This window comes from Mustela putorius, unplaced genomic scaffold (assembly GCF_011764305.1).
Source record: "Mustela putorius furo isolate JIRA1106 unplaced genomic scaffold, ASM1176430v1.1 tig00003858_pilon_pilon_pilon, whole genome shotgun sequence".
Lineage (NCBI taxonomy): Eukaryota > Metazoa > Chordata > Mammalia > Carnivora > Mustelidae > Mustela > Mustela putorius.
In genome coordinates this window covers 27302458-27590815 of record NW_025422010.1, presented here as the reverse complement: position 1 = coordinate 27590815, position 288358 = coordinate 27302458, and the positions used below count along the sequence as shown (strand labels likewise).

At 41.1% G+C, this 288358-nt stretch overlaps 1 protein-coding gene, 1 long non-coding RNA gene, 1 other non-coding gene and 1 pseudogene across 4 annotated transcripts; 2 read left to right on the top strand and 2 right to left on the bottom strand.

The window, feature by feature from the left end:
- Positions 1 to 19796: 19796 nt before the first annotated feature.
- On the top strand, positions 19797 to 19918 carry LOC123387701. The gene has a single exon (XR_006602208.1). It is a non-coding gene; the product is annotated as a U6atac minor spliceosomal RNA (small nuclear RNA).
- Positions 19919 to 52398: 32480 nt separating this feature from the next.
- On the top strand, positions 52399 to 257622 carry GAREM1 (GRB2 associated regulator of MAPK1 subtype 1). Of its 2 annotated transcripts, none has more exons than XM_045065489.1 (6): positions 52399 to 52992; positions 130254 to 130394; positions 213780 to 213910; positions 234226 to 235398; positions 250793 to 250959; positions 252455 to 257622. In XM_045065489.1, exons 1-6 carry the CDS (start codon positions 52872 to 52874, stop codon positions 253350 to 253352), a joined length of 2631 nt encoding a protein of 876 aa, XP_044921424.1. In that variant the 5' UTR covers positions 52399 to 52871; the 3' UTR covers positions 253353 to 257622. The 2 variants fall into 2 exon arrangements, with proteins under 2 accessions (XP_044921424.1, XP_044921425.1); XM_045065490.1 differs by having other exon boundaries at positions 52400 to 52992; positions 252458 to 257622.
- LOC123387659 lies at positions 113363 to 116850 on the bottom strand (annotated as a pseudogene).
- Positions 148199 to 150278, bottom strand: LOC123387632. The gene is made up of 2 exons (XR_006602091.1): positions 150184 to 150278; positions 148199 to 148668 (listed from the first exon to the last, which is right to left on the bottom strand). It is a non-coding gene; the product is annotated as an uncharacterized LOC123387632 (long non-coding RNA).
- Positions 257623 to 288358: the final 30736 nt, after the last annotated feature.

Genomic DNA, 288358 nt, shown 5'->3' with positions numbered 1-288358 from the left:
AAGATGGAGGACCTTGAACAGTCTCTCTCATGACCCCTCCATTACTCTCCTTCCAGGGTAGGTTCTTAGGGAAGGAAAGATCCTTCTTATAAATGTTTCCTCTGCCTCTCTTCTTTTAAAGCCCCTTCTCTCTACTTATTACCTTTGTCACTACTGCTAACGAACACACAGCCCTGGCTCCGTGGATTTGATCATCCGTGATAATGATCCTTTCATCACTGTAGTCTAAACTCGTAAGACTAAAACCTTACTGAACTTGTTCATCATTCATTTCTGTAGAGTAAACAAATCTTCATTAGACACTTACTCTGCTCCAGGCTTTGTGCTCGGATTTAGAAATACGAAGATGAATAAAATATGGCCCTTGCTTTCGATGAGCTTACAGGAGGACATACAAGAGTGAGTCAAGTGGTAAAGAGATGTTGATAATATAAAGGAAGTGTGTAAACCAAGGAGGTCTTAGCATACTTCACTAAGAAAGTGTCAAAAGCTGTATTTAGTCCCAATGACTTGAGGGCGGAAGTTGGGGACATCCCATTTTTCAGTTTAGCCATTAGGAGTCTACGACCTGAGGATACAGTGAGGGCTCCCCAAGAAGGATCAGAATTCATTCATTCAATAAATATTGATTGAGCTCTTAGTGTTTGGCAGCCACAGCCTCTGAAATCTATCATCAACAACAAAGCAAAGGAAAGCAATAGTATTCCCATTTATTTCCTCAAAAGGGATTAGATTTATTAAAATATAATAATAATAATGAAGATAACACACTAATAAGTGCAGCTAGCATTTACTGAACAATTCACTGTGTCCCAAGCTTTGGAATAAGTGTTTCAGATGTTTTGTATCTTCTAGTACACACAAAAACTTTATGATGTAAAAATAACTAACTTATTTTACAGAAAAGAAAATTAAGCCTCATACTGCTAGTAAATAGTGCCCCACACTTTCCTGTTTGTGGCTGTCCTCCTTCCAGGCAATCAATCAAATCTGTTTTAACTGAATTTCCCATATAAATTATGTTGAAGCAAAGAATTGGGTCAGGCCTTAATTAGAAATGGCCCTCTCTAGGCGTTTCTCCATTTTAAAGAAAAACATGTCCAGGTAAAGAGCTCAATAATGTAGTTGTAGAGGTATTTTAGAGTAGAGGGGTCATCCCAGCACACCTCAAATAATTGCAGCTATGGTCTCCGAGAAGTGGGACTGCCCATTCCTTCTCTCCACAGAACTGAGAGACCCACGCTGTAGTTTCAGTCACCATAAATACAACAGGTCTAAGAATCTATCTCTTTTATCACTGACCACACAAAATGTTTCATCTTTAATGGATTTTTAATAGGTCTTCAAGACTTTCCTTTTGTCCAGTTGTCTGTAATTGCTGCTTTTTGTTACTCCTCAAGCAACTGTTTTGACATTCTGAAGTTATCATTTTGAAGACATGAGTTGCTTGGTATTTTATTCACTTCGGGAATGTTATGGTAGCTAAAATAATGGTCCCCCAAAGACGCACACATTCTAATCCCTGGAACGTGTGACTACGCTACTTTGATTAGCAAGACGGGCTTTGTAGATGTGATTACATTAAGAACACAGGATCCTGGATTAGCTGGGTGGGCCGGAAGCGGTCACAAGGGGCTTTAGAACTGAAAGAACTGAAGGAACTGTAAGAGTCAGAGAACCGTTGGCTTTGAAAACGAAGGGAAGGGCTGCAAGCCAAGAAACACAGACAACGTCTATAGCCTAGAAAAGTCAGGGCTCCCTTGAGCCTCCGAAAGAAACACAACTCTGCTGACATCTTGCTTTTGGCCCAGGGAAACATATTTTGGAGTTCTGACTTCCAGAACTGTAAGATAATAAATTTGTGGTGTTGTGATACAATAGTAATAAGACATTAATTTAAATACCATTTTTTTCTTTTCCTCTTCTTGCTACCTTGTTACTAGAAACGCTATCTACCCATAAGTGAATTGAGCCATGGAGCTACTGGTGGATCAGTGTCCTCTCATTTCTTTCTCCAAAGTACTTACCCGAGAGCTTTCGAATTCAGTCCTCTGTTAGCTATTCCCAAAACTGAATGTATCAAATCACCTGGAGGTTTTGTTAAAATACAGATGGAGTCCTAACCCCAGAGTTTCTAATTTTGCTGCTCTAGGATGAGATCTGCAATATATTTTTTAACATGCTGCTGGTCGGGGGACCAGAGCTCAAGAAGCACTGTTCTAGTCTTGGCCGGAATGCTTTGTTACGGGACAGAACTACAGCTGTTAACAGACACGTGCATCCTACAGGTGAATAAAGGCAGTAGGACCTAGAGTGGGGAGGGATGAGACCAGGCTCTTAACTCTGAGAGCAGGAGGTGAATTCTGTTATTCAATATCTATCTTAGCACTAAAGCTCAGAACACAGCACTCAGTCAGTAGTCCTTTTTTTACTATTATTTTTACTAAGAGATAATAGGCATGTAACATTTTATTTGTTTTAGGTGTGCAATATAATGGATAGTTTCTGAATAAAAGGGACAGCAGTTCGTCATTCCTTCAGTTACTATTTCTTGACCGCCTCCTTTATTGCACTGTCTGCACCATTTGATGAGTCTTTGGGTAGGTACAGTAGTGAATCAAACAAACAGAAATCTATCTGCTCATGGTACACTGAGGGCAATAAAAATAAACCAAATCTATAAATGATTTGGAATGTTAGAAAGTGATCATTGCTGTGGAGGGGGGGGGGATAAAGCAGGGGGGAGTATCGGAGCTGGGAGCGGGGTAGAGATTTAAAGAGTGTGGGCAGAGGGGGCCTTTCCAGACTCCCATCATGCCCTACTCACTTGTCGGAAGAGACTACTTCCCCCGATTTTCCGCCTGCAGTCCTTCAGCGTGGGCACCAGGATATTACAAACAGCGAAGAAACACGTGGCTCATGTCCTCCAGCTCCAGACTGAAAATGACTTAGTTTTCCAAAACAAGTGGATAGACATGGTAGAGATCATCAGGGCACCCTGAGGGAGGACGTTGAGAAGATTATCTAAGGCGAAATGTAAATTTTTAATGTGTTTTTTTTTTAAAGATTTTATTTATTTATTTGACAGAGATCAGAAGTAGGCAGAGAGGCAGGCAGAGAGTAGGGGGAAGCAGGTTCCCTGCCGAGCAGAGAGCCCAATGCGGGGCTTGATCCCAGGACCCTGGGATCATGACCTGAGCTGAAGGCAGAGGCTTTAACCCACTGAGCCACCCAGGTGCCCCTAAATGTTTAATGTTTCAATAAAATAAGGATGCAGCTAACTAAATTCTTCTGTTCTTTATCATGAAGATGTTTTTCATCTTCTCTTGGGAAGCTGTGCCCCCTCCCTCTTGAGGCAGCCTCAAGATTGAGCTTCGAAGGGGCACCTGGCTGGCTCAGGTGGTAGACCATGTGACTCAATCTCAGGGTTGGGAGTTTGAGCCCCACATTGGGCATAGAGCTTATTTGAAAAAGAAAAAATACTGCAGCTTCCTAGATATATTGGTACAGTATAACCACCACAATACCTAGAAAGGTTCTTCTTGAGGTCAAAATGAATTAGTTTATCCATTTTTTAAAATTCATCTCGATTTTCAATATTTGTTCTTTTCCCTAAACTACTTCTAAAATATTAGTTCTCAAATTTTAGTGCATATCAGAATCACCTTGAAGGTTGATTAAAACCAATTGCAGGGCTTCATCTGCAGAATTTCTGACACAGTAGGTTGGGGTGGGCCTTGAGAGTTTGCGTTTCTCACAGTCGCCCAGGCGATGCTGATCCTCCTGGTGTGAGGACCGTACTTTAAGACCTTCTGTTCTAAATAAAATTGAGGTGACTAACAGAAATCGCTCTTGTCGACCATTATAATAACCAATATACCTGAAAAGAGTAATAAGTAAACATTTAGTTTCTCCTCCAGGAAAAATCCAATCAAATTTAATTTTTCAATTGTGACCCTTTTCATCAATGTGCGGCTTTCCCCTAAATTATGTAGGTAAAAAAAATTATCCTAAAAATAAATTAAAATTGGACACCATATGTTAATAAGGACCTAATAGAAAGTGAATTAAGTAGAAATAATCTTTTCCAGCTCTTGCAAATAATTCACTAAATTTAAAATATCCAAGTATCTAAATATTAGCTTTTTAAATTAAAGCCAGTATTGCTTAGGAAAGACCTCACTAGGCTACTTACTTTGTCAAGCAAAAAACTTATTGTTCAGATTTTGTTTCTTTAATAAATACAGAGATAGGTGAATAATCAACTTTCCCTTTAATATTTTATATTAGAACAGTTAACTTTTAAAATCCACCTTCTCAAACCGCATTTTAGAATAAGGGTTAAAAATTGCACAAAAGGAAAGCAAATTTATTTTTTAACTGATAAACTAAAATGAAACAGGACTCCTACAGCAACTAATAAAGCATGTCTTTTAACATTTGTAAATTCAGTAATGCCACTTTAATACAATGTAGCAGTGTATATTGGTCCTCAGTTCATTAGTTTTAGTATGCCCTGTTAAAATATCTTACTTGCATTTTTGTATCTGCCAAGATGTCAGTTCTGACATGACTCTCTTCAGGCGAAATGTAGTTGGCCTTTCCTCATTTTTCGCTGACACAGAAAATGAACAATTTCTTAACATCATTTAGGATAATGCTATCTGAATCATACCAAGTTCAAGTATAAATGAGGTGCACATGTTAAGTCATCTGCAGAAAGGTACAATTTTACAACTGGCTGAATTAGTTCAGGGCATGAAAATTTAGCAGCCAGACTAACCAATTCTAGAAGTACATCTGACTTTAGAAAAATGTCCAGATACATAGAGACGACCAGCCTTTAATGTCCTCATTTCCACTTGCATATAACATTTGGCTTTAATCTAATGTATATGCAAGTTGCTTCCTGCAATATTAAGCATTAACTATAATGCACCCCTATCTAGAATACATTTGATGGTTTGGGTTGGCCATTAAAATATTTAAATCGAGCACTTAAGTACAGTTTAGAAAATTATATCCTCTACATTTGAAATAACCGTAAATAAAACTCTCTTTAAATTATTATGGAAGAATAATGCTAAGTGAAAAAAGCAGAATACAAAATTGAATCTACACTGTAATTGCAACTGTATAAAATTGGTTATGCATGCAAACAAGATGGAAAAAAACGTGGAAATATAAATGATTTGTTAAGGAGGCAGGTTGGAGGAGTATCTTTTTAAAAAATTCCTATACTTTTTTTAAAGTAAGTTCTACACCCAATATGGGACTTGAACTCATGACCCTGAGATCAAGAGTCACATGCCATACCAACTGAGCCGGCCAGGTGCCCCTATTCTTCTACTTCTTATGACATCTCTAAAATTTTTTAAATATTAAAATTATTTGGGGGAAGAAACTGTTTTTTTCTCTTGGACTGCATGTTTTCTTATCTCTGACAGTAATTGAAATTATCAAAACAGGGGCACCTGGGTGGCTCAGTTGGTTAAGCATCTGCTTTCGGCTCAGGTTATGATCTTGGGGTCCCGGGATCAAGCCCTGCATCAGCCTAGGGAGTAAGGAGTCGCTTCTCCTTCTGCCTTTGCCCCCCCCCTCTCTCTCGCAAGTAAATAAATAAAATATTTTAAAAAATAAATAAATAATCAAAACATAGGAAAGATAGGTTGAGTGTTAAGGAAACAGTTGCTGTCTTCTTTCCTTCGAAGAAAGCCCATCATGTTATTATAGATATACTAATGCATATTTCCTTACACAGAAATTATTGTTGCCATTCATCACTAATATTACAATTATCAAAAATACTAGTCTTCCAACCAGAAATAATCATGGAATCATAATAAAGACAAATGAACTAAATTACGGATGAAGTTGAAAGTTGCAGTATTTTGATTAAACAGCCAGCAGGAATCGTCAGTCTAATTAACTCAGGGTCAAGCTACTGCTGAACCAAATGCCAGAACTATCAAAATCCAATACAGGCTATGCCCCGTTACTTCACTAAGACTACGTATTTGTACTTAAGAGTAATGATCTGATATGTTAAGAAAGTTCAGCTCAGTAAAATAACTGCTGTTGAAAACTATTTGTGCCAGGGCTGCTGTCAGCAAATCAGTCAAGTTCTGATAGTCAAGCTAGATCTCAGTTGTAAAGCCAGAGATGCCTAGCATCTTTCTTTCTTTTTTTCTTTTCCTTTTCTTTTTCCTTTTTCTTTTTTTTTTTTTTAAGAGAGATTTGTACCCACTGTGGGCCTTGAACTCATGACCCCAAGGATCAAGAGTTGCATGCTCTACTAACTGAGCCACCAGGCATCTCAATGCCTAGCATCTTTTTAGGAATGCACAAGTGGGACTGGGGAGGGTTGGCAAAGTTCATACCCCTGAGCATAGTTATACAGGGTGGGAAGTGGAATGACCTGAGGGCATCAGGAATACAGGAACATCCTTTTAAGAACTCAAAATTAAGCTGATAAAATATGGGCAGTGGCTCAAGGGGGAGGGAATGACCAAAGGACTGAGCTCTTTTTCCTCAATTCCTTCATCCCCTATAGGCTCCAACTTCTGTCCCTAAAGATGACAAGCATTGAAACCATTCTGGCCTAATTTGTCTCCTTCCCTTCTTGCTTTCCTTCATTGCTTCCATTGCCTGTACTAAAACGTTAGTCCTTCGCACGGAGAGTTAGCCAGCTTGAAGTACTGGCCCCATTCGCTAGGTATTAGTACAATTTCTTAAGCTCTTTGAGTAAGCTGTTAACCTCCCAATCCCTCTCTTCAAAAAACTAATAAACAACTGAAGTAGATTTACTTGCTTCAACATAAGTGGGAGGTGGGATTGACTGGGACAGCAGATCAGTACTGCACACACTGAAATGGATCAGATGTGATGGGTCTGTGACGTTCAAGCATACATTAGTGGTTCTCAACTGCAGCCATGTTGTCCAGCTGTCATAAAGAGCAGGGGCAGTCATGTAGGATGCTGCTGAGATAGCCCAGAGATGCTGCTAAAATAGCCCACGAATGCACAGGACAACCCCCTACAATGAAATATATATATATATATTCAGCCCAGAGTGTCAGTATTGCCAAAGTTGAGAAACCCCGAGGGTACATACATTCATGACAGCTTTTAATCAAACCTAAATCTAAATTATGTTGGCTTAACAAAATAATCATATTCTCTTTTAACAGATTCCCCAGTTTTAATTTTTTTGTTTATTTTTTAAAAGATTTTCTTTATTTGGGAAGGAATGAGACCACAAGCAGAGGGAGAGGGAGAAGCAGACTCCCCTGCTGATCAGGGAGCCTGATGTGGGGCTCCATTCCAGGACCCTGAGATCATGACCTGAGCTAAAGGCAGAGACTTAACTGACCGAGTCACCCAGACACCAGATTCTCTAGTTTTAAAACAACCCAAAGAAAAATTTAGCTACACAGAATTTGAGCAGCCTTGTAGAAGTGCCTCCACGGCCCATGCTCTAACGGGTCTACAACCTCCACCAGTAAGGTTCACACTGGAGATTTAACTAATTTCTTAAAACATGAATGTATTGATGAGGTAATAGCTTCTCTCACAGCACTTATTACAAGGTTTCCTGTGGTATGTCCATCTGTATGTCCATCTCTGTTTCCTCCTTACGACTGTGAATTTCTTAGGAACATGAACCATGCCTGATTCATCCCAGGCTTGCATTGTAGGTGGATACATGGGCTGAACACACAGATGGGTGGGTGGATGGAACACAGAGAAATGACGCTAACTCAGCCTGCAAGTTGACGTTTAAATAATTGAGTTCAGGGGCGCCTGAGTGGCTCAGATGGTTGAGCGTCTGCCTTCCGCTCAGGTTGTGATCTCTGGTAACTGGGATCGAGCCCCCATGTTCTCCCTCTCCCTCTGCATCTCCCCCTCCTCCCCGTCTTTCTCTCTCTGTATCTCTCTATCTCAAATTTTTTTAAAAATCTAAAAAGAAAGAAAAGAAAAGAAAAATAAATAAATAATTGAGTTTATTGGTCATGTCTCTGAAAAAAAAAAGTCATTAGTTTTAACAGTTCACAATGACAGTATTTTTACTGTCATAGTTAAGTTTTTTAAATACATCATGATTTTCAAAATCAAGATGGTTTTATGGTTGAACTATGTCACCCCAAAAAGATGTACAGAAGTCCTAACCCCCAGTACCTCAGAATGTGACCTTACTTGGAAATAGAGTCTTTGCAGATATAATTGATTAAGATGAAGTCATTAAGATAACTTATTCAATATGACAAGTATCCTGATAATAAAGGGAAATGTAGTGGCACCTATGTGGCCAGTCAGTTAACTGGCTAACTCTTGATTTGGGCTCAGGTCATGAACTCAGGATCCTGGGATCAATCCCTGCATTGGGTTCCATGTTCAGCAAGGAGTCTGCTTGAGGACTTTCTCTCCCTCTCCCTCTGTCCCTCTGCCTGCTCATATGGGGGTCTCTCTCTCTCTCTAAAGTAAATAAATAAATATTTAAAAAAGAAAAGGGGGGGCGCCTGGGTGGCTCAGTGGGTTAAGCCACTGCCTTCGGCTCAGGTCATGATCTCGGAGTCCTGGGATCGAGTCCCGCATCGGGCTCTCTGCTCAGCGGAGAGCCTGCTTCCCTCTCTCTCTCTCTGCCTGCCTCTCCATCTGCTTGTGATTTCTCTCTGTCAAATAAATAAATAAAATCTTTAAAAAAAAAAAAGAAAGAAAGAAAAGGGGAGAAATTTGGACACATACACACACATACATACACCTAGAATGCCATGTGAAGATCCAGGAAGAGACCAGAGTGATCCTTCTACATGCCAAGGAAACTGAAGATTGTCAGTAAACCCCTAGAAGTTAAAAAGGCATGGAACAGATCCTTCTTCACAGCCCTCAAAGGAACCTCCATATTGACCCCTTGATCTCGGACTTCTAGCCTACAGAACTGTTTCTTTGGTTAAGCCACTCAGTTTGTGGTACTTTGTGATGGTAGGGTTAGCAAACTAACATCCCCAGGACATAGCATACACTCATTAGACAAAGTGAGTCAACAAATGTATACTAGTGTCTTTCAGATACTCTTCCATGTTTGTGCCATAAGAATATTTTTTTCTTCTAAAGTTCACACTTTCCATTACACTGTTCTCTAACATTTTTAAACATATGTTATTTACATATTCGAGAGAGAGAGCACAAGCAGAGAGGGGGGAGAGGGAGAAGCAGACTCTCCACTGAGCAGGGAGCCCAGTTGCGGGATGCAGTCCCAGGATCCCAGGATCATGACCTGAGCCGAAGGCAGATTTTTAACCAACTCAGCCACTCAGGCACCCCTGTGACATTTCTTAGCACTCTCACCAGATAATTCTAACAATCTTTTGAGGACTTTGGTAATTAGAACTTAGATTTCATCTCCACCCTAGCTCCTATATCGGGGGAACCCATTCATCATCTTGATATGATAGAGCTTCTTGACCTTCTCACCTCCATGACCTTTACTTCTCCTTCACTTAATCACATAATCACACATCCACTCCATAGATGGACCTTGTCACTATGCAAACAGCAAGATCTCTTCTACCCTCTTTCTGGCTCCCCAAATGAACAAAGACCTCAATAATCCTCCTAGGAGTAAAGGAGGGAATTTTTTTTGTTTCTTTCAAGAGTGCTTGGAACACAGGATGGGGAAATAAGACCCTGCTATACATTCATTATTACTAGTGAGGTCCCAACACTCTCTTAATGTACTGATCTTGGCCACACCATACTGGAGAATCAGTTTGTTCATCTCCGTTTGGTCTAGATTAAAAGCAAGAGGTTTTTTGTTTGTGTGTTTGTTTTAAGAATTTTATTTTTAGTAATCTACACCCAACATGGGGCTCAAACTTACAACTCCAAAACCAAAAGTCACATGCTCCACTGACTGACCCAGCCAGGTGGCCTAAAATAAATTATTTATTTATTTTTAAAGATTTTTTTTTTCTATTTATTTAACAGAGAGATAGCAAGAGAGGGGATACAAACAGGAGGAGTGGGAGAGGGAGAAGCAGGTTTCCTGCTGAGCAGGGACGCTGATGCGGGGCTTGATCCCTGAACCCTGAGATCATGACCTGAGCCCAAGTTAGATGTTTAACAACTGAGCCACCCAGATGCCCCTAAAGGCAAGTTTAAACAGATTACTTCACCCTTTTTTCCCTTAAACCCCACACATAGGTTGCTACATTTGGGGGAGATGTTTCGCCTGAGCGCTCCTTACTGTACCAGAAGCATGAGAGAATTACCAGGATGATGACAGGAAACAGCAGAAAGCAACCACCAGAAGAAGACAATCCAAAAGGAAAACAGTCCAGAAAAGGAGCTATCCACATCGAAGACGAGCATTCCAGGGGAATCTTTGATCTGGATGTAGCTATGGCTTCTACATAGGGTAGGACATGTCGCCCCATGCCCCCAAAGAGTTCAGGTATATAATTAACACCTCCTTTGAATACTGTTCCTTTTTCCATGACCCCAGTGGATTAACAGCCAGCTCTAAGGTCAACTGCAGATGTTGAGGTCCCTCTCAAAGGTGAAGAATAGCAGAGAAGAAAGTCAGTCCTGTCTATCCCTTTCTTGTCATTACCTTTGCATTTCCATCCTGGACCAATAAAAAGGACTTTCAACCTTCTCAAGCATCCTCATGGGCCCTCTCATCTCTAGGCGGTCCCTCCCCAGTCCTCCATGATGCTTCTTCTCCTGCTTACCTCTCTGTGCCTTTACTCTTGCTTTCTCTATGCCAACACTGCCCTTCCTCCCTGTTCCCCTCATAAGTTGGTATGAATTCCTTTGATACTCAGTAGGGAATAATTTATTTTTGAAGCCATCCTTGACCCCCTGAATTTGGGTTAAGTAGCCCCAGGGTTTTGTTCCCAGAGTATTTATGCAAGTCACTCTCATTCTTACTATCATAGGATATCGAAAATATCTGCTTAGAAGAAGTAGGTCTCCTCTTCTGGACTCTGGTTATTTGAAGACAAACACATCTTACTAATTTTTCAATTCCTTACACTGTTCCTGGCACAAAGAATGTACACAATATACAACACGTGTATAACTGAATGAATGGACAACAGTATCATAAGAGAAACTTCAGTGCACGTTCTGTTCCAAACACTAGATATATATTTACCAAGTCCCTACCAAGTGCTAAGTATATGCAAATCTACTCAACATACCCTTCATTCTCCATGGAAGGGCCTTTTCTGTCTAAAAATTTTGACCTTTGCAAATATTTAGCACAAGACTATTGTATTGCAGTTAAAATAAAACTTCAAATATTCCCCTACAATCAGCTGTGCATTAGCATGCACTAGCCTAATTAAAAAGCAAGAACTGTAACAGGAGAAAGGAGATGGGCCATACACGCATTGCAAAGAAATAAAAAGAAGTAAGTCATACAATAAAGAAGAGACATTCTACATTATAGAGGTCAAGTGTAAATAATCAGACTAGCTTTTCCACCTGGGCTTCTGGTTGCAGAATTGGAAACATAGTATTTTAAAAACCATACATAAATATATTATTCTTTTTGTATTAAAAAAAATCATTTTAAGGGGGCACCTGGGTGGCTCAGTGTCTGTGTTTGGCTCACACAGGTTACGATCTGAGGTCCTGGGATGGAGCCCCGCATCCGGCTCCCTACTCAGTGGGGAGTCTGCTTCTCTCTCCCTCCCTCTGTGCCCTCTATCTCAAATAGATATATAAAACCTTTTTTTTTTCCTAAGATTTTATTTATTTGACAGACAGAGATCACAAGTTGGCAGAGAGGCAGGCAGAGAGAGAAAGAGGAGGAAGCAGGCTCCCTGCTGAGCAGAGAGCCAGACATGGGGATCAATCCCAGGACCCTGGGATCATGACCTGAGCTGAAGGCAGAGGCTTTAACCCACTGAGCCACCCAGGTGCCCCTGTAAAACCTTTTTAAAAAATCCTTTCAAATAATTAAAAACAGAATGTTTTTTTCAAATTGTAGCTTTCAAATAGCCTAGACCACAAATGTCTTATCCCTTCAGGTGTCTTTGGTACCTATTCTAGGTACCGCAGTACTCAGTACCTGGAATAGGCTTGTCCAAATACCCTTGTTCAGACTTGTTCTGCCATTTTCTTACTTACAGATTACATTGTTTAAAGAGGATAAGGAGACTGGAGCCTACTTTTTAGTCAGATAAGGAAAAAAGTGAGTGTCCCAGGGCAAACATCTTCCTTTGAGGATAGAACCAGAGCATATGAAGAGGCCTAAGACTTCATTTTGGGATTCAAAAATTAAATCAATATGAAACTGTGAATCTATTTATGCTAAGAATCATGGCTTTGGGCACTTGGGTGGCTCAGTCATTTAAACGTCTGCCTTGGACTCAGGTCATAATCCCAGGGTCCTGGGATCGAGTCCCACATTGGGCTCCCGGATCAGCAGGGAGTCTGCTTCTCCCTCTACCTTTCCTGCCTGCTTATGATCTCACTCTATCTCTGTATCTTTGTCTGTCTCACTCACATCATAAAAAGAAAAAGAATCATGACTTTCATCTTCATATTTTTTTTAAAAATACAGTACCTAGTGCAGGATAAAAGCTAAATTACTATATGTTTAATTATGTCTTTCTTTTTTAAATTTAAAAATATTTTAATTTTCAATTTTAATTCCAGTATAGTTAACATAATATTACATTCGTTTCAGGTACACAATATAGTGATTCTGCTTGTGTCTTTTCATATTAAAAGGACAGTCTTTGGGAATTTCGAGAAGGAAAAGTTTGCTATTCTACCCTTGGAAAGCACAGCAAAAACTTTTAATCTACTATTTTTATGAAAAAATGACTTCTTTCTGATGTACAGGTATATGGCAGGGATAGTTGGGTAAGAAAGTATTCAAAGTTACACTATTATTTTATTTTATTTTATTTTATTATTTTCAGTGTTCCAACATTCATTGTTTATGCACTATACCCAATGCTCCATGCAATACGTGCCCTCCACAATACCCACCACCAGGCTCATCCAACCCCCACCCACCTCCCCTCCAAAACCCTCAGTTTGTTTCTCAGAGTCCACAGTCTCTCATGGTTTGTCTCCCCCTCCGATTTCCCCCAACTCACTTCTCCACTATGATTATTCCACAAATTCTCTCCCACCACCAGAATAAATCTACTTATGATCCATCTCAGAAGTGGGCCAGGGCCCTGTTTCAAATAGAATAATAAAGTCTCTCTCTGAAAACTATGGATGAAAGTTGTCTCGTGGCTTACGTGGGCACTACTTTCTGAAATGATATCTCATAAATGTGTCCCAGAAAAGCAAGATTATTGCCTGATTATCACATCTCTATTTTACCATCCATTTGTCACCACTTAATGTGTTCCATATCACTGTCTTAGGTGCTATTGAGAGTTATAAGGAATTGCAAGAATATACTTTTCTGCCATTGAAGAGCTTATGATCCAATCAGATATACAGAACAACCAAAAATTTTACCACAAATAATGGAAACTAGCGAGTCTCGAACTATTTGGTCTCAGAACCACTTTACACCATTGACATTATCAGGGATCACAAAAGCTCTTGTTTGTAGGTTATATCTATATCTGTATCATCCAACAGTCTGGTAGAAGAATTAAAACAGAAAAATTTAATACACAAGCATACATTCTACTAGTAATAATATCATCACACAACATGTAGCCTCTGAAAAGAATGAGAATGAAAAGACCAACAGCATCTTCAAATTATTACAAAAAAATTGTTTGATCCCAGAGATGCTCTGAAAAGATTGAGAGTCCCCAGACCTCACCCTGAGAATCTCTGCACACAAACACATCCATCATCAGAAAGAGTGATGGAAGATGATGTGAATTTCACAAACAGAAAAAAAATAAAGAGATCTGAGGGGGTAGAACCAAATATCAGAAGTGTACATAGTAAATGCCATTTGTAGTAATTAGCAGGCTCATGAATATTACAATCTCTCTACTGGTTACATCACATTCCTTGGAAATTCTCCCAGAGAAATGAAAATTTATGTCCACGCAAATCCTGTACACTAATGTTCATAGCAGCTTTATTTGTAACTTTTCAAAACAGGAAACAACCAAAATGTCCCTCAATCCTAAATGCGTAAACAAATCATAGGCCATCCACACGATGGAATATTACACAGGAATAAAAAAGGATGAATAACTTAGATGGATCTCCGAGTGAAAAAAAGTCAAGTTTCAAAAAGTCTAGTCAGGTACAATTCTGTTCACATGACATTTCCTAAACAACATAATTATAAAAATGAAAAGCAATATGTGTTGCCAGTGATTGGGGATCATGTGAGGAAGAGGGCAGGGTAAGGAGTGTGACTACAAAGGTAGCAGGAGGTAGATCTTTGTGTTGATGGAATGGTCTGTGTCTTGACTAGGTGGTGCTTCCACGAATCAACACTTGTGGTAAATGAAGTCCAACTACAACACCCATTTTACCAATGCCAATTTTTAAATTTTGATATTATACTATACTATGGTTATCTAAAATATAACCATTAGGAGAAACTGGATGAAATCAGAAACTAGACCTCTCTGTACTATTTCTGCAATTACTGTGAATTTTTTTTTTTAATTTTATTTGTTTATTTGACAGACAGAGATCACAAGTAGGCAGAGAGTGGAGGAAGCAGGCTCCCTGCTGAGCAGAGAGCCAGATGTGGGGCTCGATCCCAGGACCCTGGGATCATGACCTGAGCTGAAGGCAGAGGCCTTAACCCACTGAGCCACCCAGGCGCCCCTACCTGTGAATTTATAATTCTTTTAATATTAAAAGCTTTCTTTAAGAGTTCCTTGAGTTCGAGGCATCAGTATGGACTCTTTTTTTTTTTTTTTAAACAGTTTAAGATAGATAGAGATGGCTACATAAAAAGTATTTACAGGGGCGCCTGGGTGGCTCAGTGGGTTAAGGCCTCTGCCTTCAGCTCAGGTCATAATCCCATGGTCCTGGGATCAAGTCCGGCTCAACAGGGAGCCTGCTTCTCCGTCTCTCTCTGCTTGCCTCTCTACTTGTGATCTTTGTCTGTCAAATAAATAAATAAAATCTTTAAAAACACTTTTAATAAAGTATTTCCGATATGTGTATGGCTATGGGCTGATCTACGTTCTTCCAAAATTCATATGTTGAAATCCTAATCCTCAATACCTCAGAATGCGACTGTATTTGGGGACAGGGTCTTTAAAGAGATAATTAAGGTAAAGTGAGGTCATTATGGGTGGAACCTAAACCAAGACTTGTGTCCTTATATGGAGATTAAGACATAGACAGACAAAGAGGGAGACCATGTAAAGACACAATATTAGAAGGCATTTCCTTAAAAAACTCACATCCTCTAAAACTGTAGGTAGAAGCTAGACCTGAGCCATGGGAGGAATGCCCAGAGGCAGAGTCCCAAGTCCCTGAAGGGGAACAGTAGAGACTGGAGCTGGAGGGAAGGATGATGACAAATAAGCTACAGATTAAAATCCCAGTGGAGGGGGATGATGGCACAGCATCCTGACCTTGAGGCTTCCAAGACACAGGGTTGACCGATCAAGGGCCACAGGTGCAGACCATGCGTTCTCCTCTTCCACCTGTGCCCCAAGGTAAACCTAGACTCCTTATAATGCATTTGCATTGAAGTATATTCCCCCCACGCCATCCCACTGAGAAAGGCTGACCTGATGGTTCCAGCTTGTAAGGTCAAAAACTCCCCCCAACCTGTGGGAGGAGTTTCCCCAAATGATTGGAAGCTGTCTCCATTAGAGGGCACTGGAGCCAATCAATTGGTTGGATGGTTGCCTTAGGCTTGGGTCATGATCTCTGGGTCTTGGGATGGAGCCCTGAGTCACTCCTGCTACCCCTGCTTATGCTCTCTTGCTCTCTGTCAAATAAATAAATAAAATCTAAAAAAAAAAAAAATTAGAGACCACCTCACTATACAAGGCAGCTCCTCCCAGCCCAGAGAAACCCAGCAATATTCAATCCCAAAACAACCCAGAGGCCAGTCCCACTCTGTGGAACCCACCTGATCTCCCACCTGGAGAGGTACTTTCTCTTTAATAAGAACTGCTTTGTGCTTGGTGCTTTCCTTCTGCTGTTTTCATTCAAGGGCCGGTACCCCACATAAATCTTCTCATAGAGAATCAAAGGACCGAGACCTCCATTCATACAATGCAGAGTCAGTCACAAAACAGCGTACTAAATGTAACAAGGTATATGGGGGAAATGGCATTAGGAGCAAAAACCTTAAAACTTGGTAGTCTGGAAAATAATTGTATCAACAACAATCTTTTAAAAACATTGCACAGTTGAAAAGACATGCAATTTTTAACAAAATAATGCTACAGAATACATAGGATGTTACATAAGAATAAATGATAGTAGCTTGAAGATCATGGGTACGAGAAAGGGTTGAGGCTGAGATAAATAGTGGAGACAAGGTAAACTGCATGAAGACTGGAAAGACTCACTCTCTTTTTTTTTTAAATTAACATATAATGTAGTATTAGCCCCAGGGGTACAGGTCTGTGAATTGCCAGGTTTACACATTTCACAGCACTCACCATAACACATACCTTCCCCAGTGTCCATAACCTCACCTCCCTCTCCCTAGTCCCCTCTCTCCAGCAACCCTCCATTTGTTTTGTGAAATTAAGAGCCTCTTACGGTTTGTCTCCCTCCCAATCCCATCTTGTTTCATTTATTCTTTTCTTACCCTACAAACCTCCAACATTGCATCTCAACTTCCTCAAATCAGGGAGATCATATGATAATTGTCTTTCTCTGTTTGACTTATTTCACTAAGCATAATACCCTCTAGTTCCATTCATGTCATCACAGATGGCAAGATTTCATTTCTTTTGATGGCTGCATGGTATTCCATTGTATATAAATATATATACCACTTCTTTTTTATCCATTCATCTGGTGATGGACAGCTAGGTTCTTTCCATAGTTTTACTATTGTGGACATTGCTGCTATGAACATTCGGGTGCACATGCCCCTTTGGATCACTACATTTGTATCTTTAGGGTAAATACCCTGTAGTGCGATTGCTGGGTCATAGGGTAGTTCTATTTTCGACTTTTTGAGGAACCTCCATGCTGTTTTCCACAGTGGTTGCACCAGCTTGCATTCCCACCAACAGTGTAGGAGGGTTCCCCTTTCTCTGCATCCTCGCCAGCATCTGTAATTTCCTGACTTGTTAATTTTAGCCATTCTGACTGGTATGAGGTGATATTTCATTGCAGTTTTGATCTGTATTTCCCTGATGCCGAGTGATGTGGAGCATTTTCTCATGTGTCTGTTGGCCATCTGGATGTCTTCTTTGCAGAAATGTCTGTTCATGTCCTCTGCCCATTTCATGATTGGATTATTTGTTCTTTGGGTGTTGAGTTTGATAAGTTCTTTATAGATTTTGGATACTAGCGAAAGACTCACTCTTAAAAAGCACTTACAAGACAGAGCATACAAATGAGCAAGAGGAAAACTTGGTATGAAATTGCAAAACTGGGCTCGCCCATGGCTTGCTGCTCTCAACCCTCTTACTTCATGTTAAACTGCTGTTAATTGAGGGTACAAAGCATTAATGTGCTCAGAAAAGCCATAAATCATGGAGACCTCAGTACTTTGCTGACACCATTCCCCTATTTATGCATCCCAGATGAGCTAATTTTGTTAATTCTCATTTCAGAGACACACATTATAGCAAACAAACCAGACTTGAAGAGATTTCTCTTTGTTCCCTTATTATCTGTATACTTGTGAATAATCATTCAGCCATAGTAACTATTTATTAAATTTAAATCATTTTCAATATCTAAACAAAGTTTCACACCTTATTATATGGGACCATAGTTCATTTCAGCCACAACAAACAACATTTAGGGTTAAGTTTAGGAGAACAAGATGGCCATTAGACTTTCCCACCTTCTCTATGTGTTTTCTTGTGCTGTTGAGGTTTTCTGTTTTAATATTTGAAAAATATTCAGACACAGATATGCCCCATTCTCATCCATAATTTCAGGTTAATTTTTCAGGTTTAACTTTCAAGCCCTTACTAAAGTGAGTTTGAAACGAAAGGCTTTAACATTTCATTAATTTTGTTATATGCTCCAAAAGATAACAACTTTTGTCCTACCTAATATAAAATTGTGCACAAAAAATAAAATTGCTATCCAAGTATTTTTAGCCTTTTATGCCTATTATTTAATTAGAAGTAACTATGCTCTAGAGGGTCTGAAAAATACAAACCAAATCTAGTTCTGCCACAACTTCCCGAATAATTAGTCCTTGGCTCCTCAACGTGAAAATTATTTTTTCAGTGAAAAGTATTTCTTAAAAAAAAAAAAAAAAAAAAGTATTTCTTATGGCAGCATCTTACTTCAATAAGTCCATTCGCAGCTCACTGCTTTCATCTTCTAGTACTTCAAGGAATCCAAATGTTACCTTTATGAGCTTCCTTTCTAAGTTTCTTGACCTTTTAAAGCTGTTTGTTTTTTAATCCCCAGAGAGTATACTTCCTTTCCAGACTTTCATCTCTCCTTCTCCAGAAATCTACTTCTCTGCTTCATTAAGCCTCTCTGTAATATCCAGAATTAAATCGCATACCTCATTTATTGTTGTGCCGGTGGATTGCTTTTTTTCCCCCCTTCTTTTTAATGCAGCACTGGAAATGACTTTGAAAGAAATGACCTAAAGTTTTCACCATTCAATTTATTTAAATTTTTACTTCTAGATAATTGTGGAATAAGAAGGTGTTTGACCTAAAAAAAGGAGGAAGTCGTCAAAAGCGCTGGGGTCGGGGAAGGCCATGAGCAATGATGGTCACCTGCCAGTAATTGAAGGGCTTTGTCATGAGAGGGAGGAATGATATTATTCCATAGAATTTTCAAGACAGACCCAGGACATGACAAAATAAGCTACCAGAACATATTTCTACTCAGGCTGTTGTAGAAGCAGTGAGTTATTCCCTTCCGAGAGATTCCTGAAATGAATGAGATATCTTACTGAATGGGCTTAGACATCTGTATCCATATTAAAACTTTTGGGAGGCTTTGACCGAAGGTCTGTCCCAGCAACACAGAATCATGTGGTGGGTTAGAACAAAGACCAGGAGGACAAAGAACCCAGGTTTAAGTCCCAGCTGTACAAGAGGCAAAGTTGTGTGATGTTAGCAAGTTTTGTTTGCCCTCTCCTTGCCTCATTTCCTCACCTATAAAATGAGAATGAAAGTCATGTCATAGGGCTTTTGTGAAGGTTAGATTAATTGATATGTGTAAAGTGTGCTGACAACTTGTATTATGTGTACTTTTATATGGATTTCTTCTGTGTTCTTTTAAATTTTTTAGAAATAAGGAATAAAATTTGGGGTAGGTTATGATTCTGAAAACTGAACTCTTCCATTGTCCATATGTACCGAACATAATTCCATGAAAATGCACAAGATCCACAAGGGTAAGGACCTTTTATTTGTTCATCAGTGATTCCCAAGCGTTAGAAACAGCTAGTCTATTGTAGATGTTCAATAAATTAAAAAATTAAAATGTCCAATTGTCTCACATTTTGATGAACAAATAGCTGTACATAGAATGATTCTTGTTTGTAATTATATCATTAATGATAATTGATTGTGGGATCATGGTAATTCTATTCAGTCTTAAATAAAGGCTTTCTTGGTCATAACCAGAACACTTAAAGTACAAGTTCTGGAAGTCAAGAAATAGGTCCAAATTTCTTTCTCTTGCTTTTTTAAAACATCTGTGCTGGAGTGTTGTATGAAAGGAGACAAGGTTAGCACTCCCCTGACAGCGAAGGAAGAAGACCTCAGGCCTGACAACGCACATACCCTTAAGGCATTGCCACCTACTCTGTGGCATCTAACCATTTTTTAAGAAACAAAACAAATGAGGGCCCCTGGGTGGCGCAGTCGGTTAAGTATTAAGAGAGTGTGAGAGACTCCAAGCAGAGGGAGGGGCAAAAGGAGAGGGAGAAGCAGGCTCCCTGATGAGCGAGGAGCCCGATGCAGGTCTTAATCCCAGGATCCCAGGATCACACCTAACAGACTGAGTCACCCAGGCCCTCCACTCTTGCCATTTTAAACATGGGGCTGATTCATTTGGTAGAGTGTAAACATTATGGGCCACAATCCAGATGTAGAGCTAGCTTACAGTAAAAAGGCTTAAGAATTTTTATTTGAATAGTAATAAAAGAAATTAGTATATAATCTGAACACTATAAACCATGTATCAGTTATCCAATGGCCAAGGAGTAACCTTGCATCAGTGTTTTGGTAGATCCTGGCATAGGTTTACAATGTGTGGTTTTCTACTATGATTCCATGACTGAAATCTATCCCAACTGGATTATGGCTGTTCCTCCATCCCTCCTAGTTCTTGATGAATTCTATTTCACCCCACCCACAATGCCAAGGGAATTATGTGTTTCCAAGTAAAATTAAATAATAAGTTTGAAAAATCAGAAGTTAAATGTATAAATTATATAGAACTTTTCCCATGGAACCTTTGAAAATTCTCATATAATACCACAAATTAACATTCACAGTTGCCTGTGAATCATCTTAATGTAGTTAACACAGAGATGTTTGTCCCTGAGCAAGGGTCAAGGTACAGACTGGGACATCTTTGGAAATATAAGGAAGCCGCTCAAAAATATTTCTAATTCTTTGACTCAACTCTGTAGGTTTCTGAAGGAACCCATAATTATTCAGGCATTTAGTATAATGGCTACAAGAACAAGCTTTGGAATAAAAAAAGATCTAGGTTTACTTTTTCTTTTAAGATTTTATTTATTTATTTGACAGACAGAGATCACAAGTAGGCAGAGAGGCAGGAAGAGAGAGAGAGAGAGAGAGAGAGGAGGAAGCGGGATCCCTGCTGAGCAGAGAGCCTGTTGCGGGGCTCGATCCCAGGACCCTGAGACCATGACCCGAGCTGAAAGCAGAGGCTTTAGCCCACTGAACCACCCAGGTGCCCCTAGGTTTACTTTTTCATTTAATGTTGCTTGAACCAATTGTTTATACTCTCTAGAATTCACTCTACCCATCTGCAAAAGATGTTAATCCCACTTTGTAGAGTTACTGTAAGGGTTAAATGAGATCATGTATTTTTAAAGCATGTTATTATTAATAATCACACCTGACCACTCATACTATGTATCAGTTTATCCAAAAAATATTTAAGGAGGACCAAATATGTGCAAGGCACTGAGTTCTATCCTAGTGATGCCAACAGGGATTCCTCTGACTGTAGAAGGAAATGAACTTTTAAGGAAATGGCACAATCAGGTATGTCAGGTAGTTTGATGTAAGCCTTCCATGTATTCAAGGAGAGCACAACACTTCAATTCTATCCCAGGAGCTGGGATCATAAAGACGCTAACTCTATCAGTGTTCCAGCAGGGGAGAGACGGCACACTCCAAGGTATCAATGAGAAGAGTTTACTGTAAAGACTGTTTACAGAGGTTGGGGCGCCTGGGTGGCTCAGTGAGTTAAAGCCTCTGCCTTCTGCTCAGGTCATGATCCCAGGGTCCTGGAATCAAGCCCCACATCGGGCTCTCTGCTCAGCGGGGAGCCTGCTTCCCTTCCTCTCTGCCTGCCTCTCTGCCTACTTGTGATCTCTGACAAATAAATAAATAATTAAAAAAAAAAAAGACTATTTACAGAGGTATGGGCAGGGTTAAGAGAATCAACAAGGATGACGAAGGCCTCCAGGATGAGCAAGAGTGGGAGGAAGCATTAAACCCATAGACCGGTTTCGTTTCCAGGATTCAAGTGAATGAGAGCTGTGGCGGTGGGAGGCACGGCATGGGGAGAAGAGCAAAGCCACTACCAAACCACAGACCAGCAGGGATGAAAGCATGCAAAAGCGGAGGGAATAAATATCCAGACCTCTCCTCCTGCCCTCTAATCTTCCAGTCCACGGGGCCTCCCACGGGCCAACTTCAAGGGCAGGCTGGAGCTCGGAGGAGCTTGGTGAGGGAGGAGACGTGCCCCATCAGTCCTGGGGCAGAAAGCTGGGTGGGAAAGGCCGAAGAGCAGAACTGGAGCCGCCGATGGACGAGAACCAGCACACTCACAGCTGATAGGAGCCTGGAAACAGGAGCAGGTGTGGCTGAGTTAGGAGAGCATTTCAACAGATAGTGCAACAAAAACAAAAACACAAACGTGTGAAAGGACGGAACAAAACACGTCACATCAGTGGAATCGGAGGGCGGACTGCAAGGCCAGAGATGAAGAAGTCAAATCTTGGAGGCCCTGGTACATCTTGCCAAGGCACTTTGACCATATTCTTCTACAGGACAAATAACAGCCTGTGTCTCCCGAAGGACAAAAGGAATCTACTGCTAGTTAAGTCCATGTCTGTGTGTGCATATATGCTTGTGTGTATGATGAGAACAGATCATACTGAGAATTTTTGTCTATTTCCTTCTTTGAGACTCTTGTGAACCAACTGCTAATACAACTACATATGTTACAGAGGACACCGTATCATTCCTAATTGTTTTACGGTAATATATTTAGTTACACACTAAATTAACACTAATTGAAGTTGGAAGAGATTCAGAAAGCAATTAAATATTATTTGGAATCGAATGGCAGGGCAGGATATGTTGTTCTCTCAATATAGAACTCGTGTTGAATGATTGCACTGAGTTAAACTGACATTTTTCCCCCTGAATTCCAGCAAGTAATTTAGTCCCCTTCACCTTTTCCAAATCACATGGTAAGAAAAGAAAAGATGCTAATGTAAGTATGTTTCCTTATTTAGATTTGACCTTGCATTAGCTATTTAAACTAAAAGCCAAATTAATCTTACGGTGAAGCCTACAAACTCCAAATCACATATAATGAATCATCTGTTTTGCTCTTTTCCTAATCTCGTCTGTGGAAATACAAGAGAAGTACTCAGAAGCTTGTTCGAAGAGCAAATTAAAAAATAGTTTTTCAAATGAGCTCTTATACACTGTACCTATTTTTTTTTCAATCCTGTTTATGTCTTTTGTGTAAAAAGAGAGATAGAAAAATACACTAATTTTCCTTGCATCTAAATACACATGTTACAATTCGGAGCAGATACTTTTGGAATTTTTGTTTACTGTTGGGACTCACCGTCTGGGGCCACAGAGTTCTGGGCCACAGAGCAACATTTAACCCTTAACTTCAACTCCACTGGCTACTAAAACCTGAACTAAAAATCAAACTGATTTCTGGATGTTTCTGTAAGTATGTTGTATGTTATAATTTAGGAGATTACCAAATTACAACCAACTACCTGACTTTATTTTGGCCTAAGTCGATTATTATTTTTTGAGGTTTTAAAGGCAGCAGACTAGCTTAATTCATAGGAAATATGTGATGGTATACAAAATTCTGTTTACCTTAGATGCTGGAATTGAATATAATTAGGTCTTAATTAATTTGTTGCATATTAAAATAAGTGTGTGGCTTAAAACTCCAACCTGGTAATTTATCTATTCAAAGATTTCTTGAGGGTTTGGCAGGAATCAGAGAAATAATTAAGTTACTACAGGTCTCTAGTGTACAATGAGAATTTCAGAGGAAGATTTGCTCCCTCTCATGAGGGAGACTTGTTGGAGGGAAAAGAAGTAAGGATTATAACTCAGAGGAAATGACTGCCTCAGAGGCGAAAAGGGAAGATTTTACTTCAAAAGGAAGATGGTTTAGAAAAAGACCAGCTTCTCTGAAGCCTAAAAGAAGAAGCAGACCACAGACATTGGAACTTGTAGCTCATTTATTTATTCGAGAGAGAGAGAGAGAATGCACACAAGTGCGGGAGAGGGGCAGGGGGAGAGGGAGAAGCAGACTCCCTGCTGAGCAGGGAGCCCCATGCGGGGCTCCATCCCAGGGTCTCCATCCCAGGACCCAGGATCATGACCTGAGAGGAATGCAGCTGCTTAACCACTTAACTGATGAGCCACCCAGGCGCCCCACAGAGCTCATTTTTTAAATATTAAAGTATTTAATCCAACAGTTACAAAATACTTAATTACATTTTAGACAGAGGGATATTTCTATCCCTTGAAGACTATTAAGTCTATTGAGAGGGGTCAAATCGTTTGAAAAAGAAGTGTGAAACTTTAAAATAAAATTTTACTCATACTGTGGGAAAAAAGCGGAGTGTCTCGGAGTGCTGGAAGGAAGTTTGCAGGGAAGAGATGACTCTTGAGCTGAGTCTTGAAAGAGGAGAAATGGCTTGCAGAGCAGAGAGGAGTCAGCTACTTACGCTGGGAATTTTCAGTGGGAGAACCGTGAATTCAGTGTGCTGGGAAGGTAGAGTGAGTCAGGCTGGAGAATGGTCCTGATGCAGCCTGCCAAAGAATGTCAACATCATTTCATCCACGCAGGTGGGTCACTGGGGATTTTAGGGAGAACGGGGATTTACAACAATTTGCCTATTTATCCAGAAATAGCTTCTGGAGCCATGTGGTCACTTAATTAAAGGGAGTAAGTCAGGAAGGATCTTAGTAAATGATGCACAGTCGTCATAAATGATATCAACTTGGAATATTCACAATTAATTGATCATTATTAAGGAATAACTCTTCTCTCAAATAAATAAATGAGCTATGAGTTCCCATGTCTGTGGTCTGCTTCTTCCGTAGGCTTCAGAGACAGTGGGAGGCAGCCAGTTATATAGCCTGAGTATAATTGCTGGTTGTGTGTGTGTGTGTATGTGTGTGTGCACGGACACACACAAAAGGTCTAAGCTGGTAACACTAACACTCTTCTTCCACTGCCCATTCCATATTCCTCTTACTCTCTGCCAGCATCTCAGTCTGATGGCCGTCCTAAGCCGGTAGGGTGACCCAAACCTTCATTTCTTCAAAGGATATGAGCCTTTGGTGTCTTGCCTTTCTCAGTTATCTCAGTTTTCCACTGTAAGGCTATTGGAAAATGGAATATTAAGCCAAAGGGAGCGTGCACCCCCTAAAGTAAATGCTCTGGATTCCAGACACAGTCCTGTTCCATGGTGCAGCAGCAACCAATTTTCTCTAGCAATCAATTCCCCAGACAGTACAGGGTCAAAATCCTATGGGTCATCTTTGAGGCCGGACCAGAGACAATTGCAAAGATGTTCTCCGGCAGACCTGTGGGCTGAAGAACTACTCTTCCCCACCAGGGGTGGGGCACAGCCTCTGGAGGGAGTTGCAGTCAGGACTCAGAGGCTCCCCCTCCACAGCCACCCCTCAGCGGGGCCCAAGAAGCTCTTCCACGTATCTGTATTCCTAGCCCAGAAGCCTCCAGCTGGATGCCTCCCTACTGGGACAGGTCTCAGCTGAGAAATTGTTCAGGTGCCTCTGCCAAGACCTCTTTCTTAGGGGGCCCTGAACACTTTTCTCCCCTCAGACCCAGTATTCAATCCTTTCCCACCATGAGCCTTTCCCCCCTCCTCCCCACCATACCCCCAAAAATAGCGCACTTGAGAATTGTCACCCTTTCCTGTTTAGATTCTTGCTTATACTATCATAATAAATGAATAAAGTCTTATTTATTTTCAATTTGGCTCATTGTCTTTATCAACAACCTTGACATCAGGCAGCCCTCTCTGACAATAATAATAACCTGCTCCCCAGTCAGCTCTGTGACATGAGGAGGCTAAAAAGATCAAGGGAAAGTCTCTGTGTCCAGTTTATTTCCTTCCTTCTACCGACACAGTAACCTAAAAATCATGACACGTCCTGGGGAGGATGGAGAAAATAGTTCAGCTGTTACACTCCCATTGATTTTATCAGTTTGAGTCTTGGAAAAAATGGGCAGATCATGGTAAGTAATAGTGGTTTACCACAAACTGAACCAAGGGGGAACTCCAGTGTTGGCTTCCAGTATTGAATACACTAGAGAATGAAGCTCTTTTAGGATCCATAGGAGGACAATCAGAAGAAGTTGAAATTTAACTGAGATCGATAACCAATTATACTCATGGTCTTGTCCTACAGAAATCCTGCTCTTTCATCATGATAGGATCTAAGAGGACCTGGACCACCTGAATATTCTGGAGGATGTCACATCGGTCCCCTACGTTGGTGACGTCATGTTAATCAAACCTGATGAGCAAGAAGCTATAAGGACTCTGGAAGCTTTTGTGTAATAGGTAATTTTATGTGTCCACTTAACTGGACTAAAGGATGCCCAGGAAGCCAGTCATACATTATTTCTGGGTGTGTCTGTGAGGGAGTTTCTGAAAGAGATTAGCATTTAAATTGGTGAACTAAGTAAAGCAGATGGCTGTCCCCAATGTTCGTTGGCCATCAGACAGTCCATTAAGGGCAAGAAGGACAAAAAGGTGGAGGAAGAAGGGCAAATTTGCTCTATTTGCCGAGAGTTGAGACATCCACCTCCTCCTGTCTTGTTCTGTTTGATTATTTTGTATCAAAGGACACTTTTTCGCCAAGAAGGTAGGTCAGTGAGCACACAACCATGGACTCCATGGCTCTTATCACATATCCAGAGCCTGCCAGCCTGATAAAACATTAGAGTGGTCTCTCAAAGGTGAAGCTAAGGTACCAGCTTAGAGATGACATTCTTTCAGGATACAATGTTCTTCAGGATACACTAGGTACCTTAAACCAATGCCATTGTATCATTCTGTCTCCGGTAAAATATATGGGTCAGAGAATCAGGGAGAAAAAAACAGGAGTGGCCCTGTCCACCATCACTCCTAATAATTCATTTGGAGAATGCATGCTTTCCATCTCTGCAATGTTAGGCCCTGCTATGGTGTGAATGTTTGTGTCCCTTCCCTGCCCCAATTAATATGTTCAAATCCTAATGCCCAATGCGGTAGTGAGGCCTTTGGGAGATGATTAAGTCATGAGAGAACCCTTATGAATGAGATTAGTGCTTTTATAAAAGAGACTCCAGAGGGCTTCCTTGCCTGTTTTCTGCTATGCAAGGACACAGGAAGCCTGCAACCTGGAACGCGCTCTAACCTAAACATGGCACCATGATCTTGAACTTCCAGCTTCTAGAACTGTGAAAAATAAATTTCTGTTGTTTATAAGCCAGTCTGTGGCATTCTGTTATAGCAGCACATACAGATTAAGAAAGACCTGTGTATCGACACATTTGATTCTCAAAGGGAATGTGATTTCACACTTTAAGAGTCCTATTAAACTTAAAGCTACTGCTGGCACACAGTTACTTTGGGGGTTTTGTGCCAGTAGATCAGTAGGCACGAAAAGAGTTAACATACTGGAAGAGACACTTGACTCTAATCATTATAAAGGACCTGGGGTTGCTACTATATAATCTGGCATGGAAGAATATGTTTATCACTCAAGTGATCCACTGTGGCATCTCCTGATAATCTCTTTCTATTTTTAACTATTAATAGACAAATATAGTAACCATAATCTGATAAGCTGTGCACCAGTCTGCAAATAGTGCTAGTCAGATCAATTTCGATAAAGTTAGATAAAGTTGGTGAGCTTGTAGCTACCATCCCTGCTGCTACTGCCAGTGAAGCACACACTGGGCTGTCTGGAGAAAGACACTAACTGACATTGATGGAATGAATCATCTTGTCTACCTCTTCCACCATGAATGATGGAACATTTACATGGGACAGAAATATTTTCATGCCTTTCCATTCCAAGAAATTCATCCACATACTTCTCCCCACTTTCACATTGGGACCAATATCTCAATACCTTTCTTTGAGAGTTCTTGAGTCAGTATAGAACTACTTCTCAGGCCATTTTTCCTTCCACAGGAAGTGAGCAACATAGGTATTGGTCAGGGCTGAGCTGCTAGGCAGTGGGATTGTGATGCAGGAGCCATGCAGGAGTCTTTCTGTTGCAGGATACCATGAGACCCATTCACATGCTGAGCCCACATCTTCTTTCCTGTTCGTGCATTATAGAAAGGACTGAAGGAGAAAAGGAAAACCAGGAAGCAGGCACCAAGAGAGCCTGGGTCACTGGGTCTGCTTGGGCAGTTTGTAGTGCCTTCTGGACCTACTTGGTTCTAGTTTCATATATACTAGGCATTGGCAAACAACTGCCCATGGCCCAAATCCAGCCTACCATTTATTTTGTAGCATGCATCTTTGCAAGCTGAGAACGGTTTATACATTTTCAAATGCTTGGAGGAAATCGCAGTAAGAATAATATATCTTGACATTTAAAATGAAACAAAATTCAAATCCCAGTGTCAATAAATAAAGTTTTATTGGAACCCAGCCACAGCCATTCATTTACATATCGTCTATGGCCACTTTTGAGCTACAGCAGCAGAATGGAACAGTCGCAACAGAAACCGTATGGCCTGCAAAGCCTAAAATATTTACTATCTGGCCCTTTATAGATAAAATTTGCTGACCCCTGATATATGCTACTTCTATTTTATAATAGAATGCACTGTGCACATCCAATTTTATGGTTCAGTGAATCAGAAAGCACAAGTTTGGCAATTTGGATATCCTATGGTCAAGCATCCAATCTGTTCCAAGACCAACAGCCAGTCAAGGATCTTCTTTTCTAATGAATAGTTGTTGGCAGAATAGAATACAGCCTTATTCCAAAGCTCTAGGGTATCTGTTGTGATTCTGCTGGTGGGGCTTGCCAGATGTCATATAGCATCTCTATCTGCCACCAGCAGACAGAGCAGACCATCGGTTTTGTGTGGCCACAGGGTCCACACGGAAAGACTGTCTGAATTGCAACTGAACTATTTCAGAGCTCTTTCCTATTTCCGGTCCTACTAGAAACTCATCTTATGGGGTTACCCAAGAAATGGCCTGGTACAGCATCCCTAACTGTAGTTTATGTTGCCTCAAAAATCCAAAGAGAACCACAAAGCATGAGTGATAAAAGGTACAGCAGCCTCTCTACAAAGCAAACTCATCACCGGAGGATTCACAGCAATTTTTCCTTTCCTAATACACATTATTGATAAAACAAATCAGCTCTACAATGTTTACTTCAAAAATATTAACACTAGTATGATCTATCTTTTGTGGTCCTAATTGTGTAATTCTACACCCAGAGTTGAATTATTGGTAGAATGACAATACCATTGTACTGCGGGGCAGGAGGGAAAACGGTTGACTCTGCTCCAGAAGAGAACTAAGATTCCTCTTTGGAATTTACCCCAAACTTTCTTGGTGACTATAATGTCTGAGTGGATGACCAAGAGAAAAGGCAAGAATACTGCCCAAGCAGTTCCTGTTTGATAGGGCACCTGCAAAACACGGGGTTCCTCTCTACTGAAGGGATTTTCCTTCTATAATGAACAGGGAGGGTGCTAATTCAGAGTTTACTCTTATTTTTACCCTAAGACTTATAGGAGTTGTTCCACCATTTTACCACCTGATATCTGGTGTGTGTAACTTACAAATTTCCATTTCTGTCATTTAAGCAACTAGCCCATTCCATTTCTTTTAGTACTTTTTTCTACAGGACTAAAGGTTCAGAAGGAACTTTTATAAGAAGAAACGTATAAAGGAAATTTGCAAAGGACAATGTTCCCAGGCATGTGACTTAAAGGTTACCTTGAAAATATTTGTTTTCGTTCATCTCTTGAAAGACCATATTTCCTTAACTTTCTCTCATGCTCTTTCCCCCACTCACTAAATTTGGTCTGAGTCTGTTTTAAGGGCTACATTATTGTCTGCTGACTTCCAGAGAAACTGCTAAGCACCAAGAATGAAAGCACTTAGCTGCTTTTAGTCATGATCAACAGTTTGCTCATAAGAGCCTAAAAGGATCAGAAGGGGGTGGAGGAAGGATACAGAAAACCTCTAATAGATCACCACAGGACTTTTGAGCTTGTTTATAGAGAGAACACCAGTAATAGTGACTGACAAGTAATGCTCATAATTGATGTTGCTGTAATTCTAGATGGGGTGTAATAGTATGTATATTTAATGTATAATATCTTTATAAAATTTATGTCACATCCTACTCTAATGCCCCTATAAACTGCTGTACAGGAATAGAAGGAAATGATACTTGGGTTCTCTTCAATCTCTGTCTGGGCCATTAACCTCTGTCTGGGGAGCTTCTCTACTCATCTGTCTCTGCATTGGTTTGGGAGTAGCCCTGAGACCACTAGGCAGTATTAAGTAAATAGATATTAGCTAGACATTTAACCCATTCACCCAAACTTAACTTGCTCGTTGTTTTTGGACAACATGCTTCTCCAAGGGGGAGGGGAGTTAATAATAACAGCAATGGCTCCCACCATTTGTAGGACGGGCATGATCTTATATAACCCTTGAGGCAGGTATCTTTATCTTTGTTTAATAGTTGAGGAAATTATGGCCTGGATAGCTAAAGTAACTTTCCCAAGAGCATTCAGCTAGAAAAGAATTAGAACAAAGATTCAAGCAAGGCATATCTGACCATAAAGCCAAAAAAGTGGAGAAAATTCTTTATCATTATCATCAAGTACATCAACATTCACTATCAGACTTGAAATTTCCCTCAATTCCCTCATAGATTGTAAGCAACTACAGGACAGATCTCTAGCTCAAGTACTGCATCAGGGAATGCTCTGGACAACTGATTGGGTTGTAGTAAAACAAGCATAAAACCTCCTTTTTAGGTATTTGGATCCTAGGAAGGATATTTGTTTTTAGAGGTGAACATGTCTCAACTGAAAACAATAGTGTACGTTCTGAGGTAAACAGTATGATCCAAAAAGACTCTGGTGACAACATCTCCAGGTATAGGTTTCATTACGAGCTCAGTTTTGTTCTAGGAGTAAGCTGGGGGTAGCATGGTCAGGTAAAAGGAGCTTGTGGGTTAATCCTACCTTCCTCACTTACTGAACACCTGGTTTAGGATTAAGGCCTAGGCCTTAACTCAGTGGCTGTTTTAACCTTTCTGTCCTTAATAATAACAGGTATTTCATAGGATTATTATGAGAACTAAAGGGAAAACATCTTTATATTTTCTTGCACAGGGTTTAAAACTTAGTAGACGTTCAACAAGTATTTACACTTAAATTTTACTCTTTTAAAGTCTAATTCAAGGGGCACCTGGGTGGCTCAGTGGGTTAAAGCCTCTGCCTTTGGCTCGGGTCATGATCCCAGGGTCCTAGGATCAAGCCCTACATCGGGCTCTCTGCTCTGCAGGGAGCCTGCTTCCTCCTCTCTCTCTCTCTCTGCCTGCCTCTCTGCCTACTTGTGATCTCTGTCTGTCAAATAAATAAATAAAATCTTAAAAAAATAATAATAAAGTCTAATTCAAGAAAGATTTGCTGACACTTCTATTATATATCATGCAGCAACTACACAGTAGACTTTTGAAGTAATTAAGAAACAACTCCCCATAAGCTACAATGGGGACAGATGTGCAAATAGCTACCTGTAATGTGATTTAAAAAAAAAAAAAAAAAAGGGCTTTCTCAACATAATGGACAAAGTGGGAACACAAAGAAAAGAACAATTAATTCTTCCTTCGGGATGCCAGAAAGCTTGTGCAGAAATGAAAGAATTTCAACCTGCATTTGAAGGTAAAGAAAGAAATGATATGAATTTACACATTTTTCAGTACAGGTGTGGTCATGTGATGTTGATTTGCATGACCTCCATCGATCTATTCATTCAAACAATTATTGAAAGCCTACTATGTGCCAGGCACGGTTACAACATAGTAGGGTCACAAAAATGAGAAGGCATCGTACTCCTTTTGAGGAGCTAACAAAACAATTGAAACAGAGGGATGCTTTATATATTCAGAAATTTCCTGTCATTTATCCTTCTATGAAGTATTAAATATACAGTTGGGCATATTTGTAAAAATGGTCACTGGAGCCATAACTAGGATCAGTAACAAAATACAGTGAAAATTCTAGCAACGTTCCCATTCTTTCATGAAAATTTATGTCTTGAAGAAAAAATTACCTTGTACATTTCCATTGTTGGTTTTTTTTCTTCTTCTTCTTCCCTCCATAAAATCAAGAGTTCAGTTTAGGTCAACCCCTGAGCTTCAATTGTACACATTAGATAGACAAAACGTATAAGATATGTCTGCCTTGAAAGAGTTCACAATTTAGTGAGGGTGTGAAATCATCTATCTGTGTAGATTATGGCGAAAATTCCTTCCCAAGATTTATTGTCTATGAAAACTAAAGGGGAAAATAATAGAAAGCAAAGTAGAATTTATTAAATTGTTCTTTTAGTGTACCTGCAGAATCGTTTCTCCCTTAATTTCTGCAGGCACACAAGAAAACCAAATTAAATGCTGGATTTATTGTCTGCTTGGGGCATCTTGACATACTACTGTATAAACTTAAGTCTCTGTTTCCTTGGAACTGTTGGACAGAGCATCTTGTATTTCTCACTAAGAAATTTTACACCAAAGACACAATGGAGATTAAGGTACAAACAAATTGGAATGGCTTAAGTAAACCTTGCACTTTTCCATAATAAGAGAGCTCTCTCTTATTTCTCAGGTCAGATAGCAATTTTGAGAAATCCAGCTATACATTGTGTTTAAGAGATACCCCTAAAACATGATAGCACAGAATTATATACAGAAAAATGGTGGAAAAGATATATTAGCCAAATACTGCCCAAATGTGTGTGTGTGTGTGTGTGTGTTTGTATGTAGATATATATCCTTCACTAGATTGATATATATATATTTATATATATATCAGAGAAAATAGAGTCAGACAGATGGAGATAAGATGGAAAAAAGGATAGTAAAAGGAATAAGCCACCAAAAAGATATGACAATCATACATTTTTATGGGCCCAACACCAAAACAAAAGCTGCAAAATGCAAAAAATGGAATTGCAAGTAGGAATTGATAAATCCAAAATCATAGTATGCAATTTTAACAAATCTCTATCAGAAAGTCTTATCAAACAAAAAAAAAGTGAGAAGGATGGAAAATATTCCAATAATGAGTTAATAAGCTTGCACAAAGGAATGGGTATAGTACTCTGCACTGACAAACAGAATATAATACACGGAACATACAGAGGAACTGATCACAAGTGGGTCACAAAGAAGCCCAATACATTTTTTTAAGATGCTTTTTTGTTGTTGTTTTTTAAAAAAGGCAAAAGATTTATGCGATCTGAAGAGAAACTAGGGTATTTTTGTTGTTGTTTTTAAGAGAGAGCCTATGTGCCTTAGCTGGGGTAGGGGTGAAGAGGATAGAAGTAGGGAAAGTGGGAGTGGCAGAGGGAGAGGGAGAGAGAGAATCTTAAGCAGGTTCCTCACCCAGCCCAGAGCTTGACCTGAGGCTTAATCTCAAAACCCTGAGATCACAACCTGAGCCGAAATCAAGAGTCAGAATCTCCTTGGGGCACCTGACTGGCTCAGTCAGTAAAGCATGCAACGTCTGATCTTGAGGTCATGAGTTTGAGCTCCATTTTGGGGGTAGAGATTACTTTAAAAAATTAATGAAATGTTAAATAAATAATGAAATATTAAAAAACAAAAACCTCCAGATATTTAGAAAGCTTTAAATATATTCTTTTATTTTTATTTTATTTATTTGAGAGAAAGAGCAAGCGAGTGAGAGGGAGCACAAGCTGGGTGAAGGGCAGAGGGAGAAGCAGACTCCCCAGTGATCAGGGAGACTGATGTGGGAACGAATCCTGGGACTCTGGGATAATGACCTAAGGGGAAGGCAGACACTTAACTGACTGAGCCACCCAGGTGCCCCTAGAAAGCTTTACACATATTCTTAATAAGCCATCTGTTAGAGACCCACAATAGAACTTACAAAATATTTGGAACCAAATGATTAAGTACGTATGTTAAAATTTATGGGATGAAGTCAAAGTTGATCTTAGTGTGAAATTTTGAACCTCTAGATTTATTTGTTAAAAAAAAAAAAAGGATTGAAACCAAATGAGTTAAGAAATCAACTCAAGAGAAAAAGAACAGAATAAACCTGAAGAGAGTAAAAGGTAAAGCAAATATCAGAAATTTATGAAATCAAAAATTAGTTCAACCAAACCAAAGAAACTGGTTCTTTCAAACAACATCAGCAACTCACAAATTCATAATTCTTTAGCAAGATTTACCAAGAACAAAAGAGAAAAAGATGACTGATTTATGTTAGCAATCAAAAAGAGGACAAAAGCCTTGATAGAATATATATTTAATATAAGGAGACAATAACGGTCACCATAAAGTGTGAAACAACTTAAAATGTCTATCGATGGAGAATTCTGGACTCTTCATACAATGAAATATATAATAGAAGATTAGAGATTAATGATCAGCATGCGTAAATCCTAAAAACAAGGTTAGCCAAAAGAGCAAGCTGTGCATATGTATAAATGCATCATTTATATAAATGTTAAAAATATGTGAAGCAGGGCGCCTGGGTGGCTCAGTGGGTTAAAGTCTCTGCCTTCGGCTCAGGTCATGATTCCCGGGTGCTGGGATCGAGCCTCACATCGGGCTCTCTGCTCAGCGGGGAGCCTGCTTCTCTTCCTCTCTCTCTCTGCCTGCCTCTCTGCCTAATTGGGATCTCTGTCTGTCAAATAAATAAATAAATCTTTAAAAAAATATGTGAAGCATCATTTATATAAATATTAAAAATATGCAAATGTTTAAAAAAAAGTTATATTATTTATGGGCACATACCACATGTAGTAAAAATATGGAAACATTCATGGGGATAACAGAAACCCAAAACAGAGTGAAGATTACCACAAGCAGAAAAGGGAACAAGGGATAGTAAATGGAGAAGCACCGGGGTGGCTCCGTCTGTTAAGTGTCTGCCTTTGGCTCAGGTCAGGATCCCAGAGTCCTGGCAGAGTCCCACACCGGGCTCCCTGCTCTGGGGAGCCTGCTTCTTCCTCTCCCTCTGCAACGCTCCCTGCTCATGTTCATGCTCGCTCTCTCTCTCTCCCTGTCTCTCAAATAAATAAAATCTTTTTAAAAAGGCGGGGGGAGAGAAGATGAAATCAGGGAGGGAGCTTTGTAACAGTACTATTTTTTCTTTAAACACATCTGGAGTAAATAAAGCAAAAAGTTAATATATATTTACACTGGGTTGTGGGGATATAGGTTGTCATATAATTCTCCATATGCTTCTATTATTTGAAACATTTCATAATAAAATTTTAAAAATAAAAAATCAATTCAATTATTTAATCTTTTGCTCCTTTTATATCCCCTTTCCTATCTTTCTCCTCTCCTGCCCCATACCTATAATATAGAGTCCAACGTGTCATCAGCTTATGCAGCTATGAAGTTACAAAAATGTCAATATATTTCACCTCCACCTGAATATCTGAAAGATCTCAAATCGTCTTCAGGTTTCTCAGGAAATTCCCAGGGCTATTTTGCCTCCTTTATTAGAGTCACGTAAGCCTTTTGAGGGAGGTTTAGCCAGAACACCCAGTTCTATAAGGTAACAGAAGTTGACCAGAAAGCCCCAAAGTACCTTAAGTGGGAAGTAATTTCAGATTATGATGAGTAAATGATGATCACAGGTATCTCTCATGTCAATTACCAACACAGCCTCCAATGGATAAACTCCTGTTTCTCTTAAACCACCCTACTGGAGGCATGGTACAGGCACATTCCTCTGGGATCATTGCCACTGATTCTGCTTCCACTCAGTCTGCTCCCTGAGCCACACCAACCCACAGCCTGTGGCTCCCCAGCCCAACCCACACCCTACTCAGCCTTGCAGATAAGAGAGGAAAATGCAAGATGCTCTTTCCCCCCCATAGCCCATGTGAAACAGGTTTCTCTTCTGAGAAAAATGTGGATTTGTCTTCAATCCAACTGGAAGCAAGTAATCTAAAATATGACAGAATCTAGTATTTAATAATTCTTTGAAAGTACTTCAGATAAAATCCTCGGACTTCTTAAAATAGTCATAAATTATTCAAGGTGAGAATTAAAGTTACTTTACACTGCCTTTATACTAAGGTACTTAACAGCTGTATAAATACACTTAATGACAAAAAATTTTCTATATTAATTGCTGACTACCTTTCATTCCTTCCTTGAATCTATGCTAACACATAAAAAAAGCAAAAAATGAGAGTGAGGGCTCTATCCTTAAAGCTATTATAAAAAATTTGCTCTTTATAACTCTTTTAAGGTAATAGCATGGTGTCTCTTTAGGGCACAGTGCAGATCCAAAGGTATGTATAGACTGGTGGGTAGGAATATTACATGGATACAAAAGGACTACTTCAGCTCAAGTGGATCAAAATGGTGGCTGTTCAGCATTTTGCTTTATCAGACTCTAAATAAATTGTATTTCTGAAAATTCACATGTTTAAAAAAAAAGCTAGAAGAACAACCAATTTTAAAATGACTTTTACAGTAATCCAGGAAAATCTCAGTAATATTTCATAATAAAATACTCACTCAATCTTTCCCAGTATTGTCAGGTGGTATATAATATAGCCCATGTTGTTGGACCAGTAAACGTTTCCGTTTGATATCAAAGGGAAAATGTGAAATGTTTGTACTTCAGTAATTAGCATGGAATATTTATTGGCTTAAATTATCTTCTCTATATGTTTGAAGCAATATTGACACTTTATGTAATAAAGCAATATTGTCAATTACGGATTAAAATAAATTTGGCAGGAGGGTCTCAGAAACCAATAATGGATTTCTCAGGACATAGGAAAATTTTACATTCCTGTGCCCACTTCCATGCCAGGAAAAGAAAAGAAAACTTATTAGCACAAATTTGATTTGATGTAATGATTTCTCTTCCCCTCTTTCCTCCCCCTGCCCCTGCTCCCTCTCACAAAGCCCCCTTCCTCATCATCTCAAGGATTTCTACTCTACTCACTCTTCACTATTGTCATACCCCCAGGGACACAGTTTCTTTCTGAGTCAGAGCTCAGTCATCTCCAGTAGGCTTTTTCCTCAGACATCCCGAGGTTCTCTATCTCTTTGGCTCCACCTGGACCTTCCCTCTCCATATTCCCATTTTCAGGTTTTCTCTCAACCCCTACCCTCTCTTTTACCTTCTCTATTACTTTTGTCAGAAAAGTAATATGATATTCTCCTCTTTCCTTCCTGGAGAGCCTAAAATGGATTCATCCCAAAAGATAGTAATCCTATCATTTTCCTTTTATACATCGACCACAGAAATGTATAAAGAGAGTAGGAAAAACCCAGAGTGGCCAACTGTACTCCTGTGTTTTTTTAATCCTGAGAAAGGTGGTATAGAGGATCCTGGCTGGCTCAATCGGTGGAGCACCAGACTCTTGATCTTGGGGTTGTAAGTTCGATCCTCAAATTAGGTGTAGACATTACTTAAAAATAAAACTCATTTTTTAAAAAAATTCTGAGAAAGGTGGTATAAACTGCTCACTGAGTGTGTGTGTGTGTCGGGGAGGGGTGTTCCCGGGAAATCGGATTCCAAAACTCACACTTATACCCATGAGACCCAAAATGCATAATAAAGGCAACTTAAATAAACCAGTGAATATCTTGGCATCAATGAGATTTACTAATAAAAAGAACTCTGTTAACTCTTTTTCTGGATAGAATTATGACTCATATGAAAAGGTCAAATGCTTTATTAAATTACTCCCATCTTCCCTCCAGATGTGTGATTTGCTTTTTTGACATTGCAGAAACCTAGTAGCAACACTTAATTTAATGAAATCCTGAAAGTACTAAATAGACTTCATCAGGATTTTATATTTTTACATGAAATAAACCTTAAGTAAGTATTCTTGTCCTCTGCCTACTGCTTCCTGATTAGACATGAACTGGTGACACTTTGGGGGGCAGAATAACAGGTCATAAATTGATAAGATCCCATTTGATTTCTTCAATGTCTTTGAGTAAATACAAGCAATACTGGAGGAGTCTATATTCTTTTAACTAAATTCTACCCCTGACATGGGGCTCAAACTCACAACCTCGAGATCAAGAGTGGTAGGTTCTCCTGGCTAAGCCACCCAGGCACCCCAGGATAATGCCATGTTAAAACAAAGTTTTAAAAGCAACTTTCTAGACTGAAACAATTTTGAAGCCAATACCTTCCCCCACTATTAGAAATGTAAAATGTTTAATATTGAACATGCATCCCCAGAGAGTTCAATTCCTTCCCTGTAGCTGAGTATCACTGTATTAAGAGAATCAACCCCCCAAATATGAGAAGCAATTGAAAACCACATTACCAGGGTGCGTGGGTGGCTCAGTGGGTTAAAGCCTCGGTCTTCAGCTCAGGTCATGATCCCAGAGTCCTGGGATCGAGCCCCGCATCAGACTCTCTGCTCAGCGGGGAGCCCGCTTCCTCCTCTCTCTCTGCCTACCTCTCCGCCTACTTGTGATCTCTGTCTGTCAAATAAATAAAGAAAATCTTTAAAAAAAAAAAAAAAGAAAGAAAGAAAAAGAAAAAACCACATTACCTTTCCTTATAGAGAAGTACAGATTATAAAACCCAGACCAAATGAAATGGAAAGACCTTGGGAAAGGCACATGGCACCAACATTTAAATTATCTAGGAATGGGGTTAATTTATTCTTCTTAAAGATCTCCAAGGAGGAAAACTTGGCAGTGTCTATTCATGGTCTAAACAGAGATTCACACGTCAGGGCAGGAACTCCTTCTTCAGCTGAATAAGAATTTCCAAATTTTATGCTATCATAAACAAAGTTTGGGGGTTGGCTATATTTCTACATAAAAGTTCTTTTCAGTAGTTAAGTTAATTTAATCAGGGCGGTTTTCTGAAAATTAAATTGCAGGGTAGGCATTTAAAGCCTCATTGGAAATAGACAAATGTATGAATAAAGACCAGTTTACATGTTCACCAACAGGTATGAGAAAGTCCATTTCATCCTATCTTGGACATCCAGACTTCTCCTGAGATAAGGAAAACAAAACAAGACAAAACAAACAAATAAACAAAAAAACTTTGCATAGAATTACTCTACGGAGTTACTAGCATTTAGCTGGAATTGGTGTTTTCATCTTCCTTTCTTCAGATGGTTTGAGGAGTATAAAAACTGCTAGTGCTGTTACCAAGGAGTAGCAGAAGAGCTAAAAAAGGGCAAACAGCCTACTTTGAATTCTGCCTCATTTGCAACTGTGTGATGGTCCACATTTTTCAATTTATTTAACAAATCTTTGTTTCTCTATTACTATGTTTTAAGCTCTGTTTTAGACTCTAGGAAGCAAAAAACAAAAACCACTCTGTGGTTCTCAAGAAAGTTACAGTTCTAAATGAACTGTTTATGTAAATATATGGTGGAAGTTAAAGGCAACCTTTGTACTGGTCCATGGTAAATAATTCTGGGGAAACATCTTGTAAACTATTTCTATTGTTGACGTGATTTCTAAATCACTATTTCAACAAATAATTATTAGCACCTGTCATACGCAAGGCACTAACTTGGGAGATGCAAGGGGTATGGAAAAATATAGAAGACATTGAGTGTGCCTACAGGGAGACAAATCTCCTTGGGTCTCCAAAGTTTCTGCATGTCTTGTGAGCAGAAGCATTGAGAGATTTTATTTTGGATCATCTTTTCAAGGATGTTTATAGAGTCAACAGCCTTGGAAGATAAAGATAATGTCTCCTTTTAGAGCAGAAGGCAGTTTCTGTAATGTCTAGTATAGTAAAAAAGAACATCTCCCTCTGGAGAAAAGGAAGGCCAGGTTTGTTTGTCAAAGATTTGTTTCCCTAATCTCGGGATTTTTTTTTTTTTTTTTTTTTTTTTTTGCTATAATGGAAACCTACTGTCTATGTAGTATTCACCTGGGGTATTTGGGAGTCACCGCATGGGACTTGGAACAAGGAGAACTGAAGTTAATGCTGCCTGATATACTAAGAATAATTCTTTGTTTCTGATCCAGGAGTCTCCTGTCTACTGCTCATATCCATGAAGCTGTGGCAGACTAACTTGTTAGCTTGTAAGGAGGTAATTCTTAAACCTTCAGTTCTTACAGTGCCAACAAAAATGTACTATTTAATAAAAATGTAAGAAAGCACACAGATGACCATACTATGTTATTATTGTGGAAACAGTTACCCAATATACTATAGAAAAGAACAAAATTGATTTTGTCTAAAATTGATTCTGTCCAAGAGAATCCTACCCTATCCTAGAGGAAGTGAAGAGAAGGAACTCATATAGGAAATGGAAGCATAAATTATCCTTCTATTCCTATTTCTCTGACTATTCTTTCTCAGTATCTTCTATGGGTTCCTCTTCTGTTGGAGTTACCCAACATTCTGTCATTGTCCTCCTTCTCTTTGTAATATATGTTCTTTCTCGGGAAATTCTATCCATTCGTATGAGTTCAGCTACCAAATATGCATGCCTGTCTCTAATTTCTTTCCAAGCTCCAGCTCTCTGTTTCCAGCTGCCTACTGGATATTTTACAGGTGACTCAAACTTAACATGCCCAAAATTCTTTCTTTCCCTGATGTACTCAATTGTTTCTTCCTCCCGATAACTGTTAATGGGATAACCATTCCCAGGGCCTCACACAAGAAATCCTCAAAGAATTCTCATTGCTAGGGAGGCATGCCATCAGAGCAAAGAAAAGCTAGTTTAATAGCATCAGTCTAAAATAAACTATGCTGCTGAAACCCATTACATGTTGATACTCTCAATAAAGACTTTTGACCCGGGAGTTAGTTGTCCTATGCCTTCAAGGAGAAGGGCTTTATTTCCATTCCAATCTATTATTGGTTGACTTGATAGTTCAATATTCTTCTTCTTCTTTCTTTCTTTCTTTTTTTTTTTTTTTTTAAGATTTTACTTATTTATTTGACAGAGAGCATAAGCAGGGGGAAGGGCAGAGGGAGAGAGAGAAGCAAGCTCCCCACTGAGCAGGGAGCCCAACAAGGGGCTCGATCCCAGAACTCTGGGATCATGACCTAAGCCGAGGGCAGACACTTAATCAACTGAGCTACCCAGGTGCCCCCAATATTATCATTCTTATTTCAAAGTTCTTGTTGGCTCAGGCGTCCAATGGAATCATCATCACTTTTGGAGAATTGCTTCACTCCATGAAGTGAATTCATAAACAAGTTCTGAGAATAGCAAGTATCTTCTATCTGTTCCCCTTTTTCCATCTCTGGGAATACATTATCCTGGTTCAATGCTTTAATCACCTACCACCAGCTTCTACTGCTTCCTACGTGTTCTCTGTCTCTTCACTCTTAATCTCTTCAAATCTAGCTTGTATACTCTTTCCATTCAAATTTTCTTTTCAAAATTGAAACTTGACTACAAATCCCCTGCTTAAGACCCCCTTTCCCCATTCCCAGTCGCTCCCATCACTAACACTGCAGATAATTTATTATGGGTCCTTCAAGATAAAGTTCAAGATTCTTCATAGGATGGACAAACCTCTCCATGATCTGAATCCTAACTTTCTAGCCTCATCCTCGCCACTTCTTACTTTAAATCTCAAGATACAGCAAAATGAAAATGATTAAGTTCCTCCCATGTAACATGCTTCTTCTCCTCTCCACGCCATTTCCCACACTGTTCCTTTTCCCTAGTGTTCACTTCCTAGTCCTCTCCCCATGCTCTGTCTTCACTTGGAGATAGTCTATTGCATGTCTCTCTAGTTGGCCATCTCTTCAAAGGAGTCCATGGTGTTCTCCTCCAAATCCTTCCCATGTAAGAGGATCCTGCTTGCGCTCTCAAACACCACTACCAAACTCTAACACTTAACACACTGGATTGTAATTACATGTATTTACTGTGTTTCTGGCTCCTCCACAAGAGTAAGATACTTGAGAGCAAGAACTCATCTTTCCATTCCTATTGGTTTGAATAGTATCTGGCACATAAATATTCAATAAATATTTACTGAATAAATGGGTAGATGAGTGGATGGATGAATAAAGAGTGGGATGTGAGCTATGAATATTTATACAGAAATTTAATCAAAGTACATTTAAAATTTTAATGAATGGAAAAGTAGACAGTCTACAGTACGGTGCTCCACTGAAAGGGAAAGTTACTATGATAAACATATCAACAATAGGATAGATCTGGCTGCTGTTCCAGTAATTATTATAAATATTTTCTTCTTCTCCTGCTAATCTCTCCATTTTTAATTGTTTTTAATTTTTATTTTATTTATTTATTTTTTAAGATTTTATTTATTTATTTGACAGACAGAGATCACAAGTAGGCAGAGAGGCAGGCAGAAAGAGAGGAGGAAGCAGAATCCCTGCTGAGCAGAGAGCCCGATGCAGGGCTCAATGCCAGGACCCTGGAGTCATGACCTAAGCTGAAGGCAGAGGCTTTAACCCACTGAGCCACCCAGGTGCCCCATCTCTCCATTTTTTTAAAGTGAACTCTACCTCAGTGTGGGGCTCGAACTTAAGACCAAGAGATTAAGGATTGTATGATCTACCAACTGAGCTAACCAGAGACCCTAAGCTCCTGATAAATTAGAAATATATAATGGATAAAGTAGGACATAGTTATTATTTTCAAATTGGTATCTTTAGCCTCTTTTAAAATAATATATGTGAAGCATTTATAATTCTCAAGTATATAATGAACAGAGTCTATATTAATATTGTATATGCTGTGCTCCTTTTTCTTCTCTTTCTCCTTATGAATTAATTCCCATTTATATCAATTCAACGAAAATATAATAAATGATTTGTGTCCTTGGAAAAGACCGATGGGGGCGCCTGCGTGGCTCAGCGGGTTGAGGCTTCTGTCTTTGGCTCATGTCATGATCCCGGGGTTTGGGGATCAAGCCCCGCATCGGGCTCTCTGTTCCACGGGGAGCCTGCTTCCTCCTCTCTCTCTGCCTGCTTCTCTGCCTACTTGTATCTCTGTCTGTCAAATAAATAAATAAAATCTTTAAAAAAAATAAAAAGGAAAAGACTGATGGTACTAAGTTCAGGTGTGACTACGAAGAATGTGATAGGGAAGGAAAAAGAAAGTATAGAGTACAGATGATACATACTGATAAAATATTTGGAAAAGAGTATATAGGACTGTAAGTTGTTGTTACAGAAGTAGTGAAAACAATGAAGATATTTTAATCATCTGAGATAAAATGAATTTAAATGAATTTCAAAATAGAATGTGAAGGGGAGCTTGGGAAGAAAAACAGAGATATTGTTCACACGTACTGAATCAGACCCTTTGATGACACGTAGAGTTTCCACAGTTATCTAAAGGTACCTTTTCCCACCACATTAGCTTAAATAGTGTAGAGCAAAGTGGAACTTGGCTTCTGTTTTCTCTATGACTCCCGAGCACTTACTTAAGTATTGTGTGATTTCGAAGGTAGATCAACTTAAGCTAGATATGTTTTATCTTTTTATATTATTAATCCACAAATGTAGATCTGAAACAGAAGCATAACCTTTACATAGCATTTTAATCAAAGTACATATAAATTTTTAAAAAATATTTTATTTATTTGCCAGAGAGAGAGAAAGAGAGTACACACAAGCAGGCAGAGAGTCAGGCAGAGGCAGCAAGAGAAGCAGGCTCCCTGCCAAGCAAGGAGCCCGATTCGGGACTTGATCCCAGGACTCTGGGATCATGACCTGAGCCGAAGGCAGTGGCTTAACCAACTGAGCCACCCAGGCATCTCTCAAAGTACATCTACATTTTTAATAGATAGTTATACACATAAATAGTCTCCTCCTGCTTCTTTTCTTTTTTCTTCTTTTAAGATTTTACTTATTTATTTGAGAGAGAACACAAGAGTGGGAAGGGTCAGAGGGAGAAGCAGACTCCCCACTGAGGAGGGAGCTCTATGTGGGGACTCCTGCCTGGGACTCTGGGATCATGACTTGAATCACAGGCAGACGCCCAACTGAGTGAACACTCAGGTGCCCCTCTCCTCCTATTTCTTGACATCGATAGTCTCCTACTGTACCCCAGTACCTTATCTGAGAATTTTCTCTTTAAATTTGGCCTCCCCAAATAGTTCCAAAATTTTTCCTATTCTGTTAATAAGCATTCTTACTGAATTTAGGAAGAATATGTTATCCAGGTTCACGCATCTCATTTTTTTTTAATTTAAAAAAAAATTTTAGAAGATTTTATTTATTTATTTGACACAGAGAGAGAGAGATCACAAGGAGGCAGAGAGACAGGCGGGGGGGGGGGGTGCGGGGTGGGGAGCAGGCTCCCCGCTGAGCAGAGAGCCCGAGGCAGGACTCAATCCCGGGACCCTGAGATCACGACCCGAGCCAGAGGCTTAATCCACTGAGCCACCCAGGCACCCCTCATGTATTTCTTATTAAATACTCTTCTCCTTGCACAGACTTGTATGGACTAATTGCTAACTACATTCAATTTTTGTCACTTCATATTACTTGTTTAAGTGTTTTTAAAGCTTTTGCCTAATGATGTAAAAGGACAAGATAACATAGCAGTTTTAGTTTTAAAGCAATGGAAGTGAAAATTTGTACATTTTTGGAAAGTAAATTGGAAGTATGTATAAAAACACTTAAAAAGTTCACACTTTTTTTTTTTTCAAAATTTTATTTACTTTTTTGACAGACAGAGATCACAAGTAGGCAGAGGCAGGCAGAGAAAGGGAAGCAGGCTCCCTGATGAGCAGAGGAGCCCGATGCGGGGCATGATCTCAGGACCCTGAGATCATGACCTGAGCCAAAGGGAGACACTTAATGACTGAGCCACCCAGGTGCCCCCAAAAGTTCATACTTTTAAATACAGCAATTCCCCATGTGGGAATTATATTAAGAAAAAAAGTCACAGGTATGCCCAAAGATTAATTTAGAAGGATAGTCATGGAGGCATTATTAATAACAGAAAAAATATAAACCATAAATGCCAAATCATGAAAAGTTGGATAAATTATGTTATGTTCATATGATGGGAAATGAACGAATGAATCCAGTCATTTAAAAGTCACAATTTGGGCACCTGGGTGGCTCAGTGGGTTGAGCCGCTGCCTTCGGCTCAGGTCATGATCTCAGGGTCCTGGGATCGAGTCCCGCATCGGGCTCTCTGCTCAGCAGGGAGCCTGCTTCCCTCTCTCTCTCTGCCTGCCTCTCAGTCTACTTGTGATCTCTCTCTGTAAAATGAATAAATAAAATCTTAAAAAAAAAAATAAAAGTCACAATTTGAAAAAAAAAAAGTCACATTTTGGAATACTTACTGACATGGAAAAACATTCACAATATATTGTTAAGTGAGAAAGGTAGATTACAAAATTATAGGTTGATCCCAATTAAAAAGACACACACGTGTACATGTATACTGTAAGTAGAAGAGTATACACCAGATATGGAGACTGATAAATAGTTAAACTGAGGGTGGTGGGATTATTGGTCATATTTTTCCTTCATGGCATTTTTCTATATTTAAAACATTTTATAAAAAAGATTTAAAAAACAATTTTTAAAGATTGTATTTATTTATTTGACAGAGAGACACAGTGAGAAAGGGAACATGTACAGGGGGAGTGGCATAGGGAGAAGCAGACTCCGCGCTGAGCAGGGAGCCCCATGCCATGCCTGGATGCTGGGGCTCAATCCCTGGAACCTGGGATCATGACCTAAGCCAAAGGCAGACGCTTAATGACTGAGCCACCCAGGCACCCCTAAAAAAGATGTTTTTAAACATCATTTGGGGGAGTTTTTAAATCTGTTTCTGAGATGAAAGACAAATTCTTTAAGAAGTAGGTTTAAAAGTGAATAGAATATAGCTAAGAGTGATCTTAAGCAATTCTAAATAAATTACAGTAACATGCTCTAGCCTTTACAACCAGGATCCTAAATGCTGGGAACTGTTAAGGAGGAAAAACACATCCAGCTTGGATCAAGGTAGTCACGTAAAAGGAGAGGTGCCCAGCATAATCACAATTTTCCCGTCTTTCTTTTTTCACTGCTTACCGAAAAAGAGGAATGGAAACCTCTATGTTGGCCTTTCTTTAGAGGACTTATCAGCAGGGATCTAAAATCTCATTATCTTTCTAGAGAGAGGCTCAAAAACAGAAGCTATCTATAACATCCTCTGACATTAAAACTCATCTGAAGCTTCAAATCACCAGAATGCCAACCACAAACTTACATATATACCTTGCAAAGATTCTCGCACTAGGAAATATTTGGTAATACGAATTAATTTCGGCACTAATTAGTTAGTTATAATTGTGCTTTATTTTGATAAAGGATTTCTTGAAACTGCAGAGTTGTATCACTAACCTATGAATTACTTACTTTGGAAAGTCTTGCTAAAAATTTACAAAACCACACCAGACCCAGGACCACTACTCATTACCACAAGCTTCTCAGACTGAGGTCTTGTGCTTTCTTGGGAGGAAAAACACCACTTCCAAAGAGCTAGCTTCCATAAACCCAAACATATAACCTGTAAAACTATACACATACACATATACCCCCATGATGATTTTGGTAAATTGAATGATTAACTTACCATTTGCCTTTTCATTTCTGATTATTCTCGAATTTTTGAAGTTCCTGCTACTTCAGTCATCCTGTTCCCTCTCTTGGTGAACCATAAACACCTAATGCACAAGAAGAACTATTATTTAAAATCGCTTCTTGGCCTTTTGGCTAAGATCAAGCATAAATAGTGGTTTTAATACTATAGCTTGCATTAAAGACTGCTAAACAAAATTAGTGTGTTGTGACTAATATTTAAAAAATTAAACATAAAAGAATAGATTACAGGATGCAGTACACATTAAAAGTACCAAAAAAGTGTTATTTTGTAAAACTAATTTCAGTTATATAGGAATGTGTGTACAGGCTTACAATGTGGTATGTGTGCTTTTAAAAGATTTTATTTATTTATTTATTTATCAGAGAGAGAGAGAGAGGGAGAGAGCATGCACAAGCAGAGGGAACTGCAGTTTAGAGGGAGACGCAGGCTCTCCACTGAGCAAGAAGCCTAATGTGGGGCTCGATATCAGGACCCCAGGACCATGACCTGAGCAGAAGGCACATGCTTAACCAACTGAGCCACTCAGGCATCCCAAGTGTATGTTTAAATGGGGATACAGTACGTTGTGTGTTGTTTTGAAAAGCAAATGCCCCATGATACCCAATTTGTAACTAGGGATATTTTGGATATTTGGATATTTGGAATATCCCTATAATATCTGTATTATTTGATTATCTCTTTAAGAAAGGCATGTCCTGGGATGCCTGGGGGGGGTTCAGTTGGTTAAGCCACTGCCTCTGGCTCAGGTCATGATCCTGGAGTTGCAGGATCTCCCAGCTCTGCGGGGAGTCTGCTTCTCCCTCTGACCTTCTCCCCTCTTATGCTCTCTCTCCAATAAGTAAATAAAATCTTTTTTTTTTTTTAAAGGCATATCCTATATCAAAAGCAAGAAAGGAACAGATGGCAAAGTAAATTTCTGAATATGTTTATAAATCCTTCCTCAAAGTACCCATATGGAATATGTTTCTTCATGGTACTTCACTTATCCATTTTCTCAATAAGCTAGATTAGATAGATAGACAGATAGAAGGATTAAAGAAAGAAATATCTATCTATCTATCTACCCATCTATCTGTCTATCTCATCTATTGAGAGAGTGTCCCTACTGATTGCCAGGTGCTAGACTGCAGACAGTAAAGCAAACCCCTCTGAGGGTAAAGTCTCTGCAAGGGAGACTACAAATTAACAAACAATAAGCTAACAACATGCTAACAGTTTTAGTAAATGTTGTAACTGATAGTCTAGAGCTACCTCTCCAGTTCAGGGGCAAAAGTGTACATCTTGAACTCAATGAAATTAAAATTTTCAGGTGAATGAACAAAATCCGGTGCCAATCTGGTAGTTAACATTGTTGTTTTCTAGACTCGATAAATGAATAATAATTGTTTATAATACCAAGATGCAGTGACCTATTAAGTAATTTAGAGTGAGAGGATGACTCATGACTCAGCTTGTTAGTCAAGTTGACAAACATTAATTGAGTACTTTCCATGTGCCAGGCTGGGAGGCAGGAGGCAGAGAAACAAAGGTGAATAAAATACACTTTCAGCGGCCAAGGTTAATTGCTGTCTAGGAGCGAAAGGTAACATAAAAACAGATAATAAACCATAGCGCAATTAGTACAATTAAAAAGGGGTATTGCCAGGTACAGTGGTGATGCAGGAAAAGAACTGGTCAGCATCGCGGAGGATGTCCCTTCTGGTTCACAGAGGATTCTCCCAAGACGCCAGTGGGTGTCTGAAAACCAGGGGCAGTGCCAGACCCTCGAGCACTGTGGGATATGTTTTTTTCCTATATATACACACCTACAACAAAGTTTAATTTATAAATTAGGCACCACAAGAGAGTAACAACAGCTCTAATAAAATAGAACAATGATAAAAATGTCCTACAATAAGCTATGTAAGTGTAGTCTGTCTCTCAAAGTATCTCTGATTGTACTGTACTCACTTTTCTTCTTGTGATGATGTGAGACACTAAAAAGTCTTTGTGAGATGAACGGAGGTGAGCCTTGTAGGGTTGAGACACAGGGACAGGCTGCGACTGACCTTCCCACCACTGGTCGGAAGGAGGATCATCGGCTTCCAGACTGCAGTTGATCGGGACACAGAAATCACGGAAAGCAAAACCATGGATAAAGGGGGAACTACTGTAGGCAGAACTGGACTAGGAGTTTCAGAAGAAGAGAAAGGGAGAAAGGCATATCATGGGGACAGAATGACCTCTTCAAGGGTGTGCCTTTGCATGGCACCTTTGGGCAACTCCAGGAAGATACTGCTCCTAGATCCTAGGGTGTCAGAAGGTGGTCAACATAAATGAAGTTGGGAGGCAGACTGTCACATAGGGGAAGAACTTCTTTTATCATGCAGAAGGCTTTATATTATATTCCACAGACAAGGAGGATACAGATATGGTACAGGATTTTGGTCAGGGAGTAACTTTTAAGTCAATTCTGGCAATGGTGTGGAAATTAATTGAAATGGAAAAGAGTTGAGAGACCTAGAAAACCACTGGGGCTGTGAACTTTGATATCACACTTGACTGCTAGCATATGATGTGCCCCAGGACACGCCGATAGGAGGAAAACCAACATGTAATAATTTTATCTTTTAAAGCTGATAATACAGGGAATTAACAAGTTATGTATGTATAAACAGTAGTTTCACAGTTGGGAAGCTGTGAAGCGTCCCTCAGATAGAGTCCTATAGTATTGTATGCCTGATTCAGCCTTGGGTTTATCAACATCATTAGATCAGCATCTGAAGAGCCATCAAGGTCACTGCCTGGATCTGCTATGTAGCAGGGCTGGTTCACTGTGGAAGAGGTTAACCCCACAGACTCTTGATTTGGGGAGTGAGGTCTCACAGCTTAGAGCAGCCACCTCCATTTCCCATCTGAGGAATGTTCCTCTAGTCCTTGTTCATATAAATTGTTCTTCTGTTTGTCTCTTCATCTTTTCTTTAAAATTTACCCCCATTCAAAGCCACTACTTCTTTTCATAAGAACAGTAGTTACTTGCATAGCACTTCCTATGTGTCAGGCACTATTCTGAATGCTCCACATATATTAAGTGATAAAATTCTCATATCAACCCGATGAGACATTATTATTATTATCTTACTCTGTTCAAGCTGCTGTTAATAACAGAATACCACAGACTGGGCGGCTTAAAAGCAATAGAAATTCATTTGTCATGGTTCTGGGGGCTGCAAAGTCTAAGATCAAGGTGCTGGAAGATTCCATGTCTAAAGAGAGTCTCTTCCTGGTTCATACCTCTAGTCCCCTCCCAAAGGCCCCACCTCCAAATACCATCACTTTGGGGATTAGATTTTATCACAAGAATGCGGGGTGGGGGGGGCACAAACATTCAAATCTATAGCAATTACTCTCATTTTTTAGAGAAGGAAATAGCTAGTTACCCAGGATCCCACACAGGAACAGAGGCACTAATCATATTCATGCCATTAGGCTCTGAAGTTGGTATTTTTAATCGCCATAATATGTTGCCTCTCACAAGTCTCAATTTTATAAGTACCTCGTAGGAGAAAAGGGACCGGCACATGGAATTTTGCCTTATAGAAAGCTTTTCTTAGATACTCCCTTCTTAATAACCTACAGATCCTATAAGTTTTGTCCCTGCACCCAGTTGTTATGCCTTTATCTACATGGCTTGTATTGTTCCAACAATCTTAAGAAACATAATTCCTCATACCATGTGTGGAAGTGCAGTTCAGCTAGGCGGAAAAATTACCTTTCTTAAATGATTTTCCTTACAGCTTAACCAAAACTCTCTCCATATCACACGTAAGATCTTTCTGTAAGCATTCTCCTCGGACAGGAAGACTCATGTAAGAATTTGTGGCTCATTAAAGTGTCTTCCCTCTAATACTCAAGATTACAATGAAACCTTTTTCTGCGAGGTCAGCAATAAGAGCAAATCTAATGTAAGTCTTTTATTGATTAAAAAAAGTTGACTGCATTAATCTTTTTACTTTTTATCTTGTCTTTAGGTCATAAGTCACCAATCCTGGTATGAGAGGGAATTATGGGAATTTTATTCCTTGAAGTTTTTAAAGAGGATATCATAACAGGAGAAAACTATTTTTTTTTTTTTTTAAGAAGTCTTTCTGTCATATAAGGTTTCAGGATTTACCTAGTTGAAGGACCTCCACCCTGCCCATTCTTAAATGTTTCCTATTTCATTTTTGGAATCTGAACTCTATTTCCAAAAATAATAATTTAGATCATGATAAGCACGGGGTGATGTATGGAATTGTTTGAATCACTGTATTTTACACCTGAAACTAATACTGCACTATATGTTAACCAACTGGAATTAAAACAAAGACTTAAATAATAATACTTTTTTAAAACAATAATTTGGGTAGAAGAAAATTAGCTGGCACTTAGCTCCTTATTTTTTAAAATTATTATTATTATTGTTAAGTAAACCCAATGTGGGGCTGAAACTCATGATACCTAGGTCAAGAGTTATATGCTCTACCCACAGAGCCAGCCAGGCACCCCTCATTTCTTGAGTTTTCTTCAAAATTCTTCTTTCTATGAGCAAAGCCTTATAACTTAAATTGGCCTGTGATTCTGAGTAAAATAATATATTAAGATATTTCTCACTTTTCCCTAAGACTTTTTCAAAAAATTGATGTGCGTGACACAGAGGTCAAAACTTTCAGCAAAAAAATTTTGTGAAAACTGTGGCCAATGCCTCCAAGAGAGAGGGCAAGGAAGGTGGGTGTAGAAGATTCCCGGTGTTGTTCTTCAGTTGCTAATGGAAGGGCTTGTTCATTGGCACAGACCTAAGTCAGCCCACTGAAAGGCAGCTGGGTGTTTTCAAATTCCCTTGGGTTGGAGAAGCAGGCTCTTGTTCTGTGTCACACACGAAACACTGGATACATGTTGGAAAAACAGAAAGAGTTGATATGCAACCGTTTCACCTGGTAATCACTCACCTCTGCTACTGTAAAATAATGCTAAAAAAAAAAAAAAAAAAAAAAGATGAGCACACAAAGGTCAGGATCTGCTTAAAGAGGAACTCGACAGTACCTTTCCCTTCTGAGCTGCGTCTGCAGAGAGCAGGCCATACTGCAATACTGGGGGAAACAACGATTTACCACGGAAAGTAAGCTGTGGATTTGAATCCTAGCACTGCTGTGTACAAGCTGTGTCATCTTGTCGAAGTACCTAAAGTCTTGGTATGCGTATCTAGAAAAAGGGAATTATCCCGACCTTAAAGACTGGAAGAGAACTGAGAAAATTATGTGAAAACAGCTGGCCCCAGTAGGCTCCCGGTAGTTTGCTCTTTCCCTGGACGTGTTTATGGGGGTTGGTGACCTCCTACCCCGCGGTCTCCAGCATCTCAGTTCACACAACGAAGGTCCTGAACCCAACAGTCACCTTCCCTTCTGTAGTCACTGTTCACTCATCATCCCCCTTCTCCATCTCGGTGCTTTGGCGCTGTCCCGGCTGCCCAGCAAAGTCTAGACTGGCAGGATTAACTTCCAGCCCCAGTGGTAGAGTTGTGGGGTTGGGGGAGAAACGCCAAGGAGTGCTCCACGCCTGCCTTTCCCTCCCGGTCTCTCTGTGACACTCTCAAGAGGTGGACACCAAAGAAGTCTCTCCTGTGGCCCGTATTAGCCACTCCAGCGGCAGGGTGGGGGGTAGCCCGGGACAGTGCCCGACGCCACGACTAGGGGAAGGACTCAGAGCTCGCTCCGGTCGTGCTGGGCTCCCGGAAGGGCCCTGGGCGAGGAAGGAGCCTGGGCGCGCGGTGACGCCCGGGAGGCTGCAGGGCGCGGGAACCGTCGGACGGGGGAGCGAGAGCTAAAGCTTGGAGAGCGCGCCGAGCCGCAGGCGTCGGCGGCCGCGGCCCGGAGGCTGACGCCCAGCCGAGCCCGCCGGGCCGCGGGAGGCGGAGCGGGCGGCGCCGGGGAGGCGGAGGCGGAGGCGGCGTCTCCCCGAGCTGCGCAGGCGTTGCTCGCACCTTGTTGGTCAGTGCTGGGAGCGCTGCTATGGCGTTTCTCAGACCCGCGGCTCCTCCTCACGAGCTCGAGGCGGAGGGAAGGAGGGGTAAGAGGAGGAGGCGCGAGGACGGCCGCCGCAGCTGCACACCCGGGGCCAGAGAAGGAGGCGGAGCGGGAGCCGCCGCAGCCACCCCGGCCGCCGCCGCCGCCGCCCGCAGCTGCGGGGCTGCTGCGAGTCCTCTCCGGGCTTGAGGGCACGCGGGGCGCCCCGGCCATGCCCCGCATTGGTAGCTGAGCCGGGCGCGGGCCCCCTCCCTCCCGGCCGCGTCAGCCGCGGTGCCCCCGGACTGCCCGCGGCCGGAGTGCCCGGCGCCTCCCGCGCGCCCCAGACCGCGAGCGCGAGCAGTCGCGGCCGCCGAGGCACGGGTGGTGCCGGCGGCGGCGGCGGCGGGAGCGCGGGGCAGGAGGAGGCGGGGAAGATGGACCCGGCGCCCTCGCTGGGCTGCAGCCTCAAGGATGTGAAGTGGAGCTCGGTGGCCGTTCCGCTCGACCTGCTGGTCAGCACTTACCGGCTGCCCCAGATCGCGCGGCTGGACAGCGGTGAGTCCCGGCCCGGCCGCCAGCTTAGGGCAGACCGGCCCGGACCGCAGTCTCGGCGCGGGTGTGCGCGCGTGTGCTGGGGTGGGTGGGATCGGGTGGGGAGTGGGCTGCCCGCCCCTCCGGCGCTGGAGTTGGCCCGAGCGGCTGCCGCAGCCCTAGCGCGTTGCTCTCAGCTATCCCCAGCAGCAGCTAGAGATGTGAAAATCAGAGCCCTTGCAGTATAATTAAAAAGCACGTCTTAAAAAAAAAAAAATCAACATTGGGGAAACCTCTGCAGATAGTAATTTTGGAGGCGAGCTGTCCCTCCTCACCCGCCTGCAAGAATTACTCAACCTGGGAAATCCTGAAGAGTTATCTTAGGCAACTTTCTTACAAAAATCATTGTGCTCTGGGTGGCATCATTATTTTGGATGCTCTCCCCCCCCTTCCCCCAGAAGCAGCAGATTTAAGAGGAAAAGCTCCTGGGTGACCAATGAAAGGGATCACATTTCTCAGAGACCTTTTATTACAGCTTGTCTGTTTTGTTTAACCGAACTGAAAGTAATTTGGGGCTGAGTGTAGAAAATGTTTTTAGCAGAAGTGATGGTATGCTTAAGGTCGTTATTAACACATCTCGAGCCTGGAAAACATTTAAGTCTCCAAAATCTATATTGATTGGGAACCTGAGCTCAGAACTAAGAATGCTTATATTTCCTGAAACTGACCACCAGAAACCAACCAGCCCCCCCCCCCAGCTGTTTGCTCTGCAGTGTGACATCTGCAAACAAGTGCATACTGTCAAGCAAGTAGACCCCTTTCAGTTTGAATTGTAACCCGTAAGGTGGCAATTTAGGTGTGTCTTGTCTTGTGTTTTCACAGTAACTTCAGATGATTAGGACTTCATGTAATTTCAGGCTGTTTTCAGGAACATGCTTCGCTGTGGGGCTGCTGGAAGCCCTTGGGCCCAGGCTGGCAGGCAAGCAGATAGAGCTGTGGTCACACAGGCCAAGTCAAAAGGAGGAGCACTGAGCAGAAAGATGTCATTTCAAGTCACATGGATTTGGGTTACTCCTTTTCTGGAGTACAGGACTGTGTAACATGAGATGTGTAAATGTCCAAAGGCATTTTCTTTTTCTTATCTGTGGGGTTCGATGAGACATTTGAAGTACTGATGTGAGAAGTAACTGCAAAAAAGTTCATGAAAGAAATTTTGGCCATGCTTTCTAGCCTTGTTTGGTTGGACATGGTAGTGGTGGGAATAAACTAGGAGTTTTCCAACTACTAATAAGTACAGATGAACCCAGGAAGGAAAGGTGGTGTGTGTTGAAGCATTTCCGCATGCAGTGGGGTGGGAAAGTGTTCCGTGCTTTAACTATGTATATGCAGGTCTGACTCTGTGTGTGTGTGTGTGTGTGTGTGTGTATTCATATTCACAGTGTTTCATTTCCTCTTCCACTGTGCAAAATTGTGTATATTGGAAGGTTTTGAGTCGTCACCTTTTCCGACCTTCTGTCATCACTGCACACTGCCAAAACTTCTTACCTAGGCAGAGATCATTGATGCATGTGGTATAAAAGTCACCCAAAAGCTTCATTAAATTCAAAGTTTAAGGAGCCTGAATGTCAATTGCAGATAGAACTTTTAGCTTTATTATCTGGTTTCCTATCCCTGCCATTCATAAGAAGGATCTGAATCAGCAGTATACTCATCCCACACTTCTTTTTAAAATTAGGACGTGGGTTGCAAGTCTTTAACACTGTGTCCTTTCAAGCTGTGGAATGGATTTTGATCATGTGTAATTCCCATTCTTGATGGTAAATTTTCTCTTATTATGCCTTGAGAATCAACAGTGGCACATACAATTTTGGAATCATAGCCAAATACAGCTTTATACCTTGTTCCTTAACAGTCCCATCTTATTTAAAAATTTTCTTGTTTTTAATAGCTGCATACTATTCCAGGGGATGGCTGTACTGTATAATCAAGTTCCTATGGTGGACATCAGTGGCTTTTTTTTTTTTTTTTAAGATTTTTTTTTTTTTTTCAATTTATGTGTGAGAGAGAGAGAATGAGAGAGGGAGAGAATGAGTGGAGAAAGGTCAGTGGGAGAAGAAGACTCTTCGCTGAGCAGGGAGCCCGATGTGGGACTCCATCCCGGGACTCCAGGATCATGACCTGAGCCGAAGGCAGTCACCCAACCAACTGAGCCACCCAGGTGCCCCATGGCTTCGTTTTTTTTTTTGTTGTTTTTTTTACTGTTACAAGTTGTGATGTAACGAAGGCCCTGACCCATAAATCTGTTTGGGTAGGAATATATTCCTGCCTTTCTGAATAGGTATGTGAATCTTTTTGAGTCCTGCAGATCCACTGTCAAATTGTTTCAGGATCTAAAGGTGATACTCATTTTAACTACTACGAGAATTGTGGGAGTGCCACTCTCCCCCACAGCCTTACAATATTAGTTATCCTTAAACAAACAAACAAACAAAAACTTTGCTAATGCTATGAGAAGAAAGTGTTAGCCTACCAATTAAATTTGGATAGCCTTTCAAAGAGTTGATCATTGATTCCATGCTTACTTTTAATCACATTTCACAGCAATGCTTGCAACATATTCAGGGTACGTCACCATGTTTATAAAAGCTGTAGCTGAAATCTCAGGTTTTGTGTTGTCCTCATTCTGTGTCCTTTTGCCAGTTTTAGCACTACAGGTACATTTTACACACAACACACACACACACACCCCATACTTAGACATGAAAGGTAGTCATTTTCCAAATCACTTATTTTATTTTATTTTTCAAATCACTTATTTTAAAAGAGGCTAGAAGGAAACTGAAAAACATGCCACTCACTGACGTGATGCCAAGAGGGAACTATTGGCTAATTATAAGCAGTCATTAAAGAACATTAAACATCTAACTTAATAACTATTGATTATTGAGTGCCAACTACGTGCTGTACGTTTCCAGGTGTTTGACACATATTTGTTTCAAATTCTCAGCACCCCATTTTAAGGACTTTGGGAACCTGAGATTCAGAGAAATTGAGTAACATACTTGGTAAATGTGCGGAGTGGGATTTTCAGCAAACTTTCTGACTCTAAAGAAAGACCTTTTATCTCAAACTTTACCTCTTCACACTAAATGGGAGTAGGTTTAAAGTAGGTCTAATGTCTACTCTAAATAGCCCCACTGTCTCTCTGAGAGCTTGAGGACCGGAAAGTCAATATTTTTCAAACAGTGTAGACACCGAATTAAGTGCTGGCCTCATCCATCATATTTAGACTACCTTCTGCTTCCCAAAGGAGCGGCTGACAAGACGGAAAGGGCAGTGGGGAAGAAGAGAGTACGAAATCAGAGAAAGAAGGAAAGACACGGTATCTGAGGGCTTGGGTACGTAGCCGTGCCTGTTGGGATTCCTCCTCAGTACATTTGCCATGCTTAAAACATCAACTACACAGGAAAGAACTCTCCAGTTCTTTGCATAATGCATGTTAACACCTGAACTGCCAGTCAGATAGATACATTCAATATTGCATCCCCAGCAGTGAAATTTGTCATCTTATGATAAGAGAAATACAAAATAGAGAGCCTTGTGGTCTTGCCTCATGAATTTTTCTGGAAAACAAAGAAGAGTACTCAAGAAGTAGCAATTCTCCTTAGGAAGTAAGATACAAGCTTGTCAGCCAAGGGCTATAACCCCATCAGCAATGCAGTTGAGATTAGTTATTTAACCTGGTCCTGGGGCTTAGAAACTGTTGGCTGTAGAACTGTGTTCGACAGCTGGACAGGAAGAGGGTGGAGAGAATGCTAATGCCCTCCCCATCTCCCACCCACCCTAGCTCACGACTAGGTAGGTGGGAAATTGTTCATTCTTTGTCTTTTCAGTTATTTCGTCTTGGAACGTCTCCAAAGGTTAGTCTATAGCAGTGTTCTTCCACTTTTTTTGTTCCTGTAGCTCCAAACAAATCCTGTAGAAGTCTGTACCCTAGGCACATTTTTAACGTGATTGCTAAAACTTTTCATCTTAAGTTTAAACAGTTGCAAAGGATGACATTTTTCAGCATCTTATAAATCTTGACCTTTTAAATTGTTACATTAAAATACTTTAGTAGGTCTATAATGGATTCCCAGTATCATTCGTTTTTAAAAAATGCATGAATAAGTTCTTCTTAAACAGTTAAAATCTTTATGCCCTTTTTCCTTTTTAAATTCATATTTATATTTTCCTTCCCTTACAGAATTCTATCCCAATCTAATGTATTTTTATGCTTAAAAGTGTCTTATCTATCAGTCATTCTTTCTGTAACAAAAATATATATAAATTGAAACCTAGTATCGTATTTTCCTTTTGACCTTAGGGCTCTTTCTAGTTGAATATTTCAGGTCATTTGAAATGAAGAATTGCAGATTACCTGATTTAGAAAAGGCATTGCAACCCAGGTGCTGAAGACTCCTTCCTCTACAGCATTAGCTTTTTTATTTGTTTCTTTGTTACTCACCCTGAGGTCTTTACACCCTGGGGTAATGCAGTTTAGAAAGATCTAAAGATACATTGTTTCTGTAAAATAGGTGAAGGGTCTTTGTGACAGGGAGGTAGGTGTTGGAGGACAGCTTCCTTTCATCCTGGGATGGATGTCCCTCACTGATAGCCTTGATCCCAGACTAATCAATTTTTAGCCAAAAGAATATTGGGAAGTTGGGGCACTGGAAATTGACACCCTTACAGCTGTGATGGGAAGTATTGGCTTTGCATCAAACATGTAGCCCTGTTTGAGAATGCTGGCCTCCATCAATGAAAAATGAGTTCATGGCCCTGTTTGCTGAAAGAGGACTACCAAGTCCTGGAATGACTGGGAGGGAGAAGACGACGGTAGGATTTGGAGGCAGCTGCAATGATGGATCAGGACCAGCCTCTCCTTTCCAGCTGTGCAGAGCAATCAGAGCCGGTGCTCAGCCCCAGGTGTGTTGGTGCTGGGGAGCTTGATCCTTGCTTTGTGCCGAAGTCCTTCTTTAACTAGCATGTACGTGCCTGGAAGGCTGAAGGAACAGAGGCATGGATGCTCTGAACCAGGCGAGGCTCCATGTGGCCGTTAGCAGATGTCAAAGGTGTTTCTGTTCTCAAAATCTCCATGACTGGTGTGTGTGTGTGTGTGCGTGAGTGCATGCATGTATAATTTCTTTTTCTAAATTAACTTAGTCTTTTTTTTTTTTCAAAGATTTTATTTATTTATTGACAGAGATCACAAGTAGGCAGAGGGGCAGGCAGAGAGGAAGAGGAGGAAGCAGGCTCCCTGCTGAGCAGAGAGCCCCATGTGGGTCTCAATCCCAGGATCCTGGGATCATGACCAGAGCTGAAGGCAGAGGCTTTAACCTGCTGAGCCACCCAGGCGCCCCTAGTGTCATCTTATTCCTGGAAGATCTGCTTCTCCATGGCTTCATTACCCCTGACATTCTGTGTTGTAAGAGGGTACATATGCCCTGGGTTGGAGAGACAGTAGTTGAAAGAATGCTGGATTTGGAGCCTAGAAACCTCGCCACTCAGGTTCACGAACTGACATTTCATAGTTATGGACCTTAGTGATACCCCTTTGATTTGTAGAAATCTCATGCAGAAGAAGATGTACATTATCCTAGTCCATGTATCTCATAGTTACTGGTTAATTTGTTTCTTCAGTCAGCTCATATTTAGTAGTAGCCCCTGCTATGTGTCAAGCCATTGTTATAAGTTTGGGGTCGGTAAACCTGAACAAATCAGAAATCTCTGTCCTCATGCATCCAGCATTCTTGGGTATCTGCTTAGTATGAGAGTTAAATGCAATAATATATGTGAAATACGCATGTATTGCAAAGCAGCACCCATAAGATTGGAGTAGTGGAGGTGTAGACCAGTTGAGAGGGAGGCTTCAGATGTATCAGAAAGGCACTGAGTAATTCTTTATTATTTTTGTACAGCTAAAGATACCAAGGGAGATGCTCAGGGTGACATCACTCTGTTTCCTTCTGAGTATTTCAGATCTGGTCTTCGACCAGTTATAAAAAGGTGGGGTTAAGGTCTTTATCAGAGAGAAAGTGTTAGGAGCTAACTAACCCAAGATTGGGTTTGGGAGAGACCAGAGAAGGAAGTTAGGAAAGAAACTTTTCACATCATCCAGCATCACATGTAAGTCTGACCAAATGCTACCAAGACCCTTGAACCTATTTCTAGTAGATATGTTTCTAGTAGATACTCATTGCTACTTTTCGTGTCGTGATGGTTTTCTGAGTACTTACATGACTGTTAGCAGGAAGGGAGTGCCTTGAATAATGTCATATACCAAGTGGGTGCTAAAGAAAATCTCTCGAATATTCTTTCATGTACCAAAGTCTTTGACTTTCCTCTAATTGGCCATGCCTCTGGATTAATGAAAAAAGAATGGGAAGGGATATTTTGGGGGGCGGTGGGCAGGGGTATGCATTCAGACCCACAAGACAAGATTTGGACATTGCTCCTTCAGCCTCTTGCTTTTCAAGTGAGGTGGCTGTTTTGAAAACCCTAACACACTCTGGCTGTCTGTGAAAGGAAACTGGTTTGACCGTTGTGATCGACTGTGTCATAGTTTAAAGAGCATATTTGAGTCTCTTTTGCTCTTTTGGCTGCCTTACCGAAATAGCAAGTCCTAGTAGGCCAGCTTGTAAACTCATTATTTTTGAGATTCCTGAGGTATCTGTCTTGGTACTTACTTACTGAGCTGCAGTTCTAGGCAGACTCTTAAACTCCCTCTAGTCTTCTGCGGGACCATCAGTCTTAAGAACATCAGCTATTATGTGTAACTTGAAAAATAACTTTATTGCTGGCTTATGTATTATTTTGTCATATTTGACAAAATAGGAAATACCTGTTAAAATATTTTAAATGCCATGGGATTTAAGCCGTTTAGAAGACATTTCCACAAGAAGATGCTCCCCCACACTTCAGCACCCAGCCCTGCTCCTTAGTGGCACAAAAATGTTTCCTTGAGTTTCAGGTTAAAGGTATCTATAATTATTTTTGCTATTTCCCAGCTCCTAGCACAATGCCTGGCATATGAGAGATATTTCATAAGCAGTTAATTACATGAATGAGCAAACCTCAGAATTAAACATTTCAGGTCCCAAATGTCTGTATTACTAAAGCATCTATGACTTCTGCATGTTTGAAGTAGAATTTCACTTTTGTTTCAGCTGTGATAGACATATTCGTAAATACATAAATTGAACTAAGATGGTGGGTCCCCAAATTAGCAGTAGGGAAAATACTTAGTGGACCGTCATGATAAAATAGTGATTCTTAGGATCATTAGCTATTAATATTTAAAAAAAAATATTTCTGGAAATTACAACTCTTTTTTAGATTCTTTGCTCTCTTACTTGTTCTTTTGTTCCAAAATTAAAATGCCTCCTTTACATATTACATGTAGCTGTGTCACTGAATGTTTAATTTTGTATGGACTGGAATACCATCAGTCTCTGGAATCAGTCAACTCTTACAGTATAATAAAGAATAGGACTGATCAGATACTCAGCTAACCATTTAACTCTCCAATGTTTCATCTTCTCAGGGTACCAGGGATTTTACTTCTAAGCAAAGTAAGCCACTTGGTTATAAAACTACAACTGCTAATTTGGTACAGTTGTCATCTTCCTAGAATAGCCGCAAGATTGACTTGAGACCTTAGCGTCTTAATCCCAGACAATGAGTTTCTTTTTATGCCCTTGTGGAAGTATTACATGGTGGTAAAAGAGGGAAAAAACAATGTTCCCAAGGCTTTTTCCAGTTTTGTGGATGAATTACTTTGTTATTAAAGGGCAAGTCATTTTAATTGATTCTGCTAATTCTTAAACCTAGTTTGAAATATTTAAATGCCACTTGGGCTTTGATGACTTAATGGTTGTTTAATAAATACCAAGTTATTGAATTTAAAATGCAATAGGAAGTCCTATAGCAATGAAGATATTTGTTATTTAGGTTAATATTTAACATCTTCAGTAAGTTGTTAGGATTAGGAGGGAATGTGAACAGTGCTTACAGATATATCCTTGTGAATATCTAAAATAAGTTATGTTCTGTCGTTTTTATCCACTCAGTAGAGGAAAACTTCCTTGGTCAGAAATTTTATTTTTCAAATATGATGGCTTTCTCAATACCAGAGTTTATGATGTTAGAAATGAGGATTTGCTCTTGATAATTAGTTCAGGTAATTAGTTCACATTTTTTCTTGTGGCAGGGAACGGATTCAGATATCTAAAAGTGACCAAAAAGGGGTAAACGTTTACTTTTCTATTTTAATATTTTGCTACGTTGTAGGTAATTAGGAAGCACTGGTTATAACAGTCTGTCATGCATTCAAAAATGGATTAGTGAAATGCCTCAGGAAACACATCCATCTGTACACGTGTACTCACGATTGAGATTGACACTCACTTTGAATGGCCTCTCTATCAGCAACGTGTGAGCAAAAGATGGTTGGAATCAAAGAACTAGCATTCATTCCATTGTCATTGGTAGTCCTCAGGGAGCTTGTGCTGTTTGGTCTGTTTCAGGTTAACAGTTGAAATAATGCAAGATCCCTTTTTACCTTGAACCGTACTGACCTACGAAATCAATCACCAGAGGCAAGTTAAAAACAGTTTAGTTAGTCATGTCTAAAGAGAGAGAGAGCTCTAGAATATGCAGATTACCTACTTAAACATAAGAAAGAAACAGGAGGCTTTTTACAGATATTCTGTTAACCTTTTTTTGTTCCCCCTGTTTATTTTGGTCCCAGCTTTTGCGAGAAACAGAGAGCCACTGATAATAGAGAGGATCAGAAGAAATTTTCACAAGTTCATCATGGCCAGGTTATAGCAGTTAAGGGTGATTTTAGTAGTGCATAACAGGAGAAAAAATAGTGATTTGTACAACATGGAGATTTCTTTCTTTTCATATAAAAGGAGTCTGAAGGCATATATTCCAGGATAAATATGGCAGGTCGGGAGTGAAGGACCAAGGCTCCTCGTGTTTTCTGCTCTTCATGCTTAGGAGGTGGTTTTCACTTCATGGTCCTTAATGGTTGCTGGAGCTCTAGCCATCACGTGTACATCTCATACAGCAGGAACCTAACATAGCACTTCACTTACATCTCATTGGTCAGGACTTACTCCACTATAGGCAGGCATATAAGGAACTGATGTCTTAACTGGATACAGTACTCGTGAGTTCTTACCACAGGAAGGGGAGCATGGGACACAGGGTGCTGTTTAGCAGTCTCTGCCATTTAGATTTGTGCTTAGATGCTTTTTCTTCACCTTTTTCCCCTACACAAAATCTTAGCAAAACAGCTGTACATTCAGCCCGGATTCCTTAACATCTTCTTGTACAGGTTTTTTCTTTAGCTCAGATAGTTTGAACCTCTTGCCCCAGCCTTTCTCTTTTCATCCTTGAGCATGAGCTAAAATCTTAAAGCAGTTCCATTGAAAGGCCCTCTATTAAACATGAAAGCACTTTATAAGTAAGCCATGAATAGTTGTATACTTGTAAAAAAAATATTGTTATAGGACACTCCTCACATTCTTTATGGCTTGCATATTTTTCGGGTTTTTCTCTCTGATCTGATGCACACAATGGAAATAGTTGTCCATTTGTTTAAAGATACTTTTCTTCCCCCTCTTGCTTTCTTTTGCCAGAGAGGCTTGGTGGTGGTGTTTTAAGAAGGTATTTGCTATTTTCTTCCAGATATCGTTATTATTGAGAGTTTGGAAACTATAGACCAAAAAAGGACAAAAATGAATATCAGTTTTAATTTCAGAAGTTATATAACTTGTTATGTAACCACTATTAACATTTTCCTGTTATGCAGGCATGGCATGTAAATGGAGACTATAAAAGTGGGGGGAAAAAATGTCAGACCAAATCGTATATAAAACTGCATTTTTGATTTCACAATAGATTATGAGCGTTTTCCTTCATTATTAGTATCTCTTAAAAATAAAATTGTTAGGACTGAATGGGATTCCGTTATTAGCAATAAACCACTATTTGGTGGTTTTTTAGTTGTTAGACATTTTTTTAGTTGTTAGACCATTTTTTAGTTGTTAGACATTTGGTTGTTTTGAGTATCATGTTTTCGAGGATATCCATGTAATTGAATTGGTCAGTTATATATTATTTCATTATTTGGGGTTCCTGGAAATGGGATTATTATTTAGAATTTATTATTTTTAAATTGTTGATGTGTGTTGCCAGATTGTACCCAGGAAAGTTTGTACCATTAGGAGTGAATGGGTAAGTTTATCACTTTGTACATCATTGAATATCATGGCTATTTCTTAGTCTTTGCCAATTTAGATAATTTAAATACTGGCACTTTTTCTCATTTGTGTTTCTTTGATTACTACTAGAATATCACCATTAATTTTATCATATTTTGTGAATTTTATGAGCCCTTTGTTCCATTTGTTTGGTAGAGTTTTTCGAAGCTATACTTCTCCTTATCAACCTGGATATTGGGTTTAAGTGTGATGTTCTTTGTTGCATTTGTGGCCAGTCCTCTGGACAAAGGAATCCTCTTCCGCTGTATAAAATAAAATAATCTCATGAAAATCTTGGTAAAACCGTGCTGTGTATTCACAACATGAATTCAAGTCATGGAGAGGAGAGGACCCCACAGATACTTTTTTGTTGATAATTCCTCTGCATTGCATGAAATTTAAGCTAACCAATAAGGTTCATCCGTATTTGGTTTTCAGGGCTAAGAATAAGTTGACAAGTTTACTACATTTGGGGCAGTTAGTGTTTCCTGTTCTCTCTTTCACAAAAGGTAGACCGTGAGAGCCTGTTGAAGCTTAGAGCCCGAGTGCCAGTGTGAGAGAATAAATAACAGATTCACAGACAGCTTCCAGACACCAGGGAGAAAAGCAAACGAGATCGTTTGAGTGTCATTTCATTTCTTCTGTTGAATGTCTGGGTCAGTGTCCGCTTCAGTGTGATGTCTAAGAAGAAGGGAACCACAGACAAGGAGCAAAAGCCTAGTTTAATTCTTTTTGTATAGGCAGTGATCGATGGGGAATAAAATGTGTATCTGTTTACCCACTTGGCACAGAGGACTCTTTGAATAGTTCTGTTTATCAGTGGGTTTAGGTGACAGTTGCTCAAAGTGAAGTACAAGATGACTTTAAGATTATTTTGCCAGGGGCGCCTAGGGGGGCTCAGTGGGTTAAAAAAACCTCTGCCTTCGGCTCAGGTCATGATCCTGGGGTCCTGGGATCAAGCCCCACATCGGGCTCTCTGCTCCCCAGAGAGCCTGTTTCCTCCTCTCTCTCTCTGCCTGCCTCTCTGCCTACTTGTGATCTCTGTCTGTCAAATAAATAATAAAATCTTTAAAAAAAAAAAGATTATTTTGCCAAAGAAATTTCAGATTAACTTTACAGTAGATCAGGTAGTTTATGAATTGTTCTACCCTCCCTCTAGTGTTCTCTCTCTCTTTCTCTCCATCCTTCTCTTCCTCTCTCTCCCTCCTCTCCCCCTCACTCTCACTCAGTCACTCTTTTTTCTTTTTCTTTTAAGATGTACTTATGTGAGAGAGAGAGAGAAAAGGCCGGGGTGGGGGCGGGTGGGCGAGGGGCAGAGGAAAAGGGAGAGAGAGAATCCCAAGCATACTCCCCACTGAGTGCGGAGTCCCACGGGGGGCTCCATCCCATGATCTCAAGATTGTAACCTAAGTGGAAACTAAGGAGTTGGATGTTTAACCCCTGGGCTGCCAAGATACCCTGCTCACTCTCCTTTTCTTGAGTCAGTTGGGAAGATGCAAATCTGAGTAGACTCTGCAGTTGAATACTGTGATACAGGGGACTGGGGCGGGGTGGGGGGCGGTGGCTCAGACAGTTAAGCCTCTGCCTTCATCTCAGGGCATGATCCCAGGGTTCTGGGATCAAGTCCCCCATTGGGATTGCTGTTCAGCGGGGAGTCCTGCTTCTCCCTCTACCCGCTCCCTGCTGCTGCTGCTGCTTGTGCTTTCTCTCAAATTAAAAAAAAAAAAAAAAAAAGAGAATACAATACTTACTACACTTATTATGCTAATAACTGGAGACCAGAGAGAAGGGAAGGAGGAAAATATATGAACTAAGCATAAATATCTAGTTTCTAAATTGTCATAATGAAACAAAACTTCATTTCCCTTGATGGTAAACATAGTATATTCATTATGAAGAATTTGAATACATAAAAATATTTAAAATATTTAAAGACTAAAGATAAACTGAGCTCCTACCACCTTGAAATAACCACCATCAACATTCTAGTGACTGTCCTTCTCATGTGTCCTCTCTTCACACTACACAGACACACACACTTACAGTTTTACACGAACAAAGCATTTTAGGGTTTTTTTTTCTTCCTCCCTTCATATCAACCCCCATTCCTCCAACCCAACCCTGCCTACCCACCAACCCACTTTAATAATCCAGTACATACTGTTCTTTTCTCCATCCTCATACAATCCCATGTTGACATTAGATACACATACAAAGGTACATATTGGAAGAGAAATGTGTCATTGCTTTATAAAACTGGGATTATTTTTTACTTTTTTTTTTTGTTTTTTTCTTATATCACTCATGGGAATTTTTCAGAAATACAAAGTCATTCTTTCTTCATAGCTGCATAATATTCCACAGTGTGGAAATACTCCTGTTGATTTGGTGATCAGTTTGTTTATAATTGTTAGCCTCTGAATAATACTTCACTAAACCTCCATATGCCTAAGTCATTCATTTGCTCATTGTTTTTATAGAAGTCTGTGATTTCTATCTCATTTTTTATTTCCTCTCCTAAAACATCCTTGATAGCACTGTCTTACTGATTTTCTTAATCGTACATGCAGAGATCAAAATTAAATCTTTTTAGAAAAAATATAGGGGGAAGTGGGTTTTCCATCCCAGTACCACAATTCACAGAAGTTGATTTGATTTAAATCAATTCACAGGAATTGATTTAATAGATGTTGCCAAAATGCTGTCCAAAAAGTCCATAACGATTCTCATTTCCATCACTGATGTAGGAGAATAACAGTTCTCCAAGTCCATGTCATCATTAGCTGTTATAAAGTTTTTTTTTTTTTTAAAGATTTTATTTATTTGACAGACAGAGATTACAAGTAGACAGAGAGGCAGGCAGAGAGAGGAAGAAGCAGGCTCCCCACCAAGCAGAGAGCCTGATGCGGGACTCGATCCCAGGACCCTGAGATCATGACCTGAGCTGAAGGCAGAGGCTTAACCTACTGAGCCACCTAGGTGCCCCTGTTACAAAGTTTTTAAAAACGATTTGCCAGCCTCATGGATACAAAATGAGATGTTATTGCTATGTTAATTTGCATTTCCCTGGCTCTTAGGATTTTGTGCCCTTTTTATATGATTGTTTACCACTTAGAATGCTCTTCTGCAAATTGAAATCATACTTTTGCTGGTTTCTCTGTTGTTGACTCCTTCTTTCCAATTTCTAGATGCTATTTGTATGTTACAGAGAGAGTTTTCCTTACTTATATTTATCTTTTGACTATGTTATATTTATCCATTTCAGAGTTTTAAATTTTTATATGGACAGACAAGTCTCTTGTGTTTTCACTCTTGGCTAAGAAGGATCTTCCCAACCCGTGGAATATATGTGTAGTTTCTTAGCTATTCCAGGAGGATTTAAAAAGTTTTTTTTATTTAAGTCATTAATCTATCTGGAATTAATTTTTGCATATGATGTAAGATTTTTATTTTCTTCCAGACTTGTTATGCCAGCCCATTTACTCAAAAGTTTGCTTAACTACTGAATTGAACTATCTTTGTCAAATTTATTTTGCTCTTTAAAAGCAGAAGAATATATTTCAGCTGCACCTGTCTTTTGGGGAATGCATTGGGCTGTGATCTAAGAATACTTGTAGTTAATGAAATCTGAAAACAGTCCTTTATTCCTCAAAGAGAAGTGGCCATGACCACCCCAGTCTTGACTTACTCTTCTTTTCCAATGGCTGTGGGAGGCCTGAGATTTGTTTTTCTAAAGAAAATTTTAATTCATTTTAAAGCCAGCACTACCCTGGTGAGTCTGGGAAATGATAGTAACTTGTTAAATGCCTTCTGGAATATAGTCCAGATGCTTTGGCAATAAGTTTTCTCCAGGGAAGAATCTGTTTTAAAATGATACTTTACTAAGCTGCTGTTCGTGCGCGCGCGCGTGTGTGTGTGTGTGTGTGTGTGTTTGTGTGTGTGAGAGAGAGAGAGAGCAGAGCAGAGAATGTGCCTTTCAGAATTTAAGAAGCAGTTGCAGTTTGCACTCTTTAGACTACTTAATTAATTGAAAGTGTATTTCCTCCATTTGTTTTTGGATTGGGGTACACTTTCATTATTTTATTTTTTATTTTTATTTTATTTTATATTCAAGTAATCTCTATACCCAGCTGGGTGCTTGAACCCACAACACTGAAGTCAGGAGTCACATGCTCCACCAACTGAGTCAGCAAGGTGCCCCTTTCACACGCCATTCCTTTTTTTTTTTTTTTTTAAGATTTTATTTGGGGTGCCTGGATGGCTCAGTGGGTTAAGCCTCTGCCTTCGGCTCAGGTCACGATCTCAGGGTCCTGGGATCCAGCCCCACATCGGGCTCTCTGCTCAGCAGGGAGCCTGCTTCCCCTTCTCTCTCTCTGCCTGCCTCTCTGCCTACTTGTGATCTCTGTCAAATAAATAAATAAAAATCTTAAAAAAAAAAAAAAAGACTTTATTTATTCATGTGACAGAGAGAGCATAAGCAGGGGGAGCAGGAGGCCAGTGAGGGAGAGCAGACTCTTTGCTGAGCTGGGAGCCCAATGGCCAGCTGGATCCCAGGACCCTGGGATCATAACCTGAGCTAAGGTAGACACTTAACCAAATGAGCCACCCAGCTGCCCCTCACACACCATTCTTAATGGTGTTTAAAAATTTCGTGTGTTTACGTGTGTTACGTGTGTTTAAAAATTTCATTATGGCCCACATCTGTTCATTTTTAAAGACTTCAAGTAAATTTCTCTTACATATTCCTTACTTCCCGCAGAATCTTTGATGCATTGTCTTCTTGAGTGTCTTAATTTCATATGCAAGGACCAAGAGTAACTCTTCTTAGGAAAAACAGAGGGCAACATGGGCCTTTTCAATGTCAAAACCCGGACTGCATAAATAAAGGAGAAAATAAGTAGTATGAGAAGAGACTCAACAAATTATTCTCTGAAACCTTTTCTCCTGCATGACCTCTGCATAAAACTACAACAAAATCTCAATCCTGCATTCCATGAGGATCTTTAGTAGGTCGGAGTCAGGCATAGGTAGAAGTTTTATCACTGCTCTTTTTAGCTCTTTCTAAGCCATCTGAGAGCAGGCGTCCCGTCTTCTCTTCTCATTGTACATTTCACAGGGTGTAGTAGGACTCTGGCACAGGGTTTTGGGGATACCCCAGCTTATCCATAAAGCATTTGCAAGCCCAGCCCCACTACACACACAGGTTTCTGCACTCTGTTCTTCACCTTGTGACCTGTTAGCAAGTTCTGGGCAAGGAAGGAATGATAATTCCAGCAGCCGGCCACTCCTTCCTGCTTTTCAGTTCAAGGGTTTCAGAGTTCTTTTCCAATCTCTGACTTCTCAAATTATCTCAACCTTAGAAGAGACTCAGTGTATGAGGTTATGTCTTATTTTAGGACTTACTGAATTATATTTACATATATTAACCTCATGGAAAGAAGATGAAAAATATTCTGAGTCTGGGTGAAGTGAACTCAGCATTAAAATTTTGCTGGAAGAACCTTGAGATTTGGTGATACTATTTAATCATAAGCTGTTTATCCTGTGTTGTGAGAATATATTTGAAAATGGAAATGGACATATTTCACCATTTCCAAAGTATGCATTTTAATAGCCCTGAAATTGGGATGCATCTTATAATTAATGGTATGTCGTAGTTTAATCAGCCATGTTTATTCTTTCTTGATTGTTGTGAAGTAATGACTGTATTACGAGGGATAGCATCTTTAATTATACGAGTTGTGGTAGTTCCATAGAGTATCTTTGCGTCAGATAATTTTTTTGAGTCAGAAACTCAGACTTCTAGTGGATGTTCCAACACAGGGTAAGCTAAGCTGAAAATCAGGAATGTTCTCTGAACTAGCCATCTCTAATGAAGAAAATATCAGGGTTCCATTTAACAGGGAAGGCAGGGTTCCCTGTTCTGTACAACCATGGTGTAATTTTCCCTCCTACTACATTTTTAAACTTTAAAAAAATAACTTGATTTCTTTTTTAAAAAAAATTTATTTATTTGAGAGAGAGAGAGGGAGAGAGAGAAAGCATGAGCAGGGAGAGGGAGAAGCTGACTCCCTGTGAAGCAGGGAGCCCAGCGTGGGGCACTATCCCAGGACCCAGAGATTGTGACCTGACCTGAAGGCAGACACATATCTGACTTAGATACCTAGGCGCCCCCAAAATAACTTGATTTCTCTAGCCCCTACCTTACTCTCTCCTCCATGGGGGCAGGCACTGACTTCCGTGTTCATCATGGTGTTCCCAGCACCCAGAAGTTTCCAGATTGTCACCTTGGCAACATATACACGTGCAGTCAAGCCTGGTTTGAGGACTGTTCTTTGGCACAGTCTACAACACACACACACACATACACACTCATAGTGTAGTGGGTTGAATGGTGGCTCCATGTGTCCACGTCCAAAGCTGTAAGTCATTGGTTGTTTTATTTGGAAAACGAGTCTTTGCAGGTGTAATTGGAGTCTTGAGATGAGATCATTCCGGATTACCTGAGTGGGCTCCAAATCCAATAACAAGTGCCATTCCAACAGGAGAGAGGCAGAGGGAGACTTGAGACGGAAGAGGAGGCGGCAGAGGCTGGAGTGAAGGAGCCACAAACCAAGATTGCCTGAACCCACAAGACGCTGAGAGAGGCAGGGAACAGAATCTCCCTCAGGGCCTTTCAAGGAAGTACAGCCCTTGCCAACAGCTTGATTTTGTTCTTCAGGCGTCTAGAACTGTGAGAGTATAAATTTCTGTTGTTGTAAGTCCCTCACTTTGGGAAAATTTATTACGGCAGCCAAAGGAAACTAGTACGCATACAGAAACACACACACACACAGAAGGAAGCACACGCATATGTAAATACACAGTTTTTGCTAGCCTGTTGTTTCAAAATGACAGATGATTTTTCAGTTAGAGGTTATAAATACATAACCACCTTTTCTAGGTTTGCAAAGTAATAGTTCACCCTAGCACCCATCAGTAGGCTGATGCCCATGTGGGATTATGGAATGTGGTTTTCATAATGGTGTTCATTTAACAACGATGGATCCCATGCCTGCTGCTGTCTTCTAAGCATAGTACTAAGTTCTGGGAACACGAAGGGGCATAAGTGTAGTCCTGATACTGGAGTTCAGAGCCCCGCTGGGAGCATAGTTATTGACTGTTCTTTGACTTAGCATCTTGTCTATTCTTCCACAACTAATAACGTGTAATAAGCATCAAAATGCTCCCTTTGAAAGGTCAGCTTACTATTGCGCAGAGCTCTTGAGGAAAGTTGCACAGAAAATGTTAATTGACTACTGAGCTAGTCCCTGAAGAGGGGTAGAGTTTGGGTGGGTTAGGAAGAGGGGGAGTGCTTTTTCTCACAGAGGTTAGGAACATCCAGAACAGAGGCAGCTGATGGAGGGTGATAGGAGATAAGGCCCCGAAGGCAAGTTGGAAGCAGATTTTGAAGAGCTGTAACATGTGGGAGTTTGACCTTTATCTTGTGGCTAACCTGGTGGCTCTTAGCCTTTGGCCTCTTTTCCAGGACACAGATAACAGAGGGTGTTTGAACAGAATACAGGCGTAGCTTGGTGATACATCAGGTTTGGTTCCAGACCACCGCAGTAAAGCAAGTATCACCATCCAGCACGTCAAGTGAATGTGTTTGGTTTCTCATCTTATATAAATGTTATTACTTAAACTGTACTGGAGTCAGTTAAGTGTTGTGTCTAAAGCAACAATGTATATACCTTAATTATAAATTATTTAAAAAAATGTTTCCCATCACCTGAGCTTTCAGAGAGTCGTAATCACTGATCACAGATACCATGAGAAATACAATAATGAAAAAATTTGACATGGTGAAAATTGCCAAAACGTGACACAGAGACATGAAGTGAGCATATGCTGTTGGAAAAATGGTGTGGTCAGTGCAGAGTTGCCCCAGACCTTCAATTGGTAAAAATGCAGTATTTTCAAAGCACAATAAAGCAAAGTGCAATAAAATTAGCTTTGCCTGTAAACTGCCACAGAATCCACTCGGGTCTGAAATTTTGATGAACCCCAGCATAAAAATTAGTACGTAATGAACAACAATGATAACGTACTCTGATAACGTGTAAGCTACTCATATCAGTAGCAGTCTCCAGAGAGGCTCACTGTAGAATCTTGAGCTTTGTGCACATCCTTACCCTGCTAAACCCCATCCCTTTTTGTTTCTCTCAAGAAAACATTTTAGAATTTGAGAGTCAGGGTGTGTGGGTGGCTCAGGCAGTTGAGCGTCCAGCTCCTTGATTGCAGCTCAGATCATTATCTCAGGGTTTTGAGATCGAGTCCCACACTGGGCTCCATGCTGGGTGTGGAGCCTGCTTGGAATTCTCTCCCTGCCACCCCCCCCCACCATGTTCTGTCTTTAAAAAAAAAAAAAGAATTTGAGTGAGGCAAGTTTTCACCGAGTAACTGGAGTGCACTCTAGTTTTTATTTCAAGAATAAATTAGGGGCGCCTGGGTGGCTCAGTAGGTTAAGCTTTGGACTCTTGGTTTTAGCTCAGGTCATGATCTCAGGGTGGTGGGACGGAAACACTCGTCCCCCACCCCCATGCACTCCGAAGTCCGCTTCTCCTCTCCCCCTCCCCCCACTCACATGCACACATACACTCTCTCCCTCTCCCAAATAAATCTCTTTTTAAAAGAATAAGTTATCTGAGAAACTTTAATATTTTACTAAATACTAGTATTGAGCAATTCATCCCACAACTAGCCGTGTCACCATATCTCAGTCCGAAGATCAGTGTCAAGCAAATGACTCATCCTTGTTCCCAGAGTACCAAGCACAGTGCTTGTTTACAGAAGTGCTCCTCAAGTGTTTGTTAATAGGAGCAGTGGGAAAATGTTGAAGGGCTTTTGGTATGGGAAGCATTCCATCATATGTAGTTTCTACAAGGATCGTTGTGGTGTCCTTTCAGAAGATTGTTTAGGGCAGGAAAAGTTCGGTGTACTTGAATGATAATATTTGGAAGCTGTAGGGTTGTAATCAAGGAGAAAGATGGCCTCTTGCCAAAACTTGTTCAGTGGGAATATAGAGGAGGGGGTGAATTGGAAATATTTCAAAGGTGAGATTTACGTTGGGATACGGGGGCTGTGAGGAAGAGGGAAGCATTCAGTAGTCCCGAGTTAACTGGCTTGGGTGCTGATGCCCTCATCAGAGAAACGCTGAGATGGCACTTGTTTAAAACAGCAGCGGTTATTTCTCTCTCGTGCCACGTGTTTATGACAGTTTAGGAGGGGGCTCTGCTCTGTTCTCACTGCAGAACCTAGAAGTCCTTGTGCATGCTTCCATGCTTGTCGGGGCACGAGAGAGAATATAGCAGGTCATGTGTTGATCTCTTAAAGCTTCTACCCAGAAGTGATGTCCTTCATGCCCCTCTCACCCTTCACTGTTAGTGGCAGATCTCACAGCTACACATCACTTTCCAGAGGGTAGAGATGTGCAGTCTTTCCCTATTCTGGGAATGTGACTCCAGTGGTCCTTGCGAGGGGAGATGTGGAAAGGCAGTATGCTAATTTGTGGACTTGTTAAACTTGAGGTATTTAGTTCAGGAAAATTTAGTTCAAAAGGACGTAGAAATCTGGGCTTGCATCTTGGCAATTCAGGGCTGGAGAAATAGTATTGGAAGATTTCAATGTAAAGGTCATAGAACAAGCCACAGGAGTGAATGACATTGATCAGGAGGGAATAGAAGCTGAGCTAATGATGGTAAAAGATCAAGGTTAATAAGCTTGTGGTTATGAATATTGCAGCCCTAAGCAGTATTTTTTTAAGCAGTTTGTTATAACTTTTAAATAATTTTAAGTAACTGTTGGCATAGGAATTGAATTAATCACTTAAACGGAATTTAGCTTTCTCAGAGTTCAAAATTGCTGACTTGCATTTAGTAATTTAAAAGGTGCTTTTAGATTTTGCAGTAGGATTTCGGCCAATTTTCTAACCCAGCAGGGAAGATAAAGTATTGCAAAAGATAGTTGTTGTAGGTTGATCTGAAGAACAGTTATAAGTTGATTGATACTAAGATTGCTGAGTACTCAGAAAATTAGAATCCTTATAAAATTTCTGACTGTGTGTGCTCAGACAGAATTTATGGGCTTACCCTTGCTGTAATGATGCTCTTTTTATAGCTCCAATTACCGGCAAAGGGAGGTAGTTAAATAGCACATTTCCCTGTTGGCCAGTGTATCTACATAAGGAGACATGCTTTTTCTGTTCTCATTCTGTTAAAAGGTTCTTGTGCTTTTGCCTGCCCAGCTGATTACCCCAAATCCCATTCAGGATTATGCACTCCTCAGGAAAATGAAAAGACAAACCTGGTTTAATGCCTGTCACTGTTATTTCTTTGAAGGAGATTTTGCAGAATTACCATAGTAGTCATGGTAAAGTGGTAATTCTGGTCTTTGTACCCGAGGTGAACAAGTAGTCATAGAACTTCCACTTTTTGTGCTCCACATCACTCAGCATCAGGGAAATACAAATGAGATGCTACCTCACACCAGTCAGAATGGCTAAAATTAACAAGTCAGGAAATGACAGATGCTAGCGAGGATGTGGAGAAAGGGGAACCCTCCTACACTGTTGGTGGGAATGCAAGCTGGTGCAACCAGTTTGGGAAACAGCATGGAGGTTCCTCAAAGAGTTGAAAATAGAGCTACCCTATGACCCAGCAATTGCACTACTGGGTGTTTACCCTAAAGATACAAACGTGGTGATCTGAAGGGGCACCTGCATCTGAATGTTCATAGCAGCAATGTCCACAATAGCCAATCTATGGAGAGAACCTAGATGTCCATCAACAGATGAATGGATGAAGAAGATGTGGTATGTATCTACAATGGAATACTATACAGCTATCAAAAGAAATGAAATCTTACCATTTGCGACAACATGGATGGAACTAAAGGGTAGTATGCTTAGTGAAATAAGTCAATCGGAGAAAGACCACTGTCATATGATCTCCCTGATGTGAGGAAGTGGAGATGCAACATGAGGGGTTTGGGGGGTAGGAAAAGAATAAATGAAACAAGATTGGATTGGGAGGGGAAAAAAAAGATTGGATCAGGAGGGAGACAAACCATAAGAGAGTCTTAATCTCACAAAACAAACTAAGGGGGGCTGGGGGGGGATAGGGAGAGGGTGGTGGGATTATGAACATTGGGGAGGGTATGTGCTATGATGAGTGCTGTGAAGTGTGTAAATCTGGCAATTCACAGACCTGTACCCCTGGGGCTAAAAATACATTACATGTTTATTTAAAAAATTATATATAAAAACAAAAAGAACTGCTTTTTGATAGCACTAAACTGTGAAGGATTAAAAGAAGAGGAAGAAAGTTACAGCTTTTATCTTCATGACAATAGGCATATAAAACTTTTACCTTCTTGGCAGTGGGCACATAAAACTATTAAAAGTAACTGTTCCATATTCCCCAAACAAGGCACACCATTGGTGTTTACTCCTGGATGATGATTATAATTAACATTTATTGAGGACTGATTATGGTGTTAGCTATTGTACAGTGCATTATGTACATTATCTCATTTAATTTTCACATGTACTCTTGGATATAAGGTTAACCTACAAGGGACGGGGGCTGAGAGAAAGGCAGTAATTAGCTACTGCTGGAAAGTGAAGCCAGCAGCTAGTCAGTTCTAACTTTTAATGGTTCTTCTAGTTTGCCTCTCCCAATTCTCAGGCCAACAGGAGTCTCTTCCCACTCATATTGCACATTATAGAATGAGAAACCCTTTTGTCAGTCATCTTTATTGGACTTGAACCACTAATAGGCAAGGTACCCAGCCTGGTTGTACTAATTGAAGTCATGAAAGCCACAAGAGCCCCACAGAACTGTTAATAGACAATGGGAACCAAGTTGGACACTGGGATTTACTGAGGTGGGATTTTTATTTGATTTTTTAAAATATATATTTATGTATTTATTATTTGAGAAAAAGAGAGAGACTGAGAGACCCACGTGGAAAGAGGGGCAGAGGGAGAAGCAGACTCCCTGTCGAGCAGGCAGCCGGGTGCAGGTCTCGATCCCAGGACCCTGGGATCATGACCTGAGACTAAGGCAGGTGCCCAACGGACTGAGCCACCCAGGTAGCCAGGTTTTCCATTTTTAAATGTTGGATGTCTTCCTCTCACGCCCTCCCCCACAAGAAAGACTGGGGGTGGAATGTGACAGGTAAAACATGGCTCTCTAATCGTCTTCATTTGTACATTCATATATATGTGATTTTTCTATACGTAAACTCCTAAGTGTCGTCAAAGTCTTCCCTTACCTCGGGCTGAGACTTGGCAGAACTCCAGCCTTCTTCCCGAGAGGCTCTGCTTCTGATGTGCGTCAGTCACAGAGCCCACACCTGGAGTCAGGTCCTTATCCTGAAACTGGAGAGTCTGGTCTTTTGTAATTACGAAGTGAAATAGCAAATGCTATGGAATCCAAGCAAATACTGTGGAAACCAAGATGGGCTGGTGCCATCAGAAGGGTGTGGTCAGGGCGCATGCACACACACTTAGGCTCCAACACTTGCAGTCGATCCCTTTCCCCCAAATTTCCTCTCTACTGGACCGTATTTTTGCATCTTGTATTGATCAGAACAACTTTAGCAGGGATGCTTGCTTAACGTTTTGGAGATCTGATGAAAGCTGCAAATAGACACATGTATAAACACAGAGGTTGTCACAGAACTTCAAAGGGTTTCTTGCCCGCCCCACCTCTTTCCCGAAGCCAAGGACTTGGAACCCCAAGCTACTCTGTTCCAGTCACTGCACAGTGTGTGGTTGCCCGCTTGCCAAGGGGCACGTGGGCATGCAGCACGGTTCAGCCACCGATGCCACTAGGAATGGAAAGACACACCTCATCATAGTATTTTATCATTTTATCCTAAAATCTTCAGTTTACTAGTAGCTTTTCCAGATGGCGTTTTACCCGGGTGGGCGAGGGGGAGGTGCCCCAGAGTGGGAAGTAGTAGGGAAGGCTTCTGAAAATGGAAACATGCACTTTGCGCACAAATCTGATTTTGCTCTACTTGAGCCCCCTGCTTTCCCCTTCTGCCCACCAAATACTAGTGAGTTTACCTAAGGCACGGCCACATCTGGCCCGCTGCCTGTTGAAGCAAGTGAAGTTTTACTAGAAGACAGCCACACCCCTGTCATCAGATAGTGTCAATGAATTGTATGTCATGAGTACTTAGGACATAGATCATATAGCTCACAAAGGCTAAAATTTTTATTCTCTGGCACTTGACAGAAAACAGCTTGCCAACCCTTATCCTAAGCCATCTGCTCTTACTCAGTTTTCTTTGAGACTAGTATTACTTATTTACGGAGATGAAAGTAGAGATGTATGTACGGCTGGAGAAACTCAGGTGGGCACAGACCAGTCTCTTGTGCGCTAGTTTAGTGGTGGGTTTACTGCATATCTCTTTGACAATGGGTCAGAGAGATCCCAAAATGAACCCCATTAGCAACACAGCATACAATTCTTTATTGGTTATATCCTGACTTAATTTGTGAAACAGCCTAATTTTCATCCTAGGCCTGGTTCTCCAGTGCCCTCTCCAAGTCTGCTTTGCCAATACGAACTAAATTATTTAGTATAACACTACATCGCATAGACTCAGGAAAGCAAAACCTCAGTAATTACACATAATGAATTTCAGCAACATAAATGCTAAATTGTATGGTTTCCTGCTTTATCCAGAGTGCCTCTTTTCATTAATGTCACTAAGAACTGTCTAGAAATAGAAGTGGCAGTCTTGGGAACGTGCCTGTGATGTGCAAAGCAGATGGGAGGCACAACCAAGTCCAAGTACCTCATCCTCAAGAAACTTAAAATTTAGTACTTTATTTTTTAGTGCCAGCATTCTATCATTTTTTTTTTATAGCTAGTACAGTAGGTTTGCAAGATTTAAGAAAGGGAACTGAATCTTTACTAATCCTGAAATGTAATTAAAGCATTCATTGATTCCTGTAAAACAAATGTAGTTCCCTAGACTTTACCACCACATCGATAGAATAAAAAAGGAAAAGTTGCATTAATGTGTGTATATTTCCTCTTTTAAAAAGTTTACTTCTCAGGGCACCTGGGTGGCTCAGTTGGTTAAGTGTCTGGCTTGGGCTCAGGTTGTGATCTCTGGGTTCTTGCATTGAGCCCCTGGCTGATCTTTGCTCGGCAGGGAGTATGCTTGTTCCTCTCTCCCTCTACCCCTGCCCCTCCCAACCTGTGTGCACTTTCTTCTTCTCTCCCTCTCTCTCAAATAAATAAAATCTTTCTAAAAAATATTCTAGGGACGGCTGGGTGGCTCAGTTGGTTGAGCCACTGCCTTCGGCTCAGTTCATGATCCCAGCGTCCTGGGCTCCTTGCTCAGCAGGAGCCTGCTACTCCGTCTGCCTCTGCCTGCCACGCTGTCTGCCTGTGCTCACTCTGACAAATAAATAAATAATCTGAAAAAAAAAATTCTAAAATTTTACTTTTCTGTAAAGCCAAGAAAAGATTTTTACGGTATAGAGAGGAGTATATATCATAATATCAGTTGGACTACGACTTAGAAATTTATATGATGAACGGTTTTGTTTAATAAGATTTTAAATATACAAAACTAAAATTTCAAAATAAAGAATGTAGTTGGATGTTTTGACATAGCCAAATGAACTGTTTTCTTATTAGAGCAATATGTACCAAAGTCTGACCAGAAAAAAAAAACTGTCTTAAATTTGGTAATACATATTCAGGGGTTCTTTGGCTTAAAACACGGAGGAATAATTTGTGTAGGAAATGTAAATGAATTATGGGAAGCCCACTCACAGCTTCCTACTGAATGTAAATGAGATGGTAACAGATACTGTTAATCTGTGTGAAGCAGTTGTGAGTGGTGTTTGTTCATGCTTGTGGTTCGAACAGCCTATATAGCTGTGAAGGCAGCAAAGTTGCATGTACTTAGTGCTCTCTGTGTATACAGCACAATTAGAGCCATTGATGTCTTGGGTTAGTCGAGCCTCCTGGGAAGATATATACAGTAAACATCCCTTAATAAGATACTGCTACTCTGTAACTTTTGGAAGATTATGCTTGGTAACACTCACCAGGGTGAGATTTTTCTGTTTCTGTTCTGCACTTCATAGTGTTTCTTCCTCCTAGTGTCTCAAAAATTTAAGTTCCATGTGTAGTTTTTTAGTATAATTATAGGAATTGCAAGGGGATTTGAGCAAGTATTAGTGGAAACAATAATAACTCAAGAAGCCTGTGTAAGTCATATTGCGGAGCTCACGATTATAGCAATATATGGAACCCAGGCCCTGGTACTACATGAGTTGCCTTCCTCCTGATTTTTGTTCTGTTTTGGAAATCGTTAATTGTTTTGGACCGCAGTCAGACATGGGTTTCAATCTCAATTCCCTCTGGACTCTGTGTGTAAATTTGGGAAATTAACGAACTTTTCAATGTGTTCCCTTGTATGGATGATCTTGGTTGTTTAGGATAGTTCCAGTTTGTACTTCCTGCCCCCAACAGAACTCTTTTTTTGTTTGTTTTATTTTGTTTTAATAAATAAATGTGTGTGTGTGTGTGTGTGTGTGTATTTAAGATTTTCTTTATTTATTTGACAGAGAGAGATCACAATTAGGCAGAGAGGCAGGTTGGGGGTGGGGGTGGGGGTGGGGAGGCAGGCTCCCTGCTTAACAGAGAGCCTGATGTGGGGCTTGATCCCAGGACCCTGAGATCATGACCTGAGCCGAAGGCAGAGGCTTAACCCACTGAGCCACCCAGGTGCCCCTGTTTTGTTTTGTTTTTTTAAAGAGATTATGTATTTATTTATTTATTGGAGACAGAGAGCATGAGTTGAGGGGTGGGGCAGAGTGAGAGATAGAAGCAGACTCTCCCACAAGTAGGGAGCCCTGGGGGGGGCTCCATCCCAAGATCCCAGGATCATGACGTGAGCCGAAGGCTGACACTTCACTGACCTAGACACCCAGCCTCCCCTCAGCATGACTCTTGATAGCACTTCTTTCACTCTCTGAAGTGCCTTGTTTGGACAGCACATTATATGGACAACCATTTCATAGGTGAATTGATGTAATACCTCCCTCCTAGTCTTGTTGTGATGTGTGATGATGATAGGAAAGGAAGTGAAAATGAAGGGCATGGTTCTGCTGGTTTACAAAAATAAAACTTTGTTACAGTAGAAAATCATGAATTCTGTAGTATAGCTGATTGATTTCATTGTGTGTGTGTGTGTGTGTGTGTGTGTGTGTATAAAACATACATCCTGTGGGGATGTTGCTGTCTGAGAAATGGAGCGAATATTTGGGTAACCTTTTACTGTGTTTGGGTAATCATTCGGTATTTTGAAAGGAATAATTACTACTATATTTTTAAAAATAGGAATTTCTACTGCACAGCTCTGTGTATCATTGTTTCAATCATTGTTTCAGTATCCCAGTCTGTTACAGAACTAATTTGAAGACTGTGGTAACTTTGTGGCAAAGTGTCACTTAAAAGAGCAGTTCTAAGCAGTTCTACCTCAACAATACATTTCCTGGGATAACATGCTTTTTCTATTGAAATGATCATTTGTGAGAGTAATTTCTGGCATGTGACCATTGCCTTATATTTTTGCTAGAAAAATGAATCTAGTTCCATCTATATGATTTGATTCTGGGATTATCATATATGCTAATTAAATGGGATTTACTGTAGATTTTAAACATGTTTAGGAGGTGGAAATCATTTGTTATGCGATAGTAAGATGACTGTGCATTAAATCCTACAAAATAAACTAAATTATATTTACACATAGAACTTCAGTGATTTTTTTTAATTTTTTTAATTTTTATTTATTTATCAGGGCGGGGGGGAGAGCGAGCACAGGCAGATAGAAGGCAGAGGCAGAGGGAGAAGCAGGCTCCCTGCTGAGCAAGGAGCCCGATGTGGGACTCCATCCCAGGACGCTGGGATCATGACCTAAGCCGAAGGCAGCTGCTTAACCAACTGAGCCACCCAGGCGTCCCAACTTCAGTGATTTTTAACTAGGAGTCTTTATCTCAGTCATTCATCTTGAAATAGTCATAGGTCATCGGAAGATTTCTGGTTTAGATTTAGAGGCAAGAAATGATTGATTCATGAAATCTGAATATTACCATAGACAATAATTCTGACAAAACTTTTTATTTCTACCGTTCTTTTTTCTTTTCTTTCTTGTTTTTCAAGTAACAATGTGAACGGTACACTAGGGGAATATATACTATTTGCCCTGGAACAGCACAGGTTTGAACTGCTTGGGTAACCCCACCCTTTTTTTTTTTTTACAAATACAGTGCAGTAGTGCAGTACTATAAATGATTTTCTCTTAATATTTTCTAGTAACATTTTCTTTTCCGTAGCCTACTTTATTGAAGAATACAGTAGGACATACACAAAATATGTGTTAACTGATTATGTTATCGGTAAGGCTCTCCGTCAGTAGTAGGCTATTAGTAATTAAGTGTCCAGAGAGTCTCCTTACAGGGGCGTGAGCACCTCTAACCCCTGTGTTGTTCCAGGACCAACTGTAACTCCTTTGGAGGAACAGACTGATGTTAAGTATTTCTGATGAACTGTTTCACACATAAATAGTAGGTATGCTATTTTTTAATATATTCTCTTTTGTTCCTGAAAGATGCTCAGGAAAATCTGTAATAGTTCTTTGACCTTTTCGTGTGTGTGATCCTGAATGAAAGCTATATTATCTTTTCAAAAAATTCTCTCATACATCCTTTTTACTAATGTGTATAGATTTCTCCGTCTGCATTCATTAGTCTGCATAGATGGCGATGCCATTCTCCAAAATGAAAAATAAGAAAACAGCCTTGGGGTAGGTAGTGGAGAGACCGGGTGATGTTAGGGTTGGACATGGTAAGCCTGAGTTGGTGGGAAGTCCAGGTGGAGATATCCTCCAGACTGTTGCTTGCTCCCATCTGTGGTGTTCTAAAATGGCATAAAAGCAGGAATTGAGAAGGGGGGTTGGGGTATGCTGCCAGAGGACTTGTTGCCTGTGCTGAGTCTTGAAAGACAGAAAGCAATTAGCTAGCTAAAGAGGGCCTGTTTGTGTTCTTCTGTGTCTTGAATATCTCTTACCTGGATGTGGTCTTGTATTAACCTTTGAAAGTTATGCCCTTTTAAATGCTTGTGCCATAAGTACATATACATTCAGTATAGGTCTTTTTGAACCAGTCCATATCCCTTTAGGAAAAGGGATACAGAGAATTTTTTCCTTGCCAGTCATCTTTTCACTCTGTTAAGTTATCAGGGCAGGTTGGAAAGAGCTGGTTTATTGTCTGGCACTGTGGGGTGGTTGGGTTTTCCAGCAGTGACTTGGTTCATCTGGTTTTACTGTTTCTTTTTTGATCTTTTTCATTTTTGGAGGTATTCTTTTGACAGTTAAACCTCTTGTGATGACTGGACTTTAATTAGGATAGAATGTGAACTCTCTAGTGACTCCCAAATAGCCAGTGAGATTGTTGCTATGTTTTGAGATCTGGCATGATCAATGAATCACCTCATTTGAAGCTGGGGAGGGCCTCCTGTCCTAGAGCATGGGTCAAGCAGTTGATACAGAAACAGACTCAAAGAGCCACTAGCATTGAGCAAGCTTGGGGACATACACAGAACAGGACTTGAGACCTCCTACCTCTGATCCCCATGCTATTTGCACAGAGTAGGTGATTTTTTAAAGAAAACTTACTAACAGCTTTATTGAGGAATAATTCACAAACCATAAAGCTCACTCTTTTAAAGTGTACAATTCAGTGGTTTTTAGTATGCTCATGGAGTTAAATAACCATCAGCACTGTCTAATTCCAGGGTATTTTTATTGCTACCCGAAGAAACTTTGTGCCGGTTAGTGGTCACCTCTCACCTTCCTCTCCCTAGCCCCTGGGAACTATCCATCTACTTTCTGTTTGTATGGCTTTGCCTGTCCTAGACATTTTGTATAAATGGAATCATACAACAGGCGGTCTTTTGTGACTGGCTTCTTTCACATAGCATCATGTTTTCAAGGTTCATTCATATTGTCGCCTGTGTTAGTACTTTGTTCTTTTCGTGCCTGAATAATCATCCCCTGTATGGCTCTTTCTCAGGATCCATTCATCAGTTGACAGATGTTTGTGTTATTTCTACTTTTGGCTTACAAATACTGCAGATACGAATATTTGTGTACAACTTTTTATGTTCATGTTTTCATTTCTCTTACATATATGCCTAGGAGTAGATTTGCTGGGTTGTGTGGTAACATTATGTTGAATCATGTAAGGAACTGCTAGACTCATTCCTAAAATGTCTGTGCCATTTTACATCCCCACCAACCATGTATGAAGGTTCTAGTTTCTGCACATTCTTACTGTCTTTTTTATTATAGCCATAGTCTAGAGTGTGGAGTGGTATCTCATTGTGGTTTTGATTTGCATTTCCCTCATCACTGATGATGTTGAGCATCTTTTACATGTGCTCATTGGCCATTTGTGCATATTCTTATAATATTATATATAACATTATAATATAATATTATGTATAATAATTCTGAAATGTGTATTTAGATTATTTACCCATTTTTAATTGAATTATATTTGCCTTTATATTGTTAAATTGTAGAAGTTCCTTGTGTATTGTAAATATGTGCTCTTTTCAGATACATTTTGAAAATATTTTCTTCCTGGGATGCCTGGGTGGCTCAGTTGGTTGAATGGCTGCCTTCGGCTCAGGTCATGATCCCAGGGTCCTGGGATTGAGTCCCACATTGGGCGCCTTACTCAGTGGGGATTCTGCTTCTCCCTCTGTCTGCCTCTCCCTGAGCTTAGCATCCTCTCTCTCTGACAAATAAACAAATAAAAATATTTTAAAATAAATAAATAAATGAATAAATAAATAAATACAAAGAAAATCTTTTCACATGTGAGTCATCTTTCCACTTTCTTGATGCATCCTTTCAAACATAAAATTTTAGGTTTTGGTGATTTCTAGTTTATCTGTTCTTTATTTTGTCACTTATGCTTTTAGTATCATATTTTAGTATTGTATTTAAAAAAACCAAAATTACTGCTTACTTCAGGGTTATAACAATTTACTTTTACATGTTGTTCTAAGAGTTTTATAGTGTTAACTCTTAGGTTCGGGTCTGTCCATTTTGAGTTGATTTTTGTATGGATTACTTTTAAATAATGGCTTATCCATCTTTTCCAGCTGTTTTATCTTGAAAATATTTCTGGTGTTTCAGTCCACGAGAAATTACATGAGAAGTTTTAAGAAAAACTCCACTTTCCACTCTTCTGTGTCTTCCGTTGGTCATTTGGGGGATTCAGCTTACTGACATACAGTGATTAATTTCCATTTTTTTAAGCTAATGCTATTGTGAGCTGAAGAATACACATGTTCTCTTTTACAGTAGCCAATATAAGACAGTGTAGAACTGAAGACTCTCGCTCTGTTAACCTGAACAGTTGGTCTCTGTTCTAGAACAATATCTTCATTTTCTGGGAACATTTGTTTGGGATCTTTTAATGAAAGCATCTCTCTTCCCATCAGCCTCTTATCTACACAATGAACAAAGCTACTGAGTAGAGGGCAAAAGCTTAAGACATGCAGGTGACTTGGAAACTGCCACATCCCATATGTTCTGTGTGCGAAAAATTTGCATCCATACCAAAGTTGAGTTTGGGAAACTTCACTGTCTGTTCTGTTCCTCAAATAATATGCTACAAAACTTTCTTAGCAAAGCCCTCTATTATTTTTATTTTTGATTACATCAGGATGTTTTTTAGTTCTTTGATATGCTTTGTTCAGCTTCAGTGATACTGCTCTTTTTGTAAAGAGCGTGTTTTACATTTCAGGGTGTCAGTATCTCTTAAAATGTACCTATATTTCAAAGAGCTTCAGTTTCCCTGAAATGTCACCCATTGAATAAGAAGCTGAGACGGAATCTTTGCACTGAATTCACATTAATTGGTTTGTATTCTTTCATTATTATCTTGGTATACTTAGCTTTTCAGGTTGTAAAAAAAGTTGTGTTGTTGTACATAGCTTAGTTTCACACTTTACGGCCATGAATGAAAAAATTGAGTTAGCTGACACTGTCATACTTGCCATATCAAAGGTAATGGGTGCTATACTAAACCGTAAAATGATTTTACTTAGCAGTATGACATAGAACAACAGATTTTCAATACTGATTTTTATTTTAAATGATGGATCAATAATGATTTTCTTGTAGCAGTTCAGTAATTTAGTTTACTTTTTGGCAGAGCTGCTCAAGCCACTTTGGAGGGATCTCTTCTGTGGAGAGAAACTGCAGTTTGCACCTGCCTAGAGATTGGGCGGAGGCAGCAGCGTTCAGCCGCTGAGGTTGTGCTCCCGGGCTTGTTGTGAATTGCTTCCAGTGCTATTACCATGACCTTTCCAAAGAACTTGGTAGGATGCACCAGGGACAGGAAGTTTGCTGTATTTTGGAATGCAAGCAAAAATATTGGCACATTGTCTCTCCAGATGACTTTAAGAGTACTTTTCTTTCTGTATGGGGTTGGAAGGGTGGGCTGTGCATGGAGAGGTTTGCCATGTGGGTTGGCTTGTGTCCGAATAAGGAACCCTTTCAGATTTGGATGTGATTACAGAAGCAGAGAAATAAAACTGCAGCGGGGTCTGCTTTTTGTTTGGGATCTAAGGGAAGGCTCTAAGAATTGCTTGTGTCTGGGTGAGTAGTCATTAAATAGAGAACATGATCACAGAAGAATTTGAAGTCATGTGCTTGGGTGTAACAGGTAGCAGCTTTCCTTATCTGCTCCTTCCTTTTTTTTTTTTTTTTTTTGTTAGAGCTTCATTTTCTCGATTGGTGGCTTGTGTAACAGCTAACTTTGATTCAGTGTTTAATCTGTACCGCATGGTAATGTTTTCCTTGGGTGGCTTATTTGATTCCCACAGCTGCAGCACCAAGTGAAGGACTGTCATCCCCATCTTCCAGGGGAGAGTGGGGAAGGAAGGGTGTCTATGGAGTTGGGGTGCCGGAGCCCAAATTCTTTGGTGAACTTTGGGGAAATTTTTTTTTTCGGTATTCCTAGTTACAATAGATACCGCTTCCCATATATTGACTCCTGTTATCTGAGAATTTGCATCTGTACCCCTGGATTTCCTCAGAGGATTTCCACCCCCCCTCTCAAAGTAGAGGACTGGCATCTTGATGTTCTTACATCTCTGAGACACCTTCAGCTAATTATGATGATAATTTCTGTAGTTTATTAAATCTTACAAAAGCATCAGTTGTAAGAGGTGCTATTATTTTACATATAGCTAAGAAAGAAAGACAACAGATACCCAATAAACTCCAGCAGTGCTTTTTATCAGCTAAAATTTTGTTTTATATTTGAATAAGCTCTTTGTGGCTTGCTTAGATGTAGATGAAAATTCTTGGGGCATATAAACAAGAAAACACAGATGAAATAAATTACGGTGTTTCTAAGTCTTCTTTACCTTTCAAGTTGATCTCTTCTGCATTATTTTTGCACTTGGCCATAGATGTCCATGTTGTTCAAATATTATGGTCTTCTGTGATAGCAAGAGCATCATTGAGAGTGAGACAGCATTCTTACGAATGCTCTACCATCGTCTCCAGGCTTTTCTTCCAAACTGCAAGTTCTAGCAGATATGCATGGGAAATGATACATTGTGAGATGTAGTGATTGGAGATTCATTGTAAAATCAGAATGTAGTATTGCAATATCAGAGGAAGATGTAAAATCAAAAGCTCAGATTTCTTTTTCTTTTTAAAATTTTTTTATTTTAGATTTTTATTATTTATTTATTATATATATTTATTTTTATTTATATATTTTATTTATTTATTATATTTATTATTAAGTAGATATAAGTGTTCATTATTAAGGCAAATATTAAGCATGGTGACTAGGAATTTGAACTGGGGTCTGAAACTAAAATATCATGATGTAGAGAGTTGCCAGAAGCCCATTATAGTCAAACAGAAGCTGTGTTAATCTTAATGAAGTTACTTCTCTGTGCCCCATTTTTTCATCTAAAAAAGGCCCATAAGGATTATGATTTCCACCTCAGGGTTTTTTGATTTCTGTAACGCCTTAAAACATCGCTTTATACCTTGATGTACTATTCATGTTATGTATATTAATAAACAAACAAATAAATGACTGATACCACCAGGAAGTAGGGGAACCGGGTATAAACAGAGGCCAGCCAACAGAGAGGAGAATGGAGCAGACGAGCAGAAACTGTAGGAGAAGGCCCGTGAGGGCCATGAGGGCCTCCTTCCCTGCTAAAGGAGCCTAACAATGGGCATCCCGTGGCACGGTTGGGGGCTAGGGAGTGGGAGGCAGGGCTTACAACTTAGTCTACACAGCAGTTTCCCCAAGTGTAGATAAAGATCACATGTATGCCAGGAATAGAGGTTGGTGGCTGGTGGCCACTGTAAGGAGCAGTGGAAACACCCACCATTGCTTGCTTTCAACCACGGACTGGGAGTATTGTTGTCAAAAATAACCCCAGCTAGTACAGTTTTGTTTTGCTTTTTAATTAGAGATAGCTTGGCCATTCTGTGACTTTGCAACCAAAGCATTTTAACTGCTTCTTCAATATCTTTTGGTTCAGAAATGACCCAGGATAAGAGCCAACCCCACAGGTTTGTATATCTGTGGAGCCCTCTTCAGTTGTAGAAACCCGAAGCATCGCGGTATCAGAAGTCAGTTTACCTGAGCAGTCATGGAATTTCTGCTTGCACAGACAGTTCTCCTGCTTCGGTCGAGTTCTTGATCTGTGAGCCAATTCCATGTTTTATCAGACTTCAGCCTAGGGCAGAACCAAGGCTCTTATTTCATATAATTCTTTCTTCTTCTGTGTTCTTTTGGGAGAAGAATGCAACTTTCACTTCTCTGCGACTCCTCCTGTTCAGTAACAGAAGTTGTCACCATAGTGCAAAGTCAGTGGGCTTTAGAATTCTACAGAACTGCCTTTCTGTGCTTGGCAGTCTTTGAGTCCGTTCGGTCGTCTCTCAAGAAGGAATACTGGCCTTTACTTCAGAGAGCTATGGGAAGGTGCTCTGAAATCTTGTAGCTTAAGCTCTTTGTCTTGCCAATACTAGTGCCTGTTCCATTCAGTTGCTAAGCTAGGTCACACTTGGATATCCCACCTCTGTCTAAGGCAGGGGTCATGGTGGAACTAGGGATGAGCCGAGGGCTTTTCCCAAACAATAAATATTCGCCACCCCCAGCCCATCAAGAGTCCTTACTGTAATGAACCGCTACTACCCATGGGAATGGCTGGTGGGGGGAGGGGCGGGTACAAAAGTCAAATCTGTGCCCCTTCTCTTTCCATACTCCAACCCTGAAACTCCAGCTTGGGGTACCCTATGCCTCTGGATTGGTCACTTTGAGAAACTTAACACCTTTTTTAGTGATAATCACTTTAGAATTCCTAGTGATAGCCATAGAGATCTTGAAAGCAGCCTTGGAAGGTGCTACTCCTAAACGTTTTTCATTTTACAGATCAGAAGCCCGAGATTCAGCACTTAGGTAATTGCCTAAAGAGGAAAGATAAGTTCCATTATCAACTTAGAAATCCTTCAAAGCCCGTTCCCTGTTGTCATGTTTCGGTGTCATTTATCGGGATGAGGATTTGACATGCTTTTGTTCTTGACCCTCTTTTGTTCCGGGGTCAGTAAAGAATGGAGGGCTGTCCTTGTTTCTGACCATCTCTCTCAGCTGAAGGTCAGGTTGATGGTGATTCACAGCTCCCTGAGGGGAAGAGTCTGTTTGTTAAGGGGTTCGCTGGCCCTAGAGCAAACGGGGCCACGTGGTGGAGCACTAGCCAGGCAGGGGGCCAACGGGAGGGAAGTGTGAGGGCTTAGCAGGACCCGTGGAAGGAAGTTCACAGATTGGGGTCTTAAATCCACAGGGCTGGTGGCCATCCTGAGCCTGCTAGCTTGCACGGGAGCCTGGGTTTAGTTAGACCAGAGCAAACAGACTTTCTCTGCCAGATAAAGCGTGTTTATTTTTGCCTCTTATTTAGTTATATATTATAGGACTTCTCCCTTATTTTTTCCTGAGAGTAGAAATGGCAGCTGAAGTTCATTCCTTTCCAAGTGAGAAAGAAAGAATAAAGAAATGGGGGAAGGGAGGGATCTGTACATGTTTAGTTCCTCACATTTTTGGTAGGAGCAGTAGTCTGTTCGATAAACAGTTTTTATTCTAGGCTCCTGAGTGCTGGATTTGGGTGGTTTTGATCTATTGGACTTTAGTTTACTATTTTATTTTATTGATTTTAAAAAGATTTCTTTCCTTATTAGAGGAAGAGAGGGAGCACGAGGGAGAGGGGCTGAGGCAGAAGGAGAGAGAATCTGAAGCAGACTCCACACCGAGTGCGGAGCCCGCCAGGGGAATCGATTTCATGATCCTGAGATCACGACCTCAGCTGGAACCAAGAGTTGGCTGCTCAACCGACCGGCCAACCAGGCGCCCCTGTTTTACTATTTTAGAGATCAGTCCAGCTGTTTTTAGATGAAACATGGTGGTAATAAACACAGCGTAAAAGTAAGCCCAGTTTGCTTAGTTTAAGAGTGTGAAGAGCACTGGAACTAAGTAAAAGCTTCCAAATTTAAAACTGAAACATTCTTTAAAACATCTGATTATTTGGGGGCGCCTGGGTGGCTCAGTGGGTTAAGCCGCTGCCTTTGGCTCGGGTCATGATCTCAGGGTCCTGGGATCAAGTCCCGCATCGGGCTCTCTGCTCAGCAGGGAGCCTGCTTCCCTTCCTCTCTCTCTGCCTGCCTCTCTGTCTACTTGTGATTTCTCTCTGTCAAATAAATAAATAAAATCTTAAAATACATTAAAAAAAAATCTGATTATTTGTATTGAATTTTTAAGATGGAAGCAGATACAGCAACTTAGGTATCATTCTTTTCCCCATTTTTGTATGTAAACCACTCCCTCCTAGTTTGACGTCTGGCTGTAGGTAAATCTGTCATCACAGAGGTGGGATGTCCTTGACTTTCCAGGACCATTCTGCCTGGCAGTCTGTTGCAAGGTGCCATCAACATCCTTGACGCGCATCATCCCCGATGCTCACTCTCTCCGTGGCCTATAACCACGGGAGACTGTTTCAACACACCAGCATCTCTGACTGGAGACTGTTTCAACACACCAGCATCTCAAACTAGAGTTTGAGACCCAGAGACACACCTGTGGAATGCTGGCTGATGGGCAGGGTACTTCCTCCTCCTTCCTTTCCTTATAGAACTCCCGTCAGTTTTTCTCCCTCCACACTTTCCCAGGCCCCCCAGTACAGTAGAGCATGATGGGTGGTCTGGACTTTGGTGCTAGAAGGAAGCACCAGGACAGGCCCACCCTGTCCCCTTCGTATGACGAAGGAGGCAAGTGCAAGGGATTGCGTCCTCGCCTCGAGGTCACCGGCTGAGCAACAGTCGAATCTAACTAAAGCCCATGTCTCCGGGCTCTGTCTGGTGCTATTTTAACCAGAACAGATTGCTTTGGTCGGTTGGACTTGTTTGTTGCCCAGCTGTCACTTTTGTCATTTGAATGATTGCATATCGCTTCTCAGCCTTTCGGCTAAGATCAAGTGTGAATGATTACGCATCATTATAATGGCTTATGGCCCATGTGGGAAGAACCATGTGATACAGTTACTTTCTTTCAACTCCTCTATGAAAGGCTTGCTGCACGCGGATACAGGGTTGAGAGATACACGAGGTATTTCTCAGTGATTCCATGATAACCTTTAAAGTAGGTTTTCACCTCTGTGGGCTCAAAAGACATCTTGCGTAAAGGCCCACAGCAGATCAGTGAGGGAGCTAGGATTTGAAACTGTTTCCCTGTCTTCAAAGTCTCTGCCCCTTCAGTACCCCAGTTACATGTTCAGAATAAGAAGAACCCTCGCGCTTGAGATTTTATCAATTTTTAAACTGAAAATGTCTAACCAGAGTAATGGGTTTTTCCTTACACTGTTATAGTCCAGCTTTGCTTTAATTTAAAATAAAAATTCAAAGGAAACTGTTGGAATGAGTGAGGTGATGCATGTAAACAGTCCTAATAATGAAGCTGTTTGAAGTTCCAGAAATGACATCCGACTTTAGCTGCTTCATCAAGTTAATTAGTTGGATAAGAAATGACATCAATATTTGGCTTAAAAAAAAAAGAGAGACCTTGTTTTAATTTTGTAAACCTTACTCAGATTGATGTTCAGCTGTTAAACTGAAGTGTTAGGTTAGAAAGATGTAAATAAAGATATGTCCTCTTCTAATTGTGATTTAAAACATTGGAAGTCACACACACAACACACACACACACACACACAGCCCCCTCACCCCCAAATGAATAGTCAGACAGAGCAACAGGACCTGCAAGAATGTAACTGTGCTGTACCAGCTCTGTGTTCTGTGTTGCTCCTTCCTTGACCTTCAGGGGTTCTCTAGAGGACAGCCCTTCTGCCTGCTTGTTCTGGGCTGCCTCTGTAACATCCCTTCCCTTCAACCCTGTAGCTTTTGTGTGCTTAGCCTCAAACCTCTTCTGCCAGCATCTTTCTTTTACCTTTTCATACTTAACTCCTTCTTGTTGATTCTCTCATGATCGTCAGCCCCTTCAATGCCTTTTCCTTCTCAGCTTCTGACAACATGTTGTTTATCTTGGAGACTCACTCTCCGTTTTCGTTCGATGCAGTACATGCAGAGAAAGAGGCATTGAAATGAGTCAGACCTGGGACTCAAACTTGGTTCTCCTATTTAATTAGTCATGAGATCTCAGTGGCAATTTTTTTTTTTTTTTTTTGAAATGTGTGAAACAGGGCTAACAATCCCTCCTTCACAAGGTAATCAGAAAGATGAGCTGAGATCATGCATTACAAGCACCGAAAACTGTGCTTGGCACACTCTAGGAATTCAGGCATGAGTACTCCTCACCTTTGTCCTTTGTCTCCTTCCCAGTTCCATTGTGAAGTTGGACACATTAAAACCTTCAGCGATTTCATGAAATTTTACATCTGTAGCAACATCTGTCTCCTTAAATGTACTTTATATAGCTTTTCTTTATGTAGCAACATGTTAAACAGGTTTTTATTCTGTGTCACCATTATCTTCAATTACTAGCATTATAACTATATTGACTTCTCCTAGTACATTAAAAGAATTCCATTATTGGTTAAATAGACTTTGTGAGATATCCTATAAACCTGACCATCAATTATAATGTTTCTTTTTTTTTTTTTAAAGATTTTATTTATTTGTTTGAGAGAGAGAATGAGCAGTGGGGAGGGGCAGCGAAAGAGAGAGAAAGAGAGAGAGAAGCAGATTCCCTGCTGAGCACAGAGCCTGATGTGGGGCTTGATCCCGGGACCCTGAGATCATGACCAGAGCTGAAGGCAGATGCTTAACCAGCTGAGCCACCCAGCTGCCCCCAAATATAAAGTTTTTACAGACAAAAATGAGCCAGTATTCAGACAGCCAGTTTAATAACAAATGTTAGAAAGAAACCTTCTGCTTTGGTTTTTTTTTTAACTTTGTATTTTGAAATAATTTTAGATTCACATGAATTAAAATAAAATAAAAATAGTATAGCAGGTTTCCAGATACCCTTAGCCCATCTTCCTCTTATAATTATAGTACCATCATCAAAACTGCCAAATTAACATTGGTCTGATACTATTAATTAAGCCATAGGCTTCATTTGGATTTCGCAAGTTTCCCCCCTCTTCATCCTTTTTCTGTTCCAGGATTTAATCTAGGATCCCACATTACATTCAGTCATTCTGTCCCCCTGGGCTTCTTTAATTTGTGACAGTTTCTTGGTCTCTCCTTGTCTTTCATGACCCTCACACTTTTTTTTTTTTTTTTTAAGATTTTATTTATTTATTTGACAGACAGAGATCACAGGTAGGCAGAGAGAGAGGAGGAAGCAGGCTCCCTGCTGAGCAGAGAGCCTGATGCGGGGCTCGATCCCAGGACCCTGGGATCATGACCTGAGCCGAAGGCAGAGGCTTTAACCCACTGAGCCACCCAGGTGCCCCGACCCTAACACTTTTGAAGACTACCGGTCCTTTATTTTGTAGAATGCTCCTCAGTTTGAGTTCGTGGGATGTTTTCACTGCATTAAATCGTGGCTGTGAGTCTTGCAGAGATGCTGTTCTCTTTTCAACGTGCTGTCAGGTTCATGATGTCATTCTAGCTTATTACAGGTGATGCCAACCTTGATCACTTTGGTGAGGTGGTCTCCCCCAGATTTCTCCATTGTGAAGTTACTGTTATTCTCTTGGCTATGAATAAATATTTGGGGGGACACTCTGAGACTGTGCATTTATCTTCTTTCTCTTTTTGCCCATTCATGTTACTTAATTGCAGTATAGTTCACCATGTTGTTGGTTAGTTCCAGGCATATAGCATAGTGATTCAACAGTTCTGTGCATTACTCAGTGCTCACTGCAGTAAGTATACTTATCATCTGTCACCATATTACACTATTAAAATAGTATTGATTATATTCCCTGTGTTGTACTTTTCATCTCCGTAACTTAACTTTGTAACTGGAAGTTAGTACCTCTTAATCCCCTTCACCTGTTTTGCCCATGCCCCCACCCACCTTCTCTTTAGCAGTTACAGTTTGGTTCTGTGTGTTTAAGAGTCTGTTTGTTCATTTGTTTTGTTTTTTAGATTCCAACTATAAGTGAAATCATATAGTATTTGTCTTTTTCTGTCTGACATTTCATGTATTATAATACCCTTTAGGTCCATCCATGTTGTTGCAAATGGCAAGCTTTTATTCTGTTTTATAGCTAATAGTCCATGGAGTATATATATAATATATTTTAGTGTATGTATACATTATATATAATATGTTGATATACATAATATGTATATATACATACACATATACATATAATATGTATATATACATACACATATACATATAATATGTATATAATATATAGTATATATAATGTATATATACTAATGTGTATATATTATATATAATGTATATATACTAATGTGTATATGATGTGTATATATAGTATGTGTATACTATATATAGTATGTATACACATACTATATATACATATATATACTATATATACTAATATATATACATTATATATACATTATATTATATATATTATATTATATATACATTATATATACACACCATGGATTATTACTATGTACACAGATATAATATTTAATACTCATAGTAAATATAGTATTACTGTATTACTATATACTATATATTACTATATATATATTACTATATACTGTATTACTATATACTATGTATGTGATATATGTATTATACACACACACACACACACACACGCACATACCATACCTTCTTTATCCATTCATCTATTGATGGATACTTGGGTTGCTTCCGTATAATGGCCACTGTAAATAATGCTGCAGTGAACATAAGGGTGCTTGTATCTTTTGAATTAGTGTTTTCATTTTGTTTGGGTAAACATCCATTAGTGGAATTACTGGGTTATAGGACATCTTTATTTTGAATTTTTTTTAGAAATTTCCCTATTATTTTCCACATTGGTTGTACAAGTTTACGTTTCCACCACAGTACAAGATGGTTCCATTTTCTCCACATTTCCCACTCATTTTATTTTGATTTTTTTAAATAATTTTTTAAAAGATTTTATTTATTTATTTGACAGAGAGAAATCACAAGTAGATGGAGAGGCAGGCAGAGAGAGAGAGAGAGAGGGAAGCAGGCTCTCTGCTGAGCAGAGAGCCCGATGCAGGACTCGATCCCAGGACCCCGAGATCATGACCTGAGCCGAAGGCAGTGGCTTAACCCACTGAGCCACCCAGGCCCCCCATTTTGATTTTTTTTTTATTTTGTATTTTTGTAAGGATTTTATTTATTTATTTGAGAGAGAGAGTGCGAGAGAGAGAGAGCAGGAGCAGGGGGAGGGGCAGAGACAGAGGGAGAAGCAGACTCCATGCTGAGCAGGGAGCCCTACATGGGGCTCGATCACAGGAGCCTGGGATTATGATCCAAGCCGAAGGCAGATGCTTAACCCACTGAGCCATGCAGGAGCCCCTTGCCACTCATTTTAGATCTGCGGATCTAGCCTACAGCAGTGTTAACAGCAGTGGTTTAACGGTGGTTTCCTCTTTCCCTCATCACTACTGCATTTATGAATTGGAATTCTTCTATAAGGAAGATAGATCTTCTCATTTATTCATTTATATATTATCATTAGTTTATTTTGGCATGGACTGATGGATATGTATTTTATCCTTTGTGTTATAATCCAGTATTATTGCTGCTTGCTTTGTTGCCCAGATTGTTCCAGTTTTGCCTACAGGGAGTTCTCATGTTGGCTTCTCTGTCCTTCAGTGTGCTTTCATTTTTTTTTTTTTTTGAAGAATTTATTTAAATTTAAATAAATTTATTTATTTATTTGACAGAGATCACAAGTAGGCAGAGAAGCAGGCAGAGAGAGAGAAGGGGGGAAGCAGGCTCCCTGCTGAGCAGAGAGCCCAATGCGGGACTCAATCCCAGGACCCTAAGATCATGACCTGAGCCAAAGGCAGCGACCCAACCCACTGAGCCACCCAGGCGCCCCATTTTGTTTTATTTTAAAACACTTTCTGATCCTACAAGGTGTTCCAGGCTCATTTTGTATTTTTCTCTGTGTCAGCCTTGGAATCAGCCTCTTCACCAAGGAGCCTTAGTTTCTTTTAATGAAAATATGTTTATTGCTACTGGAAGTGTCATTTTAATGCCTCTCAGCAGGTAGAGTTAGGAAGTATTCGTATGGAAACTAACAAATGTGTGCACATACACATCTCTGCATGTTTCCATATCTATCTGTATATGATCTTGGGGTGGGGGTTCTGTATGTATAACCTCCCATTGATTTCTAGCACAGGGTTCATTTTAACCGTCCTCTGCTTATTTGTGACTTCTTTTTCCGACAATCGGAAACTGTCTCTCATTATTCAAAAACCGGTTGATCGTGCCTGGATCTATTTTTGGATTATCTGTTCTGTTCCACTCATCTTTGTATCTGTGCATTCAACCAGTGTTGATTTATTATAAGTCTGTTGTTAGGTAGTGTGAGTTCCTGTGTATTTTTTTACTCAAAATTGCTTTGTCTGTTCTACTTCCTTTCCCTTTCCCTGTAAATATTAGAATCAGCTTGTCTATATTTACCAAAAACAAAGTAAAACATAAACAAACAAACTTTTGCCAGGACTTTGATTGTAATTGCATTAAGTCTGTAAATCATTTTGGGGAGAATTGATATTTTTAACTATAATGAGTCTTCCAGTCCATGAACCCTGCTCTCTCTCCATTAATTGACATCATTTTATTTCCTGCAAAGGTTTTATAGTTTCATAGAGATTCTGTACATATTTTATTAGATTTATACTTAAGTAAGTGTTTTTTGGAGGAGAGCTATTGTGAGTGATAAATTATATTTTTAAAATTTCTGTTTCCAGTATGCCCATTGCTACAATACAGAAATGTGATTGACTTTTGTGGTTAACTTAATATTCCTCAACCTTTCTTATTCTAAGAATTTTGTGGATTCTTTATCTCTGTAAAAATTCATGTTCTCTGTAAATAGAAGCAATTTCATTACTTCCTTTCCAGTCATATGCTTCTTTATTTTTTTCCCTTTAATTGCAGTGGCTAGGATTTCTGATATTATGTTTAAAAACTTATGTTTATGTTTAAAAAAGTAGGGAGAATAAAGGTTCTCACCTTGTTCTCAATGGATCTTAAAGGGGAGAGCACTCTTTTACCATGATGTATATTAGCTCTGGATTTTCTTTATAGATGCCCTTTATCAGGTTAGTTTGCTGAAAGTTTTTATCATGAATGAGTGTTGAATTTTATGAAATGCTTTTCCATTTCAACTGAATGATCCTGTGTGGGTTTTTTTTTTTTTTTTTAACAGTCTATTCATGTGCTGAAATTAAATTAGTTGACTTCAAATATTAATGTAGCCCTGAATTCCCAGCATAAACTCCAGTTGGAAGTGGTATATTTCTGTTAATGTTAATATTTTATTGAGGATTTTTAATTGTGGGGTAGATGAAGGATATTGGTATAAATCTCTTCTCCTTTACCATCTTTGTCTGGTTGTGGTGTCATGGTAATTCTGCCCCCATAGAATGAGTTAAGAAGTATGCTTTCTCTTATGTTTTCTTTTTTAAAAAAATACTTTATTATTTATTTATTTATTTATTTGACAGACAGATCACAAATAGGCAGAGAGGCAGGGAAAAGGGGGGGGGAGCAGACTCCCTGCTGAGCAGAGAGCCCAAGGCAGGGCTCAATCCCTGGACCCTGGGATCTTGACCTGAGCTGAACGCAGAAGCTTTAACCCACTGAGCCACCCAGGTGGCCATCTCTTATGATAGTTTTCTTAAAGGGATTGTAGGATTGGTATTATGTCCTCATTAAATGTTTGGTAGAATTTGCCAATCAAACTGTCTAGGCCTTGGGATTTATATTTTGGAAAGGTTTTTCTAAATATAAATTTAATTTCTTTAATAGAAGATTAATCAGGTTATCTTTTTTTCCTTTAGTGTGTTTTGGTAGTTTGTGATTTTTGAGAAATTAGTCCATTTTATCTAAATTGTTGGATCTGCATGAGCAGAATTGTTCTTAAGTTTTACTTTTTCCTTTTCATGCCTGCTAGATCTTATTGATAACCCCTCTTTTCTGCTTCTGATAATTTTTGTTTCTTTTCTGGTCAGTCTGGCTAGAGATTTATCAATTTTATTGATCTTTTCAGAGAAGTAGGTTTAGATTTGATTGATCCCCCATTTTCTGTTTTTAATTCCATTGATTTCTGCTCTCATTTCCTTCCTGTCTTTAACATTTTATTTTTTTTATTTTTTATTTTTTTTAAAGATTTCATTTATTTATTTGACAGAGAGAAATTACAAGTACACTGAGAGGCAGGCAGAGAGAGAGAGAGAAAGAAGCAGGCTCCCTGCTGAGCAGAGAGCCCGATGCGGGACTCGATCCCAGGACCCTGAGATCATGACCTGAGCCGAAGGCAGCGGCTTAACCCACTGAGCCACCCAGGCGCCCCCTGTCTTTAACATTTTAAACATTTCTATTATTTCCTTCCTTCCGATTGCTTAGGGTTTATCTCACTCTGCTTTTTTTGTTTGTTTGCTTGAGGGAGAGAATGAGAAAGAGAGAGAGAGTGTGTGTGAATGTGTGGTGAGAGTCGGAGGGAGGGAGAGAGAATCCAAAGCATGTTCCACGCTTATTGTGGAGTAAAACAACCCTGAGATTATGACCGGAGCCAAAATCAGGAGTTGTATATTTAACCAATTGAGCCACCCAGGCACCCCCTCTCCTTCTGCTTTTTATTTTTTAATATTTGTTTTATTTGACAGAGAGAGCACAAACAAGGGGAACAGCAGGCAGAGAGAAAGGAAGAAGCAGGATCCCTATTGAGCAGAGAGCTGGACATGGGACTCAATCCCAGGACCACCGGAGCCGAAGGCAGATGCTTAACCGACTGAGCCACAGAGGCACCCCTCACTCTGCTTTTTTTTTTTTTTTTCACTGTGCTTTTTAATTACGCTTCTAATCAATGCTATCGTAGCAGCCCACATACACTGAAAATTTCAAATTTTTGCTTATTTAACCATCATACATATCTTACAGAAATGAAGGGAGAGCAGTCGTATACTTACTCAGATAATCCCCATTTTGGTTGCTCTCCCTCATTCCCAATGTTGCGCATTTCCTTCTGGTACCATTTCCCTTCTGTTCAAGGGACTTTCTTGACCACTTTTTGTAGAGCAAATCTGCTGGCGACAAATTTTCTCTGTTTTTCTTCCCCTGAGAATGGCTTTATTTTATCTTTATTTGTCGAGAGTATTTTCCCTGGATATAGAATTCACTGGATGACAAATTTTTTTCTTTGAGAACTTGAAAAATGTTGCTGTTTCTTTTCAGTCTCCATGATTTCTGATGAAGTCAGTAATCATTTCAGCCATGGTTTTTCTCGGTAGTGTGTCATTATAAGTGGTCTGCTTTCAGGATTTCTGCCTTTGTTTTCAGTGTTCAGCAGTTTGTGTGTGTTAGGGCATGGGTTTCTTAGAGCTTATTCTTTGCAGTATTTGCTGAGATTTTATAATCTGTAAATTTATATCCACAACTTTTTAAAGTTTTCAGCCATTGTTCAGACATTTTTTGAGCTCTTCTCTCTTCTGAGACTCTGATGACAAAAATTATTAGACACTTTGGTATGGAGAACATGTTCGGGCTTTTTTCCAATCATTTTTTTCTTTTCTGTTGGATAATTTCTATTGGTTTATCTACAAGCTCCCTAGATTTATCCTTTGTCATCTCCATTCTGTATAGAATCTAACAGTTAATACTTTATTTTAGTTACTGTGTTTTTCAGTCCAGTGTTTCCATTTGCTCCTTATTTTATTTATTTTTTTTTTTTAGGGGAAGGTAGAGACGTTTTATCTATTTATTCTGTGAGTTTCACAGTACTTCTTTTTTTTTTTTTTTAAATTTTTTTATTTATTGGACAGACAGAGATCACAAGTAGGCAGAGAGGCAGGCAGAAAGAGAGGAAGGGAAGCAGATTCCCTGCTGAGCAGAGCGCCCGATGAGGGGCTTGATCCCAGGATTCTGGGATCATGACCTGAGCCGAAGGCAGAGGCTTTAACCCACTGAGCCACCCGGGCGCCTTGACACAGTACTTCTTAAACTATAGTTTTAATAGCTGCTTTGAAGTCTTTATCTTGTAATTCCAATATTTGGGTCACTGTCTGTCTCCTCCCTTGCAAGTTGAAATACTCCTAGTTTTTTGTATGCCAAATAATTTTGGTTTTAATCTGGACATGTCGAATGTTCTGTTATGAAATTCAGGGTCTTGTTTAAATTTTAAGCAGAAAACTGATGTTTGTTTTCCTGTGTGTTAGCAGGCAGTCAACAGGTTAGGTTCAGATTACAGGTTTCAACCTGCTTTCATGGGCTGTGGTTCAAATGTCAGTTCAGTTTTCACTGCCTTGGCTGTGATCATTGGATCTGACCTCTCATGCCCCACCCCTTAACCAGTGTGTATTTCATTTCTCAAGGCATGGGTAGTTCGTTGAAATTCAGATCACCCCCAGCTTGGAGGTGAGCCCACAAGTTCTTTATGACTTGATGGGATTGCTCTCTTGAGCTCCCTTCTCTCTGTCCTATCACTGCCACGTTCTCGCTCCTTGGCATACTCTTCCCAGTCCTCTAGGCAAAAAGTGCAAGCTTTAGTTTTTCCTGTCTTCCCTGCACTTCTCAGGATTGCATCTGTGTCCAGGGCCATGTTGCAAGAGGATGGAGAAACGAAAAAGCAGCAATGATTTGTCCATCTTCCTGGGACCACCACTCATTTGGTCAGTGAGAATTCCCCTCCCCCGAGTTTCAGGGACCTGCCCTGCTCTTGCCCCCATGGCCACTACCATCAGTCTGCATGAAGCCTCTGGTGTTATGCCATGTTCTTGTCCCCTTCTCCAATCAGCCTGTTGATCACTTATTTTTCAAAGTCCTCAGAATCCTGATCTATGCATCCTGTCCACAGTTTGTAATTGCATTCAGTAAAGAGTCAGAGTGGTGTTTCTTACTCTATCTTATCTGGAATCATGAAAGAATCTAGGAAGGCTGTGGATCTTCTGAGAGTCCCAGCCAGGCTGTCTGTCCCCTTTACTTTCAGTATATTTGCTTTCTTGTTTAACCTGTGTGTGAGTGTGTGTGTGTGTGTGTGTGTGTGTGTGTGTGTAGAGAGAGAGAGAGAGAGAAAGAGAGGAGTTTGTGAACCCACACCCCAATGAGAAACAAATTTTGCAGTTAGAGTGCAGTATTTGCATATTTTAAATTTAACATTATAATACCAACTGAAAAACACTGCATCTAAAGCTGCTAACTAGGGTCAGCTCCCTTCAGCCAGCCCTTCAGTGTACTTAAGTACACATTCATTTATGAGATAGATTCATTTGGTAAGACAACATTTTAAAGGTTGGATCTCACATTTTTTAGATCCCTTCAAACACCAGGTCCCTCTAACATGACTGTCTTTGGTCTGTTTGCTGGGTGTGGGGGCATGCAAAGTTGTACTTCTCTCTAAGTTGTTTCTGCTCTGACTTTGGACCTCCCTCAGCACAACTATTGTCCATTCGGATGGCAGTACTGTAGTACTGGTATGTACACAGTATCTAGGACTTGATTGCTGATTATGCCACACATTTGACCTACAGTGTTTCTGCCAACAGAAGAGGACTGGGCTTTTTTAAAAATTCCTAGGACGTCTGTTGTGTTTCTGACTTCAAATGAAGTTACACTGTGCCATGATGTCTGAAACAAAATTCCTGCTGTATTGTGTTCCTTAGTTTGATGTTACTGGATTATCCATGACAAACCATGATTCTGGGTCTTTTTGAACATGTTACCCAGTCCTTGTATGCAAAAGTGGCCAGATAATTATCTGGGGTTCTTTTTCCCCCCTTGCTTTTTTACATGCATACTCTAGGCCAACAGCAATAAAAAATTAAAGAATGTCCTTTTTCCCCTGCCCCAGGGAAGGATGAACTGGAAAGTCTGTTCATTTGGAATTGGAGTTGTCCTCTGTTTGGATCAGTGCTTTTCATTAAAGATGTAATGTGTCTTTTATCAGCATACATTAAAATGTTATCAAGAACCCACACCGGAAACACAGCTGGCGAGCTGAAGTGCTCTCTGGCTTCTCTCAACAGCCTGTCTTTACAGCTTGAATTCACTTTTAGAATTTGACAGTACTGTGTCCCGAGGTTCAAGCATATCATGGCAGCCCCAGAATTCAGAAGGGCCTCTCCCTTAGAGGTGACTACAGCTACCTTTGATGAAAGGATTTGTTTTGTTGGGAACAAAGGCTTAGACTTGGTTATTGAGTATTAGAAACAGTGATTCTGGGTGTGGGGGTGAACATTTTTACTTAGAATGCTGAAGTTCTTATTTATATAATGATTCTCATGATAGAAACAATCCTAGGTGGTAGATCATTGGTGTCAAAGTTACTGAATGATTTCAAATATCACTGAGGAGGTCCAAGAGGAATACATTTCTAATAGCTAGTGTAGAATGATACATAGTTTTAGTTAACTTGATTGTTACCGATGTATATAAAGCTTAATGGTCAATACAAATTTGAACTGGGGCATTTCTCTTTATTCTTTCATGGAGACTGTACATGGTAATGTGGGCACTGGATTCAGGATCCCCAAACTTGACCTTGCCCTGTTTTTCCCCACTAATAAAAGGAAGCGATCATTTCAGACTTCATTTTTTGAGAGTTATTTTTTTTAGGGGAGGGGACAAGGGAAGGGCAGTAGAAGAGACAAAATTTATTGTATAAATGCTTTTGAAAAATGGAAACTTCCACACTTTTGCTGCGGCATTGCAAGTGATAAAAACAAATTCAAGCTGCTTGATCAGAAAAGAATACAAGAGTCTCGGTGGAATCCAAGGGCACGATGGAGCAAAGGACTGAACTGAAAAGATGGGAAATGGTCTGATTGGCTCATCTTGGGTGATGTGTCCACCCTTGAGCCAATCAGCTGTGTCTGGGAAATTGGGCATGAAGTCCACATGTTACCATCAGGGGCTCTTCCTCTCTGTGGGAAGAGTGACATTTAAGGGTGACGGGTTAAACTAGACAACCCCCCAACATGATCTCTTGCAAAAACCATGTTTAAATTTGCCAGCTGATTGTAATTAAAGCCTCTAATGGTGTGTGACCTTTAGGAATGTTACAAAATTTATCAAACTTGCAAATAAACTACGTTTTTCAGCCATTTTCATTCACAAGTTATACTGTGCTAACAATTTTTCTCCTTGGTGACTACTCTGTATCTCAAAGATCACTGCATTTCTAATGGTATTATATTATATTATATTATATTATATTATATTTTCACTTGAGAAGGAGAGAAAGAGAGAGTGAGTACACGCAGGGGCCAGGGGCAGAGGGAGAGAGAGTCCTAAGCAAACTCTGTGCTGAGCACAGACCTCAGTGCAGTGCTTGATCCCATAACCCTGAGATCACGACTTGAGTGGAAACCAAGAGTCAGGTGCTCAACCACCTGTGCCATCCAGGTGCCCCAAGTGGTATTATATGTTTTAAAGGGATGATTTCTCTTTCCTCTTACAGAATCCATCACCATTTTCAGAACTCTCTATAGTACTCTTTCCCGCCATATATAGTCCTATTCTTTCATGTAATTTTCCTTAAATTGCACTGGACTCCTTCCCTTGTCTTTCCTCATGCTGTTGTGTGTTGGAATTTTTTTTAAGACCAAAGAAATTTAACTTTCAAATTTAGAAAATATAGCTTTAATGTATCAGTAAATGATGTAGCATTTTTGAAAGGTCACATTTTTTATGGTTGGAAGGAAAATCGGAAATATTTGTGAGTCATTTTAGTTGTCTGAGTTTAATGCCAGTTTTTCTGTAAGGTTAGATGCTTAATTTAAATGCAGAGTATCACTTACTTCCATATGCCTGACTTTAATTTTTGCAACATGACCGAGTATAATAATACAGTCCTTTGGAGTAGAAATTTTCATGTGTGGTTGTGGGTGATAAGCTGTGGATACTTCTGATGGTCGTGGTGTTACCCGCAGACCACAGCTACCTTACATACAACACCATTGTCACCAGTTGAGATCGAGCTGTTGGTTCCACAGCCACCTATGGAAGGCAGGCGTTAGGGGTTCTCTCTCCAGCTCTGTCATTTATGAACAAGGTGACCCTGGGCTAGTTATGTCACCTGAGCTGCTGATCTTTAAAAACAATACTTAACATAGTTCCTGGAAAATAATCATTGCTCACAACGTGGTAATTACTATTAGTAAATGATGTGTTTCTTGCAAAATGTAACTTCGCCAACAGAATGTCCCTTCCTACTATATTTGCTGTCTGTATTGTTGCTTTGTAGAGGTCTCACTAAAACTTGGAGCTCCCAGGGGCTGTCCTGGGAAATTGTGGCAGTGAGGAGTGAGGCACTCCTGCAGATTTAGGAGTGGACGGATGGAGTAAGTGGCAAGATCCATAGCTTATTCAGGTAATACGGAATCGATTGAATTGGTTCAATTTCAAAAGCACTAAGAATTAAAAGACAAATTCCAATAAAATAAAGACAGTGGTGGGAGAGCATTTAAACTCAAATTCATATACATGAAGTGGAAGAAGGAAGCCGAGAGAACAAAGTAGAAGTTGACGTGAGAATTGCTGTTGCGTGTATTTTACCTTAGATCCTGGGACTCCTCTTTTTTTTTTTTTTTTTTTTTTAAGATTTAATTTATTTATTTGACAGACAGAGATCACAAGTAGGCAGAGAGGCAGACAGAGAGAGGGGGAAAGCTGGCTCCCTGCCGAGCAGAGAGCCTGAGCGGGGCTCGATCCCAGGACCCTGGGACCATGACCTGAGCTGAAGGCAGAGGCTTTAACCCACTGAGCCACCCAGGCGCCCCTGGGACTCCTCTTTTAATATCAATAAAAGAATACATTTTTTAAAAATTATTTTTAAGAATAGTAAAATAATCCTGCTTTGCCTCTTGTTGGCCCGGCCATTAGTAAGACATTTTATTTTCTCTTTTGGACTCTAGAATTAAAGAAAGAAAGCTGGAAAGGATCCAGAGAAGAGCAGTGGAAGGAGCCAAAGGATTATTAAAAATAAGACCCATGAGGAAAGGGTAAAGGAGTTGTGAATCTTTAGTTTGAAGAGATGTTCAAGAGGCCACTTAATAACTGTCTTCAAATATGTGAGGGGTTGGGAGGAGGGTGCCGAGCAGTTGTTCTTTCTCACTAAGAACTGAAGGGAAATGGTTCACAGAGACTTTGGTTAGATAAAAAGAAGTACTGCTTGGAAAGGGGAGAGTGAGGCGTGAACTCTGTGGTCACGCTAGCTGTTCTGCGCATCTTTGACGGGACGAGACAGCCCTGGTCCTTGGCGGGCTGTGGTGTGTCCCTGTGAGGTCGGCTATGTGCCTGGACAGAACATCTGTATAAACTTAAAATCTCATCCCTGAAAGTATCACTTTATGTGGTACTGTCTTGTATTTCTTGGTTCTTTCATGGATGTTAGTCCCTCTTTTTTGCTTCTTCAACTCCCTTCTTTCTTCAAATCGTACAGAACACAGAATGAATTCTTGTACCCACCGAAAGACACTCAGCAATTATCAGACTGTGGAGGCAGATTCCCCCCCACACACACAAGGCTGAATCAGCATAGTTGGAATCATCATCACCTCCAACAGAAGAAAATTCCATTTGAAAGTAGAAATTCCTTTCTGAGGGAGATTTTCACAGTTGTTAATGGGGAAAGACTCCAGATAAAATTTTGTGCCCCCGTAGAGTAGACTGGTTAAGTAACTATATTTCCTATCACGAAATATGGGAAAGGTTCTTTTTTCAAAAGGGAGGAGCTGCTGAGTTGGTAGAGTTTAAAAGCGAAGTAGTTTGAAACTCCTAAGCATATATAGTGGAATATGTAAGTGAGTGGTAACTAATTAACATATGCCAACCTAGGGGGGTAAAAATGGTGGAAGGGAGGAGCCGAGTGGTCATTTGGTTGACACTTCACTCAATCACAAACACTAAATTGGGACTGGTACAGAATTTTAAGTGCCTTTTTCTTGGGCCTTGCTGTTGTGATCTTTCTTTAGAACAGTTCTGATATACCCTTTGGAAGGCTGGCCTGTGTGGACGTTGTCTGTGCCAAATTACAACACAGAACAAGGGACTGTTCTGTTTCATTTACTGAGAATAGTGCTTAATAAGTACTATTTGACAACATGCTGAATTAAGGGAATGTTGTAAGGATGTTTCACAAAGGAAAGTGGGTAAAACATCTGATGTTTTCAAGTTCTATTTATATGTAACTTGATAGCAGTATAAAGCCTTGCTTAAAACTTTATTTTTAAAATTTTATTCAGTACATATGAATATGTACGCTGAGAGAAAATGATGTTATCTGGTCCCAGATATATACCACATCTTGATATAGTTGATGCTATTTCAGAATCCAATTTTTTGCCTTGTTGGTTTGAAATGTATCAGGCCTTGGTAATTTGATTTATATTAACCAGATTCATGCAATACTGATTTGTAACATGGGATACATTCACGATTATATCCTTTTCTCAAATTTGCCTTTGAGCTTATCCTAGTATATTATCTTCGTTTATAATCTTCAGTAACTATGTTTTTTTTCCCCTAAAAATGGAATCCCAAGTGGAAATTATACTGTTTAAAGGTTTACATATCTACATGTAGACGAATATAATAAAGGTCAGTGAGAGTTAATGTCAGAAGGGAAAAATAACTGTCAAAAATTTTTATAGTACTTCTATTTATATTTCAATGTCACAAGCTAAGTATTTAGCTCAAGTTTAATTTATTATAGATTTAAGCATATGAGAGTACTACCGTGGGACATTCAGACATTGTTCTACTTACAAATAAACATCTATAGTCAGTTACAACCTATGAAATCATTAACATGTACAATAGTGTAATTTGTAGCTTTTTTTCCTAGTTGTGCTTTTCACTTAAATACGCTTTAAAGAAAAGATTGGGTTTAGGAGAGCCTGGGTGGCTCAGTCAGTTTAGTGTCTGCCTTTGGCTCAGGTCATGATCTCAGGATCCTGGGATCCAGCCCCATATCAGGCTCCCTGCCCAGCAGGGAGTCTCCCTCTCCTACTCCCCTTTGCTCCTGCTCTTTCTCTCTGTATCTCAAAGAAATACATAAAATTTTTTTTAAAAATTCTGTCAAAAGAAAAGATAGGGATTAGATGATTCCCTAATGCCTTTTGCATTGAAGCCTTGAAGATTCTAGTCTTCACTGAAGTCGAGCTTGTGTGAGACCTATAATCTGTGTGAAGATATGGGTAAGAAACAATTTGTGTTAGATGGTTTTGGGTGATTATACCTGTAACCTTATGTTATTTTATTTATTTTATTTTTTTCTTAAAGATTTTATTTATTTATTAGAGAGCTCAAGAGGGTATATACATGAGAAGGGGGAGGGGCAGAGGGAGAAGCAGACTCCCCACTGAGCATGGACCCTGTCTCAGGGCTTAATCCCACCACCCCGCCCCGAGATCATGACCTGAGCCAAAGTCAGTTGCTCAACCTATTGAGCCACCCAGGTGCCCCACTTGTGACCTTATTTTAAAAAGATATTTATGTTTTGTCACTGGCAGGAGAACCCCAGGAAAAACCCGAATTTTTGCATATTCAGTTAATACCTGGCTTTCCTTTCTTTTACATACTTAGGAGCTAGTATAGTTCTAATGAGCAGAGCAAGTGCCAGAGTAAAAAAGGAAAGAGAGAAGGGTCTAAGGTATAAGGATAAGCAATAATTAACTAGTCTGAAGAGCTTCAATGCTAAAAAAAAGAGATGCAGTGTAAATTAGTACCTTACCTTTCATTTTATTAATATATAGCAATCATGTGGCATTTATGATTTATAGAATGCATTCATTGATGTTCTAATTCTGTCCTCACAATAATTTATGAAACAGGCACCATTCTTTGCATTTCCATTTGAAAACCACCTTCAGCGTAATTGTGAGTTAACGAGGATCGCATAGCTAGTGTGCCAGGATTCAGACTCTGTTTTCAGACTTCCAGACCAGTTATCTGTCTTTCTGTTTCACAGGGTTTATCTAAACTGGATTTGGTTTAAAACTACACTGAGATACACAGTGTAGGTGAACTATGGATGTGCTTATGTCAACTCTGAGCATCACGTTTGTGAAATAGGCAATGCAGTTTTCCTTCACATGGGGCATGATGGGATAGAGTGGTTGAAGACGAAATGAGCAAGCGGGCTGCTAGTCTTCAGTTGCCACCCGCTGACTGCGGACTTTGTGTACATTTCCTCAATTAGAAAGTGAAGGCAGGGGTACCTGGGTGGCTTAGTTGGTTAAGCAACAATGCCTTTGGCTCAGGTTGTGATCCCGGAGTCCAAGGATCCAGTCTTGCATCAGGCTCCCGGCTCTGCAGGGAGTCTACGCCTCCCTCTGACTCTTCCCCTCTCATGCTCTCTCTCTCAGTCAAATAAGTAAATAAAATCTTTTTAAGAAAAGAAAAGAGAAGAAAAGAAAGGCAGTTGGCCACTAGGTTCTCCAGACTCCTTTCTAGTTCTAAAATTCTCTAATTCCAAATTTAATGATTACTCTTCCATTCAGAATTGTTTAAAAAAATTACTTGCCTCACATGATTAGCCCACACTTTTGCATTAAGTCTCTCCTAACAGTCTATGCCAGGAATTGATAAACTTTGGATTTTGGGTAGTGTAGCAGCAGTCTCGTTGTGGTGACTCTGAGAAGACTTTTCGTATACCAAATTCTGTTCTAGTGTCACATGGTGAGAACACTCATCCTGAATTTGAAGAGTGGAAAATGACAACAGAATGCTAGTTACACAGGAGCTCATTCAGCAAATGTAAATTGAGCAGAAGTACTAAGTCCTTGGGTTGCCAAGACTTTGAACTCCCAGCTTAGCAAGAAGGCAGACGCACAAATGTGAAATCTCAGTGTAATTAGAAGGACGATGGGATGCCTGGTGGCTCAGTCACCTAAGTATCTGCCTTCAGCTCAGGTCATGATCCCTGGGTCCTGGGATCAAGTCCTGCAGCAGGCTCCCGGCTCAGCACGGAGCTTTTCCCTCTCTGTCTGTCCCTCCCCCCCATTTGTGCGCTGGCTTGCTTGCTCTCTAAGTAAGTAAGTAAATAAATAAATAAAATATTAAAAACAAAAAGTCCCGGGAAAGATGTCTACAGAGTGGCAAAAGAGTAAAAGAAACAGTGGCATCTGTGGAGTGGAAAATAGAAGAGACGCACCAACCAAGACTTCACCAAGAAAGGGGTTTTACCAGAAAGGATCTTAGACTTATCTTAGATAAAAGGAGGCATGTGCTGAGAAGAAGCTGTACAGAGACTGCTGTGGAGAATCTTTGGTAGTTCTGTTTGTGTCACGTGTGAGGGGAAGATGACATGCTGAAGAGGTAGTCTTAGCGAGCTTGGGAAAGTCTTAGACTTGAGACTATCCTAGGAATTAAGGAGACATTTTAAGGAAGTAAGGAAAAGTGGACTCTTACAAAGACGAGAGAGGAGGCAGTGTTAGACTCTGAAATTTCTAGTTTGCACATTGTGGGGGAAGGGCATTCTAGGCAACAAGATAAGTGTGAGGAAAAATCCATGGAGACCCAAGATAGCACATGGGCCCTTCTGTGACCCTTACATACCTCAGACTTTCCCAGTGTAATTGCTGTGGAAGCTCAGGAAGGGTTTCATACTATATCCCATGGAGTTTGGGTTTTTTTCTCTGAGCAGTGGAGAACCCTGAAAGGTTTCCAAGCAGAGTAATAGTGATAGTAGATTTGCTTTTGGAAGACTAATGGCAGCAGAATGGAAGCTAGATGAGAGGGCTCAGAATCTTGACAGAGACTCTCCCAGTATTCCTACTGAAGGCTGTGGGAGCGTATGTGAAGCCAAGAGCAGAAGGGTTGTAGTAGATAGAGAAGGGGGTAGAACGGAGAGCGACTCAGTTCCAGTAATGACGACAATAGCATTAGCTGAGATTTACTGAGTATACCAGATGTCTGCTTTAAGTTCTTGATAGTTACTAACTCATTTAATCCTCACAACAGCCCTGTGAAGTAGGCACTAGTACTGTTGTTATCTGCATTTTACAGATGAGAGAACTGAAGCACAGAGATACTAAATAACTTGGCAAGTTACACAGCCTGTGTGTGGCAGTTTGGGAGTGTGAGCTATGGCTGGCTGTGTCTAGAGCCCACACTTGGAGTTACTGCCTTCTCTCGCATTCTGTTACTGAATCAGTAAGCGTGTCTAAGATGTGGGGAGGAGTTAGATGTAGGTGACGAGAGGAGGAGAGTCATTGATGTGGATGCTTGATTGACAAAGAGGGTACAGATGCCACTTACAGAGATAGGAGGAGCAGGGAGGGGCACTAGGAGGAATTATAATTTGGGGATCATATCAAGTTTCGAGGTTCTTTTGGGACATTCAGCTGTTGATGTCCAGAATGCAACAGGATATACCCCTGACCCTTGAACGGTGTGGAGCTTCAGGGTACCGATCCCCTGTGCAGTCAGAATACCTCATAGAGCATTTGACTCCTCAAAAACTTAACTACTAATAGTCCACTATTGACTGGAAGCCTTACCAATAACATAAATAGTTGACTGACACATATTTTATATGTTAAATGTATTATTTTCTGTATTTTTATAATAAAGTAACCTAAAGAAAAGCAAATGTTACTAAGAAAATCTAAGGGAAGTACATTTACACCACTCTAAGGAATCCCTGTACATGTGGACCTGTACTGTTCAAATCCATGTTGTCCAAGGGTCAGCATCTGGACCGGGAACTCAGGATCGGTCTCTGCTTGGCGGTGATGTGTAACTCTAAGTACAGTTGCTATCAGGACAGACTAGTCCCACTGGCCCTGTATCGGAAGGACTGGGTAGAACTTTATGCCCTTCCTCTGCGTGGGTACGTGCAGCACAAATGCTAGGGAGGGAATTCTGGGCATCAGCATGAGTGGGAAGAGTCTAAGGAACCCCAGGGCTGCCAGATTTTCTGTAATGAAGACAGCTCCACACCACATAACATGCATGTTTATGAAACCAGGGTGATTAAAATCTAGCAGTTCTCTTGTATCCAGCTCTGGATTCCATCTTTACAGTTAAAGGAGAAATGTTCTTTACAAGCCTTTTTCCAAGAGTGTGTGGCTTCCTGGTGATCCTTCGAATGGTTGAGCAAGTTCATGGGTTTAATCCCAGCCAGGTTTATGGGATCAGGAATATGGAATCCAAAGAGCAGAGGAATCAGTGGGAGCCAGTGTCCACGGGGAGTAGGACTCATCATTCTGGGAGGTAGAGATGCCCAGGGGTTTTAACGGAAGTACGTGTTTTCTCTCATGTCAGTGGCGAGCATTTCCTTTAAAAAACAAACAAACAAAAAACAAAAATAAAACAAACAAAAAAAACCCCAAAACTCCCTGTTTTCTTTCCTCCTCTAATCTAAGGTTTAAAAATACAACCAAAGGAACGTAGGAAAGAAATTTTGAGAACTAAGCATCATATATAGAGTAATAACTTTGAGACAATTTAAAGCGTTGACAGTTATATTCAGTTAACTTTAAAAAGCCTAGTGAAATTGTTGGAAATTACTTAAAATTCTGTTCTTAAGTATAGACTAATAGGTTTTTTGCTACATTGATTTTTCAATGATATTTATCTGATTGTACGATTCTACTTACCATGAGTCTGAGTGAGCTATATTCCTTCAGCCTCCCTGAGTTGTTACAAATAAAGCAGAATCACACTCCTCTTGGTCAAGGTAGCGACTGTTTTCATACCCCAATATCTCAAAGTATAAGTTGATTTTGATTGCTTTTAGCTATCTTCGGAATTTTTTTTTTTTTAAAGATTTTATTTATTTATTTGACAGACAGAGATCACAAGTAGGCAGAGAGGCAGGCAGAGAGAGAGAGAGAGAGGAGGAAGCAGACTCCCTGCTGAGCAGAGAGCCCGATGCGGGACTCGATCCCAGGACCCTGAGATCATGACCTGAGCCGAAGGCAGCGGCTTAACCCACTGAGCCCCCCAGGCGCCCTCTTCGGAATTTTTAAAAAAAAGATTTTATTATTTGAGAGAGAGAGAGCACAAGCAGGGTGAATGTAGAGGGAGAAGCAGACTCCTGCTGAGCAGGGAGCCTGGGCGGGGGTTGATCTCAGGACCCTGGGATCATGACCCTAGCCGAAGGCAGGCATCTCTACCCCTGATACCCTTGACTTAAGTTCCGTATGTGCTTTCTACTAGAATAACTGGCTGCTTTTCTGTCTTACCTTCTGTGGTAGACCAGATTCTAAGATGGCCCCTTGATCTCCATGGCCTGGTGTTACCAGATTATGTCGTGGTATATGGCACAGAGCATTTTGCAGACATAATTGAGTCCCCAATCAGTGAACTTTAAGATAGATTATCCTTGGAGAACACAACCCAGTCAGACAAGTCTTTCAAAACTGAGCTTCTCTGGCCAGTTACAGAGGTGAGGTCAAATACGCTCAAAGCAGGAGAGGGATTCAAGCTGAACCAGGTTCTCCATTGCTCAGAGAAGGAGGGCGTCACCAAGTAAGGAGGACCTGCGTGTGCTCTTTAGGAATTGAGGTCAGTCTCCAGTCAATAGCCAGCAAGGAAATGACTTCAGCTTTACAACTGCAACTGAATTCTACCAACACATGAGTGAACTTAGATGGGGACCCTGAGCTCCAGATGAGAACCTGGACAGCCAGGAGCTTGATTTCAGCCCAAACAGAGAACCTGGCCATGCGTGCCAGATGTCTGTGCTATATTTAAGCTGCTAAGTTTGTGGTAATTTGTTATGTAGCAAGAGAAAACTAATATACTGTCCCTTGCTCCATTTCTCTCTACGAATGCTGATCATTGGTCTTCAGAGTTGCAGTGTTAGTATCTCTTAGGCTTGTGGTGTATGTTTTCCATTTGTTGCCTTAGCCGCTATTGCATTGAACTAAGGGGATTCCAGTCTTTTTTCTCCTCTTCTCTTCTAAAACCCTGAGCCCAAAGGCACTTGAGTGACTCAGTCAGTTAAGCATCAGACTCTTGGTTTCAGCTCAGGTCATGATCTCAGGGTTGTGGGATCGAGCCTGTACATGGGGCTCCACACTCAGTGCTGAGTTCTAGTTCTCTCTCTTTCCCTCTGCCCACCCCCCCTGCTCATGTGAGTGTACTCACTCTCTCTAAAAGATAAGTAAATTAAAAAAAAAATTTTTTTAAGATCTTTATCTATTTGAGGGAGAGAGTGAGCAAGAGAGAGAGAGGACACAAGCAGGGGGAGCAGGAGGCAGAGGCAGAGGGAGAAGCAGGCTCCCCACTAGGCAGGGAACCTGATGCAGGGCTCGGTCCTGGGACCCTGGGATCATGACCTGAGCCAAAGGCAGACGCTTAACTGACTGAGCCACCCAGGCACCCCAATAAATTTTATCTTAAATAAAATAAAATAAAACCCTGAGCTCAATCTTACTGGTTCTGTCTTACTCTGGTTTTTGGTATAGGTTTCATCCTGTGGGGTTAGAAAGGGAAGGTCTTAATTTCTCCATGTTGATACTGTTCAAGTGTCATCCTTAAAGATTTGATTCCTTTTCACTCTGTGATTTAATTCTTGGTGATGTTGTATCGTACGGCAGCTGTTTCTCACATTATCCACTGGACTGGGTCTGCTGTTCCCATTTCGTGGATAGAGAACAAGCGGAAGAGTGGTACGTGGCTATCGCATCAGCAAGGTGGGATGGGGACCGAGAACAGGAAGAGATGTGTGGGATGTGCTGGTGGGTGTTCAGAGTACCCAGCAACGAGGAACAGTTGAGCGATCGTGGACGTTGACGTCCCGCTAGGGAAATCTGTAAGCATGCCAAGAAGAAAGTATCTTAATGTGACTGTCTCACTTCAGGGGAAAAGAAGGCCTTCTGTGTGCGTAATTGTTCTATTTTCGTTTCCTTGGATTTATTTGGACCCTCTATCTAGTATTTCTCTTGGATCCAGAAAAAAACATGCTGAAATGGAAGGAGATAGTCTCTCTTCCTACTAAGTAATGAAATAACATCCTGGACACTGGATGGTCTACTGAGTAATTTATAAAGTGATAGATTTCTTGATTTCTTAGATCTGGAGAGGAGAAAGGGATGGTGTAGAAAGCTTTTTGTCTTGGTTTTTAATGTATCCACGTTATTCAGGTAAACTTCTTTAATTAGGTTTGCCCTTGTCTGGAAAAAAAATCCCATATTTTATAGATGCTTAAATAGATTGTAATTTTCAGTATATCTGGGCAAGATTAGAATACTTTGAACCATTTGGTTACGTTCATATAGTGACTCACTATCAGACCTTGGATGGGGACACCCCCCCCCGACATTTATTGAGTCGGGCTGTGCTATCCCTTGTCAATGTCTGTGAAAAATTTTCAAATGTCATTTAAATTTCACCTAATTTAAGTTTTGCAAATATAGAGCTTTTATCTGTAATTGCCAATGTAATTTTAGTCCACTAAAATAGATTTTTCGTTTGTTTTGTTCAAGATTTTATTTATTTATTTGACACAGAGAGAGACATTGGGAGAGGGAACACAAGCAAGGGGGACTGGGAGAAGGAGAAGCAGGCTTCCTACCGAGCAGGGAACCCGATACGGGCTGGATCCCAGGACCCTGGAATCATGACCTGAGCCAGAGGCAGACGCTTAATGACGGAGTCACTCAGGCGCCCCTAAAATAGAGTTTTTATTTTAAAAAGTATATGTATACATAATCCACTTGAGAACTCTTGAAACTGTACCTTGCCTCTGCTGAAGCCAGTTAATATTTCCATGTCTCAGATTATGCATTTAGGAGATGTTGTATACAGAGGATTCAATGTCAAGATGGTTTTCTTTGTTACATTTTGCCTTGGAAAATTGTATTAATAATTTATCTGTAAGCAGGAGAGTTGGTTAGGAGTTGTAAGTAACCACAGTACCAATTTAATTGATGATGTCTTCCAGTCTGTAAACTACTGGTGTTATGGGTTTGGGTTTTTTATTTTGATTTTTGGAAAGAACAGGTAGTTTTTTATTTTGTTTTCCAATTCTGTTTTGAGAAGTTGTTACTTATCATACACGCTTTGCATTTCCTTTAGGCCTATTATATCTCTATAGACATGTCTATAAAATTTGCTGATCTGATTTTTCTTAAGTTTTTGTTTATTTCTGGTATTTTAGTATACGATGTTTTTTCATATTCAAGTTCTTTATTGTATGTATTTTAAAATTATAGAGGCAAAGTGTTGTCTGGCTTTTTGCCTTTAGGGCAACCTACTTGGAAAAATTAAAAACTCAGGTGTTATTTGGTGTTTGCATTTATCTTACTAACCCTCTTTCATGTGTACAGAGAATATTAAAATTCATTGTTTTTGTGTGTTGGTACTAGAAACACGAGATTTTCAGCAGTGGTATATGTGTGTGTCTTTGTTTCTTTTTTCTCAAAATTTGGTTTTGTTTTTAAGGCTATGCAGGATTTTTAGAAATCTGCTTAATAGAAGAAAATTCTAAAAATTGTCAAATACATAATTTAAGTATTTTTCTTAAGAATATATCTTCTGGACTTCGATGGCAGTGAATCATTTGTAAATTTGATTCTTTAGTATTTTATATTTTGTTTGTCACATAATAAAGTTCAAGGGGATCTAGATCAAAGTTGAAACTAAAAATGACAATGAAAATCCCTTAAGTTGACCTCTGGCTCAGTTTATCCTCTTGAAATAAAATTGTTGGCTTTAACATGACTTTATACTTGGTGAATATTTTCCTTTTATTTTACTGAAGTAGAAGTGAAAGGTAAAGTGCAAATCATTGCACATTTTAGAGTATTTTCTCGTTGGACACTAAAAATTACTCTATTATGTACCTGATTCAGTCTAAGGGAAGAGAACACTTACTGAAGAAGAAAATAAAACCAAAGTCCTGTTTTTCATGAGCCTTTAATCTACAAACTACTATCCTGAGTTCCTTATATTTATTCTCATTCAGTCATTACAACTTACTTGCAGTATTATTACTATATATTAAGTGTGAGAACATCCTCGCCCAAAGAAATTAAGTAATTTGCTCCTGGTCGTACAGTTAAGAAGTATTAGAACCGCGATTACCTAACTCTGGCTCCAGATTGTTATTTCCAACATTTCACACTGCCTCCCACCAAACTTATGGAGTCATTATATAGTCATTTGAATAAGTGGAAACCGAGAGCATGGGGACAGGGGGTAGGGAGAGCCTAGATACGTGCCTGGTGATCTGACCTTTGCCCCTCTCTGGTAGCATGATGCCTGGGAAGAGTCTGAAACAAGGCCTGCCTGCTTCTCTGGTTCTCTCAGTCGTTCCCGGTCTCCGAGGGCTTATGTGTGTGCCCGTCTCACAAACAGTGTGATAAGTACATACTTCACACTGACGGAACGCATCGTCTTAAGGGCACTGCCCAACTCCGGAGGACACACTGCAAGTGTCTCACTGAGAGAGGAATGTCTGTCACTGCCCTTTATGGATTGCCAAAGAGTAGTTTTCCTGTGTCAGCTTTCCGATAATAAATCTGAGTCCCCTTCCTCACCTGCCAGAAATGTGATTCCGTGGTATTTATCGGGTACCATGCTAGATTTCATATTATTTTAAATGTTTGTAGAAATACTGATACTACTGTCGCTCACCTGTTTTTCCAAAAAGCACTTGGCATAGAATTCTTATCTTTTAAATATTAGGTTCAGTTCACTATTTCAGAGCATAACATTTCAGATTTGACTTAAGTAGGCATACTTCTGTTTCGTACAGCAGGGATCTATTATTCCTGGTCAGTCTGTTGACAAAGGAGTCTTTTGTCCAAGGGTTCCTTTGAAAAGAGGTAATAATATATCCCTAATCTCTCTCTCTCTCATTTTAAGCATCTTTCTCTTTTGTTACATGCATTCTTTCTTGCTTAAATTTCACTGTGAAGGTCTTTGACGACATTACCACTTAGTACTTTGTCTAAAGTAATCTCGAGTTCCTTTTCTTCCTGTTGCGATTTCACAGTAAACCATTGAACATAAAAATACAATACTTTCACATGCTTAGAACCCAAGACTACAGTCTTGGGGCCTTTGAGTAGCATATTCATCTCAAGAAGTGATCTTAGGCAATGTGGATTTCTAGATGTTTGTTTCTTTAGGGTAGAAAGAGATCAATAGGAGATACTGGGGAAAAAAATAGCTTTTTTTAAATACTCTTGCCTCAAAGGGTTTAAATGTTAACTAAGGTCGGCTTGCTTGATGTGTACTTAGATGACTTTGATGTGAATGCTCACCGATTTCTACCTAAGATTGTTCATTCATCAAGCATTTATCACACACCTGGTCTGTGCCCAGCAGTCCACTGGCATGAATGCAAACATGATCTAGTTGGGGAGACAGGAAGGTTCCTAGACATTCCATGCATAGCACTCAGGTGAAGATAGGTGCCGTGGGGATTTATTTATTTTTTTTTTAAAAAGCAAGCTCTGGTCAGTTTTATTAAAGAAAAATTTTGTGTGTTTACTTCTCACTGGCATGTGTCTAATGATTACAGAATTACGTGGATCAGTGATAGCCAGTGTGCATGCTCTGTAGTATTTCCCACACGCTATGCCCAATTCAGTATTATTGCCACTGCAGTGATGGCCATCATTTGGGCCAACATGGTGTAGTATTCTATTTCAGACTTCTAAAGTCTGTGCGGTTGTTGGCGAGGATGACCAGTTTCACTTTGCCATGTCTGATCATTTTCAGAGTCTGCTTGTATCCCAGCATGTATTTTCCACTTTTTCTAAGAGTTTGCTTAGAGTTGACCCACTCCAATGACTTTTTCATCTTCCTTGTGGCCACCATCTTCCTGCCTTAGGTTCAGGGCGGCACCAACCGAGAGCAGCCTCCGAGATGGCCGGGAGTGAGGAAGGAAAGACCCGCTGTGGGGATTTAAGGACTTCCTTACCATTTGTTTTATCTCTCTAAACTTTTGATACTTTTAGTCAGTAAACGTCTTGGAAACCAGTTTTAGATTAGTCAACCTGCTATGACAGCACATACTTGTTTTAACTTAATCAGACTATTTTCCAAAAATAGAAATATCCTGGAGGCTTCAAAGGAAAGAAAACATCCCTGATTGAGTTGGCATATTATTATGGATTCTGCTTCAAAGAATTAAATTGCTTTCTTTTACATTCATACACATTTTCAGAATACAGGCAGCCATGAAGCGTGGAGACTGGAATTTCTGTGCTGTAGCCAAAGTGAGATGCAAGGGGAATGGTTGAGAGTTGGTTCCTGAATCTTTATTCTTTTTTTTTTTTTTTTTAAGATTTTATTTATTTATTTGACAGAGATCACAATTAGGCAGAGAGGCAGGCAGAGAGAGAGGAGGGGGAGCAGGCTCCTCGCTGAGCAGAGAGCCTGATGCGGGGCTCGATCCCAGGACCCTGGGATCATGACCTGAGCGGAAGGCAGAGACTTGAACCCACTGACCCACCCAGGTGCCCCTGCATCTTTATTCTTAATATGGGTCAAATGGATGCATAACTGGTAAGCTTGTGGAATGACTTCCTTTCTATGGTACCCTGCATGTGTCATCACTGAGGTACTTAATGCTGACATTAGTTCTCCTATTGATGGTAAATTCTAGGAAAGTTGTTTCATCTGTACTCCTCATAACATTTTCTGACCATTAATCTAAAAACATCATTTTCTCTCTTGATATCACCCCATCAAATCCATAAGCCTGATTTGGTTTCATAAATAATTTGGAGCCAAAGTTCATCATAGGCATCGATTTAATCATCCAGATGGGAGCTAACATATAATTCCTATCTGTAATTAGATACAAATGAAGAGTTCTGTTAAATGCATGATAATGTTTTTAGTGACTTTTGAGTAATATTCTGGTCTTTATGAAGTAAACTTGGGTTGGTAATAGAACCTCTACAATCACAGACTAGTTGGGAAGCTTGAGAGAAATTCTCAGAAGCATAATATTGAGGAATGCTATTCCTCTCAGTTCTGTGGCATTATTTTGAAGTAAAAACAAAACAAAACAAAACAAAAACCTATCAGACATTGCTCAGATTTTAAAACCAGGAGCCAGGCTTAGACAGTACTTCCTTATATAGGCACCTTTAGTACTACTGTTTTTTGTTTTTTTTCTTTTTTCTTTAAAGATTTTATTTATTTATTTGAGAGAGAGACAGTGAGAGAGAGCATGGCGAGGAGAAGGTCAGACGGAGAAGCAGACTCCCTGTGGAGCTGGGAGCTCTATGCGGGACTTGATCCCAGAACTCCGGGATCATGACCTGAGCCGAAGGCAGTCGTCCAACCAACTGAACCACCCAGGCGTCCCTTGTTTTTTTTTTTTAAATCAAAAATTCTTTTCCTTTTTGAACCTAGTTCATATATTTTGATTGAATACGGCAGGCACCATGATTCTTACTTTATTCTATATTCCTGTTTCATGTTAGCCTTGAGTTTGGCTGAAGTCACGGAGACCCAAAGACAAAAAGACCACAGGTTGGCATGTTGCCCAAGGTGGCAGAGACCAGGTTTTTTTTTCAGTGGTTGCTATGTCATGGACTCAATTCTGGTCCTGAGTTCCCCCCAAGTCCAAGATGGTCACTACCCTTCCAGTTCCAGTAATCACATCCACACTCCATCTATCAGGAAGAATAAAGATGGAAAAGAAGGGCACACCTCTCCCAACCATCCATCTTGGTTGCCACTTATGTTCAGTGTTGTGTTGGAGACTCTAGCTGGGGGCATTAAGGCAAGAAAAACAAGCAGACAAAAAAATTTTGCATCCAGACTGGAGAGGAAGAAGTAAAACTTTTTCTATTTGTAGATGACATGAACTTGTACATAGAAAACCCTAAGGAATCTACAAGAAAATAAGCCAAAACTGTTAAAATGACGAACGGGTTCCGTACCATTTCAGGTTATGAAAGCTCAATATACAAAAATCAGTTGTGCTTCTCTACACTAGCAATAAGCACTCCAAAAAATAAAATTTAAAAACAGTTCTATTGGTAATACCGTCAAAAGGAATAAAATGCTTAGGAATAAATTTAACAAAAGAAGTGCAAGCCATACACACTGAAAACTACAAAACTTCATTGAAATAAAGATCTAACTCAATGCAAAGACATTCCATGTTCATGGATCAGAAGAGTTAATATTGTTAAAGTATCAGTCCTCCCCAGTTTGATGTATAGGTTGAACATAGTCACTGTCAATAACCTAGCTTGCTTTTGGGGGTGGGGGCAGAAATTAACAAGCTGATCCATAAAGCTCATACAGAAATTTAAGAGACCCAGAAAAACCACAACAGTCTTGAAGAACAAAGTTGGAAGGCTCACATTCCAGTTCAGAACTTAACTACAAAGTTACAGGAATTCAGACATTGTGGTATTGGCATAAGGAGAGAACTATCCATACATGTAAGGTGAAATAAACCCTTATATTTGAAATAAACCCTTATACTTACTATGAATGGACTTTTGAATGGACAGAGACAGTTCAGCTGGTGCTCACACAGCTGGATATCCACATTCAGAGGCATGAAGCTGGACCATTAACTCAAAAATGGTCACAAACCTAAATGTAAGAAATAAAAACTCTAAAATGTATACATAAATCCTTGTGACACTAGGTTAGGCAATAGGTTTTTACGTATGACACCAAAAACACGAATGACAAAAAATAAATTTGACTTCAAAATTAAAAATTTTGTGATTCGAAGGACACTATGAAGAAAGTGAAAGGACAGTCCCTGTAATGAAAGAAGATGTTTGAAAATCATATATCTGATCGGGACCTTGTATTCAGAATATACAGAAAACTCCTGCGAAAGACAAATAACCAGATCTACGCAAAGGATCCGAATAAACATTTCTTCCAAAAAGATATAGGAATGGCCAGTAAGCACATGAAAAAAGACTCGGCATCACTTAGCATTTCATAAGTACAAATCAAAACTGAAGTAAGGCATACTTCACACCCATTAAGATAACTGTAATTAAAAAGATGGGTAATAAGTGTTGGAGAGGAGGTGGAAAATTGGAACCCTCATTCATTCCTGGTGGGAATGTAAAACGGTGCAGCCAGTTTGGAAACCATCTGAGAGTTCTCAGAAAGTTAAACCATGTGACCCAAGTTCCACCCCTAGGTATATTTCCAAGAGAAATGAAAACAAATGTCCACAGAAAAACTTGTAGAGCAGTATGGTATAACTACCAAACCTGTAAATAGCCCAAATGTCCATCCTCTGCTGTATGGGTAAATAAAACATGGTGTATCCATACACTCAAATGTTATTTGGCCAAAAAGGAATTAAGTGCTAATCTACACTACAACATAGATGAACCTTGAAAACATTATGCTAAGAAGCCGGGCACAAAAGGTCACATATTTCATAATTCCATTTATATGAAATGTCCAGAATGGGCAAGTTTATAGATTCAGGGAGTAGATTAGTGGTTGCCTCAGGCTGGGGTGAGAAGTAGGGTGAGGACTGTTAATGGGTATGAGGTCTCTTTGGGATGATGGGAATGTTCTATAATTAGACTGTGGTGTTTGCACAACTCTGTGACTATACTAACACTGTTGAAGTGTAAATATCAATCAGTGAATTTTCTGGTATATGAAAGATGTTTTTAAAAAGTAAGTCTTGGAAGAGGCACTTAATGATTTCTACTATATCCTTTTGGCTCTACGTGGGGGTAGGAACAGTGAAGGTGGAAATGGTATTCTATATTCTGGGCATCCATGTGCTCAACTAACCTAAAGGGGACTATGACTTGAGGACAAGGAGTGAGTGAGATTCGGCTGGACATCTTGTAATTTCTACCATCTTCTAGTTGAAGGTGAACCATCACAAAACTGCTGCAAGTTATTGTTGTTAAGTCAACAGTCATTTTTGAGGAAGAGCTTCCTAGTAGCTTGAAATAATACCCTCATTTTTTAAAAAAGCTTTAAATACAGAGAGGTTTGAGAAAATAGAATTGCCCTTACTCTTTATTGCAATGTTGAAGACCAAACCAAAAAAAAAAAAAAAAAAAAAAAAAAAAAGTGGAACAAAACATCTGCTAGCTCAATATGTCCATTTGTTTGTGTGGACTCAGCAGAAAAGTGACCATGTCAGGTAATCATCAGTGATGCCTTTATTGGTACCAGCAGGGTATAGGATCCTGGTCTGGTAAGAAGATAAGAAAAGTCCCTGGTACCCAAGAATGTCACAGTCTAATTAAAGAAATACAATGTAGGGACGCCTGGATGGCTCAGTTGGTTAAGCAGCTGCCTTCGGTTCAGGTCATGATCCCAGCATCATGGGATCAAGTCCCACATCAGGCTCCTTGCTTGGCGGGGAGCCTGCTTCTCTCTCTGACTCTGCCTGCCACTCTGTCTGCCTGTGTTCATTCTCTCTCTCTCTCTCTCTCTCTCTCTGACAAATAAAATCTTAAAAAAAAAAAAAAATACAATGTATATGCATAAAATGTTAAATAACATAGGATAGTTTATAGTTAACTACAAAATGCAAAAAAGCAGACAATAAATGCTATGCAAGTTTACTTAGCCTGAGAAAAAACCTATAACCTGACATATCTGAGGACAGTAAGCATAAGGATACTTTTGGAGAGCTTACTGTGTGGCCGATGCTTTGTAAGCATCTGGTAAGTTTGATCTTGTCCCCTTCTCACACTAAGTGCAAGAATAGAGTCTCCCGGTGGGTGATGTCTCTCCAGGGCCCGTGCACTTATATGCCTCAGTTGTGCTCTGAACCCAGGCTGCACAATAGGACGGGCGAGGAGATTACAGGACCCTGCTGGTTTCTAGATCTCGCTCTTAGAGATTCTGATTTCAGTGGTCTGGTGTGTGCCCTTAACCTCCCTGCCACTGGAGGTTTTTTTGACAAGTTCCCAGAGGTTGACAGTGACTATTGAGCCGGGTGCGAACCACTGTGTTCCTTAGTGTGGTAGGTTCCTCTCCTAACCCCTGAGAGATGATCAGCCCTTTGAAGAAGGTAAGGCAGGACTGGAGACAGCAGATACTGTCTCCTCTTAGAAGTGGTTAGAACTGGACAGCAGCTAAGCTCAAGTAATGCTGTTTTCTACTGTTCCCATCTCTGTCCCACCAGATATGTCTTAGCAGTCACAAGATGCCATTGCCTAGAAATGGACTGTCCTGTGAAGTGGATGGAGGTACAGATGCAGGGGCGCTTGTCTCCGGAGGGTCCTGTTAGTGCATGATAGCCAGAGCAGGGAACATTATAGGGGACTCTTAGGTTGCTAAAGTTACTCGTTGTGTCTGCCCAGAAGTAGAACATTCATTTTCCTTTGCATTCATGGTGTCTGTGCCAGAAGCTTTATTTTTGTTTGCTCCTTACTATGCTTTTTGAGAAGCTCTTATTAAGCGGTTTAAGATGCCTTTATTTGATTGATAACCTATGTCTGATCCTTCCTCTCCAGCCCTTCCCTTTCTTCTAACACTTCAACTGTTAGACTAAAAGCAGTTGCTTCTCTTCTTCCTAGAGCTTTCTTTTCCATTGGCAAAATTTTGTTTTGTCTCATTTTTTCAGTTTCCATTGCAAAATTAGGAACTGTGCTTTTGTGGTTTCCTATAACCGCATCCTCCCTGACCACTTTATAGTTCCTCTATCTTAATGAGTTAATTAGTTCCTTCTAGGATTTTCCTCCCCTTCTGTTACTTCCTTTTTAGAACACCTTACTGCTTTTTCACTGCAGACAATGCATTTTAATTTCATGGTTTCATGATTGTTCTTTAACAGTCTTAGAGCACTTTGCTATGACATCATTTCTTGCCCTCCTTTACCTCCCCAACCCCCCATATCCTTTCTTTCTTTGCCATGTCATTTGGATTGTAGTTCTTTGGGATACAGAAATACTGTGGTAGTGCCATGTTGTCTTCCCACAGTAAATATTGTTTATTTGGAAGACAAAGTAACCAGGACCTTACTATACACTGACTACTGAGGATGGGAACTAAGTATCATTTAACTATATCCCTCAGGTCATGGGATAGAATGTAACTGAAAGATGCAGAAAGGAATTTTTAGTGGAAGCCACCTTGGCAAATTCAAGCTTGTATTTATGAAGAGTACTTTAAAGGAATAGCCTCTGTAACACGACCTCCATGATCACTAGAGTCAGGAGGCTTTGCTGTTTTTGGAGATCGTGCATATAGATGTCTTAGTTAACAGAGTCTAACTATCGAAACAAAGAAGGAAAACTACAACACATCTGTGACGTAGTATCACATCAAAGCGTAGCTCTCCATCCCAGCTCAGTGGGTCAGGAGGGCGCTGGGGGGCCGTTGGTGCCGCTGTGTATTGATTAAGGGACCCAGACTGCTGGCAGCTGTGCTCTCTTCAGCTTGTTCCAAGGTCTTCCTAGGAATCAATATTCAGCCCTTTCCTGAGAAAAGAGCAGAGAGGATGGTTTGTGGGCATTTTTCATGGTTAAGGACAGGAAGTGGGAAATGGCACTTCTGCTCACTGAAGGTATTTTTTTTTTTAAATGGAGGGAACCTGTGGGGGGAGGATTGGAAGAAGGTGGTCAAAAGGTATAAACTTACAGATAAGTAAGTACTAGGGATGTAGTGTATGACATGATGACTAACTATGGGTAACACTTGCTATGTGAGGCACAAGGAAGTTGTTGAGACGGTAGATCCTAAGAGTTCTCATCACAAGAAGAAATCTTTTTTCTTTTTATTTTATCTGATGGAGGTTAACTAAGCATAGTGTATAGTCATTTCACACTACATGTAAATCAAACCATCATGCTGGACACCTTGAACTTACACAGTGATATGTGTCAATTATTTTTCAATAAAACTGTAAAAAGAAGTTCAAGTTGTAAAAGAACGCAGTGGTTTGAGTATGTAACTGACTCAGTAGGGTTCCTGTCTACACAAAAAGGATTGTAAGATCAAGTAAACACATAATTAAAATTAAGCAACTCTATTAACAGGGAGGAGGTAAAATACAATGTTGTCACTTGACCAGCTCTCCTTTTAACATTCCTAGAATAAAACAATGCACAACTCTTAAATTAGATTTATAATAAGTAGTAACAGAGACCATAAAACCTATTCATTTATTCATTGTTGATAGATTTAGTTACAGCGTAAGGAGCAGTTTATATCCATAACAGATAAAAACAATGCCAGGGTTAGTAAATCTGATTCTTATTACACATGTATTAACAAATCAGATTATTTCAATGGGGCCTCATTAATCAGTCAACAAATCCGTGAGGATCCACCACAGACATGGTTCTCCTAATGGGCTGAGAAGAAACCAAACTAAATGGGGATAAAGACATACTTTAAAAAGAAAGATAAGCAGGAATGTGAGTTTATATATTTGCTATGCAAATTGATAAACCAGATATTCTGGAAGTTGAAAGGATTAAGAGTGCATGCCCTCTGTAGAGATACAGCCCAAATTGTTGACTGAACCTGTTACTCTGGTGTGAAGTGCCTATGGGAAGAACAGAAAAAGACACAAAAGTAGAAAATCAAAAACACTTTAATTTAGTAATTGCCAAAATCACAACACAGCTTAGAGAATTGTGTAAAAATCATGCATTTGTTCTTTATGACATGAGGATAGCCAAAAGAAAAAAAAAAGAAAAAAAGCAAACCAATGTGGGCATGTGTCTGTGTTACCTGGGATTCAGCCCAATCTTTTTTTTTTTTTTTTTAAGATTTTATTTATTTATTTGACAGACAGAGATCACAAGTAGGTAGAGAGGCAGGCAGAGAGAGAGAGGAGGAAGCAGGCTCCCTGATGAGCAGAAAGCCCCATGCGGGGCTTGATCCCAGGATCCTGAGATCATGACCTGAGCTGAAGGCAGAGGCTTTAACCCACTGAGCCACTCGGGCACCCCATTCAGCCCAATCTTAATAGAAAACTCATCAGCGGTAAGCTAGGAGTTCTAATATCAAAGCCTTATAAATTGTCATCCAAGTACATCATACTTCATATTTAAAAACAAAAAAGCATTTAATAGAGATTTGGATTCTACTGTCACAGACATACAACTATTTGAACTGATTGAGACACATCCTAAGTAACCTATAGAAAAGGCAGTATTGTTATGCACTATTTCAGTATATTCAAATGTAATAAATTTAATTACAGTTTCAGGCTAAAATAGTTACAAGCAGCATGAAAATATAAGATTCAGTGGGGGAAAATCATCTAAATAAATGCAAACGTTATTATATTTGAATATTAAAAAGGCAAAACAAAACCGTGAGGCAGTGAGGCCAGGCAGCTCCCTTGTGTGGCTGTGGATGCTAGTAAGACAGGGTAGTTTAGAGAGGATCCTTTCCCCCCCCCCCCCCAAGAGTTTATTTATTTGAGAGAGAAAGAGAGAGAGCACTCTTGAGAGAGTGAGCATGGTGGTGGGAGAGGCAGAGGGAGAAGCAGGCTCCTCACTCAGCGGAGAGCCCGATGTGGGATTCCATCCCAGGACTCCAGGATCATGACCTGAACCCAAGGCAGATGGCAGATGCTTAACTCACTGAGATACTCAGGTGCCCCAGTTTGGAGAGGATCTTACCTAACAGCATTTTTAATCCTGAATTATCTTTCTTCCTTAACTCTTATGACCATGATTCTCAAATTTGACAAATGTGTAGACCAGTTCCAGAAGGTAAAAAATATCTGTAATTCCCACATCGTTAAATTACTTTTATTGTCATTGAAATATACACAAACATTAAAACAGCAGTCTAAGTTCCTCCTGCTCTGAGCTCTTACAGAAATTTATATATTCAGCATAGGTTATTAACAAAACTACAAAATTACTGTAGTCCGAATGAAAAATATTAGGATTTGTATCAGGAAGATATTTGTGAAAGCGGCATTTTCAAGAATGAGTATGATGAGTAGTGAGTAAGTAAGGGTTGGGAGCTAAGGCTCAGGCAAAGGAATGGAAGTGAGGGGCCGGCGGAGGGACACTGAACCCTGTGTGTGGCACAGAAAGCAGGTCCTTTGAGCCCTCGTGTGTTGTGTGGGGATATAGGTCTTATATTCTGTGGATAGATCATGAGGGCCTTGAGTATTGAGCCAAAAAGACTTAAAGCCTCGTTCTGTATGAATGAGAACCCCTGAAGACAGATGTGAGTAGAAGAATAAGACGAACCTTGTTGTATTCTTGGAAGTTTTATCTGCAGCAATATTTAAATGAGTTGACAGAGTGAAGAACGGAGGGTTGAAAACCCGGCCAAGAGATCAGCTCCGTGAGAGCAGGGACTTGGTTCAGTACTATATTGCCAGGTTCTAGAACATAGCTGGTCCTCTGTTTATGAATGTTGGATGAATGTAGGATGCCTGAATGAATGGTAGGGGGACATCCAGGTAGATGAGGTTAGAAGATAAAGTCTGGATGAAGAGCTCAGAATACAGATTGGTAGCTGAGAGCATGGATATGCGAATTGTCCATAACTAAGAGCCCTGAGGGGTGTGTGAAATGATAAAGGAGAGAGAAATAGTGAACAGATTGAGAGAAGAACCTTGATTAACTCCTACAGTTGTTACAGCTCCTGTGTAAAAGGGGAAAACCGTGAAGGTAACAAGGAGAGACCAGAAAGGAGCATTAGGAGATGACAGTGGCCCCGCAGCCAATCCGGCTGGATCTGTGCATGTCCGGCTTAGAAATTTTCATTTTAAATTTTGAATTTGATTTTGTTTAAAGCAGACTTCCTTTGAAGGATTCATGGGTTCTAGTTTCCCCAGGATTAAAAGTGATTTTGACAAGTGTGTAAGACTTAATGTTGAGGGGATCAGGGCCAAACCAGGGAAGAGAAATATATCCCAGAAGCATTCTGGATCTGGGGAAATTTCAGAGGGATATTAACACATTTTGGAATTTAACACCCATTTCTTTTAAACTTCTTGTACTACATCTTTGAGCTAAATATATAAGTTTTAGCATGTTACATGTAGTAGTTAAGCAACAGGATAATTATTATCACACAAAAAATGTTTACTTTAGGGATTCATTTAATGTCGTGTCTCTATTAGTGGCCTACCTTAGGACATTTTAAGTGATTATATTAAATTTTATTTCCAGACAATTTTTGTGAAACTTCTTTTGCCTAAAGCAGGTACATGGTTCAGTTGTTTAACAAAAAAAAAAAAAAAAAAAAAAAAAAGGCATAAGCTCAAAAACAGGCACTGGCTTCTTACTACTTTATAGCTTTGAAAATCATCCTGAATTCTCTTGACAAGAGTGTTTACTACATCAGCTAGCCGTAGGACTTAACATTAAATTTTCATTTTGATTAACTTGACTGCAATTGTTTCTTGGCTGCCTCTTTAGAGCCCACTGTGGAATAAAATTAAAACAGTTTTATGATAGAGCAGTTTAGTTGCAGAAAATGACAGTTTTCTTTTTCCCTGAATGGTGGTTGTGTTTTCCCTCTGAGTTTCCTTACCTACCTGCCATGGCTCTGGTTTCTCCTTGCTCCGATCCAGCATTTATAGTCCTGCCAGATTAATTCTCCTAAAGCAGAGCTTTGGCCAGTCTCTCATCCCCAAACCCTTTTCTGGCTCCTCCCATTGCCAGAGAATTAGGACCAGCCCCAAAGCTATCTATTCCTCTGGACATTTTCTTGATCTTCTCTGCCAAAGTCAACGTCTCCACTCCAGATTCTTTACTCCTCTTGCCTAGCACCAGTCATGTCCTACCTTACTTCAAAGCACATGTGAGCACATCTCCCCCAGAGGATGTCAGCTTCCTGAATGCAGGGACCAAGCTCTCTTTTCATTTTCGCCCACTCCTCCATTGATTGTTGCATGAAAGATCCTCCATAAATGACTGCCAGTCTTCGACATGGACACATTAAATATGTAGATCACGTATTCCTCAATAAGGCTGTTTTCAGAAAAAGCTAAGCAAATAAGGAGATATGTGTTTGTTGGATAAATGAATTAAAGATACCTTAAAATGCCAACCTTGCAAACTACTCCTCTTATATACAGTCCTCCTGATCCTCTTAACCTTTACTTTTTCTTTTTTCCCATATAGCTCCTTTCACTTTCTAATGCATTCATAATTTCATTACTCATTTTTGTTGCTGTTACTGTCTCTCTCCTTCCTTGAGTGAGAGTTGGAGCTCAGGGTGAGTTTTTTAGATGATGGTTGGCAGGGTTTTTTTTGTTTTTTTTTTTTTAAAGATTTTATTTATTTATTTGACAGACAGAGATCACAAGTAGGCAGAGAGGCAGGCAGAGAGAGGAGGAAGCAGGCTCCCCGCTGAGCAGAGAGCCCGATGCGGGACTCGATCCCAGGACCCTGAGATCATGACCCGAGCCGAAGGCAGTGGCTTAACCCACTGAGTCACCCAGGCACCCTGGTTGGCAGTTTTTAAGGCAAAAGTCAGTGTGGTGTTGAAAGAACAGGGGAAGACACAGAGGGACCCCACAGTCCGTTTCTGCTATGCGGCCTCAGGCATGTTTCCTACCTGCCCTGAAGTTAGGGCATTTCCTCACCTGTAGGAAGATAATAGGACTTAAATTACGAAGTTTATATAAGGATGGAATTCTAGGGTGAAAAAGCGCACAGTAAATAAAATTAATAGTTGACGTTTCCTCATCCCTCCTAACATCATGTGACAGATTTGGTGAGCCACATTTCCCATCGCTGGCACAGTGCATCTTCATGGCCCCTCTGTGAAGCAGGGTGCTGTTGTTGCTCCATCTCACGGAGGGGAAACGGTTTCTGTCCAAGACCGCATAGTGGTGGGGCACAGAGCTTTGACTAGACCAGATCTGTTGGACTTCCTGGGCGGTGCTTGTAACCCCTCCTGCCTCCCGGTGGGAAGCCTCAGGGAAAACCAGAGGACTCCTCCTTTGGAGTAGTGCTTCCAGATCTTTATTTCTGCTCCAGCATGCTTGAGGGGTCTGCAGAGCACTCGTTAAGTACCAGCAGCCTCCTCGGGAGGACATTGTGAACCTTGTCTCCCAAAGTGTGAAGAGCAGGGGAGTCTGGTTTCGGAAGTTTCGCTGGGAGTAGCACCTCTCTCATTCCTGCTAGGGGACCTCTTCCAGATCTGCAGCTTTTTCTCCATCCTTCTCAACCCTCCTCCCCATCTGTGTCTCCAGCGACCGAGGTGAAGTATTCTTTCATTAAGACTATTTGAAAGATTATGGCCTGACTGCATTAGAAACAGATTTGATGGCTTATGATTGTGATAACCAGTTACAGCTTCCTCGACTTCTTTTGTGTTGCAAAAGTACTGAAACTTGTTAGTGAACTTTGAATTCCATTCAAAACACCCAGTGAAATCCCTGACTCTTGGTTATTGTGATATAGTAACCTTCAGAAATAAGAAAGGCTAACTGTTTTCTGTATAAAGAAATGAGCCTTTTCAGATATTATCTGAGCATTGAAAATGACTAAACCGGGATTAATGAGATAGATCGTTTCAGCATCTTAAAAAAAAAATAAAGTCTTTTTAAGTTTCAGGGGATGAATATCTCTCTTGAAATAATTTATTTGCCATTGGTTCAGATGCTAAAAATGTACCTCAGAAAATATCAAAATGAAAAAAAATAATTTCATTTGCATGCTGTAAAGTGTCATTATTTTTAATTGGGAAATTTGGTAGGGGGCCAGAAAGAACTGGCAAAACATACACAATTTCAAAGGAGATACTAGCATTTAATTTCAAGTACTGTTTCAACAGAGAAGTTTATTATATATTTTTGGTAGTTGTATTTTAGTGATTAAGAGCATGAGCCTTGGAGTCAGTCTGAGTTGGGCCTGAATCTTCACTTTCCTTCTGATTAAATCTGTGAGCTCAGACCTATCACTTAACATTCTGAACCTTGATTCTTCCCACCTGTAAAGAAGGAACAATACCTACCTCATAATATTATTGCATCCATGTAATAATGCATGCAAAGCACCTGGGTGGTACCCAACATATTGTTGTCAATAAATGTTTTATTAGCCTTGAGTTCAGTCATTTAGATAAAATGAGGTTTTCAGAATATCTTCACAGGTAAGTGGAAACATTTTTAGGGAATCCTGTGCGCCATTGTCCGCTTGTTGTAGAATGCCTTTTTTGTGCTCATTTGGAGGGAAGCTTATGTCATGTTGGGATGAACTATCGATTTCTGCATTAGTGAAGTTTTAACTAAGGAAATTTTACTGCAGAGTATGAAGCAAGCAGATGCTAATTCTAAGTTTCTTATACAAAATTATGTCTTTCAGGAGAATGCATTGAAGGGCTGCGGGAAAACGAATACCTTCTGATTCATTCGTGCCGTCAGTGGACCACCATCACTGCCCACAGCCTGGAGGAGGGACACTACGTCATTGGGCCAAAGATAGAGATCCCAGTGCATTATGCAGGTACAGCTCCCTTCAAGGGGTGAGAAAGGCAGAGGAAGGGATTTGAATATGCAAATTTCCCCCTCCTGAATGAGAAAATAGGATTTGTCTATGAACTAGAGTATGATGACTTAGAAAAAGAAGAATCAAATGCGTTTCTGTGGTTATTTTATCTGTCAGTGAAAGTTCACTTTCATTTTGTCATAGGCAGTTTCTGATTAATTGCATGTAGTTATATGTGGATTCTTACTAGACATTTATAAAATGAATCCTTTACAAACACAGAGAACGTCTCTGTCGTCCTGGGATGGCATCCGTATGTGAGCTGCCGTGTCTGAGTAACCCTGGGCACCACTTGGGTGTTGCTTTGGGGCATGGCTTTACAAGATACCACTTGGCAAATGGGCATTGTGGGCTGGCTTTAGGAATACTGGGGTGGAAGCTCGGATACCTGGGCATGGCCCTCTTTGCAACAAGGCATGTGGGATATAGGTAGTGAAGATGCCCTCTCTGCTTTAGTGAATAAATCAGGGTGAGAGCTGCCATTTCACCTCACTTTGAACACCATTCAGTTCAACGATGCCATTGAACCAGCTTTACTGTGTTGTATGTGTCAGCCCTGTCTAGGAGTTCGGGATACATCTAGTGGCTTATATACAGATTCAGTAGTGCTGGCTTACAAATGCATTGTAAAAAACAAACAAACAAACATGTGATCCTGTATTTATCTCTGTGGCTTATAGATCATTATGTAAAGAATCTTGATTTTTTTTTCTCTGTAATTATTCAGTTTTTCAGATTCTGTAGGAGAACTCTTTGATCGATTACTTAGAAATTACGCAGCCCTAGACTGCCATTATGTTTTTGAGTGAAACCTTTATAATGCCCAGAGAGGTGCCTGCCTTTCAGGAAAAGGGACCTCACTGTGGTTCCACTGGCTAGAATGGCACAAATGTAAGTGTTTCATATGTATTGTATAAATGAATAGTTTGGCCCCCACTTCAACCCCTAGGAGATTGAAATTGCCAGTATGACTTCAGGATCGCCCAGCTTCTCAAAACTCTTCTTAAAAAAAAAAATTATAAGAAAGAATTTCTCTAGCCTGAAAGTTTGCCCCCTAGAGTTATGTTTGCTGACCATAGGAGTTGCGTTCATGGAAAAAGGAGGAACGTATGGCAGCAGAAAGTATTACACCGTTGGATTGGGAGCCAGGGCAGAGGGACCAGAGAACAAGAAAACCTTCTGGCCTGCCCAGTCTCTCCTGCCAGGAGGTTCCATGACAGGTGAGATCTGTGCTATTTTTAGGAAGCCCAAACTCCTGGTGCTTGTCTTTTATGGAAAACTGTAAAGGTTGGTGTAAGTCTGTGCTTGATCTCACATACGCAGCTTTACCTGATATACCCTTGCTCTTCTCGTCATAGATTGAGTTTTCTTTCAGTCTTCCTTGATCTCACTGTGAATAGCTTATCAATGCGGTCTTCCCAAAGGAATGCTTTCCTTTGGTCCTTAGCTTAAATCTCCATAGAGACTCCAAACTGCCACCGGACTTGTTGGCTTATTTCTCAAAGCCCCCTGGGGCTGGTTCTAATCCGCTTCTCCACACTCCCCTTTTCTGCCCTGGAGAGCAAACCCCTCTCTAGTGAGCCTGATTGCCTCACTGTTAGCCGGACATACTGGCTACTTTTCCATGCATGCGATTCCCTGGCCGGAGTGGCCTTCCTCAGCCTTGTTCTAATCATCATCAGGGCCTGTCCTTGTATCAGGCGGGTGCGGGCGTCCCCACTCTGCGGGTGGGGTCTCCACGTGTATGTATGGTGTCTCAGGTTCATTTGACACAGACCCCAGTCTTCATTCAGGTACCTTTTCCTGGATACACATATAACTTCACTTGCTAGTTGGACTGTACATTCCTCAACAAGTGAGCCTGATTCTTTTTTAACTTACAAAAATTTTAATTCCAGCATGGCTTACATACAGTGTTATGTGAGTTCCAGGTATACAATATAGCGATTCTACAATTCCATATATAGTACTTACTGCTCATCACGGTAAGTGTACGCTTCATCCCCTTCACCTGTTTCCCCCTCCGCCGCCCGCCTCCCATCCCCCACCCGTCTCCCCTCTGGCTATCTGCTTGTTCTCTATAGTTAAGGCAGTGAGGGACGGACGCCTGGGTGGCTCAGTGGGTTAAGCAGCTGCCTTCGGCTCAGGTCATGATCCCAGCGTCCTGGGATAGAGTCCCACATCGGGCTCCTTGCTCGGCAGGGAGCCTGCTTCTCCCTCTGCCTCTGCCTGCCATTCTGTCTGCCTGTGCTTGCTCTCCCCCACCCCCCGATAAATAAATAAAATCTTTAAAAAAAAAAAAAAAAGGCAGTGAGACTCATTCTAAAAAAACCTTTGTGAATCCTTTGGATCTGTCCACAAAAGATATAATTCTTTATTGCTGTAGATGCTTAAGGGCTCTCAACCTGGCTACACATTGAAGTGTCCTAGAGAGCTTTAAAAATGACCAGTGCCCAGACTCCATCTCCAGAGGTTCTGCTGTAACTAGTCCTGACTGTGGGCTGGGCATCAGGATTTTAAATTATGTAGTTAAATTATGCAGCTGAGGTTGGGACCTGCTGTTCTGGATTGGACATTCACGGTGTCAGAAGAAAAGATTTCCCCAAGAATTTGTGTTTTATTGTCTTGAACATTTTTTTTTTTTTAAATTAACAGCCATTCAGCTTCCACTAGGAAGAAAGATATGGTATGTTCAACAGCTTAGTCTTTATCTGTAAGGAAGATGGTGGTTCACTTAACTCAGAAATGGGGTAGGATGGGTAGGGGGGATAGGTGGAGTGAGTAGGGTGATGGGTTAAACAGGTGATGGGGATTAAGGAGGGCATTTGCCATGATGAGCACTGGGTGATATATGGAAGTGTTGAATCATTAGATTGTATACCTGAAACTGATATAACGCTGTATGTTAACTATACTGGAATTAAAATTAAGAAGAAAAGGAAATGATACCTTTTTTAGTTGAAAATTTGAGGTTGCCAAAGCTAAAAGGAAACATAGACTCTAAGATCATACTACCTCACGTGAAAGAAAGTATCTTAAAGGGGAAAAAAAAACCTTGAAATAGGACTGCCTTAGTTCGGGCTGTTATAACAAGTACTGTAGATGGGGGAGATTATAAACAGTTCATCTCTCACCGTTCTGGAGACAGGCACCATCCGGGGTCTGGTGTCTGGTTTGCAGGTAGGTGGTGGTCTTCTCGCTGTGTGCTCAGTTGGTGGAGAGACTCCACCATCTCTCTCCTGTCTCTTCGATGAGGGCACTAATCCCATTTGTGAGGATGACTTAGTGATTACTAGGATATTTGAAAGGAAAAGTGGTCCTTCTCTAAACCTCCCCAACCCTGTCCTTGTGCCGCTATTGATTTCTGTCTGATTCGGTTTTTACCATGAAGATGGGGCAGAACGGCCCATTTCTAACCAGACCCCACTGTTGATTCTTTCCTTTGCTTGTTGTCTTTGTCCTGCAAGGAGAGCTTTTCTTCTCTCCCATTTATTTATTTGCTTACTCACCTATTACAGAATTATGGATTGTTACTTCAATCATTGGGTTATAATCTATTCCTGTCCTTATTTATTTTGATGTTCAGATTGTCCCAGATTTAGCCATTTGCATCCAGCTGGCCCATATATCTCTTGGCATGCCCCCTTCATTTTTCTAAGCAGGTCCTTCTGGTAGAAGCAGCAACCATTCTTCCCCGTGGGGCCCTGCACTATCCTGCTCCAGGCAGCGCTCGTCACTTTGTGTAAATGGTTGCCCTTGGATTTGTGTAGTGCACAGCCTGGGCAGCTGTATGCAGCTCTATTCATGTGTATTTCAGAATATGAGACAGCTCAGCATTTTTAGGAAAATCACAGTTCAGAGTGCCTTTCCCATATTCTTCATCAGAAATTTTCATGAAATTCCTCATGTGAAAAAAAAGTTTCATAAAACTTTGAGAAAAGATAAAATATGAATTGAACTTCTTCTCAGAGCCATGCTCTGATACGATGGGACTAAGAGTCACCTTAAACTGAATTCTAAAATTAGGAGATGTGTTTTGGAAAAAAAAAAAGAAAGAAAGACTTTCTTTCCTTCTGGGAAAACAATTTTCTCATTCTGGATAAGTAAGAGTTTTCTTGGTATAACAAACAATTGATTCCAAGAGAGGGAGCGTGTTCAGTCCGCATCGCATATTTCGCGAACAGTAGAGAAAAATTGGCATCGTGTTTAGAAAAGCAATTGCTGCTTTCACACAAGTTTTATTCACAAGCCATCGCCAATAAATCGTGTCTAAACTTTCTGACTTCTCAGTGCACCCAAAAGGGCAGAGATTTCCTAAGGAACGTGCAGTGCACAACTCAGAATTTTTCTGCATTCTGCAGACTCAGACCACGTAAATGACTGCTTGGCTCTCCCTCAAAGATTGCTCATTCATCCTGTATGCTTGCTTCCCCCCTGCCCGGTCTCTCCTGACATACTAAACCAAAAACCAGATCTATTTAAAAAGAAATTGTTTCAGCCATGTGCCACGTTGTTATAGCCAAGCTTTTCTAAAGATGAGTGATTTTCGCTTTACAATTCACATTTCTGTTCCTCAGATTCCTTTGTCTCTGTAGCTCAGCGGGGTCCGTCAGGCAGACACAAGTTGGTTACCATGAAAGCTCCTACCTCGGGATTCCTTACGTATGCCGACCCCCTCTAGGGCATTAAACCAAATTTTGTACTCACAATATGACACCCCCCCCCCTTTAAAACTAATATAAACTCAGGCTTCCCCAAAACCTGGGTATGCATGCCATTGCCTCTGAAATCTCATTTCCCTTCCTCAGCTCTGCATTCCCAATCTGTGGAAAGGAGATTTACTTAGGCAATGTCATGAAGGTTCTTTGTGACCTAACTTATGTCAGTGACTCAGTGCCATGCCAGGCACATAACGAGCACTCTTCAGTGTTACCGCCTTGTTATCACCTCTCATGGAAGCCATCTCCAGATAGCTGTCTATAAAGACAACGCTTGGAGAAACCAAATGGATCAGAATGTGATGTATCTGTATGTCTCAGGTGTCCCCCCTCTCCCCCCCACCCATGCCATTTGAGCAGTAGTGGAATTCTGACTGGGTCTATGAAAATCTAAGTCATCTGATGGAACGCTTGCTGTCATCACGGGCGAACAGATTGCTATTGGAACACACGCATCAGAGAGAAACGGCAGCCACGTTTGGCTTCTATTTTTAAATTCTCATCCTCCTGCAAATCCGGTGAATCTCTAACAAGCAAAAATGATCTCAGGCCTTCCTTACTAGCTACGATATGTACAGAAATAAGTAACAGTGGAGCACAAGGTTAGTGGAAGGTTTGCTTATGAAGTCTGCAGGGCTCTTACTCAGCAAGCACCTGGATTTCTGTCGGCAGTGCCTGTTTTTAAAGATGTGGGTGTGCAGTCTGTCTCTCAGGCAAAATTATAGTAATGTGGTATCTACATAACCTTGAAGTGTAATTACTGAACAAAAGGAAATGTCGAAACAAGCTAATTTTATTCTCCTGGGTTGCGAGTTTAATTAGCATGAATCATCTATTTACAAAAGTAACTACTAGCATTGAACAACACTTCGTGTACTTTCTGTATTACATGAGATAAAGCCTGGGTTTTAAAATTAAAGCAACCAAACTTTCTTTCAGAAAGGTCTATGGACGGGACGCCTGGGTGGCTCAGTTGGTTAAGCAGCTGCCTTCGGCTCAGGTCATGATCCCAGCGTCCTGGGATCGAGTCCCACATCGGGCTCCTTGCTCCACAGGGAGCCTGCTTCTCCCTCTGACTCTGCCTTCCACTCTGTCTGCCTGTGCTCGCTCTCGCTCGCTCTCTCTCTCTGACAAATAAATAAATAAAATCTTTAAAAAAAAAAAAAAAAAGAAAGAAAGGTCTATGGACTAACAGAGTATGCCAAGGAACATTATCTCAGCCAGTTTTGCCAGTGATAAATATTAGATACTGAAGAAATAACTACTTTTCGTAATTGAATCTTTAGGTCACAGTTAGCATAAACTACTCACATTTATTTAGTGCTATTACCTAAACACTTTGTTAACTCAACGTTTTACTTTTTTTTTTTTTTTTTTAAGATTTTATTTATTTATTTGTCAGAGAGAGAGCGAGCGAGAGCGAGCATAGGCAGACACAGTGGAAGGCAGAGTCAGAGGGAGAAGCAGGCTCCCTGCAGAGCAAGGAGCCCGATGTGGGACTCGATCCCAGGACGCTGGGATCATGACCTGAGCCGAAGGCAGCTGCTTAACCAACTGAGCCACCCAGGCGTCCCACAACGTTTTACTTTTTATTTATTCATGCAGGTTTCACAACAAAGCCAGGAGATGGGTTCTGTTATTACCTGCATTTTTCACAAGTACAAATTGAAGTTCAAAGATTTAGTTAAGTGTCTTATAATACTACACAGCTAGGAAGTGTGATTCGAACCCAGGATATGTGGCTCCAGAGTCTGCTTCCCTCACTGCTGTTGCCTGGAGAGTGCTAGAAGGCAACTGTCCACACCTAGGGCGTTCTAACCATTGTACAGGAGAGAGTTTTGTTAGAATTAGTAAGGTGACTTTCACTTTCTTCCCCTTTCACACGCAGCTCAATACTTGTATTCTGACTCTAGAGGAAAATGAAGTAAATACATATTTATCTTGACCTTTCCCAGATTTATAAGTCGTCTGCAGACAGGTAACATTCCCATCTCTGAATAAATTACCAGGAAGAAACAAAGGCAGAAGCGCTTCCCAAGGAGCCCCTTGGACTTGGAGAGGGCAGTGCAATGGAGCCTGGTGAGAGCAGGGAGGTTGAGGCCTGGGGAAAGCATGTTGTAAATGTGGATAAGGAAACTGTCTGTCTCCAGAGGGGTGCTGTCAGTGAAGGAAAGCAAGGCAATTATATAACTAAGGGGGGTAAAAATGAGTGGAAGGTGAGAGCAAGCAAGGAGCAACCACACTTCTTAAGATATATTAAAAAGAAACCCAGAGAGAGGACGTAAGAGCCAAAAGTTTCTGCTATTCACTTAAAGAATAATGAATTCTGAAGAATCTAGGCTAGGAGGAATGATTCAGAAGGGAAAAGAAGGGGAGACTATTTGAGTAATATAATGGCCCAGTGTCTGGAATATTGTCCTTGTCCATTTTTTTTCCTTGAAAAGCATTTTTTCTCTTTCCCTCCACTTCTTTGCTTCATGAAGTCATTGTTGTCGCTGTTAATAACATAGATTTATAGTCGGAGCTTAGGTGGATGTTATCTTTGGGACACTTGAACTCAAAGCAAGGATAAAGAAATCAGGTAAGCAGCTGCCTTTGAGCAAAAGGATGGCTCAGAAAGGAAATGGACTGTCACCAACCATTGGTATAGTTTTCTAGTCTCACTTCTCAGTGCTTAAGAACAATAACTGCAAGAAATGTGAGTATGAATGATACTTGTGATAAGATGATATTAGGGATTATTTTGATTTAGTTAGGGGTGATACTACTTTTATAGTTGTGAGGAAGATGTCTTTGTTTTTTTAGAGGTACATACTACATTACTTAGGGGGAAATGTGGTTATAATTTATAAAATACTTTGCCTGAAACAAACATAAAAATAGGTGAATATAAGATAAGCTGTTAAAATCGTTCAGTTTTGATGAAGAGTAAATGGGGTGTTTATGACCCTAATTTTCTATGTTTGAAACTTTGTAATAAAAAGGACTGTGACTTACCAACCAGTAGCAAAGTTAGTTGTGATATAAAACTCTTAAGTGGTTTTCTTACCAAAACATGCTGCCTCAATCCTTGAGTCTTATTCGTAGTCTTGGGTGATTTCTGTAGGGGTGAAAGTTCACCTTTCACTGGGTGGTTTTGTTCTGGTGTTGAGTGTTTGTGGACCGGCCTGGTAAAAGGTGAACTTGGGAAGAAGTTCCATCTTCGCAGCTTGGTAGTGCCATCCGGCTCGTGGCTTCCCGAGGAGACTTGATGGCTCTCAGCAGGGACCAGTTTTCAGGGGGTGCCCAAGCTGGTGGTAGTGATTTATGTAAAACGGTTAACGGGGTATGTGTAAAGATTTGGGGAAGGAAGGAAACTTTTTTTTATTAGTTTGTTCTTAAAATGGGAGCTTTACAGGAGATAGGGAAAGGGGAAATATGTGAGCCAGTTCCATGCAGAGCTATTGGATGTCATCCGTGTGGCCTCTCCTGATCTAGAAACGCTGGTGAAATGACTTCAGTGAAACCGTGAGAATGCCTCAATTGCTCTTTTCACATTTCAGCCTGTTTACTCTTGTAAATCATACACTGACTCTACATGTAGAAAATCCAGGATTGGGGCACGTGGGTGGCTCAGTGGGTTACGCCTCTGCCTTCGGCTCAGGTCATCTCAGGGTCCTGGGATCAGGCCCCACATCAGACTCTCTGCTCAGTGGGAAGCCTGTTTTCCCCCTCTCTCTGCCTGCCTCTCTGCCTACTTGTGATTTCTCTCTCTGCCAAATAAATAAATAAAATCTCAAAAAAAAAAAAAATCTAGAATTAAAAATACCAAGAAAACAACAACAGCAAAAATCTGAGGCACAAAACCAGCATGGTGTTTGGGATTTAAAACTCCTGGGCTGCTCTTTTCTAGACCTTTTCTTCTGGTATGTTAGTATTGAATGGAAAGTTGGTACTTGAATGGGAGACCTCCCGTTCAAGTATAATTTAACCTATGAGATAATGCGATTAGCATCGGGTGGAAAGTTTGAACAGGCTGCCTGAAACCACACTGTTAATGGAGTGTTTATAGCATGGGCGGGGATAGGCTTGTCTCACTTCATAATTTGATTTCCATGTTGGATTTGTACCTCTAAATGAGTGCAAATCTTTTTTTTAAAGGTGACCTTTTAAAAGGTTCCTTTTCGGCTTTGAGGAATTGCTTTGAGGTTTTTTTGTTTGTTTGTTTGTTTTTCCTTCTTTCTTTGCAGAAAACAGACTTAATAGTATGTTCCCAAACTGATTGTAGTGCTGGTCAAACTTCCTGAAGTCACACCACCCTTGCTTAGAACTGGAATCCCTTACCTCTTTATGAGTCACTCTCCGTGAGGTGGTGTGCTGGCCTTCTGTTAAACTGCTTCCCCATCTGGGAAGTTGTCAGGTGTATTCTACACAGGAAAACAACGAGCCACGTGCATCCCGACCAGACCGACTTTTCTGACATTTAGGGCAAGAGGAGAGATGATTCAGACCCATCCTGTGTGTTTTTAGTGAAGTATACGTTACTGGGGCCTCCAACTTGTTAGGATGGGTTTACAGATCATCCCGGGGTTTGTCCCCAAGAGTGAGTCAGACCAATGAGAGAGCATGAGACAAGCAAAATAAACACAGAGCTTTTGTTTTCTAGACATTAGAAATCATTGTAGGTAAGTGAAATGCTGTGAGCACATAGACTCCTGGCTTGGCATTCTGGGAGCTGAATACTCAGCGGCATTATGTTCTTCTTACGGCTCTTCGTTTCATTTCCTCGTATTGGCTTTCTTACTTCTAGCAATAAAGCTGGTCACCTTGGGTGGGAATTTTAGACCTTGTCCACCCCTTTCCCCCTAAAGTAATTGTGTGTCCCATCCTCCTGATGCTGTCTCCACAGGCCCTGTCGAAATTGCTCCCCTTTCCCAACTCCCCTCACTGGGTCTCACCTACTCCAAAGACCCAAGGGTCTCCTCTCCCCCTCTAGTCAACCTTAGCGCCATTGTTAAGTTATTTTTCCCCCATTATGGTTCTGTTACTTAACCACTGGCTTGGACTTTTCAAAGGCATCCCCACATGAGTGCGGAGTCCTATCTAACACAGAGCCTTTCAGAGCCTGGCATCCATTGGACTAAGGGCACCGCTGTCCAGTAGACCCCCCCACTGGGTGCCAACTCCCCTGGACTGTTTGTTGTTCCTCAGACCCCACCTGCCTGGCCTTACCCCTTGCTACTTCTTGTACTTGAAGGTCTCAAACAGAGTCACCACCCAGCTGCGAAATCCTACTTCAAACACCACCTTCCTCAAGAAGCTTTTCAGAAATTTCCACACCATGTATAGAGAAAAGGGCCTTCCCCTTCCTTCCGCTTGGGAATCCAACAGATTGTGCCCAGCAGTGTTTCCATCTTGCCCTTCTTCTCTCTGCTAAAGGCTCCTGGAGGGCAGTCCTGTTACATCACACACCTGACAGTTTCAAGGGCTCAACTAAATGTTTCTGCCCTATCTGAAATTGATGCATCTTTAAAGGACAGACTTTTTCAGCAAGTTGACAGAAGATGCCTGAGAACTGCTTGGAGAACCAGTCTGGTCTCATATTCCCTTGGAGTAGGGATACAGAGATCTGAGCCCCTCAAGAGCTATAAGAAGCCAGTAAGCAATTGCCCTAATAGGGGTGCAAACAAATGGCAATTAGCTATTGAATAAGGGGAGGTCTTGCTGTCTGGGAGTGGCTGGTGGGAGCCTGCAAGTGAGCAAAGGAGGAAAGAGCATTGTAGACAGTATCAGCTTGAACAAAGATTTGGATTGTAGGCAAGAGTGAAGGTAGTATCAGTGCTTTGTGGGAAGAGGAGAAAGGAGTCGTTAGGAAATAAGGTTAGAGCAAGCGGCGAAGGGATTTGAGTTCTAGGATGGGGATTGGGAACTGTCATCTCTGTTCCTGGGGAGCACTCACATGATCTTTGTTTCTAGATGATGATGACATGAGGCTGCCTCCCCCCACACTCTGTAACCTTCCCCACTGATCCAGAAAGAAGGATGAGAAGAAGGTGAGAGAAACCAGATAAGGAAGTTGTTGAAATAGACCTGATGAAAGATAATGAAGCCCTCAGCTAGGCTGGGGGAAATGCTGATGAACGAAAAGTTGATACCTAGATGTAGGGAACAAGATAAAAGGAAAAGCATAATTCTAAGAGGTTTTTTTGGTCCCATGTCTAAGGAAACAGACTTTTTTTGTTTTTAACCTCGCAATTTAAAGTGGTCATGCACACTTTCTCTTAAGGGTTTTAATTTACTTTCGTCGTTTTCTTTTTTTGCTAAAAACACTGTCTTCCTTTAAAATACATGTTGGTAACAACAACAAAACCTCCTAAAACTAAATAGAATAGGAAAGTAAAGATTCGGGGTCTTCTAATAGAAGTGTCCCATCATCTCAGGTGCTGGGTTTCCAGATTGGGAAGAATGTTCTTGTCCTTATAGTTTTCAGTTTTGTCCGTCCGTCCTTCTTCCTTTCTTTCTTTCTTTTAAGATTTTATTTGAGAGAGAAAGAGAGTGCACACTGGCTTGGTGGGGCAGGGCCTAGAGAGAAGGAGAAGCAGACTCCCCACCTCGCAGGGAGCCCAACGTGGGCCTTGACCCCAGGATCCCAAGATCACGATCCTAGCTGAAGGTAGATAGATGCTTAACCAACTGAGCCACCCAAATGCCCCCAGTTTAGTTCTGATCCCAAGTAGATCAGATAATTCCACAGAAAAGTATGTTTGGAGTAAGAGATCAGGTGATAGGGAGAAAAGGATGTACAAAAATCTCAGCCTCGGAAGACTGATGCCTTAAAGATTTGATAGTTTTGCCTATGTTTGACAATTACTTATTTCCTTCATTCAAAAAGAGTTGTCTCTTCCATGCGTCAAAATCTAGGAAATATTGATGAATTGAATGAAATAGTCTGGTCACATATACTTTTTTTTCTTTCTTTCTTTCTTTTTTTTTTTTTTTTTTAAGATTTTACTTACTTGATAGAGAGAGAGAGAGCACAAGTAAACAGAGGGCAGACAGAGGGAGAGGGAGAAGCAGGCTCTCCGCTGAGCAGGGAGCCCAGCGCAGGACTTGACATGACCTGAGCCGAAGGCAATTGCTTAACCAGCTGAGCCACCCAGGCACCTCTGGTCACATATTTTGAATACTGTAATAAATTCCTCTGTGGAGGAGAATGTGTGTATTATAGGTGGACTTAAGATCAAAACATCTGTTAATGGAATTTATCACAATTTTTATAAAAGATTTATTTTATTTGAGGGAGGAAAACACAAGCAGGAGGGGTAGAGGGAGAGAGAATCCGAAGCAGACCTGACACTATGCCGGGAGCCCGATGCAGGTCTCGATCTCACAATCCTGAGATCAGGATCTGAGCTGAAATCAAGAGTCAGGTGCTCAGCCTCCTGAGTCATCCAGGGCCATGCAGTTTATCACAGTTCTTAATAACTCTCTTTCTTCTTTAAGAAAACAGATGATTGTTTTCTTTCTATCACATAGACCCGTGGTTCTCAAGCAAGTTTCTCAACCAAGTTGAGAGTTTGCACCCACTTCTCCATCCCCGGGACATTTGGCAAGGTCTAGAGACATGTGTGGTTGTCACAGTGAGAGCAGGAGCTACTATCATCTGTGGGCAGAAACTACGGATGCTGCCGGCCTCCTGCGAGGTGCTGGACAGCCGCCACAGCAGAGCTCTCCAGCCCGCAGTGACAGTGGTGTCGAGATAGAGATCCCAGACATTATTAGGACTAGTGTTGGTCATCAGTTTCATGCTGAGTTATCAAAAATTCAGACTTTGAGTATAGATGCTGCCAGATAGACGTCGTCTAGGAAACCAGTTTCAGAGTTAATTTCTAAAACATAACATGCCATTGCCCAGACTTTAAAAAAAATTAAAAAGTCACTTACATGGTTTGTGACTAGACAAAGACTTTCTGCATACAGTGCATGAGACTGACGGCAGACGTGGGTGTCATGGCAGAAAAATTCAGGGGGTAGCCCCTCGAGTTGCAAAGCTTTGTTTGTTTATTCTTCACAACTACCCTGGCTCTTGACTTCTAGCTTTATATTTTAAAAAAGGGTATATCTGTCAATGCCTAGCAGGAACAGATTCTAGAAAAATTAAAACAGCATCATAAAACCTGGTCTTCCTGCTCTGGCTTGCACAGAATGTATGGTTCTTAAAATGCTGCTGAAATTAAGAATTTAACACAGTGTGCCTGTGTGGGGTTAAGATTGGGGGGCCCTCCTCCCAGGCCCCCTAAATGGAATTGTAGCACTGTTTTTCTTCTTTCATTGCTATATCTTCTCTCTTCCCAACATTTTAAAGAGAAGTTTTTTTTGTTTTGTTGTTTTCTTTTAAAGTTCAGGTGTCAGGGAATTCAGATCTAAGAAAGAGACTGGACGCAGACCTGCTGGTCTGGGAAGGTTTTCGGATATTGACTGAGTAATTGACCCAGCCCAGTAACTGAGCTGGGCAGTGGGGCAGAGAATGGAGAGACAGGTGGAAGTAGGGAGTCTTGAGTGTTGTGGCACGCGAGGCCCACAACAGTGAGCTCTCAGAGGCGCCCACTGTGTGGTCACCGGGACAGCGCATCTCATATTTAATCATACAAACTGTCCTTTCTAGAAGAGGAAACCAAGGCTTTGGGATCTTAGCCATGGTCCTACAGTCACTAGATGAAATGTAGATTTAAACCCAGAGCCACCTGACTGGGAAGCCAGAGCACTCAGCCTGAGTCCTGCTACAGTAGGCGGATCCCAGAGTTCTCAGGAACCTTCTGGGTTTGGGTTGTGTCTTGTCAGCAGTGAGTTCACTCCCATGGTATTATATTTGTGTTTTAGAGATAACTCAGCAGCAAGTGGGGGTGGCCCTTTGTGACTCGCACATTGCATAAGGAAGGTGGAAATAGCAAATAATACATTCCATTGTTCTTGGGGACTGCGCCAGAGTCTCTCAGGGCAGGCTGGGTGAATCACGAAGAGCATATAATCTCAGGTATGAGAAAGCATTTTGATTGAGGCTGTAATTGTTCTTTGGGTGTTTTTATCTTTCCTTTACATTTAACAAAGCTGCTTGTCAGCCGTAAGACCTACATACTGTTTGGCTTATCTAGTCTCATTCTTCTGCTTGTCTAGCAGGAAAAGCTCACAAATCCAAGGGTTTTTTATTCCCCCATCTCCCTTTGGAGCACTATGTGGAAGGGTCTGTGTGTTCCCAAGGTGTGAACTGGTGAGGGAAAGAGCAGTCCTTTCATTTGAGCCAAATGCCATGTCTGGATCAGTAGGGCAGACCCCTGGAAACTTCAAGAATAAAAAGACATTGAAAGGAACCCACGAAATTCCTGGCATATCTAACTTCATTTTGCCTTAGTCCTGCTCTCTTTCTGAATTCACGCACGTAGGTTGTTACATAGTGAGGGAGCCGTCTTTTTTATGAAGTGACAGAGGGAAAGTCAGATGATGAGATGACGCATTTTACCTGTTGCTGAAATGATTCAGAAATTGTCTTCTCTTTGATACTGTGTTCCTGGTGAGTTTCATCATTCCCACCGAGCGTGTTGCTGTGGCAGAACGATGCCCACTGCTGCGGCTCGTGGCCATTCGTCCCTGGACCACTGTCTTCACGCTTGACCAGTCAGACAGTGCCACACTTGGTTTAGTAGTAATACCAGATCCTGAATGACGTGGGCTCCGAGATGATAAGGTGGCAGGAACCACCCTTGAATCAGTTCCGTGGTTCCTGGCAGACTCAAGTTTATTGCCTCCTTCCTTGTGGCAAACAGCAGCAGCTGGAATCAGGAAGAAGATGAGGGTTCCCATGTTCATGTTTGCTATCTCTGTGGCTGCCTTAGTCTTGTGGGGCTGTTATAACAAAATACCACACACTGTGTGGCTTCTAGACAACAGAAATTTGTTTCTCACAGTTCTGGAGGCTGAGAAGCCCAAGCTGGTTGTGCCGTCATGGTGGAAGGGACTTGGTGGAGGGGACTTATCTACCCCATGAGGTCTGATAAGAGCACTAATGCCATTCATGAGGACGTCACCCTCATGACTCAAGCACCATTCAAAGGCCCTTCCTTCTTAGACCATCACGTTGGGCTTTAGGATTTCAAAATAGGAATTTGGCAGGGCCAGGGGAACACATTGAGTTCATACCAGTGGCCTGACAACTTGAACTCCCCCCCCCGCCCCCCCGAGTGCATACTGTACCAAAATGACAGTGTAGAGAGGTGGTTCATGGACCTGGCTCAACTTAGAGGTTTTGTGACTTTTTATCGGTGCCTCAGTTTCATCATTTATAAAATAGGGATAATAATACCTATCTCATTTAAGTACCGGTAGGCTGAAATGAGCATATATGTAACTAATAAGGGGAGAAGAGCATCCGGCCTATCCTGACTGTAGTCTGTCTCTAAGTAGTTTCTGATGCTGTTGCTGTTACTTTATAGGTGATACAGTCAGACAGGAAAGGAAACAAGGTTCCAAATTTTGACAAGGAAGAGGAAAGTTCCTCCTCAGAAAATCTAAGTAAATCAACTGAACCAAAGATTATAATTAGTATCAGAATTTAGTGGTCAAGTGTAAGATGAGGTTATAAAAATCCATAATGTTTCTGATATTCTAGGAATAACCAAATAGCGAATGTCATTTTTGCAGAGTAGTGCAGAGCAGCATCCCCAGAACACACTGTTGTTTCCGTTGTACAGGATCTTTGCTTGATCTAAATGAAGATGGTTAAGCCTTGAAATGTCAACACATCCGTTACTCAGTAAGACAGTGATTCTTTGTTGGCATGTGAGAACATGTTAAATGTTATGTATGGATTTGTTTTAATAGTTAAAATGTCCCTCCTATCTTTACGTGAAGGATCTTATTTACAGATTGCCTCTAAGTACTTGTTTTGAGAGACCCTAATTATTTTCCGCCATACTTTTAATTCAGCCCTTTGGTTGAGCAGAGACAGTTTCTTATGATCATTTTCCAGATTTTTTTTTTTTTTCCAAATTCCTTTAAGTACACATAGACCCCTGTTAGAAGTTAAGGTTCCTGGCAGTCTACTTGTGGCTACGGAGTGGTGACTGTGGCAGTTCTTACTCTGAGATGGCCCTGTTTAGTCATTTTCAGTACAGAGTACATGTAATTTGGGTTGAAGAGGCAGGCGTGTGCCATTGTCTTTTTAAAATTTATTCAGTGTTGGGGCACCTGGGTGACTTAGCCAGTTAAGCAGCTGCCTTCAGCTCAGGTCATGATCCTGGAGTCCCGGATGGAGTCCCACATTGGGCTCCGTACTCTGTGCGGAGTCTGCCTCTCCCTCTGTCCCTTAACCTGCTCTCATGCTCTCTCTTACTCTCTCTTTCCCAGATAAATAAAATATTAAAAAAGTAATAAATAAACTAAAATCTATTCAGTGTTACACTCAATTCTCGATCACTGGATCTAACCATTGTCTTTAATGAGATGATTTCCAGTTTGCCTGCCTATAAGGATAGGCAGGGTATTGAGCATGATGATGCTGTACCTGCCTAAGACCCGTTTCAAGGAATAGATTACTCCACTTGGCAGCTTTTGAATGGATTGAGTTTCTCAAGTGATTCATGACTCACTTTAACTGCTCTGTATAAGATTAGGGAGGTTCCCCAAACTCAGACACACCTGTGGAAAAAAAAAAAAACCCATATAGTCTAAGATTTACAGTCCCACCAGTTGTAAGAATTGTACTTTCAACTATGCGGCCTCTTAGGTGGCTGAGTGGGGTGTAGTGGGTTTTAGAGTTGGAGTCAGAAGTTATAGATTCTAGTGCTTGCCTCTGCGCTTTACATTACCATCTCTGTAACTTCAAAAGGTATCTTTATCTTTTCTTAGGTTCCAAATTTTAATGAGTGATGGTAATACTTATGATATTAAATAAATTGTATGTAGAAGCTTTGCAAACTATAATGAACTATCATTTTGCCAAGCATTGCTTTTAGTAGATTGAGATTTTCCTGGTTTTTCATATACTTAGCTCCTACTGTAGGAAAAGTGGGCGCCTTTTGTGCTTAGAATGAATGGTACCTGGTCTTAAAGCCATTCTAAATCCCTCACTTCAAATGCCGTTGTTGGAAGGGCTTTTCCTTCTTGTAAGTCTCATTGCACTTGATTGAAACCATGTCTGGGACTTTAGTACTTAAAATGCCTCTTACTAGAATCTATAACTTCTGACTCCTTTATTATAAGCTCTTGAGTATAGTAGTTCATTTATCTTTGCGTTCTTCATAGTCCCTTACTGTGTGCCAGGTACATGGTAGATGTTTAAATGGTTGGATAAATGAGCACACAAGCAAGCATCAGATTGATGTATGTCTTATTTACCATTCAGAGTTGTTCTCAAAGGCTTATATTTTCAAACATTTTTATTTTTAGAATCATTCAGGCATTTTCCTTTCGCCGTTCACCCTTTTCTGTCTTCCCTTATCATCATGATATACAATTTATATATATATTTCTAGAGATACTGCTTAAAATTAATGCTCAGTTTGCTTTTGTTGGAGATACATTGTTTTGCTTGAATGCAAGAAAGGGTCTCACATAAGGTGCGTGTTATCAGTTCAGTTTAAGCTGGAGGTAGAACATTGTCAAACAGGCGTAGGTAAACAAGGAAAATCCTACTGGCAGGGGAAATGGAGAGTTAAGTCATTGATCCAAGAACAAAAACATTTATGTTTAGAAAACCAAGCTGCAAATTAAAGGAAGCACTCTAATTACTGTACGGAGCAAGGAGTGGAGAGGTATGTAATAACTGCACACATTGTACAAAATTGGCCAATTGCCTAGAAAAGAAATTGATGACCATGTGACCTCATTTTACCTTCTAATATCTACTTGGGTATTGCTCATGTCTTTTAAGACCACGTTTAAAACATTTGCTAGGAAGTATGTAGTATGAACGCTGGGTTCATATTCTTCAGTGGAAGCAGAGGCATTTCACGTAAGAGAACTCAGACCAGTCTTACCTCTGTTACTGATGAAAGCGGCTGACATCACGTGTTTGGTATTAGCAAATTGATGTATTGGCAAAATGAAATCTGTGAACACGTTCTCCATCAATTTCGAGCACTATGTTTGTAGTTTATTTAGGGTGAATCCCAGAGGTTTCATTTTTGGGTTCATTTTCTAGAAATTCTCATTTGTAGTTTTGTAAGGCCTTAAAGACTGATTTAACAGAAGCAATTATAAGAGACTTGCCATAAATGGTCATGCCACTGACAGCAAATCTGAGCCACTTTAAAAGCACATGGTGGAAAATGACCAGGTTCCCCAATCTCTGAAGGGTAAAAAATAGGACAGCTCGTAGTGACCAGCCTTGGTGATCTGGCAATACTGAGGGCAGCTGGAGCCTGTTACATGACTGCTGTCCCACGTTGGCGTCCTCTTCTAGTGGCCTTATTCTCAGGTATATACCCTGAACATGTGAAAATTCATGTTTTCAGTTTCTTGTCAAGAGTCTTCTTGGGGAACTAGGCAAGAAGAGAAAAATAATAGATGTTTTTTCTTTTCTTTTTTTTTTTTTTAAGATTTTATTTATTTATTTGACAGAGAGAGAGAGAGACAGTGAGAGAGGAAAAACAAGCAGGGAAGTGGGAGAGGGAGAAGCAGGCTTCCCACTGAGCAGGGGAACCCCCCCCCCCCAACGTGGGGCTCTATCGTAGGACCCTGGGATCATGACCTGTGCCGGAGGCAGATATTTAACCACTAAGGCACCCAGGCCCCCCTTTTCTTTTTTATAATTTGACCAAACCAGATGATTTGAATGGTTGTTACCCAAGGAGAGAAAGCGTTCTTTATGTTTTACACCTTTTTCCACTTTGTCTGTGAGTGAAGGTAGATGAGGGACATGAGCACCTCTATGTTCTCTTGTTCCCTGGAGAACTCAGCCAGGGAGCAGAGGAAGTGACGTGTTCGGCAGGAAGTGCCTGTTACCCATTGTCTCCTTCTGTTCATCCCCCCCCCCCCAAAAAAAACCTCATTGCTTTGGGAGTTCTACCTAGGCTCGTCTCCTGTATCCCAGGGTGCCATTGATTTTTTTTTTTTTTTTTAAGATGTAATTTATTTATCTGAGAGAGAGAGCATGAGAGGGGAGAAGGTCAGAGGGAGAAGCAGACTCCCTGCGGGACTCGATTCTGGGACTCCAGAATCATGACCTGAGCCAAAGGCAGTTGCTTAACCAACTGAGCCACCCTGGTGCCCACCCTCCTTTTTTTTCCATTAATTTTTTTTTTTAAGATTTTTATTTATTTATTTGACAGACAGAGAGATCACAAGTAGGCAGAGAGGTAGGCAGGCAGAGAGGGAGGGGTAAGCAGGTTCCCCACTGAGCAGAAAGCCCAATGCGGGGCTCAATCCCAGGACCCTGAGATCATGACCTGAGCCGAAGGCAGAGGCTTAACCCACTGAGCCACCCAGGTGCCCCTCCATTGATTTCTTTATACCTGTGTCTGTTCCATGCTAATAGAAAGAAATCCCTGCTTCCCACAAATGGAACGTGGTTTTTACCTAGGTCGATAAAATTTCCTTTTATTAAAAGATATCCAGAAAAAGTTGAGTTTTGACATTATAAATAAATAGTATTATCTTCCAAGTTGATAACAGCAGTTTTGCATGTCTCCTTCAGCTAGGCTGTTTGTTTCCTTTTTTTTATCCTCTAATTAAAAATAAAAATTCAGATACTTATCTACTCTTCATGGAGATCTGTGATTAGTGTTTTTGAATCTTTCTGCTGTCTACAGACTAAGAAGAGTGGTTAATACAGAAAGCTTTATCAGACTCGTTCTTTCTGATGACTGCCAGGGGAACTTCAGGGGAGGGAAGCTGGCATTGCAGCAGTGAGCGTAGGAGTTCGAGGGAGAGCGGAGAGAGCTGGAACCAAAACGAAGCTGCTTGGAGGCCGGGGCTTAAAAAACAGCACCGCACTCCGCTTTCTCCAGTAAGGACCCTTGACCTGCTTTCTTCCCTGGAAGACCTTGGGGGGTTACCTTTATTATGTTCCAGTTCTGACCTCTTGCCCCATTTCCTGGTAGAGGGAACTCAAGCCAAATCCAGTGGCTATTCAGCTTACACGGCCAGTTTAACCAGTATTCCCAGCTCTGTTGACACTGTAGCACCACAGTAGAGCGCTTTGTGTGTTGTTCTTTCTCGTCATGGTGAGACAGACAGGTGTGGAGGCTTCACAGGGTAGAACTTGTCCCTCTCTGATGACTCACTGGGTGTCACTCTTCAGGTGTATATGCTCAGTACCCTCTTGCTAGGAGGTGGTTTGCCCCCGGAGGTAGAGCTCCTAGGGCTCTGTTCCTCAGATGGTATCTTCAAACCCCTGGAAACATTCCTAGTGGGTAATGGTTCTCTATCTTCAAAAAATCAATAGAATTGGGTGTGTCCGTTTCCTGTGTTTCTCAGAAGTAAGAAACACTTGTCAAAAATGGTACAGTGAGGCACGTAGAGGTCTTGGGTTTTGATTTAGAAGAGAGAGAGAGTATGTGTCCTTGTGTCTATGTTTGTGATCCTTATAACTTGAGGGGTGGTTTAAGTGTAAAGATACAGTTTGCTTTATTAGTATCTAATAATCTTAATAAAAACTTTTTGTGTTTGCATTGCTGTATGTATGTTTATATGCATATGAGTATGCATGTTTATATTTTACATACACGTAGAAACACATAGAGGAATGTATGGAAGAATGGCCACCAAGGTGTCGACATTGGCCATCTCTAGGTGGTGAGATAGCAATGGATTTAAAAAATAAAAACCAACCCAGACCCTTCCTTTAACCCTATTTCTGTGTCACACATTTCCACTCCTCCTCGTTCATTTATCTCCTAACTTGCTCTGACTTTCGTTCTTACAACTTTACTGAAATGCTTTTACGAAGATCCTTAGTGCATCCTGCTTTCTACTTACTTGGGACACTTGCCAGTCCTTTCCTTGCTGGACCTTTCTACCACATTCAAGACAAGTGTTTGTTTTGCTCCTTGGAATTCTGGACCCGCTTGCGGCTCCTCCCTGAGCTCTGGCTTTCGGGGCCACCCACACTGGGTCTTTTTTTTTTTTTTTTTTTTTTAGATTTTATTTATTTTATTTGACAGACAGAGATCACAAGTAGGCAGAGAGGCAGGCAGAGAGAGAGGGAGGAGGAAGCAGGCTCCCTGCTGAGCAGAGAGCCTGATGCGGGGCTCAATCCCAGGACGCTGGGATCATGACCTGAGCTGAAGGCAGAGGCTTTAACCCACTGAGCCAGGCGCCCCCACACCGAGTCTTATTGTCACCCAGAGTGCCATCCCTGGCCCACTCTTCTCCCTCCCTGACATTTGTCCTTAGTAGCATCTTAGTCAACCTGCCCTTCAACCTGCTCTTCTTCCTGTATCCTGTTTGGTGGCATCACCACCCAAGCCAGAAATTTGGTAGTCTGCCCACAACTTCATCCCCCACATCCTGTGATTAAAAGTCTACTGATTCTATCTACTCTGCATATCAAATGTGTCCTTTAAAAAAAAGATATTCCTGCTGCCCTAATTCAAACCTTCTTCCCTTTTAATTTACAGTAGCCTTTGAACTGCCTCCAGATTTATTCCCCCCAAATTTGCTACCCACACAGTAGCCAGAAAGGTCCTTGGTACTGAAAACACACAAGGTGCCCCATGATGTGGTTTAGTTATTCAGGAAGAAATTAAGAAGTCTTCATTTTGAATGATACCTGACCCACCCCACACCCCCAATTTTTTTTTGTTTCATTTTCAACTGAAAGTTTTATTTATTAACAACCATTCACTTAACTATTCTCTCCTTTTAAGACTATGTGGTCTTCAACTATGTATATGTATTTATTTATTATATATATATTTGGCATAAATTCATTATGTATTATGTATGTTATATGTAACATGTTATGCTAAGTATTTTATTAAGCTTAATATGTATTAAGCTAAATATATATATATATATTAAGGCTGTAAACACACACACACAGAGCCTGCAACAAATAACATTGTCAACAAAGTATCTTTTCCTTTGTTAGTACTGAAAGTAGAAGGAAAGAGTTTCAGATCTGTAAGCTTTAAAAAAACTCTCTACAAGGCCAATTATAACTACCTTTTCTCCAAAGTATAAAAATATTTAAAAAGTATATATGTGAAGTATACATATATATGCTTAACATATGCATAGTTCAAGTAATTTGGATCATTACCCAAATTCATGATGTGAAAGCCATTCTAGAGCTTGTAAAGAAGCATATGGGCCCTGAAATGTGAATATACTTTGGGAATTAGTTATGCCATTCACTCACTCGTTCTCAGGATGTCTGATAACTTGCAGCTCTGCTGGAATATCATCTCCTTAAAGCTTATTTGTTGGAAAGGCAAGACAATGCAATATCGTGCAGATGCCTGTGCTGATCTGTCTTCCCTTAGAACAATGGGGTAGGTGTACCATTCAGATCAAATGCAGACTGTTCGCCCACCTTCTGTGAGGACAGTTGCTACATTTTATATTGAAGCCCCAAGCCAATTTTTCTTACTGAAAGTGCTGAGCAATCGCTTTTGTTTGTTGAATTACACTGTTATTTGTTATTGCCGGGGATCTGTGTTTCTCAGATTCCTGATCAAAATGCAGAGCCTATTCTTGAAAAGCCACATTCATATTGTGTGTGTGTATGTGGGAGAGAGGGAGGGAAGGGGAAAGAAGGGGAGAGAGAAGGGCAAGGAGAGAGGACTGTGGGACAGAACGAGGAAGAGTGGCCAGGAATGAGCTAGGAAAGTAACTAGGGATGGCTTGGGAAGGGTCTTTATGTATCCACTTCCATTCATTAAAATGAATAATTTTATTCATTAAAATTATTATTAAATTAATTTTATTATTAAAATAATTCTATTCATTATAATGAATAATTTAATCACTGTACTTATTATTAGGGTCTGTAGAGACTTTATGACCTTAATATATAAAAGATAGTGCTCCTGTGATCTAGAGGTTATCAGTGAGGCAGTGGGAACAATGACTCAGAGTTAAAAGGAGAATGGGTGTTTTTACTAACTGAAGAAATATTGAAACCTCTCTTTCAGTTTTACTTTTTTGCCTGATAGTCCGTGAAAATTACTTGGCCAGTGATGACACACTGCCAACAGGTTGAAATCCATAGGTTCATAGAAGTTTGGTCAAGTTTTCAAAGAGTAAATAGCTCCATTTTGATCAGTGGTCCTCATTGGCTGCAGACATTTATTTCTTTAGAAGATATTATTTATTTATTTTAGAGAGAGCAAGAACACAACCAGGGGGAGGGACGAGGGAAGCGGGAGAACGCCAGGCCGACTCTGTGCTGAGTGCAGAGCCCAGTGTGGGGCTCGGTCCCACAACTCTGAGACCCGGCTTGAACTGGAGTCCAAAGTCAGAGGCCCAACCCAACTGAGCCACCTAGACACCCTGACTACAGACATACATTTATTTACTTATTTTCCAGGCACCTCATTAGCACAGCAGGTAGCGCGTCAGTCTCATATTTATTTATTTATTTTCAGTCTTATTTCAGAAAGGTTTTCTGATTTTTTTTAAAACATTTTGAAATTTACTTCAGTTAATTAACATATGATATTAGTTTCAGAGATACAGATCTGTGATTCTTCAGTCTTACAGAATACCCAGTGCTCAGTACATCACATGCCCTCCTTAATGTCTATCACCGAGTTATCCTATCCCTCCACACCGCGCCCCTCCCGCTTCAGTTTGTTTCTTATGATTAAGAGTCTCTTAATGGTTTGTCTCCCTCTCTGGTTTCATCTTGTTTTATTTTTTTTCTTTCTTCCCCTACAGTCCTCTGTTTTGTTTCTTAAATTCCACATACCTGTGAGATCATATGATAATTGTCTCTGATTGACTTACTTCACTTAGCATAATACCCTCTAGTGCCATCCACATCCTTGCAAATGGCGAGATTTCCTTTTTTGATGGCTGCATAGTATTCCATTGTGTGTGTTTTTGTGTGTGTTTTTGTGTGTGTGTGTCTGCATCTGTGTCTGTGTGTATACGACATATTCTTTATCCATTCATCTCTTGATGGACATCTGGGCTCTTTCCAGACTTTGGTGATGGTGGACATTGCTACTATGAACACTGGGGAGGCTGCGGACATTTATTAAACAGTGATTTCCTGTGGAGGGCCAAGCAGCGGTGATATGAGGAAGAGGATGACAGGCTTAAAACTATACTGTATGATAATACAATGGTACATACGTGTCATCCTTCACTTATCCAAACTCATAGAATATACAACACCAAGAATGAACATTAAACTGTGGGCTGTGGGTGATTATGGTGTATCATTGTAGGTTCATTGATTATAACAGATGTGCCGTTCTGGTGGAGGTTGTTGATAATGGCAGAGGCTGTGCTTGTGGGGTGGGGGGCAGGAGATAGACGGGAACACTCTGTACTTCTCAGTTTTGCTTGTGAACTTAACACTGTTCTTTAAAAAAAAAAAAAGGCAAGTAGATGTGATTTGTCTGGAATAGGAGATTAGTGTAGATGGGAACACCTCAAACATGTCATAGTCTTTGTGACCTGACAGGAATGCCCTTCTGGCTGTGCATCCTCAAACCCCAATTAATGTCACTTCCCATGCGGAATGTTGTCTGGCTTCCCTGAGCAGTTCGTCATCCCTCCTGGAAGGGAATTCACTCTTCTTACTGCCACGTAGCCTTTCACTTCCTATGGTTATTGCATTTCATGAGTGTCTCCCTGGCTGGTTTAGGATTGGGGCAGGACTCTGTACATCATCCTTGTATCCCGGAAACCTAGGAGAGTGTCTGGCTTGCAAATGCTTAATAAACAAAGCAAAACAAAATTTGGACTTTGACAATGAGCACCTTATATTATAGATTATTCTTCTTGTGTTTTATCTTGTCAGGGAGCTAATCTCAATACTAAGTGAAGTATAAGAAATTTCTCAGAGGAGTGTATTTTCTATAAATCAGTGGAATTCGGGCTAATTCTAGATATTATAAAACTCGCAGGAGAAGAAAAAGGCATAGTCTAAGTCTTAGACTCAAAATTATAATCTTGGTCTGAAACAACCAGTTGATTGCCTCTGAATTTATTGTAAGAAAAAACACGCTTTTACCCATATCAGTTGGTATTATATGCATATACCTATCTACTAAGTATTGTTTTTCTACCAGTCAGAAATCAGTATCTGATGTTTCTGCTGCTGGTTCATTGGTATTATCTTGATCAGTTTCATTTAAATAGAGGTTACCTTCTACTTTCTGCTTTGCAGAAAATGAAGGGATTTACGTCAATACATTAGAAAGTGTTTACTGCTTTTATTTTGTGTCATTTTTGTTGTTGTCATTGGTTTTATTTGACATGAATCCATCTGAAAATTAGAAACGGAGGTTGAGGGATGCCTGGGTGGCTCAGTCGGTTAAGGTTAAGTGGCTGCCTTTGGCTCAGGGCCTGATCTCAGGGTCCTGGGATCAACCCTCATGTCAGGCTTCCTGCTGCCCCTCTCCCTGCTTGTGTTCTCTCTTCCTCTCCCTCTCTCTCTCAAATAAATAAATAAAATCTTAAAAAAAAAAAAAAAAGAACATTAACACTGCTGAGTGGCTGTAGGAGTAAGAAGGCTTAGGGGAGATTGAGATGTTTAAGTAGGTTTCCAACCTTGCCCTTTCCGTGTAGCCTAAATAACATCAATAACTTCTCCATTAAAAAAAAAAATTTAAATAGAGCTATTAGCATTCAGCGTTGGGTTTTTTTTGGTTGCTGTTTTTTAAATTCAGTGTGTTGAGTGTGAGGCACATGACCCTAGTATGATGATACTTGGTTTCTCAACTTCGCATTTCACCTGTTGACAGTAAAAGCTGTATTACTGAAGACCTAAATTCCACCCACTGGTTTTTCCAGAATATTTGTAGGACTTTCTCAACACCTAAAAGCTGCCAGCCCAGTTTTGGTATGTAGACCTCCCAGCCAGGCGGAAACAAAATATAATTTAAATCACTCTTCTTTGTTGCATAGCTGCCAGTTGACTGTGGTACTTAGTTTTAGTTAATAGTTTAACCAGAGTTTATCTCATGTTTAAGATATGGTGGTTAGACTTGCTTGTAAAAATGGATCAGGAGAGTGATTAAAAGCTGCAGTGTCACAGCTTTTCTAGTCTACCAACCATTTAGGTTTTTGGATGGATGGATCTCAGTGAACAAGAATGGTTCTCTTTTATATGCAGATCTCTTCCTATAAATATATACAACTGTGGTCTAAAGACATTGCTCTTTCCTGTCTTCTCCTGGAGTAGCTCTTGCCTAACTTAACTTCTAAGTTCATCCATGTAGCCAGTATTCATTGAGGACTCTTTTGTGACAAACACTGTTAGTCACCGAAGTACAAGGAAATCCTAAGCCTATCTGAAATACTGTTACAACATAAGGCAGTAAGTAGCACTAGCGGGGCAAACAAAAGATGCTAGGACCATCTGGAAAAGGCTCCTAGGCAAGCTAGAGTAGAATTGGTGGAATGACAGGTGGTGTTCCTGTTGGGTCACAGGGTGGGGACGGGAGAAGATTGTTACAGACAGAGATAGCAGTATATTTCAATGAAATAAAATTATATATTTGAGCCAACAGTTTGAAGGAAAAGTGGGGAGATGGGGCAGAATTGGTAAACAGGAGTCTGGTCTGGAGGACCATATGTGATTTACTAAGACTTTCAGCGACATCTAAGGCATATTATTTGCAGGGGTTCTGAAAATACTTAGCCACCTCCATGATTCCTCCCCTGCCTTAAACCCTTTAACAGAGATTTCTCTTACTAACTTTTCCTTGATAAGTGCATTATATCCTTAGGTTTAACTCATTCTTAAAAAAAAAAAAAAAAATCACACTTCTTTTGCATTATTTTAATGATGTTGCTCTCCTTCCAAAATGAGTCTGAGGGAGTTAAGATTAGTGTTGAGAGGATGGCCTCTGGGTGAGGGGCTTGGTGGCATGGGGAAGTGAGAGGGGAGGCGTGGGTGGATAACTAAAAGGCAATTGGAGTGTGAAGCAGGGGGAGTCTTGAAATGACACATGGGCAGGTTTTGGTCAACGCCACCTCCTCGTTTCTATTTCCCATTTCCCCATCATAATATGCAAAGGATATTTACTTATATAACATTTATGTATAGGGTCTACATTTTTTTTAACTAAAATTTGAAACCACGATCTTATAAAAGATTTTTGTGCCACTTCCTGAAAGATATTTGGACTCTTAACTATTGGATTTACAAGAAATCTCCATGATACATTTGCACTGCGACCAGAATACTTGAAATCAAAATAGTTTCTGTTGCTTCAGTGTAACTATGGGTGTGGAATGACAGTATTTCATGATGATGTGAATGGCTAGTATTTTCTTTCCAGTTGGGTAAACTGAAATATCTATCATTGCCAGAATAGGAGAACATCAGAGTTAAAGCCAACTGAAATGATATTTATTGTTTCTCAATAAAAATTAAAATTAATTTTGTATATATAAAGGTTCTGTTTATATTTGAAATTACTGTTTTGAACCAACATTCTTCCTGAAGGCTGGGACATAAAAACAATTCCATCTCACTGCCCTTTGCCTATTTTTAATTCCTATAAATGATTAAGAAGAAGAAGTCTTGAGTTTGAGTTTTTGCTTTACCACTCACTATTCTGTGATTTCATTAAGTTCAGTTTCTGCTTTAATTTACTTTAAAATGATGTATATGAAGGTCTTGATGTTTTCTTGTGCTCATATGTGTCTGGCACATGGTATATTCTCTTACTGTAAAATTATGATTTGATTATCTTTATCTCGTGTACTTCTCTTTTTTTTTTTTTTTTTAATTTATTTTATTCATTTGACAGAGAGAGATCACAAGCAGGCAGAGAGGCAGAGAGAGAGAGGAGGAAGCAGGCTCCCCGCTGAGCAGAGAGCCCGATGCGGGACTCGATCCCAGGACCCTGAGATCATGACCTGAGCCGAAGGCAGCGGCTTAACCCACTGAGCCACCCAGGCGCCCCTCGTGTACTTCTCTTAATGTTTTTCTGCTGCTAATATTTGTTTTATGTTTATAAGGTAGTTTTCTGTACATCAATTCCATGAGCTAAATTAGACAATTTTATAAATGTGTTTTACTGACATTAATGTGGTCATGAGATAGAATGTTTGGTAACACTAACGTACCACACTTTAAAAAAAATCCATAAATACAGTTCTTGCTTTCGATTTTGTTTTTCTGTCACATGTACTGTTTCTGTGTTGCCTGGTGTGTGTTGGGAAGGGGAGTCCTGGGATAAATGCTTATGGAAGGGAAATGTTGAAATTATTCTTTTCATGGTACCAGAATGATAACCTTGACCAGAATACACTTTAAGGTTGGATCTGGTAAGGGCTTCTCCTTTGGTTATTACAGAAAATTCCAGGAAAAATACCTGAGCCTCTTCAAAACAGTGCCCCCTTCTTGGTGTTGATGACTGGAGATCCACCAACTGTAAGGCTTCGTCTGTTTGGAAAGTTCAGGATGGGGGCTCCTGGGTGGCTCAGTTGGTTAAGTATATGCCTTCAGCTCAGGTCATGATCTCAGGGTCCTGGGATTGAGCCCTTTGTCAGCCTCTCTGCCCACCTGCTTCTCCCTCTGCCCTTCTGCCCTGCTTATGCTCTCTCTTCTCTCTCACTCAAATAAATAAATAAAATCCTAAATTAAAAAAAAAGAAAGAAAGAAAGTTCAGGATGCTTCAGTATTCTTAGTGTGGGTATAGGGGCATTGAGTTAGCTCGTAAGCTTTTTCTTACTTAGATTTGAAAATTTTACACATTTTCACATCTTTTATTAAAGCCTGATGTGTTAGGAATAAAGACTGAGAGCTACGTTTTCAGTGCCTGTATCAAAAGGGATTTCCCACCAAGAATTGAAAATCGTACTAAAATCAAGGAAATTCTCAAAAAAATTATTTATTTCACTTTTACCTGCCACATATAATACATCGATGATCATTGATAATGATAATTGTGACCAAGATGGTTAACTATGCAGTTATGACACCATATTCATTTTATAAAGAAACAATTGAAAGGTGATATCAAAAAAAAAAAAAAAACGGAACCATGGGTTAAAGTTAGTGGTTAGGCAGTTGTTTTTAATAACTTTAAAATAATTGGTTCCTTAAAGATACACTATGTCGTCAAGTAAGATTGTTTTGCCTAGAGACAGGAAAATAGTTTTTTCCTTTAAGAAGCATACAAAAGTTTTGTAATAATCATGAGGGAAATTGTGATATATCTAATTTTTCAGGATTATTTCCTTTTGTTGAGGCAGGCCCATCAATTTTGATTCAAAATCAAACCCCTCATATACTTTATTGACAATACTGAATACTTAGAAGCTACAGTTCCAGTTTACCTCTACAATTTAAGCAAATTTGATACACGAATCCAGATATAGAGGTGCTTAAATTAAATTAAATTATTAAATGGGATGCCTGGGTGGTTCAGTTGGTTAAGCATCTGGCTCTTGATTTTGGCTCAGGTCATGATTGAGCCCAGCATTGGGCTCCACGCTCAGTGGGGAGTCTGCTTAAGGTTCTCTGTCTCCCTCTGCTCCTCCCATTTCTGTAAAAATTATAATTAATGAGTTAAATTATTATATACTTGACATATTTGCCATACACTTGTTTGGAAGAGCAGTCTTGGCTTGTCAGTACAAAAGCAATTTAAGGGGCGCCTGGGTTAAGGCCTCTGCCTTCAGCTCAGGTCATGGTTCCAGGGTCCTGGGATCGAGCCCCACATTGGGCTCTCTGCTCGGCAGGGAACCTGCTTCCTTCTCTCTCTCTCTCTGCCTACCTGTGATCTCTATCTGTCAAAACAAATAAATAAAAAAATCTTTAAAAAAAAAAAAGCAATTTAATATGGATACAGATTTACAGTTTATTTATTTATTTCTTTTTAAAGATTTTATTTATTTATCCGACAGAGAGAGGGATCACAAGTAGGCAGAGAGGCAGGCAGAGAGAGAGAGGAGGAAGCAGGCTCCCTGCTGAGCAGAGAGCCCGATGCGGGACTCGATCCCAAGACCCTGAGATCATGACCTGAGCCGAAGGCAGCGGCTTAACCCACTGAGCCACCCAGGCGCCCCCAGATTTACAGTTTAAAGGAGAGGTGCACAATTGGGCAACTATATAATTAGTGGGATATTACTGTTCTAAAAATGCAATCGCTACTGATAAAGATCTTATTAGAATACACTTTTGTTTTGGTAGTTAAAATATCTTGAATTTTGCTCTTTTGAAATTGAAAGCAGAAAAGGAGCTCAAAATAATGAGTAGATGGTTAGGTTGTCCCTTTGATGTTTTGCACTGTGTGTTTTATTCTAGTAAACACTAGCCTGGCCATCATTTGGTCAAACCATGTAAATTGGTTTCTTTCAGCTGTTTCAGATTTGAGTGTTTCGTGATCTCCAGTCATTTCTCTATTCTGTAATTGACCTTTATAACTGATGATGAAAAACAGAGAAAATTTCACATTCAGTTTTTCCATCATTGATTAGCTGCATGTATTTATATTACAGATCTGTATTACAACTGAAGGAATATTACAATTTCAAATATTATTTGTAATTTAAAGTACATGACAGTGGATGTTAGATCATTAACCCACAAAAATTCTCCAAGAGAGAATTTAATTTCATCATCAGTTGCAAAGGGCATGAAAATCTCTTAGACTTAGAAGGTGACCGTTTCCAGAGAGAACTTTTGATTACCCTAAGGGTAAATGCACCAGAATGGAAAGGAAGTGTGAATAGTGAATACTGATGCCAGGAGGAATGAATGAGAGAGTGTGTCCTGGGATAGGAACCACAACATCTGGTGTGGGAGATACTCGAGATACAGCTACCCACTCCAAATATTGAGGATTTGCATGGTTATTGTCCCTCTCTACCTCCGCCTCTTTCCCCTTCCCTCTCCAGACCAACTGTGGTTATTTGTAGTAGCTGTGGAAGGTAGCAGCAATGGCTTATACACTTAATTTTTGTACTGTTGCTTGAAAGTAGTCCTTGCTGAGCAATGCATGTGGATGACCACTCTTAAAATGGAGATATTTATACTGTACTCCACATCTTGGTTATTAAGATGCCTTTAAAAGAGAAATGAATGACTGGATTCAAAAAGAGAGATTCCATTCCATTTTCTGCCTGTTGATTTAACTTCTTGATGTTGAGTTGATAAGAGGTAAAACATAGTACCTTTTATAAATTCCACTAGAAAATAAAAATAGCTTATGAACTTTTCTAAATTAATTGGCTTAAACAGGATATTGGAAAACACAAAATATGGATGTAAAGTCTTTCATAAAATGTCTTGATTCCATTTCCCATTTGTTGGGGGGTGGGGGAGAGCCAAATTTTCAAACACTTTTGCTTAAAAACAATTTTCTTTCTAAAATCAGAACATAAACGAGAGTTGGCCTATATATCCAAATAAATTTGTGGTTAATCACACTATTAAAGTTTGTAAGATTCCTTTGTTCAGAGGTAGTATTTTAGTTGATTATTCTTTTTGAATTTTATTGAAGGGAAGCAAATATCCAGAAATAATTTAATTTAATAGTAGTATATTTTTGATTGATTTTCGTGACAGATTTGCCTCTCTCACCATGACTGGATGGTTCTAACATGAAAAATAGCCCAAGTCAACATGAGGAAGTAGGCCAGGTGCAGGCACCTGGGTAGCTCAGTCGGTTAAGCATTTGCCTTCGGCTCAGGTCATGATCCCAGGGTCCTGGGATCAAGTCCCACGTTGCGCTCCCTGCTGCGTAGAGTCTGCGTCTCCCTCTCTCTGCTCATGCTTTCTCTCTCATACTCTCTCTCAAATAAATAAATAAATAAGATGAGAAAAAAAAAGAAAGAAAAGAGGAAGTAGCCTGGGTGTTTGTGGTTATTATGGAGGGATGTGGGAAGTAAGGAGCCAGTCTGAGATTTGAGAATTAACTGTAGGTGATCCCCTCAAAGTAGATCATCTGCATATGAACACATTACTGTTAGGGTAGTGAAGCTGGTGGTAGTTGATGACAGGGAGGAAAGAAAAACTCCTCTGTGCAAGAGGACCTCCCAGGGCTGTGCTTTTTTTATCCTTATGGCTGCAGGGCAGGATTGAACAATTAGATTTGAAATATCAGAAGCCCGTCATCTGTGAGCATTTTAGTATTTTAAAAAGACTATTAAGTAGAAATATAGTTCCCCATAATTGGAAATGCTGCCATAATAACAGTATTTCTGAAGCGAACAGTGAAGTCTGAAGCAAAGGGAGAAATCTGTTTAAAGGTGCAGAAGGCAGCCTGGGAATTCAGTATTTGCTCTCTCCCCGAGCCCAGGAAAATGAAGTAAAGGAACACATGTGGAGCTTAGGAATAAACAGAAGAGGAGAGGAAGTAACAGAATGAAAGATACTAACAAATGTCTAGAATAAATTATGGAAATGTCACCCGTAACCTAACCAGATTTTCAGCAGAGTGGAGCCGTAGTGAGGAAAGATACCTGTACTAGAAGCAGTTCTGAGAAATCACAGCACCCACCAGTGACTCCCAGACCCCGCTGCCCCGGGCTGTTTGCTGGTCAGGTGTAAGTCCTCTAGGCGGGAGGTGGTGTTTCTTTGTTTGTTTTTGAAAGGGATCCTCTAGAAAGGGTCTGTGGATATTAACATTTGAAGGTCCTTTAAGGCTGGTCAGCTGATCACTAGTCAGCCAGCCCGTTCCTTCTAACAGAACTTCCTATTTGAGTGTTAGTGCTCCTCTTAAATCCGAACTGGCGGACGGGAGCTTCAGGCCTGGGAGAATGTCTGCAACAGGATGGTCCCAAGAAAAAGAATCTTGGAAGAAATGCCTTCCCGTAATCAAGAATTCCTTAACTGCCTGAAAGAGATGGGCAGGTAGAGGATGTTTATTAAGCAAAAACAGGAGGGTGTGTGTGTGTGTGTGTGTGTGTGTGTATTTTTAAGATTTTATTTATTCAAGGGAGAGCACACATAGGCTGGAGGGTGGGGGGCAGAGCTAGAGGGAGAAGCAGACTCCCTGCTGAGCAAGGAGCCAACACAGGACTTAATCGCAGGACCCTGAGATCATGACCTGAGCTAAAGGCAGACGTTTAACTGACTGAGCCAGCCAGGTGACCCCAGGAGATAGATTGATAGATAAATAGATTTTTTATTCCCCTTTCCTTTCTTTTCCTTTTTTTTTTTTTTTTTTTTTTTTTCTTTTTTTAAATAAAGAAACAGTCCTGGGACACCTGGGTGGCTCAGTCAGTTTAGCGTCTGCCTTCAGCTCAGGTCATGATCCCAGTGTCATGGGATGGAGTCCCACATTGGGCTCTCTGCTCAGCCAGGAGCCTGTTTCCCCAACTCTGCCGGCCACTCCCTCCGCTTGTGTTCTCTCTTTTTTTCTCTGACTACTGACTAACTAAACAAATAAAATCTTAGAAGCAGTCAGAATGGGGGTACCTTGGGGTTCTGGGATTGAGCCCCACATTGGCTCCTTCCTCAGTGGGGGATTTGTTCTTCCTCTCCTTCTGCACCGTACCCCGCACCCCTGCCTGCTCATGTTTGCTTGTTTTCTCTCTCTCTCTCTCTCTCCTTAAATAAATAAATAAAATCTTGAAAAATAAAAAAAGAAGGAGTCAGCATAAGCAAGTTCTTTTTTAGAAAATTAAAAATATTCCCTAAATAGGGGCACTGGGTTGGCTCAGTCAGTAGAGCATATGACTCTTGATCTCATAGTCATGTGTTCAGGCCCCATGTTGGGCATAAAGCTTATTTAAAAAAAAAAAGTAAAATAAAAATATTCCCCAAATGATTGGTGATGGAATGATTGGGTAGCTAAATATGAGGAATTTTCTTAGAAGGTAAAATTTTCTACTGGAGGGAAGTATAAGATAATGCGAAAAAGAATTAGAGAATGTCTTCAGGAGGCTCAGTGTTAGAACACTAGGTATTCAGAAAAGGAATGGGTGGAAATGATCTTCAGCATTCTTTTTTTGCTTTTGAAGAGAGAACCAATTGATTACCTGGTGCGTTTGCCCATATAGAGAGTTTGTATTTTGGATCAACAAGAATTATTGATAGCTACTTAAAAAGCAAAGTAAATGTAGAAATGAGACCGTCATCTCCCTAGGGGAAAAAATACAAAATGTGGCACAGGAAAAGATGTGTAATCCATTTGGTTCCACCGTGAACTGAATCATTTTAAACATTGCATATTGATTATAATCCCCACACTGACGTGGCTGATTGGGGAGGGAGAGCATGGTGTGAGTAGAAGTAGTGTAATAAGCCTCCTACATAACAGGAAATCAGTAAGTGATACATACAAGCCATACATATGTAGAATCACAAAGACAAATGTCAGAAGGAACTGGTCAGTTAAAAATGTACACCTCTAAAAAAATGAAAAACGAAACAAAACTGTACACTTCGGTGGGGAGCGGGAATCTGGTTGGGAGGAGGGGGGCACAGACTGCTGTTTTTCTTTCTCCATTATATGACATTCAGTACCCTCTGACTGTTAAAACTATGGGCATATCTCATACTTTGCATGCAAAATTAAAGCAAGAGGCAAAGGAGGTTTTGTTTGTTTTATTGTTTTTGCAAAGCTAACCACATGGAGTTTTGAAACAGCGTATGGATGTCTCAGCAGGAGGAATGCTAACAGAATGTGCGGTGGGAAGTTTAGGGAGGGTTCTCTGGTTCTTCTCCGGTCTGGCTTCATGGGCTTGCATCCTGTATGGTGACAGGGGCCCCACATTTGGTTTAATGGTCTGCCATCACTATTTTGAAAATCTAAGCAATTTAGGGACTCAGGGCCCTACCCCTTCGTTTTGCACTGTGCCTGACAAGTTGTGCAGCCAGACCTGCTTCTAATAGCTACATTGTTTGAATTCTGGCCCAAATGAGGTTGCTACTACTTCCTTTGACCCTGACCTTCTAGTGGCCTGTTGTTTTCACCACCCAGAAATCACTATGGCCACAGGGAATGGAGTCAATGGACATTGCTCACAAGGGAATTTGGAAGTCGTATTTTACATGACACCCCAGAAAACTGTCCAGTCATCTTTTATTAGTTAGTTCTTTGTTCTTTTAAAGAGGATACTTAACATAGAGGGTTTTTTTTTTTTAATAGACTTTATATTTTAGAACATTTTCAGGTTTATAGCAAAATTGAGAGGAACATACAGAGACTTCCCCTGTACTCCCTGCCCGAGTAGATGCATAGCCTCCCCAACTATCCCCATCCCCCACCAGAGTGGGACATTTGATGAACTTACATCGATGCATCATTTTCAACTGGAGTCCACAGAACAAATAATAGGGCATTCATTTATTTTTTTGTATTAGTCAGTTCTGGCTGCTATAACAGAATACCATAGACTGAATGGCTTATAAGCAACAGAAATTTATTTCTCATAGTTCTAGAGGATGGGAAGTCCAAGATCAAGGCATTGGCCTATGTCCTCACATGTCTGAAGGGGTGAGGGAACTCTAGGGTCCTTTTTATGTGGGCATTAATTCCATTCATGAGGGATTATGACTTCATCACTTCCCAAAGTTCCCACTTTTCAATCCATCACATTGGGGATTCAGTCTCGGCATAGGGAACCGCCTGGGTGGCTCAGTTGACTAAGAGGCTGACCTCAGATCATGATCTTGTGGTCGTGGGATCAAGCCCCATGTCTCTGAGTGAAGAGCCTGCTTCAGATTCTCTCTCTTTCCTCAAATAAATAAAATCTTCTTTAAAAAAAAAATCTCAACATAGGAATTTGGGGGGAACACATTCAGTCTGTAGCATTCCATCTGTACAGTTCATAGGTTTAGACAACTTCGCAATGATATATACCCATCGTTATAAATCAGAGTAGTTTCACTGCCCGAAGACTTCTCTATGCTCTATCGGTCCCTCCCTGTCCCCAGCCCCAGTTTTTAATTCCGAACTGTGTACTGAGTGTGGCAGTTTAATCAGCGTTGCGCAGCAGAGGAATGGAAAGCTATGCTGGCACCACTTTGGGAGAAAGTTTATGGGGACTTTGAGGTGTGAGAGGACCCCCACCAAGCAAAGAGGACTGAAATTTGGCCCCTTTGGGCCAACGTGAAGACTTTACTTGGCTTCCTATAACGAGCAGCGCCCTCAGCAGGCCATTCGCACTTGCTGGCTGGTCACTCCCTGGCGGTTTGCCTGTCCCGCCTGTGTTAAAGAGAACACCAGTTTGGGGGAAGCACACATATCTGGTGCTCTCTGAAAGGGTCTCTCCTGTCCCCTTCCTCCATGGGCTGACTGAACCTGTCAAATCTGCTGCACATCTTTACTACGCTTCTGGCAAAAGGCCCATGCATTGGGGGGTGGGAATCATTCAGACTTAGTGGCAGATGCTAAGCTGGGTTTGTCACCTTTGCGTGGAAGGAGGAGGCAGACAGTACCAATGAAGGAATAATGACTTGTCACCATAAAGTGAAGAGGCAGGTTTTCTTGTTTGTTTAGCAAATTGATTTTAAAGGCAGTTACCAAAGAGAAGCTTTAGAGATGTCTAGAGCAGTAAGAGTGTCACCGCAGTCACTGCACATTCCCAGAATGATGCATTTCAAAGACAGCTAATTTGGATATACGTGTTCTGCTCTAGTTCTTAAAAGAGTTTATATGTAGTTTTGTCTGATTTATTGTTAAAATTATTTAAAACTGTAATGTTCTAGAGATAGTTCTGTTTAGTATGAGGAAATGTTTGTGACCCGTGGCTTAGACGAATTAGCTCTTTCTCTCTTTACATTTTGGACAAAACAGTTTTGCAAAGGGTGACAGCTCCCATGCCTGTTACATTAACTCAAGCATGCCTTAGGATACGAGGTAAAGCCAGCAGAACAACCAGAGGCCTTCCTTTGTCCTAGTCTGCAGTGGCTTTTCCGGAACATCTGTTTGGTCCCATGCCTGACAGTGTGCTAGATGCTGGAGATGCAGATTGGACAGGATAAAGTCAGTCTCTGTCATGGGGGAGTTCACAGTGCAGGGAGGAAAAGATACTAATCCCTGCACATTGAGATAAAGCCTGTCAGTGAAAAGCTCAAGATGTCTTGAGAGACAAAAAGCAAGAGCTAATTCAGGTTGAGTTCAGGAAATGACTTGTAAGCTGATAACTAAAAGGTGAGTTAGGAGAAGAGTATTGCCAGCACAGGGAACAGAATGTGCAAAGGGCTTGAAACAAGTGTGAAAGAAATCCAAAGAAGGTCAGCGTCCCTAGAGCTCAGAATGGAAGGAATAGAGTTGCACAGGATTAAACTGCAAAGGCAGGGCGTGGCCATGCAGTGAGTCCCCAAAGCACATTAAGGTTATCATTTTAAAATTATAGGTACAACTGAAGTCATGCATACATGAGGAATAGGTAGAACTGGACCATCCCATATCCAAGGAGGGTAGAGGGGGGTAGGTTTCACACCTTACTGGAGACTTTAGGCTTTTTCAGATAAAACTTGGGTTCAAATCCTGGTTTTGCTCTTTGCCAGCTATGTGACCTCAGTTTCTTGGAAAATCGGTGTGATAATAGCAAATACAATAGTAGCGATCAAAAGACCTATATCAGGCCCATGTACGGTACCAGACATCTGATAAGCTCTCGATATCGAATGGTAATAGAAATAATAGTAGTCTTCTTTGTCGGTGTTATTATGTACTTGAGGAATTGAAACAAGTGTAAGTGGGCAGAGGAATAAATAAACTGTCCGGCCCTGAAGTAGGAAAGGGATAAATCGAAGAGTCTGTACTGAGAATCAAAGAGAGGCACCCCCAAAATTACACTCACTTCATTGTCTTTGTGATGGAAGACTCGGAAAGCCTAGTAGTAGGACTAGAATACTTTCATTCCTTTTCCTCCTGGCGTTTTTACTTTGTGGAATCACAGTTAAATAGCTTGTATGTAAGAGTTTAGAAAGCAAACATGGGGGATTAGTGTGAATGGTCATTAGAGATATTTGAAAATCCCTGAACTATAATTAACCAGTGCATTTTGCATTACTCATTTTCTCAAGGAAAAACTGTTGGAGACTATAACTTTTTTTTTTTTTTTTTTGAGATAGGAAAAAATTGCTAACCTGACCTGCTTCGTGGTGATTCAGTCTTTTCCCATTTTGCTCCTTAAAACAAACCAAGAAGCCAGATGTTTAGTTGCCTATGATGAAAGCCATTTCCTTAGAAATCCTGGATGAAAGAAAAAGTGCTTCTCTAGAATGGCAGGGTCTGTTTAAAGGTAATCATGACCTGATTCAGGCAATAGGATGTGGTGGTAAGAATGTTGCTCCTAGCAACGAAGAGCACTTATAGATATGTTCATTTTCAAAAATAAGCCTCTAGTAATAAGTGTGTGTGGAATTTTCCTGTTCACTCTACTGAGTGTTCTTTTTTTCAGCGGTTGTGTGGACCTAAGTCATACTCAGTTTGGTAGGCTTATCACCTTTCAAATGCTTTTGTTTGCTTCAAAATCCTCCATTTCTTTCCTAGAGTGGTTTTTACCTGTTAACACCCTCTTTTTTCTTTCTGTGAATTAAAATTGAACTTAAGGGTGACAAGGTACTAAGAAAGAAGTCCTCAGTTCCCCCATAGCTATAAATAGCAGGATGAAATCAGTGATTTTTAGTTGTCATTATTTGGAAAGGTAAAAATGAAATAAGAAATTTCTAATAAGTTTATGTGTTGGTTGAATTTACTCCCCCTGACTATTGTTAGTAACTGAAATGTTGAGTGTAAAGCTTTGAAACATGAGGGGGAAGCTAGTAATTTTGACCATTTTTCTCTCTGTTCTTGATTTCATAAAGTAAAATGTATGAATAATTCATACATTTTAATATTCATACGTTAAAATGTATGAATAGTTCAGAAATCCAAATAAAACAGCCGTACCTAAAATTTATCTTTTCTAAGGATGCAAAGTAAGAAATTTTTATTTACTTATTATCCGAAGATATTCTATTCATAGAATCCAAAGATTCTATGTTGTACTGTTCTCTTCTTCATCATGGGCTGCTTTTGAGATTTTTTTTTTAAAGGAATTTTATGTAGATCGTAAAATTATATAACTGATCAATAGTTTTAAAAAACACTTGGAATGCCATAATTAGACATGAGCCTGTCAATAGAGTTAAAGATCCTGAGACTGTCTTCTCTTAAAAATTTTTTCTTCCATCTCTGATTCCAAATTTTCATTCTTTTAAAGGCTATAAAGACAATTTTGTTTGTGGAGTTTCCTGGAACAGAGTCTGTTGAAACAGTGATCTCTGTGATAAATTGATCATCAGGCAAATACAGTGAATTCTTTTGTCACTCCCTCTTATCTTGCCTGTGACTTCTGGTTTCTTACAAAACATTTATTTAAATATAGTAAAAAGGAAAAACACTGGAGGGAAGTCATAAGGAGTACAGTTCTAATTACTACTGTGCCATGTGACCTCAAGTAAATTATTTAACCTCTCTGGGCCAAGTTTGAGCAGTGAATTGAGAGAAGTAGACTTTGCTATCTCTGAGTCCATTCTGGGATGATTAGAATGTCAATCCTGATTTTGTGGAGGTTCAGAGAGAATTACAACTTGTTTCTCTCTTAGCTACAATGTGTTATTAAAGTCTTAAGTCTCCCTTGTAGGTAGAAAAGAAACAAATTTTCATGGAGAGGTAGTGCTGGTGGCAATTTGACTTAATTTTGGACTCTCCCAGATGAAAACCACAGTTTTTCTAGCCATAGTGATCTTGCCTTTGTCTTACCATTCATAATGTGCCAGACACTCTTTAGGCACTGAAATAGAATGTATTATATAATACAGTGGTTTTAAACTTGGCACATCTCTGTATTTTAATGATTTTTTTCATACTAAGCTATTCCTATTTAGAGGTGCACACAAAATCGATGAAAATTCACATAATCCTTTGCTAATTTTGTTTTATTGTTAAATAATGTTTTCATCACTAATGGGAATTTCAATATAGAGAACACAAAATATAAATGTGGAGGGGCCTCTCGTCCTAAACAATTCTTTCATTTTTCCTGGAACCTTACAATGCTAATGAATCTGTCAGTTTAGGTTATAAGAGGGTTTGCGCCTCATGTATGTTATCTGTGGTTCCTCTGGCATCAACAGTATTCACCAGTTTCTTAACATAGACCCATATAGGACATCTTTTATTTGTAATCCTTCATTTCTAACTAGTCAGTTTATTAATAACAGTTGTATAGGGGCATCTGGGTGGGTCAGTTGGTTGGGTGTCCAACTCTTGATTTTGGCCCAGGTCATGGTCTCAGTTTTGTGAGGTGGAGCCCTGCTTCGGATTCTCTCTCTCTCTCTCTCTCTCTCTTTCTCTCTCCCCCCCCCCTCCTTGCTCTCCCCTGCCAAACAAATAAATAAAAATAATTTTGAAAATGAAAATTATATAATCACTCTAAGGACAGAACTTCGTTTTCTTAACTTCGGAGAGTTATAGTTCTCCCTTCTTCCGCTCTCCTGCCCTCCTCTCCGCTCGCTTCCCCAAGTTCCATAACTTCCCCTTCATCCCTCTGTCCGTCTCTCCCGCACCCTCTAACAGTTCTAAATCCTTAAGGTCCAGGTTCCACTGGCCAGTATTTTCACACTCTCCTAGAATAGCACAGAATTGATTGACCATCAGAAAGCACTTCCCAATCCACTTGCCAACTGTGGTGTGATTTCAATGTACAGCGTAGTCAGATATCTCTTGGTAAACTCTGTGTTCTGTCTAATGTACTTCTGCCTAATGTAACTAAGAAGTTAAAGTGTTGCATTAAAGAAGACCCTGATGTAATCAAAGCCAAGAAATTCAATAAACTAAACCAGTGAGTTGAGAACTTAACAAAGTGTGGCAGATTCTTTCAACCCTCATGGCTGGGCCAAGGTCAAAAAAGTTGGCCATACATGAATGAAGTAGCTAGTATGTGGTTCACAAACCAGTTCACAAAGACCAGTTATGAGTTGCGATACCTCCGGTCTGGCAGTATTGTTGCTAATAAATAAAAAGTAGCACTTGGAACTTTTTTGACTCAATACTGCTGAATCCCCTACCCCGAGAAAATTCCTGACACACAGTAGGCCCACAGAAGGTATTTGTTGAAAACAGTGAATCTTCTGACTTTATCAGCATCTGATTAGGATTTTTTTGTCCATTTCTTATGTGAGGACATTTAAAAATATTCACTCATCATAAGTGGAATAAAATTCAGTGAAGAAAGATGTACCTATAGGTTCCTTTCCTAAATAGAAAATGAATGAACTTTTATTTCCATGTTAACATCTGCCTCTTCTAAGAACTCAGTACTCTGTCAAAAACAACAGATGATCTAGTTGGCATGGGGAAATGTATGGTTGAAAGATTTAGTGTGAGTTGGTCTGTTATTAATAAAAAATTCATCGAACTGCTTTGTTTTGTTATTTATATTCTGATTCCCTTTGTGTTCTCCATGTATACCGGTTTCCATTAGTAGCAGCACCAGAAGGGAGGTAATGGGGGCTCCTCTACCCCACGGCCACAGGTGGGGAGTGTTTGTCTTCCGAGGACCCCAGATCAGCCTGGATTTCTTTGTCCTCCCATCCCTCCAGACCTGTCTTGCCTTCTCTCATAATCACAGATGTTCACAGGTCTGGTCTTTTTAATCTGATCCTGGGGAAAGAGAAGGCAGATTCACAGAAAGGTAGCGGGGGTAAACTTTGGCTCATATCCATCCTCACTAGCCTACCCCGAGACCCAGTCCCACTCCTCTCTCTATTCCCCCTTCCACTCGTCACCTCCTTACCCCTGTCCGCATACCTCCACGCTCCCATTCAACCTGTCAACCCAACCCCTTAGTTCTGCTCCTCCTCTCCTGAATCTGTGGCCCTCTTAAAGGGCACTCCACAGCCCTGCCTTAGGGAGCCTACACCCCCGTTTCCTCCCACAGTGACGGGCAGTGAGGAGGACAGGACTCCCACTGACAGACCAGTGTCCCACTGACAGCTCAAGAAGATGGGTTCCTCCCACCCCGTGTGGGATTGGCCGGGGATGCATTTTCCCAGTATCCTGTAGCACTCTTGGCCCTGCCTTAGTATTATCGGAGCTTAAATCAGGTTTTGTGTGTGGATCTGGCGACTTACTCCCCAATTGTAATCTTGTTTTTCCTGGGAAAATGATAAAGTTTTGAAGACCTGACTAATAAGTGAACTTTTGCAACACCAAAAGTTTGTAAATTGGTGCCTGCCTGTTTTCTGATAAGACGTGTCCTGCAGCTGCTGGGAAGGGCTTTGCTTGGCTTGAGGGTTGAGAGGGGAAAGGGTGTTGTTGGTTTTGTTTTTAACACTGAGAATACTTAGCTCTAAAAGCAGTTTTGAATCATCTTGATTTATACTATATCTCCACTTAACTTTGAGCGTTTTAAATCTAATGCATTTGCACTGAAAAACGAAAAACATGTATTTCAGATACAGATAATTCCCTAAATCTACATATCAACAGCTGTGTACCTCCACTGAGGAAAAGATTCCTTTTCACAAGCAATTCTTTATGGCATGGAAACTAATATTTTAATCCATCTTTACAAAGAATGTGCTAAGAGTTTTAACATAGGGTGGCTGGTCAGGTTTAAACTATGGGATCTATTAAATCATGCTGAACAAAATTTGGGGTTTTTGTGTTAGTGATGTTTTCTGTTTAAGTAAGAGGGCTGATAAAAAAGGGAAGTAGTTGCTTTAGATATACTTAATTTTCATTTTTCAAGTATTAATTAGAATATTTATTACGCAGGTTTCTAGGACATTGAATGGTTAATTAAGGTCATCCTTGAAATAACGATCTCCACACTTCCTGGTCCAACTTCGCCAAATGAAGTGTGACTCATAAACTTGGTTGAATCGTATGAAACTCGTGTCAGATGGACCCTTTGGTACACACTGTAAAGCTTTTCGTGGAAAATATCTGAACCTTTATTACTGTATCATTTGTATCTGAGTCAAACTAGAGCCAAGAACTGTAATTATTGTTCTCCTGCTTGCATCATATAGTTCTATTTAGGTCTTCTCTGCTGATAAATTTGAGTCAGATTAATGAGTAATAAATCCAAAGATAACCTTTTAAAACCATTGGAGAGCTAAGAAAGGGAATATATAACAGTGATTAAAAAGGGTATGTGACTAAGGCACTGAAATGGTGTTCAGGTGCTTCTTTCTAGTTTAACACAGTGGAATGAAAATTACTTCCTAGTTACATTAAAATAGCATCATTGATTACTTTCAACGTTTTTTAAATAATGTAAGGAAATATAACAGTGCACCATAAAAATTAAAAGTTCGAATGTCAGAAGTACCAGACGTTCAGCCAAAAGACTGGAAACTTAATTGAAGATACAGATACGTAGGTAAAGGTTTGTGTCAACTTCCTCACACACTGTTTTGCTCATGTTTGCTCTCTTTCCAGTGAAAAATAGGCATGCCCTTCGAAAACAGAGTACATTTATCAAAACGTAGGAACTTACCTAATAAATTGTAATTTTATTAAAAACATCATGCTTTACATTCCTGATGTGCCATAAAACTTAATGTGGAACAGAAATGTAAAACCTTCACCAGTTGGATGTCATGTGTATTTTGAAACCAGTAGGCCATTGCTTGGTTTGTTTCTACAGTATGCATTTTGATGTTTTTATAACTCATGTTATCTTTTTATTGCATAAAATAGAAATGAAAACTCTTCCGTTTATAGTTTGCCAAACAATGAAGGACAGACGTCCAAATAAGAACTTTAAAAAGTGGCCCACAGCCTACAAGAGTTAACATGTAAAGCTATTTTTAAAACTGCATTTAAATACTGTTTTTAAGTTTCCTAGAGCAAAGGGATTTTGTGTTTAGTTTGAAGCAGTATCAGCCAGAACACATCTTTAGGCAGAAATACCAACATCCACAAGTTTGAATAGAAATGTTTAGCCTTCCTTAAACCTAAATTAAATGTCTTTGGATCCATTTTTTAAAATATCTTTAAAGACACTGGCTCTGTTTTTAAAGGACTTGGGGCAAGAATGTTCTAATATTAGTCAAAAGTCCTCATCAGTTTGGTATAAGAGTAGTTCTATTGAGGTTGGAGTGTTATGGGTTATTTTATTTCTTACTTTCCAAACTGTAAAGTGGTTATATTACTTTCATAAATAGACTTTTTTATGTCTCCATGTGTATATATATTTAGGGAGGAGAGAGACTCTGAATGACTCATTCTGAAAAAAGAGGGGGAGGATTTTAACTTTTCAGATAGCTTTTCATTTCTTTTCATTTCTTCAGTGAATGTTGCCAGATACGGTACATAAAAAGTGTTCCCTTTCTCTTAACTATGTCTCCTTGCTGCCAAGGTGTAAATCAGAAAGTCCAAGTTTCTTTTCTCCCACTTCATAAACAAGACTTGGTTGGTTCTGCTTCAGACGCTTGGAGTCCTGCCAAAGTTGTCATGATGATGTCAGCTTACCAAGAATGTTCACATTTCTCATGCTGTGTTCACATTCCCTGGACTCAAGCAAATGTCCTTTTTGAGCTCATTGAAGTTTTAGGGTTGGATTTTAAAAAGCATGCATTGTTTTCAGTACTTTATGCTACCTTTTCAAAATCAAGGACCCATTTTTAACCGCATGACAGTTTGGAGGCCCACGCCACAACATTTTGTATTGGTTGGTTAAGGAAATATGAAATGACCAAAAGTTTATCAGGTGGTAAAACCAGTAAGATTTGCTAATCTAATAAGTGGAATTTTGATGAATTTAGTATTCTCTCATTCAGCAAATACGTTGTCTATATTTATAATACATTTTTATAATATTTATTGATTTTTAAATTTTTATAAGGAACAGTGGCTTCTACCTATTTTTGGAAAGAGATCCTTATATGTAAAAGTTATTCAGTGTACACAATTTTCAGGTGTCTTATGATATTTCTTGGTTATTGGTTAGCTGATTGGAAACCATTGTGCTCAAGATAATTATTTTTAATTGTTCAATTAATAATTTCAGCCTGTAAGACAAAACATTAGAAAACCCTGACAGCTTTGGAAGATTTAGAGAAATGGCTACAGTTGAAGGGTGTAGTTTGATTTTGTATATACTGGTTCTAGTAAACTTAATGGACTTATCATTTATAGAGAAATTATGAAGACCATAAAGAGTTCAGTCCCTCCACCTTTTAAAATGTGTATAAGTTCAAATTGGTGGACTTTCAGAGAACCAAGGTTTAAAATAAAACCGATTTTATTTTATATCTACTACATTTGATCTAGTAATCTGATGTAATCCAAAGCAGTGTGTAGAATTTTAGTTCTGAAATGATCCTTGAAGAACATAGAGTCTGACTCAAATTTTATAGGAAAGTCCTGGATAACTGAATAATTCTGGGCAGATTAACTGCATGTTAGGATGTTTGGAATAAATATGATAAATTCTGTGAAGTTTATTTGTCCTCAGACATGATTCTTTATAATTACCAAACAGATGATGTCTATATGACTTTCTTAGAGTTCATGTATGTTAATGGCCTAATTAACCTTAAAAATAAAATGCCAGTTAGTTGATATTGATATCATAAATATATTTGACTTCTCTTATATCCTCTCATTTGAGTTGGTGAGTTACATATTTACGAGGTGGGAAAGAGAAGTGTCCTTTAATATTAATGTTTAAATTGACTTTTGGTTGACTTTCTTGGCTGATGTTAGATACTAACTGTTCTTCATTTCTCTTATGGTAATGTGAGGTATAAATAGTTTTCTTCCAAGCCCCAAATTTTTAATTCATTCAAAATAATGGAACTTCTTGAGACAGATTTACTAGCCAAAACTAGGACAAATGGTGTTAATTATGGTTACAACCCTGGCTCTCTGCCCTTTGTTCTCATTGAGCAACATAACATATCCTTTTGATAATTTGTACAGCATTCTCTTGTGGCTTTTCACGAAAGTTTTAAAGCAGGTTTGAACTAGATAAATTAAAGTCTAGTTTGAATTCAGCGATTTTTAAATCTCTATTTTAAGAAATAATTGCAGATTCCAAAAGTAGTTTTCAAATTAGCAAGGAGGCCTGGACCAACGTTTCATTCCTGTCTTAGAATCACGGTCTTTGGAATTTCAAGAGTGAATTTGCAGAGCTAGAGAGGGACCTGAAGCCCAGCCATATCAAACTTCCAGATCTTACCTTCCCTGAAATTAACTCGTGGCAGTAACAGCTCAAAATTAGGGAGTACTTAAGGTGTACTTATATAATGGAATACCATAGAGGTCTTTAAGCAAATGAGATACTTACATGGCATGAAAGGTTAGGCAAGAGAAGTCTCTACACTGCACAGTTTGTTGTTCGTTATAACCATTGTCTGTGGACAAGCACTGTCTTACACACCCCATTATGCTCCTTTTTCCCACTTTGATATATTGTGCAGCATACATAATGTTTTTTTTTAATTGACCTTGATTGGGTTTGCCTGTGATTTTGAGTTCAAGTGGTTGATTTTTTTAAGCATCTCATGGCACTTCCTAAAGAAGAAAGATCCCTTTTCTTCTGCAAGACATCTCCCCAAATTGACACACAAACTCATTCCCTGTCACCCGATTAACTACCGTTTCCTCCATTCACCTTTGAAAAGACTGGTTTTCTGAGTTTGGCTACATTTCCTATTTCTGATTTTCTTATTTCCAGTGGGGGCTCCTTCTTGACCCCTATCGCGCACAAGCGGCTGATGGGAAGCTGGGAGATTCTTCTTGTTCAGCTAGGAGAGGGGGCTTCCCTTGGCTACAGAGCAATGCTTTCTGTAGACCAGAGCAACCATGTGTGTTTGTTACAATGTTCTTGTCACTAAACTTGATTCGTACATTCTCTCAGCTATCTTATGCTTCTTATCCTTAACTGTCTGAAAATCACTGTTGTTTTTTTTTTTAATTGTAGTGCACTGCTAGCAGCTGGAGACACAATGTATGCATAGTTCCTTCAAGTAAAAGCTTCAGACCTGGCTCTCTCAGGGTGGGCTTATATTCAGACATCTCCAAATTCTGTTTCCAAACAGCAGTGTAGTGTAAACAAAGTGGAGACTGAGTTCCAATTGAATGGAGATGCTGCCTACACTGTATCTCCTCCCTCTTTAACCCTGGCACCGACCTCCTTCCCCATGGTGGGAAGTTCCTTTCAGATCTGTTGCCTTTCACAGGGCCTTTTCCCCCCTGCAGTTCACCTCTGCCTTATAAATATTCTTCTGATGTTAAGGTTGTGTTTTGGGAACCTTATTAGAAGTTTTTGAGTCAGATGCTATGAAGTTCTCCAAAATCAAATGAGTCCCTTCAGTATCTGAAACACAACGAGGAGTAATAAGTTGATCATTTCTCTGATTCCCGTAACATTAATGCAACAAAAAAAATAAGCAGAACAATAAGCCATTTGTTCTCCTGTCACCAAAGGAGAGCCCAAATCCTTGCGTTTTATTGGAATTTTATTTCTGTATAGAGTCCGAAACAAAAGAACCATCAACCAGGACTTGGACACATTCTTCATATGGCGATATTCTAATAATATCATCACTTTATAAGATGATTTGCTTTACATTGATGAAGCTTTGCAGACTACCTAAAGGAATTCTCCTAAAAGAATGGTATTGTGAGTTTGTATTGCTAGATGTAAGCCAGTGGTTTTATTTTGTGTAAAAGTATCCCTTAGTGTTTGTATCTTGTTGTTAGCATTTAAAATTCTATACTTGCTTAACTTTGCTTCTTTTCCAGTTTTGTTTATAATTAAGCAATATGTTGATATTGATCTTGTCAACCTTTGATCAACATGGCAGTTTATGCAGGGACTGTCAGACTTTAACCCAAGTCAGAGTTAAAATAAAACCAGACCAGAGTGTAATATAATGTAGACCTAATATGATCTTAGTGGCAAGCACATCCAGTGTTTAGACCCCTGGGAAGATTAACCGCTGGACCGCATCTAATCTGCTTTTGGCTGGCTGGACCCTTCCTCTGACTACCTAAGTCCACAGTGCCATCATCACCTGAATCTGAGACCCAGGCCACATTGTCCCCAGTGTCATTTTCATCACCTTTGCAAGTAAATCCCAGTCAGAAATTTATCACTTACTTTTCATCTTGAGAACTAAATAAGCCTTTGCTTTTTTGAGCACATTTAACCAGAAACTGTTATTTTTTATGCCCATTGCAAGTTCAACCAGATTAGCATTGCCTTATCCAGGTTGTAGTGAGACTTCTTAAAGGTTTTCTTGTTTTTCAGTCTCCTGAAGAACCAAGCATAGATTAAGATGAAATTATTTGTCCTTTTTTATGTCGTGATTTTTTTGTTTTACTGGTTTGTCATTAAATGGTATTTCTAGTTATCAGTTTAAAAACTTGCCAAATTTACTGTGGGTTCAGATTTGATCAATTTCATTAGATGAAGTATGATCAGTGAAAAGATTGCCCCTGCTTCGATAGTTATACTGGATACCTAACAGCGGTCTTCTAGAACATAGACATTTCACTAATTTGTTGTCATTTTAACCTTTTCACAAATGCTATGACTTCATAATTAATTTTTCTCTGGGTAATGAAGAGTTAACTGTGCATTTATTTGATTTGCTTGTACATTTTACTTGTCTGGTTTGCTTATAGACTATTATTTTATTGCAGACCTTTTACTGGCTCTCTGACCTGTCACTTCATTACGACAAATTTAAGCATATGTATATGCATGTGTTTTATCATTTGGTAGTGTTTTATTTTTAAAGATTTGTTTATTTGAGAGAGAGAGACAGAACGCATGGGTGGGGGGAAGGGCAGAGGGAGAGACTCTTCAAGCGACTCCCCACTGAGCGTGGAACCGAATGTGGGGCCTAAATGTGGGGCCTCCATGTCACGACCCATGAAAGCATGACCTGAGCTGAAACCAAGAGCCAGACGCTTAACTGACTGAGCCACCCAGGCACCCCTGGTAGTGTTTTATTTTTTAAATGGTTTTGTATTAGAAATCTTTAAGCTTAATTTTTTACCCGTATAATTTAATTTCCCTGAAATTCTGGAAGTAATTAGGCATTTCTAGATATAGTAAATTGCTGTTTATTCAGCATGGTGACTGCTTAACTTCTTTTTTCCATTTAACATGATTAGACATAATTATTGATAATTTCTGTGAAGAAGCCAGCAGCGCCAGCCCAGGTTTTAACAAGAATGTAGCCTTTCCAGTCTAAGTCTAGTTGTATATCTGGGTCCCAAAAAGAGATCAAATCCAAAAGAAACGAAGTCTGACAGATGGGGTCTGGAGGTGGGATGGGGGAGGCAGCACAGTTGTGTGAATATAATACAGAGGTGATATTAATACCAGTTACCAGAAGGCATTTCCAAGACTTCCTCCAGGGTAGGATGTGAGAAGACCAGAACAGGATGCACACAGGCCCCTGGAGACCTGAACCTTGCCAGAAACAGAGCCGGAGATGATCCAAAGACTGCCTTTGTGCCCAGGAAGGAACTGGAGAACCCCCTGGCCCAGTGCTAGGAATGGGTGGGAACCAGGACGCGGCTTCTGTATGCAGGCATTGGGCAGAAGAGCTGGGAGTGGGAGGCGCCCATGAATATCCTGGACTGCTGCCTTCAGCAGGCCACTGGGGGCGGAGGGTGGCTCGCTGACACTGGGTGTCTTTCTAAGCTGAGATGGATCTAGACGCCGTGTAAGTTGGCAGCTGCCGTTTCCTCTGAAGATGATGTAAACGCATGTTAGGCAAGTGGTAATATGTTATATTAAAATATGTAATAGTCTGGAACCTGTGAGATGGATTATATGAAGTGCAGGTTGGGTTTGGTTTTCTTTTAACTAGCATGATTTAAAAGTGCTCTTGTGAAAAATTCTAAAATTTGTATGGAACCACAAAGGACGATGAATAGCCAAATCAGTCTTGAGAAGGAAGAACAAAGCTGGAGGTGTATCACACTTCCTGATTTCAAAGTATATTAAAAAGCCACAGTAATTAAAATAGTTTGGAACTGGCATAAGGACAGACATACAGACCAGTGGAACAGAATAGAGAGCCCAGTGGGATGCCTGGTGGCTCAGTTGGTTGAGCAGCTGCCTTCGGCTCAGGTTGTGATCCCAGCGTCCTGGGATCGTGTCCCACATTGGGCTCCTTGCTCGGCAGGGAGCGTGCTTCTCCCTCTGCCTCTGCCTGCCATTCTGTCTGCCTGTGCTCACTCTCTCCCCCCCCTCTCTCTGATAAATAAATAAAATCTTAAAAAAAAAAAAAAAAAGAATAGAGAGCCCAGAAATAAAGTCATGCATACACAGTCAATTGGTCTTTGTCAGGGATGCCAAGAATCACAACAGAGAAAGGATCGTCTCTTCAACAAATAGTGCCGGGAGAACTAGATACACCAGCAAAAGAATGAAATTGTACCCCTACATCACACCATACACAAAACACAACTGGAAATGAATTAGAGACTTAATTTAAACACAAGACCTGAAACTGTAAAACTCTTGGAAGGAACATAGAGGCAAAGCTTCTGGACATTGATCTTAGCAGTGATTTTCATGGATATGACACCAAAAGTATAGACAACAGAGACAAAAATAGACAAGTGGGACTCAATCAAATTAAAACTTATGCATGGCGAAGGAAGCCACAGAGTGCAACGGCAATCTATAGAATCTATAGAATGGGAGAAAGTATTTGCACACCGATTATTCACTGGTCTGGATAGCTTGAGTCCCTACCCAGCACTAGCTTGCAACTACATGACCTCAGGCAGGGTACGTAAACGTAACCTTTTTGTACCTTGTTACTGATGATCATGAGAGCAGGAAGGCACTTGGAAAGTGCCCAGCAGCTAGTTCGTACTATGTGTTTGTTGTTATTATTTATTTTCCTCTCTATTGTTGAGTTGTTCAAATAACATACTTTGCCTTTACAGTGCATTTAATAAAAATTTGTTTTTTGTTTTTAAAGAGAGGGGAGTGTAAATAGTGAGGAAGAGGGAGAGGAAGATAGTCTTTTTTGTTGTTGTTGTTCCTCTGTTTTATTTGAGAGTGGGTAGGGCAGGGGGAGAGGGAGAGAGAGAATCTCAACCAGAGTCTGTGCTGAGCATGGAGCCCAATGTGGGGTTCATTCTCAATGACCCTGAGATCAGCACCTGAGCTGAAATAACCTCAGAGCACTTTTTCTTTGCAGCATTTATCCCAGTCGTAATTACATATTTCTTTGGGCTATTGTTTGTTGAATAACTGACACCGTGGGGGCACCTGAGTGGCTCAGTCAGTTAAGTTTCTGCCTTCAGCTCAGTTCGTGATCCCAGGGTCCTGGGATCCAGCTCTGCATCCAGCTGTCTGCTCTGGCGGGAACCTGCTTCTCCCTCTCCCTTGTGCTCTCTCTCTCTGTTACATAAATAAATAAAATCTTAAAAAAAAATAATAACTGACACCCTGTCCAACCCCATCCCTTGATGAGAACCTCGAAAGGGCCAACACTGTCTGTGTGACTCACCATGCTGCCCCCAGTGCCTAGAACAGCATTTTGCCAAACTGAGAAGGAAAAGGGTGTCCCCAGAACCAAGAATGCTGGTCGGTGTGGAGAGATCTGGGCTCCATGAAGGCTTGGCAGAAGTGATGCTAGAGAGGAGGGAGCTGTTATATTTTGAAGGATAATGTCATTCCTGCCAAGGATTTTGAATTGTATGCAGATGTTTTTGAGCTGGTGAAGGATTTTAGCCAGGGCCATGACTATGGAATCAGATTGCATTTTATTTATTTTTAATTTTTTAAAAGATTTTATTTATTCCTTTGAGAGAGACACACACACACACACACACACACACACACACACAGAGTAGAGCACAAGTAGGGGGAACAGCAGGTAGAGGGAGAAACAGAGACCCACTGAGCAGGGAGTCCGATGTGGGACTCGATCCCAGGACCTGGAGATCATGACCTGAGCCGAAGGTAGATGCTTAACCATCTGAGCCCCCCAGGCCCCCCAGATTGCATTTTAGAGTGCTCGTCCCAACACCACTGTGATGGGTGGATGGGTGGGTGGGTAGAGTTCAGAATCCAAGAGATGAACATATCTCAATATATATTGAGAGTCAGAACTTAGGCAGCAGGGCTGGAACGAAGGGAACAGCTTCAGGAAATATTCATATGAACAACTGATATTACTATGTGATGGGGGAGATGTGGTGCCATATGGTGAGGATGACGTCCAGTCCTCCCTCCTGGTTTTATTACCTTATGGATTTTCACTTTTGTTTGGGAAGTTAAGAAGCAGAGGGGAAAAGTCAGATTAGAGAGAGAAATCCTATGAAATGAGATTTGTGTGTGCTCCCTGTCTGTGAGGCATCGTCAGCGACTTGTCTAGTGGAGGCTCAGGCAGGCGGGGCTGGAGAGAAGGCCTTAGGAGATACAGGTCTGTAAGGATGGAGTGGTTCCGGCAGCAGCCCTCCCCTCAGGCCTGCAGCCCAAGCCCATCATCTTCTGTGAAGAAAACTTCTGTCTCCAGGGTTTCCAGTTTCTTAAAGTCCTGCATAAAAGACATCCCCTACAGCAGTGTTGCATCAGCCCCCCCAGAGATCTCCTGGCAGTACCAGGACCAGGCTTCCACAGAACAGATGTACAGGAATCCTAGTAGGTATGCTTCTGGAGCTGTTCATCCTGGTGCATCGGACTAGCATTCACGTCAACATCTGGAGTGAAAGCAAAGGACAACATGAAGTAAATCTTCATGGCTTAGTGTTAAAACTAAGGAGGGTGACACTGAATATGTTGGGCTTCTCCAAAGAAATAGCAGTAGGGTATTTGTGTGTACAGAGAGGGAGAGATAGATAGCTTTCAGAGAATTTGTGAAGGCTCACAGTCCTTCAGGGTAGGCCAGTGGGCTGAAGATACAGAGAAGAGTTGCATTTCAAGTCTGTTGGGAGAATCTCCTTCTCAAGGAACCGCCACCTTTTTCTGAATGCCTTCAACTGATGGGATGAGGCCCACCACATTATGGGGAGCAATGTGCTTTACTTATTGTGTGCTGACGTAAATGTTAATTGCATCGCCAAAAATACCTTTACAGAAATACCTACAGTAATCATTGACCAAATAACTGGGAACCATGTTTGAACCAAATTGACACAAAATTAACCATCACCCCTATTAAGCTGTCCTTGCCTGTGTCATTAGCCTGCTGCAGGAACGCTCTGGTCTACTGCTGGTCTGCATAAGACAGCCTTTGTGGGAGGTTCAGACTTCAGTGTGATCATCTAGAGCATACATGTGAAGTACCCAAAATATCCAAAATTTTGAGATCCTTAAAGAATCAGAGGCCCTTGTTAGTTATCCTAGTTCAGGAACTTTGTTATTGCTTTGGAGGTATTTAAGCATCATAATTTCTGTGTTCTGTTTTGCAGTTGGCATTGCCTTTCAAAAGCAGAGCACACACACACTCACACACTGAAATCAGCAGTTCATGTGTTTTTCCATCTTACAGAGAAGAAAACTGAGGCTGGCAACATTAGGTTCCATGCCCAATTAGTGGCTATTAAGTGGCTAGTTTGAACCTAGGTCCTTTCACTTTAAATTGAACCATTCCTTCCCTCTGGACCCCGCCCCCAACCTTATCCCTACAGGAGAAGAAAGGTGGGTGCAGAGAATGAATACTTAGAGAACTCCTACCTGAATTCAGGATAGGAGGGAGAAAAATTTTACCAGATGATGTGCCTTTTTTGGTCCCTCGAGGTTGTGAGTATTTCAAGTTAGAGGAATTTAGGTTTGCAGTTCATTCCTTTCTAATTCTGCATTTTCGGTGACTATATTTGTGGACACATGAGGATCGAAACTTTAAAGAAACCAGCTCCTTCATCACTCTGGGTCCCTCTCCCCGCTGCCCCAGAGCATCTGAGCATGTTTTTACAGTCCCCAAGTTTGCCAGGTTTGGGTCTTGTGTCCTGGCTTCTTCCAGTTTGTTTGGTTAGTTAGCTAATGTGTTTTGCATTCAACCAAGGAAGTTCCAAATACTGCCTCTGAGAGAGCCAGCTAGGGTAGAAGTGCTGTCCAACTTAAGAGTGGCAGACTGGCTGAGTTCTCTGGGTGATGACTGAGCCACCCACTAATTTTAGGCTGGGAAAGCTTGGAGCACAGATGGATTTTTCAGTAGAAAATAACATCCTGCTAAGACATTCTATAACCCTTGGAAATATCTTCGGACTCTCTAGCTCTTGGCTGTTTTGAAGGTTCATATCCCTACCCATTATCATATTAAGTGTGGTAAAGACTTTAGTTTGGAAAATGCAACTTTCTACCTTAGATCATCTGGATCTCAAAGGTTATAAAAGCGAGGTCTTCCTTCTTTCCTATGACTAATGTAGAGGGAAGCAATGAGCCTCAGACAACCGTCTCCCCTGTAACTGGATAAGCTGAGTAGGAGCACACAGGCCGACAAAATTTTCTGGAGTTACCACTCCCAAGTTTGTATACCAGGTACGGGGTTGTAGTGCAAAGTGTGGCCATACTTAGGTTCACATTGTAAATTTTCAAAAACTTCCCTTACGTACATCATCTGCCTTGGTTTGTGGGGATGAAGTTTAAGTTTATTGCCAAAGCTGCATTTGATCTTGCCCAACAAATTGCATATGGCTTCATCAGTCCCAATTTTGACACCTTTTTGAACTTTTTGGAGCTTAAAAACAGACCATTAAAAATGTTTTCCAGGGGGACGCCTGAGTGGCTCAGTCAGTAAAGCATCTGCCTTCAGCTCAGGTCATGATCTCAGTGTCCTGGGATCGAGTCCCACATTGGCCTCCCTACTCAGTGGTAGTCGGCTTTTCCCTCTCTCTTTCCCTCTGCCTCTCCCCAGCTCCTGCTTGCTTTCTCCCTCTCTCTCAAATAAATAAATAAAGTCTTAAAAAAAAGTGTTTTCCAGGGATTGATTTCCCAAAGACAATACCAAAATTCAGTGATCTTTGCCTTGTATATAATCAATAGCTAATACTTCATAGCTTTGAACTTCTCCCTAGATTGTCTTATTGGATTTTCATGACCAATCTGTGCAGTAGGTAGAACAGCTAGTGTCATTACTCTTTTTTTTTCTTTTTTAACATGAAACCTTTCTCTCTCTTTTTTTTTTTTAAGGTTTTTTTATTTATTTGACAGAGAGAAATCACAAGTAGGCAGAGGCAGCCCGGGGGGGTGGAGGGGAAGCAGGCTCCCCGCTGAGCAGAAAGCCAGAGGCAGGGCTTGATCCCAGGACCCTGAGATCATGACCTGAACTGAAGGCAGAGGCTTAACCCACTGAGCCACCCAGGCACCCCTGTCATTACTCTTTTATAAAATAAGTGGAAACAGAGGAATAGCATTCACATAAAGACCCCCTGGACTGTGTATTTTTAGCAGTTGCCATTTTGAGTCACCTGTGTTGAGTCTGGAAACTGATTCCAGCTGGCTGGATTGCACACATCTGCTATAGTATGATTTAATCCTCATAACTCCCTGTGAAGTCCCTGGTAGGGTTCTCACTTAGTAGATGAAGAAGGCAGGTTTCAGAGAAGTTCAGTCATCTGTCCAGGGTCCTGCTGCTGGTAAGTGGAACTCAGCTGGTCTGAAGCCCATGCTTTTTCTAGTCCTCAGGCTTCACCTCATTACAGTGTTCAGATTGATGTCATTAAGTTCTGTGACCATGTATGACCCACGTTTGATTTTTTAGTTCATTAGAGCATTCGAGTGGGAAATAGGCCAGAGCCAGTGCCTTTTGACCTGTTGCATCCTCTGATTGCTGTATACTAACTTTAATAATGAAATGCCATAATGCATCTTTATGGCAGTCAAGGTGTCTTGGCTAAGAAGAAGGTATAACATGAGATTAAGATATTTAAATTCGGCAGGTATTTTTGGAGCACCAGTATTTGCTTGGTGCTATGGTTGGTGCTCCCCATCATACTATGTCATATGATCTTTATAACATTCCAGTAGGCCTCAAGTATTGCTTCTTTACAGATAAGGAAACTGAGCCTCAAAAAGAATACAGTACTTGGGGAAGAGTGCACAGCTAGTAAGCAGACCAGAATATGCCCTGAGATCCTGCCCATTACTAGTTCTCCAGTGCTCATGCTTACTGCTTATAGCACGCCATGTTGCTCCCGTGGTCATTCCGCCATCCCTCAACCCACCATCAGCGGAACCCATTCCTTGCCATTTGCATACCCTCACTAGTGAGTTTCAGATAATTTAGGCAGCAACCCGGAGAGCATTTCCTGAGTTGTAACTGGGATTGTCTATGGGAAATCATGCATCTAAAGGAGGTACTATGTTATGCAGTCATTAGCATCTAGTTTAGGAACCTCTGTTTTTCAGAATTAATTTCACAGAAAGCAATGGAGTTATCTATCAAGCATTTCTGAGAAATAAAGACAAGAGATGGATACATGTAGTTCAAATCAGGACAACTCATTACATCTGCAATGGGTATTTAAGGAGTCCTGAGGTAATTGAACATGGTAATTGTGTTGCTATATCTGACGGGTTTCACTGACACTTGTTTTGTTTGTGTTTTGCCTGAGCCCATAATTGCAGAAATATTCTCCCATGGTGATTAGTTCCCCATTTAAAATAGACTGTTTCATTAAAGGTAACTCCATAATGAGACCAATGAGGACCCAAGCTGTGTGCTTTAATGATAGTAATTCCCTCTCTGCTTGTAGCTTGACCATGTGCACATAGAAGATGTGAGTCAAAGCCTTCATCTTAAGTCCTGCTTGAATTGCAAGAAAAGAGGAGGTCGAATTACACCGCCTTTAAGGTCCCTTCCAGCTCTCGCATTCTGTGATTCTGTGGAGTAGTCACCAAATGGAAGTTCAAAAATTGATTCTGCTTTCACACTGAGAGGGAAGAATGCCCACAACTGAATAAAAGATTAGAAGCTGTGGAGAGGAAATAGTTGTCTTGAGTGAGTTCTTTTATTGGAAATCAGCCTTGTACTACTGGACAGGAAATTAAGTTCTTGCCTGGGTCATTAATCATTGTGCCAATTTGAAAATTGGCAGCGGGAGGAGGTGGTTATATTTGAGGAGGGAGGAAGGAGTGGGCGAAAAGGGCGTTCCTAAAAGCTCCCCGGTCGGAGTGGCCATTAGTGGCAAACGTAGGGTGCTCTTGGCCGCCCCTTTAGTATTTCTGTCATTCTCCTGCTAGTTCCCACACATCTCCCACCTGAACCAGTTTCCCACTTCTACTAAGGAGAGGGAAATACAGTCACGGGATTTTTCCCTGAGAAAAAGCAGAGAAGTGAGAGTCAGATGGGCGTGATAGTCTCCGGGTTAGCCCAAGAGAGATGTTCTAAAGGGAGAAGACAAGGGCATTGTTATTTTTTATCAAAGTTAACATCAGTGAGAGACCAAAATACCCGTAATAGGTCATGCCGTGTCAGGACAGCCTGTGCCCTTTGAAACAACTCCATTTTTGCCATTTTGCTACGTCCTCTGTTTCCCTCTTCCCAAGTGGAAACTCACTCAGGGGGATACTGTCTTCTGCCTCATGAAGTTGGAGCTCCCCTCTGCATGTATTAATCAGTCTGGAAAAATAGCAAAACCATCGTGGCTTTCACTTTTTCATTCTCCTGCAAAAATGGGACTGTTTTAGTGTATTTGCAGTTTTCTGTTTATTTTCCCTTTAAGGTGAGAAGTTTTGGTAAATAAAAACTTGGCAGCAGATTTTATTTCCACAAAAATAACCATTTTGACATCTCAGAGTGTCATCTGTCTCAAAGCTGTTCCCAGTGGAGCCTAAATATACCACTGGGCTTTCTCATCACTCATCAGAACTGCCTTGGAAATTTGCACCCCTTGGGGTCTGATTGACTAAGCCTTCTGTAAAGCTCTCTCTCAGAGATTTTTCTGATGGGAAAGGGGATAAATTGAATTGGGAATTGAAGTGTTTGGCTTGGTTACAGTTTCTGTAGGTTTTTGCTCTTTCTCCCTCTCTCCACACACCTGCTTCTTTCTAACTGTAATTTCACGATGCCCTTAACTGCTCAGTGCACCATATGACCCTGAGCATCCCTCATGAATCCTTTGCTGAATCTCCCCCCAACCCCCGCCTGCTGGCACGGCAGGGGCTGGCTGGTGTGGTGTCATGGCTTCATGCTCACGTGGAATAGAAATAGACTAAATTCTTCGCTCTGCACATCACACACCAGCCTGCATAGAGATCTGAGTCTTTTTTCCAAACCAGTCGCTGCTGCTCCCCACATGCCTCCCCCCATTATTTACACTAATGAGGAGCACTAGAGGTAATGTCTAAAGCATTAAAAAAAAAGAAAAAGAAAAATCAACACCAGGGTAAGTGTCGTCTGCCAGGAAGAACATTTGGGGCAGCTAATGATTCAGAGGATGAGCTCTAATGCCATGATCCAATTGCCTCTTCCCAGGAAATCACATAGACTCGCTGTATTTGGGGCTCGGGAGAGTGGGCTAGGTTTCCACTTCCTTGGAGTTTGTATACCTGCCTTGAGAAGTAGTGTGAGTTACTCAAGAACTCTTGACATTCTGACTTAGAGGACAGATCACAGCCATTCCGTAGGGGCCTTGGTCTTCTCAGTGGGTCCTTCCCCTTCAAAACCTGGTCTCAATGTCACATGACTTCCGGTTTTCAGAACCGTGGTCTTTCCTGCGTCCACTCCTTGCATCTGCAATAGCAGACACTAGAGGGGGCTGTCCTCGAAACTCTTCTTGCCACCCTTCCTGACGGCCCACTGCCCCCCCCCCCCCGTGTCTTCTCCATTCCTTTCCTTCTTTGGTTCATTCCTACCGTGTTGGCCTGAAGACTCAGTGCCTGTCTTCGCTATTGTCATCTCTGCAGAAAACCTAACCCTCACAGCTTCCACTGGTGCCTCCTGTAGGTCTGACTTCGCGACTTCTCCCTTGGCAAGGTTCAGCTGCCTACTGGATGCATTTCTACTTTCTTACTATCACTTCAGCCTCAGATGCTCCAAAGGAAAAGTGGGTTTTTTTGTTTTTTGTTTTTTTGTTTTTTACATCCTAAACTGGATGCTCCTTTTGCTGTGTCTGTTTTGGTCATCGTCACTTTAGTCCATGTCTTAGACCACCATGTTGGTGACTCAATATCGTTCCATTCCAGTATTCTCAGAGACAGGCCCAAACAGCCTTCCAGGGTACACGTGTGAGGGACCAGCATTAGGAACTTAGAATTGGTCGTTTCCATGTGTGACACGTTGAGGGCCAAACACTGCGCTCCACTCTGCTGGGCTCGTTTCATTTAGTCTGCACGGTTTCCAAGAGGAAGAACTGGGTTCTACCCAGAGACAGGAACAGGCACCACTCTTCCCCGACTACTGTCCGGACATCACAGGACTGGACTGTAGATTTTGAAATGGAAGGATGAATGGATGATCAATTTGGTGACATAGTGGGGGCAACTCACCTGGGGATTTTGTGACTGGAGCCTCAAGTATCATCCTTCCCTCTCTCTCTCATCCTCCCTTTTTAGGGTGGTAAGACTTGGTTTTGGTGAGCTTCCCCTGCACCGTGCGCCTTTGGCTCTGCCCAAAGGAGGGTGAGAAACACAAGGCTCAGCATAGGCTTTGGCCCTGAGCTCCAAAGGAGAGCCATCGAGGGGGCCAGGAAGAGTTCACTGTGCTCTGAGCAGCTCAGGTCTACGGTCCTGCCCCTGTGCTCGCTCGTTCAGCGTGTTAAATACAGTGCAGGGCTGTGTGAGGGAATGTGCTGGAAATGTCACCCCCTGTCTCACGTAAGACTGGGAGAAATACGCATTATAAAACTTCTTACATAGTTGCTTACTTAGAATGATAAGAAGTGCTGCAGAAGCACTGTGGGCCGAAGCGCTTGCCAGGGAGGGCTCTTAGCTGTCATATCTGAGGATAACAGTGGGACGAGGTGCAAAAACCCAGTGGGCAGGAGGGCTGTCCAGGGCCACAGTTTGTGTCAGTCCTCTGCTCACACCATTTCAATAGATTGAGTTCACCCACCTGCCTTCTTCCTGTCACCATGCCCATCAGGCTGTCCCTACTGCTTGTCCTTTTCTCCCCCGGCTCTGCCTGGGCTCACATACTCTTACCTCCTCCATATTCTCTAATTGTCCAAAGCCCACCGCGGCTTCAGGGTGTCCCTGGTGTCCCAGTTTCTCTTCTGTCCCAACCATGCCGTTGTGATCTCTCTGCTCTTATGGTTAATGCCAATTCTGTCCTGAGCTGGTATGGAGTTCTCGGAGTGGGCACCGCCAGCAGCAGGATCACCTGGAAGTTTGTAGAAATGGAGTCTTAATCCCCATGGCGCCCCCAACTGAATCCAGGAGTGGGATCAGGCCCTGTGGTCTGTGTTCTCCAAAGCCCTCCGGGTAAATTTCATGCACAACCATTTGAGAACCAGGAGTTATGGTACTCCTTAAGAATTTAATGTTGTGTTGCTTTATTTTCTTATGGCATATAATAATATGTCATTTCCAAAATAAAATTATAAATTCATAGTTGTGTTTGTATTTTTATTTTTACAGCATTATATATAACAGTTTAATATACATTTGGATGCATCCCTAAAGCTGTAACAGTCAGTTTTTACCTACTTCCATAGGACTCATCATCTCTCATTTTGGTTAGTAATCTATGGTATATATAGGGCAGTGTTAAATTCTTTACAACCTAAGAAACCCGTTGATAGCCTCCTATTGGTATAAAAAGCAGTCTAAAACTGGGAGGGTTGTAACTCCAAATGTGAGGTTTTTAAATGTGAGGAGGAAATGTTCTTGAGGTCATTCGATTTTTGCTACCCCCGAAATGCATGAAATAGAAACGGGGGTGGCGGGCTAAAGTTTTCTATACGACATCAATTTGGTGGAAATGATAAAAACACATTTTTTGTGAACTAAAGCTCTTGCTGAGGTTGGGAGGTATTTCCCATTCTCTTCAAAGGCAAGGGTGACTTGATATCCGAGTGTAGCCCTGTGGGGGCTGTGTGGAATTGTGAAGGCAGTGCTGGAAGGCAGCTGTTGTTTCAAGAAAGAGTATTTTCATTTGTCGGTCAAACCCAATGCCTCGCCTGTAAGAAAACACAAATCTTTCCCTTCTTCTTCCTACCTTTTAGGCTCCTTCACTCATTTCTCTTCCCTTCCTGATCTTTTAAGTAAACGTTAAAAATACTAGTGATAAGAGTTTTCTCTTTAGAGGGGCGCCTGGGTGGCTCAGTTAAGCCTCTACTTTCAGCTCAGGTCATGATCCCAGGGTCCTGGGATTGAGTCCTGCATTGGGTTCTCTGCTCAGCAGGGAGCCTGCTTCCTCTTCTCTCTCTGCCTGCCTCTCTGCCTACTTGTGATCTCTAACTGTCAAATAAATAAATAAAATCTTCTAAAAAAAAAAAAAAGTTTTCTCTTTAGAAATAAATGTGGCGGGGGTAGATTTGATTTTATTCTCTTTCATCCCGGGTAGAATGTTACCCTCCTGCCTTCCCATATACAGCCATTTAAATGTGTTAGTGTAACTTTTAACTGTGGGTGTATTCTTAGAAAAGTGCAAGGGTTTATGTGCAAATATTTTAAACTAACATAAACCATACAGTGTCTTCAATCTCTCATTTCTTTTTCCTTCCACGTAGCACTGTGCTTTAGAGATACACTGCGTTTTAAAAAAACATTCTTACTGCCGTGTATTTGTGTGGTTTCCCAAAGGTGGACAGCCAGAATCGTGCCTCAGTGGGCATTCATATGGATGCCCCCATGGCCTTGGGTGCACATTTCTTTGGGATACAGACGCAGGAGTGGAACTGCTGCTGTGTCTTAGACATAACTAGAGTTACCTTGACTAACTGATGCCATACTGCTCTCCAGGGTGGCTGCCACAACCTCAATCCCACCACAGTCCAGCAGGATTCCTGACCCCCATCAGGAATTTACAGCCTCATGGGTGTGAAGTAAGAGCTCTTGAATAGCATTTCTTTGACCGTACAGCTTCTTTTCACATGCTTGCTCGTCTTTAGGCTACCTCCGTAGTAAGTTGCCCACTTAACATTGGTCCATGCTTCTACTGGCAGTGGGGTGTGTGTGTGTGTGTGTGTGTGTGTGTGTGTGTGTGATGTGCAGGATCTCCTTGAATAGTATGGATGTCATCTCTTTTCACTTTTAGGCTTTGCAAGCATCATCTATTCTTCCACCGATCTGTCAACTTTTCCCATAATACCCTTCACTGGACAGAAATCCTTTAATGTAATTGTTGCTGTCCTTCCTTGCCCAGAGATGGAGATGGAGTCACGTAGTGATTCATTTTTAGTTTTTTTTTCTACATAGTGATCCCGTTTTACAAACACCAAAGATCGTATAGCCTTTTCCTTTTCTTTTCTTTTCCTTACTTTTGGCATATAAAGATTTTTTCCATTTCTCTAACGCACTCTAACTTCATTCATTGCACACGCATGTTTGTATAAGTTGAAGTGACTCAGAAGGACTGAGGGAGGGAGCTGGCATTCTGTGACGAGGAAGAATAATATTCGTGAAAACAATGTCAACACACTCCATCCCAGCCTTGGAAAGTTTTCAGCTAGACCTGAGGTGGAAATCCAGTGTGATTACCAAACAAAACCTTTATTTGTTGACGTGGGCTGTTTTACGTCCCGGAGGGCCGCCATAGCAGCCAGCCTAAATGAAGGTCCCAGTTCACTGTATCTTAACAGTGATTGAGTTTATGAACTATCCCATTATTTTGGATTCATGAATTAGTTGCGGGACATGCAAAAGAAAAAAAATGCCACCTTACATCATTCACATCTTAAAAATTGAACCGGCATTGGAATATTCAAGTTTATATGTAAATGAAAGAGAGAAAAACAAACAGGTTTTTAAGTATTTTTCTGCCAGATAATCTCCGAGTACCTGAAATGTCTGTAGCGCTTTTCACACTATAGTGCCCTGAACAGAGTAGTAACTAAATAAATATGCTTGGAATTGTTAGATTATTTTGACTGATGGTTAAAACAAGGAGGGAAAATAATGCAGCCCTTGTTTTTTGTTCTGTTATTGAATCTTGATAGTATGAAACGATGGCAGTTTTCTTCCTCTTCCTCAAGTGCAAGCTGCCCTTTGAGAGCGTTGTGTATATACATGGTCTTACTTGGTTTTTGCAATGATAAATAGGTATTTCCATCCCAGTTTTATAGGAGAAACTGAAGCCGAGAGAGAGGTCCTTTCCCCAGAGTCCCAGATCTCCTGTGGGGGCAGGGCTGAGATCAAACCCAGGTCTGCCTGCACTCAGGCTGGGCTCTTCTCCGCCAGTCAGGTTGCCTAACATTAACGTAATAAGGGAGGCCTAAGTAATATTTTGCTGAATGAACATGCGTTTATACTTACGCAAAAAGATTTTGACTAGCACGTTCTACATCCCAAAGCGAGCACTGCAGTTCAGACGTGAACTGTCCATCACATTGTTTGTTTCACAGGAAATTTGTAAACAAAAGCTGAAAACTTTTCTAGGCATTCTTCCCCTGCCACACATATTAGTGGGTGTCTGGTTTCAGGTATTACAAGACCTGTTTTCTTTACTGCTACCTGTTTTCTCTGTTAGGAGCTATGGGCACCTTCCTAGAGTGAGTTGTTTGTATCTGCTCCTGTTTGCAAGGCTAAATACCGCCTTTTCATCACTGTTCCATGGACCAAGTATTAAGACAGCGAGAAGCCTCTGTGTCAACACATCACAGATACAAACTATTCATTTTCTCATGACTACGTATCTTATTTAATCGGTAAATTATTAGCCTTAACTTCCATTCAGCATCTCTATGGGTTCTTAAATGTTACAGATTCTTACAATAGGCTTCTCATTTCCCTGGCACTTTAAGTGGTTTTGGTTTTTATTTTTGAAAACATAAAATTCGAGAATCAGAAAATGAAAGTCAGTCCCCTTAGTACAATTTCAGAAATCATAGTTGCTGACTCAGTCCTTACTAGGGTTGTTCCCCCTTCCCCCCCGGCCCCGGTCCCTACATTAAGAACAAGAATTCTTTATCTGAAATATGTCTCTGTGCCCTGACAAAGTGACTGCCTGTGAGGTACTTTTTCTCCGCAGCCTTGTTGATCCCGGCGGACGTTACTGTCAGAAGCAGCCTGTTTACATTAACTGCCCTTGTGGGATGGACCGTTTTCCTGAGCACAGTCCTGCACTCGCTCCGCAGCCTGTATGACATGGACTGGGAGACAAAACCTGAAAGGCACCAGGGAAGGCTCAGTAAGCTAGATGTGTGGTGAATAGAAGTGGAGGCATTCGGACACAAAGAAAGTGTTGGAAGAAGGGAGCTGAGCAGGAATAGGGCGTTTTGCCCACAGAGAGCAGCGAAAACACACGAAGAGAGAGTGGCTCTGACATGGGGTGGGGGAGGGGAGACTGTTCGCTGGTTCTGGAAGTGTATGTATTACTGTTGGGAAGCAGGCTCGTTTGTTAAACACTTCAACAGAAATGGAGCCTCCAGTCTCAGGGCACCAGCAAGCATGATTATTGCGTCTTCATTTTTTAAGTAAAAGGAGAAGATTTGAGAAAAATGAGGCTTCTTTGTCTCATAGGTCCTTTTCATTTTGCTGGAGTTTCCGTTCTTTACTGCAGTTTTGCTGATTTTCTGGTGGGCGTGGGACTCCATCCACAGTCATGGTGGTCACAAATATATTAAAGCAATTACATCTTGGGGCACCTGGGTGGCTCAGTGGGTTAAGCCTCTGCCTTTGGCTCAGGTCATGATCTCAGGGTCCTGGGATCGAGCCCCGCATCGTGCTCTCTGCTCGGCAGGGAGCCTGCTTCCCCCCTCCCTCTGTTTGCCTCTCTGCCTACTTGTGACTTCTCTGTCAAATAAATAAATAAAATCTTTTAAAAGAAAAAAAAAAGTAATTACATCCTCAGCATCAGGCGGCTTGTCATAGAATAGGTAGCATTTGTTATCTCTGGCTTGCTGTCTTTCCCAGAACGAGAGTCTCTTAATGGTCAGCAGCAACCCCCCAAAATCCAGTTCTCTGTATTTCTCATTCTGTCATTTTCGCATCTTTCTGATGGCCAGTTATGCCACTTCTTTAACTAGGTCCAGTTTAGAATACTTTCTTCTTCTTCTTCTTTCTTTTTTTTTTTTTAAATGTGGGCTCCACACCCAGCACAGAGCCCAGTGCAGGGCTGGAACTCGAGACCCGGAGGTCAAGACCTGAGCTGAGATCAAGAGTCACGTGCAGGGACGCCTGGGTGGCTCATTTGGTTAAGCGGCTGCCTTTGGTCCAGGTTGTGATCTCAAGGACCTGGCATCAAGTCCCACGTTCGGCTCCTGGCTCAGCCGAGAGCCTGCTGCTTCCTTCCACTCTGCCTGCTGCTCTCCCTGCTTGTGCTCTCCCTCTCTGTTAAATGAATAAATAAAATCTTAAAAAAAAAAAAAAAAAGAGTCAAGGGCATAACCGACTGAACCACCCAGGCGCCCATAGGATACTTTTGAATGGCTCATTTCTGGTGGAGTTACTCCAGGAGCTAATATTGTTCTTCTAAATAAAAAGGAATTCAAAATAGTGGCATGATGACATGCCTTTCCATTTGTGACAAGTGTATCTTTGTCACATCTGATGTTCATTGAACCCTTATCATGAGCCACTTACTGTGTTAAGCCATTTACTATGTTTTATCCCAATAACTCATACGGGTTTTATTGCCCTTGTATTGTAGAAGCAGGAGCGCCATGGAAGTATAAAAGTTATGATGTAACCAGAAGTTGCCCAGTAGGGGGGAAAGCCAGGATTTCAACTACAGAAGTTTTGGCCAGTAACTGTGCTGCAGAGGAAGCTGTGGAGGCAGAGTGTCAGAGGGGGCCACCCATGTGCTGAGCCTTGAGAACAGAACGTGCCTGGCCTCGAGGGTGTTCTCCCTTAGTTCTTGCTTTCTTGTATCGAATGCAAGCTTTTCAGGAGTTGCCTTGCAACTTTTTCTTTTTAAATACCAATTTTTTTTAAGATTTTATTTATTTATTTGACAGAGAGAGAAGTCACAAGTAGGCGGAGAAGTGGGCAGAGAGAGGGGGGAGGCAGGCTCCCTGGCGAGCAGAGAGCCCGATATGGGGCTCGATCCCAAGACGCTGAGACCATGACCTCAGCCGAAGGCAGAGGCTTAACCCACTGAGCCACCCAGGTGTCCCTAAATACTGAATTTTTTAGACTAGATTTAGGTCCACAGCAAAATTGAGAAGACGGTACCCAGATATCCCACATACCTTGTACCTCTACCAAAGGGGTTATAATTGATTAACCTACATTGATTGATACATCGTGACCACCCCAAATCTGTCATTTACGTTAGGGTTCACTCTTAGTGTTGTCCATTCTGTGTTTGGCAAGTCTATCCACAATTATAACATCATACAGAGTGCTTTTTTTCACTGCCCTAAAAGTCCTCTCTGCTCTACCTTTTCATCCTTCCCTCTCCACTGATCCCTGAAAGCCACCGATCCTTCTACGATCTCCCTAGTTTTGCCTTCTCCAGATGTCCTGTAGTTGGAATCATACAATATGTAGCCTTTTCAGATTGGCTTCTTTCTCTTCTGTCACCTGCATTCAAGATTCCTTTGTATTGTTTTATGGTTTGATTACCTTGCTTTTTGTAGCTAAAGAATTTGGTGAAAATGTATCCCTGACCTTTATAACAACATTAGGACATGTGCGATTGGTTTTGATTCTGTGTCTCTGCTAGCTTTCCCATATCCAAATCCATGCAGTAAGTCAAGGTGGGTGTCAGGATTTGGACTGCCCTCCCCACCGCGCTTTGATAATACTGAGTACGCTCTGGGGTGCCTGGGTGGGTCAGTCAGTTGGGCGTCTGCCTTTGACTCAGGTCATTATCCTGGGGTCCTGGGATCGAGCCCCAGGTTGGTCTCCCTGCTTGGTGGGGAGCTGCTTCTCCCTCTCCCTCTGCTGCTCTGCCTGCTTGTGCTCTCTTGCTCTCTCTGTCAAATAAATAAATAAAATTAAAAAAAAAAAATACTCAGTCTGCTCTACATCATACGTTTAAGAAACCATTCGTGTTTCTGAACATGGAGTTTTAATCACTTCAGTTTTGGCCGAAAGGTTAAAAACTAAATCCCTTATAATCAAGGCACTTTTTATCCCTAATGGAAACCACAGCTTGAGCAGCTGCTTGTATTATTGTTCCCTTCTGTGGTCCCACTGGTGTGTGGGAGTTTACTGTTAGGCTGTGGAAAAGGGAGCAAATAAGAAGCCAAGAATGGGGTCATGTTTCAATAGAGAAATAATGATGGAATGTTAAAATCCTTGAGTGTTTTCTTCCCCACACACACACTTTGGACATGCAGTTTGGCTCTCTTTTTCCTTTTTAAATACTTCCATAAGGCATGGGAAAGAAGCATATATCATAGGAAATGTAGTATTGAAAACTTCCGAGACCTCAGCTTTGACTCCATATCTGCTTCCTATCTTCCTGTAGGTCTAAACTCTGAAGCCTCTTGGCCGTGTACAGCCGTGTTTTGCCTTTCTGCATTGGGGTGCTCTTCCTTTTCTTTGTCTGGGTTAAAATTGTGTTTATCTGTGTCTAATGTTTTTTCCTTGTGTCAATTTCTACAGCCCATTTTCTTTTTAAAATCTGTTTCCCTATCTCCCTTTCTCATTTCTGTTCCCTGCCTCCCCCATTTTCTGTATCTTCCTCACTTTTTTATACAATATAATTTTGAATTCTACAAGTAAAAATTAAAGCCTGGGCAGCTGGCTGGCTCAGTCAGTAGAGCATGCAACTCTTGATCCTGGGTTCATGAGCCCCACATTGGGTGTAGAGCATACTAAAAAAAAAAAGAAAAGAAAAATTAAAGCTTTATTTTGCTATTCTTAATTTGTTATGTAGGTAAATAGATTATATTTCTCCAAAAGAATCCCACCTCAATTAAAGTTACTTTTTACTCCCTGGAAGCTTGATTTTTTTTTTTTTTTTAAGATTTTATTTATTTATTTGACAGAGATCACAAGTAGAGAGAGAGGCAGTCAGGGTGGGGGATGGGGGGTGAAGCAGGCTCCCTGCTGACCAGAGAGCCCCGATGATGCAGGGCTCAGTCCCAGAATCCTGAGATCATGACCTGAGCCGAAGGCAGAGGCTTTAACCCACTGAGCCACCCAGGCACCCCTTGATTTTTTTTTTTTTAACCTAGGTTTTTGATCCTTAATAGAAGCAGTTGCTTCATCCCATTGACAAGTATAATGCCAGAGATTAAAAAGAGTGGCTGGGTTCTCATTCCACAAAATGGGGTGAGTTATCAGTGACACTGTTTACCTTCCATAACCTTAATTATCCTTGAGTGAGGACCTATTCTACCATTTAACCAATTGCCAAGGTCATTTTGGGGGATTAAACAAAACAATCTGAATAGCCCTCCAAACTCTATCAAAGAAGAATTCATTGCATAAATAAATAGGGCATGATCCTTCTTTCTGCTATCTTTAGGATATTTTTTCAGCAACGCACAGGGCATAGCCAGCTCCTTGCCCTGTTGACTCATCCTGGGAGCTATGGGTAGTTTGGGGAAGCAGCCAAATAAAGTCGGGCTCAGGATGACAATGCATGAGGTACCATCCTGGGTTTACTGTTGACTTGCTGTGACCAAAGGCATAGTCCTTAATCTCAGCCAGCTTCCATTTCCTCATAGGTCAAGTCTCCAGTAATCCCCACCCCCTCATGGATTGTTGAGTGAGATAACGTGTGTGAGAGAGACTGGCTGGGAAGAGGCATTGTGAGATGGCTTGGGTCCCTTCTGGATTTTTCTCTTTTCTAGTTTTGTCTTTCCACCTCCTGTGTTGAGTCTCTTTCTGAAGAAGCTGGTCATTTAGGAGACATCTGGGTGGCTCAGTCAATTGAGCATCTGGCTCTTGGTTTCAGCTCAGGTCATGATCTCAGGGTTCTGGGCTCAAGCCCCACGTTGAGCCCACTTCAGGCTTGCGTGCGCTCGCTCGGTCTCTCTCTCTCTCTTTCTGTGTCTCTCCCTCTCCCTGCCCATCCCCCTGCTCATGCTCTAAATAAACAGATAAAATCTTAAGAAGGAAGAAGCTGGTCATTTAGTATGTGATTGTCTCTTCTCATCGTTGCCAGGGCTGACATTTAACATACTCTGGCATTCAGAAAGCAGGCAGGACCTACCATCCTTTATTACATTTTCAGATTGAATGTATCTGTCAGGGCAGGAGTAGGAGCTCAGGATATTTCCTAACAGGAGGCTGTCAACAGTCTAGGTCTTCCGAGAGCTTGCTCATAACCCTTGTTTGAAAGGCTGTAAACAAGAGGCCTCCCACTAAACGTCATTGTTTCAGCTTAAGGGAGAAATTAAGCATTGCAAGAGCCTAGACCTTCTACCTAAATGGCTTGAACATTTCCTGAGGGATAGTGACCCACTTACATACGGCACCACCTAGATCAGTGATGTTAGAAGGCCTTGCTCAAACCACAGCCATGCCCTCCTCCTCTCACAAATGTAGAGTAGTCCCTGGGTTAGATGAGATTTTTATTTGAGCCAACCATTAAAAATTGGACATGTTTCCATAAAAATTCAGATTTCCTGCCTCTGGAAATCAGCAGGTGCTAGAGCTATCAGATTACCGTCTCCACCTTTTTATCAGTTTTACCAATTCACAAGACTTTTCTGGTCACGTAAGTGCTTGATTTTGAAACTCCAAAATATGTGTATTTCTCCTGCTCTTCAGAGCAAGCATTTATTAAGTGTCTAGGGTGGACTCCAACCTGTGCTGTCAGGAGACATATTTCTGCTATCAGGATGCTTGTTGGTCAACTAAGAAAACAGTACAAAAACAGGTGAAGTCGGTGGGAAATCACTGTGTGTTGGACTCTGGGAATAAATATGAGTGAAGATCAGCATTGGGCTGAGGTCATCAGGGGGAAATTGCATGGGTGACTGGGTTTGAGCTGGTGCTTAAATTTGTTCCCTCATTCGGAAGTCATTTATTAAGTACTTGCTGTGTGTCTTGAATGGTATTGAGCACTGGGAATTAAAAAAATGGTATTAGGCACATCCCCTGTTTCTTTAGAGAGTTTACTGTTTAGTGTCCAAACATAGACATCTAAGTAAATAAGGACAATAAAATATTTTATATGTTTGGATAAAAATCTGTCGACAGATAATGAGATCACTAAAGAGTATGGTCAACTACATACCTGAATTAAGATTTTTTTTTTAATAGAGTGGGTGATGAGTGAACTGATTCTGGATAAATAGAGTAGCTAAGCCAGGGAATAGGAGAAGCATTCCATATACTGAATTCAGGATGAGAAGAACCATAGTTCCCCATGGATCGGTCTAGATGGGTTTTAGCCCAGTGAGAAGAAAGTGAGGGCCAGATTTTGGACAGCCTGTGTATTCATTAAGAAGTGAAGTTTACTTGGATTTCATCTGACTCAGGTATTCAGTGCTTAGATTTGAACATGACTGCTGAAGGAGATGGAGAGCCACTAAAGTCAGCTCCCCACCAAGCAGGGAGACCAACCTGGGGCATACATCCCAATCCATTCTTCATTGCCTCCATCCCAGCTGTAGGGCTCAATCACCAGACTCTCTTGCTCTTTGATTTCCAGATAAGTTCAGCCAGTGGATTGCTAGCCCCAACAGGAGATGAGCAGGAAGAGAATGAAGTCAAGGTCTTTAATTTTCTGGCCTCCTCCCTTGAAGGATCACCAGGAAACAGCCGTCTCTCCCCTTTTCAAGGCGGTCTTATTTACACCACTTTCTCCTTCCAGTAACTAGTCCATCCCCTTGTCCCAGCGGGCCTATGGTGGGGCTTCTCTGCTACTGTTCCTAGGTTATCACTGTGCTTCCCTGCAGTTCACCCACACCCTTAGCAATAGTCTCATTATAAATAAATCCTCTGCAAATCATCCTCACTTAAAATATGATTAGATTTTAATTTTAAGCAGTAGTGTAAGGAATAGTTTCCTAGAATGGAAGTCAGGGGGCAGATCAGCCCACTAGAAAGCTAGCCAAAGTGAGGGATGATGCAGTTGGGAACTTAGAGTAGTAGGAAATAGAAAGGAACTGATTGATAACAGGAAGTTGAATTAACATCAGTTAGATGTACGAGATTAGGGAAAGGGAGGGGTGGAGATGACCACCCAAAGTTCTCACTTGAGTGGCTGCTTGGTTCAAGAAGTAAAAAGATGGGTTTGGTTTTGCATCTACCGATTTTTAGAGCTTTGTGGGAGAGCTGCTGGAGATAACACAGCAGGGATAGGGTAGCATTGATGTGGAATTCGGGTGGTCTGGCTGGAGAGAAGGTTTGTGTTGTCAGTCTTTAGTTGGTCCTTGGAGCCAGGATGATAGAGGGGTTCTCCCAGAAGAGATGAGAGGGTAGGAGAAGAAGTAGAATAAAGGAGGAAGATGGTCATGCCCAGAACTTAGAAAGGCAACGAAAGGACCCATACTTTTTTTTTTTTTTAAGATTTTTTCTTTATTTATCTGACAGAGATCACAAGTAGGCAGAGAGGCAGGCAGAGAGAGAGGAGGAAGCAGGCTACCTGCAGAGCAGAAAGCCCGATGCGGGGCTTGATCCCAGGACCCTGGGATCATGACCTGAGCCGAAGGCAGAGGCTTAACCCACTGAGCCATCCAGGTGCCCCAGGACCCATACTTTTGCAGAGACCGAGAAGGAAGCTTGAACGAAGGCAGAGAGGGAGAGAATCAGTATTGATTGCACAGGTGGTGGGGGAAACCCTTGCAGAAACCAAGTGGAGTGAGTTTATGGAGAGACTTAAAAACGAAGGCAGAAGAGCGTGATTGGGGCTAGAAATTGAAGGGCTGTTATACGCTTACTTATTAGCACTGAACACTTGAGTCAGATGAAATCCATTCAGGTTGTGTTTTAAGATGAGCAAAGTGATCCTGGACGGGTGGAAATGAGAATGGGCTTGACACCTAAACCTGTGATACCAGTAGGAAGTGATGAGGATCGAAGCCAGGAGAGTGGCAGGGAGGGCGGAGGGCAGAGTGATTGCAGGGGTCCAAAGGGTGAGTTAGGGGAGAATGAGTATAGGAGAAGAAAGATGAAGATGACCCCAAGATTTCCACATTAACTCGTCAGCAGCCACATTCAAACCTAAGACATTTAGGGGTTCCATCATATTTACAATAATAGTGCCCCAGAAAATTTCTGATAATTCTGAAGAAGCAACTGGCCAATTAGATACAATGAAAAATGCAGTTTTCCCATTTTCAAAAAAACAGGGAAACCATTTACATGGTATGAAGTAGAATGATGCCATTTTGAATCCAGATTTACTTAAGTTCAGGGATGGAGTTTCAGAGTTGAACTAATGGTCTGACTACTTTGTGTTGTATAATCTTAGGAGGAAAAATAAATAAAAATACCCACAGATAATTTATGGAAAAACTCACCGTATTTTGGCTAATGATTTCTTTCTGTTCTTTGGCTTTAATTCCTATTTTCTGTATTTACATGTTGAGCCTGTTGGGTTGATGTTTGTTCTTTCCTTCTCCCCCAGTTCATTTCTACAGCCACCTCCCTAAATCATCATAATTTTAGGAACTAACTAGGAACAATGTAGGAATTGGATTTTAGAATAGGATATACTGTGTTGTAGTAGTTTGAGTTTATGGGTTTTTTTTTTTAATGATGCTCAAGATTAAGGGAAATTTCAAAAATTGGTAATAAGAGAAAATAAATACAAATAAATACATACATACAAATACATACATATAAATACAAATTTGTAAACTGAAAAGTTTACAAAACATGAAATATAAATTACTTATAATAAAAATGAGATCCACCTTTATAAGAAAAATGCAATTAAAATTCCAATAAAATACTATTTTTTAGTATATGAAATAACTGGACTGAATGCTACGGTTGTTTTGCAATGAGTGGCACTGTGCATGTGGAGATTGAATCAGATACTTCCTCTGGATGGATGGATGGACTAGAGAACAATAGCCCTGCCTCTAAGAAGAGATCTGAGGATAATATTGGGGAGGAGACTCCCTTTCCACCCGCTACCCTCTGGCACTCTGTGAATTTTTTGGCAATTGTTTATATTAAGTAATCTTTAAAACTCTTCCCCTCACTCCAGAAAGGGGAAGCGAAGTTGTTCATGAACACCAGCAGTTTTGGTGAAGGGTTTAGGTAAATGAGTTTTCCTACGTTGTTGGTGGAAGTGATCATTCGCATAAAGTTTTTAAAGGGCATGATATTGGTTGGTGCGGTTCATAATAAAAAGAAATGTTTAGGACACCTGGGTGGCTCAGTGGGTTAAGCCACTGCCTTCAGATCAGGTCATGATCTCAGGGTCCTGGGACCGAGTTCCGCATCAGGCTCTCTGCTCAGCAGGGAGCCTGCTTTCCTCTCTCTCTCTCTCTGCCTGTCTGCCTGTCTGCCTACTTGTGATCTCTCTCTGTTGAATAAATAAATAAAATCTTTTTTAAAAAAAAGTGCTTTATCTTTTTTTTTTTTTAAAGAATTTATTTATTTATTCGGCAAAGAGAAATTACAAGTAGGCAGAGAGGCAGGCAGAGAGAGGAGGGAAGCAGGCTTCCCACTAAGCAGAGAGCCCGATGTGGGACTTGATCCCGGGACCCTGAGATCATGACCTGAGCCGAAGGCAGAGGCTTTAACCCACTGAGCCACCCAGGCGCCCCAGAAGTATTTATCTTTTACTTGGCAATTCTACTTCTACATTTCAGCCCTCTGGATCCTCCAGCCCAGCCTGCATGCATAGGTATAGCCAGAAATTCAAGAGTAGATGTACTGTTAAGGTTGACCATAAGTGCAGATTCCTGCCCAGGTTTATTTGCTTCCTGAAAAATGGCAACTTGTTTATTTATTTTTTTTATCGTAAAAAAAGAAGTGCTCGTTTCTTTATATTTGGAAATAGCCCACTGGTTTTAAAGCCCTGTTATTTGAACCATTTAGAATATATTTCATTTGCACAGTGGATCTGAAAGCTTTTAAGGTAATGTTGGTGGCCTGGTTCTGAAAGGGGTAAAAGAAGAATGTATGCCTTCATTCATTCACTATTTAATAAGCACCTACTGTATGCCTCATGTGGGGCAGTGCTGGGGTGCCACACCAAATAACAGACATGGTCCTGGCATTTCAACATTCCAGGTTTCCTTTCTCTTAACCATTTCTGCTCATTTTTAGCTATTCTAAGGTTGCTTTGGTGTTCTGGTGCCATTTTTGTTGCTTTTGTTTTGTTTTCTCTTTTATCATTTTGCCCCAATTTATGCAGTGTATTTCTGTTCCCAGAAAGAGGGAAATGCCAGTAGCGTGTTGTTGTTCTCTTGAGTTATGGGCCCACAGATGAGTATTAGAGAGGCCTCAGCTCTCATTCCATTTCATTTTATTTACACACATAAAGTTGACCACGGCACTGAAAGGGCGGTGAATAGTAACACTTGAGATATAGAAGAAGACTTATCGCAGGCCGTGCTCGTTAGCAATAAGGGGGACCCAGGAAGCACGACTCACAGGGAGCCCCATCTTCAGCAGGGTCATGGAACTTATTTCCCACTGATCATTGGCCCTAACGTCCCAGCTAGTAACAAACATGACAGACCTGAATACGGCCACCTCTGACTTTCTCTGTTATTTCTACACATCTCAGCATTATTTCTCTCTTCTTAATTACTGTGTTTCCATTTTCATTTCCTACAGCGGACCTTGTTCCTCCAAGTAAAGGAGAAGGTGTGTAGCCTCATAGCATCCTACAGGTGCCTGAAACGTAGGTGCCTCTGGGAGGGGCCTCTTAGCTGTGCCTCACATCTCATCCCTTCTGAGGCCAATCACTGATTATCTTGAAGAACACACCATAGAAATGAATATTTTCTGGATGACAGTTACTTCTTGACAACATATAACTATGCAGTATAATTTTAGAAACGGATCGCGAAAATGGTGGCTAGTACCGATCTTTGCTTTTTAAATATTACTGTAAATTCAGGTAAGCTGTAATTGATGGGCATGTCATTGGTGTTGAGTTAGTTCCTGTGAGTTTCTTGGTTCTGGAGACAGAACAGTTCTCAAAATGGAGACATTTCCTGAAATCATCAAAGCTGTTGAAAAACAATGCAGTTTCCTCCCTCTCTAAGACCAGGCTTTGACAGTAACATCTCAGAACAGATGTTCGATGATCTCCAAATGTTTTTATTTGGTGGCACAAAGACTCTGTTATTCATGAAACGGTCCGTTAAAAAATTAGTTCCTTCATGGGGGGGGGGGGTTGTGGGAATATGTGCTCTGTAAATCAATTTCACATTTTGGCAGGGAACTGGCTCTTCAACCCTTTAGATTGTCTCCAGGCCTGGCCTCTGACGGGCCATAGCAGTTCCAGGGAGTATAGTAACACAAGAGCTCAGCATCTTTCCCAGAGTACTTAAAGTTGACTCATCTGCGAGCGTCCTATTTCTTTTGTAAAAGAAAAGAAGCTAAGTAAAAATTCATAGAAAACTGGTCTTAATACAGTGAGAGAATGCAGCCACGCATGTTTGGTGGTCGTTTGGACTATTCCAGTACAATCTACTTCTGCAGCTTACACTTTTTCATTATAGGCTCCTATTGAAAGGAAAAACTGCCATCCTAATATAACATGGGTCAGCTTAGGATGGTACCTTCCTTGCAAGGCATCTTCCAAGAGACGTCAGTGTAACTGTTTAAGAGTGTTGGGATAGGGGCACCTGGGTGGCTCGGTCATTAAGAGTCTGCCTTCAGCTCAGGTCATGATCCCAGGGTCCTAGGATTGAGCCCCATATCGGGCTCCCTGCTCAGCAGGAAGCCTGCTTCCCCCTCTCCCATTCCCCCTGCTTATATTCCCTCTCTGCTGTCTCTGTCACATAAATAAATGAAATCTTTATTTTATTTTATTTTATAAAATAAATAAATAAAATCTTTATTTTATTAACACCCATTGGGATATAAGGGACTGGTCATTGTCAGTCTGATGTCCTGTCCTCGTGCCACTACCCTCCATACTTTGCAGTCCTTCCAGTGGGACAGAGGTCAGCAAAGTGTGGGGCCCGAGGTCCAGATCTGACCTGCTGTCTGTTTTTGTACGTGAAGTTTGGTTGGGACACAGCTGTCCAGTTTTGATTCCAGATTGTCTGTGGCCAGTTTCAGGAGAGGTCACCAGAGGGGTAGTTGCAACTGAAACCATTTAGCGCATGAAACCTAAAATATTTACAGAACAAGGTTGCCAACCCAATGCTGTAGAAAGTCACATATATGCCATGACCCATTGTTGAGAACATTAAGATAGTTGGTGTATTTAGGGGGCGCCTGGCTTGCTCAAGTGGTGGAACATGTGACTCTTGATCTTGGGGTTATAAGTTTGAGCCCTACATTGGGGGTAGAGATGACTTAAAACTAAAATCTTGGAAAAAAAAACTTTAATATATTTAGATTTTGAAGGCATTTGTGGGATATAAGGAATGTAAAATATCATTAAACATATGGCTAGGACAGTGTCTAAAGTAATAATACATGTACACAAAGAAACATATAAACCAAAATCTTCCAGGGTAGTCCAGAGGAATTGTAGGGAAAAGAGGAAAGGTATGTTAGCTGACTGTTGGCTGTCCAATGAACAATTAAAACAATGAGTGAAAGGAATCTATTTTTCTGAGGTACAGTATGTTCAAACGTTAAAACATTTGGTCATAGTTGTTCCTTTCTTTTTCTTTTTCTTGCATCTGTGTGTGTTAATCGGTCTCAGAATATTTTCTTATAAGTGCTCCTAAGGTCTCCCTGTTTAGGTGGCAAACACCGATGAGACTAGAAATTTAGAATTTATTCAGCTGAGGGGTGCCTTGGGCGGCTCAGTCCCTTGATCATCCAACTCTTGGTTTCGGCTCAGGGTCGTGAGATTGAGCCCCGAGTTGGGCTCTCCACTCAGTGGGAGTCTGCTTGAGAGTCTCTCCCTCTGCCCCTCTTTCTGCTCTCTCTCTCTATCTGATGTAAATAAATAAAATCTTTTTTAAAAAATTATTCAGCTGAACACTGACACGACAACCATACCAAAGATGATTATTCATTTGGTCCATAATCCAAAATATATTTGAGGCTACTGCTAGGCTAAGGTCACAAACACAATAGAAAAAGAACTAAAGAATTGCTTAAAGGTCAAGTCCCCAAATTGGCAGAGGAGAAAAATGGTGTTAAAGGGACAGTTACATCAGGAGTCCCAGGCTTTATTATACAAATCAGATTATCAGCAATTGTGTCAAACAGGGCGAGGAAAACAAAGGATGAGAGTCCTAAAGCTCTTATTTCATGAGAGGAAGCATCGTGTTTTGTCAGGAGATACCTTTTTTTCCCCAAAAGGACTCTGTCACCCGAGAGGGGACTTGAACAGTATCTGTGATCACAGTTTTAAGGGAATGCAGAGATGTTCTGGACCCACACTGTCTAACACGGCAACGACTGGCCGCATGGGGCTGCTGAGTTCTTGTAACACGGCTGGTGTGAGGGGAGCTGTGCCATGGTGTAACACAGACACAGGATTTTCAAGACTTAATGCAAGAAGTAATAATAATAATAATAAAGACTTAATGTAAAAACAGAAGGTAAAATATCTCATTAACAGTTCTCTTATTTAGATGTATTGGTTTAAGTAAAACATTGAAATTAATTTCACCTCTTACTTACCTTTTTTTTGTAGCTGCTAGAAAATATATGATTGCATATGTGGCTCATGCTGTATGTTGGTGAAGCAGCACTGATTCTAAAGGGTCATGTCTTATGTGATACAGGGAAAGTGACTGCAGTGGCACACGGTTGCTCTATGAATGCATTTGTGACGGGATGGGGTGGAATTGAGTTCAGGCTTGTGCGCTCTCAAGTGATCTCAGCTCAGAGATCGAACATCTGCACACCACGTAATGACTATTGGACATACATGCAGATTCCCCCTGTCCTATTTCCCCCTTATTTAGAAAAATTAGAAAATTTTTCTAAAATACTGATCACAAATCTAAAGCAACATATTTCATACCTCTGGACAGATGATATCATTGGTAGGTTTTCATAAATTATACCTGGTTTAATGATGTTTGATTATGTTCGGGTTCCAAACCAGCAATTTCTTTTTTGAGTCTTCTAACAGAAAGTACAGATTAGTACAGAAACTGGAAATGTTGGGCAAAAATTGGTGTCTCTGTCAGGTGGTTCTGGACATTCTAACCAAGTGGACCTCTAAGTTTGAATTCTCACGGAAAACTACTTTTGTGTTCCTAAGGATCACATTCCAGTGTTCAAATACTGTCTGCTTCATCCTGGAAGATAACTTCAACTGCTTATTTAATCTCATCTATTCTTCTGGTCCCTAAAAAGTGTTACCTGAGGCTCTGTGCAGAATTCAGATAATGATTTTTAAGTAAACCATAGCACACCATTCCTTTCTTCCTCTGATGAATGAAAACATTCAGCTAATACTCAGAAACAGGCAAACCTTGTTTATAGTCAGGCAACTCACTTTTATTTATAATTTTGAAAACCTGCAGTTACTTATGTGTTGGTTCATTGTTTGCGAGTCCTGGGACCAGAGCAATTTTCTGTCTTTTGTTCGGTGGACATTTATTAAGGGCCTATTGTATGTGAGGTATTATGCTTTTCTGCATTGAGACATGTTGAATTTGGGGCTGATGAGACTCGCAAGTATAAATATCCAATAGACTCCTAGACATATGTCTCTGGAGGTTAAAAGAAATTTAGATGACATCAGATGTATTTATTATATATTTATACAGCCATTTGCAGGAGAAATATCCAACTGTTTAACGTTGCTGATCTTCAAAGAAATGCAGATTACAGGCAAGAGATGCTTTTTTAGTACCCAGTGAATTATCTAACTTAAATCGTACTCACTGCAGGGGGCACCTGGGTGGCACAGTCATTAATCATCTGACTCTTGCTTTCACCTCAGGGCATGAAGTCAGGCCCTGCATCAGGCACCTAGCTCAGAGAGGAGACTCCAGAGTCTCTCTCTCCCTCTCCCTTTGCGCCTCCCCACACTCACTTGTGTGTTCTCTCTCTCTCTCAAATAAATAAATAAATCTTTAAGAAAAAAAAAATGGAATACTCGCTTCTGGCAAGACTGTGGCCCAACTAAGATGCACATGGTAGAAATACAAATTGGTTTAGGTATTTTGGAAAGCGGGATAGCCTGGCATGTTCAACACAAAGAATTGTGTGGCGCCCTTGGCTTTAGTAATCCAGCACTAGAAACTTTATCTCACAAAAGCAAGCCAAAAAAGAGGAAAGAAAATCGTGTGCATCTTGAGAACAGGAAAGGAAGCTGAGGGTTGCTAGATGGTTAGTTGTGCTAAATACTGAAAATCCTCGCTGTTGATCCTCATGGAAGCCCTTTGAAGTGTCCCCATGTTGTGGGTGAGGAAACAAAGCTCAGACGGATTAACCATGTGTCAGTGGCCGAGTTGGCACTTACGTCAGTCTTACCCTAACTCAGACTCATTGTGTAAGAACAGAAAAATAGTTAAATCCCTTATGAAATGGGATGCAAGCATTCTAAGTAAGTGTAGTCATGTTGGGGGGATGTCGGAAAATGTAGAGAGGAATGGAGATGAAACTGGAGATTTGCCATAATTATTACGAATTTGTACAAGGACTGAGTAGAATAGAGACATATGAAAGTTTGATTTGTTCTCATGGCAGAATCTGTTAAAGTGGTACGGATAATTGCTATAATTTCTTAAAATTTTTAAGAATTCTGTTGTTTTTTGTGAACAGGGTATAATCTAACATTTTATACAATATTTTCGAATGTTTTATTCGTACTCCTCCCTATCTCTAAAGGTATATGACCTGTCGTATCTAGGTATGTTCACTACATTGTCCTCATCGCCCGCCCCGTAACTCCTGAAAACCTCCCTTTGGAGTCCATCACCAGCGAAATCCCTATGTCCTTAAGGTGTCCTCTGACATTACTTTCATCTTGTTGAACCCTGACCTGGGGATGCCCTGAAAACACCACTTCCCTGAAGCCCTCTCTGGTGGCAGCTCCATTTTTTGCCCCAAAGTTGAGGAGCTGGGTTCTTCATTGCTCCCGTGACCATTCCACTTTTCCCCTCCCTAGAAACTCTCAGCTTTCTCCTCCTGTCCTCAGACTCTCACCCGCTATCCCGTTGTTGCTCCTGTCATCTACCACGTGTAGGGTCCCTCCTTCATTGCTCCATAATCCTCACTCCTGGCTCACTGCCTCTCTTTTCACCATTCCTTCTCCCCTCATTCTTGGGGAGTTCAGTGCTTATGTATATGATCCTTTTAAAACCCCTGGCCTTGGGGCACCTGGGTGGCTCAGTGGGTTAAAGCCTCTGCCTTCAGCTCAGGTCATGATCCCAGGGTCCTGGGATCAAGCCCCACGTCGGGCTCTCTGCTCAGCGGGGAGCCTGCTTTCTCCTCTCTCTCTGCCTGCCTCTCTGCCTACTTGTGATTTCTCTCTGTGTGTCAAGTAAATAAAATATTTAAATAAAAATAAAAAATAAAAATAAAACCCCTGGCCTCTTAGATCCTTCAGCTTCTCATCACCTCAACCTTTACCTCCCATGGTTGCCCCCTAGACTGTGTCATCACCGACCACGACATGCTTCCATTGTCTCAAAGTGCACACCTGCTTCTCTGACCATTCCTCTGCCTGGCTCTTGAGCTCCCTCCCTCCAGAAATCCTGCCCCATCAGAACCCACTATCCATTGACTCCATTACTTTCCACCCTCATTCCTCCCTCCCAAGAGGTTGTGTCCAGCGCAGGTGCCACAGACAGTGATTCTGTTCTCTCTTGCATACATCCGGGCTCCTCTGCCCTTCCTTCACGTCTCGTGAAGGCAGTTTTACAGTCCTGGCTGGACCCAAATCTCTGTCTGCTCTGTGCCAGCCCCTCTGCGTTGCCCATTGGCTGGAGGAAAACATACAACTCTACTGTTGGGTTTCGCTTCTAATTCATGACTGTAAACCTCAGGTGAGAACTTACGGCTGTCCGGCAGTCATGATGTGTCCTTCACTCTCAGTGGACTTTTCTGTGGTCTTCTCTTTTCTCAGCCCTCCCATAGCTCATCGCTCCATCTTATTCTCAACAGATGCCTTTCTTCTAGGGAGCTTCCACCGCTCCCACTGAGCTCTCACAGGTGACCTCCTGCTGAGGGCCAACCCTTCCACTCCCATGTCCCCTCTGCCTATCCCGGGACATGCTCCGGAAAATTCCATCCTCATGGTCTTGTCCCTCCCTTGGCCATTCCCATAAGCATCCACCACATTAAAGATCCAATCCCACGTGCTTCCTTCAGCTACCACACCATGTCTCTTGTCCCCTTCACAGGCAAATGCCCCAAACGTCCCCTGCTGTCCATTCCTGTTACTCCCACTTCTCCCTTCTCAGCCTCTGTTAAATCCAGCTCAGGCAGGCTTGACCTCAACCATTCCACTGCTTAAGTGAAGTTGCTAAACCTGACAGTTGTCAGGCCTCATCTCTCTCGCTCCTTGAAGTGCTCAGCTGGCTTCTAGAATGCACCCCTTCTGGATTTGCCTCTCACTCCCCTAGCCAGTCCTTCTTAGTCTCCTGGGACCCAAGCCTTAGACCTCTTCTCTGGCTGCACTTAAGCCCATGCCCATCATCACCAGGTGCCGTGGCTTTGAAGATCATCTAGGTACTGATGACTCCTAGGCTCTCTCAGCCAGACTTCTCTCTGAGCTCCACACGTTTATGTTCCTCTACGAGCTTTGGGGATATCTCTGTTTGCCTGCCTAGCAGATGTCTCAGACTGAACTCCGGATTCTACCCCCACCCTTCCAAACCTGCTTCCTTCAGCTGCTCAGGCCAAATTCTCACCTTTTCCAGCCCCCTGCCATCTCACAGCTGGACGATTGCAGGACCGCCTCACTGCTCTCTGCCTCTACACCTTGTAACTGCACAGTGTGTTCTCAAAACAGCAGCCAGAGTGGTCCTTCTCTAACGTTGGTTAGATCACTTCCTCGTGCATCCCCCCGGCAGCTCTCCATCCCACTCAGATAGAGCTACAAGTCTTCAAAGCTGTACGTAATCTGAACACCTGTTATTTTTCAGACTTTATTTCTCTTCCCTCTTCCCTTGTACTCAGCCCACTCTAGCCATACTGGTAGTGTGCCAAGCAGGCAGCCACCCACCCATCCACCTGCAGCTCTTTGCCTAGATTTTGGGCTATGATTCGAATTCATAGAACACACCTCCCAGTGGTGTCACAGCTCACCTTCTCAGCCATACCTCCTCTGGCCACCCTGCCCTCTGTCCCCCTTGCCCAGCCCTATTAACCACATTTCTCACCCCCGACCTATTACATACCCTAGTCATTTATCCTATTTACTATTGTCTCCTGCTACCATGTAAGATTCAGAAGGATAGAGATTTTTATCTGGCCTATTTATTGACTTTTCTCTCCAGCATCTAGGATAATGCCTCCACCTAACAGATGGTGAAAAAACGTCCTGAGAATATGAATGAAAGTTTATTTCCGCCCAATGCCCCATAGACGCATGCTGAGAGATTGGCCTCATTATAGCTTTTAATTCCTTTTCAAGTTTCTCAAGTGTTAGATTGTAAGCAGCCTTCAGAAAATGACTACCAAGAAACACTGTCTTTGGCTTGAGTACATACGGTCTTTTATCCTAAGCTGTGAACAACTCCTCTAGAATGGAGCAGAAGTGTCATCAATATTGAAAGTATATAAACAGCCATAGATGCTTGAAATTTTTAGGAATATGTTCAAAGGTCTTCACAAATCCCCCAAATTATGGATACTGTGATGGTATATTCTTCTCTCATGAACTTCCCACAGAACAATAAAAAGGAAAGAAGGAAGCCACATGTGGTTCCAGATGCCACCTGGCTCGTGGCCAGCCTCACTCATCAGAAGGAGGCTCACCCCGTGGCCCAGCATCGCTCTGCTCAGGGTTTTTGTGCTTGTGCAGAGCAACACCCCACATTACAGCCGCTCACGAGCTTTCGGCGTAGCCCGCATATTGTTGAAACCAAGGATATCAATTCTGTGAGAGCCCAAAGGTTCACTGTACTATTTTATCCTACCTGTAAGAGTTTTACATACTCATTTTTTAAACAGTGAGCTCCCCCAGGCCACTCGGCCTTCATTTCAGAAGATCACCTGTGTGGGTGTTAATTACCGCTAAATGCCAAGGTGATTCCTGGGAAAAACAAAATGAGCCATCATTTGTAACAGAGTAGGTTTTCGCTTTGAGACCCAATTACAGACAGTCATGCATTCCGTTTGATTTTGGTCATGGGGTAACAAACTCTTGGTGTGAACAACAAATGAAAAAGAAACGGTTTGTAATTATTTTTCCATCTGTAAGCTGATTCTTTGATACATATTCTCGTTGAAGAAAACCTTCTGCCATGGTAACTTTTTCCCCCAAGGATAATGATCAGGAGTCTTTGACAAAGAAGAGTGGGAGTAAAGGAAGGGGGGATGCTGTCGCCACGGTGACAGCTGTCTAGCGTAAACATCTCACACCTCTTCCGTTTATCGTGTGTTTTAGGGCAATTCAAGCTGCTGGAACAAGACCGAGATATAAAGGAGCCAGTGCAATATTTCAACAGTGTGGAGGAGGTGGCTAAAGCGTTTCCTGAACGTGTGTACGTCATGGAGGAAATAACATTCAACGTGAAGGTAGTTCTCGAAGAACCAAATATTTATCCTCACTGAAATAATTTAACTTTCAGGTCATTACAGGCACAGTGTGTTCCCCTCTGTGCCTCGTAGGAGAGTTCCATCCTCCTCATGGATTCGTGTCAGTGGCCAAAACAGATCTTTTTAAGAACCGCGTGAGCTCTAGCTGACCTGATTCTCCAACAGGTTACAATGATAACCTGATCTCTGGCTTGAACAACTGTCAAGGCAGATCAAAAGATCTTTCTTTCTTTTCTTTTCCTTTCTTTTCTTTTCTTTTTTAATTTGGACTTTATTCTCTAACATGTCCTGGTTGTTTGACCGGCTCTTCTGTGAGGCTGGATGCTTCACTTATGGGAACAAGCAAAAGGCGTATGACACGACGAGTACCGAACACTTAAAGAAAAAGAGAGAAGGTTCCAGAGTACTCCCCGACGTCCACTCATATTCGTTCCATCCTTTGCAGACTGTCTCTGTCGGTACACACAGGGAAGATTGATGTGTAGAGTGTGGCCTCGTAGGTATTTATTGATCTTTGTCCCTCAGAGAAAAGCTAAATAGTGTTTACTGTGCTGTATTCATTTTGCATTCTTAAAGGGACAGTTCTGTCCCTGGCTACGGAGTGCGTGAGCTCCTTCGACTAGACTCGCTGTTGAAGAGGGACTACCCGGGGAAGCGGTGTCACCGAGGCCCCACCTTTTTGCCTGTGAATCCATTGTTTTCTCCAGCAACACCCACAGTGATGCCACATCAGTCTCGAAAGTGTTCCCATCGAAACCATTAACCTCCTTTCAGCAGGAAGTCCGACTAAGTCACGTTCTCTAAACATTTCAATATTTGGGGGGCAAGATGCCTGTTTGTTAGAAATCATGCTCTATGTGAAAAACAGACTGTGGGGTATCTTAGTCCAAGAATGCAGCAGTGTCTTTGTGGATGAGTCACTCCACCCACACGCCTCAGGAAAGGGGGAAACATGCCCAAGATGGCTTCCTTACTGGAGCAGTGCTTCTGCCCATTTGATCGGCCAAGCCAAGTCGTCCTTCCAGTCCGTTCTAAAATAGAGCGGCTGTCATCTACTTTATTTGGTCTTATGAGTAAAATGGGTCCATTTTGTGTCCTGTCAAATTCTTTACTACCTAAATTATGCTGGTACTCAAAAATATTTATAACTTGTAAGCCCTTCAGTGACTTAGTCTGTGAGTCCTCAAGGCAACTTGAACTTACCTTGAGGATTTGTGAAAACATGTTCATTTTTAAATGTACCAAGAGTCGTTGGTCAGAAGCTAATCAAATCCTGTTTGATTCTTGTTTTGATATGATTGAAATCTTTCCTTAAAGCTTCTATTTTATTTTTTTTTTTAAGATTTTATTTATTTATTTGACAGAGAGAAATCACAAGTAGATGGAGAGGCAGGCAGAGAGAGAGGGAAGCAGGCTCCCTGCTGAGCAGAGAGCCCCATGCGGGACTCGATCCCAGGACCCTGAGATCATGATCTGAGCCGAAGGCAGCAGCTTAACCCACTGAGCCACCCAGGCGCCCCAAAGCTTCTATTTTAAATTTCCTAAATGGAAAAAAAAAAAATTGTTTGGAAAGGAAAGTCCATACTTCTTAAAAACTGTTTTTTTGAAAACCTTGCATTTGCTGGTGAATCATGAGAAAGTAATCATAAAAATTTTTTGATTTTTTAAGATTTTGTCAAGTATTAAAATTTAAGTCTTTTGTGGCATATTGTACTTGTGAAAGATTTTTTTAAATGCCTCTAGCAGCTGTTTTGTGTGTGAATTTGTATGAACATCAGCAGCGATTGGAACAATAATCTTGAAATCAATAAGGTTTGATGGGCTTTTTTTTCTTTAATTTTTTTGTGTGTTCCAAGATTCATTGTTTATGCCACAATTGACTTTATTTATTTAAACATACATAATAGAGGTGCCATTTAAAAAATTCAACACAGCAGTGTGAATGTATTTAACACTACTGACCTGTACACTTTAAAATGGTTAAGATGATAAATTTTATGTTATGTATATATTACCACAATTTTTCTAAAAAAGCCAAAAAAAAGTTCAAAGGCACAGACAAATGGGTATGTATGGATTACAAATTTTACAGCATCCATAGAGCAGTCTGGACTTGGGTTGAGTTCATGTGCTATGCATACATAAATATTTACTACTTCTTGTCTATTACTTATAAAGTTTTAAGATGCTATCACATCTATCCGGCATTAATCATTTAAGACATCGTTCGATTATATTCAAAGAAGAATTGATCAAGGAACCTCAGGAAATTTCCACAAAGAAATACACAAAAATCTGTGCCTAGTGAATAAACACCCAAGTAAATAAATAACCAGGGAGGTTATTTATATAAATAAGTAAATAAAAGTAAATACAAGTAAATAAAAATAAAATAAAACATGTAAATAAAAAATAAATAAAATATAATAAAATAATAGTAAATAATAAAATAATAATAAAAACAAGTAAATACAAGTAAATAAAAAACCAGGGAGGTTTATGGCAAAGATGTCTGGGTACTACCTGACCACCCCCCACCAAACACAGTGTTGGTCATGGTTTATAAGAATTGATCGTAATGTGCATGTGTGCAGTGCTTAATGGGAGAGCTAAGTGGTGTACTTGGTTACTGCTTTGCCTGGAGAGGGAGAAAAAGAATAAGAAACAGTACAGCAGGGGTGCCTGGCTGGCTCAGTTGGTAGAACATGGGACAGTTGAAGGCCTGTACTGGGCATAGAACTTACTTAAAAAAACACAACAGTACCCCATTCTCATAAATATAGCTATTATAAATAGTATTAAATATTATATAAATATAGATATTATCCAGAAAGCAATTTTTTAAGTGATAGCAGAATTCAAACCTCCTTGCAAAACTCCACCCTCTACTCTCCGTTTTAAATAGAGCTTAAATTAGACCAAGAGGATAAAAAACTAAATGACTTGCAGCTAAGAGTTGGCAGCTAACAGGCTTCTTAGGAGTCAAAAGGCACAATTATTATTTGAAATAAGGAAATATATATATGAAGTTATACATACTTATAATAACAAATAGAAATGAAATGTAGTAACGGCATGGAATAGAACAGAGGTGTTGAAAGATTGGGAACTCTATAGTGATTGTTACTTTCAAGACTGTAGCAGAATTTTATCTAAAATTTAATGGATAGGATTAATATTATTCACCAACTTATTTAAAATTAAGTCATTCCTGGGGCACCTGGCTGGCTGAGTTGGTGGAGTGTGTGACTCTTGATGGGGTCATGAATTCGAGCCCCATGTTAGGTGAAAAGATTACATTTTAAAACATTAAAAATAAGCCATTCCTTTTATTTTGCAGTTAAATGTCTTTAAGAGGCCTTGATGTGTTTGAAATTATCTGCCTGATTGGCCCATCATTGATGAACTTGCATGAAGTGAATTAATATATGTTAAATGTTTAATTCTTTAACCAGCAAATACATTTTAAGCACCTCCTGTATGTCTGGCCACTGGGAATAAATAGTGAATATGCAAACCCTGGAGGTTGTGTCCGTTGAAGTGGCAGACAATAAATATACAGGTACAAATACTACGTCCAAATAAAGAGATCAAGGAGACAGTTGGGTGTACAAGTTTGGAGCTTGGCGCAAGGGATGGGCTTATATGTTTGGGGCTCATCAGCTCCTAGATGGTATTTGAAGTCACAGAGCTAGTTGAGCTCATATACGTCTGTGGTTCTCAGTCAGGGGTGATTTTTTTTTTTTCCTCCCAGGGACATTTGACAATGTCAGGTTACAATTTTGATTGCTACAGCTTATAGAAGAGTGAGTGCTACCGGTTTCTAGTGAGTTGAGGACAAGGATGCTGCTGAAAATCCTGTAGTACACATGACCAGCCCTGCATCAAAGAAGGATCTGGCCAAAAATGTCAGTAGTGCCAAAGCTGAGAAACTCTGACCTGGACACTATATAAAGAAGGGAGGAGACCAAGGACTAAGCCCCGGAACACCCCAGCATTGGGGTCCAAGAGAGATTACAGGCAGTAACAGCAAGTTAGAAAGATGATGGGGCATGTTGGATAGATGTTCCAGAAGCCAAATGGCTTTAAAAAGTGTTTCGAAGAAGAATGGACAACAGTGTCAAATGCTACTTGCTGATTAAAATAGAGGCGGACTGGAAACTAGCCATAAAGTTCAGCAGAATGGAAGCCTTGTTAGCCTCGATAGGAAGAAAATAATAATCAGCTCAGAGACCTAGAAAGTTAAGTTTACCAGGGAGGTATAATAGGATGTTCACTGAGTTTCGTCAAGGTATGCATTTCAAGTGAGGTTACTCAGCACCAGTTTTTTTCTTCCAGCCATCTTTGCCTTCCTGGATGGAGAGACAGAATAAACAGAGCCTTAGGTTTAATCGGAGCTGGGACTCTACTTCGTGAGTGTAACAGAAGTGAGCAAAGGTGTAGATGGAGTGTGCCCTAGAGTGACAGATGGTGAGCCTACAGCCGTAGACTCCTCACTGAATAAAGAAGTGTGAATACAAGCATTGTAACCCCCTGTAAAAACTAGGGATCTTAACGGGGTTAAGGAACTTTTGAAGTGGTGAAGAAAGTGATGTGTAAAGTGGGAGTGGTGGTAGTGCATAAAATGCTTGAAATTGAACTTTAGGCAATATACAGGAAATGACAGGAGTAGCTATTTTTTTTTTTTTTCAAATCTAAGTATGTCCCGGGCACCTGCCTGGCTCAGTCGGGGGCAAGTGCGACTCTCGATCTTGGGGTTGTGAGTTTGAGCCCCATGTTGGGTGTAGAGATTACTTAAATAAATAAACTTTAAAAAAAATAGATGAAAACAAGTCTAAGTAGGTCCATTTGAGTGGGCAGCTAAGGTGGTAGGAACAGAAAATGGGAGATGAGATGGTCAAGGAAATGAAAGAATGTGTGCACAGCTAGCCTCCTGCTCATCATTTGTGTGCATTGGCTCCAGTCCCTTCTAAGCCAGTGGCATTCGATATTGTTAAGACAGCAATCACCTGCTTCTTTCACATTGTCTCCTTTATCCATCCAGGTTTTGGTTTCCATGGTGATAGTTCTTCTTCTTCTTTTTTTTAACCTGCTTACTGCATTTTTTTAAAAGATTTATTTATTTATTTGGGGGAGAGAGAGAGAGCACGTGAGCATGGAGAGGGGAAGGGCAGAGGGAGAGAGAATTTCAAGCAGACTCTCCTCTGGGCATGGACCCCCACATGGGCCTGATCTCGCAACCCTGCAAATGCAGCCTGAGCTGAAATCAAAGGTGGGACACCCGACCAGCTGAAATCAAAAGTGGATGATGTGGTGGTTGAAATCACCCAACCACCCAGGCATTTTTGTTTTTAACTATAACAGGCATTTTCTTTCTTAATGATTTGTTTTAATTTTTCATCAGCCATCACTGTCATCACACTTACTTCCAGAGTCAGAAGCTGTCCTGTGTCAGTTGGCTAACCCCAACTAAAGACTCATTCCTCTACCTTCTAATAAGAAAAATACAGTCACACAAACAGTTTTCAGGCATGCACCTTCCTTTAAACAAGCTCCTGTGATCTAAAGAGCATATTAGACTGTGTAGTGTAGCTCAGACTCTGAATTTGGAGCTGAGTCCACACCCTAAGGTATTGGGCTGTGACCACAGAAAGGTCACATGGCCCCTTGAGTCTGGGGGTCATCATCTGCAAAACAAGGATGACTCTATCCTCCTCAGAGACTTTTCATGAGAATTAAATGAAATAATGCACTACAGCACTCTGCAAGTGCCTAGTATAGGAGTTGGCAAACTATACCCTTGGGTAAGGCACTGTATTGCAAATAAAGTTTTATTGGGACACAGCCACCCCATGCATGGGAATGTGCCGGGGTGGTGGCTGCTTCACAATACAATAGTAGGATTGAGTCGTTGCAGCAGAGATCATATGGCACACAAGCCTAAAATTATTACTGTCTGGCCCTGTAAGAAAAAGTTTGCCAACCTCTGATTCAGAACATAAAATCATACTAAATTAAGTTTCACATAAAATTTAAAAATCCCACCACAGATTATTTCACTTACTCTTTATTTAGTTCTTTGTACCCTGGAACTTGATATTAAAAACTCGGTACCTAGTAACTGTTGTTGTTGCTGTTTCAAAGTACCCCTTCACCTCAGATACTTTTTTGGAAACGTATTATTCTGGTACCCAGTGAATTATTTCAAACGTCTTCCAGCCTTTTGAACTAAGCCCAATAATAGTGAGAAATTTTCCCACACATCTACTTTCTGCCACCAAAATAATGACTAACAAATTACGCCCTGATTTCACTTCGGTCCTTCCGGAGACGTAAGCAGAGGAAAGAAAAGATGGCCTTCAATTTGGCATTGGCTAACCTGCCACCCTTGGTAAGCACGTAAGAGGCCTTCTGACTTCACCGCTCTCGCCCAAAAGCTTTCTACATTAAAATTAGTGCTCTCGAGTCACAGAGAGTCCAAATACCCTGATCTCGATGCTAGAATGTTGCTATTTTCATTCCAGCTAGTGAGGTCCAAGGTTTCAGCTGTTCCAGCATAGATTTTCCCCAGTGGCAAAATAACAAGTTTGCATTGTCTCAACTGGGGGAAATGCCTCACAGGGGAATAGTGAGATTTCAGACAGACCGAGAGTGTAGTCACCGCTTCTGCCCACAGATACCTCTCCAGAACCATTACCATGTGGTCTGGGGCAAGAGCTGAGCCGACATTCCTGTCACCTGCATATCAGCTCGTGATTACTGGGTTTGGCACCTGTTTTTGGCAGGGGTGGCAGTGTCTAGCAGCAGAGCTATCCCAGTGGGAGAAGGATTGCAGTGTTGTCTTTTTTTAATGGGGGGGGGGAATCCTGTAAGATTCAGAGAATTTGAATGATAACTGACCTTCTCGATACTGGGAAACATGACCGAGAGTAAAATGAAATATTATAAATAATCCAGCACAACAAAGGAAGTTTATCGACAAGAGTTTTTATAATCATCTCATTTTAGATCTGGAAAGGCCCTTAGACACCGCTGAGCCCTACTCCTTCTTTTGACAAATAGGAAAACTAAGAAACAGATGTTAGCTGACTTCATTGATTCACACGAAGCCACAAAACTACTTAGCAGCAAAAGCTGGGTGTTCTGATTCAATCGGTCATCTTTGTGCTCCCTTGAATGCCATTTGTGGATTGAGCTAAGGCTCATGATTGTGATCGGAATATCCTTTCATAGTGACACTGTAGCTTGTACAGTTAATTCATTTTCTTATCTAAAAATCTAAATAAATGTGTCCTGTAATTATTACGCAGCCAAATTCTTCTGTCTTTTGTACTTTGGAAACAGCTATGGTCTCACACACAGGACTTGGCAGCTTTTATGACTGCTCTACGTATAGATTTTTAGATCTTTCCTGATGCCAGTACTTAAAGAAAGAAAATCCTACAAGTAAACTTACTATCAACATCAGTGCAGCATATGTCAAAATGAACCCTTTTAAAAACAACAAAAATACCCCTGTAAAGTATGAACCCAGAATTTTTTAAGTATGAACCGGTATTGTCAATAGAAACTGGGCTTCATACAGTTGGCCTCTTGCCTTGTTGCTTGAAGCAGTGCTAAAGGTGGCAACCCAGCACCACGCAATAAATAAGCAAGAGTTCTAAGTTTAAGGTGAATGGCTTGTGCAACTTGATGCTGAACTTGGGATTTTTTCCAGGGCTTCCAAGTTACTGAGAATCAGCTTTTTTTTTTCTCCCCAAGTCACAGATTAGAGGCAGTTCATGTGCCTTTTATCTTAACATGTTACTTACCCCTTTTAAAGTTGCCATCTGAAAAAGATGAAGAAATACAGCTCTTCCTCTTCTGCCAACTCGTTAGACTATATCTTATTTCCATGTATAAAGTAGTTAACAAATCAAACATATGTCCTGTTACTTTCTTTACTCCTTTTAATAGAACAGCTACATACAAGGCCTTGAGAATACATTAATGGAGAGGTTTTGGGCTGTTTGTGATTCTATTCTTGTCATAATTATTTTATTCTCTGACATCTTTTTTTTTTTAAGATTTTTATTTATTTATCAGAGAGAGAGAGGGGGAGAGAGCGAGCACAGGCAGACAGAATGGCAGGCAGAGGCAGAGGGAGAAGCAGGCTCCCTGCTGAGCAAGGAGCCCGATGTGGGACTCCATCCCAGGATGCTGGGATCATGACCTGAGCCGAAGGCAGCTGCTCAACCAACTGAGCCACCCAGGCGTCCCACTCTGACATCTTTTTTTTTTTTTTTTAAGATTTTATTTATTTATTTGACAAAGAGAGATCACAAGTAGGCAGAGAGGCAGGCAGAGAGAGAGAGAGGAGGAAGCAGGCTCCCTGCTGAGCAGAGAGGCCGATGTGGGACTCGATCCCGGGACCCCGAGATCATGACCTGAGCCGAAGGCAGCGGCTTATCCCACTGAGCCACCCAGGTGCCCTGACTCGCTGACATCTTTTTGATCATTTTGTCTTTTAGGCAAAAACAACTTGCTCTGTAGACTTTGTTCTGTGTCTGTCAGCCGTCCTGTGGTCGTCCTGTAAAGTAATACAAAACAGTGGTGTTGAAGCATTAGTGTTCTTTGAGGAATTGTGTGTGTGTGTGTGTGGTTTTAAGAGTGTAGTTCAGGCATAACCACCATTCCTAGTTTAAAATACCATTCCTAATGTCTGTCATGACAGTTCAGAAAAAGCATCTCCTCCACGTTTTAAGATTAGAATAATCAGAGAGGTGGGTTTTTCTTACGAGATTTCAAAATGAATAGGAATCATTTGCTCTGTTATTTTCTACCTCCTCTCTGGCACCTTTAGAGCGCGAGTAATTTTAGTTAGCCAGCCTTTGGGGGAGCTGTGAATTTTATCAAAAGTTCTATCCAAAGAACTATAATTTCATTTCAGTTTCCTGAAATGTGTAGTACGTTTCTTCCATCTTAACGAGAAGTACTTGAACAAAAGTTAAACTTCTTTCTATCTCCCGAGATGTGTTATGACTTTAGTCTTTATGTGGAGAGACCTTACACTGAGAATCGGGTGTGTTTTATGGTCTGATTCAAATTGTTTGTCGCCTCTTACATTAGTTAGAATAGCTGCCTTAATTAACCATCCCTGTTTCCAGTTTTAATATTCACTTTTGTTATGCTGTGGGCTGGTAACCAGGTTGGATGGAATTTTGATTGTAGGGGAGGAAGTGTGCTGAGTTATGGCCCTTAAAGGCTTTCCTATAAGCCCAAACATCAACATCACATCTTTTTGCCTGCTCAGGGGCCTGTAGCAACACTGCCTTGTTCTTGGCTGTATTCCAGAGAGATCAGAAATTATTGATTACTGTGTAGCCTGAATTTTGTCAGATGTAAGAACAAATGTCTTAAATGAAGATTGAATGGATTTGGAGATAGCCAACTTGTATTTTTACTTTCCAGTTGTTTAAAATTGCATGTTTTCTTTACCATGAGTCATGTCACTTATTTTCAGAATTCGTTCAGAATGACAAATTGGATACAGTTGTGAGGTTAATTATTTCAGTGTTTGAAGATAGCCCCGTGGGCCAGTGAGTTTTGTTTTGGTTAGTGTTTTTTGTTTTTTGGTGGAGCGGGGGGTGTCATCTGAGGTTTTGAGACCTTGTCTGAAAAACTAAGCTTGTTGCTTGAAGCAGTACTTGAAGCCCTCTGCTGTACCATCACAGAATAAATCACTGCCATCATACTTGTCATCTCTGCCCTGTTTCCTGTTGAAAAAAAGAGATACTCAGGATTGACAAGTAACCCTTCATGCCCCTTTGTGTCTCGTGTTCTGCCATTTTCCCAAAGGAAAGAATTAGAAAAATTGAACTTTGGGGGGAAATGATCTAGTATTAACCAAATATTAGCTGTTTAATCTAGCCGTCAGATCAGTCCTGATTTTTATTTCCCAAGGGTTGCAGTTTTAACCTCTGTTCCATGTTTGATCTTTAGAACAACTGTTCTTAGAAAACAGATTATCTGTTGCCAGAGACATCTGCGGGTGTGGGTGTGTGTAAAATTTTCTATCAGTGTTTTAAAATGTTGCTTGACCGTAGGGTATTATTAATTCTGAATGGTATTACGTACGAACAGTAAAACCTTGATAGTTTCCTGGATTAGACCTATTAGGGTTGTTTAGATAACACACTTTGAATTACTTCCTCTCAGGAAACACTGAAACTGGAAATGTTAACCAGGCACGCATACCGAAGCACTTAGACAGAACGCATTGTTTCTTTTGCTATTAAAAAAATAGAAAAGGAAAGAAATTATGCAAATAAATCACATCTGTGGAAACCAGAGGAGACTGCTGGGCTCAACTGCCAAAGGAAGGGCATTTATATATCGGATTCTTCATCTGTTGCTGACAGTGACCACAGGATCTGTCAGGACGTTAGTCTCATAATTTATGCAGAGCTAATTGCTAGCATTAATGATGACATCAGGTTTGGGAGCGTGGAATTACAGATTGTCCTCACATATGTTAGGCATTTTTATGTATGGGAGTAGGAGTAACTTCCGTTACAAGTATACACATACACAACAACACAGACAAAACCGTTGAATGTGCCCAGAGAGTGACATATAGCAAGGACAATTTTGATCTGTTTCATCTGTGCACGTAGTGGCTGATGGGTGTCTCCTGAGCAGCCTCGACGTTCTCTTTCAGCTCATTTGGTATGTGGTACTCACGAGCCTATATGATTTCTTCATTTTATAAGGTGTATGTTTATAAAGGTAAATTAGGAAAAAAATATATTAAGGATTGATTTAAAGAGCCAGGAAGAAACATATGCTCTGTTGTTGCTTCACATTTGAGAAGCACTGTTGGCTCCTTGTGTGTTAACTGAAAATAGTTTGTTGTATGAGTGAGTGTGTGTGTGTTTCTCAAGTCTCCTGAGAACCCTCTCTCTCAACATCTCTTGTCTCCATCCTCATCCAAATGGATGAATTGCCAAGTTTTTTACAAAGTTTCACCAGAAGGGAAGTACAGCCGTGCAGCTGAATGTTTTGGAGGCTAGTCTATCTTAAAATGGTATATTTTTTTGAATCATTTCAATATGTTCACTTCCTTTGGGATATAACTGTAAGGATATTTCAGGCCCTCTTCTGACATTAAGTTTTATTCTGGGATAACACACTGAATAAAAACTTGAGCAATTCTTCAGTATAGAAGAAAGGATAATGCTTCAAGTAGTGGTTTGGGCTTGAAAACAGTAGTGGATAGAAATAGAAACCAGCATGAAAATACAGAGATGTGAAAGGCAATGAGAAACAGAATTACTAAGAATTCAAATGTTGGGGCCCCTGGGTGGCTTAGTTAAGTATCCAACTCTTGATGTCAGCTCAGGTCTTGATTTCAGGGTTGTAAATTCAAGCCCAGCATGGAGCCTACCTAAAAAAAAAAAAAAAAAAAAAAAAAAAAAGAATTTAAATGTTTTGGGGGCACCTGGCTGGCTCAGTTGGTACAGCATGTGACTTTGGATCCCAGGGTCTTGAGTTCAAGCCCCACATTGGGCGTAGAGCTTACTTGGGGAAAAAAAAAACTTAAATGTTTTTATTGTTCATAAAAGTAATAACAAGAGTAATGGCCTCCATTTATTGAGAGCTTACCACTGTGGGAGGTTGTTTACATACATTGATTAAGCTTGTGAAGTACACAATCATGTTCTAATTTTATGGAGAGCGATGCTGAGGCTCAAAAAAATGAAATACTTTTTCTGAGGTCACTAATAGTAAAGACAGATTCAAACTTCGCTGGTAATTAAGTTAATAGTATTGGCCCAGTTAATTTCCAAAGGCTATAGTTCTTTTCATTCATTTATACCTGGGGTCAGCAAACTTTCTATAAAGGGACAAAGAATAAATATGTTAGTTTGTGGGCCATATAGTTACCGTCACAGCTACCCAACACTGCCATAAATTATGCATAAATGAATGGACACAGCAGTGTCCTAATAAAACTTTATTTACAAAGGCAAGTGTTGGGTCAGATTTGGACTGTGCTAATAGTTTGCTGAGCTCTGATCTATATTGTTATATACATAGCTAGATGCTAGCTGAAAACAAAAGCCTTAGGGATAAACTAAAATGAGAATTAATAGCAAATGAGTCTTTTTAGGATTCTTGGTGACCAAAGTCAACAAAATGAAGTAACTGAAACCTCAAAGTTACAAGTCCTATAGGTAAAGAAAGTCAGCCCTCATATGGGCCAAGTACTATAATTTATCAATGATTCATTAGTTTAAAAAACAAACAAACAAACAAACCCTAAACTATATTCTTTAAAATTCTCAAGGTCATAAAAAACAAGGAAAGACCAAGAAACTCACAAAATCAAGGACTGAATGTGGTGTCATATCTGTTTGATTCTGAAAGAGAAAAAGGACATTAGTGGAAAAAAATAATGAAACCCAAATAAAGAATAAAGCTTTGTGGTTAAGTTAGTCATCTTGTATTAGTGTTAATTTCTTGGTTTTGATAATGTGCCATGGTTGTATAGAATGTTAACAGGAGAAGCTAGACAAAGCTAGACAAAGGTATACAGCTTTGTAACTTTTCTGCAAATCTGGAATTATTGCAAATAAAAAGTTAAATTGTGTTTATTTATTATTAATTAATTTAGTTAGATTCCTAAACGTAACTCCAATGTAGGAGCCCAAGCGAATACTGAGTCTGAAAGTAAACACAGTTAAGTGTGGTCTTATTAAAAATAATACTCAAAACACTTACTCTGAATCACCTAAAATGGACTTTAAACCTCATGAGCCTGAACTACCATTAAAATAGTATTGTGCCGCCATTTAGGTACTAGTAATGCCTTGCTACAGTTGTCACTGTAGAGACAACAGAACTGTTTGTTTTTTATAGCACTAATGTGGATTGACAAATTGCTTGTTCCAAAGTTTAAAATTATATAGAGATGACCTAGAATAGTGCGTGAGAAATTATTTACAAAGACTGCCACCTTCAAGTCTTCTATACACATACTGATGATTACTGCTCAGTAAACAACATGAACATGGCAAATCACTTTACCCAGATGCTTTTTCATTAACATAAAAGAATAACAATCTCAGCCTTAAAGCCTGGTACTAAAACTGATAAAGATAACATAATAAAACAATACACTAACTTCACCTGTGACTAAGATACATAAGTCAGAGATCAAATAGTATCAAGAGTCATGCAATACACTTTTTTTTTTAAAGATTTTATTTATTTATTTGACAGACAGAGATCACAAGTAAGTGGAGAGAGAGAGAGGAGGAAGCAGGCTCCATGCTGAGCCTCCCGATGGGGGGCTCCATCCCAGGATCCTGGGATCATGACCTGAGCTGAAGGCAGAGGCTCTAACCCCCTGAGCCACCCAGGCACCCCCATGCAATACACTTTTAAGTGCAACATGGTCATACACAGATTATTTCAGGCGTGTAGCATTGTTTTACTATTTGGGAATCTACTATTTTAATATAAAACCAGGACATCAAAATAAAAAATAAACATATGACTATCTTATTGGGTGCAGAAATGGCACTTGATTAAAACATTATTTTAGGGCCTCTGGATGGCTCACCTCATTGAGCGTCTGACTCTTGGTTTCAGCTCAGGTCATGATCTCAGGGTCATGGGATCAAGCCACATGTTGGGCTCTTTGCTCAGCCATGGAGTCTGCTTGAGATTACCTCCCCCTCTCTCCCTCTCTCTCTGCTCCTCCCCCCTGCTCGCACATGCGTGCACTTTCTCTCTAAAATAAATAAATGCAATCTTTAAGAAATAACATTTTTAAAATTTCTTCGTAGAAACTTTTAGAAAACTGGAATTGGAAACACACATCACTAACATGATAAAATCCTTCTCAAAAAATGAATGAGTTTCTCATGTGATCAGTTTTAATAACAAATAATTCACATTAAATATGGAACACCATTCTCACCACCACACTGTTGTCAGGAGAAAGGATGAAGACTAAAAAGATGAAGGTGAATTTTGCATTGGTTACATAAGACTTAATCACTTAAGAATCCTAAGATTATCACTGGAAAAAACTTACAGTGAGGTTACTGATATTAGAGAATAGCAACAAACCGTATGTATGAACAAACAGCAATGTTCAGGGATTAATAATGAAGGCAAACTTAATAAGGGAAAAAGAAGATCTCAGTAGATTATGAGAATTATCATGTGCCTATTTAGAAATATTTTTGATGATGTCACTCCTTGCCATAACAGCAGGTAAAAGTACTTTCAATAAAATTATCAATGGAAATCATAGACACAATGACTGTGAAGTTCGTCTGGAAAAATAGGCAAAAATATCTAAGACTTTTCCTGCTGTCATGTTTTAATTTATTCTGAAACAGTTGCAGTCCTAAAAAATTGCTACAAGATCACCAACTTTTAACATTTTGCCACATTTGTTTTCTCATACTCCACCCCCCACATGCACATACATAGGCAGACACACAACTTACATTTTTCTAAATCATTTCAGAGTGAATTACATGCATTATGCCCTTTACACCTTAATACATCAGTGTCTATTTCCCAAGAATGAGGACATTTTCTTGTGTAAAAACAGTGCATTCAGGAGCGTTAACAGTGATGTGCTATTCTTCTTTACGGTCCATCAAAGCACTTGATGGCGTTGCTTCCCTTTAGTTCAGAATCCATTCCTGGAATACATATTGCTTGATGTCGCATTCTGTCTTTCATTCACGTTACTCTGGAGTAGTTCTTCAACCTTTCTTGTCTTTTATCCCATGCACGTTTTTCATGCATACATACCAGGTATTTTATACAGTGTTTCTCAGTTAGGGTTTGTCTGATACTTATTCATACTGGGGTTCTCATGATGCGTTTTTAGGTAGAATGTTCTATAACTGAAGTCCTGACCTTCTCAGGGAATCACATTCAGGGGTACACACATGAGGATGCCTCTCTGGTTATATTACATTTGAACATCTGGCCTAAGGTGTTGTCCAGTCTCTCCACTCTGTATTTACTTTTTCTCCCTTCACAATCAGGAAGCATTCCGAGCAAAGACACTTTAAAACTAAGACCATGCACATAACCTACTCCTCAGTCAAACTTACTGTCTAAATGAGCATCCATTGATGTTTGCTTGATGTACCAATCTTGGATCCCACCAGTCCTCCACATTTGTCAGCTTTTCCTCCATTCATTTTTTCCACTCATTCCTATTTTTGTTAACATATGGACTTTGATATTCCTACTTTGTTCAGTAGACTTTTTCATTGCAGTCTTAGTGTATTGTGATGCTCAAATTGTCCAGGATTTGGCCCATGGAGGCCAATTCAACCTGGCTCCTGTGTCCTTTTGGCACATTGCTGTCATCTTAAGAGCATTTCTTTACTTTTTGACACAATACAGTGTTCCACGCTCATCTTGTAACTTTCTTGCCCTACCCTTGAAGTCAGGCATTTCTTCTTCAAGGAGCCATGATATTGGGGCGCTATGTATATTTGGTGATAGCAGGAGTCATTTTTTTTCTTTTTATTATTTTTTATTATGTTAGTCACCATACGGTACATCATTAGTTTTTGATGCAGTGTTCCATGATTCATTGTTTGCTTATAACACCCAACGCTCCATGCAATCTGTGCCCTCCTTAATACCCATCACCAGGCTAATCCATCCCCCCAACCCCTTCCCCTCTAAAACCCTCGGTTTGTTTCTCGGAGTCCACAGTCTTTCATGGTTCGTCTCCCCCTCTGTTCCCCCCCCCTTCATTTTTCCCTTCTTTCTCCTAATATCCTCCATGCTATTCCTTATGTTCACAAATAAGTGAAACCATATGATAGTTGACTTTTTCTGCTTGACATATTTCACTCAGCATAACCTCCAGTCCCATCCATGTTGATACAAAAGTTGATGGCTGAGTAATATTCCATTGTGTATATGGAACACATCTTCTTGATCCATTCTTCTGTTGAAGGGCATCTTGGCTCTTTCCACTGTTTGGCTATTGTGGACTAGTCCCTTAGAAGGAACAAAGCTAAAGATGTGTGTACGCATGTATAATTTTCTAAAGTTATAACACAATACCTCCAGTTTCTGCCTTCCCTCCACAGTGAAAACTCTGATTCTCAGAACATGTTTACTCATTTGCTTATTTCTACAATATGCATAAAAGTTGTTTCAGAATCCCTGTACCCATTCTCATATGCAAAACAAATCTCCCAAAAAGAACACAATATTTGTTGGTCTTTTTTCCCTACTGGCAATTTGTAGTCAAAGCATTTTGAAGTTACTTGGGTGATTTCTCTGTCTCTCCCCTATGTGGCTAGTTTATTCATTTGAAATAAGATTGGATTCATCTGCTTCCATTTATGTTTAGCTTTCAGTTTCTTTTAACTTTTTGCTGATGTAATTTTATTTTTTGAATTTGTTAGAACATTGGCGTACCTCCTAAGCATCGAAACTCTAAGAGTTCACAGAGGTATCACTTCTTCCCTTCTACTAGTTTCCTCCCTCCTTTAAGGACCGATTTCATTGTTTTCTTTTTTTCTTTTTCTTTTTATTTATTTATTTGACACAGAGAGAGAGACAGCAAGAGAGGGAATACAAGCAGAGGGAGTGGGAGAGGGAGAAGCAGGCTTCCCTCTGAACAGGGATCCTGATGTGGGGCTCGATCCCAGGACTCCAGGATCATGACCTGAGCCAAAGGCAGATGTTTAACTAACTGAGCCACCCAGGCGCCCACAATTTCATTGGTTTTCTGGTTTATTTTTCTTGTATTCCTTGTTGTTGTTTTTTTTTAATTTCAGAAAAAATATATACTGATTTTTCTGAAGGTGTAGTATACTGTATAATCTTACATGCACTTTGGGTGTTTTTTTTTGGGGGGGGGTGGTTACTTAATATCTCCTGAAAGTCATTTTCCTATTAGTTCATTGTTTTCTATTAATTCATTGAACTCATCATTCTTGTTCTTATTTGCATAATACATTTTGTGTTTGTGCCGTAGTTCATTCAGCCAGTCTACTGTGTTTGAGCATTTAGATTGATTCTAAGATTTTGCAAATACAAATAATGCTACAATGAATAACCTTGTGCATTTACATTTTCACACCGTGGGAGGAATGTCTTCAGATAATTTCCTAGAAGTAGGATTGCTGAATGGAGGGATAAACACGTACATGGTTTGGTTCAGTATTGCCATATTCCCCGCCACAGGGCTTGTATCATTTGCATTTCTACCAGCTATGGTGAAGAAGAGTGCCTGTTTCCCCTTAGCCTCACCCACTGAGTATGCTGTCAAGCTTTTGAATATTTTTCAGTGTTCTAGGTAAGAAACAGTATCTCAGTATAATTTTCATTTACTTTCCTCTAATTATAAAAGAAGTTGAACATCATTCCGTGGATTTGAAGTCTGTTGTGCGCCTTTTTTTAGTGACTTGGTTTTTCATGACTTTCACCTGTTTTTCTGGAGGCGTTCTGGTCATGTCTTAAAAGTTGCTTATGTATTAGGGAGGTTCACTCTTGTGAAAATATTGCACATATTTCCTCTCTCAGACCGTTACTGGATTTTGACTTTGCTTCTCTTGTTTCTTGACATCCAAAAACTTTCTGAGTTGGAATAACCAGAAATGAGGGTTTTTGTATCAAATCTGAACATGTAAGATAAAGTTGTAGAAATTGAAACAGTATAGTTATGATGAGAAAATAGAACGGTCATTTGGATAAATGGCCTCATAGTAGATGCAAATATAAGTATACGAATGAGTGTATGTGTTTTATAAATTTAGTACATTATCAATGTAGCACTTCAAATCCATGATGAAAAGAAGTATACTGGACATTCAGTTAGCTATTGAAAAAACTAAAGTTGGGGGTGCCTAGATGGCACAGTCAATTAAGCATCCTACTCTTGGTTCCCCCTCAGGTTGTGATCTCAGAGTCATGAGTTGAAGCCCGCCATTGGGCTCTGTGCTCAGTGTGGAGTCTGTTTAAGACTCTGTTGCTCTCTGCCCCTCCCCCCCAGTAAATAAATAAATCTTTAAGAAAAAACTAAAGTTGGATCTCTACCTTTAATAGTCCATCAAAGAAATTTTAATTAAATCAGTTAAATAGTTAAAAACCATCAAAATTCTAGAAAAAAATAATCATCTCAGTTTTTCTCATCCTCAGCACTACTGAAATCTGGACTAGATAATTCTTGGCTGTGAGAGGGTGTTGTGTTCATTGTTCCATGTTTAGCAACATACCTGGTCTGCTAGATATAAGTAGCACCCTCCCAGCCATGACAATCAAGAAATGTCTCCAGACATGGTCAAATGTCCCCAGGGGTTAGGGAAGACGGAGCAAAATCACTCCTAACTCAGAACCACTGATTTATGTCATCTCACTAGTAGAAGCATACTGCCCAAGAATGAAATTACAAAGGAAAATTTTGAAAATGTTTGCTACATAGGAAGAAAAAACTTCAGCTCTTTAAGAAGTTATAAAGTTGAAATTCATGCAACAAATTGGAAAATATATAGAATCGCTGATATTCACATGACAAAAGGAATCAATAAGATGACCGTCCCAATAGAAAAGAATGGGTGAAGGGCGCAAACAGACATTCACAAGGAAGAGATCTAAATGGCCAGATACATGAGTACCAAAATAGATCCCTAATAATCAAATAAAATAAAATGTGAATAAATAAATGCAGGATATGTGCTCTACCTTTAATATTGGCAGACATTAAACTCATTAAGCATGGGTATGGAGAGACCTGTAATTTCATAAAGTGGGAGAAGTGTGAATAAATACAACATTGAGGAAGCGCAATAGGAAATGCATATTAGACCTTCCAAATAGATATCGATAACTTTGTCCATGCAATGCTGCTTCTGGGCCTTTATCCTAAGGAAATAGTTGAAATGTAAAAAAATTCATTGCAGTACTATTCATAATTGCTAAACATTGGGAAAACCCATCTGTCTAACAATAAGGAACTAGTCAGAAAAATTAAGGCATATGCCCAGATAATCAGATACATAAGCTCAGTATTATAACTGAAGGTGTATACCTAACAGGAGAAAATGAAAATAGTGAGAAAAAAGTAACAAAATTGTATACATGTATTTATAAATCTCCAAGAGAGATGACGCATCTCATTTCTCTTTTTCTCTATTTATATAAATTTATATATTGTTAACATAGATTATCTTCAGTAGTAAGACTATAGAATTTGTTCATCTTTGCATCTATATTTTCTAATATTTCTGCCAAAGAATATGAATAGTTTGTATAATAAAATTAAAGGACAGGGAGAAATAAAACATTTTTACATCCTCTCTCCCAATTCCAATTTTAGAAAATTTCATAAATATTTTTTAAGGATTTTACTTATTTATTTGACAGATAGAGATCACAGGGAGGCAGAGATGCAGGCAGAGAGAGAAGAGGGTGGGGGGAAGCAGGCTCCCTGCTGAGCAGAGGGCCCGATGTTGGGGCTTGATCCCAGGACCCTGGGATCATGACCTGAGCTGAAGGCAGAGGCTTTAACCCACTGAGCCACCCAGGCGCCCCAAATTGCATAAAATGTTAGAAGTAAAGTGGGATGCCTGGGCTGCTCAGTCAGCTGGGCGTCTGCCTTTTACTCAGGTCATGATCCTAGGGTCCGGGGATCGAGTCCTGCATCAGGCTCCCTGCTTGGCGGGGATCTTGTGTCTCCTTCTACCTGCTTCTTCCTCTGTTTGTGCTCTCTCTCTCTCTCTCTCTCTCTCTGACAAATAAAATGAATAAAATCTTTTTTAAAAATTTCTTTAACAGTTGAAAAAAAAAAGGAATATTTTACAGTGGTGTTCGTGAAAGCATTTTTTTAATAGCTGGAAGAGACAGAATAATATTACTATCCCAAAATAATTATCCATATGGTAGGCTCCTCTACGTGGACAAAGAAACTGGAAGAATGTTTATCAAACCATTATAATGGTGGCTATTTCTGAATCAGGCCCGTGGGTGTTACTTTCTTCTTGTGTCTTTTCTCTGTATTTCCCAAATTTTTACTAACAAACAGATTGCTTATTTCTTCAGAACAAAGTATGTTTTTACAAGTCTAAAAGAATATCTTCTTATTACTGTTAGCCATATAAATATTATAAGAGAAATGGAGTGGCTAAATTTAGTATGGGAACAGCATTTTCCTTTTACACGTGCTTGTGTGTCTGTCTTCATGGCAAGTTCTCTGCTTCTCTGCAGGAATGGACTGAAGGCAGCTAACGTAAAACTGATTTCTCCTGTTGCAGGTTGCTTCAGGTGAATGCAATGAGGACACCGAAGTTTATAATATCACCCTCTGTACTGGGGATGAACTCACTCTCATGGGGCAAGCAGAAATCCTGTACGCAAAGACTTTCAAGGAGAAGTCACGACTCAACACGATCTTCAAAAAGATCGGCAAGCTCAACTCCATCAGCAAGCTGGGGAAGGGCAAAATGCCATGCCTGATCTGCATGAATCACCGGACCAATGAAAGCATTAGCCTGCCATTCCAGTGCAAGGGCAGATTTAGCACCCGGAGTCCCCTGGAACTTCAGATGCAGGAGGGCGAGCACACCATCCGCAACATAGTGGAGAAAACCAGGCTCCCCGTGAACGTGACGGTGCCCAGCCCTCCACCCAGGAACCCCTATGACCTCCACTTCATCCGTGAGGGGCATCGCTACAAGTTCGTGAACATCCAGACCAAGACAGTGGTGGTTTGCTGTGTGCTACGGAACAACAAGATCCTCCCCATGCACTTCCCTTTGCACTTGACGGTCCCCAAGTTCAGCCTCCCAGAACACTTGGTAAAGGGAGACGTGTGGCCCGAGACCCTGGTGCATCACTGGCTGGGTATCTGCCAAGAACAATTCGACATCGACGAGTATTCCCGGGCTGTCCGAGATGTGAAGACCGACTGGAATGAGGACTGCAAGAGCCCCAGGAAGGGCCGGTGCTCTGGCCACAACCACGTGCCCAATTCTCTGAGCTACGCCCGCGATGAGCTCACCCAGTCCTTCCACCGGCTGTCTGTCTGCGTGTATGGCAACAATCTCCATGGCAACAGTGAGGTGAACCTCCACGGCTGCAGGGACCTGGGGGGAGAGTGGGCGCCCTTCCCTCACGACATCTTGCCCTATCAGGACCTGGGGGACAGTGGGAGCGACTACCTGTTCCCGGAAGCCGGTGAAGAATCGGCGGGCGTCCTGGGGAAGTCGGAGCTTCCTTACGAAGAGCTCTGGCTGGAGGACGGCAAGCCCAGCCATCAGCCTCTCACGCGTTCCCTGAGCGAGAAGAGCAGATGCGATCAGTCCAGAGGTTCCGTCCGGTCCAAATGTGCAACCTCTCCTCTTCCAGTGCCCGGAACTCTGGGAGCAGCCATGAAGTCTTCAGAGATCGCCCTACCTCCACCTCCAGTGCCTCCCAAATCTGAAGCCGTAAGTCATTTCCGTTCCCAGGGGATGTTGATTTTCCATCTCTCCGCAACGTCACCTGACGAGCTTGTCTTCTTTCTTAATGAGAGGGAAACTTCCCGGTGGGAAATGATTGGGAGCAGCAAATTTGCCTCATTTGGAATGAAATAGAAATACTGGCTAGTTTAGTTTTACCAGTTAGGAGTTCCAAGTTTTTAAACCTTGAGAGTTTTGAAGAAAAAGAGGTCTGAACATGCCTTTCGCTGCTGCCTGGAGAATGGATAATAGGGAGGAGAGGGCGGACGGTGGGAGACCTGAGAAGAGGCATTACGGTTGGGGGAGGTCCGAAATGACGATGCCTTGAACCGCAGCAGCGGGAAGCCATGGATGGCAGGGAGAAATGAGCTGCTTCCGAACGACCCGGCAGTACTTGCTGATAAATTGGGTGTGGGTAGTGAAGGAAAGAGGAAATCAAAGAAAACGCTTAGAATTTTAGCCTGGGCAACAGAGTGGTTATTAGTGCCAGTTACAGTGGTGGGGCAGATTGAAGGAAGAGTAGGTTTATTGGGGGGGGTGGGGAGGAGTGCGGGATGGGAGGACGAATCCAGAGACCTCAGCGTCATCTGTAACCCTTCCTACTTCCCTGAAGTTACACGGAGATCAAAGCATGGTCGGTGCGCCTGTGTCCATAGACACACACCAGAGCAGAACCCGAGCCACAGCGGGTTCTGTGTAACACCTTAAACGTAACTCAGTTAAGGCTTGTGGGGCTTCTGTCAAATCTTACTGTAAAAAAGGTCAGTATGGGACAGGAAAAAGGGCCCTCTGTTTTGACTGGGTTCTTTGATTGACAGGCACTCTGAACCTTTGCTCCTTGTTTTTAATCATTGGATTTCATTATATCTGAACTGAGAAAGTGCTAGAGACGATGGGTATAGTTCTGTTTGTTTATTTGACAGTGGCTACTGCAGTGGATTTTTTTTCCCCCTATCTCTAGCAGACTCTTTAAAAAAAAAAAAAAACTTACACAAATCACAGTAAATAGAAGAGTTCAGACCTATCTGACTGAAGCACATTTAGGGGGAGGATGTCTCCATATGCGTCTCTTCTCTCTGCTCCCCGTGGTAGTCTTGGGACACCTCCGTGGAACCCTGCAGCTGTGCAGAACCTAGTTGCAAACCGGTAGACATCCTGGGTGGGATGCAAGAAACAGGACGTGCACTCTGGACTCTGGTATCTTTCAGTTTTATAGGGAAGTTAACAGATGAAATGCAATGACTGTCATATAAGTTAAAATGTGATAAACGATAGAAGAGAGAGAGACTTCATTCAGAGGAAAATGAATTCGGAAAAAGAAACTTCTAGTTGGGTGATGCATGAGAGAAGTCTTCGTGGAGATGATGGCATTTTAAATGAGCTGAGAGAACACACGTGAGTTGGAAGAGCAGAGAGGTGAGAAAAAAGGGCCTTCCAGACAGAATAGCATGAGCAAAGATGTGGAAGAAAGCTGGGACAGGTGAAGAGAGAACAGGGAGTGCTCTAGAGTCAGCAGAATAGGGTGACTAGGATGGATGAATGGCCGTGATGGCTGAAAGGGCTGGAGCCACGTCATGGACAGCCCTGAACTTCGCTGTCCGTGTGGGGCCCTCATTGCTGCAGAGATTATTGAGGGGAGACCCCCCCCCGCCCCAGCTGTTCATTCTAGGACACAAGAACTCCCCAGAGATTGCAGATCTGGATTTTCCTTGTTCTTTGAAGCATCTCCCATAGACCTCAAGACACAAGCCCAGGGATCCCAGTACCTAGTAGGGGCCATGAAAAATTTTAGGGACGTCCTTGGTATTTTTTATTCATGTCAGAGGATGGTCCTCCATCCCAGCCCAGCCCCCCAAAAGCAGGTAAAAAGTAAGGGGATGGTCCTTCTGGAAAGTAAGCAGTGTTCAGTGTGTCTCAACTATATACTTGATGTTCCTGGAAACTTGGAACCCTGGTCTTCAGTAGGAGTGTGACTGTGTGAACTGTTCCTATAGGACTTTGGTCCTGGTTGGCACATAGTGGAGACTTATGTTGGCTAAATGATGGATTGACTCATCCATGATGGTCATATCCAAAGTCATTATGTAACAAAGTCTAGAAATAGGAGGCTAGCGCCACTTGTTTTTTCTGTGGCGTAATAAAAGATGAGTAAGAACATAAATATTAAGAGACTCTATTCTTGACCTTGGTACTAAAAAATATGAGAGTTAAATTTGAAAGCAAAAGCAAACTTCAGAGGGGGAGAAAAAATGTTAGTCTCTAGTCTCAGATGTCGTGTCTTAGAAGAGACTCTTTTCAGAGCATGTCCAGTGTTTATAGAATGCTTTAATCTTTTTTAAAATTTTTAAAACACCTGAAATCACTTGATTTACTTTAAAAAAAAAGTTGGGCATTTCAAATGAAGTCATATTTTTTATGGGCTCTTTGACCATGAAATGAGTTTTCCATTTTTAGGAACTATGTGGGATCCAAAGAAACGTCATAATTGTTAGATGTGGCTTCAGCTTGTAATTTTCAAAAGGGAGCTTTAATGGGGCATAAATTCAAGCGCTCCCACAGAATTAAATAAAACTTCTTTGGAAAGTTACACTGGGGTGAGTCCTGGGAGAAAGACATGCCATGTACCTAATAGTTATCCTGCCAATCATTAAAGATGGTGATAAGCTTTCAAGTGAGACATCATCTGGGAAGGGGACAACTCCCACCAGGTCTTTAGGGATAAAAGGTGCCAGAACAATGGCACAGAGTTGTCTTTCATGGTAAGGGAAGCAGAGCTGGTAATTGGCAAATGCGCTCTGTTTGCCACAGGGCGTGACCCCGTTGTGTTAACATCCAGGGCTACAATGGCTCCATTGCATGCCCACCTGTCCCTTCTCTCCTGATTCTTCTTTTCCTCCTTCACTTCCTACTTCAGTGACCGAAGTTGTAACCCACGCTCGTGCTCTGTCTCCAGCACATTTTGGTGTGCTTTGTTTCTTTCTGTAACCAGGAGAGTAAATCTTTCCCCTTCGGCAATACCACTGTGTTTCCCTCATTGTGCTGCAATTCTGGCCACATCGGGGTCGTGCTGTTCAGCACTTTTTCCCCCACATCTTACTTAAGCAGAAAGCTGGCTGGTGGGACCAAATTGAAAATCCTCAGTGGATTGAGTCATCGGCGTAGCCCTCATTCACTTTGTATTTGATGTGGCTGTTGAGGGCTATGTTCTAGTCTTCAGGTATCTTTGTAAAGATTGTTGAATGTAAAGATTGTTTTTGTTTTTTTAAAGCAATACTCTGCCACTTACTTCTCCAGAATAGGAGAGGCTGTTCCCCTCCCAACAGGAATAGCCCAGGGAAAAGTAAGCATAGTTCTAGTTTAAGAGGGATGCCACTTGTCTCCCTCAGAATTGTTGCAGATGAGCCCAGACTGAGGGAGCATCGCGGGCTCACTGAATGGTGACATTGTCCCTTTTTTAAATTGCACAGAGGGCCCTCAGATCAGAATGACCTGACAGTCCTTGTTAAGTGGATTATCCTTTTGGTTCATATGTTTATTCTAAACACATCCTCTATTTTGTAACATCATGGGCCTCTATCCCTAATCTTAATTTTCTGGGTACTGGCTGATCAGTCTAAAACATTTACCCAGATACACTCAAGAAGTGACAATGTTGAAAAAAAAAAATGCCATTTTGGAGAGCAATAATAGAAAGCCTTTATATTGCATAAAATTCTGTACATAGAAGGGTTGAGTCCCAGACTGCTTTGGGCTGCACACTGAATTACAAGTCATTATCAAAACCACAGGATCGCCATTCTTCTGAAACTATTTATGCAGCAGTATCCAACCTGGGGACCACAGAACCCCAGAGATTAGGCTCTTCCCTCCTTGCTTGGCTGTTGACATTAGAGCAATTCCTGAGGTTCATGAAAAGAAAATCATAAAAGGAGCTAGGTCACGAACCACTGGTTTAAACCAAGTGTTACTGCCAAATTGATGAAGAATTTGTTAACCGTGGCGCCCGAAAGGGGTGCCCCAGAGCCCTAGAGAAACTAGGTGCAGGGATTTGTCGTAAGACGGATTGCTGGCGTACTCACTGAATAAGGCTGAAAGTCCATCATAAATAAAGCCCCTGGCACGGAGCACTCTATGTTGTTGGTTTGGGGAAAAATAAGACTTACAGGGTGGATTTAGTCCAGTAGGTGCTTAGAAAAATGGACTGAGCTCTACAGAAGTGAGTCGGAGTATCTGGTCTGCCTCAGACAGGCTGAACAATTGATGAGAAAATGTGAAGAAATGCCAGGCCTCCCAGAAGTCTTCATTTCCCCTTTTCTGTGGAATTTAACTGGAAGCGGGGAGAGAAGTGATCAGGCACACTATGTGGTAGATAATTAGAGGCATAGGACATTAGGTTAAGAGCTGTGGATTTGAGGGATGCCTGGGTGGCTCGGTTAAGCATCCAACGCTTGATCTCAAGGACATGAGTTCAAGCCCCGCATTGGGCACCATGCTGGGTGTGAAGCCTACTTTAAAAAAAAAAAAAAGCCACAGATTTGAATCTTCCTCACTCTACCACATAGTAGCTTGGTACCTTTGGCAAAATACTTAACCTCCCTGAGTCATTTCTGTGGGGAGAATAACAGCTTCTTCATTGCATCGTTGTACTGTACCAAGTACTTGGCACTGGCTTGTGGCACTTGGGAAGTGTTCAATAAATAGTGGCTGTAACTTAATATGGGGCAGATTCCAATTTAGGGTCAGATGGAAAATGATTTTGGGAGGTTTTAATGAGGGTATGAGGCCTCTTCAAAGAGGCAAGTAGGCTGACAGAAACAGGCACCTCTCCCTCCACAGTCAGCCCAGCACCCAGGCAGGGCCCCTTGGTCCGCACATTCAAAAGCACGTGTGATAGCTTCGTGTTCCTGGTCTCTAAGGTATTACAGAAACCGACTTGGGTTTAAAAATAACAAAACATTCTTTTCATCTGACTTTTAAAATACCCATTTGATAAGCTAGGTGTTAATGTTACAGTTACCCAGCTGTGGAGCCAGATTTGTACTCATCGAAGAGACACAGAAATGCTCAGCAGCCTGGACCCCAGTACTGTGTCATCCTTTCCTGGGGACAGTTGGGGGTTTTGAAGAGCTGTAGAGTACCTGTGAAGAAGCCACGTGTGGCTCTAAGGCTGCAAACACATGTCAAGAAACTGGAATTCCCAGACAAACCTGTATAGAAATATTAAGACTAACAAGTTGCCAGGATGCCTGGGTGGCTCAGATGGTTAAATGTCTGCCTTCGGCTCAGGTCACGATCCCAGGGTCCTGGGATCAACTACCCCCCATCCGGCTCCTTGCTCAGCAGGGAGCCTGCTTCTTCCTCTGCCTGCTGCTCCCCTGTTCATGCTCTCCCTCCCTCTCTTTCTCTCTCTCTCTCTCTCTGACAAATTAATAATAAATAAATAAATCTTTTTCAAAAGTGGGGGGGGTACTGACAAGTTGCCTTGGCAAATTCTATTCCTCAGCGTGGCTAGGCTAGATTATGGTGTGACCAGGTGTCCTGCACCACCTGGAGGTATCCACCCAACAGAATTAGAGACGTCACATGACTACCAAAGTTGGGAAAAAGCTATCAACAGATGTTTGTTTATAAATTAAGGGAATTGGCTATGAGAACTAATTTGACTAAGTTTTTATTTTATTTTGTCTTTGGACTTTTGCCCTGTATCAACTGTTAACATTAGAAAAGGCATTAAAAGACAGATTTTCTTAAATAAATCTGACATATTAATATTCAGGTTTAGGTACTAAAAAGATTAATCTGGAAGTGACTATTTATTTTTCAGAGTAATTGCTCTACAAAAAGATTCACTCAGGATTCCACTAATTAATGAGGTCTCCTAAGGCATTTGACATTTAATTAATTTTAATTACGACTTTTGAGGAGTACTCTGAGAACAAGCCATATCTACGTTCCCATATGTTAATTGAAATAAGGACTAAATTATTACTGTGTTTTGGTAATTTTGAAACTAATTGCCTCTGGTTTCATGTAAGTTATTTGTTTTTAAGTGAAACCTTCTAAACCAAGAAATGTTTTTCTCCTGTGTCCAGGAAAGTCTCAATGTTGAGTACGTTAATAATTACAATATTCTGTGGGATAGCTCTTGTTGCAAATCTGCACTCTTGAGTGCCATTTGCACAAAATCACATTAATGTGAAGGTTATATACTATTTAAATATATGTATCATGTATTATATTCCTTGCTCAGAAAAGGGCTTTATTCTCTGCCCCAGTAGCATATTCCTTCTTCTGAGTCCATAGAAGCACCCTAGAATTTGAACAAGTATTCTTTTCAGGACCACTTGCCCTTCGTGAATGGCCTCCGCCTTGCCTCCCTGGCCCGAGGCTTGGAGATTGGAGGTCGTCTCAAACCCAGGTCTGTCTTTAGGTCTTATCGTCAGTGTGTAAAACTAGAAGGGGGAAAAAAAAAGTATTCATCTAAGAATCAGGATTTTGACTGTAAATCACATCTGCCCTTGCGTAATTAATCACATAGAGTTTCATTTATTGCCATTTTGTCATTATAAACTTTTCATTTCTGTTTGGCTGAAAATACCCTGATGGGTATGTGACAAGGTTATGAACTCTTTGTATAAAAGCCTCTTTATAAATAAGATTTCTTAAGGCTGTAATGATTTTGTTATCTGGGAGAGGGAGTGTGGGAAGCGATATAAAATCCAGGGCAGAGGGCATGCACTGAAGGCAAAGTTGCAAAGTTCAAGGAAGCGTGGTTACAAAACTCCTTTCTTTCCATTGCTGACATTATCCTGAAGTTGGCTTTTTGAGAAGAAAATTCACAGTACAGGTGAGTGCAGTTGTAGATCAAGCTCACTTCAAGAATCTGTGTATTTTCTGAGTTATTGTCAAAAAGAAACAAAATGATCCTTACCCTGCTTGAGTGATGCCGAAATCTCTTCAGTGACTGCGACAATTCTAAGCAGTGTGATCTTTGAGACAGAATCTTTCCACCCACAAGCTTGTGATGGTGCGTGTGTGTTGGTTTTAAACCACAGACAAGGGAAATGGTTGGCCTTGTCAATAGGTGTCTCCAGACCCATTGCCATGGATTTAAAAGTTGAGTACACTGCGATAAAATTGATGTTCTCCCCCCAAAAGATGGCTACACAAAAAATGTCACAGTAATGTGTTCCATTTACTTTTCTTAAGCAGTCTCTTTGGTCCAGCTAGTGAGAGGGTATAAAAAGTGTTCTTGCTTCCGTGGAAGACAAGTAGAATGTTCCAAGAAATGAAAATTTTACAAGTAATATTATACCAAAACCCCCCATCCCTACACTGTGCTGTTTCATAAATACTTGGTGTGTCTTTCAGTCTCTTGTATTCTTTTAGTCCCTAGAAGTGTCGGGAAAACTTAATGGTCACAGGAGAAAGTAATTAGATCATAGGTAATATGTATAAAAAGCTCCAATTATGTGTACCAAATGTTACATACAATAAACATAACATATCATAAATATACATAAATATGTGTAGCCTTGTTTTCCAACCAGGTACTAATGAGCTTTGTAATTGGAACAAATTCTCATGCATCACTTTTAACATGTGGCTATTAAGGGAGAAGACCCTTTTCTCCATTTTTAACAAATTATTGTTCCTTTACACTGTGCTCAGTTCCCTCCCAGCCACACAGAGTTGGAGCTGAAGGGAAAGGCCAGTTAAATGCCATTCCTGGAGTCAGGAAAGCAAGTTCAGCTTTGTGGACAGTATTCCGAAAACAAAGAATATCATCCCATTCTATGACACATTTGGTTTTGACCAAAGATTGGGGTTGGGTTTTGACTTGGTTGACCACCTTCGCTTTAAAAACACGAAGCTTTCCAAAGTCATTCATTCTGTTGGGTGCATCTTTGCTCTTGCTGTTAGACAGTAAGTTACCATTGATTTCTTTTCTGGCTTTACAGCGGCCAGTGATGGTACGGCCAAAGCAGAAAGCAATGGGAAAATATCTCTTCTCTCCGTCTTCTTAAATGCAGGGAAACCGTATGTTCTAGGGGTTAGTAAGCCATTCGCCTCCAGGTTATTATGTGTGTGCATGTTTATATCTGGGCACATTTCTAAAGTTCGTCCAAGCTTAGGGGTGAAAAAAGCCATGCCTTCTTCCGTCCACTATCCCTTTCTAGTAACTGCCTCTTCCCCTTCCTTTCTAGTCAGTATTCTTGAAAAGAGTGTTGTGCCCTCCCAAGTTCATTCACCCTCACTTCCTGTTATACACTTGACTCACTGGAATCTGTCTGCCAAGTTGGTTTTTTGTTTTGTTTTGTTTTTTTCATTGTGACTTTTGCTAAGATCCCCAGTGACCTGCGAGCTCTAACATATCTTCCAGATCTTTCCTGACTCTTGACAGGCTGCCATCCTTACATGGCCATTCTCCTGCTCTCCTCCCCTCCCTTCACTTCTTTGACACCATTTGGGCAGGTTCTGCTCTGGGGGTGCTAAGATAGAGTCACCTCTCTCCTCCTTCTCCGTCTCCTCTCCTGCCCATTCCATAGGGGTTCAGCTTTCTTTTCTTCTCATCTGAGATCCCAGTGCCACCATCACACAGATTCTGTTGGTAGAACATCAAACTCAAGCTCCGTATTTTCAAAACTGAACTCCTTGTTTTCTCCCAAGCTTTGTTCTTCCTTCTAAGTTTCTGTCTGATAAATGGAAACAATACTTGCCTCATCGTTGAAGCCTCCAGGCCCAGGCATCACTTTAGTTGGTTTTTTTCATGCCTCTATACCTTTTGCACACTCATATATTCCTCCTTCCTGGAGACTTTCTTGGTACAATTTCCTATGAATTTGTTCTGTCACATTGAATAAGTTAATGGTGCTCCTACTAACCTTTCCTCTTACTTCTGTTATTACAAGGCCATTTGTGTCTTGATTATGTTTGTCTCCCTTCTTCCCAACAAATTCCATGAGCTAGTAATTTCTGTATACTTAACACTAGCTCAGTGAGCATGTGCTAGGCACTTATCATACCTTTGAATGTATCAGTAGCAAAATGGAATTAATGTACTGTGTAGGAAAAGGGAAAGGGATGGCCATATTCTTTAGACATTTGGGGACGGTGGAAGTAGATAGTGGCTCTGATCTCAGCTCTGAGCCCCTAGACACGTTTTATAGCTTACTTCAAACCCTGACTATTAAATTGTGTCAGTGTGTTAGATGGCACAGGAATAGGCCTTCTGGACTAAAGAAGGTGACTAGAGAGTGTTCTAGAAAGAGCAAAACTCACCATTTCCACCTTCCAGTAAATGACCTTTATAATTAGCCCTGGGTTAGCAATCTGCTGCATGAATACTAAGGAGAGGTTGTCTTTATCCTGAGTGGTGGTATCTTACATTTGTTAAGAATTTAATTCTTGAGGGTGCCTGGGTGGCCCATTCGTTAAGCGACTGCCTTTGGTTCAGGTCACGATCCCCAGGACAGGGTCCTGGGGTTGAGCCCCACATTGGGATCCCTGCTCAGCGGGAAGCCTGCTTCTCCCTCTCCCACTCCCCCTGCTTGTGTTCCCTTTCTCACTGTGTCTCTCTCTGTCAAATAAATAAATAAAATCTTAAAAAAAAAAAAAAAGAATTTAATCCTTGAGCATTTTACAAATGGGAAGAGGTAATTGTACTGGAGGTGTAAGTGACTCCTGGAAAGAAAATATTTATTTATAGAGAGATTGTGTGCTTGCCTGTGGGTGGGGGGGGGGGCAGGGAGGGAGAGAGAGACTATCAAGCAGACTCCCTACTGAGTGCAGAGCCCAGCTCCTGCCAATCCCATGACCCTGAGATCATGACCCAAGCTGAAATCAAGAGTCGGATGCTCCACTGACTGAGCCACTGAGGTGCTCCAGAAAGAAGAGCTTAGACCCGAGAATTCATGAAGCAAGGCTCTGGGGACAGCAGAGAACCAGCTCTCCCTGCTGCCCCCTGAATCCATGTCGTGTCATTGACCCTGTTCTAACCAGCAGGTGCCAGGAGTGTCTCTGCAAACACCCAAACTACCCATAACCAGAAATGATCAACCAGTAGCCGAGGTCATGCATAATCTGGGATAGACAGTAACACCTGCCCCCAAACAATGCCAGCACTCGCTTAGGACCAGGGCGGAGGTTTATTCCTGAGAACCCAGGTACCCCCAACCGCACCGTGCTGTCAGACATGCCACATTGGAGAAGAAGGAAGGACTCTAGCCTGCCAGCCATGCTGTATTCTGTAATATCTCCATTTAGAATAGTAGTTATTCAGAGGGGGGTTGACATTTCCCAGTTTAGAAATACCATCATTGTCATTTTCACACTCCTACTATGGCAAGTGTGGTGGTGGTAGAGTTGAGGTTGGTCATATGCGCCAGGTCTGCTGGTGCATTTTTTTCTCAAGATTGACACTAATAGGAGGACACACACAAAATTAACATCCAGCCCAAGTGACTTAACAAAAACAATGCCCACATAAAAATATAAAAGGCATTCTTACATATTTTAAAATAAAAGTAGCTTTTTGTTGTATTTTTTGTGTGTGTGACATCTGTTAACCTCTGCCTAGCATTCTTTTTTTTTTTTTTTTAAAGATTTTATTTATTTGATAGAGAGAAATCACAAGTAGACGGAGAGGCAGACAGAGAGAGAGAGGGGAAGCAGGCTCCCCGCTGAGCAGAGAGCCCGATGCGGGACTCGACCCCAGGACCCTGAGATCATGACCTGAGCCGAAGGCAGCGGCTTAACCCACTGAGCCACCCAGGCGCCCCACTGCCTAGCATTCTGTGGGACATATTTGCACCCGAGTTGATGAGTCCCCGAACTCTGTTGTCCACAGGGTATCAGTAACAACAATGCCAGTGCCTACCATTTTCACTGGCAGGCTCAGTGGCTATACATGGGAAGTAAGTAAATACAAAGAGTGTGAGCTGGATTCAGAAGCAGTGACATGTACTGGTGGCCCTGTGCAGTGGTCCCAGACCGAGCATGTAATGTTTGGGACTGGGCCTGGGGAAGTGGCATTTAGGAAGACAGGCAGGAAGAAGCACAGCAGAGAGGACCGGACAAGGACAGGTGTGGACAGGTGACGCTGTCTGCCGCTTTGGATGGACCTGCGTGTTCATACAGAGGAGTGGTGGGAAAAATAACCAGAAGGATGGAGTAAGGTGTAGTAATTTCTGTGGCTACCAGAGAGAGCTAGAAAGACTGCAAAAGGCTTCAGTGGAAAGCAGGAGAGGCTGAACTTTATCTAGCCATCAGAGGGTGTCACCGGAGATGGGAAGTAACGTGATGAAAGCCACATACTGAGACTTTTAGAAGGAATCCGCTGAAAATGTAGCACTTGAAAGTGAAATTGAATATGAGGGACCTGGAAATAGGGTGATTGGCCTTCCAGTCTTGTAAATTGCCTTTTATTGTCAGATAAAATTCCTCTCGAATAGAACTACACTCCTCTGGGCGATTCATGTCCCATGTGGAATCCAATCAAGAAGCAAAGTAGAACAATTACTGTAACGGGCGTAGGAGGTAGGAGGGAAGATGGCGCAGTGAACCCTCACTGTTTGTAACTTCTGGATCCCAAAACGCATGAAATACATGTATTTCACCAAAGCATATAGTTTTTCCCATAAACTGCATATGACTTCATTTGAAAATCTGCAGCAACAAGCTGAACGTAACAAGTTGAGGGGCTCCTGGCTGGCTCAGTGGGTAGAGCGTGCAAGCTTGGTCTCGGGATTGGGAGTTCGAACCCCACGTTGGATGTAGGGATGACTTAAAACAAAATCTTTTCAATAGAAAGAAAGGAAATAACTAGATGAAAGTAACACACAGAAAGCAGGTAGTCAGCTGTGCTCAGCCCCACTCAGTCCTAACGCACCCACTTGGAAGAGCCAAAGCCGGCCCTTTTGTGCCTCGACAAAATAACACCTGAATTCTTGTTATGAACCAGGTCCTTTTTGATTTTTTTAAATAAGATTTTATTTATTTATTTGAGTGAGACAGCGAGAGAGGGAACACGAGCTGGGGGAGTGGGAGAGGGAGAAGAAGCAGGCTTTCTGCTGAGCAGGGAGTCCAATGTGGGTCTCGACCCCAGGGCCCTGGGATCATGACCCAAGTCAAAGGCAGACGCTCAACGACTGAGCCACCCAGGCTCCCCGAACCAGGTCCTTTTAAAGTCATTTTATTTTTGTTTTCAACTACCTTTTCTTTCAGATGGTTTTCAGTCTAATTCTTTGCCGCTGAGCTCGCAATGACACCCGAACAGCCCTCTCCTCACAGTGGAAGAGAACCTTTCTCTGGCCTTCTGTGAGCATCTCTTCACTGACTGCTCCCCGTCTCCTAAGAGCAGGAACCACACACACACACACACACACACACACACACACACTCTCTCTCTCTCTCTCTCTCTCTCTCTCTCTTCCTCCTTTCTTGAGTCCTGTGACGACCCCAAACACTTCCTGTATCTCCACTACGTCTCCTAAGAGCAGGAACCACACACACACACACACACACACACACACACACACACACTTCCTCCTTTCGAGAGTCCTGTGACGACCCCAAACACTTCCTGTATCTCCACTACAGTCTGGAGTTGAGCTATACACACTCAGCCACAGCTCACCTTCCTGGGCCCTGGGCCCTACAAGTGCTGCTTTTCACTACTTCCTCTCTGCTCCTCCTCTCACTGGGGAAACCTGTTGGAAGGCTCTTCAGGACTCCCAGTTACAGAAGTAGGTGGCAGAACCAGCTCAAAACAACCTTGACTGAGTGCCTGGGGTTAGTTTTAAGAATAGGAAGAGGGGACTTCCTATAGGTCAAATTCAAGTATAGGCGGCTGCTTTTCTGTGTTCTATGAGCTAAGTCAGCCACTTAAAATGCATCTTGCCATGGATATCTCAGCATATCATAATTGACATCTAGATAAGTGAGCCCTAATGAAACATCACAGTCCATGACTACTTCCAGAACTTGGAAATTTCTAAATCAAATGCAGCATTAACCATATTTCCCCCATGCTCTTTTCTAACCCAGTATTGAAAAGGGACTGTTTATTTTAAAAACTGAAAAGTTATAAGACAGACTCCTTGTGTTTTCCCTGATTCCTATTACCGTACGCATAAACAGAATCAGGCACATGTATAATAAAGCAACACCCACCCTGTAGATACTCCCTAAGAAAGAAAAAAAATGTAGCTGGCTCCTGTACGAATCACTAACAAGACGGAAGCTGACTCACTATCTCAGTTACTTATTTTGTAACCGGTATATACTCCTGAAAGCCAGCCAGTGGGGTGATCCGGCCAGCCCTTCTCAGTGTCCTAGCTGGTTCTCACCTCCTTAAGAAAAGGAGACCCTCCAGTGGTGCGGGAGTCCCCCCCCCCCACCCAGCTGAGTGATCCTCTTTCTCTCCTGCTTATCCAAACCCAGGTCTTCCCAGATTTTCCTTCTGTAGTCATCCACTATCTCCTTTTAGAAAACTTAAAAGGGAAAAGTCTGCAGGTACTGGAGAGAGAATCTGCTGCTCAGAATTACTTTGTTTCAGGCTAAAGAGCTTTTCCAGAAAACGATCACCCGTGGGTCCCAGTCACCGGGGCTGTGGGTTCTCTGGCTGGGAGCAGTGATCCTCTGCGCTAGGCAGAAGTGCAACAGATGAGACTTTTTTTTTTTGAACAAAGTTGATTTTATTTTATTTATTATTTTTTTTTTAGATTTTATTTATTTATTTGACAGAGAGAGACCACAAGCAGGCAGAGAGGCAGGCAGAGAGAGAGAGAAAGAGAGGGAAGCAGGCTCCCTGCCAAGCAGAGAGCCCGATGCGGGACTCGATCCCAGGACCCTGAGATCATGACCTGAGCCGAAGGCAGCGGCTTAACCCACTGAGCCACCCAAGCACCCCAGATGAGACTTTTTAAATTGCTTCCATTTCACTTAGAATTGAGGTTTGCGTGGTCATGTGACTTTTTGTAACATCTGTTTTTTTTTTTTTCTGGCAAACTACTCAGGTCTGGGAAGCCAGTTAGAGGCCCAGTGTGCCATGTAGGTGGTAGAGGATACAAAGTCACATGCACGTATTTTATTTGGTTTTAAGCAAACCCAGTACCAAAGCTAATGGAAGCTTTTTGTTTCATTGTCCTGATTACCCCAGAGCTGCTGGGACAGAGACATAAAGAAATTGAAGGCAAAGGTGAAAACATTGTTGGGAACACGACCTAAAATCAGGCAAGGACCTTTCTGACGAAGTCAGAATTGGCTGTTTTTACCTGTGTGGCTTAGGGTGGACTAGCAGAACCAGGTATAAACTGCCCCCTGCTGCCTGACACAGAGAAGTGCATTTAAAAATGTCCGCCTTTTTAAAAGGAATCCTCCTATTCTCAAATGCCTCTGTGAACGGAAAAGAAACGGGATAACTTACAGCCTGCAGACTCACACAAGCCATAGACATCACAGGTCACCTAATGCTCTCCAAGGTGAAGCTGAAGGGAGTTAAAGGCAGCTCTTGTGAAAAGTGCCAGGTCCCGGGGCTTGGAAGTCTGCCTCAGTACCCCATCTGCAGCCTTGTTCCAGCAGCATCTATGGTACCCGGGAGCTTGTTAGAAATGCAGGTTCCCAGGGCCCCGCCCTCGGTCTTCCAACTGAGACTCTGCCCATCGACAAGAACCCGGGTGATTCATATGCACCCTTAGGAGTGAGAAGCCCTGAGCATAATAACTTCAGAAGGAGCTTCCCCCGTGGAAAAGAGCCTCTAGCCCCAAAGGATCACACTGAATTCAGTTTCAACAGGGGATAAACACAACCCGGTCGATGAGTTTGATCCTCTGTGAAGGTCACGATTGCCTTATGTCCTTCTTTTCTTAACGCATCCCTTTTACACAGCTCACCCATCACTAGCCTTTTAACTCGCGGTAGTTCACGTTATTGGCCGTGGTTCAGCAGCCGCTGGTGTTTGCCAAGCAGTCCCCTTAAAAATCGGTCTGTCCCAGGGGTGTCTGGGTGGCTCAGTGGGTTAAAGTCTCTGCCTTGAGTTCAGGTCATGATCCCAGAGTCCTGGGATCGAGCCCCGAATCGGGCTTTCTGCTCAGCAGGGAGCCTGCTTTCCCCACCTCTCTCTCTGCTGCCTCTCTGCCTACTTGTGATCTCTGTCTGTCAAGTAAATAAATAAAATCTTTAAAAAAAAAAAAATCCGTCTGTCCCAGCAAGTTCACGACAGGCGTAGCTCTGATCTCGGGCAGCATCTGTGTCTGTCGTCATCCTCCCGTGCTGCGGTCTTCTCTCTCCCTCCGTACACCTGCTGCTACTGTTGTTTAAGAGTAGCAACTTGACCCGTTGTCAGTCTGTTGCTAACCCAGAGTGTTCTTTTCTGCGCCAGGTCAGGGAAGAGTGCCGGCTCCTGAACGCCCCTCCTGTTCCGCCCCGAAGCGCAAAGCCTTTGTCCACAAGCCCCTCCGTCCCTCCTCGCACAGCCAAGCCAGCGCGGCAGCAGACTCGCTCTCCCAGCCCCACCTTGTCCTACTATTCTTCAGGGCTGCACGACATGTAAGTCTTCACGCAGGGACGTGTCTTCTTGTCAGCCAGCTCACCGGGTCTTGAGAACAGTGTCAAGGTAGCCGCAGCCTAGGCAGGAGGAGGTGGGAGAGGAAATGTCCTTTGAATGCAGAGGAACTTCACTGAAAAAGCACGATGGGGCCCCTGTTGGTTTCAGGTTAGAATGGAAGAGCCAGGGTCCTAGGAAGAAAAGAAACCACAGTATATGTGAGAAACTCCGTGATAAAGGCCAACTAGATTCTCTTTAAAGCAAGCCGCGGGGTGCCACCAGCTCCCTCAGACCAGCATCTTGTTCTTTCCACTCCCACTTCTGCACGAGCAGACAGACAGCACCTTCAGCGGGGACCTGCAGTAGAAAGGGTCCTGTTGGCTCTGCTCTGCCTTTCCACCCAGTATGGGAGTCCCTTCTTGACCGCGGCGGTCTGATAGCCATTCGCTTCTGTCTGGGTCCTTCCAGAGCTGTGAGCTCCTTCTTTTGCACCGCAGTTCATTCCGTGGTTGGCAAACGCCCGTGATGTTTTGGTAATCTTTCCCTATACCCAGTTGAATCTATCTCCACGTAACTTGCAACTGTTTCTTACATCTAGAAAAAAATAAATAAATAAATAGATCCTCCCTGCTTCTCTTTGTCAGCCCATGGATGATTTGAAGTCGGCTAAGATGTAAGTCTTCTCTTCTCCAAAGAGATCGCCTCAGTTCTGCCAGCTGTTTGGTCTGGCATCGCTGCCCGGTTGGTCCCCCATCAGCCTGGTCACCCCACCTCTGAGCACAGCCTGGCTTCCCTGACACTCTTACAATGTGGCACCCAAGCTGAATGCACCATTCCATATATGGTCTTCACCATTTAAAATAGCTCTCTTTTGCATTATTTTTTGTTGTTGTTCTCTGGACGTTTAAATCCTGATGCTAGTTTGACTCAGTTGAATGGAAGCCAAGGCAAGCATTGTGTTTGATGCATTTCTTCTCACTTCCGACTTTGGGATAGAAATAGAGTCCTCGGTGCTGGTGCTGTGTTCTTGCCCCCTGGCACAGGGAGGCATGAGGCCCCCCTTTGTAGCTCTGATGCCACCCTGACCCGCTGGAGGCATTACTCATCATTTACATGACCTGTTGGGGTCATATGGGGGTAAGCCTCAACACGGCTTAAGAATTTTTCTCATCGTAAAGATCCAGGCACCCTACTCACCGTGATTTTCTTGTTAGTTTAAAAAAAAAAATTATTTATTTGTCACTTCTACTATATCCTTTTAAATCATTATAATTCACAAATCTGTGTAATTATTGGTATATTTTGGTAACTTACAGACTTTTTTTTTTTAAAACCCGGTGAAGTTAGCAGGTGCTTGATCGAATTCATGATAAGTAATACTGTATTTTCCTTCCTAGCTGTCCTTTTCTGTTCAGAAGTGACATCTGGGGGATCAGGGTCGGCTCGATATTTGGCTTTTCCTTTTGACTCACCTCCCTTTCTGTGTTTGCTCTTAAGCAGCGTTCCTAAAAGCGACACAAGTCCTCCCGAAAGCGCTCCTGTGTCCTGCTACCCCTGTAACCGTGTGAAAACGGAGTCCGTGGACCTCAAGTCCCCGATGGGAAGTCCCTCTGCTGACACGCTCTCCTCCAGGCTCTCGTGGCCCAACCATTACTCGGGAGCAGCAGAGAGCCAGACCAGGAGTGACTTCCTGCTGGGTCCCAGCAGGAGCTACAGTTACCCCAGACAGAAGACGCCAGGCACACCAAAGAGAAACTGCCCAGCACCCTTTGATTTGGACGGCCTTGAGCTCTCGGCCAGTCCGCCCGGCTCCATCACTTCAGAATTCAGCGGCAGCATCTCCGCCTGTCCCAAGTCAGCCAGCTACTCTGTGGAGAGCACAGATGAGAAAATTCTGGCTGCTGACATGACCAAGCAGAGTATTTCATGCCCTGCCTTACCCCCCAGGGCTCCCAAACCCGTGGAAGAGAAAACCGCCTCGGACACTTCTCCTTTGCCTCTGAAAATTGATGGTGCTGAGGAAGACCCCAAGTCTGGGTCACCGGACCTCTCTGAGGACCAGTACTTTGTTAAAAAGGGCATGCAGGACATCTTCTCCGTCGCCTACCCTTTCGCATCTCCGCTCCACCTCCAGCTAGCCCCCAGGTCCTGTGGCGATGGCTCCCCATGGCAGCCGCCTGCGGACCTGTCGGGACTCTCCATAGAAGAAGTGGCCAAGTCGTTACGGTTTATTGGTTTGTCTGAAGATGTCATATCATTCTTCGTTACTGAGAAGATCGATGGGAATTTGCTCGTTCAGCTGACCGAAGAAATCCTCTCCGAGGATTTCAAATTGAGCAAACTGCAGGTGAAGAAAATAATGCAATTCATTAATGGCTGGAGGCCCAAAATATAGCCAAATAACCCCAGCTAGCATTGAACAAAACGAACAAATATGTGTGCTAGAAGGGGTGGGCTGGAACACAATTCCATGTTTTTTTGCACTAGAAACCTTCTCTGTAAATAGGGATAAGAGAAACTCTTACTATGCAGATTACGTTTTTGAATGGTGAACAGGCTATTTTGTACATCAATAAAAATGCTGTACAGAACACTTAGAGGTGTGCCTTGTACATCACTCAACACTCAACAGCTGCTAAAAGACAAAAGGCATGTGCAGAGAAGTAATTCTCACCCAAGGAGGTTTATGTGAGAAGGTATGATATTTATTACAAAATAGCCAAAGCTGAAAACTGTAAGAATCAAAACAAACAAACAAAACTTAAAAAAACAAAAAACAAAAAACACTTTTTGAACAACAGTTCTCTCCTTTGGGGAAATCGACTTTAGACAATTAACTGTCCTGTGCTCTGTCGTTTGGATTGCTCAGTGCTAATCGTTTTACTCTTGTGCCTGAAAATGTTAGTGATATGAAATGACACTTTACTGTTTGTTATATGCTTGGTGGGGATCTTTTCATCAAGAGACATTTTCCAAAAGTCATGTGTTGATAGAGGATATATGAAATAATACAAATCATGACCACAATAATTTATCTATAACTACTGCTGATTTTATTGAGCAGTGGGGAAAAAAAAAAACCCTGATATTTTAGATAACATCTGTTCACTTTCAAAAATTTGGGTTTGGGGCTGTTAACTAAGTTGACTATTTTAGGAAGAGTGGACAGAATGATTCCAAAGATCCTCAGAACCCTTCCCCTCAAAGCTCAGTCTGACTCCGCTTCATCATGGAAAGCCTGGAAGAACTCAGTAGAGGGGTCTGTATTAAAGAATTAAATTTGATTGTAAGCCCAAGGGCGGTGGTTTGCTTATAATAATACTTGCATGCCGATGTCTGGGAAAATGATAGTTTCTTGTCAGGGGGTAATTCATCTCCGGTTTGAGGGTCATCTTTTTTCCTGGTGTCTAACAGTGAAAGGTCTGAAGAGTGTTTCTCAGAGCGTGTTAGGTATCCAATGCTTGGCTTCAGGAGAGCTCAGAAATCAGACTTATTAGGACCTTCATCTTTTGAGTAAATTTTTATAAAGTATCAGTAAGTACACTTGATTTGTTCATAAAACTCTTCTTCCATCTCTTCCAAAGAAAACACATTATTACCATAATTTTATTCCAAGAATTCCAGGACATGATTCTGACAGTTCTTGCCAAATGTGATTGAATAGTCCAAAATATAATGGCCTCATCATCCTTGTTGACTTTTTGGAGGAATGTAAATCTTAGAAAAGTTCTAGTTCTCCGAGCCAGTCGCCAGCACTAGCCCTGCCTGCCCCCCAGCCTGATTCTGGACGTGCAGACATCTGTGACTGACGTCAGCCAACCGGGGGCCACTAGGACTTGCAGGATTGGCTTCTAGCTTCTTCCCCACTCTTCCTGCTCACCAAAATAAATGCACAAGGGGAAAGACAAGACCCATGGTAACAGAACACGCAGGATGCAATATGCCTTTATTTCTTGACATTAATGATGCTCTCAGTTCTGATTTAGAATTGAGGTGAACTAACACCTCTTTTCATTTCACATCCTTGATCTTTTTTTAAGCATTCCTTCCTTCTCTTAACATATCTCCCAAAATGTAAACACTCTAGGTAAAATGTATCCCATAAAGAGAAACTGAAGCGCCCCTTCAGAAGTAGCCAAAAAATCTACATGGAAGCTTCCGGTCCTGCGCTCCCGTGACATGAGACCTGCCCTCAGTGACTTTCATGGTTAAGAAACATCCTTCTGTGTGAACAGCCATTTCTCTAGCAATGTTAACCTATCAGCACTTTCTTTTAAAATAAAAACAGGTTGCAGTTGAAATGTTGCACTCCCCACCCCCCCCCAGCAAATTTTTGCTGAATCTGCTTTTAAGCACCTGACCCTTGGACACAATTCTGGAATTCAGGTGCGGGGAACACAGTGGGTTTGGGTTTACTCTGAAGGCTGCCCCCCATGAACAGTTGACTCTTTGTGTGTTTCTCTTTCCTTTTTTTTTTGTTTCTTCTTTGCAAAAACTCGACACAAATAGTTTCTGGTTTTCGTCCGGGCATGTTTATATCAAGTTTGTATTGGTGGCAATGCAGACACTACTTGGGGGCAGGCTCTAGGGGGCAGGCGCTAGGCCCTTTGGGTCATGTATTCAGATTTGTTGAGCACCTTTTATTGCCAGGCACTGTGCTGGTATGACTCGACAATGCTGGGGGTGGGGGGGAAGCCCTCTTGGAGCTCATAATGTTTATATTTAAAATCACAGTTGCTGAGACTGCATATGTGTGAGTAAGAGAGACGCGAAATGGAGAGTTAAGTGTGTTCTGTCTTTAAAGAATCCACAGATGGAAGAAATGGCAGCCTCTGTGAAAGGGGTAAAAAAAATCAACACCATGTGATCGTGAAAACTTGGACTATGTTGGAGGCAGAAAGTATCTCGGACTCCCACTGGCTAATGTTCTCTTTTGCTGATTGGGAATGTTTAACTGTGGTAACTATCTTCTGGCATCTCTAAAGGCACAGATAGACGTAGTTGCCATTCCTGAGCTGAACACTAGTCTGTAGAGGACCTTGGCACCCTGACTAGACACGGCACACGTAGGCAGAGAGAGTCGCGGCAAGAGCCGCAGCGTGGGGGTCGGCAGGAAACGGCCTTTCCCTTCAGAGAGCTGCAGTTTCGCAGGGAGAAACGATGTTATAACGATCCCCAGAAGCAGAATTTTTTGTAACCAACCAGGTCAAGACTGAGCATTTTCTGGCAGGTTCCCTGCAGTCAGTGTGGTGACCGTGGGGCTTGGGGGAAAGTGTGTCTAAACAGGACCCTTCTTGTGGTTTCATGGCCCCCATCAGAAGAGAAAATCAGCAGTAAGCCAAACCAAGCAGCTTAAGTGTAGGATATGAACCTGACTCACGCTGGAAGGGAGAACTCATACACTCCCAGACCGGTTCTTTCTCAAAACCTTGTAAACGCCGGCACGTTCTCCTTGAAGTTGAGCTGCTCAACTTTATGAACTGTGAAATTTACATTTATACTCTTTCAACCCACATGTACCATTCAAGTTTATGAAGCTGCCCATTCGACTAAATTGCCGTGTTTATTCTTGTCTCATGTAGAAATAAAACAATCTTACGGGAAACTGTTATGACAATCCATTCCAACTGTTTTCAGACACAGGCATAAACACCCTCTGCTCACATTCCAGAACCACCTGCCCACTATCCGTACAACTCCTTGAGAAGTTCAGGGATTGGATGTGGACGGAGAGAGGGTCCTTCATTTTCCAAACACTTTGTGTAACAAGTCACTACTCATCCTGTCTAAAGACCATAAAATTAACATTGTGAATAACCAACTGCAAAACAAAACAGTTCTCCAAAGTACCTCGTGAACCATTTAGAGGAAATTTCAACATCAGTCCCCCAGAAAAGTTAAATTTGCTGTTGGACACACAAGACTTTCAGAAACTATGACCCTTCTGTCAATGCCCACTCTTTATCTAGTAAATAAAGGCAATGGGCTCCTAGGGCAAGAAGAGGAAAATGCCCAGAGTGCAAATGATGGAAAGTAAGATTTTTTATGCTGTGGGGTTGTCATGTTGTGGAATTCTCCTGGCCCCTTCTTGTCCAGTCCCACTGCAGTTTAGTCTTTAAAACTTGGTGTTTTAAAATGTATCTCGTTGTGAAAACCAGAAACAAGGGGTAAACGTGATTTCAGTTAAAACTGTGTACAAATATCTTATGTAATTTTGCTGCTCTGTCTCATTTTTAGGCTATGAATTTTGTAATGAGCTTATCAGATTACAAATTTCCTTTGTTTACAATCTCATGTAGTCGGGCTCAGATCGTTTCTTAGCTATCAGCCTCTTGTCCCATTTTCGTATTAAGTTCCATTTAAAATGCTGTTTAAGCTAAGCCTGAAACTTCAACTCAATTAATTAAAAATTAGGAGAGTGTTCCTTGATTGAAATGGAAAGGGTATATTCTTTTCGAAGAATTTTGTAACTGTCTTTATAGGTACTTTGCTTGGAAAACCGCGGGGGTGTTAACTACGAGTTAATGGTTGTATTACTTTCCAGAGCATTATCTAATGGGCCCAATGTGTACCTCAAGAGAAACATAGTATGTTATGTCTAAAAAAAATTCATTGTTGATTTAAATGGTTCCAAAATGTCTATAAATAAAGAAAATTTAAAAGTTGCTCCTCTTGCTGTTCCTCAGTGAGTCGGACCTAGTGCATAGTTTTCTAGAACTTTCTTCCCCATCCTCATGAAGGAGATGAGAAGGCATCTGAAAGGAATTTTAATGCCACAAGCCCATTCCACACTAAGAGATAGAAGACAATGGCTATCGTACAAAGAAGAAGCTGGGAACCAGGTCACCTGACGGCATTCAAAGAAAACCCAGTACCTGTGTGGTCAGGAGTTAGAACAAAAGACAAATACAGGTGAGCTTTAAGAAAAAAGAAAAATCCATGTTTGTGTGGGAAAGAAACAAAACACACTCCTCACTTTTAGGTTTATATATTGTTGAATTTATGTAATTACAGGCCCTGTAAGCGGTGAGAGAGATGGTGGTGGGCACTAGAGAAAGTCATGAGTCTTCATCTTGCTGCAACATCCACCAGTTTTACAAAGAAGCTGTCAAATGGCAAGTGGGGGTTGCTTACGAGAGCTTCCATTTTACTCGAAATAGCATGAAATAGCTTCAGACCATTTTATGGAGAGACTTTGGGGGAGGGTCAAAAGAGCTTAGAGGACAGAAAGAACCCATGTCCTCAGCCTCCAACAGGAACCACCCCCCCACAACAGCTTCACAATCGTGCAGTTTTCCTGACTTCTTTTACTAGACAGAGCATTCTCAACCCATCTATTCAAGCATTCAACCCTCCATCCTATTTCACGGGGATAAAGCTTGTGACTAAATCCATAGGTGACCCACTTCTCTGGATTTCGGAGATATGCACTAGAAGAAAATCTAGGGTTGACCCTGTAGCATGGGGTTGGCTAAAGCATGCAAGGATCTATCTCAAGGTCCTAGGAGTACTTACATCAGATGGACACTAGGACATATGACTCCCCCAAACTGAAAAATTGCAAAGTAAATTTGAGTTCAGAAATAAGTGGGGTTAGAGTCAAATATCAGGACGTTAGAAAAACCCAAATCATTGAAAAGAATGATTAAGTACTGGATCAATTCTCATTTCACTTGAAATGAATTTTCCCAGGTCCTCCTTGCTTATCTGACTCAACACTTCCTTCCGGATTTTCCAGCACCATCCCCCAAAGCCAGTGAGATTTCACTCTGTGCTGACAGCTTCCTGCACGCATTATCTCCGTCCCTTTGTAAGCTACAAGCTCTTCATATCAGGGCTTAAGTCTCCATTGTTGTGTCTTTAAAAGTAGATGCTATTTGGAGTTCTCCTGAAGGACAGCATGAATACCATCACATTCCTGCTGGCGGCCAGGCTTTGTGCCCTCAAAATCAAAATAACAATAAAGTTAAAAAAAAAAAAAAAGACACAAATGAAACTTGTATCAATCCTAAGACTTTTGAGTAGACTTTTTTAAAAGAGGGCAAGATATGAAGTTGTTTAAAGGTCTCAGACTGTTTGCATCATTTGCCAATGAGTTCATTTTCTTCCAACAGTTTAATTAAGCCAATGACTTCAATTCTCTCATGGATATAAAACAAACTAAAAAAGATCCGTGTGTACCCATCAACTGAGTGAAATATTGGTTCTGAAAGACACAAGCAATTGAGTAGTAGATACGGTAGAGTGACCAAGCCACGATTTTAGGACGACCGGCAATGCCCCATGAAAATAAGGAGTCGGGTGCCTGGCTGGCTCAGGTGGTGAAAGTTTTGACTCTTGATCTCAGCGTTGAGGGTTCGAGCCCCATGTTGGGTCTAGAGATTTCTTAAAGATGGCATCTTTAAAAGGAAGAAGGGAAGGGGGAGAGAGGAAGGAAGGAAGAGAAGGGAGGAGGAGGGGAGGGAAGGAGGCAGGGAGAGAAGAAAGAAAAGATCAAGAAAAAGAAAATAAACAGTTTCTGTGTGCTTAGAAGCCCAACAGTGCAGGGCCTAGAAAATCCATGGACAGAGCACAGAAGTTTAAAGTCAGAGGGAACCTTGAAAATGGTCTCCTCCAATCTCTTAACTTTATTTATTTTAAGTATCTCTACACCCAATATAGGGCTGAAACTCACGACCCCAAGATCAAGAGTTACAGGCTTTACTAACTAAGCCAGCCAGATACCCCCAACCTCTTTACTTTATAGGAATGAAGCACATGGAGGATAAATGACTTCCCCCAGACTGCATATGGTTTGTGACAGAATCAGAGCTAGAAATAAAGTCCCCTGATTTCCCCATTATGTATTCATTGTATTACAACATTGTCTCCCAATTTCCTTGACTTTTTTTTTTAAATAATATTTTTCCCCTGGGTGGCTCAGTTGGTTGAGCATACAATAGTAGAGCACTGTCATTTTTCCAAGCCCTATGAGTTTGAGCCCCATGTTGGGCATAGAGATAAAATTCAGTTTTTTGAATGCAAAGAATTTCTTATCCTGGTCCTCCAAGCTCTGTCTTCTAAGATCTTGAACTGATGCTACACAGCCAGTGCTAGCTGGAAATCAAGAGAAACTTCTCCTGCTTATAAAATGGAGGCTCTAAGCATGCCTCTTGCTTTTTGATCAGAAGGAATGACTCCATGGAGATAGTGAGACAGGTATAAAATGAAAAAATGTTAACGAACAACAACTTACACATAGTACACACACCTTTCATCCCATTGGATCTAGCCATGCCAGCCCCTTGGAAGAGTTTACAGATGGAGACACCAATGTGGAGAAGCAACGGTAGTTCTAAACATGGCCGCAGGGTGTCGGGCTTTTCCAACCAGCTAACGACAACACAAGGCTTGCTCCAGTCAACTCAGATGGAGTACAACAGCGAGGCAAGGAGGAAAATTTTAAGTTCAGCCTGTGTTGGTGGTCTCCATCTTCCCATCATTCAGTTTTCCACTTTCCTTAGCCAAACACATTGGAATCCTGAAGTCATGGAAACAGAAAGAAGTGGCTCAAAAAAGATAAGGCATTTGAAAGTGGAGCACTGTCAATTTTCCAAGCCATATGTAGGGAAGGAAAAATTCTTCCTCTCCCCCTACTAGTCATCCAGCTGGACTAAGAATTAAATTTAAAAGATGAACAGAAGAAAGAACCAAACTTCATGATGTGCACACGGAGGCCCAATAATGAAATTGAGACCTAAAGAAATGATCAAGGCTGGCCGTTTTTATACTTTTTAGACAAAAAGACAATAAATCTTTAAGAAATCAATTAGTAGGGAATTCTAAACAGAATTTGGACTGGGGCAGTAAGTTAGTAAAAAGTAACAGTCTTTTTTTTTTTTTTAATTTTTTATTTTTGATAACATATATTTTTATCCCCAGGGGTACAGGTCTGTGAATCACCAGGTTTACGGAATACTATGCAGCCATCAAAAGAAATGAAAAGTAACAGTCTTTATATTTATAGTCTTCTTAGTTCTAAATTTCTCACTCTGGTAATAAGGATGTCTCTTTCTCTCCTGGCATAAGGAGGATAGCTTTCTCATGGGAGAAATATTTCCAGCTTTCAGAGGACAGAGGAGGGTCTGGGTGGCTTTGCCCCAGCTGCCTCTTAAGTATTTAGAATATTTGCATGCTAAAGTGGCACATTTTGGCTGGCCTACCCTTGGTTCCTACACATATGTCCATGGCAGAAGAGATACAGGAATTTTCAGAGTGCAAAATTGACCTGTCAGATGCCTTGTCCCTTTCTTAGATCTGAGTCTCTGGAATTCTGAAACTAAAAGGTACTTGTGAATTTAAAAAAAAAAAAAAAAAGCAGCTGTACTTCTTTTTTTTTTTCTTTTTTTTTTTTTTAATTCTGGTTGTTGGTTTTGAGCAGCAAAACCCTCAACCAGAAACAAAATCTAGCAAGTATCATTGCATTAAAGCTGACTTCCAAGATAAGATTGGAAAAGTAAATCTCCTTCAGTCTTCCTTCACCTCAGTCAAACCATGAACCCACCTAATCGGTCCCGGAAGAAAGAATAAATAAAAGATTAACAAAGGAAATGTCAAACTTCAGCTCTTGCCTAAATATGTTTATGCTTCATTCTCTGTGCTTTTTACTATTTTCAGTAGCACAGTTTTTTGACAAGGTGAAGGTCTCTCAATTTAACTTTTAAGGAGATGAATTTACAGTTTTTTATCTGAAGAAAACAAAAATGCGAGTTCAAAAAAATATAGGTACCCCTATGTTTTTTGCAGCATTATTCAAAATAGCCAAATTACGGAAGCAACCTACGTGTCCACTGATAGATGAATGGATAAAAAAGAAATGGCATACATGTATGTATAAATATGTGTGTGTACACACACACACACATATATACACACATGCACATATATAATGGAATATTACTCCGCCATAAAAAAGAATGAGCTCTTGCAGTTTGCAACAACATGGATGGACCTTGAGGGTATTATGCTAAATGAAATAAGACAGAGAAAGATAGATACTATATGATTTCACTTATACGTGGAATCTAAAAAAACAAATGAACAAACAACATAAAAGTAGAAAGAAATACATAAATAGAGAACAAAGTGCAGGCTGCCAGAGGGTAGGTGTGTGGAGGGATGGACAACATGGGTGAAGGGGAGTGGGAGATACAGGCTTCCAGTTATGGAATGCATAGGTCACCGGGATGAAAGGTAAAGCATAAGGAATACGGTCTATAACACTGTAACAGTGACACATGGTGACAGATGGTAGCCCTTGTCATGAGAACAGCATAACATATAGACTTAACAATCAGTATGTTGTATGCCTGAAACTATGTAACACATACGTGTTACATGGTTTCAACTATACTTTAATAAAAAATAAAATAAAATTTTTGAACAGACATTTCTGCAAAGAAGACATCCAGATGGCCAACAGACACATGAAAATATGTTCCACATCACTCAGCATCAGGGAAATACAAATCAAAACCACAATGAAAAACCACCTCACACCAGTCAGAATGGCTAAAATTAACAAGTCAGGAAATGAGAGATGCTGGCGAGGATGTGGAGAAAGGGGGACCCTCCTACACTGTTGGTGGGAATGCAAGCTGGTGCAACCACTCTGGAAAACAGCATGGAGGTTCCTCAAATAGTTGAAAATAGAGCTACCTTATGACCCAGCAACTGCACTACTGGGTATCTACCCTAAAGATACAAACGTAGTGATCCGAAGGGGCACGTGCACCTGAATGTTTATAGCAGCAATGTCCACAATAGCCAAACTATGGAAAGAACCTAGACGTCCATCAACAGATGAATAGATAAAGAAGATGAGGTATATATATAAATATATACTATGGAATGGAATACTATGCAGCCATCAAAAGAAATGAAATCTTGCCATTTGCGATGACATGGATGGAATTAGAGGGTATTATGCTGAACTAAATAAGTCAATCGGAGAAAGACAATTATCATATGATCTCCCTGATATGAGGATGTGGAGATGCAACGTGGGGGGTTTGGGGAGTAGGAAAAGAATAAATGTAACAAGATGGGCTCAGGAGGCAGAGAAACCATAAGAGATGCCAAATGTCACAAAACAAACTAAGAGCTGCTGGGGGTAGGGGGGTCGGGAGAGGGTGGTGGGGTTATGGACATTGGGGAGGTATGTGCTATGGTGAGTGCTGTGAAGTGTGTAAACCTGGTGATTCACAGACCTGTACCCCTGGGACTAATAATACATTATATGTTTATAAAAAAAATAAACTAAAATAAAATTTTAAATAAATTAATGAAATACTTTCAGTTTGAGTTTAGGTTGCCATCTTGAAATAGTATCATTGTACAAGTTTTCATATAATCACACTTACCTGTTTCTATCACATGTCAGTGACTGGAGATGAAGGCGTCATGGGACAATGGCTTCGTTCTGGGAGTTGGGGCACAGGTCACAGAAACACTGTTCTTCTCATTGTAAAATGGTCCGCTCTCCTGGTTTTGTGTCTCTTTTTATATTACCCCTGGCCTACACAAAGATGCTCTCACTTTTGGTGTCTCATCTAAGTGATCATCGTAGAATGATGCCAGTACTTCACGTACATCCTAGCTGGCCCATTCGAAAGGTTTAAAAAAGGCAAATGTTGCAAAGGCAATCCAGAGAGGTGCTCTGACTGATCTATCCTTGAGCCAGGATTACTCATGAACCCGCTCAAAGTCTGAGTCCTGGACAAGACTTTAAAGACCCTCAAACATTGTCATGATTTATTCACACATGTAGAGATCTCCAGAGGAGAAGTTCCCATTTCTACATCGTACGGTCCAGGGTTCTTCCTTTTCTGCCTCATTTTGCAACTTAAATCATCCCCTCGGTTTTGTGCTATGTAAGTTAGTGACATCACAGTTTTTTAAAAGCTTACCTATTCCTCCATGTGATTAATTTTGAGTTGGGCCATTTTCTATTACATTCTTTCTCAGGCCTGAGACTGTTCACATAGTTCCTAGTTTCCCCATGATAAGAACAGCCCTTGACTTGTCACCAAGGCTTCAGCGCTGTTGTACGCTAGTTATCTGAGGCACATCTTGAAGAAGTGAGATTTCTCTCTATGCTAATTATCCTGGATGACAGAAAGATGTGGAAATCATTTGTGCTGGAAGAAAGAAAAAGACAACCTGTAGAGATTACACTATTAGAGTAACATAAAGTACTGGAATCCATGAATTAGTTAATCATTGATAGTTTGTTATTTGGAAGGTTGAGATAACTCATTTATCTTTCACAGATAACTAACTATAAAAGAACAGTTTGAAATATGAAATGGGAAAATGAGGTACATGTTCTCCTTATTCAGTTAGCTATTAGGTGTGTCTCACCAGAATTAATGCTTAATGAAAAAAATAAATGCTAGTATTTAACCCTTGCTGGCTTCTTTGAGAGACATGCTGTTTCTTTATATTTTTAGTCTTACCATGGTGCCAATCTTTAGAGCATTCATCTTCCATCCTTGGATTTTTGTCTCCTCCTGACTGTCCCCCCATGTCAGGGCTGGATTTTGAGGTAGGAGGATTATCAAGGGCAAAATGGTCAGTGGTTGCTAGAGACCAGGATTCAGGACCCATGAACACGTCCAGAAGCCATGTTCCAAGCTGTGGATTCTCCCTCTGCCAGACTTGTTCATCTCCCCACCTACCTCAGCTGCTCTCCTCACTGACCACTGTGGTTCTTACTGTTCACTGAAATAAAAAGTCCCATCTACTCTGTCTTCCCCCATTCTGGGTTTCTTCTCACATACCTTTCCTGGACCTTCTTAGATCTTTAGCCAGACGTAGCCCAAATTTCACATTTCCCTGAATTCCTTTTATGCTCTCTTATTCTATCTCCATATGGCTCATGAGTCTGCTTTAAAACATTGTCTACCTTGATTTCATAAATCTGTTCTTATCACAGCGAAAGAGGTCCACCAGGCAAACAATACTGGAGTTGGGGTTGATCTCATGGGCAAATGGAAGAAGGAAGTGCGACTGGTATGGCATTGGATGGATTCATTAATTGAAGTAATTTGGGGGAAATGCCTACTATCTTTCCCAAGCAGTAAAAATTTGCCTTTTCAATACTAGATGTATGAATGCTAAAGTCAGGTTTGAAATTACTTTTAGTATCAAAAAATTATTTATCAACCAGCCTCTGACCCTTTGGCATGCCCCTAAGACACATGCACAGTGAGTGTAGGGGAAAGTGTGTCTTATTTGCTCCCTGGTTGACCAGCACTCAATCACTGAGTCTCAGCCCGGGCCACTGCACCGTGCCCCGCCAAGGCCACTGGATCTCTTTCTGCTACGCATCACCTCCTGCTTAGGTGGGCACCACCTCTGCAAACAGTTGTCACTTGAGATATGCATATGGGCATTTCCTGTCCTTCTCTGGCCCTTCCTCTCCCCAGCAGCATCATAAAGGTTTAGTATATAGGCTGCTTCATCAGCATGAGTTACAGGTGTGCTTTCTTATAATCCCAGGTGTCCAGCAGGTAAATACACAAACACATACACCCACACATGCAATAGACAAATGTGCTCTCAAAGACTCACAGCCTAAACCCATAAGGAAGTAGACCCAATAACGAACAACAGACCTCTTCATGACTGCCCCCTTAGCTATCCAAATGCCCTGCGAAAGCTTTGATATACCACCCATAGAGGCATGATTATATTCTCGCACATGCTTCTATCCTATATCCTAAAGAAGGGTTTCTTTCTCTTTTTTTTTTTTTAAGTAGGCTCTGTGCTCAGCATAGAGCCCAGTGCAGAGCTCAAAGTCATGACCCTGAGATCACGGCCTGAGCTGAGAGCAAGAGTCGGACACTTAACCAACTGAAACACCCAGGCACCCCTCTAGTGATGATCAGTTTACACCTGCGGAGTCCCCTAGTCCTGAATTTGGATCAGAGATTTGCTCATTATTAGTGTGACTATTGGCCTCATTATCTTACCTACAAAATGGGAATGGGAACAGCTACCTCCTAGAGCATTTATGGAAATTAAATGAGTTAAATGAAACTTAATTCTGTCTTGAAATAGAACTAAACCCATTTAGATATGAGAAAGAAGAGGCGCCTGGGTGGCTCAGTCAGTTAAGTGTCTGCCTTCAGTTCAGGTCATGATCCCAGGGTCCTGGGATCAAGTCCTGCATTGGGCTCCCTGCTCAGTGGGGAGTCTGCTTCTCCCTCTCCCTCTGTCTGCCACTCTGTCTACTTGTGTTTTCTATATCTCTATCAAATAAATAAATAAAATCTTTTTAAAAGGAAGAGAGAAAGAAAGAAGAAAGTAAGAAAAGAAATGAGAAGGTGGTGATGGGAATAACTTAAATTCTTCTTTTGGCCATCCATTCACTTCGCAAGTGCTTTTGAGCATATATTAGGTTTTCAGTACAGACCTGAGTGCAAAAGCAACTCTAGTGAATAAGACAAATTCTCTGTCTACAAGCTGCTAATTTACAGTTAGCACAGTAATAAAATCTTTTATTGAGTACTTAATGTGTTCCACTCATTGGAACTTAGGAAATTATATGCATTATCTCATTTAATTTAAACAGAAGCAACAATAAGTAGCTCCTACTGTTATTTCCATTTCTATAGACAAGAAAACGGAGTCTTAAAGGGTAACTCATCCAAGACATCCATCACATAGCAAGTAAATGGCCAATCCTGGGTTTAAACCCACGGCTTTCATCTGGCACCCGTGCTCTTACAAGGAGATGCATAGAAGGTGCTCTGGGAGCAAATAGGGAAGAACATCGCTGTGTCTGGTCTCAGTGTCTGAGTATAGGATAAAGAAATGGAATATTAACTTTATGACTAATGACTGCGCTCAAGCTAGAATCTTTGCTGGACCTCCTTCTGCTTGGAGTGACATAACAGGGGTCTTGTCAGGCAGCATCTCTCTTAGACAAGCTGGGTGGAGATACCCTGCTGTGGGTCCACTGATCACATGGCCTCCTCAACCATAGTGAGCCCGAGATTTCCCAAGGTCAGTGAGCTCACCAGGGGCACTAGAGACCACACTTCAGCTGGTCTAGGGCTGTAGAACAGAGGTTGTACCCAGAGCACCTTCAGCAGCTGCTGTGGGACAAAGATCACAGCTTATGGAGAGTGAGGGAGACATGGGATTGAAGATGGCATCCATGTTGTCCACCTGGGAAAGTGGGTAGAAGAGAACCTGGGGAGCAGGGTGGGAAGGAGCTGCTGCAACAGCTTTGGGTGTGCTGCATTCCAGACAGTCGCCCAGTTGAGGTTGTGTTTGGCTGGACGTAAGTACAACCCAACTAGAGCAACTTTGTTGAGTAGAGGACTGCTTTTCTCAAGTAACAAGAAGGCCAAGGAAGGCAGCTTAGTTCTTGTGCAGCAACCGAAGGATCCTTCTAGTCCCTGTTCCATGGCCTTCACCTGTGGTTGTCATCCTCAAGATGATACCTCAAGATGATCCTGTATGGACAAGCATTATTCCTGAGTTCCAAGCAGAACAAAGGCTCAGAATTGTGAAGACTACAAGAGCCATGCCAACCGACTCCATCCCTTTTTAATCAGGAAACGTATTTCCTAGAAGCTCTGCTCCATAGATTTCCACTTGGCTAAAACCAGGTCACATGAACACCCTAATGGCAAGCGTGACATTGGCGAGTATTTCTTAGCCAGAACTAATCAGGGCTCTCTGAGCAAGGGAGAAGAGCTCGGACATTGAATCAGCCACCTGCAGCATCTGCACAGGCCCTTGTGCAATACATATTCACAGCCCCATCACTGGCTGTAGGAATGCAGGCCATCTTGCTTGGGAGATTTTTGATACATGAGTCAGAGGTTGAGGACAGAACTCCGCTCCAGAACGAGTCAGACCACTAATGGTTCTTATTCTTGCCTGTATTTGCGATGGTCTCAAACCCATCAAAAAATTTTTTTGAGAAGTGCTGCATGTTATATTTTACCTCCTGGGAATGCCTAATGCATATTAGTATATTAAAGGCTCTGAGAAGTCTGCAATAAAAACTCGTTTGGCTCTACTTAACCCAACGTTTCTCCAACACTCTCCAGATCATGATTTGGAAATGCTGACCTGAGTCAGTACCTTGAGATCACCTAGGTTAGTTCTTCATGGCCATGTGGTTCACTCATAATTAAGCTTGTTAGCAGGATATAAGAAATATGGGATTCCCACCCCATAAGGTTGTAGGTCCAATGCCAGTTCCTGAGCATGAAACCTGTACAGTCTCCTGGGGCCTCATGTTGCATGTGTCCCACACTCAGGCCAATACTTGACCATTGCAGTTTTGAAATTAATTTTTGAACAAGGGGCTTTATGTTTTCATTTTGCCCAAAGCCCAGAAAGCTATGTAGCTGATCTCGGGTAAACAGGATAAAAATCAGATATATGTGATTTATATTTTTAGCTTTTTCTTATTTCAGAAGAAGCAGTTGTTTGCTAGTGTAAGTATGTTTTCCGTTCTTACTGTCATACATAAACATATATGAAAATGCTAAAACATTAGAAGTGTTCTCTCATTCCTAGTCACCTCCTTCCCTGATTCCTGTCAAGGGGGTTATGTCAAGTTTATATCAAACATAGTAAAAAAAGAAATTAGACTCATTCTGTTATCATAAATGGATATGAAGAGGAATTTAAAGCAAATTCTTTTAAAAGTAAGATAGTTGGCGTTCCTGACTGGTACATTCAGTGGAGCATGTGACTCTTAATCTTGGGGTCATGAGTTTAATCCCCACATTGGATATAGAGTCTACTTAAAAAAATAAAAAATAAAGCAAGAAACAAAAATAACACAGAAGCTGATTTCTTTAGCCTTAGCTCCAGGCAAATCTTCAGTTTTTCATTTATTTTCGTCCTGTTCTTCCACTTCCAGACTAAAATGTATTTATCCCAACAACCCCCATCACCATATACTCCATAAAGGGAATGCGATAAGGCAGGACAGAGAGAAGGAAGTGGTATCTTCCACAAAGGAGGGTTGATGGGTCAGGCTGCCTCTCAGTATAGGATAACTATGTCTAACTTGATCTGACTTCAAAAAGCCTAAACAAAGGGGCGCCTAAGTAACTCAGTCAGTTAAGCCATTGCCTTCAACTCAGGTCATGATCGTGGAGTCCCAGGATCAAGTCGCACATTGGGCACCCAGACAGTGAGGAGTCTGCTTCTCCCTCTGACCCTCCCCCTTCTCACGCTCTCTCTCTCTTTCATTCTCTCTCTCTCAAATAAGTAAAATAAAATAAAAAGCCTAAACAGAGTCTCAGGAACAATATTGAAGAAATAAAACTGACTTTAAGAAGCAAGAGCTGGACTTTCATTACCTTGAAAAAAGAAAGTTGAGCCCAAAGGAAAAACAAAAAAGCAACAAGACTTAAATATGAGCAGAAAGGGGGAAAGGGGGCTCTTTGTCATTATTTGTCATGTAAAATGGCAAGATAATGACCCACGAGGGATTGACCTTTTCACTGGAAGGAAAGCGTTGGCATTTAGACTTCTTCTGAGTCAAGAAGTGGGTCTTAATATATCTTTACCCTCTCTAGAGGAACCACCGCAGCGAGTTATTGTTGGTAGTGGGTGTTCAGTAGCATCACTTGGCTATTTCATGGGTGAGCAGGGTGGCTAAGGGTAGAGTTGGTTGGTGGTTTTAAATTCAACATTTCTTCTCTTTTCTTCTCCACTGTTTTAGCAATTTCTTTCTCCTGGTCTCTACCCCCATGGATGCTTTCCCACAGCCTTGTCCTTAATACCATATCCTTGTGTTGGTACTACAATGGCCATTCTTCTCTAGAAAGTGAATTGGGGTCTAAACCTTACCATTTTGTCACTGGATTGTAGGCTTCCATGTCTTACTTATCTTAGTCCTGGTTCCCCCAAGACTTGCCCACCTGCCTGCCCCTCAGCCTACCCCTTCTGGTCAAATGTGGTAACTATTTGTTGTTGGATCAGTTAATGGAAACAAATGAACCTTGGCAATACACTTTTGTCAACAAACTCTTCTTTAAGTCATTTATTTTTTTAAAGCACGATCAATGTTTGCCAAAAATATTAAATGTCTCAAGATACCTGTGTTTAGCTGTTTACGGTATCATTTTTGTTTTTATTTTATTTTATTTTATTTTTATTTTTATGTTTTTAAAGATTTTTGTTTATTTATTTGACAGAGATTACAAGAGGGAGAGAGGCAGAGAGAGAGGAGTAAGCAGGCTCCCTGCTGAGCAGAGAGCCCGATGTGGGGCTCGATCCCAGGACCCTGAGATCAGGATCCGAGCCAGAGGCAGAGGCTTAAACCATTGAGCCACCCAGGCACCCCTCATTTTTGTTTTTAAAGTTGAAGCCTACATTTAGTTTTCAGTCCAATGAAATTATCTGCCATAGCTCTAAAAAATCACATGGCACCCAGTTTTTTGTTTGTTTGTTTGTTTGTTTGTTTTAGTAACCTCTACACCCAACATGAGGCTTGACCTCACGACCCCGAGATCAAGAGTTGCATGTTGTACCAAATGAGCCAGGCAGGCGCCCAATTTCCCTAGCTTTTTACTTTTTCTCTATCTTTTCTCATTGAAAATGGTATTAAAAAATTCTGCAACTTAATGGATATATAATTCTCTCTAAATTATAATGTGATTTGCTTTTTATGGTAGAAAACATTTGCCTTTGTTAGATTTGCTTCTTCCCCTACGTGAACACCCAGGTGCATTGTACCAGACTTGTCTCAAGGCAGAGAGAGCATCAGTACTCACTGGAAGCATCTTGATTTCCCATAGGCCATTTCAGAGAAGATCTCTTTACTAGTTCCTTCTTTCGAAAGTTTTAAGAGAGCACAAGTCTAAAATAAATAAATAAATAAATAAATAAATAAATTTCACAGTATAGCATTCTGAGATTTAGAGAAGACAGGCAAAGGTTAACAAAAATAGAAAGAAAGAAATTTAACTCATTCCATTTTATTGAAAGCAATTTCCAAGTAACTTATCTGTTATGAAGATAACTTCATCCAAGCGTTTATTTAATAGTTAATTAGCAGCATCTCTTAAAAGATCTCTGCAGTCTAGAAAACACAAAGCCATAATCCCGGCTAATAATATCAAACTGATGAGCAAAGACATAGCACCTACGTTTTCAGCTGATGATGTGGCAAAGATCATGAAATTCTGCAAAACTCAATCTAAAGTGAGTTATAAATCGCACAAATACCAGCTAATGGATAATGAGATCCTATTCTAATGTTGATAATGTGCAATGTAAGTGTTTCCTGTTTCTTAAATAGGATATCTTTGACCATTTAAACAAGTCTTTAGCACCAAGCATCCACAGGCATGAGTATATTAGAAAAGCCATTTTGTGTATGCCGCTTGGAGGTAATGAGAAAGTGCTTCTCGATGGGACACGCATAAGAGGAGACATCAATGTCTTATTAATAGGTAAGAGCACGCTGAGTTAATAGTGCATTGATAACTTATTTTTATTGTCCCCTCCTCACCACGCTTGTGTGACTCGGTGATGTAATATTAGCAAGAAAACAAAAAGCCAAACTAGCACAATTATGGTGTCATCATTTTCCTGTATAAAAACGTGCTTGCCTTTTATTAGAAACATTTTTTATCCTTGAGAGTATCATTTGACCTTTGTAACAAATATCCTATGTCCAATATAGCAATCCCTTTCCCCACATTCCCCACATATTTCCTTACCTCTCCCCCTTTATCTAGCCCTAAGTCGATCTAGTCAAAAATCCAACAAATACATAGAAAAGTGGACTATTGTCTAAATCTCCCTCTTGTCCACATTGTTCCCCATCTTTCCACTTTAGCCTTTGAGCGAAGACTCAAAAGCCAAGTGGGGTTTTGGCAAGGATTTCAAGTGTTTGCATCTAAAAACCTGCAATTGGCCAATCTTGCCCCAACTGCTTGCCCCACGTGCCTCCAACTACTGGGCACCTGGGGAGGCAAAACACATGTGGGGGTGGGCGCCTGGCTGGCTCAGTCAGTAGAGCACACGACTCTGGATCTCGGAGTTGTGAGTTTGAGTCCCACATAGGGTGTAGAGACTACTTATATAAATGAAACACTATAAATTTAAAAAAAAATGCACATGATTCATGGTCTGCCTTCCTGTCAAGCTGTGGCGATGAGATGAATATAGTGACTGAATATATAATTATTAAGTACTTACTCTGTGCCAGGGAGTGGCACAGATGAAAAGTGGAAGACACAACGCTTGGATACACATTGTAAAGGTAAGAGGAAATATAAGAGGATACACATTGTAAAGAAATCAGTGCATTCGCGTGCTCTGGGCTCCATGACAGACGTCTAAGTAGAATGCTGCGAGGGCATCCCCAGAACCTAGCAGAAAGGAGATTCAGAGAAGAAAAGTACCACACTGGTGAGAATGGTGGTGAAGTTTTCAAGAGCACTATTTTAGCTTTCAACACTTCCCTCAAATGGTCATTTAAGGACTCCTTAAATGCGCCTCCTTAAGGGCGCCTGGGTGGCTCAGTCAGTTAAGCGTCTGCCTTCAGCTTCGGTCATGATCCCAGGGTCCTGGGATCAAGTCCCACATTTGGTTCCTTGCTCAGTAGGAAGCCCGTTTCTCCCTCTGCCTGCCACTCTCCCAGCTTGTGCTCGTGCTCTCTCTAGAATAAACAAATAAAATCTTAAAAAAAAAAAAAAAAAGAAAGAAAGAAAAGAAAAGTATTCCTGAAGAATACCTATTCCAAGCATTCCTTAGTATCTCCCACATTTGATGCTGTGACATATTCAGATTTCCACTTAATTGTCTCCTTAGTATCTCCCACATTTGATGCTGTGACATATTCAGATTTCCACTTAATTGTCCTTCAAGAGACCGAATCAGATATCCTAAATAGCATAGCCATCCCGCCGGTCACTCACTTTCCCCTAACCTTTGCCTAGCATTTGTCAGCATCTCTTTCTTGTGGGTTTGTGCATTGCCTATAAGCTCAAAGAAAATCAGACTTTGTTTTATTGCTTAGAATTGTATGCTCAAAAATATTTTTGAATGGATGAATGGTAAATACACAGAATTTTCTCAGATCAGCTTTGAGGCCAGGCCCCTTTTGCTTTCTCAAAACTTCATATTCCACCCATTTTTCCTGCACCCATATTAGCCCTCAATCAAACAATAGCCAGTATCGTTCCACAAGACAAAAATTTTACAGATTATTCATTCCATCCACACTGATGCCCTCTCTGTGCTCTGACGCCTCAGATAAGGGCCACAGCCAGAGGCTAGGCCTAGGACAGCCATGAAACCCTGTCAAATATCAAAGTATAAGAATATACTTTTTAAATAATAAAGAATACAATGTAAGAAAATAAAATGCATTCTGGATTTTAGGCAAGTGTTGTCTATTTGCTATAAGTTTATGGGGTTTTTTTTAGTTCAAATATCATGAAAAATTAAAATCTGGGATGGAGTGTTTTGCTCATTTCCTAACATTTTATGTCGAATGGAAGGACTGCCAATCTGAGAAGAGGAAAAATGGCATGATTGTATGTGATAGATGAGTGAGAAAAATACCCTAAATATTATTTATGCCTAACAAGCTAATAATAATGATCCAAATGAGATATTGTTTCAACTTTAAAGCTTCTAGCTAAAAAATAATTCTTTGAAATGTGTTGTTGTCTTCTACCATGTCTTTGGTTGTGCTAATCTATCTGATTCAATTCCACAAATATTGACTGTGTAGTCTTGAGAACTTGGAATGGGGTGGGGGAGGGGAGGGGAGAGGGCTAGGAACGTAAAGCTGAAGAGGAACCTCAAGGATCCTAAAACCTAGTATCCTGCCATGTGTTCCAGAATATTTTTGTGCAAGCATGGCATATATTTTTTTAAGATTTTATTTATTTATTTGACAGAGAGATCACAAGTAGGCAGTGAGGCGGAGGGGTGGGGTGGGGGGGTTGGGAGGGGGTGGGCAGAGCAGACTCCCTGCTGAGCAGAAAGCCCAATGCAGGGCTCTATCCCAGGACCCTGAGGCCACGACCTGAGCTGAAGGCAGAGGCTTTAACCCACTGAGCCACCCGGGCGCCCCAAACGTGCCATATTTTAAGAGATCGTGCCTCTCTTCACTCGTGTTTTCAGTATTAAAATTGAAACAAGGTCAGAGAAAGGTGCCCCGCTGTAACAGAAGCATGCACTGCTGGTGCAGGCTCACCCAGTTCCCCAAAACGGTCATGCTTCTAGCTTTTCTGGTTGCCTTCTCTATGGGAAAATCAACAGAGCATCTGTTGCACTGAGCTTAGAAACAAAAACGTCCTCTGCTGTGCTAGGAGATAACATCCGCAGAAGGCTGAAAATTAAAATAAAATAAACAGAGGACTGCAGATTGTTCAAATTCGCTTACATTAAAGCCAGAGGAACAGCCTGTCATCTCGCTGTTAAATTAGACTGCGGCTGCCGCTGATTTGGAAGGACAGATGACTGAATGACAAGTGTGAATGAGCCCTGGAAAAGGTGCAAAGGGACCCACGGGGAAGCAAGAAATGCAGAGCAGATGGACAATTAGATTTGAACAGAAGGAGAAACATAGAATTTTTAGGTTGAATTTTTTCAGAAGATAGCAATAACCCATATTTCCACAGACAGACGCCTTTTCTTTTTGATTTCGAAGTCCTTCTCTTTCAGTTTGCTGTCAGAAAAAAGACAGACAGGAGCGGCTGTAAAGTGATACAGATAAGAACTCTGTGGGTAAGAATACTGGATGTTTCCGGTAAATCTCAGCAAGCATTACGTCACGTCGCAAGGTGAGTTACATAGGCATTTCATAAGACTCTAAATCCCAATATGGGCCAGTGAAATCAGTCAATCAGTTAAAATAGCCTATTTATAGGACGTAGAGGTCCGACAGTACTATCCATTTGCTGCCAGCTGGAAACGAGCTATCTAGGTGAGGAAGCTTGCCGTTATAAGAACCAACGCTTTTCTTTCCTTCTTTCTTTCTTTCTTTCTTTCTTTCTTTCTTTCTTTCTTTTTTTTAAAGATTTTATTTATTTGACACAGAGAGAGGTCACAAGTAGGCGGAGAGGCAGGCAGAGAGAAAGGAGGGGAAGCAGGCTCCCTACTGAGCAGAGAGCCCAATGCAGGGCTCTATCCCAGGATCCTGGGATAAGGACCTGAGCAAAAGGCAGAGGATGAACCCACTGAGCCACCCAGTGGCTTTTCAATTTGAAACTCTTGGTTGAATGAACGAATGGGTGGAGGAAAGGGATTGCACAGTTGCATTCAGTAGTAGACCTTGAAAACAGTTTCCTGTTTCCTGTTATGTGTAAACATAAGTTCCAGTGTCCTACCATCACACACAGACAACCCTGGAAGCTGAAATGTGAGTTAGAACCACTGCTTCACTGACACAGTCCTCCTGGATGGATCTGATAACAACAGACAAGCCTAGAGGGCAGTTGGGATGAGCCAACAGGGAGACTGTCACCGACGGCCACCGAGGCACTTGCTGGGAGGACATCCTAAGGGGGAAGCATCAGGCTGCATGATTGGTTTAAAAAGAAACAATACCAGGTTTCTTGGAGGTGAGGTGGTATTTTGAGTTCTGCACATTCGGAGTAAGTCCAATATTTTTTTTCTCTGGAACACTCTCATAGGTTCATAGCAAAACCCTAGGAAAACGGAAATGCAAAGGACAGACCCGAAGAGTGATCCTTATATAAGATCCCTACACAACGCTGGGAACACTGCCTCGCAGCCTCGCGTGGTTTCGGAGAACACAGGCCAGCTCCAGCATAACTCAGCAGCAAGCCTCCGTGAAAGGACACCTTCTTCCCAACAACCATGTCCTGCCTGGCACATGACAGGATGGGACACAGATGCCCCGCCCCACTAGTGTCTTGGCACAAGCATTACACTACACAGGGATTTACACTTTCACTCAGTAAAGAATAACTGTGCACCGTGGGTCAGACTCTGGGCTCAACCCTGGGGGCTCAAGGACAAACAAGGCACATTTGGTGTTTGCCTTAAGAGGGCTTCGATTCCAGAAAGCACTGGTCAAGGGTCTCAGTGGCCTAGAAGTGACATAATAAAGGACCTCAGACTGGGTGGCTGAAACAACAGAAATATATTGTCTTACAGGTCTGGAGGCTAGAATTCGAGGAGCAAGGTGCAGGTGAGGTGGTTTCCTTCTGAGAGTTATGGAAGAGAATCGGTCCCATGTCTCTCCCCTAGGTGGTTTACTGCAATCTCTGGTGTTCCTCTGCTTGGAGAAACATCCCCCTGATCGGGGCCTTCATCTTCATGTGACTTTCTCCCTGTGTGTACGTCTGTGTCTAAATTTCCTTTTTTTTCTAAGGACATCAGTTGTATTGGATTCAGGGGCCCACCCTACTGTAGTATGACCTCATCCTAACGAATTACATCTACAAGGACTCTCTTTCCAAATACAGTCACATCCTTGGGAACCAGATGTCAAGACATCAACATATAAAGGTTGGGGGACATAATCCAACCCATACAGAGAAAACACTTCTAGGAGCTGCGTGGAAAGGGTGAGTGATGGATACCATATGCAGCTGAACTCACGTGAGAAAGCCCCTGGAAATTCTCAAAAACTATCATGTTCTTAGAAGTAATGGGAGATCCCACAGAAATAAATGGAGACAAAAGATGGAAAAATACAATTTTTTATTTTTACTTTTTTTCCAGCTTTATTGGCACATAATTGACATCATTGTGTAAGTTTAAGATATACCATGGGATGATTTCATGCATGTATATACTGCCAAACGTTTACCCCAATAAAGTTAGTTAACACCTCCATCAATTTACATAATTACCATTTTTGTGTGTGTAATGAGAACATTTAAGATCTATTCTATGAACAACCTTGAAGTATTAATAATGGAGTATTGTTAACCATAATCACTATGCTGTACATTGTATTCCAAGGACTTACTCATCCTATAACTGGAGGTTTGTATCCTTTGGCCAACTCTCCTCTTTTCCCACCAATTCCCAGCTCCTGGTAACCACTATTCTACTCTTTGTGTCTATGAGTTTGTCCTTTTTATTTTTAAGAATTTATCTTGAAGTAACCTCTACACCCAATATAGGGCTCAAACCTCACACAACCCTGAGATTAAGAGTCACCTGCCCTACCACCTGCTCTACCAACTGAGCCAGTCAGGCACCCCGATTTTGGCATGTTTTGATTCCATAAATAAATGAGATCCTATAATGTTTGCCTTTATCTGTCTATTTCACTTAGTATCATGCCCTCATGGTCCATCCATGATGTTGCAAATGACGGTATTTCTCTCTTTCTTTTTCTCTCACTACTTAATAATCCATTATATATCTACGGCATATCGTCTTTCTCCATTCATTTCCATATTTTGGTGTTTCCAGATGTTGGCTATTATGAATACTGCTGCAATAATATGGGAGTGCAGATATATTTTGAGACTCTGATTTTGTTTCCTTTGGATATACATCCAGAAACGGGATTGTTGGATCACATGGTAGTTCTGTTCTTAATTTTTTGAGGAACCCCCATACTATTTTCCATAGTGGCTGCACGGATTTACATGCCTACCAACAACACACAGGGATTTCCTTTTACTCCACATTCTTGCCAATGCTTGTTATCTCTTATCTTTTTGATAACAGCTACTCTAACAGGTGTGAGGTGATATTTCATTTGGTTTTGATTAGCATTTTCCTGATGATTAGTGATGTTGAACATCTTTTTGTGTACCTATTGGTCATGTGCATGTCTTCTTTAGAAAGATGTCTATTTGGGCCCTCTGCCCATTTTTAATCTAATTGGTTTTGCTATCGGGTTGTGTGATTTCCTTATATATTTTGTATATTAACCCCTTATCAGATAATTTACAAATATTTTCTCCCATTTCACAGGTTGCCTCTGCTTTTCATTGATTGTTTCTCTGATCAGAAGCTCTTTAGTTTGGTATGATCCCACTCATTTATTTTTGCCTTTGTTGTCTGTATTTGTGTTACTAGATCCAAAAACTTGTTGCAACCACTTTCAAGAACACTTTTCCCCATATTTGCTACTAGGAGTTTCATAGTTTCTGGTTTTACATTTAAGTTTTTAATTCATTATGAGTTAATATTTGTGGGTGGTGTAAGGGGTTTAACTTAATCATTTTGCATGTGATTTTCCAGTTTTCCCAGCACCATTTACTGGTGAGACTATTCTTTCCCCACTAAGTGTTCTCGACTACCACGTCAAATATTAGCCAACTGCATATGCAGGGATGTATCTCTGGGCTCTCTATCCCATGTGTCTAGGTATGCGTTTTAAACATTTTATTTATTTTTTTGACAGACAGAGATCACAGGTAAGCAGAGAGGCAGGCAGAGAGAGAGAAGAGGAAGCAGGCTCCCTGCTGAGCAAAGAGCCCTATGAGGGGCTTGATCCCAGGACCCTGAGATCATGACCTGAGCCGAAGGCAGAGGCTTTAACCCACTGAGCTACCCAGTGCCCCTAGGTATGCATTTTAATGACCGTATCAGATTGTTTCGATTTCTGTAGCCTTACCGTGTCGCTGGAAACAGAAAGTGTGACGCTTCCAGTTTGTTCTCCTTCCTCATGCTTGCTTTGGCAATTTGTAGTCTCTTGTGACTATACAAATTTTAGAATTTTTTTCCCTATTTCTGTAAAATATGTGACTGGAATTTTAAGAGGGATTACGTTGGTTATCGGGATGGCTTTGGGCACTATGCACATTTGAACAATTTTAGTTCTTCAGACCCATGGACGCTAAATATCTTTCCATGTATCTGTGTCTTCTTCAATTTTTTAAAATCCAAGTCTTACTGTTTTCAGTATACAAATCTTCTACCTCTTCGGTTAAATTTATTCCCAAGGACTTTATTGTTTTTGATACTATTATAAATAGGATTGTTTTCTTTGTTTTTTAATTTTTCATATTTTTCCTTGTTAGTGTATAGAAACTCAACTGACTTCTATATGTTTACCAGATTCATTTATTAGTTCTAACAGGGTTTTTTGGTGGATGGTGGAGTCTTTAGGATTTTCCATAAATAGGATCACATGATCTGCAAACAGACAATTTTACTTCTTCCTTTCTGATGTGAATGCTTTTTAGTTCTTTTGCATGATTGCTTGGGCTAGGACTTCCAGTACTATGTTGAATAGGAGAGGTGAGAATGGGCACCCTTGTCTTGCTCCTGATCTTACAGGAAACACTTTCAATCTTTCCCCATTGAGTATCATGTTAGCTGTGGGTTTGCCATATATGGACTTTATTATGTTGAGGATACTCTGAATTTGACTTCGTATTTTACTGCCCAGGCTAGGGCATGGCACGTGTTTTATATGCTATTCTGTTTTTTTTTCATATATTTTTAAATGTTTAGGCCTCTGAATGGTTCAAATTCATTGCAGTATATAGAATAGGTATAAATCTAAATTAATTTTTTCCTATCCTGATATCCAGTCATCACAATAATTTTTCTTTAGTAGTGATTTGGGAAATATTTGCAGTGAGTTTCTATTGCATTATAGTCAGAAGGTCAGGAATTCTCAAAGCACCTTTATCAGCCATATCCATCCAAACCTTCCCTTCTACCACAGGTTCCCGAGGAACTCGAGACAAGAACTTAGGAACTTGGGAACATGCTCCAAGAAAGTGCAGGTCAGGAAGTACTGCTTTGAAAGAACTGAGTTCATGTCCAATATTCCCAGTGTCTCCACGTGATGAAGCTGAGCTAGAGCATACAGCTTGGCTCTCCCAACCAAAGCCTGACCCCAGAACCTAAGATAATAACCAGTTTCTGGCCAGATACCAGATATGGCAACACAATGATGTGCAGATAGAGAACAGAGGGACTCGGCAGGCCCTGAACCCACTTAGCCAAGCAAATGGCAGGAACTTAGGTGTGGAGACAGGGAGGCAGAGAAGCCCGCTGAGAGCAGAATTATCAGCCACCCCAACCCCGCAGCCTCTCTCCCCAGTTGTTATATTGCTTCTGTTTCACCATGCATTAATTTTATAATATATGAACAATGGAATAGAATCCCCTGGGCAATTTATGTTCTTTTAACCCAGCACTGTAATGTTTTGGGTTTTATTACTTTCTAAAATGTTTCAATATGACAGAACAATTGTATGTAAATAGATACATATTTTTTAATTCATATTGAGTTCTTTGGCCCTCCAGGTGACTATCAAATTGTCAAGTTCTATTTTCTATTCTGTTATAAACTTCCATTGATAATGCATCAATGATGCATAAACCTATGTATTACATTCAGTTAGGAACTGTTGTCTTCTGTATTTAAAATTCTCAACTTGGAATATTATATATCTGTCCATCCATTCATTCTTATCTTTTTATTTTTCTGTTACAATCCTGGGATTTTATAAATGTTGTGTGTCTTGAGTTAATTATCAATAATTCAATATTTGTACAAACAAAAAAAAAAAGGAATCAGTGATACTATGAATCATACAAAATCATCTGAATGTCCAAAATACAGTTCACATTATATTTAGTCTTTGTCTGTGATTTGTGACCCAGAACACCCAAAACTGTTGGAAACTCCTGAGCTGATAAGAGAAACAGGGATGGTTTTTGTCACAATATTTGGTCTTTGTCCTTAGTTCTTGAAATTACTTTAGAGCCATCATGGTGAAATGGATGTCTTATTTATAAAAAGTGCCTTTCCACCACAGCTGGGTTTATGCTACTGAAGTGGTGGGGGCTTCTTGTTGTGGGGGGAAACAATCTTGTGATTAGAGGGTTGGAACCTTCAGTCCCACCTCTCTCTCCACTTCAAAGGAAGGGCGAGGTGCTGGAATTTGAGTTCAACCACCAATGGCCAGTGATTTAATCAGCCGTGCCTACTTAACGGAGCCTCCCTAGAAACCCAGAATGACATGGTTTTGAGAGCTTCTGGGTTGGTGAACTTGGTACAGAGAGAGTAGCATGCCCAGAGAAGGCAGAGACACTCCACACCCCTTCCAACATACTTACCCTTTGCATTTCTTCCATCCAGCTGTTCCTGAGTTATATTCTTTTATAATAAACCAGTAATCTAGTGGATAAAATATTTCTTTGAATTCTGTGAACCACTCTAGCAAGTTAATCAAACCTAAGACTGGAGTGAAGGTATGGGAACTTCCAGTCTATAGCCCTTCAGTGGGAAGCACAGGTATCAACCTGGGCTTACAACAGACATCTGACTTGGAGGGTGAGGGATGGTCTTGTAGGACTGTAGCCTTTAACCTGTAGAATCTGATGCTGTCTCTGGGTAGATAGTTTGAAACCGAACTGAATTCTAGAATACCAGCTGATGTCTTGAGAATTACTTATTTGTGTGTTATCCCCCATCCTTATACAGACACACACACACATACATGCACACATGCACGGATTAGAATTGGATACAGAATCCAAATTATCATTTCATTATCATTGCATATTTTAGCACTATGGCATTCACATGTACAAATAATCTTGCATAGTTATTATATGTATATAATTATAAGAACTTATTGCCTCTGATAATTTTTGATAGAGTCCTTTGCATTTTCCAACAATAGACTCATAAAACGTACAAAATTAAAATGTTCATTTCTGTATTTTCTTTATAACTTGTTTTTCCTTCTCAAGTATCATCAGAAGTCTGGGGCGCCTGGGTGACTCAGCTGGTTAAGCATTTGCCTTCAGCTCAGGTTACGATCACAGGGTTCTTGGATTGAGCCTTACGTTGAACTCCCTGCTCAGTAGGGAGTCTGCTTCTCCCTCTGCTCCTTCCCCTGCTTGTGCTCTCTCTCTCTCAAATAAATAAAATATTTTAAAAGAAAATATCATCAGTATTTTTGAATGGTAACTGAGGCTTGTTTTCTTTCTTTTTTTTAATTTTATTTTTATTATTTTGTAAAGATTTTATTTTTAAATAATCTCTACACCCAACATGGGACTCAAACTCACAACCTGGAGATCAAGAACCACATGCTCCACTGACTGAGCCAGTCAGGTGACCCCTCTTTTTCTTTTTTTGTTTTTTTAAGGCACATTTTATTGTGTGTGTGTGGTTTTTTTTTTTTTTAAGTTTGTTTATTTTTTGGTAATCTCTACACTCAATGGGGCTCAAACTCACAACCCCAAGATCAAGAGTCACATGCTCTTCTGACTGAGCCAGCCAGGTGCCCCTTGTTTCCTTTTTAATAAGATTATGTCTGAGGGGCTTGGCTGGCTTAGTCCTTAGAGCATATAGCACTTGATCTCAGAGTTTTGAGTTCAAGCCCTATGTTGGGTATAGAGTTTACCTAAGGAAAAAAACAAAAAAACAACAAAAAAAATTTTTTAAAGACTATATCTTAAATTTAGCATTTTAAAAATTTCTACAGTTTTTAAGATCAAATGGAAAGAACAATATGTGATTAACTATTAGAAATTCAAATGCTGGGGCGCCTGGGTGGCTCAGTTGGTTAAGCAACTGCCTTTGGCTCAGGTCATGATCCTGGAGTCCCCTGATCGAGTCCCGCATCAGGCTCCCTGCTCAGCAGGGAGTCTGCTTCTCCCTCTGGCCCTCCCCCCCTCTCATGCTCTCTCTCTCATTCTCAATCTCTCAAATAAATAAATGAAATCTATAAAAAAAAAAAGAAATTCAAATGCTGAACACAGCAGCAGTTTTTCATTTCTTTTAATAAATTAGAAAAAAGATCTCTAAAGAGTAAGTATTTGGGACATACCTGTGGAATCGCCAAATTTGGGGGGCCATTAACTACTTTCTCTACCTGAAGTCTTCGAGAATAATATAGTCTATGAATGGGGTAGATGGGAGTCCTTTTTGTGGGGTGCAAGTAGGTTGGCAGATCACATGAGTGATGAGTCATTGGCCCCCAGAGCATTATCTTCAGAAAATATTCCCATTCCGTCATTTAGGCCATCCATTCTTTTCCCTGTTCCTTCTCTTATTGTCCTTAGAAATGGCCCAAGAAGCTGTAACTTGCAGAAAGACAGATACAGAGAGGCAATGGCAGCCAAAGGAAGACACAAATTGGACAGAAGATTAAGGGTAGAAAATAGAAAGTTTCTTGGGACTGTCAGAGTTTCCAAGGAGAGACACATACTCGGCCCTTTTCCGATATTAACTTCATTTTATACAGTATCCTAGTACTGGCTCGGGAGCTTTCAGAGAGACTGAAAATTAATTCATGAAATACTGCCGAACTCAGGAAGCCAAGAATTGTCTCGTGAGGAGGGTGTGTCTGGGAGGAATGTTGACAGATAAGAAGTCATTGCCACCTTTGCTGAGAGTCTTAGGACCTTATCCACTCACGCTTTATCTGTGCCATCCTGACAATCCCAGTTACTCATTGCTTGAGCTAGCTTTTCGAGGCTCCAGCTGCTTTAGGGTGTACCAGGTCACCATCATTAAGGTTTATGGTAACCGAGTCATGGCCCAGGGAAGGGACATTACCCAGGAAACAGAAGTTCTTGAGGACTTGGGGATGACTTTTGTTTTGTTTTTTATGCAATCATCAGAAGATGATGACAAAAACTTAAATCTTTCTGTTGTGATCTGTAGAGTAAGAACCCAAGTAAACCCCAAAAGATCATGTCATTTTTGAAAATCCTTAGAAAAGGAAAATTTTTAAAACCCCACTAGCTAACTAACTCAACACTAGACTATACACACGTGAGGTAGTTATATGAAAGATGCACAAGTTTCCTTTTTTTAAAGCTTCTCTTTACAGTTTAGACACTGGAACACATACAAAGAACCTCATCACATAAAAAATTAAAAAGGAGGGGTGCCTGGCTGCCTCAGTTGGTGGAATGTACGACTCTTGATCTTAGGATTTTGAGTTCAAGCGGCACGTTGGGCGTAAAGCTTACTTCAAAGAAAATTAGATAAGAAATATTGTATCTTCTCCCTGCCCATGTATGCTTTTCCTAAGCCTCTGGGAGATCTGTCTGTGCTTTGTCCATGAGGGTGGCTAGAGAGGGGGTCTTCCATTGAACATCTCAAGATATTCTTTCAGAAGCAGCGATGGTCATCAGCTCTGGGACAAAAGGGCTTACTGAATTCAGAACCTGGAACCCAGGCCATAAGTCTTAAGGAGGTCAAGAGCAGTGAGAAGCAGAGATGACAAAGGCGTTCAGGTCCAAGGTCTTAACCTTGAGCTGGCAAGTCAAATACATTCCTTGGTAAAGCAGATTCCTCAATCTGAGGAACCTCTCTGTAGTCTCGGTCAAATTTCGAGGCAGGTGTTTTACCTCACATTTCCAAACTACTGATTCTGCTAATAAATTTTGCTATGTAGGCATGAGGAGGATGTCCCCACACCACCAAGCAATGATTTGATATCAGCTGGGTGTCCTACCACTCAACTCAATTCTGACACTATCTACCTGGCTATAGATCAGAGGTTCCAATGACTGCCTCTTGAAGTTTGATAAATTTGTTAGAGTCGCTTAAAGAACTCAAACATTTTACTTACTAGATTATCAGTTTATCATGAAAGAACATAAGTCAGGAGAAACCAGACAGAAGAGATGCATAGAGCAAGGAGTAGGGAAGGGGCCCAGAGCTTCCATGCTCCCTGAACCCACCAGTCTCCCCCCACCTCCACATGTTCACCAGCCTGTAGGCTCTCTGAACCCGGTCTTTTTGGGTTTGAATGGAGGCTTCATCACATAAGCATGACTGAGGAAATCAGTGGCCACCGGTGACTGATTCAACCCCCACCCTGCCCAGAAACCAGAATAGGGTTGAACCTACCTAATCTTCGTTGGTTCCCCTGGCAACCAGCTCCTATCCCTATTTTTCCAAGATCACCTCGTTAGCAGAGCAAAAGACACCTTTCCTGCTTTCATCATGTAGGAAATTCTGGGGTTTTAGGAGCTCTGTGGCAGGAACCAGAGGAATACCAAATATGTATTTCTTATTACCAATCATTATATCACTACACACTTCCCAGTATAATTTCTTTTCTGTTTGTTCTAGGGCTGATTTGGTTTGGCTCTACTTGATAGTTGACCCCCTCAAAGATTTCCATGCAGTTTCTCTGTTAGATACAGATCTTAAAAGATAGTTTAGATGTGCCATCAACCACTGCTGAGGTCCAATCAGCCACCTGCGCCCCACCCCCCACGCACACAGCAGAATGGAAGAAGCACAAGGTGACGGCCAGTTCATCTAATTCTAGAAATGATATCTCTTCTCTGCCAAATAAGGATAGTGTGGTGTCTCAATGGGGATATCTCAGGCACCTGGCTGGCTCAGTCGGTTCACTGTCTGTCTTCAGCTCAGGTCACCTGGGATCATGACCCACACTGGGCTCTCTGCTCAGTGGGAAGTCTGCTTCTTCCTTTTCCTCGCCCCCTCCCCTCTGCTCTCTCTCCCTCAAATAAATAATCTTAAAAAAAAGTAGCTTAAACTCTAAAAAAAAAAGGGGGGGGGGTATTTGATCATATGAGGACCCCCATATGGGATGATGACAGGTGGAAGCCAGTGGCAAAGAATTCACCTGAGGCAGAACAAAAGAGACAGAAGTTGACTGAATCAACTGCAAGGAAGCAGCAGGCAGGACCCCTGAGGAGAAGCTGTCTGTGTCCCAGGCAGTGGTGGGGCCGGTTTTTAAAGAACGAAGGTGAGGAAGTATGAGGACATAAGGAATGTTCCTTTTTCGGTAACTGTGCCTGGTTGTGAGTAGCCCATTGTTAACTTAGGGCCTATGGAAATCTCCATGTGGGTCCCCTGATGGGCCTGTCTGGGTTCCACCAGGTGGTCGCTATGGGCCCTTTCTACATTCCACTGCTCAAGGCTGTTTGACAGAAAGTGGCCCTCACAGATAATATTACCTATCACAATGGATTTTTTGAGAATTAAATATATAGAACACCTTACACAGAACCTTGAGTAAGGCCACCCCCAAAATGTTAGTTCCCTTTATCTGACCAGTTGGAAAGTCCATCCTTTTCTGATCCTGCTAATCTCTAAGGTCCCGGAAGTTTATGAGCTATCCATCTCTGGCGGGCCTGTTTCTGCCTCCTGGGTTGATCTGAAATGAGCATTTATGTAGCCAACAATAGATCATATATAATATATTATATGTAATATGTAATTAATGTGTGCGCATGTGCGTGTACTAAATACAATTTGGACCTACTATAGCTACGCAGTATTGTTGGGGAGGAAGAACTTCCTCTGCCCTGTGGTCCTTCCAGTTGGACGTAGAGCCACATTGACATGAGACAGGTTACCAGGAGAAAATCAAATTTAAGAGGCAGGCTTCGTTTGTTCAGGAGTCCACATGGACATTAAATTCCAAAGACACTGGGGCGCCTGGGTGGCTCAGTGGGTTAAGCCGCTGCCTTTGGCTCAGGTCATGATCTCAGGGTCCTGGGATCAAGTCCCGCATCGGGCTCTCTGCTCAGCAGGGAGCCTGCTTCCCTCTCTCTCTCTCTCTCTGCCTGCCTCTCCATCTACTTGTGATTTCTCTCTGTCAAATAAATAAATAAAATCTTAAAATATATATATATATATATATAAAAAAATAATAAATAAAATAAAATAAATTCCAAAGACACTGAGGCAACATGAAACTAAGGAAAAAGGTAGGGGCCCGCGATGAGAGGAGACATTTGGAAAAATAAGATTGTTCCATTATGCAGCTGAGTTTCTTTGGTAAGAGGGGGACCATTGTTAATAGTTCTGTTCCTGTTGCAGGCTTTCCTTTCCAGTGTAGATTTAGGCAGTTATGGGGGAGGCAGTCAGCTTTTTCTGCATCTGTTGGGTGTTCATTACTTTTAAGTCAAAATAATCTTTATGCCAAAGTGGGACAAGTTGGGGCAGTCTTCCCTGAGCCCCTACAATATTAATGAACGGCATTTTACCGAAGTGTATGTCTACCTGCTTATTCCCTTGTTTTTCTGATATATTCATGTACTACATATGAATAATATGATTATATTCACATATAAGAAATGGGAAGAATTGCCTCTATTTGTCTTAGAATAAAAAATACAAGATGGGGGATGCCTGGGTGGTTCAGCTGGTTGAGCGTCTGCCTTTGACTCAGGTCATGATCCCAGGGTCCTCTGATCGAGTCCCACCTCTGGCTCCTTGCTCAGCAGGGAGCCTGCTTCTCCCTCTCCCTGCCACTCCCCCTGCTGGTGCACACTCTCTTTCTAATAAGTAAATAAAGTATTTTTAAAAATACAAAATGCTCAAAAGTGATCTCTATCTCAATTTGGGAACCCTTGATTATGGAACCGTCACAGCTTGCCTAGGACTTGGTGGCATCGATCAACCAAGAACCACGCTGTGGGAGGCCAGTAAAGCTTGCAACACAAATGGTCAAGATTCTGTGCAAAAACACAACAATAAAATCAACCCTTAAAGGGCCAAATTTTCTTAAGCAGGATTTTTACAAACGGCCATGAACATGGACTTTGAGGAAAGGCACATACACAACTGCCAAGCTGCTAATTAGACACTTACCAAAAAAACCTGCTCTTAACTAATCCCCTTGCTACTCCAGCCAGTTTAGGGAAAATAACCCATTATCCTCCAAGACACTTCCTCCTGCCTCCTTACCCTCTCTCTTCTTACCCTCTCTTTGTATTCCCACTTCTAACAATAGCAGCTCTTGCTTACAAAGTGCTGGTGGTGTACTAAGAACCGCTCAAAGCACTTCACATACATCAGATAGTCTAATTGTTGCAACAACATTCTGAGAAAAGTATTGTTATTGCTCAGTACAGAGGTGGGGAAATTAAGGCAGAGGGAGTTGAAGTAGTCTGTGCAGGGTCATACAATGAGTATGGGGTGGGATGTGAGCCTAGACAGTCTGGCTCCTGAACTGCATCCTTACCCAGCAGCACAGGGGGAACACTGTCTCTTCTGTTGCTAAAGGGACTTCCTACAACTTTTTTATTCCAGGTTTGTCTGAGACAAGGAAAGCCTATTGTTCATAGTCATTTCTTTCTTTTTCTTTTTTTTTCTTTTATTTATTTTAGAGAAAGAGAATGCAAACTGGGGGAGAGGCAGAGGGAAAAGAAGAGAGAGAATCTCAAGCAGACTCCCCACTGAGCGTGGAGCCTGCCATGGGGCTCGATCCCACGACCCTGAGATCATGACCGGAGCCGAAACCAAGAGTTAGAGACTTAACCAACTGTGTCACCCCAGCACCCCATTTGTAGTCTTTTCTGACAGCACTCTTTACCCTCAAAAGTACCATGCTTAGATAATAAATTTTATCGCACTTTTAATGCTATGTACTTTGCATAGCTACTGTTTGTTGAGTGCCCACTGTGCACCAATTTCCCACATAAATTTACCACCAAACGAAATGACCACAT

Coding starts and splice junctions, on each gene's coding strand:
- GAREM1 (XM_045065489.1), top strand. CDS start 52,872: ATGGACCCGGCGCCCTCGCTGGGCTGCAGCCTCAAGGATGTGAAGTGG. Junction 213,911..234,225: donor AAATAACATTCAACGTGAAG/GTAGTTCTCGAA, acceptor CTCCTGTTGCAG/GTTGCTTCAGGTGAATGCAA. Junction 235,399..250,792: donor TGCCTCCCAAATCTGAAGCC/GTAAGTCATTTC, acceptor TTTCTGCGCCAG/GTCAGGGAAGAGTGCCGGCT.